This window comes from Bos grunniens, chromosome 25 (assembly GCF_055505025.1).
Source record: "Bos grunniens cultivar Pamir isolate PY7600 chromosome 25, Bosgru_T2T1.0, whole genome shotgun sequence".
In the NCBI taxonomy this organism is placed as follows: Eukaryota; Metazoa; Chordata; class Mammalia; order Artiodactyla; family Bovidae; genus Bos; species Bos grunniens.
Genome location: NC_141189.1, coordinates 28503097 through 28752933, shown reverse-complemented (window position 1 = coordinate 28752933; position 249837 = coordinate 28503097). Strand labels below are relative to the sequence as shown.

The following is a 249837-nucleotide window of genomic DNA, read 5'->3' as shown; positions in this document are numbered from 1 at the left end:
CAAGGTAAACCTAGGTACCCAACTAATAAAATTGGCTATCATTCTGTGTTTGGGTCCTGTACCACAAATAAAGAAAACCTTGCCATTTTCTGCATCATGAATCTCTTTGGTTCTTCAGTTACTTCCTTTTCCTCTTGTCTCTCTTTGTCCTTTCTCTGGGCCTCCAATTCCATCAGGTCTTCATTAGTAGGCTCCACATTCACATCTTTGAAAGTTCGCAACTTGATCTTTTGTATGCAGGTGACTTAACTGTATCTGAAAACTGGGTTCTCTTCTTGCTGGGTGTTGAGTCAGTAGACACAACCAAGCCAAAGATCAGAAGGAAAGATTTATTATTTGCAACAAATAAGAAGATGCTGTTAAAGTGCTGCACTCAGTATGTTAGTGAATTTGGAAAACTCAGCAGTGGCCACAGGACTGGAAAAGGTCATTTTTTCATTCCAATCCCAAAGAAAGGCGATGCCAAAGAATGGTCAAACTACCATACAATTGTGCTCATTTCACCTGCTAACAAGGTAATGCTCAAACTCCTTCAAGCTAGGCTTCAGCAGTACCTGAACCAAGAACTTCCAGATGTACAAGCTGGATTTAGAAAAGGGAGATGAACCAGAGATCAAATTGCCAACATCCACTGGACATAGAAAAAGCAAGAGAATTCCAGAAAAACATCTGCTTCATTGACTATGGATCTTTTCTGTGGATCACAACAAACTGTGGAAAATTCTTAAAGAGATGGGAATACCAGACCACCTTATCTGTCTCCTGAGTAACTTGTATGCAGGACAAGACTTAGCAACAGTTAGAACTGGCATGGAACAACAGACTGGTTCAGAATTAGGAAAGGAGTACATCAAGGCTGTATACTGTCACCCTGCTTATTTAACTCCTGTGCAGAGTACATCATGTTAAATGCTGGGCTGGATGAATCACAAGCTGGAACCAAAATGGCCAGGAGAAATATCAACAACCTCAGATATGCAGATGACACCACTTTAATGGCAGAAAGTGAAGAGGAACTTAAGAGCCTCTTGATGAGGGTGAAAGAAGAGAGTGGAAAAGCTGGCTTAAAACTCAGCATTCAAAAAATTAAGATCACAGCATCCAGTACCGTATTTCATTGCAAATAGAAGGGGAAACAGTGACAGATTTTATTTTCTTGGGCTCCAAAACCACTGCTGATGGTGACTATAGCCATGAAATCAAAAAATGCTTTCTCCTTGGAAGAAAAGCTATTACAAACCTAGACAGTGTATTAAAGAGTGAAGACATCCCTTTGCCAACAAAAGTCTATACAGTCAAAGATATGGTTTTGTTTTTTCCAGCAGTTATGTGCAAATGTGAGAATTGGATCTTCAAGAAGGCTGAGTGCTGAAGAACTGATGCTTTCAAATTGTGATGCTGGAGAAGACTGTTGAGAATCCCTTGGATCACAAGGAGATCAAACCAGTCAATCCTAAGTGAAATTCACCCTGAATATTCACTGGAAGGACTGATGCTGAAGCAGAAGCTCCAATAGTTTGACCACCTGATGTGAAAAGCCGACTCATTGGAAAAGCCCCTGATGCTGGCAGGAGGAGAAGGGGTGACAGAGGAAGAGATGGTTGGATGGCATCACCAACTCAACTGACATGAATTTGAGCGAACTCCTGGAGATGGTGAAGGACAGGGAAGCCTGGTGTGCTGAAGTCCATGGGGTCGCAAAAAAAGTCAGACACAACTTATTGACTGAACAACACAGAACACTGGGGATATTTCCCAAAGCAGTGCCTTCCCAGCAGCAAAACTGGGGAGGTTTTAAGCTAAGGATACATGCATATTTATGAAGGGGTTTTAGGAGAGAAGAGTTCACCATAGAATTGTGGCCAAGGTCAACAGAGTCCAAGCCTTAGCTGACTGAAATCTGAAATTATAATCAACCTCAAAATTCCATCCTCCACCTCGGTGGGGGGGCCTTAGCTCCTGCAGAACTCAGGGACCGTATCAGATTATGCACATCCCTTGAGGAGGAACTAGGATTCTGCTTTATCACTGCACCATTGTTTGACTGCCTTTTCTCTGTTCCTATCTTCTTTTGTCCCCTTAAGAGCATTGATTCCTGGAGCTATTCATGGGCAAGCATTGTGGCCAGGCTTAGATCACAAAATGGCTTAAGCCAGAAGGAGCTCTCCTATGTCAAGGAAGCCATGCATGGTTCTCTTTCTCCAAGGAGCCCCTACCCTATCTGCTCTCGTTATTACTTCTGCTCTGTAGATGAGGAAGTGGGCCTAGGTGCCATGAGCAGTTAATGGCAGGATGGCCATTCATTCCGTCATCCCCTCTTGTAGTCTTGATCATCATTTCTCTCCCCATCAGCATTTAAGCAAATCTCTCCCATTAACAAACAAAAAACCCTCTATTCCATCTTTCCTGGCAGTTCACACATTTTTATACACCTTCACAGCCCTGACTTGTTGAGAACTGTCCATCATCTTGCTGTCTCCGCTTTCCTCATGTCAGGCAAGTGTATGCTCCTCGGCTCTGTCTCGTCACAACAAAGATTTAGAGCGACAGACATTAAAGCCCTCAGTGTGTCACAGCTCTTGGGTCTGGGACAAATTGTGTTATAGCTCTTAGACAGATCAGTGTTACAGCTCTATTTTATTTAGATAATAGCAGGGGAATCCATCCTTGAAGCGTGATGGCATGCCAACCCCAAGACATGAAGAGAAGAGAAGCGAGTGGAGGAGCACGCTGGAGAAAGAGAGAGAGAGAGAGCACTTTGGCTCCTCTTTTTATATGTTTCCCCCCACCCTCTCGCCCCGGACCTGCCCTATGTAAATTGGGCGAGCCAGGAGTGCTGTTTGTTCTACCTGAAGTCCTCACTCCGGTCCTCGGACCTTCCTTTGTTCTATTTTCATGGGCTTTTCCTTTCCTTGTCTTTTAGCCACCGCCATTTTGGACTCCTGTTTCCTATTCTAACTACCTAACATTCATCTCCAGCTCCCTCCTCAAACTATTCTCATCTGGCTTCTGTCACTCTCGTCACTGACCCCTCTTGCTGAAATGCAACCATTTGGTTACATAGGGGAGAGAAGTATCTACCTTTAATCTTCTATTTCTCTATCTTTCATCTGTCCATCTACCGTCTATCTGTCTAATCTTTTGACTGTGCCACGAGCCATGCAGTTTCTCATTTTCCAGCCAGGGATCGAACCCATGGCCCCTGCACTGGACTGTGGAGTCCAAACCAATGAACCATCAGGGAAGTCCCATTCCTTTAACCATTTTAGGTTCTGAAATGGGGACCCTGTCAATGAGACTGGCCACAGACAGATTAACGAGAGAAAAACTACATAAGTTTATTAACACATGCATCGTGCATAACCCAGCAATGAGTAGTGCCAGGGGGTGGTTAGAACATGGGTTTACGTACCATCTTAGGCTAAAACCTAAACCTTAAGCTAAAGTAAGGAAGCCTGGTGGACTGCAGTTCATGGGGTCACCAAGAGTTGGACACGACTTAGAAACTGAACAACAACAAGGTTAAAACCAAAGGAAAGGGGTTTGGGGCTTCTGGGCAGAGGAGACAAGTTATGGGAGGATGACCAGGAAAAGCAGGTAAACAAGGGTTGTTTATTATGCAGATTGAAGTCCTGCCTTCTCCGTGGAAATCCTCCTCTTCTTGGGCTAGAAGAGGACCTTTCACAGGTGGGAATTTCCTTATAAATGGAGGGCTTCCCTGGTGGCTCAGCTGGTAAAGAATCTGCCTGCCATGTGGGAGACCTGGGTTAGATCACTGGGTTGGGGAGATCCCCTGGAGAAGGGAACAGCTACCCACTCCTGTTTTCTGGCCTGGAGAATTCCATGGACTGTATAGTCCATGGGGTCACAAAGAGTCAGACACGACTGAGTGACTTCCATTTTCACTTTATAAATGGAGATTTGTTTTATAAAAGGAAAATGTGTACCTTGTGTTTAGAGCTTTTCGTGCATCTGCTGTTTCTCAATAGCCTTTAGCTTGAAATAATCCTTATGCTGAAGGGGCGTGTTTTGAGTGGCATATTCTGACACCCCTCATCTGAATCCAATTGGCACATCAGCCCTCCTGCCAGCTGTCTGCCTGACTTGACTGCCAACACACCCCACTGTCTAGGTGTACCTCCCACCTCTCTCCAGTCTCCTTTATCACTTCCTGTCCTCAGGGCCTGGCCCTCAGCATTCTCTCCCCACCACAGCCCCAGCCACCTGCTCTTAGATGGCACTCTGACCACTCCTAAGTTCTCTTATGCACCTAGACCTTTCTCCTACACTCAGACCCCTTCTTCCTGAGGGTCTTCATTCAGATCTGAAGCAGGCACACTGAAAAAGACATGTCCTAAACAGGTGTGGCAAACCAGCCCACCAACTGTTTTTGTAAATTAAGTTGTATTGGAACATAATCAAGTGCTTTTGTGTATTGTCTACAGCTGCTTTTGTGCTGCAGCAGTAAAGTCTTAAGTGGTTGTGGCAAGAGAAAGAAATTTTAAAAATAAGAGAAAAAAAGAAATTAAAAAAAAAGAAAAGAAAGATATTTAAAAAGAGGAAAAAAAGAAAGAAAGAAAAAGAGAAAGCCATAAAGAAAGCTGAGCACTGAAGAATTCATGCTTTTGAACTGTGATGTTGGAGAAGACTCTTGAAACTCCCTTGGACTGCAAGATCAAACCAGTCAATCCTAAAGGAAATCAGCCCTGAATATTCATTGGAAGGACTGATGCTGAAGCTGAAGCTCCAATACTTTGGCCACCTAATGTGAAGAACTGACTCATTGGAAAAGACCCTGATGCTGGGAAAGATTGAGGGCAGGAGGGGAAGGGGACGACAGAGGGTGAGATGGTTGGATAGCATCACCGACTCAATGGACATGAGTTTGAGTAAACTCCGGCAGTTGGTGATGGATGGGGGCCACATGCTGCAGTCCACGGGGTCACAAAGAATTGGACACGACTGAGAGACTGAACTGAACTGAACTGTGGTAAGAGACCAGATGGCCTGCAAATCCTAAAACATTTGCTCTCTGGTCATTTAAGAAAATGTCAGCCAACCCCTATCCTAAAGTGCCTCAGCTTCCTCTGTTTTTCCATCTCAGAAAAGGGTACCACCAAATAGCCAAGATTATCCTAGAATTTGTCCTTGACTCTTCTCTTCCTCCTCACATCCATGCAATTGTCTTTAGCTTGTTGTTTAGTCGCTAAGTTATTTCTGACTCTTTTGCAACCCCAGGGACTGTAACCCACCAGGCTCCTCTGTCCATGGGATTCTTCAGGAAAGAATACTGGAGTGGGTTGCTATTTCCTTCTCCAGGGGATCGTCCCAACCAGGGATCGAACCCAGGTCTCCTGCATTGCAGGCAGATTCTTTATTGTCTGAGCCATCAGGGAAGCCCCAAGTCTTTAACTTCAACCTCCTAAACTTCTCTAGAATCTGTCCACACCCCCATCTTCCCACCACCCAGTGTTGCCCCTCTAGCTTGTCTTGGTCAACTGCAGTGGTTTCATAACTAGCCTCCTTAGCACTGGCCGTTCTCCGCACAGTGGCAAGGTGATTTTCTGAATAATGCAAACCTAATTGTGATTTCCCTCCTTAAAACCATTTTCAAGGCCTTGAGGACAACATCCATGTTGTTTCACATGGTTTCAAAGGCCCAGTCAGATCTGGCCCCTTCCCACATCCCTGGCTTCGTCCCACCTGCTTGCTGGGGTCCCTCTTTGAACTGGGGCTGCAGAAAGATCCTTTGATGTTTTTTGGTTCTTGCCATGCTCTCTGTTGGCATCTCTCCTGGATCTTCTTGCATTCTTCTTGTGCCAAGAACATGTCAGATCTACCAGCCTTTCTCTGGTCTACCTGTGTGCCACTCTCTGAAGTCAAAATGACCTCCTTAAAGAGAAAATCTAACCAGGTGTGCTGCTTCCAAGTGTAAAACTCTCCTGCATCGTCCCCTCCATCCTCACAGTCTCAGGGCTTGGACCTGGGTTTCAAAGGCTCACTCCATCCAGCCCCTGCGTATCTTTCCCACCTCCCTTCTCACTGCTCCTCCAGCTTTAGATCCTTGCTCACACCAACACTTAAAGGAACAAACTGAGTAGGAGCAGCTGGAAACACTAGGCAGTGTCAAGGAGGGCATGGGACACAGCATCCAGCTTGACCCAGAGGCTGTGAGACCTTAAGAACTTTGTGAAAAGGGCCCACAGGACTTTGCAACAGGATGGGATCGCTGCGAGCATTTTAGCAAGGTGCTGGTGTGGAAGCCCAACGCATCAGGCAGGGGAGTGCTCCCTTACACTCTTTCCCATCAGACAGAGGGTTCATCACCTGTATTTGGCAGATGGGGAACTGAGGCTCAGAGAGGGGAAGTGACTAGCCCAAAGTCACACAGCATGTAAGTGTAGAGCCAGGGCTTGAGTCTGAGAGCTGGGTGCGACTCAAGCACGGGATGTTTATTTCTCATTTCTAATCTCAGCGTCATCATCACTCCACTCCCTTTTGAGCTGTACTCAGAGGTGACTCATGGCCACACCAGCAAGTTGCTGAGCTCCTTATGAACCTTTCCATTCCATGCTGACTGGACAGCCCTGGGCTGCAGGGGCTCAATGACTGAGCTCATCTGCCGCTCGAGGAGAAGCAGTTAGAACATGTCCAAGGCCACCTGTCGAGACTCGGGACAGCTGAGTGGGCACCAGGGGCTGGGGCGAGACACTCAGGAACACTGGTTTGAGGAGCACATGTCCTGTCACCTTTCTGTTCAGTGTTCGTGAATTCCACCTGTGAATGCAGCCCTCGGCAGGTACCTGACGTTCCAGGGAGGGAGACTGGTGTCTAACAGGAGGGTGGAGGAGGCCCCCTATCCGATGTTAAGTCTGAACAAAACCCACGGCCCAGCAGGATTAACCGCAGGGAAAAGAAGTTAGACACTGACGGAGGGCTCCAGCCTGCCAGGTTAAGATCCCCACTCAACACTCCCTATGTGAGCTGGGGTGGTTCCTTCACCTCTCTGGGCCTCAGTGTCCAGATCTGTGAAATGGAGAGAACCGTGGAGGGTTAAACGAGATGGTGCATGGGAAGGGGTTGCGCAAACCATGCAGTGAAGTGGATGAGGACTGCCCACATCTGCACGTAGGAAGCAAGCCCAACCTGGGTCCTGCCCTCATGAAGCTGATGGTGAGCAGAGCCATGGATACACTGCCAAGTGGCAAAGCTGCTGTGACCTAAATGTCCACCGAGCTCGGTTCCATGTGCTTCCCCAGTGTCTGCACTGTCCCGGGCGTGCAGTCACACCCAACCGACTGCACCCCGCCTCGCTCTACACACCCTCACGTCCTCCCCGCACCTGTCCCCTCCCTCTAACTTCTGCCAAGTCCATGTGGAATCAGCCCCGGAAAGTGATGCTGAATTGAATCCCAGAGGTTTGGGTTAAGTAGAAAATAGCAGCCTTATTGCTTTGCCAGGCAAAGGGGGAAACAGTGGGCTCATGCCTTTCAAAATTGTGTGTCCCAACCCAGGAGGAGTCTTATAGCAATAGTTCAAGGGTGGGGTTGCTGACAAGATTTACGTGTGGTGCAGGTCTCCTCCTTTCAAATTGTGGCACTGGAGAAGATTCTTGGGAGTCCTTTGGACAGCAAGGAGATCTGATCAGTCAATCCTAGAGGAAATCAATCCTGAATATTTATTGGAAGGACTGATGGTGAAGCTTTGGCCACCTAATGCAAAGAGCCACCTCATTGGAAAAGACCCTGGGAATGATTGAGGGCAGAAGGAGAAGAGGGCAGCAGAGGATGAGATGGTTGGATGGCATCACTGACTCAACAGACATGAGTATGAGCAAGCTCCAGGAGATAGTGAAGGACAGGGAGGCCTGGTGTGCTGCGGTCCATGGGGTCACAAAGAGTCAGACACAACTGAGTGACTGAACAACAGCCCTGGGAACAGGGAGAGGTTATAGAATCAGACAGAGGTATGTGATAAGGACGAAGGCAGTAACAGTCTTACACTCCTCTTTCTTCTGAAAGTTTCAAAAGGGTGGGGTTGCTGCCAAGATTGGGCTTCCCTGCTGGCTCAGACGTAAAGAATCTGCCTGCAATGCGGGAGACCTGGATTCGACCCCTGGGTTGGGAAGATCCCCTGGAGGAGGGCATGGCAACCCATCCAGTATTCTTGCCTGGAGAATCCCATGAACGGAGGAGCCTGGCGGACTACAGTCATGGGGCCACAGAGAGTCGGACACGACTGAGCAACTAAGCACAGCTCAGAGTCTCAGGTGGTCAGGTCTAATCATCTCTGGTCGCTTTAAACTTGCCACAGGTGGTTTCTTGGCTGCTCCTCTCTTGATTAACAACTGTTTGAATCTGCCCTTTAGAACTCAGGGAAGGTCACAGAGGCTGAATGAAAGCTGTTTCCTATAATCAAAGAAATGGGGGACACAGGCTTTGTGCCCAGGAGCCCCACAGGGCCCTGCTCAGCATCAAGGTGACAATTCCTGATCAACCAGTTTTTGATTTCAAGACTTGTTTTGGTGACATTGGGCTTGGCATAAGTATTCCATTTAGGGCCTGTTGTTTTTTGTTTTTAATTTATATTTTGGCTACACTGGCTCTTCGCTGCTGTATGCAGGCTTTCTCTAGTTGCAGCGAGGGGGTTCTACTCTCAAGTTGCAGTGCTCAGGCTTTTCTTGTTGCAGAGTACCGGTTCTAGGCGCGTGAGCTTCAGTAGTTCCAGCTCAGGGCCTTTAGAGTGTGGGTTCAGTTCTTGGGGCCCACAGGCTTAGTGGCTCCGAGGCATGTGGGATCTTCCCAGGTCAGGGTTTGAACCGGAGTCCCTGCATTGGCAGGCAGATTCCTATCCACTGCACCACCAGGGAAGTCCCTGTTGTCTTGTTTTTAACAGTTCTTTTTGGTTGTAGAAGACCAAAATTGAAGCCACGCTTGCAAAACATGAGGATGCTTCCTGGCTCCTGGGACATCCTATTGCTTTTGCTGCTGCTGCTAAGTCGCTTCAGTCATGTCCGACTGTGTGTGACCCCAGAGACAGCAGCCCACCAGGCTCCCCCGTCCCTGGGATTCTCCAGGCAAGAACACTAGAGCGGGACATCCTGAAATGTCCCCAAACCTAAGGTACCAGCAGGTCCAGGGATTCAAAGGATATCACCTGGACCTGTTTTCCATGTTTTGCTAACTCTCAATGCTGGCTTTGTCCAGCTATAAAGCTCCCAGCTTCCATTCCCCAAGCCTCCTGGAGAAAAAAATCCAGCGATTTCAACAAAGAATGCCAGCCTGGAGTCTGGGTCACATGCCCAGTCCCGAATCACTTGCTGGAGCAGTGGGTGCCGATCACTCTCAGCCGAGCTGGGGTCCAAAGGCTGATATGGAGAGGGGGTGGTGATGTCAGCTCAGTTGTGCCAGAAGAGGAGAGAAGAGATGCTGGGAAGTTAAAAACACAGGTCTGCAGCATTTTAGAGAATAAGAAACAAGACTTCCCTGGCAGTCCAGTGGTTAAGACTCCGAGCTTCCACTGCATGGGGCGCAGGTTCTATCCCTGGTTGGGGAACTAAGATCTTGTATCCCACACATCACAGAACAAGCACCACTACCCACCTGCCCCGCTCCCCCACCAAAAAAATAAAAAACAGACTTTCAGAACAGGGCAGAGATTTGCTAAGGTCATTAGCGAGCTCACTGAAGCCTGGACAGAACTCAGAGCCCTTGGTCTGACTCAGTGCCCCTACCTGGCTCTTGACTTGCTTTACCCACAAGCTGTTTGTTTATTCAGGTTCGAACAGCAACTATCTACCCACGGAAACCACAGTCTATGGATTTGGAGGGAAGAAACCTCTAAGAAAGCATTTCTGTGGCTTCAGGCTCCAAGCACAGCGTTGCCCTGGGCCATTCAGCTCTGAGTTAACTGCCCCACTTGGAGACCTCAACCCCCAGAAAGGCTCCAGAGCCTGTTTAGCCATGTTAAAATGAATTTTTTATTTTGAAATCTTTTCTTCTTTTGTGGCTGTATCTTGCAGCCAACAAAGGTCCGTCTAGTCAAAGCTATGGTTTTTCCAGTAGTCATGTATGCATGTGAGAGCTGGACTATAAAGAAAGCTGAGCACCAAAGAATCGATGCTTTTCAACTGTGGTGCTGGAGAAGGCTCTTGAGAGTCCCTTGGACTGCAAGGAGATCCAACCAGTCCATCCTAAAGGAAATCAGTCCTGAATTTTCACTGGAAGGACTAATGCTGAAGCTGAAGCTCCCATACTTTGGCCAACTGACTCACTGGAAAAGACCCTGATGCTGGGAAAGGTTGAAGGCAGGAGGAGAAGGCAGAAGGATGAGATGGTTGGATGGCATCACTGACTCAATGGACATGAGTTTGAGTAAACTCCAGGAGTTGGTGATGGACAGGGAGGCCTGGTGTGCTGCAGTCCATGGGGTTGCAAAGAATCGGACACGACAGAGCAACTGAACTGAACTGAACTTGCAGCTTGTGGGATCTCAGTTCCCCAACCAGGGATTGAACGCAGGACCCAGCAGTGAAAACCTGGAATCCTAACCACTGAGCCACCAAGTGGTGATTTAGTCACTAAGTTGTATCTGACTCTTGTGACCCCATGTAGCCCATGGGGCTCCTCTTTCCATGGGATTTCCCAGGCAAGAATACTGAAATGGGTTGCCCTTTCTCTCTCCAGAGGATCTTCTCAACCCAGGGATCAGACCCAAGTCTCCTGCATTGCAGGCAGATTCTTTACTGACTCAACCACCAGGGAAGCCCTTGGGCCACCAGAGAAGTCCTCTGTTTTGAAATAATTTTGAACTTACAGAAGCTGTCTTTAAAACAGTGCAAAGAACCCCTGTACACCCTATGATGCAGTCACTAGTTGCTAGCGTTTTGCTGCATGCTCTTTATCACTTTATTTCCAAGAATGACTTTAGTTGCAGACATGATGTTGCTTCACCCCCTTAAAGTCTTCAGCCTGTATTAAAGAACAAGGGTGCTCTTTCCTATTATAGCACAATTCTCAAAATCCAGAGGCACAAGACTATTATCTAGTATATACATTTTATCCATGGTCCCAGTCATTCTCACTATGGCAATTCTCCTCCACTCTATGGGATCTGGTCCAGGAACAAACTTGCTTTTTGTTGCCCTCTTGAAGCTCTTTCAGTCTTTTCGTCTCTCATGACCCTGAGAGCTTTGCAGCACCCAGACCAGTGGTTTTATAACTAATTGTTATAATTAGTTGATGAGAGTCCAGACAAGGAATTCAGGGAAGGGTTAAAGGGACTTCTACGGCAGCAAGGGGGAAGGGAACAAGAAACAGGGGCCCAAGAGCTGGAGGGCTGGTTCCTTAAATACAGTGACGGTGGGGGCAAATCTGCGGATGGAGCTGGAGGGGTGTCTTAGGTGGTCTGCCCACCCCTTTGGTGGTGCTGTGTGCAGGAATCACGTGCTTTTGCTCCCGGCACCTCAGAAGCGACAGTTTGTGGCCTTGAAGATGTGCTGTGTGCTCATTCGTGTCTGACTCTTTGTGACCCCATGGACCGTAGCCCACCAGGCTCCTCTGTCCATGGGGCTTTCCAGGCAAGAATACTGGAGTGGGTTGCCATTTCCTCCTCCAGGGGATCTTCCGGACCCAGGGATCGAACCCGCATCTCTTGCATCTCCTTCACTGATAGGCAGGTTCTTTACCACTGGTGCCACCTGGAAAGTACCAATAATGAGCGAGTGAAAGTCGCTCCGTCATATCCGACTCTTTTCGACCCCATGGACTGTAGCCTGCCAGTCTCCTTTTTCCATGGAATTCTCTAGGCAAGAATACTGGAATGGGAAGCTGTTCCCTTCTCCAGGGGACCTTCCCAACCCAGGGATTGAACCCAGGTCTCTCACACTGCAGGAAGATTCTTTACCATCTGAGCCACCAAGGAAGCCCGTGTGGGCTTTCTATACCTTATTGTTCATGATTACCCTGACTGCTTTTAGTCCCTTATTGTGGCTTGTTGTTTAGTCGCTAAGTCATGTCTGACTCTCTGCAATCGCATGGACTGCAGCACGCCAGGCTTCCCTGTCCTTCACCATCTCCCGGAGCTTACTCAAACTCATGTCCATCGAGTTGGTGATGCCATCCAACCATCGCATCCTCTGTTGCCCCCTTCTCCTCCTGCCCTCAATCTTTTCCAGCATCAGGGGCTTTTCCAATGAGTCAACTCTTCCCATCAGGTAGCCCAAGTATTAGTCCCTTACAGTTCCTTTGTATTCTGTTGCTCGAGGAGACAGTTTTCCAGGGGCACTTGCAAGCACTCTGGTGGGGGTCGGGGTGGTCTCAGGTCCCCACCTGTCTCAGTTTTAGCCAACAGCCCACATTTTAAACATGTTTCCCTGGTGATTCGAATGCCCTCTCTGATCTGAGAATCACCACCCACTCTTCCTGTTTGAGTCCAGAGCCCTGCTGCTGTCAAGGAGGCAGGAAAATATGATTGGGCCAGCCTCTTACTCACCAGGGTCCCCACACCTGGCTCAGTGCCCGGGACCCAGTGGGGCTCAGTAAAGATGAGGCCTGGGAGGTGTGCAGGCCAGGGGCTCCGGCCCAGCTATGCCATGGAGTGGCTGGGGCAACGGCCCACCCTTTCCAGCCTCACTCTCCCCATTTGTAACCTCAGCGTGGGGGGTGGAGGCTTGCAGCTTTGAAGCTTGTTTGTTGACCCTTGGAAGGTTGAGCCAGGGCACCCCTTTCCTCCCACACTGGGAGCTGGACCTCCAATGTCAGTCACTCACTCAAACTCATCAAACGTAAACAAATTGTTTATGTAAATTCATTGACGGGAACTAGGACTTGCTTCTGACTGATGGAATTTGGCAAACATGATGGGAAGTTATTTCCTTAATTAGGTTACATCATACAAGGCTCCCTCTTAGAGGACTGGAAATTCTCCTTGCTGGCTTGAACTGAGCTGCCATCTGGGGAGGCCCATGTGGCCAGCCTCTGGGGTCTGCAGATGGCTTCCAGCTGACAGCCCACAGAATCTGGGGCCCTCACTTGGGGCGGGAGGCCAAGAGGGAGGGTCAGCAGGTGCCAGGCCCCAGAATCCGTGTGCAAAACAGCATTGGTTTCCCCACGTACAGACATGAAACAGGTTCTATTTTAGAACACAGATCTATTTTCTGAAACGTCTTTCTTGATTCCATGTCTGGCCCAGACACACCAGACTCAGCCAACCCCGAGGGCGGGGCCTCTGCAGCCTGTGGATGGGTCTGTCTGCACTCACTGTGACTAAGAAGGTCTGCAGGGAGAAAGGGGGGTGGGGGGCAGTTCTCTCACACCAGGCCCTGCATTAGGAAGACTTTCAGCAAAGGCGGAAGGGCCACCGCGACCACTGCCGCGCCCCCAGCTGGTTCACCAGCATGGGATGAGGGGCCCAGTGGCTGGGTCCTTAGCCTCAACTACGGATGTTTCTTCCCCTTTCCTCCTCTGGACCCTGAACCCCCCATTTCCAAATCCTTCCTTTCCAGGACCTGTGGATTGTTCTCTTCATCTCGCTGAGAGAAGGTCTGGCCCTCGATCTCTGATCTTGTCCCACACGCCTGAAAATTGAGGGGCTTGCTTTCCCACCAGTTCTGTAATTTGCCAACTGCATCCCAAAGGCAGCCAAAGTGTGAGGTGCTGATTGCTCAGTTTTGTGCTCAGTTTTGTCCGAGTCTTGCAACTCCATGGACTGTAGCCCACCAGGCACCTCTGTCCATGGGATTCTCCAAGCAAGAATACTGGAGGGGGTAGCCATTCCATCTCTGGGTGAACTTCACAATCTAGGGATCAAACCCAGTTCTCCTGCATTGCAGGCAGATTCTTTACTGTCTGAGCCACCAGGGAAGCCCAAAGGCAACCAGGTCTCCTCACATTTCCACCTAAGCTTTGCCCCAGGGCTGCCTACCTCCAGGGAGGGACAAGAACTCTGCTGGGAAAGAGCCTCCACACTCGGGCCTTGCAAGTGCTAATCCAAACAAGCACACTGGATCCGTCTCCACTGCATCTCTCCCCCAACAGTGAGACCAGGCTGACGCTGTACCCACACACGCAGCTGGGAGACTGGCCAGCGACTGTAGGAGCCTGAAGTTCAGCCACACAGCAGAGTGTGAGGTCAAGTAACACAGTGATGGAGACCCCGCTGACTGCTGGTTTACAGGGCAGAGTCGGGTTCCTGCTTCTCCCGAGTCCTAGAGCCACTGTGTGACCTGTCTGCAGTGCAGACGAGAGCTGTGGCAGGTCACTGCTGTGGGGGGTGGGGGTGGGGGCTGGGATGCTTCTGATGCTCTGATGACTCGGACCCTGCCCGAGCGGCTAGAAACCAGAGAAGCGAAGTCGCAGAGCACGAGGCTCCTCACGGAAAAGGCAACACACAGGTCAGCTGCACATCGCAGTCAGTCCTAGAAGGTCACAGCCGTCTCCTGTGTGGACAGGTCTGCTTTCACTGGCCGTGTCTGCTAGGCTGCCGTCTCCAGGTGGGAAATACAACCAAGACAAATGTGATGCCGTTTCAACCACCAATTGAGACGTTCCAAATTCCCTAGCCCCTACTAAAGGGGCACAGCGGCCTCCCAGGTTTTCCGGCAAAAACTGGCTACAGTGAAAGGTGTTTTGAAAGGACTACCAAAGGTTTTAAAGAGACTATTAGTGTTGAACTTTAAAAAATTGCCCTTCATCAAGAATCAATTTACCTACAAGTTCAAATCTCTTCTGCGTCCTTTTCAAAATCCTGAGGGGGATGGTGGAGGGTGGGTGGGGAGTAACAGTGGTCTCAGGAAAAGGGCTTCACAATGGTGAAAGAAATCTTTTCTAAATAGACTTATTCAAAAAGCAAGCCTGGCAGTGACCAAAACCAAGGTAGTCTGCAAAATGGATTTCTTTCCCAGGGAGAGAGTTCCCAAGTTTTATAACCGGAGAGTATTTCGTGATTATTATGTTTTCCTCACATGATTATACGCTGGAGCAAGGCTGGAAACCCCGGAGGGTCCTGACCACAAAGTGCCAATAGTCCAGCCGCCTGCTGGGGCCGGATGCCACATTCAAAGGGGTTCCACGACGCCAGACCCATGTGCTTCCCACCACAGATTCCCAGAAGGGATGAGAAGCTGATGGAACTGGGGGACAATCCCCCACCCCCAAGCAAACAGAACACTCACTTGGGGAACTCAAGTGTGATGCTTGCTTTTAAAGTTTATTGACAACTGTTTGGTCCCAACACACAAAACAGCACTTGAACCACAAAAGAAGTGTTCAAACAAAGTAGACAGTTGAGAAAAACATCTCTTCCCCCAAAATCAATTCAAAACAAACAGTGCAAGATGGGAAAGGGGGTTTTGGTGATAACTTGTCTTTTTTTTTTTTTTGAAACAGATAAATCTGATATATTCTTTCCACCCAGAAATAAAGTATTTCATTGTCTTAATTCTCATACGTCATTCTGTCACATCAATTACACCTCTAGATAAAAAAATAGATAGCAACTGGACTGGCCGTTGTGGAGCACATTACAGACACCATGAGCTTTGCACATCTTCAAACGGTGACTGTTAAGAGTCACGCACGCGTCCCAGGCTCCTGGCGACTTCAGTGAACGGTTCGACCTCACCCACACGACAGCACACAACTCCAGTCTCTTCTTTGGTGCCCAAAGAAGCTGCTCTTTGAGGCTTTTCCAAGTGACTTGTAATGGTGCCTCGGGCATTTTTTTAAAGTCCACTTTCTCTGCCTTCAAGCAAAACTAAAGTCCACATGTGCAAATTCAGCCTTACGAAATCTTAGAATAAGGCCACTGATGTTCTCAACACCATCTTTATCATAATGTTTAAAAGCTTTCTAAAAAAAAGTGCACCTCTGCATTTTACTGACTGTCACACTATGTCTGTAGAGGGCATGCCTTCGGGAAGACTGAGTGCCACGACGCCTACCAGGCTTTCCCAGGGCCGCTCCATCTTGGTCGGGGCTGTGTGCTGCGAACTGGGAATCGTTGGCTTCATTGAAAAGATTTGGGGAACAAAAAATCTTACTTGTAAAAAATCTCTCAATAGCCCTTATTTTGTGGCATTTTATCAAAATGCTGGCTATGAAATCAGAGCCCATTTTCTGGCTTTCTAGAAGTTACAAAATAGAATCATTTCCCCAAAAGAAACCACCTAACTAGTGGAAGACCTTATGCCAACAGGTTTCTCCTGCTCTATGAATGAATCCGCCTTTTTGCCCAACAAATACAACCCATTGTAAATGTCAGGTTTCTCCAGGAGGCGTAAGAGGCCGCCAGTCACCGGATGCCTCAGCCACCTCAAGGCGAAGGTCACTCCACAGGGCAGTGCTCCCTCAAAGGCTGGCTTTCCATAAATGCCAACATCAGACACCAAAAAAAAACCAAACAAACCCAAACATGCTTCCAACAGCGAGAAGTAACAGTAAAAGCAGATGCTATTAAAAGACACTGAGTTAACAGACGCAAACACACAGACACGCATACAAAGCTTCCCAGCCATCAAAACCAGCTTTAAAAGTACGAATACAAGGTTAAGTTGATCAACCTTGGCCTTCCTATGTATAGATAGAATTTCTGCCTCTTCCTAGTGGAAAGAGCATCGATACCGTTCCTGTCAAAAGCACCTCCCTCCTCACCTCTGATTTGTAATTTATGCATTTGATGCATATTCTAGAAAATCAGACTCTCTTCCCAACGCTGCCTCTCGACACACAATAATGTGTGTTGGAATTCAAATGCTGACTTTAAATTCATGACACCAAGACCATCTTCTTTTCCTTAACCTAATCCATGTCAAACTGGAACTTAACATAAAAGGGAAGCTTAAAACATCTTTGACTTTCTAGAAAGCTCAATGGAACCCCAAAGTGGAAACATTTTAAAAAATTTGAGATGAAGCCACATTTGTCAACTACAGACATAGTTAAATAAAAAAAACAAGGCACGCTTACAAGTCACATGGAAGCCAGGAGCCTTCACATCCAACCAGGACATACACTCCTCCTGCCTTGCCCACCCTTCTTCAGTGAGTGACCGCGCAGGATCACCAAACAGACTTTTGCTTCATCACCATCTCGTGCATTTGATTAATACTGTCTGAACACATCAGTAAACACAGGCTTAGAGACTACGCTATGCTACATGTAAGATTTACCACTGGCGTTGGCTGATGGAAGTTAAGACCACTTCCTTCGAGCTGAGTTCTCCCTGCTGTCTTCTTACAGAACACCATTCATTATACTTCATAATAATTAAGAAAAATTTGTTAAAATATATTAAGGATTCTTTAACAAATGCCAGGACTTTTTTTTTTTTTTTTTTCCACAAACAAGTGGGGGAGAAAAAGAAAAGAAAGAAAAACTTCAGCTTAAAGCTGCGTTCAATGTAAAAGAAACAAAACGTACGGAACATGTTTAAAGATGAAATAACTGGCTTCTAGGGGGAAAACAGAAAAGGTTGTGTTTTTTTCAACCTGCTTTTGTGTGCAGAATCAGACAGTGTTTTCCCATCCTAATTCTATGTTCAAACGAGACTCAAAGCTTGGTTATAGGTGCAAAGGAAAAGTTGGCTGCCAATTTTACTCTATTTTTGGGTTGCTTTTTGGCTGGGCTTTCCGTGGGGTCCTTGCTGAGCAGCGACTCTGGGGTTTCTGAGGAGGGGCTGGGAGGCGCCGGGACAGCTGCCGAGACACCAGGTGAGCTGGGATCAGGGGGCAGGTTTTCGTTCTTTATTGGTACTGGAATTTCAATTTTCTCTTCTTGGTTTAAAATCATAATTTCTGTAAACACAGGAAAGCAAAATATATTCAGTTCTAGGACCTGCCAGCAGTGTTGGTTTTCAATTCCTCTCATTTCTCAAAAAATTAATCCCCGATCGTCACACACATGGTCTAATTTACACGTTAGCTCTGCGGCCAATACCAGGTATCACATAAGTCAGGTGTTTAAAAATTGCATCTCTGCTCTTCCTTGAATTACAAAACTTCAGAGACCGTCATTTTGGGTTACAAATTCATGGGCCATCCGTGGTTTAAAAACACTTTTTTCTGCTTTCTCTGCCCGTTCATTCTCTGTCAGGTAGCGAAGGACCCAGAAAGCCACATGTGACCTAAGGACTTTCAGACCAGAAGGGCCCTGGTACCAGGGAGCCCTGGCTCATTCCCCTGCTCCTAAGGGATCTAAGGTGGGGGAGGGAGGCACACGGGCAGGCAGAGCTAAGGGGAGAACCACACGGGGTCAGAAATACCCTCAGAAATCCAGGAAGAGGGAAGTCCCTGGGGGTCCAGTGGTGGAGAATCCACCTGGCACTGCAAGGGATGCAGGTCTGATCCCTGGTCGGGGAACTGGGATCTCATGTGCCATGGCCTGAGCCGACGCACCACAGCTAGAGTCCGGGGGCCGCAAGGAAGGATCCCGCACGATGCAGCGAAGATCCTAAGTGCCGTGACTAAGACCCTACGCAGCCAAATAGATACACAGATGTGTATTTTTTAAACTCCAGGAAGAGAAGCAGCCCACTTTTCCTGCAGCGCCCAAAAACTATCTTTCTCTGGTTGAGCCACAAATGCCAATGATTAGCCCGCTGTGTGGACAGAGCCACATCACTTGGAAGAGATGTGTCCTGTACTTCAGGCTCCCACTGTGTGTGCAAGGGGCTCTCACACCGAAGGGTCACAGAGGCCCAAAGTGACGGCAGGCACGCAGAGCCTCAGCGCAGCTCTCAGGCTGACACTCTCGGGGGAAAAATGGACGGACCTGTCAATGCCACTCGAGATTATTTCTCTCCCCATCACACAAGGATGGCTGAACTCGTACACTAAACACACCAAGGCTACACCCACGGAAGAGCTACCATCAATTTCCTATCAAGTCTAGGCTTGTAGGGATACCACCTCTGCTGTCGCCACAGCCCAGGTCTACCCAGCAGCCAGGGAGGCTCACGTCTCCCTACTCATCTTCCAGACAAACAGCCTCTTTCAGATTCTTTCTCTGGGTGACGGGGCCAGAGGCTGGTAAGAAGACTGAGGCCTGTGGTCAGCAGCAGGGTCATCTCCTGGACAGCAGTGTCAGCAGAGCAGGGAAGGACCCGTCACAACAGAGGAGGCAACGGCGAAAGGCCCTCCTCGACACGGCAGGCGGGCTGGCCTCTTGGTGGGTGGCGATACGGCACAGACGAGAGGCTGGGGCTCCAGTCCTGGCTCTGCCCCTTCCCGGCCTGGCACCCTGGGGCCCAGGCCAGCCCTGCCTGCAGCACAAGCTGGGGTTCAAGATGCAGATGTCCCCTCCCTCCCCCATTCACAGCCCCCTGGAGCCCCAGGACCCTCTGAGACCTTTAGCTCGTGTCTGGTGACAGGTAGGGGTTGCCCCTGGAGCTGCTGCGCTTTACAAAGTGGGGAGCACAGCCGAGGCGGCCCCCACGTGCTGCTCCGTGGGCTCCCCGCCTGAGCACAGTTGCAGTGCCCTCAAGACCGCTGTCGTGCCCTGGCCTGCTGCTTCGCCAGCACCTCAGGCTGTGAGCCCAGCCCTGCAGGAAAGCTGACAGGAGAAGGGTCTGAGTAATCCTCACAGGTATTTTTGTGCCTGCAAAGGTAGAGTGGCTCCCTACGTCCATCACACAGTTAACGTCTTGGCGTGAAGTGTCTGCTGTCTGACTAAAGCCACGAGAACCCACTCCTCCAGGGACGCAGCGTCTCCCACCTGAAGGCTCCTGAGGGTGCTCCTCAAACCAGATGAGATCGGCAGCCTGGAGAACGACGGGATCCGGCCTCAGCTGCGGGGACGGCAGGCAGGAGGGGACGGGCGCGCACAGGAGGTCCACCGGGGAGTCGTCGGTCAGGCGCAGCAGCTCCTGCTCCGCAGGATGGGGCCCTGGGGGAGGCGGGTGGGGGCGGGAGGACATCTGCTCAGGACCAGGCAGCCACGGCATTGCCCGAGGCGCACCTTCTCCCTGACTCCCTGAGGTCAGGACGTACTCAAGAACGCAAAAAAAAAAAAAAAACAACCCACTAACAGAAAGGTCTGAGTCCTCTCTCTAGTAAGTGAAAATGCTGCTGCCAGGATTGCCCGATTTGTGTTATGAACAGCAAAGGACAATTTAAAAACCCATAGCAAGTCCTTGAAGGAGCACATGTCAGGATTAGAGGGCTCGGGTCCCAGTTCTGTCGCTGCCTCACTGCGTGCTCTCAGGTAAGCTATTGCTTCTGGAATTTCAGTTCATTAGGATGGAGGTGACTGCTGAAGGCTGTGCTGACGGCCTGAGAGGACGAGCTACATCCAGGTGCTTTGTAGACCTGTAAAATGCTGCAGAGCCGATCACCCAATCAACACAGCACAGCAGCGCCTGTAACTACTTAAAACGACTTGCCCTAAGATAAAATGGCAATGGGCGCAGAAGTCAGGTGAGCTGCTCCCCGTCTTGTACACGGAGAGGGCCACATGAAGTCGGGGTGCCTTGCCGGCGCTCTTCAGTTGCACCAGTGCATTCCTGTCAACTCTTTCCCAGGGAAGTCCTGCAATCAAGACTCCCCGACACACCTTCAGTCAGGGGTCGGGCTCCACAGCCCCCTTCCCCGCCAGCCCTTGACCACAGCTTTCAGTGCCCTTGCCCTGGCCACTCTTGGCAAGAACCATGGGAAGTCAGTTTAGAGGAATCCCCTCACCCCCGATATCTCATCAAGCTCATCATCCCACCCCACCCCCAACCTTTGAGGTCTAAGAACCCTCTCAGGTCGGCCGGAATCCCCCGAGCCAGACATCTTCTCTTGAAGAGTTTTCAGTCACTGACGCCCTGGCTCTGCTCCTTGCCTGCAGAGCTAAGCTCCATCTCCCTTTCAGAGGGCAGCAGAGTTGATCCCACTGCAACTGTCTTCAAGTATTTTAACAAGTGTCAGAATCGCTTTTCTTTAACATCTGAACAGGGCTGCCATACTGTTGTAACAGGGGCTACCAACACCCTTCAAGAACCTTAACTGGTCAACCATCAAATGCAGACCAGTTTTTTCTCTGTTATTAACCAAACGCCAGACTCCTTTGGAAAATGTACCAACACCTCCCTTTAAAGAATGAAGATGACCCTGCTGTCGTCCTTTCCCCTGACCCACTCTGACTCCACCCCAAGCCGTGTCCTGGCAACGTCACCAGCCTTGGTTTTCCCTCTCTCACCGTCGCCACCCACTCCGAGTCTGAGCTCCGAGGCCGGGGGAGACTCGGGCACCTCCAGGATGCGCTCGGGAGCTGAGGGCTGGGTCTCGTGACTGGCAGGGGAAGGACCGAGTGAATTCATGCGACCTGGAGGACAGAAAACACCCGTCAGAGGGGGAGCAGGTGACAGACCTGGGGCTTGTGAAGGGGGGCAGGGATGGGGTGTACTTACTTTTCATGTCATTTTTTAACACTACAATTCTCTTATGACCATGTCCTTTTATCCAGACCACCTGCACACAAGACATATTACTGGTTATGAAGTGGAAAAGGAGGAGAAATAAACCCTAAAATTATACGTCTGGTAACATACTTAAACATACTAGGATTTAAAAGTAAATCAATGCCACAGAAAATTTTTCGACACTTTGTTTTAAAACAACAGAGGATGGAGACACACGCCCTTTATAAAAAGCTGTGTAGTCTTAGAAATCATGAGACTTGGTTTCACTCCTTAAGGTTCTTAAAGACATCACCTCCCAAATACCAGCTCTGGTATATAAATGAAGTTAGTTCTCATGTGGGAGCTCTCACAAGCTTTTCCAGACACTATGTTCACCTTAAAAAGAATGAATGGCTCCCTCATGCCTCTCAAGCTAAAGCTCACTAAACCTAAAACAAAGACCCCTACCTAATCGTGCTGCCGCTGCCTCTGCCAAGAAAGGAGCAGCAGTGGCCCGGGGCTCCCAGCACTCCCCTCACACGCTGCTGTCACCAAGCCCCTCACCTCGGCTCTCCAGCTGTCCCAGCCTCGTGTCCTTTCCCACTTCAAATGCCAGGCTCCTTCCCCTCCTGGTTCTCTCCACTCCTCCACGGACAGCACCCCTAGGCTCCTCTGCTCTCCCCACGGAGTCCCCGCCCCCGGAACCGAGTGGTGAGGCACCCATTCCCCACCCCCCCACTTCTGACTGCCCTGCGCCTGCTCACAGTGCCCGCCCCGCCCCTCTTCATCACGTGGTTAATCAGCTTCTGCACATCCTGAGGACTCTGCTCTGGGATTCCCATGCCTGGTCCTCCTCTGATGAATGTAGCAAAGGTTTGCAGAATGAAGAAGAAACGCTAAAATCATTCTTTTTCTTTTTTGGCCAACAGTATGTATGTTTTGAAAGGACTGGTTCAAAATGCCTGCCTTTTAGTTCTGTCCAACAGAGGCTACCCTTCAAGAAACTCAGAAAACGCCTACCTGCGGGATGGCTCCCAACAGCTCCTCCACACTACTGAAGCCATATGTCTTGGGCTGCAGTGTTTCTCCCACATACTTGCTATAGGCCATGGAAAATTCATGAAGGAAAAGCTGCTGGTAGTGGTAAGTATGAAGCAAAGACCGAACGTTCTTGGCAAACAAATACAGACTTGTTAGCTTCACACACTCCTCTGTCTTGTCATTAGTAAAAACCTGGTCCAGGAGAAAACAGCAGTATTAGAAACTTCCAGAGTGACAGGTCCTGCCTCCTGGGAGAGTGGGTCTCTGAGAGTGAAGAGAGACGCCAAGTGAAATTTGAACATGGGTCATAAGCCAGGGATTCAAGGACGTCCTCCAAGAGAGGACTACAGCCTTGAGCAACTCTAATTCTGTCTGCAGGTCTCCGGCAGTAGACGTCTGAAGAAATGGTGTGTCAGAAAGCAAGGAAACCGGTAAACTCAGTGAAAGGAGGCAGTGAAGAGGAGAGCTGGCCCGCAGGTGAACAGCGCAGCAGCTGTGGGGACCGAGGCCACCGACCCTCATCTCCCCAGGGACACTGGGACGCGGGCGACGACTTCAGTGTCCTTTCAACAACAAAAGCACAAAACTCTTCTGTCCTCAAGAAAGTAAATAAATCTCTTTACATAAGCCTTTAACATGCCCTCCCTGGAGATCCCTGAGATAAGGGATCTTTCCTAGCCTTAGCTGGCCACGGGACGCCTTTTGTCGTGAAATGTTGTACAACTAGTGTTCATGTACTAGTTCATACTTGTTCTGATGGGTGTGCTCAGTGTCCAACTCTTCTGTGACCCCTTGGACTGTGGCCGGCCAGGCTCCTCTGTCCACGGAATTCTGCAGGCAAGAGCGGGTTGCCATTTCCTACTCTAGGGATCTTCCTGATCCAGGAATTGAACCCACCTCTCTTGCCCTTCCTGAACGAGCAGGCTGATTCTTTACCATGAGCGCCACCCAGGAAACCTAGGTGTCCTTTCCAGATGGGAAACTCACCAGAGGTGGGTTTATAGCCATGGGGGCTGAGGAGAGGGACACCCAGAGCAGGCGGAGTTCTTGTTAAACTGACCTAACAGAAACCTTGCAGAAGGCAGGCGAGGATCACCAAACAACAATGGGAGGAAGTCCTCTCCCAACTGGGCTAGCGGGCCCATCAAGGAAGAATACCAAGGACAAGGTATGGTCTAGAAAGTGGTCAAGGGAGTTGATTAATGTTTGCCCGAGGAGACAGCTTTTAAATTATTTAATTATCAATCACGTGGCTATACGGTAAGAATCATTTTCTTACATTGCTGATTTAGTTAATATCCTAGCTAGAATCAATTTCTTTGGGGGGACTATATTAGGTTTCTGGTATTAAAGTTACTTCAGGTTCATAACAGAAGTGGTGTGCTTCCTTTTTTTTTTTTCCAGGTGACCTAGAAGAGGTTTTTAAAAAGTTGGAGTTATTTATTCTTTAGGTGAGCTGAAACTCAGTTCTTAACCCATCTAGCTCTGGCGCCTTTGGGGTTTTGGGGGCTTTTTTTGGCCATACGGTGGGGCATGCAAGGATCATACTTTTCCTGACCACACCCCCTGTAAGCTCAGAGCCCTAACCACTGGGCTGCCGGGGAAGTCCCCCTGGCGCCTTTTGTCAGTAGTAAAATTTCAGTGATCTTCAGTCTAAAAAAATTTGTGTTAACTGGTCTAAGTTTTAACTTCTTAAAAATCTGGAGTAAATTTGATCTTTTTACTGGGATCTTACTTATCTCTCCTAGGAAATAAGTGACCACCTGGTGACCATCCAGTCAACCTTCCTTTCTGACCTGCATCTGACTGGTAAGTGACTTGAAGCCATCACATAAGCCACCTAATTCAGAAAGTGGTGGCAGCACCAGCATCCAGCCCAGCAGAAGAAAAAGGCACCTCAGTCCAAGGAGCCAGAGGCCGGGGCTCTCGTCCCGGCTTGTCACTTGCTTGGGCAGGGTGCCTGCCCCTGCCAAGGCCTCTGCTCATCTGTAAAACGACCAACCAGCCTAATCTGGACCATTCTGTGATCGAGAGATACCCGAGAGAGTGACTTTCATTACGGTAGTTCCAGAATCATTACCATTCATACCTCAACTAAGTAAGGCAGACTCTTCAGAAGTTCGGTCAAGGTCATGAACCCATATTCACAGGGGTTGAGAGGAGTGCTGTGTGTGCTTTCATAGTGTCTCTTGAGCTCGTCGACAGAAAGGTGGGTGGTTCCCTCCCAAGACATCAACAACACCAGCAGCTGGGCAGTGAGAGCACGCAGAGACTTGCGGTTGATCAGCTGAATCTGTTTGCCAGATTCCATATCAGCAACCTGGGGGAAACAAGAATGCACCTCTCAGGACTCGAGAGATGGCCTGAGTCACACCCTGTTCATCTAGTTTCACACTGGCAAGTGAGACCATCAGAGGTAGATCCGTTTTTCTGCAAAACTGAAGTACAGTGAATGGGTTTGCTGCAAGTTCTCAGGGACCCCAGACCAACACTATGGAGCAACTGCAGAACTTTCCTCTCCTGCCCTGCTGGTCCATGATCAGAAACACCCGTGGACACCACCACTCCTCCAGGAAGAGCCCAGCCCGCTGATGTTCATTGGCACAGGTTATGGACTAAGGGTTGGTGTTCTCAGGGAGCAGGGGGTGGTGAGGCTGCAGTGACCCTCCACAGAGCTGCTCTGCACTCGACTCGCGCCCAAGGGTATGTCCCAGGGACCGGACACAGGAGGTGACAGAAGGCCTTCTCTGCCCAAAGGCAAGCAGCATTCCTCTAGTCCATCAGGAATGAAAACACAGCTGGTGCCGTCACGTCTGACTGTACGTCTACTTCACAATTTTTTTTTTTCAGATTCTCAAGGAGATAAAGGGTTTAACTGGTTCACTGCAGAGGGAGGGAAACCTTGTGAGAGAGAAATAGGTTATCATTTGGGGACCAAACAGCACGTGAAGAAATAGGCATTTGGTGACTGAGACCTGCAGGCCTTGGTCAGGGGCGAGTCTGTGACGTGAGTCATGCCTGGAGTGTAAACAGGCAGAGCTCCAGGACGCACACTGCTCAGGCACGGGCAGGTGAACCACTGCCCACCCTGCTGGCTGTTTTCCCCTTTAGCTGATTTCCAGCCAGCACCATGGTCAAGATCAGGGGCACTGGTCCCTCAGGGGCAGAGCATGGGGGCAGCACCTGACGAGCCAGTCCAATACCAGTGCGTCTCTGGTGCCGACGCCCACCCGGAGATGGGACAGGAGGCTGGTGGGTGGACTCTGACTCCACTACTGCGGTTATGGATTCAGATTCAGAACTGCAGATTGCCTCCGCAGACCTGGGGTTTAATCAATCAAAAGACCCAAGTCCAGGGGACTCTGAGGCATCTTCTTAGATTATCTGCCCAGATCATTATTAAAGATTCCTGACCTAGGGTACACCCTGGAATCACCTAGTGAGCTTATCAACTATGCCAAGGCTCAAAACACACCTGGCTTCATTCTCTAAGAATCACAGAGGCCTCCGCATTCCTCAGAAGCCCCCAGGAGACCGCCGAGTACAGCCAGGGCGGCACTGGAGCTGCTGCTTCACTACTCTGCCCAACGCCCCAGCTGCTGGCCCTCCTTCATCATGGTTGGTGGTCATGGCTTAGGGTCTTCGGTCCACTGAAGACCACCACTGCCATCATCCTGAGCAAACGAACACTCGGGGGCCTGTCTCACACCAGGGCTTTCAGTTTCTCCATGTTCTCATCTCTAAAGACATACTCTTCTACTCTGTTCCACTCCAGACCCCAACCCAGGCCACACTGGAGACCTTATCGCTGCCCACTTCCAGAATCACTCATTCAACCACCCCGCCCACCACACACACAGGCATCCTGCATCCAAAGGCAGGGAGGCTGGAGCCGACACCAGGGTGGGAGACAGGAAGGCAATGTGAATGCTGAACTCTGACGCTTCTTCAGCTCTGCCAGCACAGACTCCTATTTCGTCCTGGTTCAGGAGCCCTCAACTTGCTTCACTTTGCTCTTTTATCCATCCTGGCACTGATGGGCCATTGCCTCATTAACATTCTTGTCAGTACTCTACAATCCTTTGTCCCTAGGCCTTTTCGTTGAGCCCCTCTGGCAAGAGCCCACCTTGAACCTTCTCTCCCTCTCTCAGCGGCTGCACTCACCTTGCATGTTAACAGATAACAGCTCTCAGAAGGGAACTCCCTCCTTGGCCTGGTGACACACACCAAACTCACCCACATCTGCAGCTGCCCCACCCCTCTTCCCTTCTGTCAAAATACTAACCTCAGACCTATGCCTCCCTCCACGGAATGCCAACACCCACAATTCCTGCCTCCTCGGGACCCTCACCCCCTCACCCCTTCTCCCCTAAGTCCGTCTTTCTCAGGCAGCTCCTCCGTGGCAGCTCTCAAACACGCCAAGCCTCCCAGACTGGAAAGAAGACCGGCCCCTGAGTTCTCATTGGCTTGCTCAATACCGTGGTCTCGCGCTCTTCTCCTTCACAGGCAAACACGCCAAAAAGCTGCCAGTTACCTGCTGCTGATTTCGTGCCTCCTCACTGCTCAGCCTGCTCCACGTGGCTTCCGTCTCATGCCACCCTGACGCCGCCACTGCTTCGGCTGGCGGCACGTCAACCTGCCTGCACTCAGGCTGGCCCCAAGCTCGCGGGAGTCCTGCCGCACCCACCCTCTCTCAGGAGAGGTGCTGCCAGCCGCCCCTCCTCCTTGGCCTTGGCCATGCCCCCCTCCAGGGTCCTTTCTGTTCTCAGCTGTTGCCTCCCTGCCTCCCATGAAGGGTCTTCCTTCTCTAACTACCCAGCACAGAAACAGACTCCTCCCACAGCCGTGACTGGGGCGGCCACCACTCCCCACGTTTTCCTTCCATTTCTTCCTCCCTGCAGTGAGTTTTCTTGGTTCTGTAACAGGGGCAGCCTGCAAACCGTCCGGCTGCTCTGCCCAGGGCTGGAGGGTTGACGCAGTGCAGGCCGGGGAGGAAGAGGCAGCCACCCTCTCCAATTCAGCCTCACCAGCACCCAAGGCAACTCTGAGCCCCAGACTGTTCCTAAATCTACTCCGTAAGTTCAGAAGGAAGTGCTATAGAACATCAAGTAACATACATTGGAAAGCAAAACTATACTCCCAATAAAAATTAAAAAGAAAAAAAAAAGCGTATCAGGGAGATGGATCTTAAAAAAAAAAAAGAACCTGGAAAGGAGAAGAGAGCTGTAATTTCAGTCTCCCCAAAACTCTGTAGACAAAGATCTGTGTAGAAGGATCCAACTTCAGGTCAGCAGGACCGAGACATCTGAGAATAAACACCCTGGGATAAACAGGGGACTGCGTCGGTTCACAGATGTTACTTTGGGGAGGCTGCTAATAGACCCACAAAGGCAATCCCCAAAATCTCACCCGCCAAACCCAAGTCATCTCTTATGACCCAATAAGGTATTAACAACACAGAACGTGTTGCACAACAGTAGTAAGCAGCGCAAGGTGTAAATACTGAAACACTAAATCATATGCAACTATCCCAATGAGGATTATACCACCACAAACCTCACTCTGTGAAAGAAAATAATCCTGTTACCTTTACGACATGGCAGAGTTTCTGTGTTAAAGCTGAAACTGAACTGACATCGTAGTCTTGGAGACGAAATGTGTAACCAAAAGTCTTAGCATATTCCTTAAGCAGATCTGTCATCATAAGGCAGTTATCTTTTTGGGACCGAAGGAGTTTAACGAACTGGGCAGCTAGAGCTTTGAATCGTTCAACCTCTGTCAAAGTGAGGATCTTCTCTTCTCCACATTCCAATACCTTGGAAAACACAGGAGGAGGAAAGGGAGAATGTTCATGGGATAAACTGGCAAGAAAATATATACAATCAAGAACTAAGAAGCACTTCTGTCCAGTTTCAGTTTTGCAAGGTTAGAAAGTTCTGGAAATTGGTTGCACATGAGGATATCTAACACTGCTGAACTGTACACTTAAAAACAGGCAGACAGGTAATGTCTGTTTTATCACTCACAAAACATTTCTAAGCACTGTGCAGGTCAAAAATGGTTGCTAGCAGGGACTTCCTCAGTAGTCCAGAGGTTAAGACACCACACTTTCCAAGCAGGGAATGTGAGTGTGATCCCTGGCTGGGGAACCAAGATCCCACACGCTGCACGTCACAGCCAAAACAAGTGTGCATGCTCAGTTGTGCAAATTTTCATCCTATTTTATAACTCCCACTTCCAAGGCAAAAAGGCCTAGATTTTCCTTTATTCTCCCCATATTGTTCTGAAAAATAGAATTCTTCACTTACTTGTAAAATATCAGGTATGGCTTCAAAAAGTTCAAGTAGTTTGGTAAAACCATAGTATGCAAGTTTGCACTGCCGGCCAAAGTGGTGATGGTAAGAGGGGATAAATTTATTAAAGGGCATCCGGAAATGGGGTTGATGCCGCAGCAAATCCACAACATCTTTGGAGAACTGTTTTGTCCTTTCTATTTCATCCTGAGTACGTTCTTAAAAAACAAAACAAAACAAAAAACCCATAAACCACAATTATCTTTGACCCATTTATATTCTCATCATTAGTGTAGTTAGTCCTATGCACTAGACTATAAGAGATACCATCTTTGCCTTCCAAACACAACCTAAAACACTCTCTTCTCTCTTTCCAAATGGCTTTCAAATTTGATCTAGGGCAGAACAGCAGGAAGCCATGATACACACACGCACACATACACACCTATGTGATTTCATTTCACAAGCTAGAAATAATCTCTCTAGCCCCTCCGCTTCCCCATACCCACTCCATATATATGAACATGACACACACACATATATCTGTACTTTTGTAATCTAGAAATCATTTTATTAAATCGCACTTCTGGATATTCACGTGCTTTGTTTATTCAGCTGCTCTTCAGTTAAAATTGCTAGCAGCAACAGGTACCAAAAGTTTAACAAAAATACAGGGGAGAAACATTTAGATGTATGTTTCTGTTAAATTTTAAATGAGGATTCTAGAAATACTGACCATAGTCATTTTAGCTTTGAAACACTATGACTTCATGGACTTCAGTGTCCTTCAAGAGCACAGTTTTAGAATGTTCCACAGATCAACATGCGTGGAAGAACATGACTGTACATAGATTTAATTTTTATTAGTTTCCATTTCAGACCTCAGCTGGAACTAGCAAAACGTGAAAGATGAAACATTCATTTGTGTCTTTTTTCCTTCTCAGGTGTGCAGAGGAAAACATCTTAAAAGAGTGAAAAATCAGACAAGCAACAGCCAGGCAGCTGACTCAGGTGGGTAATTACAGCAGAAGCAGCCACAGACAGGCTAAAGGAGACATTTTTAAAAAGTGCTGGTTATGCTTCCCTTTTCCCTTAGAGTGAATTCGGAAAAAACAGCCTGCTTTTCTTCTCAACAAGGGCCTTCCCCTACTCTGAAGCAGCTAGGATCCACCGGCTGGTGGTGCAGAGTTCACGCTGCACTTTCCATGGCATCTCCAGGAACCACAACGGGGGGTGAGCGCATCCCTGTGTGGTTCCCTGCCACAGTAACCACTGGGCCAGACAACCTCCTTCCAGCAACGGTAAGGCACGTACCTCTTCTGGGGATACAAATCATTGCTTCGCTATCTTGTTGGGACAAGCAGATGGTGGTGTCTGGGATCTCTGATATGATATCAATCAACTCACAAACACCATATTCAGTGACATCCCAGTCCTTTGAGAAACACCTAGGTTTTAATCATGGAGATGGGTGAAGAATGAGAAGCAGTACTTGCCAAAATCACTTTTTAAGTTTTTCCCAAAGAATGCTGAATGGAAAACTTAGATCATTATTCTTAAATTCAGAAGAACAAGTGTCTTAAAATATTTGTTTTTATTTTTTTCTCAACTCACCAATGGTAAGCCTGTGCGAATTCTTTCACAATGACTTGTTTGCTGGCTTGGGATTTGAGAAGTTTCAGTAGATCCTGAGTAAAGCGCTTCACCTGGGCTCTGTGGGTAAGGGTCAGCAGACGTTTGGAGCCCATTCCAAGAATCTGCAAACCAGACGCTTGGGTTATTTACACTCCTAAGACCTTGGCAGAGCCTGACTCTCTTTTTGATAGCTCGTGCTCTCTCTCCTGTTACCGCCCTCAGGGTACAAATCCTTCTGTATGATATCTGCACTTCGAAACACAGGTAGATAAACGAAGTGTGGCTGTCAGAATGAACAACTGCTCACGTGCCTGGGATCCCTTTTTTTCCCTTGCATACTCTTTCCTGAAGTCACATGTTATCAGCCTGGGCAACTGATTTTGTCTCTAAAAGACAGCTCAAATTCTGCAGGCCATGTTTACAAGTGGGAAGCGATTATCACACTGTAGGTTAATAGGCAAAGACTCCTTAGCAAGCACTGTCAGGTTCCAGTCCAGTAACTGGTCTTGAACTCCTTCATGAGAAAGGAAGCCCGTGTTACAGCAGTTCCTATGGAAGAGTTAGAGAGGACTGTGCTGGGAGGAAGGAGGGCAGTCTACAGAGGTGAGAAAGAAAGTACTCCTCAGTGCACTTAAGAGTTCCTTTTAGTTGAAAGCTCACAGCTTTCTGAACAACTGAGAAGACACACACATGTACAAAGAAGTTTTTACGGGATGCTCTGCTCTGACTTCTGAGGAATTAAGTCACCAGCTACCCTGTTTCTTTGGCAGAGAGAGTCAAAGCCACGGAGGGACATTTCCACTGTTAAACAAATGAACTCTCAGCTCTCCTTACCTGCAACACATGAGGCACTGCTTCTAACAATTCGATCAGCTTGGAATAGCCATAGTCCGATACCCGGCACTGCTTTGCAAAATGATGGTGGTAAGAGGGGATGAAGTTACTAATCGGTATGACACAGGATGGTTGGTTCTTCAATAGATCGATCACTTCTCTACTGAACTGGATCAGCTGGGGGTTACCCACAGGACTTTTAGAACGCAGAAGCCAAGGGTCTAATACATATTTGGAGAGAAAACAGGAACATGCAAAAGACATAAAGCATGACTGCAGCAGCAGAAAGAGAAATAACTAGCCTCGCGCTCCCTGTGTGAACTCAATAATGACAAATGCACAAGACCAAACAGCCGTGTCAGCTCCCCGCTGCTGTACTCAGGTCCTATACAACCCACAGGATAACCCAACTTCTTTACAGACTGGCGAATGCTTTCCCACTGCTTCTGGAAGTCAAGTCGCCAAAGTGAAGCATGCTTCAATGCAGTGAGAACTTAAAAGAGAGAAGAGTAGTATGGCGAAGGCCAACACAACACTGTGAAGCAATTCTCCTTCAATTAAAAATAAATTTAGCTTCGGAGAAAAAAATCGGGATTCCAAATAAATTAGTTTCAGTTAAAAGAAAAAAAAAGGGAAGAGCAGATATAGAGGAAGTTTAAAGCTCAAATGGTTGTACGTCAAAGAACCGTTTGTGATGTCCTCACGAACATACTTTTCTGTAGAAACAAAGTTATAAATGGTAGTTATGCAGGTAGCCCACAAGAGCCTAATTAACCCAGAGAGGAGCTTGCAAATGTTGCCCAGATAACCATGGAAAGCAATGATGCAGAACTAGCATGAGATAAAACTAAGAAACAGGTTTTCGAATTTATCTTGAATGTTCATATAATTAAGACACTGATTATTTTATTTACGAAAGTATAAATAATCAGATGGAAGCCCTTATAAGGGACTAGTGGGCTAATGACACAGGAGAACGGAGAAAGGAAACAGCACAACACGGGGACCTGGAGGGTGTCCGCCTGAGGGGCAAGGCTGGGAGAGGCTCCAGTACAAAAGCTCCCTCGTTTTCCTGACCTTTCTTCCTACAGGGAAGGGGCAGGGGAAGGTGGGAGCTGACGAGGAGGAAGTTTTGGGGGCCAAGGTAACAGTGCTGTTCTCAGGTAACAGGATCAGACACCTGCAGCTCAGGGGTCGCTGAAGCCCAGAATCTCATGTATCTCCCAGATCAAAGGTCCTGGTCCCTGACACTTAAAGAGTTAAATCTATTTTTGCATTGATCAAAGTCAAAAGCATCGATTAGAATAAATTGCTGGAGTAAATATTCAGAGAAAATTCCTTCAAAGATCTGAAACGATTTTTAAAAGGCAAGCCAAACAAGCTTTACAAAGTTAGATAACTAGAGAAGATTTGTAACTGTGGAAGCTGGGTTTAAGAAAAAGTTTTTTAAAAAATAATTTATGCTGGTACTTTCCAAAGTCTAGTTCTGCCAAACCGTCAGCACTCTGGAGTTTTTAAAAGACCAAAGGAGACAACCATGCTGCTTTATGAGGGGCAAACATTGCTGCTATTTGAGAGAAAGGCCAGCAGCCTGTACTGCAGTAGACCGTGGCTTCAAAGGACCAAATACCTGAAACTTACCTGTGTTTGGAGGCGGGGGCTTGTTGTGAATCCACTTAACTACTTTGACGCCATTCTGTGCGGTGGCGATATTCACACCTGGCACGCAGGTGATGAGGTGCTCCAAGGGGACGCCCCCGCCTCGGTTTTCCTGCACTATTTCCAGTTCGCCAAACTCTGCAGCATAACAATCTGGAAAACTGAAGTGGGGCAGGGGAAAAGGTTAATTAAAATAATGAAAAAACAGAGCACCTGGCAAACAGACGGCTGCTCTTAACACATCCATTAATAAGTAATTTCTGCTAAGATGCCCATGGTCTGGCTTTGAAAGTTCAAATGAAGTCCTAGAGAAGTGATCACTGTCTCTCTTTGGTACCAAAAATGGTACCAAAAATTCCATTAAGTTTTCTAGCGAAAGCAAAAGTGAAGTCGCTCAGTCGTGTCCGACTCTTTGCAACCCCGTGGACTGTAGCCCACCAGGCTCCTCTGTCCATGGGATTCTCCAGGCAAGAATACTGGAGTGGGTTGCCATTTCCTTCTCCAGGGGATCTTCCCAACCCAGGGATCGAACCCGGGTCTCCTGCATTGCAGGCAGACACTTTACCCTCTGAGCCACCTGGCAGACGGGGTTAAAAGTAAGGTAACCAGGTTCCAAGTTCAAGCTCCTCTAAACATATTGGTTCAGTGACTTTACAGCAACTTGCTACCATGTTGGCCCCTCTCTTAAGCTTACCACGTGGCCCATGATGTGGTTAAACAGACTAATGAAGGATACTTTTCTCCCTTAAATGTTGAAATCTACAACTATTTGGGACTGTGCACTCTCACAGTACTTGTGCACAGCACTTCCAACCAGCTCTTCTCTGTGGAGAAGAATCTGCCCCAGGCATGCTGATGTTTCTAAAATTCAGCACAAACATGAAATGTTCTTGTTGAAATATTAAGTGAATGAATCCCATGTTAGATACACTTTGACTACAAGTGGTAGCTAAAAACACCAGGCTGAAGCCTGGTACAGTGCGTGATCGGGAGAGGCCCAGGCAGAGGGCAGACTTTCTAGAAAGGGGAGAACGAAGGTATTGCAATGGCTTTGACAGTCACCTTAATAAAGGCACGGTGCCCTCGTGTGTCTGCAGAAGACTATGGACCTGGGGTGCAAACGTCTTCAGAGAGAGAATCACAAAAGGAATCTTGTAAGAGTCTGGATCGAATTCATGTTCACTGCGGAAAAGAGAACAGAAACAGAGAGCTGACATTTCTCAGTGGTCTAAGATGTTCCCAAGGTAACTCTAACAGATGTGCCACGACCTTTTACAGAATGATTGTTTCTCAAAGGAAATGGGTAACATACCTGAAATCCTTGTTGGGACAGTGCTGCCTGCAGACAGGCTCGTGATATTCTAACTCTTCAAATATGATTGGGCTGCAGTTTGTTGAGGAGCCGTCGTGAGACTGGGAAGATCCCAAGGGGCTCTGGCGGGCCTGACTGCTGGGTAAGAGACACACCAGCCTGCCATTTCCTTGTTCACGGATTGCAACCGTGTCTGTTAGTTTATACAGATCTGACACATTCAACCTGTGTCCAAACCTAGAAACAAGGAAAAACAGAGAGAGATGCTGACTTAAAGAGAATATTTTTCTTCAGTTGTAGAGAAATGCCTGACCTGTTTAGATAAAGCTCTGTAACCAAGAATGGATCCCTGTCTCTTCGAAAAGTAAAACTGGGGTAATTCTACTATAAATTCATTCACCATCAAACCAATAACACTCAGCACTCCTTGCAATCATCCCGGGCCCGCTGCCCATTACAGTGATTATATGTATTATTTGGTACATGCCCTCCGACCCCACAGTCTCTGTAAATGCCTCACCGAAATTTCTGAGATGGAAAACTATCTGCTGTAACCCCTGTCAACTTGGCCTCCGCTTCAGTTCCAAATCCCTATTACCTCTCACCATCTCTGCTCCCCTCCCTCAGAGGTATTCCCCTTTCCAGCTACTCCTCACGTCCACTATGCTTCAGTCTCCTGATCTACACTAGACTGGACTCCCCAGTCACCACTCTAGACTTGTGCCTTTCATACCTGGAACACAGAGGCGCAGGATCTGAAGGCAGACAGACTGAGTTCAAATCCTGATTCTACCTGCAAGACCTTAGTCAAGTTATACAACCAACCTACACCTCAGTTTGCCTGTCTGTAAAACGGGGTGACAATCCCTGCATCATGAAGTGGATATGGGGATGCCACACGGTATATGCGCAGAGAGCTCAGCACACAGCAAGTGCTTGTTCAGTGTCATCCGCTCTAATGGCCTCCTCCCAGTGCCCTGTCTACATGCTCAGACCTCCCTGCAAACGCCAGTCTTAAGTCTGGTCCCCACCCGCCACACTGCCCCGTCCACAGAAGCCCAGTCTCCTCTGTGCTCTCTCAGTCTGGAGCTCTTGCATCTCCTCTGAAATGGAAACAGCTGGTCTCTCGAGAGCTGCCTCTGCTGTTTCACCATCCAGTCTGCCACCCTGTTCCCTGCAGGATTTTCTCCACAGGACTCTTTGGTGTCAGCTTCCAAGTCACCACAGGCTGCCTCCTCCTCCGCTCCAAACCTTGCACCACTTTCTCAGGCTGTCCCCACTCCCCTGAGAGCACTCTGGCCTCTGGGTTCCCGTTGGCTTCCAGGCCCTGGTGGCATTCCACCCAGGTCTGCCCTCTCTCTGGCTCTCCTCCCATTCCTCTGAACTCATCTGTTCCCAGGTCTTCCAAGATCATCTTTAGGCAAACAACTGCCGTATCTTCAGAGCTGACTTCTTTCTTGAAGGAGACTCTACATGTGTAGAAGACCCCCTGAACTCTCTTCCCAGTCATTCCAATTGCTCCCTAAAACTCGGATGCCCAAAGCCAAGATTAAAAACTTACTATACCTCCTAAACAAGCTTTCTTTCTTTTCTATTCCAGCTTAACCACATAACCTTTCCCTCAGTCATCTGGGGCAAAAAACTCAGAATCAAACTGACCTCTACTTTTTGCCTTGCCTGCTACATAAAACTAGTTACTAAGCCCTATTTCACGGGCACCTGACACTTCTGTGGGGTCTGGTTCCCCTGTTCTGACAGTGTCTGCTTAGAGCCGGGACTGGTCCCCACGTTCCGTGTCCCCCTCTCCCAGTTCCCTTCACTCCAGCTCAGACACCATCCCTGCCTGAAGCCTTCCCACCACAGCTCCCCTGCCCGTCCTTTCTCTGACACTTCAATGGCTCCCACTACCCATGCAATCAGTCATGGCCAAGCTCCCGGTTCCTTGCACCCTCTGTAACCTCAAGGCATTTTCTCCTTTGTAAGGACAGTTTTCTTTGCTCTATACAATAAATGGTGACTGTCTTTTTCCTTTCCAGACACACACCCCCCACCCCAAAAAGTGGGCTGTCTTCCCAGCTCTGCACCCTCCACTTCGTTCCACTGGGATTTGCTGAGTGTCTACTGAGCACTGAGTACCGAAGACTCAGTAGTATTACGTCTGATCCAGTGCCTGCTGTCCCAGAGCTTACAGTCTAGAAGGTGCCTGAAAATGTTGACTCAATGAATAACAGAACAAATCAGCCAAGTGGAAAACATACAAGTACAGCTTTAGGGACTGAGGTCTAAATTTACTAAAAATAAAAGACGTTTTTAAAATGTGTGTTTTTTAAAACTGGACTTTCAATCTGAACACCACTGTCTTGGTCTTACTTCCTCCCCTAAGAGTTGCTACCAGTGTAAGTCGCCCATCAGCACTGGCTGGATCAATGAAAGCAACAACCCTCACTTACTTTTTTTCATAGATATCTGTAAATTTAAAAAGAGGCAGACAACAGGCAGGAGCATCCTGAAGAATGGACATTGTTTCTGCGCTGCAAGAAAAACGGTTAGCCCATTAGAGAACAGATGTCTTCCTCTCTGTTGCAAATTGTTTCTAAAAACAAGAGTTCATTAACACAATGTATACACAAAATAAATACACTCATTTATTCTCAGAGTTTGAGCTTCCAGAAAAAAGAATGGACTTTAGGAACACAGCAATTAAAAGAATATTTAATCATACACTGGGACTTTTATCAGACTCAAGCAGAGATTTCCACACCTGTGTATCAGAAAGCAAAGGGCAGATGAGCCAGTCTCCTGCCACAGTGTAGTTCTATCAGAGAGATGGGAGAGGACTCCCCACAGCTGAAGATATACAACTGAATACACTTAAGAGTGACTGGCTCTGAGCCATAGGATTATGGATGATTCTTCTGTCCCCAGCCTCTTTTATGTTCCTAAAATTTCCAAATTTTCTTCATTGAGTATTATTTTTATTCGGCAAAATTAAAAAATAACTTAAAATAATGGTGAAGCTTTGACTTGTCTACATCGTGAAATGATTACCACAATCATTTAAGAGAACATCCATCATCTCATCCAGATACAAAATAAAAGCAAAAGAATGCTCCCCCTTGTGATGAGAACTCTTTTGATATACTCTCCCAACAACTTCCATGCACGACGGCAGTGTTAACGGTATTAATCATGTTGTACATTACATTCCTAGTACTTGGGTTATCTTATAACTGGAAGTTTGTACCTTTTGATCACCTTCATTCAATTACTCCCCACCCCCCACCTCCAGCAACTACAAAGCTAATCACTTTTTTCTGTGAGTTTGCTTGTTTTTTTGAAGTGTAATTGGTTGACAAAGGTATATTAGTTACTGGTGCACAAATCATTATGCTGTACACCAAAAACTTAAATAGTGCTCTACATCAAAAGCGTATCATGAATGAAACCATCACCAGACTCCTAAGATTAATCTAATTATAATGTAGATGTATGGGGCTGGGTGTCTATTTGACATTGAAGATGTACCTGCAAGTTGAGAGCATAGAACTTTGTAGATTTACCCCTTATAGATAATCTACCTTCTATTAAAATTGGAAGGTAGTATTCCAGACTTTCTAGGCTTATAAACTTTTGCTGTAGAGGTCCACTATTTTTAGAACCTGTTCTGGATATGTGGCATATTATTTTACTCTTAAATGCCGGCCAAGATTAAGCTGAGATTCATCTCTGATTAATGACTTGAACGAGAGTAAATTATTCTAGTTAGCTTATTACTAACTTCTACCTTATTTCTAACTCTATCAAGAGAGTGGAGGAAAAGCATTACTGCATATGTAAGTATCACAAGAGGGTTGGGGATGGAATAAAATCTATTTTTACTATTTCCAAAACTGTTTCTGGACCAAAAATAACATTTTTGAAACAAACGGCTTGTTCTTTACCTCAGTAAAGAGAGTGATTTATTAGCAGCTCCTGTGGCAAGTGAGACCAGGATTTTCTTGCTGCCAATTTTGTATCTGTGGAGGCTATTCACCGCACCGATAGCTTCTTGTAAGTTCTCCATCTGAACCACAGCTTTGAGCTGATAATCTGTGTGGGGGCTGAGCTCAACACTCTTCACCTGCAGTAGTAAAAAGAAAACAGAATGCCGATCTGCCAGAACCGTGTCCTCTTGAAACTGAAGGTCAATCCCTAAGGAATTAGCTTGTGGACTTCAGTGCTGCCGTGAGGGAACCTGTCTCAACACCGCACTTCCGCTGACCACAACGGAAGCAAGCTAGGATGGGTGACCTTCAGGGATGTGACACCAGCCTGGCTGGCCTGTGCTCTGGCACACAGAGCTCGCCAAGAGACACCGGGTCTTCTCCAGATCCTGCCAAAACTGAGGCAGAGCCAGTTTAAGAACCAGCAAAAGGTGCATTTTTTAGCAACCTGCAACTAAAAACTGAATAGACACTGTAAGATGAACAAACAGAAACAGCCAACATCATTGTAGAATCCTGTTTCTGTATTTTAGCAGCTGGAGCTAACTAAAATCCATCAGTGTTTTATTTCCCAGAGACCCACTAAATCCCTGCCTGGGACCACAAGTATGTCTCTGACAGGCTTCTCGCTCCCTGGGGCTGGGTCCTAAAAACTGAACATACAGCACCAGCACAAGGAGACCCGAGTGAAAAAAGAAGGTGTTCAAACCCGTGAAGCAACGGTTACAGCCTGCCTGTGGTTATGTGTGGTGCGTCAAGCGCGCGCATCTTGAAATGCAGCAAGGGGAAGAACAAAGGCAGCAGAGACAGTGAAAGCTTACCTTGCCGTGCCTAGAAAATGCTTCCTGCATGAGCTGCTGCAGCTCCTTCCGGGACAACCTGTAGTCCAGGTTGCTGATCTGGACGTCAACACCATGAGCGAATGGGTCTGGGCCGTCGGCACCAACGCTTGAATGTGCAGCGTTGAAAGCAAGCGGGGATGCTCTGTTTAAGAGGTTTGGAGACAGATTCCTGCTTAAAACATATGGAGTGAGGCCTAACAACTGTTTAGAAATGTTTTAAAAGTGTTATTCTATTTATTCAGTTTATGTCATTTAGATTTTGCTTGAAACTATGTTAAAAACTGTTTTCCAAAATACAGTTTGGTTCTCAAACGTGCTTTTTCTTAAAACATTACACTGATTGGACTCTTTCTCAGAAGTACTATCTGTTGACACCCTGATTAACCACAACAACAACAATTTTACTTATCATCAAACATTCTTTTGTTGGATTATTTAAAGCTACAGGAAGAAACTACAGGCAGGGCTGATGAGTTCATTTTCCACTTTGGGTATTTATTCTTAGGAAATCAGCCTGTGATACTAATGTCAGCCATTTACCCTCTCCTCAGCTCTGAAAAAGCCAGATATTCTTGCTCATATGTTGTGGCTTTTCTCCCTGGGAGGAAAACTTTTACATCAATTTGTAGACACCATTTTACAGGTTCAAAGTCGCTTTCAACAGTGAGTTTTCACCATCCCAGCAGAATAAATACAATGCTAGTGAGAGCTCATGAGACCGAACATGGCCTTACGGCTCCTCCTGTTTTCTGAGCTTCCAGAATTACTCAGAGTAAATTCAGAAAGCTTAAATAAGGAGTTACACAGATGGTTACAGTGGTTTACAGAGACCTTCGTTTCCCAAACAGCTTCCAGTAATTACCCCATGAATAAAAAGAACGAATGCATGTCAGTTTAGGCCTCTTTCTCAGTCTGATGAAGTAATAAGGGCGTAGTAAAGACACCTTAATGTGCCCCCATCACTGGCCAAGGACTCCAGGACAGGCTTCTCTGACCTCAGCTTACCAAGACTCCCACATGGAGGATGGAGAAAGGCAAGAAGCAATGCCCCCAAATGTTACCCAAGGAAAAAGGAACTGGAAGAAGAGAGGTGGAAGCTTTCTCTTTTATTTTTATTACTATTTATGGCTCAAACATTTTCAATTTGTAAAATTTTTACTCTAAATTTTTACTGGAGAAGTAAGGTTGCGTTACAATGTTGTGTTAAGTTTCTACTGTGCAGCAAGGTCAGCTGTCCCTTCTTATTTTGGATTCCTTCCCGTTTGGGTCACCAAGAGCATCAAGTAGAGTTCCTTGTGCTGTAGAGCAGGTTCTCATTAGTTACCTATTTTATACGTAGTACTAAGGTTTCTCTTGTAATTATGCACTTCTGTACTGCTTGAATTCTGCTGAATACACAGATTACTTCATAAGCCCTTCTACTGCATACAACCACTCCACGGATCAAGACCCACTCACCGAGAAGACCAAGGCTGAGCCGTGAGCAGGGGACTCACTTGCCTGGATGCGATCAACTTGCTAAAAGCAGACGGGTAACTCACTTGGAACAGAGTCTCCTCTTTCTCTTTCTTCTCCACAGGAGAACTGGTGACACTGCGGGCGCCGAGGCTCTCTTTCCTGGTGGAGGGAAACAGTGCAGGCAGGAGGTCACGCGCTTCCCTTCACAGCAAAACACGCAGCCGCGAGGGAGAGTAGCGGGACCTACTTGGGATTGGTTTTGTAAACAGATTCTGCCAACCCTGGGGCTTTAGGTGCGGGCGCTGCGGCACTTGAGCTTCTGTGAGGAGGCGCCCCCAGCCGCAGGTGGCCTTGCTGGGGCTCACTGCTTCGAGTGCCAGTCTTCGACTCCAGGCGGCACAGCTCCTTAAAAGAGACAAGAGCAAAGGAGTTTAATAGTTAAAGTCTCCAAGACGTGTCAGACCTTGTACAGGAAACACCTGACTTCAAACAGCCTCGAAAATATAGGATAACAAAAACAGTACAGACACACCAAAAGCAGGTGAGCATGTAGAACGGAGAGCCCACGAAAGCAAACCTAGCATAAACTTCAGAAAGCAAGCGGGGTCACAATTACCTGTAAACTTTTCACGTTGGCGTTTCTGGTAGCAGATCCAGAATTTGCCTGCGACCCTTTTCCAGGTGTGGCTTTGGCACTGGAAGGTGACTCACTTATGTCTTTGATGAGGCACAGTTTTGGATTCTTAAGTTTCTTGGGAGACTTCACTTTATCAGCAGTTGCGTTTGAACTCTTGGTTTCACAGAGCTCGCTGCTTTTTGGAGTAAATGACACGACGATCCTGTTACCAAAGACGTCTTCATTTTCCATCCGCTTCAGAGCCCGCTCCGCGCTGTCTCGGTTTATGAAGCGGAGGATGGCACTGCAGCCTGTGATGTTCAGCACTTTCCCGCCACAGTTATCGGACAGGCGTCTGAGCCTGTTGCTGATGCTCTTGCCGTCTTTGTTGGCCGGTAGGTTATAAACGTAGAGCAGAGTGTGGCACTGTGGACACAGAAAAAGTGTTAAAACAGGTGGACTCAGGGGCCCACGCTCAATTACAAAGAACAATGATCTCCAAACTACAGTGACCTCGGGGGAGGGAGAACAGAGACTTGCATGGGAAAGGATACACGTACTTAGACTGAAAAACACAGAGGGAAAAAAAAAAAAAGAAGAAATGTATCTAAAATTCTCACTCTGGTGAATTAGAAAAAATATGTGGCAAGATTTAATGTTTTGAATAATCAGGTTTTTTTTTTAATCATAATAAGGATCTCTACAATGAATGGGTAACCTCTCACCTAAGATACTACATTTGACTTAAAGGCCTTTCAGATTAAAACAGGGAGTGCCAAACAAAAGCAGAGGGAGGAAATGTACCTACAGCCAGAAGACATAAGGAATAACAACAAAAGTCAATTAGAGGTGCGGCTCCAAAGCCTGAAACAGGTACTGCCAGCCGCAGACCATCCTAAGCGTGTGTTAATCTTGGGCCGGGCCCTGACCTCACTGGGTACCAGGGGCTGCAGGGACCAGCACTGTGAGCACCTCAATGTGGAGGCAATCACGGAAGGGCCTCCAGCGGCTTGAATTTTTTCCCGAGGTGCTGACCTCCTCCTCACTAAAATGAAGAGGCTGGGTGAGATCATTCCTAAAGTGCTTCCATAACTCTCAAGTTATTAAAGTATGTTAAAACTGCATTTCACGAATGGGACTGCCCACCCTTCTGGACCATCCACGCTACAGCTCCTTTCTATTATCATTAACGTGTGTCAGTCGCTCAGTCGTGACCAACTGTGACCCCAAGGACTGCAGCCCACCAGGCTCCTCTGTCCATGGGATTCTCCAGGCAAGAATACTGGAGTGGGCTGCCATTCCCTTCTCCAGGGATCTTCCTGACCTGGGGATGGAACTCGAGTCTCCTGCAATGCAGGCGGATTCTTTACCATTTGATCCACCAGGGAATCCATATATATTCTCCAAACAGCTTAAACACAAGTTCAGTGTCCCAGTAAACATCTTATCCTAAATCAAGACTGTGAGAAATGCTCGTCCTGCTGGAAACACGTGCACATTCTCCTATTAAGTGGCTTATCAGGGTGACAGGTGTAGTGCCCACTACTCCTGATTGTGCTCGTGCATGGCAGGGTCTGCAACCAGAGAAGACAGGCTCAGAGACCAGCTGGGGCTTCAGGATTAAGTGCCGCAACTGTACAATCATTCTGCTTATTTGACTCCAACCACACCAAGATATGCAAACCATATTCTTTACCCTTAAAACTTGGGCAAAAATAGTAACTCTCATTCCGTTACTGCCATACACCTCACACAAAACACTGCTAACTGGCAAGTGGTTGTCAGTAAGGTGAATCTAAAAGTCAGTTTCCTATATTTTGAAAAATGTAAAAGCAAAATTCACACACTGGGTTTCCCTAGTGGTACAATGGATAGGTATCTGCCTGCCAGTGTAGGGGATGTGAGTTTAATGCCCGGTCCAGGAAGACTTCACATTCCATGAAGCAACTAAGCCTGTGCGCTGCAACCACTGAGCCCGAGTGCTGCAGCTACTGAAAGCTGAGCGCCTGGAGCCTGTGCCCCGCAAGAGAAGCCACCGCAATGAGAAGCCCATGCACCGCAATGAAGAGCGGCCCCCGCTCGCTGCAACTAGAAAAAGCCCACGAGCGGCAACAAAGACTCAGCACACACACAAAAATTAAAACAAAAAATTCACACATATCAGTTCTCTGTATATTTGTAAGAGAATGGAAAGTTTCTAGGCCTATTTCAAAATCTAGCCAGCCTACTACAAAGAACACCCTCACCTGGGCTTAGACACCCATAATTATGGAGGACTGTCTTGAATCTCCACAATCTTAACTAGACTACAGCAGAAAGAACACAAACCCACTTACTGGCATTTTTAGTGGTAACCTGGGGGGCAGGTCAGAAATGAATTCTTCAAATCTGATCAGCTCGTTGGCGTGATGCAGCAGTGCTTCTGAGGCCTGGTTTTTATGGACCAAAATTATATGGAAGCCATGTCTGTGTCTCAGGTCACTAAGTTCCAATGCGAAATTGACATCAGCTGAAAGACAGGATACAGCCCACCCCCATCTCCACAGATTAGAAACACTTGACAGACAAGCACCTCTCATAACACCCACTGAGAAGAAAGGAACAGCAGGACTGTGTTCCAAGTGGCCCCCCGACCCCTTTTTAGAACAGGGACACATTTCACATCAGAAGAATTAACATGGCAAGACAATTTTACCATAGACTCATGCTGAATTCGCAAGACACATTATTTTTAGTAGTAAAAAGGAACAAATATTAATGTTCTGGGGAGCCCCAACTTCATCTTGGATTTTTCTTTTAAATAAGCAAAATGGAGCCCAGGACTAAAACAAACAAAAAAATTACATTTTCTTTAATAAACTTGGCCCTGCAAGAATCCTTACTCAGATTCCCCAAAGAAAAATACAGAAATCCATGTAGCTCCTTTTCTTTTTTTAACAGTTTTCAAAGGTAAGCATAAGCATGTCCCATGTATTTCAGCATCTTTGGGGGCACAATTTAACACATTCTGGCTTCTATGATAATTCACACATAGAGAGTTTAGCTGAAATTAGTAGATGTTTCTACACTTACTTGACACAAGAACCACAGTGGCGGGAGCAGTGTGAGTATTTGCAAACCTTCGGAGGCTCTGGCGGAGCTTGTCGTCAGCAGCGTTCTTTGCAGTAGCATTGATGTGGGCAACAGTTACCTGCATGAATTTATAATAAGGAGAGATGAGAAAGAGCTGAGCTTAGAAAGCCACTACACATTCTGCCCACATCCAATAGACAGTTCTTGAGGAACCTTTGATTTCTATTGCCACTCAGGGACAGAAAAAAAAAAATTACAATCAAATCTCAATAATTTCACATTCAGTTCTCCAGACAAATTAACTGTATTCATTATTACCCCTACTTTCATCTCTAATCTTCTGCTTTTGCACTTCATCCATTCCCCTTTCAGAATAGAAAGTGAAATTTTAAGTAGTTAAATTAGCTCTCTCTAGCATCTTTTGCCAACAATGTGTGGGTGGCAAAGATTTGATATATGATTAAGGTAAGACTCGGGGCTGTGTTTGACGTTATTAGCTTCTAGCTTAAGAGAACAGACTTTGGGGTCAATCTGGATTTAAATCCAAGTTCATCCACTTACTGGCCATGTGATCTTAAAAAAGTTGCTTAACCACTTGGGTCCTTTCATTTGTAAATTCCAAATAATAAATCCTACGAGCATTCACAGAGCAGTTATAAAAATCAAAGGAAATGATACATATGAAATCACTATACTAGGAAAGCACTAGTCACATGTAAGCAGACTTGCTAAAAAATCAGACATGATTAAATGATTTCAGGTACTTAAATAAATCATCTTTTCCTAATTTATTTACAAACTTAGCACAAACACATTATTAATAACAAATTTTCAACTGGAGTTCTTAAAAAAAAAATCATGTGCTTATTCTTCTACTAAGATAAAAAAGAAAAAAGAATTTTCATCTACCTGGCAATTATTCAGCTCTTGAATAACTTCTTTATTTTCTTTACTGATGTCACATACACAAATGAATTCTGCTTCTCTGTGGCCTTTAAAAAACTTCTCCCGGATTCTCTGTACAACTGCAGTAGCTGAGCGGCCAGAAGGGACTGAGCAGTTTTCAATATCCCAAAAAACCCCAATGGGGGGTAAGTTCTCTAGCATCTGTCCTGCCAGTGCAACTTCTGGTGACCCTTGAGAAATGTGAACACGTTTGATTACACACAGCAAAAAACAGGTTAAGATATTAACGATAACAGGTAGCTACCTGTCCTTCCCAGGGGCATGAAAATGAAATTATAGATTGATGTTAAATTTAAGGATGCCAACCTCACTGGCTGGCCCAGTAGACAACCCCAAGTTGCCAAAGTATCTCTAAGCGTTAATTCCTCTTTCAGGAGAGAACAAATCCAAAGGTCAGTTTACTTTAGGCCCACAATCAATCCATCATAAAGCATGAGCCATCCTCACGCTGACCGGGTATGCTCCTCAACACTAATACACAGGTGACAGGACACTGCCCTCTGGGGCCCAGCGTCATGCTGGGCCCACACCTCACTCAGTGTGGGAGAACGAGAACGAATGGTGAAGGTGTTATAGCCCTTGATTTTAATGACTTTTAACACTGCAGTAACATCTGATCCAACTTTTGAAAAAATGTTTTTAAAAGATAAAGTATCGTAACAGCTACTTTTGGGGGAAATGATCTTAGGTTTTCAAATACTGTTTTTTTGTCAGCCATTTCTAAATACTAGTTATGTCTGGGCAACATAGAACATTAAGTTGACACCAAGTCCCTTCCAGCACTCATTTCTCCTCATACGCTTCCCGTTTTTCTATACACAGCTTCTGATCTCAAACAGCCCCAGCTCAACATAAATGGCAACTGACCTACTGGTCTATAAGGGTAAGAAGATATTTACCAACTGATGGAAATGGAGACACACACACAAGTTTTAGAACCACAAGGAATCTTTTAAAGGCAGTTAAATGCAGTGTGGGTTTCCCTGGTGGCTCAGAGGGTAAAGCGTCTGCCTACAATGCTGGAGACCTGAGTTCGATCCCTGGGTCAGGAAGATCCCCTGGAGAAGGAAATGGCAACCCATTCTCTTGCCTGGAGATTCCCATGGACTGAGAAGTCTGGTAGGGTCGCAAAGAGTCGGACACGACTGAGCAACTTCACTTCACTTCAAATGCAGTGTTAGTATCAGATATCGAAAACTTTAAATATGCATTTTATACAATACTGTCATTTACCAAATTTCGAAGCAGCTTTGCCTAGACTGGTCGCCAATAACAACGTGGTCTCCTTTCCCGTTCCTTTGGTTCCACAGCCATTACACAGAGGAACAGTAACAGGTGCAGTCTGAGTGTTTGGAGGTGGTATATTTGGCCAGACTTTAGCAGCATCAATTATACTATTTCTTGCTGGCTGTTTTAAAATTTTTTAAAAACAGGAGGAAGTTTCAGATATATTATTTCAGAATGTAAAGAATTACACATAACAACTGAAAATACATTCTAAATGTTTCTCCTTTCCACCTGCTAACCTAATAAAATGTATTTTCAAATCACCTTTCCCAGAACTACCAAAGCATAAACTCATTTCAAAGTGCCCTGAAATGATCAGGGAAGATATTCACACAATTAGACCTTTACATTCTGGGGCATGTGTCTGTTACAGTAGAAACCCGCAGACACACTTCACAAAAAAAGGAAGTTAAAAGTCTTTACTTGAGCCCAGGTGTGATGGAGGCCAAATTTCAAGTTCCCCCAATTACTACAAAAGGACAACATGCAGCCATCTGTATTACATGAATGGGTCCATGTATCAGGTGAGCATTAGCTTTAAGAAATTCCAGTTGTGCTCCAGCCTTTAAAAACAAGAGAGCACAAGTCTTTGCCAAGCTAGGCTTCCACGTAGGAAACAGATTTATTACAGGAGACTCTAAAAGCATGAACCGAATAATCACACTACACTTTTCTCAACAGTCCCTCCCGTTGTACCCTTTGCTTTCTTTCTGAACTTCTTCTGAAAAGAAGTTATGCTGATGGGGTGAAAAACCCCACACACAAAACCAAGATTGTTTTTCTTTTAAAGATAAAAGTCATTTTATTTTTAAAAAGTCATTCCTCAAACCTTAGCTGCACCCAACATAACAAATAAAAAGATACACACCTTGCTGAGACAGTCTTCGCAGTAAAGTGAGCCCTTTAAACAAACTGGAGGTACCACATTTAGGTGCAAAGAGTTGGTGCATAAGTGAGGCGTGAGCTCCGACTGTGAAACGTGATCTTCCACGTGCCCGGGAGCCCCGCTTGTGAAATCAGAACAGGGGAAATAGCCCGCAGAGGAAGGACAGCCCTGGAGAGCCGGAAACTGATGCAGCTTGTGCACGTTCCCACGGCACGACTGGAAGTGCAGCTTCCCACAACAGGGCAGGTGCTTGCAGGAAGAGAGGTTACTTTCTAGACACATGCTGGGAAAGTCGCTTGCAACGCCGGCCAAGGTGTTCCTAGCTGACGCATTCTGGAGTGGAGGTGCAGACTGGAAAGCAAGCCCTGACCCTACCTGACACGTGATTGTCCTGGTGCTCTGCGAGTCTAACAGGGCGCCCGGGGGAACCAAGCTACCAGCCCCTCCGCCACTGCCACCACCAAAACGCACTGGCGAAGTGGAAGGGTCATTAGTGCAATGGGCACAGCAGCTTACTTTGGGGACAGTTGAAAGCTGTACTTTAGGTTGCTGAAGAGAGTGGATATCTGGAAGTGGGACTGCTGGGAAAAGTTTAGAGCCAGCATGAAGGGGAGATGGTACATCCTTTAGTTCCACAGCAACTTTCTTGTTCTCCATGTAATCTTTCTGAGGAAAGAAAACCAGAACACAAGTTAATTTTTTGAGGCCGGTGACTTGGGGTTACTCACAACTGACTGCATTAAAAACGAACACTGTTCAAACCTTATTTAATTTACATCACTCGATCATAACCACACAAATGGGATGGCAGCTAAAACCAGGAGCGTTCTTCAGTGGGAGGTGAACACTGAAACAGACAACTGAAATTAAGACTGTGTCCTTCCTGACTTTTAAGAGACTGGGGGAGGAGGTCTGTTCACATATTTAACAAGCCTGGTTAACCATCCATGTCTCACTGGCTTCCCTTTGATAACTTCCCCTTGCCTCTCAGTGTCTTCTGCAGACAAAACAGGTGGTATGAAAAACAACAGTCACAACAGTATTCACTAAAGACAGCTTATGAGCAAAGCGCTTTAAGGAAAATACTAAATAGTTCTTGCAGTCAGATCATAGGTGGTTTTATTAAAGCCCTCCAGGAGAGAAGATATCAAACACTATGGATGAGATCGGCCATCTGCCCAAGTGGCCCATCCATGAACAGATCTTTAACATGTTACTAATGACATTTAGCAAACCATGGGACATCATGACCTAAAGCCATAACACCAACAACTATTTTGTAGCCAGTAGAAAGAATTCAAGTAATAAGGAAACCGCCTGGGAAACAGACATGAGAAATAGTCTATCATATGTCTCCAACATAGACACTTGAGGCTGGTCCATTTATTAAGATCATAGCATAGCCCTGGTGTCAGAGACCTGGATTTGAATGTGATACTAAATAGTTTTATGACCTCGGGTAAGTGACTTAACCTAATCTCTCCATGCTTCAATCCTGTCATCCTTCAACTGCGAAGAGAATGTACGTACTACATTTGTGAGAAGGATAAAATGAAACAGTGCACCTCAAGCGCTCAGCAGAGTACCTGGCCACTGAAAGGTGGTGCAGCGGGGTGGGGTAGGGGAGTGTCCAACCAATCAACAGCTTTTATTGGCTGAGTGCAGACACAATTAAGATGAACAGGACGCCCTGATACAGTGACTGAGACACACTCATCCCTTAGAGCATAGAAGGGTCCATCTGGCTGCTAAGATTTCACTCCTTCTGCTGATTTTACACTCACCTGGGAGGGTATATTCATATGAGAGAAATTTGGACTTTCAGTTAAGATTTTTCCTAAAAGGGAGGTAATAGCGATGGTCTGACCAGTCAGAAAGTAGTGTGTTCTACCCTTGTGGTAATTACAATTCAGGCTGGAAATGAACTCATTGGCATTCTGATGGCTTTAGAGCTGGCTCTCGTGGGCAGGGTTACTGTGAGTCGGTCTTCCTGAATGTATTCAATTCGGGGTGCCACTGACAAAATCGAGACTCTGCATCTGGAAAGGTGACAGTGCACTTTTGTGTCGAGTGACTCCTTTAGGCCCCAGATCTGCCACCCTGGACCCCTGCCTGAAGCTGCCAGCTCTCCGTGCAGACTGTCCCTGAACTAAAATACTTCTGAAATAACTTCAGTTACTGATGCCATGCAACAAAGGCAGCTATGTAATGAAAATGTGGAGATGACAGGGAATTGATTTTTTTTTAAAGTCTGTTATCAATACTCATATAAAATCATAGTAAAGTCTCACTTAATTCCCAAGTACAAGAGAAAAAAAACAGATGATAACATGATATAGCAAATGAAGTCAGATAAAGTCAACATCATTATGAAAAGGCAAAAAAGGAAGTCCCAGATATATTTAAACATTCAAGAGAAATCCTGAACAGAAAAAGATCATCAATGAGGTCATACAATCTTGCTGTGATTTTAAGACACAAAATTCAGAAGGCTACAGTAAAATAAAATCGATTTCATACTTTCCTCCCATTTTATCCTAAAATGTGGATTTTTGTCTTTGGAATGTGACTTTAATGAGAAACAAATCTCTCCCAAATTTCAACATCACACCTTTAAAGCATCTAATGTTACTCATTACTACAGGATTTAAAAAACTTTACCCTCATTGAGTCAGGAATTATAATAATGTGCTACATGAAGTAATACAAGCAGGACACAAGGGAAAACTCAGCACAGACTCCAGGGCGAGAGACTGCCCAAGACCAAACGGATCGCTCATCTATTTGCACAAGGAATTTGCTATGTCCTTAGTCTGCACATAGTTACCGTTTGGGGACTAAGTGGCAACGTTTGCTCAGGACGAGAAAAGCAGTTAGAGAATCTCCAAAGCCATGGCTTAGCATCGTTATCTTGTTGAAGCCATCCAACTGTTCTACTGCAGGGGTTCTCAGTTCCGCTTCCTTCCATCATACAGCCATGCGGAGCGGTTCAACATTCTTTCATCTTTCTTTTCTTTCATTCTTCCACCCTGTTAAGAATGAGGTTTCAACGTTATTCACTTGTGTAAGTACAGATTTTATTACTGAAATATAAGACTATAACTATATTTACAGTGCATTGTTTTTGTTTAGTCACTAAGCTGTGTCCAACTTTCGCGAACCCACAGACTGTAGCCTACTGGGCTTCTCTGTTCCTGGGATTTCCTAGGTACGAATACTGGAGTGGGTTGCCTTTTCCTTCTCCAGGGGATCCTTCTGACCCAGGAGTTGAACCTGTGTCTCCTGCATTGCAGGTGGATTCTTTACTTCTGAGCCACAAGGGAAGCACATTTATGGTGCACAGGTCATTTCAAACAGGGCTGATGCAACCAAATCTGGGTGCTTTAACACGGACCAAAGACCGAGTCTTCCAAAGGTGTACCAGTCACTCAGCAGTGCTGCACTCTCCTGATGGAGATACAAGATTTAGCCACTCATATCCATGATTAGCGAGGTGGGAAAGTAAAAATTAGCATAATTGTCTTCCAAGTTTAAAAAAAAATTATGGTGCAATGGCTCCCAGTCAGATCTTAAGGAACAAAAGTAGAACGGCTATCAAAGGATACTGTAAAAGTGAAAAGTGTCAGTCCCTCAGTCCAGCTGGCTCTTTGCAACCCCATGAACTGTAACCTGCCAGACTCCTCAGTCCATTTTTCCAGGCAAGAATACCAGAGTGGGTTGCCATATCCTCTAGGGGATCATCCCGACACAGGGATCAAATCCGGGTCTCCTACATTGGCAGGCAGATGCTTTACCGTCTGAGCCACCAGGAAACCTGGCATCAAAGCATATTAAGCTTACTAAAACTGGTAAACTTGGTTGACTATTTATACTTGAATTCTAACTATATCAATTTGACTTAAAAAAAATTTATCATCTTCCATTCCTTATGTTTCATAACTCTTCAAACAAAAGTGAACTCTGGATGAGCCCTCTTTCCGGCCATGCTTGAGAGAGGTCACCGCATCTTGGACACCTGCATACTCCCTCCTCTTCACTGAGCTGGAGCCAAGGTCCTCCAGCACTGAGTAGACTTTTTCTATATAGTATTTCTTAATTCTTCTTGACTATCCCTCCCTAAGGACACTACTTGGGACAGTAAAAAAGTTAACAGGAGAGAACATGTAATTTGAGTAAAAGAACCACTACATGTCCTCATTCTCAATTATGTAAGATTGTGAAACTGATTTCAGAGCAACTTATCTCACTGTGTCTTTGATATTGAGTATGGAAGGTCCAAATTAACTGACCTCTGTGGACTCTGAATTTGATTCGGCTACAGAACAAATCGAACCAACCTCTCAGTTTGCTTATTATGAAAGTAGAATCTGCTATGCCACCAAAAATCTAACAGACACATCTCAAGTCCCAGATGTGCTGTATCTACTCCAGAGCAACACTCTACAAGTCTTGAAACAGTACAATAAAAGCAGATGCAATCAATAGCAGCCATTGGGCGTGGAGGCAGCCTGCCAGTGATAAGGACGACTGAACCTCATTTCTAAGCCCTCGTCACCAAACCCCAACCACCACCTCCTCTTACTGACAATGGCCATTTTGAGGTCATTAATTTATCTTTCAGAAATTCCTGGGCATATAGAAAAGAATTTCCTTTAGCTCTTTCTCTGGTAAGATTTTCTTATAAAGAGATTTAAACATCCACATAGTAGGGTGAGGGGAGAGAAGTCACTTCTATAGTCACTATAAGCACTATGTCCATATAAGTGCTATGTCTAAGCTATAGGAAAACCAATCACATAAAACGGGGGGAGGCAAACTATGGCCTAAAATTATAGCCCAAACCAGCCCACTGCTTGTATTTAAATGGAATGCGAACTAAGAATATAGTTCACATTTTTTTAATCCTTGGGGAAAAATCAAGAGAATAATTATATTTTGTGACAAAGTTATATGAAATTCAGATTTCAGCGTCTATGAATAGTTTTGAGACACAGCCATGTTTATTTAAGTTCTATGGCTGTGTTTGCACTACAACTGTGGAGTTGATTCTCTGCTATAGAGACTACACAGCCCACAGAGCCAAAAATATTTACAATTTGGCCCTTATGTAGAAACTACAGAACTTCTTCAGTTTTATTTTCTTCCTCTGTCAAATCTGCCATAATTTCTCCCTGTCCACCTCACAGTATTACTGTGGAAAAAAGAAAACCAGATAAAGGACCCACCATCTATTTGTCTTCATTACCATATGGCCTGTGCCAAGCACAGGCTTCTACATAGTATATACTAAGTAAATATTTATTGAATGAGGGAATGAATAAAGCAGATATTCATCTACAAAACCCAGAGCTAATCTGGAGACAGAGATGAAGTTACTGCAGCAATGGTAATAAACTAAGGTACTTGTCCTTTCTATCAAATACAGACACCTCACACCCCCTAACAATCTCCTCTCTAGAGCCTAAGAATTTGGGATATTCATGATACACACAACTTCGACATGCTCTCTCAAGTTTATTCAAGGCGAATTCTAACTAACGTGAAGCTAACTAATGCATTTTTCTTTAAGATCATTTATTTCCTCATTCACCAAACATTTACTTAGTAGCTGCTATGTAGTAGGCTTGTGCTTGGCACAAGGGATACAATGATGGAAACACCAGAAAATGCAATCCATTTATGTCATCTTTTTTCCCACAGTAAATGTGTGTGAAAGCCAAGGGAGAAATCGGCCACGTTTTTAATGAGGAGGAAAAAGAGGCTTGCTTTCCTGGTGGCTCAGCAGTAAAGAATCTGCATGCCAATGTAGGAGACACTGGTTTGATACCTGGGTCAGAAGATGCCCTGAAGAAGGAAACGGCAACCCACTGCTGTGTTCTTGCCTGGGAAATACCATGGAGAGAGAAGCCTGGCTATAGTCCATGGGGTCACAAAAGAGTCAGACACAACTTACTGTCTGAACAACAAACAGAAGCTTAATGAAGTTTTGGAATTTGCCCAAAATCACACAATTATTAATAGAAAACGGACAGAACCAGGCTTATCCACTTCTTCCCACACAACCAAGGTACCTTTGGTATCATCCAATGCAAGCAAAAGAAAGTAAAATATATTAGTACAAATGTGCACCCAGAAATTTTCCTAAATGCTCCTGGGAATGATAAGTAATTTGGTCATAGCAACTTGGTGGTCATAGCAACTTGGTGGTCAGAGCAACTTCTGTTTCGTCATTTGAGTGAGCGTCTCACTCCTGCCATTATCTCTCAGTCTTCAAGGAATTCAGATAGTGCTTAAGAGCAGACTGTGACATCAGGCTGTCCTCCTATTACTCCCCAATTCTGTTGCTTCCCATCTGTGCAGATCTGGACAACGTACAACAAGTTCTCTGAACCTCAGCTCCCAGGTGTAAAATAGGCCTGATAACAGCAGCACCTTCATAGGATTAAACCACACCAACGAAGTAGAAAACTTAGCAATGGCCTTCTCTCCACACCTAGTCTAGTCCTCAACACCCGGTATTACCCATCCCATCCCTGAGTTTTTCTGTTGCTTTTCACAGCTCTTCTTTCTAAAATTATCTTATTTGCTTGCTTTTATTATGTCTCCCTCACTTAAATATAAACTCCAGGGTAGCATTTACTTATGGATCATGGGTGGGTTTTTTTTTATTCATTATTGTATCTCCTGCACCTAGGTCACGGTCTGGCACACATCAGTAATTCTTGAATGAAGAGTTTAATAAGCGTCTAGGACGACAATTTAGGCTTCAACTTCTCTGTATGAAAAACAGAATATTTATACTCAGAGATGTTGGAAAGTGCAAACGATGTAACTGGAAAGCTCTAGGTAGTATCAGAAAGGTGCCACGGAAATTAAAAAGTGTGTCACAGTGCCACAATACAATCTGTGCAGTGACTCAACCCTAAGACAACTCAGTGCTCTAGGTCAAGCCAAAGGCTGCACTCTAGGGAGTGTTGATAGACCGAGGAGGGTGCAAAACGTTAGAGGTGGTTGCAAAAACACTAGCCCTTCTCTTCCTGTCTTAAATTTCCAACAGTACACACTCCTCTAGAAAGGCTCCTCTCCACACCTGGAAGGGCCCTCAAGGGAGAAATGAGACAAACTGTAGTCAGGGAGCCAAACACCCCCAAAGGGCAGCAGCAACGCTGCAATGACAGTCGTGAACTGAGCAGAAAGGGAGGCAACTCGAGCCTCTGTTGGGGGCCTGACGGGTGGGTCCCATGGCTTCTCAACAGTCTAGCCAACCTCCCCCACCCCCGCTGGCAATAGGCAGAAGGAAGGGACACACTCCCGCGTTCCAGCCTGGTGCCCAGAAAATGAAGCGCGTCGGGAACAAGTTCCCAGCGTTGCCAGCAAACTCACCTCTGCCGCCGGCCCCACCTCCGCTCACATTCCGGCCCCGCCGCCTTCCCCCCGCCCCCCCAGGCCCTTTGTTTTGATTCCCGACTCCGCAGCTCCCGCCGCCGCCGCCAAGCGCACCCTCCACTTCCGCTTCCGCACCGCGCCTCCCCTGTCGCAAAACCGACGCCCTTCTCTCCTCATGGCTCCGCCCCTTCCTCCGCCCCTCCCCCGCCGCCGCGTCCTCCCCGCGCGGGGCGTGCTGGGAACCCCGGGGGGGGCGGGGCCTCGCGGCCCTGCAGCCTCGTCAGGCTCAGTCCCCTCCCGATAAACCTCTAAATAGGGACCTTCCCTGGGGGCTACCTCGGCTTTTTTGGCGAAAGCCCCCAGTTTATGGAGGCCTTGATCCTGGCTTATGGTTGTGGCGTGGAACGGAACCTCAAAGAGGGGAATTAGGGTGCTAGTGAGGCGGAACCCCGGGAAAAAACCTGCCAACCGGGATTTGATACCATTCAGCCCTTTAGGTCTTTTGAGGGAAGGCGGTTTAAGAGGGATTTCGAAGAAAAACCCGATCGTTTGGCATTTTTTTCTCTTACTCGCTCTTGTCACGTGATGGTCCTATTAAAAAAAAGAAAAACTAAACTAAATGACGCCTGTTTGTTATAGCATCCTTCATCTAGTGCAACCTAGTGGCGAGCGGAAAAAAATAAAAATAACTGCCAACTGGGCTTCCCGCGAGGTCCTTCGGGCCGGCAGGGCTCCTCGGGAAATTGTGATCCGGCTGGCAAAAATAAAGCCTGTTCGAAGACTAGGCTGGATTGTGTCACCAACAATTAAGAGGTCCTCGTGACTTATGTAAAAAAAAAAAAAAAAAAAAGATTTTTTTAAAGTCCTGGTCCAAAGCTCGTTACAAATGAATACTTTTCCAGGGACCGGTTGGGCGAGCAAAAGGAGATTTATAATTGCAAAATCCGTGTGAAGCCAGGAACAGCTTATGTTTTAGTGGCTAGATTTGCCATGTTTGGGGTTTTTTTTTGGGGGGGGCGGTGTTTTGGGTTTTTTTGGCTGCACATTCTTCACTTTTATTTGAAATTATAAATTTTTTTACGTAGGCAAAACAGACATTTCTTAAACTGCCAGCTGTTCACTATTTCCTGTTGCAAATTAGAAAAACAAAGCACATATTTAGATTTAGACATAGTTTAGGATGCAGTAGTCGAATGCAGTGTAAAAGTTTATTTCTGAAGTTTGCTAAGAAACAGGTTAACCTTGCAAAGGGATCAGTAGGTAAAAATGGCCAAAAGAGAACTTTTTTCTCTCTTTAGTATGTAATGTGAGGCAACCTCATTAGGCAATCCACATTAAGTGGGGGAGATTTCAGGGGAAGCTAATACATCCTTGTAGGCTTTTTTTTGTAGACAGGCATTGTGGAGGGCAAGATCAAACATGTAGCTGAAGAACCCTTTGTACCAGTAGTCCATCTTCCAGAAGGCCGATGACAAGTTCACACATCAGCTGCCTGCTCAGGTATTTATTACCGCTGAGTAATTCTTCATTGTGTCTGTGTGTGGGGCACATTCTCCAAGTGGGAATTAGGACAGATGAAAAACAACCCTGTTTCTAGCGTTTTTTTCCGAGTACCAAAAATTCACTTCTCAAAGAGGTATTTTTTTCCCTCCTTTTCATTCTTTCTAGTGTCTCCGAATACAGATAATATTAACTAAAAATATAAAAGGAAGCAAAATAATTGTGAAATTTTTAATTGCTAAAGAAAAAAAAAGGTTTAGCTGTAAAATAAAGAGTAGACACATGTCTGACATTGCCAGAGCTGTGCCTGGTGTAACAGGTAAATAAAATACAGTAAATAAAAACAAACCAATCATACTAAATGGAAGGCTAATGAAAAGGTTGAATTACAAATAGTTTTTAAAGATATGCTTCTTTATTATTTCCTATAGAAAATTAGCCTAAACTACACTTGCCCTTAGAAACACAATTATGCATCAACATGTAATTTGATGCTTGTGAAAGGGTGTGTTTTTTTTTTAACATTTTTCTTAAGATATGTTTTCTAGAGATAGCCTCTGTGAATCTATTTCTTTGCTGGGCAAATTCTTAAGATTACCTCTCAGTTACCTGCCCTGTCCATATTATAATCTTTATGAAACCAAGACTAAGATTTGTTTTTGTGCAATTCAAATGGCTGTTACATTCCATCCAGCTCCTAAATTAATCTAGCTGCCACAAAAGGCGTTTCTTCTCCAGCTACTTCCGTGTTATGGTTAGTGTTTTGAAATGATAAATTATGGTGGAAGGATTTAAGCAAGAGAAACCCAGCTTTCTGCTCATTAATATCTGAACGCTCCAAGGAAAACAAATTGAACAAAGAGAACAAAGTTTTTAAGTACACCAAAATTTCCCTTTCATTTTTTTCAAGGTTTTACCCAATAACAAACCCGTTTACCTAAACATATTCCTGAGAGAAGTTTAATGATAATCATTTCAATGTCTTCTTCCTTTTATTTTTAATGGAAAAATGAAGAAAATTGAGAACCCAGTAGTTTAAATGATAATGTCGTTTAGTCAGTACTGATCAGCTCATCAATGTGTGTTTCAGTTTATGTAAACTGGTGGGGCAGCGTTGCAGCTGATTATTCTCTCCCAGAATCCTCACAGAATGGTGAGGTTCTGGCAAGGCCAGCGCAAAAGTGACAAGAGGATGCAAATCATTTATTAGCATCTGCGGCCAGGATGGATATTTCCTAAAAGACATTCTGATACCTTCCTTAACCCTGTTGATGTAGGTGGTAGATCCCTTTTGTGTCTCTGAGCTTCTTTCAGGAACTAGCAAGGAGTCAAAGAAGAATTAGGGCTTTTCTGGTGCCTCAGAGGTAAAAGAATCTGCCTGCAATGCAGGAGACCCTAAGACACAGGTTCCATCGGAAAAGGCCACCTACTCCAGTATTCTTGCCTGGAGAATCCCATGGACAGAGGAGCCTGGTGGGCTACAGCCCATAGGGTCGCTAAGGAGGTGGAAGTGACTGAGTGATTAAACAACAACAAAGAGGAATTCAAGGCCATTCTTAACCATGGCGGGGACACAGGAGGGATTCCATGTCTGGTTGGAGGCCTCAAAGTAGCTAAGATCTCTCTGCCTCCAGTATCATGACAAAGAACACTGATTAGGAGTCAAACATACCCAGCTTTACAGCCTGATTTGTTTACTAATTGTGAGACCTTGGGCAATGCATTTAAACTTCCTACACTTTTGCTTTCTCATCTTTAAAATGAAGACAATAAAAGTTCTTTCCTGTGGTTCTCATCATCTGGATCTCAGCTTCATTGTAACCTGGTATAGTGGCTTTCCCTGACATTCTATCTGAAGGGACCTCTCCCAGCCCCTTTCTATTACATGACTTTGCTTTATTCATAGCACTAATTAGCATCTGAAATTATTTCACATTTTCTGTTTGCTGATTTAGTGTCCTTTCTTAATACTACAAGCCCTTTCAAGACAGGTGTCTTGTCTGACATTTATTGTGCTATAAGTGAGTGCTCAGTAAAAATTTATAAACCTACTTGGTGAACAAGTAGGACTGCTGTGAAACCCACATCAAGAAATTAGTATTATGCCTGACACAGACAGTGGTGGTTTAGTCACAAAGTGGTGTCTGTCGCTTGCCACCCATGGACTGTAGCCCATCAGGCTTCTCTGCCCATTGGGTTTCCCAGGCAAGAGTACTGGAACAGGTTGCCATTTCCTTCTCCAAGGGATCTTCCCCACCCAGGAATCGAACCTGGGTCTCCTGCATTGCAGACAGATTCTTTACTGAGCTACCAGGGACCAGTAAAAAAAAAAAAATCATGATCACTACCTACATTTTTTGTTGTTTGGTTGCTCAGTTGTGTCCGACTCTTTGCCACCCCGTGAACTGCAGAATGCCAGACTTTCCTGTCCTTCACTATCTCCCAGAGTTTGCTCAACCTCATGTCCATTAAGTCGATAGTGCTCTCCAACCATCTCATCCTCTGTTGCCCCCTTCTACTCCTGCATAGATTGTACTTAACTATGTGCTGAGGCCACTGTCCTAAACCTTTTACAAATGCTAAGTGAATTCATTTCATCTCTGCATAATCCTAGAGGTAAATCCTATCACAAATCCCATTTTATAGATGAGGAAAGTAAATCACAGAGAGTTAACTTGCCCTAACCAAATCAGTCAATCCTAAAGGAAATCAGTCCTGAATATTCACTGGAAGGACTGATGCTGAAGCTGAAGCTTCAATACTTTGGCCACCTGATGTGAAGAACTGACTTATTGGAAAAGACCCTTATGCTGGAAAAGACTGAAGGCAGTAGGAGAAGGGGACGACAGAGGATGAGATGGTTGGATGGCATCACCGACTAAACGGACATGAGTTTGAGTAAACTCTGCGAGTTGGTGATGGACAGGAAGCCTGGCGTGCTGCAGTCCATGGGATCGCAAAGAATCCATCATGACTGAGCGACTGAACTGACTGAACTTGCTCAAGATCATACAGCTACTAAGGGGCAGAGCTAGGATTCAAGGCCAGGCCCCAAAACAAATTTCTATAAAGGAGCTTTGCTGCCTTTTCAGAAGATAATGATGTCGAAATTTTTATATTGGTTGTCAAGTTCTGGGAAGGACCTGGGACACTGCTTACTCTAAGGAGACGTAGATCTTTGTTCTTCTATCTGCTTCGGAGGAAATCCAAGAACAGGAAAACGCAATCGGGGTGAAGGGCAGGGAGTCATATTTTCTTGAAGTGGCCCGCAAGTCCAAGCCCGTTCCCCGCGGTGTCTAGGGAGCAGCCCGCAGCCTCCAAGCCCAGCCAGAACCCTGGCAGCAGCAGGAGCCTCCCAGAACCCCTCCCGCCAGCCCGCCTAGGGCCGCCGCGTGGCCGCGCCGCGCCCGGGACCTGGGAAAAAAGTTTCCAAAAGGCGCTGCTCGGCGCTGATTGGCCGCGGGGGACGCGGTCCCGGGGAGCGGCAGCCAATGGACGACGCCGGCCGCGGGCGCGGGGGCGGGGGCGGCGGCCAGAGGCCCGGGGCTGCACCGCCCCCCGCCGCAGCCGCCCGAGCCGCCGCCGCTGGTCCGCAGAGCCCGAGCCGGTAAGTGCGGAGCTGCGGCCCCCGGGGCAGGGGTTGCTCGGAGGCTGCCATCGCCGTCGTCCTCATCATCGCCACGGCCGCGGGGAAACTCTTCTGCCCGCCCGACGCCCGCCGCGCTCTCGGGACCCCCGGCCGCGGCGGTGCAGGGAACTTGGCGCGCCCTTCACTTGGGCGTCGCTTCCCGGGCGCTGGGCTCGAAAAATCGCCCTTCTCCGGAGCCTCCCTTCCTAACTTAGTGCCTTCCCACCCTTGTGTCCTGCGCGCCCGGCTCCTCACCCTTTCGCCAACTTTCTTTCTCTTTCTGCGCTCGCCTCTCTCCGACCCCGCTGCCCTCCCCTCCCTGCTTGACTTCCTTGGCCCTTCTGCCCTGCTCGTCCCGGGTCCCCGGAGCCCGGTTGCTCTGCCCTGTTCCCTTCCATCCCCCGGCACCCCGACATCCTTCCTAGAGTCCTCTGGTCTCCCTTCTCGCTCAGTTTCTGCCCCGCAGCCCTCGCCCTTTCCTCCTGCTGCCCCCACCTCCCTCTCCGTCCTCGTAGCCCCCCGCCGTCCCCATGCTCGCCCACGTCCCCACCCCACTGCCACCCTCGGCGGAGGCCTCTTTCCAAAAACCTCCCCTCTACTTGGCACTCCCCTCCCTTTGGGAACGTGTTTGGAACGGTCTTGTTCCCTCCGCCTTTCTCAGATCTCTGCTGCAGGACGGTTCAGATTTCCCCTGACAGCACTTTGGGGAAGGGTTGGATAAAGGATGAAAACGCTTCTAGAGCTTGAATGCGGTGACTGGGCTTACCTGCCTCTCTGAGGTCATAGGAAACCCCTCTGGACACTGCTTTTTTGGGGGACCCTAAGATTATCTTCTCCAGTCCTCTCAAGTTCACTGTCTCCTGAGGGCTTGACCTTCCCTTATTTCTTGGTCCAGGTTTTGTACCTGGTGTGACCCTCTCTACTTGTAGGTCCCTTTAAATTCCTTTCTAAAGAAATGGCCTATGCAGCCTGTGCTGTACAGAAATTTCAGATTTTCTCTGTGAGTTTTGTTGATGTATTCTAGGAAAGGATGGCATTGTAGGATGTGTGTGTGAGTGTGTGTGTGTGTGTGAGCGAGTCGCTTGTGTATGCTGCGTGCTAAGTCGCTTTGGTTGTGTCCACATCTTTGCGACCTGATGAACTATAGCCTACCAGGCTCCTCCATCCATGGAATTCTCCAGGCAAGAATACTGGAGTGGGTTGCCATTTCCTTCTCCAGGGGATTTTCCCAACCCAGGATCCACCCCAACCGGGTCTCCCACATTGCAGGCAGATTCTTTACCATCTGTGCCACCAGGGAAGCATAGGATGTGGGTAGGGTCCTTTGAACTTGGCTCAGACAGTAATGTGTCTGTCTGCAATGCGGGAGACCTGGGTTCGATCCCTGGGTCGTAGTCCTGGGACTCTCAGAGCCACCTGTTATTTAATCTCTGACCCGTCCTGACCCCGACCCCCCACCCCCCTGCCGGCCTCCACCATGCGTATTTCGCCACTTTTGAAACTTAAATTTTTCCTCTTGGTGTGTCTTTTGTGTCAGATTAGATGCAAATGATCCATGCTCCTAAAGTGTCAGAGGCCTCTGGTTGGTGTGTTCTATCCCATTTTGGATAATAGTTTCTTAACTTGCCTTATTCTGTTAGGATGTTATTTTTGTTTCCGGAGTGTGTTCCTTTGCTTTAGAACGTGTGAGGCCAGAGAGATTGCACTCCCTTTGCTCACAAGATAATTCCCAACAGGACCGTGCTGGTAGACAGAAAGTTTGTGTCTGCAGTTGGTACAATGTTTGCAGCTAGTCCTGATGTAGGTGCTCTGGGTCTGCCGCGCTCAGCAGCACCTAGTACTTAGTGGGTGTTGGGAAATCTTTGGAAAAGAATGGAGGAGAATGCACCACTGTAGGAAAAGCTCCCTCCCTGGCATCTTGGTTCAGTAGCATAAAATTCTCCCTGGACAGTAGCTTTCTGGATTTTTTGTTGTTGTTCACATTTAAGCTCCTTAAGATTTCAAAAGCAATATATGCTTATTGTAAAAAACATTTATTGTAGCAGGTGTCAGGAACAAGTTCTCATCTTATCGGCTGCCTTACTCCCATTCTGGTACCTCCTTCCAGACCCTTTTCTGTTTATGTACACAGCGGAAGCTACATTTGCAAACAAAAATGGCACTTTTTTTCTTTCTTTTTTTACACTTTAAACTTTTTATTTTGTATTGGGGTACAGCCAAGTAACAGCATTGTGGTAGTCTCAGGTACACAGCGAAGGGACTCAGCTATACATATACATGTGTCCATTCTCCCCAAAGCCCCCTCTTATCCAGGCTGCCACATAGCATTGAGCAGAGTTCCATGTGCTACACACTAGAAAAATGGCACTTTCTTAACATGAACTTTCTTCCGTATCATTACTCTTAATTCTTAGCTGCACAGTTTTCTGATCAGTCTTCAGTTAAGTTTCTCCAGCTCCCCCTCATCATTACATCAGTGATGGTGTACACCCTTGAGCATTTGTCCTTGCATGCCTGCTGAGGTGTTTTTTTGTGGGTAGATCATTTCAGACTTTGAAAGCACCGAGACAGAAGTCAGACTTGCTGACTCTTGACTGATTTTGCCCCAGTGATGTCACTTATGCAAAATGTAAAGCCTGCGTCATAAAGTGGAAGCTGTGGGAGCCTGTGCTGGCCTTTGGCAGCCGCTTTCTCCCCCTCTCCCCTGTGTTTTGATTGGGAAGGAGTGTGGTTGGGGTGGAGAAGTTAATCCCTGATGGTTTGCAGGTGTGGATTGCCCCTGACCAGCTGTGCTGGCTTTCTTCACTCAGAGGAGAGCTGAGAAAGACTGCTTTGTCTTTTCTAGAGTTTTGAAATCAAAGGTGTGTATCTCAAGTGTGTTTTCAGACTTTCCTAATAAGTGTGATCATGGAAAACATGCCAAAAAAAAAAAAAAAGCTTGCTGAAACGCTTTTGTAAGAGTAATAGATCTAAGTTATTCAAAACAGAAAATAAATACCTCTGAGACCACTAGATCCCAGTTTGTGCTTGTATGTTGTAGTACATACACTGGAGGTGCCCAGCAGGTTTGCCCACAGAGCTACTGGGACAGGATGCAGCAGGATGGTGTATTGAGAATGCAAGTTCACAAGTTCAATCCCTTGACACAGATGCAATAAATGCATGCAGTATCCAGCTTGAAGATAGTGTGTATAAAGTTGTGGATGCTATGACTATGCACTGACACCTGTCTGTCACAGTGCCTTTTAAAAGACCGCTTGGCCCAAAAACTGAATCTGACTTCTATACAGTCTATCGGCAACCCCAAAGAGACCTTGAATTTGAATTCAAAGTCTCCCTTGAGCTTGGGTCTGGTTTGCCTCTCTCACTCCTTTGCATCTATGGAGATGGCCAAGACAGGTAATGTTTCTGCTCCAGCTTCCCAAGAAGCCCAGTGACTGCCTTAGCAATCCCTGGGTCAGGAAGACGGCCTGGAGGAGGGCATGGCAACCCACTCCAGTATTCTTGCCTGGAGAATCCCATGGAACAGAGGAGCCTGGTGGGCTACAGTCCATAGGATCAGAAAGAGTTAGACACAACTGAAGTGACTTAGCACGTGCACACACACACACACACACGCTGTCTCTCTCTATCTCTTTCCAGCATCTTCGAGGTAAACAGAAAGGATCCAGTTGTTTGGAAATGACATATTAAATGCCTAGCACTCCACAAACAGAAGGTGATGATAAACTTGTAATGCTGGGAAAGGGGAACCTTTGCCAGTCATCCTGCCTGCTGTCTGTGGCAGACAAGAATGCACATTAGAACTTTTCTGAGATATTTTCAAGTGGAAAAAAGGAAAGGTTTAGATTTTTAAGTGTGGTGTTTCATAAGAGAGTGAAGTTGAGCTGTTATTTCTTTCCTCTTAGCCTTGAGCATCGTCTTCTTCTTCCCTAAAGGGTGTTTTTAAAATGCAGGGGTTGTAATTAGAGCCACAGTGGAAGCACCTCCTAAAAAAGCTCAGTTTCATTTATTTACTGAGGCTTAAATTCTAAGCCTCACTGGCCATGATAACAGTACCCTTTTCTGAAACTCATCTTTGGTAAGGCTGCAGGATGAAGGTTACTAAAACTCCAGTAACTGTTCTGAATATTCCTTATCATGAAAACCTGGGAAGTGGGTAGTTTCCAACATGACACCCTGTCCTTCAGCCCCTTGCCATCAATGAGATGCCACTCGGGTGCTGAGCGAGAAAGGTTTTTCCCCATCCTATTAAGTCCCTTTCTCGGCCATTTGGCTAAGATCAGGTGTGTATGGTGGCTGCCCAGGTGGCATAGTGGTAAAGAATCTGCCTGCTGTTACAGAAGACACAGGAGACAGAATCGATCGCTGGGTCAGGAAGATCTCCTGGAGAAGGAACTGGGAAACCACTCAGTATTCTTGACTGGAGAATCACAGAGGAGCCTGGTGGGGCCATAGTCCATGGGGTTGCAAAGAGTCAGACATGACTGAGTGACTGAGCATGCAGATACACATTAAGTATCCTAGGGATTTATAAAAACTAGCCTTCAGAGGGTCTCTTGCTTCTTTTCCTTAATCTCACATCCCCTTCCAGTGAGTGGTCAATCTTTATGTTCCCCTGTGTTCTTTCCTTCCACAAGCATTTATTGAATGCCTGTTATATGCCAGACACTGTTCATGGCATTGGGAATTTAGGGGGAAAAAAAAATGATGGTGAGGATCCCTGTGTTCAAAACTGATATTCCAGTTGTTGCTGTTCAGTTGCTCAGTTGTGTCCAACTCTTTGCAAACCCCATGAACTGTGGTATGCCAGGCTTCCCTGTCCTTCACCATCTCCTGGAGCTTTTTCAAACTTACGTCCATTGAGTCGGTAGTGCCATCCGACCATCTCATCCTCTGTCGTCCCCTTCTTCTCCCGCCTTCAGTCTTTCCCAGCATCAGGGTCTTTCCTAATGAGTCAGCTCTTTGCATCAGGTGGCCAAAATATTGGAGCTTCAGCATCAGTCCTTCCAATGAATATTCAGGACTGATTTCCTTTAGGATTGACCGGTTTGATCTCCTTGCAGTCCAAGGGACTCCTCTCCAACACCACAGTTGAAAAGCATCAATTCTTTGGCGCTCAGCCTTCTTTATAGTCCAACTCTCACATATGTATGTGACTGTTGGAAAAACCATAGCTTTGACTAGATGGACCTCTGTTGGCAAAGTAATGTTTCTGCTTTTTAATATGCTGTCTAGGTTTGTCATAGCTTTTCTTCCAAGAAGCGTCTTTTAATTTCATGTCTGCAGTCACCATCTGCAGTGATTTTGGAGCCCAAGAAAATAAAGTCTGTCATTGTTTCCATTGTTTCCCTTCTATTTTCCATGAAGTGATGGGACCTGATGCCATGATCTGCATTTTCTGAATGTTGAGTTTTAAGCCAACTTTTTCAGATAAAACAGAAACACAACTCATAAAGTGATGAAATAAAATGAAGCAGGGATTAATGTGGCAGTGAAGGGCTGGAGGAGGTATTTGGTGGGATCTTCAGAGAAGGTCTCTCTAGGGAAGACGGTTCAGCTGAGGTCTGAATGGCAAGAAGGGACTCTGCGGGCAGAGATCTGAAAGAGGAGCATTCCAGGCAGAGAGAACAGCCAGTGCAAAGGCCCTGAGGTGGGAGCACGCTTGGTATGTTCAAGGAACAGAAAGAAGGCAGTGGGACTACAGCATAAGCAGGTGAGGGGCAGGGCTGTAGGAAATGTTTAGAGAAGTAGGCGGGGGCTCATGATGATGAACTTGAACATGAGCTTTTTCCAAGCAGCAGGAAAAGTCAGTGTACATTCATTGTTCCTGGTTCCTGACTTTCTCACCCTCCTGTATGCAGAGTTCCCCGATGCCATGAGGTTGAGACTGTCCACACAGTCATCGATGGCCACACGGCACTCAGTCACAATTGCGTGGGCTCTGGGCTCTGAACACTGTAGACATTTGTCTGGTGACCTCATGCTAGATGCGCTCTGGGCTCATTAGAGCTTGTGGCTTGAGCAGGGATTACCAGAATTAGGTTTGCCCTTACCTGTCACCGTGGTAATTACTATTATCTACACTCTAGGTGCTCTTATCCTTTCTACTTTCAGCAAACAAGATCGTTCACTCCAAACATTCATTAGGCCTCTCTGGTAGCAGAAATCCAGGCCTAACTGGTCCAGCCAAGAAAGGAAGTTGATTACCCCTCCTCACCTTCAGTCAGGGATGACTGGACCCAGGTGTCCACCTCTTGGCCCTGCTTTCTTGTTTTGGCTTCATTCTCAGGCAGCCTTCTCCCTTGTGATAGAGAGATGACCGCCACAAACCCTGATGGAAAGAGAGTTTCTTCTCTACTCCACCCCCCTCGGATCCCGGCTTTACAGAGATATAATCGACATATCACATGGTATAAGTTTAAGGTGTAGCACACGGTGGTTTGAGACATGTATATATTGTGAAATTATCATTATAGTAAGGTTAGTTACACCTTCAGAGAGTTTCTTTCTTGATAGCTCTTTGAAAGGCCTGGGCCTGAACGCTTACTGTCTCAGTTTGGGTTAGGTCTACCCCTGAGCCAATCATTGGCTCAGCTTGGGTTAGGCCCACCTCTGATCCAGTCATTGGCTTAACTTGAGTTAGGCTGATCCTTGTCACTGGTTCAACTTGGGTTAGACCCACCCTTGTCGCTGGGCTCAGCTTTGGGATAGGTGCACCTCTGAGCCTGTAACTGACGCTGGAGGCGTGAGTAGTCACATGCCATCTCCTAGGTACAGTGGCTGATGACAAGTCCACCTGAGCCCCATGGAAAGAGTATAGAGTTGGTTCCTCCAAGAGAACATTGGGGTGCTATTACAAAAAGATGGAAGAAGGGATGCCGGACTGAGGGATAAAATCAAGTTAACTTTCTACTCCCTCTAGCTTCTCTGCTTTGATCAAGCTTTCAGAGAAACTCTGTTCCCCAGAAGGGAGTGGGTGGGGACATGGCATGTTTTTTCTGAATCAGGGAAGGGTGAGAAATTTGAAGGGAGAGATGTGAAGACAGGTCCTAACAGATGTAGAGTTGTCAGTAAGTGCTTTACTCAGATGTAGGTATCGTTGTTCAGTTTCTACCAGGGACCCACTTGGTTGGTGATCGTGTCCATGTCAAAACTGACTTATTTAGCGGAATGATTTGTATTTTTTACCTAGATATTTGGCTTGTTAGTTATGTCTTGCAGAGTTGGGGGTTGTGTTCCTTCTTTTTTCCCCAAAGACAGAACTGTGAGCTATCTTGAAGGGAAGAAGGGACTTTGGAGCAATCTCATTTGAATTCCTAATAACCTTTTGACAAACTCAGAGTCTTAAACAAATTGAGAAAATAAGCTATTAACATTGAGAAACGCTATCAGCAAGGAGTCCGAGGACTGAGAACTGTTAATAGGAATCTGTTCCTGACCTCTGTCCTGGATAGCTCAGCATCCTCAGAACCTGTCACCACTACCCTCTGTTGTTCAGTCGCTAAAGTCGAGTTCAGCTGTTTGTGACTCCACGGACTGTATCACGCCAGGCTTCTCTGTCCTTTACTATCTCCCAGAGTTTGCCCAAACTCATGTCCATTGAGTCAGTGATGCCATCCAGCCACCTCATCCTCTGCTGCCTGCCCCCTTCTCCTCCTGCCTTCAGTCTTTCCCAGCATCAGGGTCTTTTCCAATGAGTCGGCTCTTCGCATCAGGTGGCCAAAGTATTGGAGCTTCAGCTTCAGTCATTCCAGTGAATATTCACGGTTGATTTCCTTTAGGATTGACTGATTTGATCTCCTTGCTGTCCAAGGGACTCTGTCTAATTCGTCTCCTTTCTTCTCACACCCAGTTCTCCAAGATCCTGTCTACTTCCTCTTCCTCACCTCCCAGTCACTCCTCCACCCCCTCTATCCCTCCTCCTGGTGTTGAAACCATTCTTGCTTACATCACCAGTGACCAACATTTCACCAAGTCTCGTGGGTGGATATTTTCCAGAGCTCATCTTACTAGCCTCTCTCTCGCATCTCAGATACCATGGAACATTCATTCCCCATTTTCCCCTTGAAACTGTCTCCTCCAGTATAGTCACTTTCCTGGTTCTCATCTCTCTCACTTGTTTCTCCTGTCTCCTTCCATCACCGTTTCTTTCCTTGCTCAGCTTTCAGATACTGGCACGCCTCAGAGTTCCATAAATAATCCTCAGTTGATTCTTCGATGGTTCAGTCACAAGAAAAAAGGGAAGATCCAGCTCCAAACTCATGACTCTTAGATTTGTGTTGTTAGCCCGGACTTCACCCCGAGTTTCAGATCCGGTGTCACATCTTGATGGATCACAGGCAAATCCAACTAAAAGTGTCCGAAGCTGGTGTCAAGTATCCCCTCACCCTGCAGACTTCCCTTCTGACATTCTCCTTCTGTGATGATGGAGATGGTAGAAGCACCGGGTTGTCTAAGTTAGAACCCCTAAGCTGGCCTGCTTTCCCCTTCCCTCCAATGTAATAAAATCAGCAAATCCTGGTATATGTATCCATCCTTGGAATGTAACATATTGTAATATAATGTAATGAATGTAATGTAAATAATGAACTGTAGTTTGTCTAGGTTTAGTTAATTTTTTGGCAATTTTTCTTTTTTTGCTGCAATTAATCCAACATAAAGTTCAGGAATTTCCCCCCCACTCTATTAAAGATCAGCTGTTTAACTAGATGTGGGTAATAGCTTTAAAACTTTCTCTCCTAGACATTATGCACCAAGAGGAGTGAACTCTTCCCCCCATTTCCACAATGGCGGACTCGGGCAAGACCTTCAGCTCCGAGGAGGAAGAGGCCAACTATTGGAAAGACCTGGCTATGACCTACAAGCAGAGGTCAGTTCTCCCAAGTTCACCTGCCTCACAGTGATGGCAGCGAACATTTACTTTGGGCCTTCTGTGTGCCAAGCCCTGTGAAGAACTGAACATACATCATCTCAATTAAATCTCCATGGTGGCCCGTGGAGAAACCATTCTCACCCCATTTTACAAATGGGGGACTGAATCTCAGTGACAGCAAGTAACTTGTCTAAGGGCACATAGCCGGGGTGGGGTGGGGGGGGCAGGGGCAGCAGAGCTGGGATTTGAACCCCGGAGCCTAGAGGGTCCTAAGCAAAAGGCTGTGCCACTCCCAAGCTTATTTTCTGGCAGAGTTTTTTGTTTGTTTCTTTGTTGTTGTTGTTGTTTTTAAGTGTAAACAGTTTCTTTTTATTGTCTTTTTATTGTTGCTATTTTGTAACAGGCAAAATTATTTAGGTCAATACATTTTTAAGGACTTTCTCATGTTCTGATTCTTTCCACTGCCAAACACCTTAGTTCCTCCAAAGTTATACTATTCAAGATAAGTAAGCTATGAAAAACTTAACATTCAGACTTTTTTTATCTTAGGTATTGGCATATCCCAATGATCTGTACCACTCTATTAATAGGGTGTGACAGCTTGGGAATGAATATGATTTGAAGTTAACACATTTTTAGAGAGTATCAAATTGTGGCAGTGTTTTATCAACTCTCAGATGCCTTATCTGGTCAGCCCTCAGGTGTGTGGGAGAGAACTTCTCCCTGTAGCTAGCTGTCTAGGTTGTTACAAGTTTTTTAGTTTGAAACCAGTGTTTCCCTGTCCCTATCTGGGAGCTGTGGGTGTGTGCGTAACATTGTTTCTTCTGTCGTTTCTCATGGATTCTTGTAATCTGCTCAGGCAGGTCTTATTCCAGCTCCTCTGAGGCTCCTCTGATGTCTTTATTCTTAGTTTGATTTAAAGTGAAAGTGAAGTCCCTCAATCTTGTCCAACTCTTTGGGACCCATGGACTGTAGCCCATCAGGCTCCTTCATCCATGGGATTTTCCAGGCAAGGATACTGGAGCAGGTTGCCATTTCCTTCTCCAGGGGAATCTTCCTGACCCAGGGATCGAACCGAGGTCTCCTGCTTTGCAGGCAGACGCTTTACCGTCTGAGCCACCAGGGAAGGGCTTGTTAAATTAAAAAAAAAAAAAAAAAGCCTTGAATTTTAAGGGTTGAGAAGCCAGAATTGGGTATTTGGGATATGGAGCAGGGACCCTAGATAGTGGTATGGTAAATGAACCTTTGTATTATGTCCAGTTTCTGCTTGTAAATAACTCTGCAGAGAGTATACAGTCTGAAGTATATTTACTATACATTGGGTTCCAGAAACTACACGTTGAATGAATGACTGGACGGTGCATTGGTTAAGAAAGGGCTGTGGAGTCGGGCACACCTGGGGACAGCTCCACGCCCTGTTTCTGACTTGTTTGACCTTGAGACGTGCGTGTGTGTGTGTGTTCAGTTGCTTCAGTTGTGTCCACCTCTTTGTGAGTCTATGGACTGTGGCCCGCCAGGCTCCTCTGTCCATGAGATTCTCCAGGTAAGAATACTGGAGTGGCTTGTCATGCCCTCCTCCAGGGGATCTTCCTGACTCAGGGATCGAACCTTAGGTTCTTAGGTCTCCTGCGTTGGCAGGTAGGTTCTTTACCACTAGTGCCTCCTGGGAGGACCTTGAGACAGATGACCTCATCATCTGTATAATGAGACAGTTCCTGCCTCAAAAGGCAGTTGAATAAAGAGCAGATCCATGTCTAACACTCAGCAACGCATAAGCGCTCAGTGATGAGCTGACATCTGGGAATCCCGCAGGGCAGAGAACACCCAAGAGGAGCTCCGGGAATTCCAGGAGGAAAGCCGGGAATACGAGGCAGAACTGGAGACACAGCTGCAACAAACTGAGAGCAAAAACAGGGACCTGCTGATGGAAAACAACCACCTTCGTATGGAGCTGGAGACCATCAAGGTGAGGGGGTGAGCGGAGACACACCCAGGTGTGTGGGTGGGTGTCCAGCACCCGTGACCAGAGAAGGGAGCCTGTGGGTGTGGCCCCCTCCCACCCCTAGAACTGCGGGCATGTGGGGCACTTGAGCTCCCAGTGCCCCTGTAAGAGACAGAGGATGAGATGGCTGGATGGCATCACTGACTCCCATGGACTTGAGTTTGAGTGAACTCCGGGAGTTGGTGATGGACAGGGAGGCCTGGCGTGCTGCAGTCTACAGGGTCGCAAAGAGTCAGACACGACTGAGCGACTGAACTAAAGAGACAGGTCTCACACGTGTCCCATGGCCATGTTTAGCAATCCCAGAGCACATGTGGAAGGTAGACTTTTCTAGAGTATGGATCATGGCTGGAATTGCTGATTGTTATAAGGCCCAGGGTTATGCTGTCCAGAATGGTAGCTCCTGTAGCCACACATCTCTAGTGGGCGTCAGTGTGAACACAGAGGCTGTAGAATGTCTCCATCATTATGGAAAGTTCTGTTGGACAGAACTCAGGCTCCTCAGCCTCTGTTGACATTTGAAGCCACACGACTCTTTGTTGTCAGGCTGAGTTTTACGTTGCGGGGTGTTCAACGGCATCCCTGGTCTGCACCCACTGGATGCCAGTGGTACCCCCTGCCCCAGGTGGTGACCACAGAGGTATCTGCAGTCATTGCCGAATACCTGGAGAACCACTGCTCTGAGGGGTAGAGACTGGACACTCTGTATGGGTTACCAGGCGATCACGAAGTGTTACATTGGCCTTAGAGACGGCTCTGGGCTATCACTGCCAGGCAGGGTCACCTGGCCAGCTTTGTAAACCTCAGACAGGGCTGGCCCCACCCCGCCCTGAGAGTTTCGTTCTCAGGAAGTCTGGGTGGGGCCCCAGCAGACCTGCGTGTCTTTTTTTTTCTTTCTTAATTTCTTTTTTTTTTTTTTTAAACAGAGCTGCTCATATTTATTTTGATGAGCCACCGGGGGGAAAGAGCCAAGGTCCCGCAGTGTGAGCCCAGGGCTAGGTGTGACGCACAGGAAAGAGGTGTGCCCTTTGCCCCTGGAAGGCTCGTGGGGGAGACAAACCTGACGGCCAGAAGCTTTTAGTGAAAAGATGCTCAGACACAGGCAAGAGTGAACGTCAAGTGGACCTTGGGAACCTGGGTTTCCTAGCACACAGGAGAAAGTGGGGCGAGCAGATGGATTGGGGACTGAGGGATGAGGAGTAGCACAGGGAAGACCCCACAGACTTTGGAAGCTGAACGGTGGACTCTGAGCTTTAATGGTGTAGACCACAGAGCCCAGACTGGCCATCCACACAGGTCAGTCTGGCCCGTAGATGTTGTTTGCTTAAGCCTTTGGTGATTTTCACTCAACATTTTATCATGAGAGCTTTCAAGCACACGGTCGGGTTGAAAGACTTTCCCAGCGAACACCTGTATATCCACCACCTGGGCTCTGCCAATGACCTCTGCCACACTTGCTCTTTGTTATCTGTCCATCCATCAGTCTGTCTTCCCAGTGCATTTCAAAGTGAATCACCAACTTCTGTATGCTTCTCTGTAAATATTGCAGTAGGCTGTTAACTAGAGGTGAGGGTTATGGTTCATTCTTTTGATAGTAACATTTATCTCTTTAGTGGTCTTTTAAAAAAATATTTAATATCTGCATTCAGAATTGTGAGGCTTTTTGTAAGAACTTGGATTTCCGGTTTCCTTTGATCGTCCTCTGGTGGCTCCTGCCACCCCAGCCTGGCCTTCGTCCATACTTGCAAAAGGCAGATTGGTTAGAGCAAGGTCACCCCGTCCCAGCTACTGTCCCCCCATCAGCTCTGACGTCAGGGGCTGAGTGTCTTTTGTGGGTTACACCTGGCCCACGTCACTCACTCTGTTAACAGGCTGACTGCTGCCCTAGGCACTGGGGAACCGTGACAGCTTTTACACGGAAGGGGGCTCAGGGTCAGAAGACTGGTGGTTTGAACCATGGTTTGGAGAGGGTAGGAGGACCTGCACAGATGCTGATAAATACACATGTGCTAAGTAATTAGGCACTTCCAGACCAAGCACTTGAACTGGCAGAAGACTTCTCTGTGAGGTTTATGAGCCACAGGGTGAGGAAGGGGATGACCTCAGAGTGAAGAATGGCCCCCGGCACATATTTCTGTCACCTAAGAGAAAAGTTTTCAACTGAGTCGGACTCCTTGACAACTGGCTTATTCATCACCAGATGAATAAAAAAGCTTGTAAGGGATCCAACAGAGCGTCTATTGATGCCTCCATCAGCTGACAGTTTATTATAATTAGCCCCAGATGAAAGCCCAACAGCTTTTTCATGTCCCCAAGTTCAAAGGACATCATTTGAATCTCTGTGCTGGTGGACAAGCCCGTTCACCGTGTCCTCTGGGAACCCACGTAGGAATTTAGGTTAATGGTCTGGGGTCCTGTACCCTCCTGTTTTCTTCTTTTTGGGGGTGCACCCAGGCCAAGGGTGGGAGCGATCCAAGCCACGCCTGGAAATTCGCCCGAGCCTGGGCCCGCTCGGCCCCTGCTTGTCTTAGCTGAGACGCTTCCTGTGCTCACAGCCAGGAAGTGGAGTATCTGAGGGGACTGAGTGGCGTGAGGATGCGAGGCCCCGGCCCTGTGACCGTCCATCCTGAGGCCCTTTTCTCGGGATGGCTCTGGCCACGCCTTTCTGGCCCCGGGCGCCATTACCTCACCCTCCCCAGAGCCTCCAGACTGTTTCTAGCAACAGCTTTGTGTACTGGGCTGAGGAAAGAAGAGGAGTGGGCTTTTTTTTTTCACTTTCACATTAGACTTCCTGGGGGAAGGGAGTGTCTTCGTTCCTGTTTGTGGATGAGGGAAAGGTGGTGAGATTGTTGGGTGACAGAAAATAATTTGAAAGCAGAGCCAGACAGGGAGAGAATGGGAGTGTGTGAGTGTGTATGCACACGCGTGTGATCAGTTCCTCTGTGAACCTAGGCGGAAGTGGTCCAGGGCTGTTGAGCGTTGTTGTTCGCGAGCACGAGCCCGGGTCGCCCAGGATGGGTTTTGGCTCAGTTGTTTGCTCCTGGTTGACTCTGGGCTGACGATGGGCCTGAGCCTCCATTCTCACACCTCCGAAATGGCGTTCAGTCAGGCAGCGGGAGGGGTGTCCTGAGCCCAGAGGCTAGCGCAGAGTAGCCTGCGGTAAATGCTCTTGTCGTTTAGTTACTGAGACTCCATGGGCTGTAGCCCACCAGGCTCCTCTGTCCATGAAATTCTCCAGGCGATAATACAGGAGTGGGTTGCCATTTCCTGCTCCAGGGGATCTTCCTGACCCAGGGATCGAACCCCCACCTCCTGCTTGGTATGGATTCTTTACCACTGAGCCACCGGGGAAGCCCACAGTATACATTAGCTGCTGTCACTGCGGGGCAACAGATTCTTGAGACCTCATCTAGGCTGTTCCTTGCCTCGGGAAGCACTGGCCAGGTCACACTAAGCTTCTTCTGGTGGAAACAACAGTTATGGTTTTTTCCTTCTTCTCTTCCCTTCCTCCTTCCTTCCCCTGCCTCCCCTTCTCTCCCTCCCTCCCCCAGAGGTGCCCAAGTTCCTTCTAAATACCCCATGCCACAGGGAGGGCATCCTGGGTCACAAAGTCAGAACAGTCGTTGAACTGAGTCAGCGATGTCCCGCTCTGACTGTGAGGCACGAGCACCAAAGTCACTGTGATTCCTGCCCTTGTCCCTGTAACCCAGGGATGTCACTGAAGTGCGTCAGTATGGCCCTTGCAGGTCAAGCTCAGAGAGGTTGATGACACTTTCTATGGCTGTGGACACCTTGCACAGAATGACTGCTTAAGATGGTTGGGGGCTTCTGGACACCAGAGGTGCTGAGGACCATTGTGGGAGGGGGCCAGGTACAGACAGATGCTCAGGAAGCACTCGGAACTGGACAACTTGACGGCCCCTGGCTCCCCCCATCATCCCTCACTTGCTCAAGAGCACATGTCTATGGACAGAAGGTTCTCATGACTGAGCTTAGGCTTGTCCCCTGGCCGTGGTGGAGGCTGCAAGAGGTCCTCAAGAAACTGGGGTGCCGGCAGGCTATGCAGAGGGGAGGAACGGATGCTTAGTGGCTAGGAACCACACACGTGCACCGCAATGGGAGAGAGTACGTCCCAGGATTGACCTTCAGCGTCCTAAGGAGATGACAGGGAATGTAAATAAATATCCTTGTTGGGAATCTTAAGTCATTCACTCAGGGGCAATTCTGTCCTTCAGGAGAAGTTTAAAACACAGCATTCTGAAGGCTACCGGCAGATCTCAGCCTTAGAGGATGACCTTGCCCAGACGAAAGCCATAAAAGATAAACTGCAGAAGTACATCAGAGAGCTGGAGCAAGCCAACGATGACCTGGAAAGAGCCAAACGGTATGTGGGGAAGGAGAAAGGAGGTCTGGGATCCTTTTGTCTCTGGGTACCGGGCACTGTGTTGAGGGTAGGGGATTCAGCAGAGAGCAGAGCCAGGGCCCTTGGGCTCTACAGCCTCATGAGAAATGGACAACAAGCAGGAAGTGCTGCATGTCCAGGGTGCTGTGGGGGCATATGATCTGAGATATTCATTTGTCCGTTGCTGGGAGGATGCTGGGCCAGGCTTCTCAAAGGAAATGCCATTTAGGCCAAGACCGAGGGATGCCTCAGCATTATCCAGGGGAAGAGTACAGGGTGAGAACATTCTGGGCGGAAGGACAAGCATGTGCTCAGTTGGCCCTGAGATAAGATGGTATTTCTTTCTTTGTTTTTTAACCTTTACAATATTGTGCTGGTTTCTGCCACACAATCACTCTAATCAGCCATAATTATATATATATATATATATCTCCCCTCTCTCCCCTCGCCCCATCCCACCCGTCTAGGTCATCACAGAGCTCCAGGCTGGGCTCCCTGAGTTATATAGCGACTTCTCACCAGCTGTCCGTCTTAAGCCTGAGAGCGTATATGTGTTGATGCCCCTTTCTCCATCCATCTCACTCTCTCCCTCCCCGACTGTGTGCACAAGTCCATTCTCTACATCTGTGTCTCCATTCCTTCCCTGCAAATAGCTTCATCAATACCATTTTTCTAGATTCCATATGTAGGCATTAATATGCAATATTTGTTTTTCTCTTTCTGACTTACTTCACTCTGTATAAGAGGCTCTAGGTTCATCCACCTCGTTAGAACTGACTCAAATTCTTTCTTTTTTATGGCTGAGTAATATTCCATTGTACATATGTACCATGTCTTTATCCATTCATCTGTTGATGGACATCTGCGTTGTTTTCAGTGATAAGAAGACAATATTTCTGAAACCAATGTTCTATAGTTTAGCAGGCTACTAACAATAATAAATAATAGTAATTGAATAACTGCTGTGAGCCAGGTGCTTTTTTTTTTTTTTAAGAAAGCATTTTAAAAAATTTAGATGTAAATTACAGCAATATGTACCGATCATCAGGCGTGTACAATTCCATCAGTTTAGACAATTTTTCAGTCCAAACTGAACTGAATGTGCAACTTTTCAGTCTACTTAGTTAACCGTGTACCAAATGTAACAGTCTCGAAACCTTAGAGTTTCACTTACTGTCCTCAAACTTTATGCTGTAGCTTTAATGCATGAAAGTAAGAGGTTAAAAAGATAGCCTTTTCTATTTACCCACATGTTTCTGGTTTCTGGTTCATTCCTTCCTGAAGTTTCCCTCTAGTTATCATTTGCCTTCAGCTTGAAGAACTTCCTTTAGGGTTTCTTGTGGTGCAGGTCTGCTGATGGTGAATTCTCTCTTTAGTTTTTCTGAAAATGTCTTTCTTTTGCCTTCATTCTTAAAGGAAATTTCCACTGGGTATGGAATTCAGGTTGACAGGGTTTTGTTTTTCTTTTCTTTTCTTTCAGCACATTAAAGATGTGTCTTCTGGTGCCTTCTGAACTCCTTACTGGGGGTTAGAAGCTAGTGGTAACCCAAATAGTCACTCCCCTGTATATAATCTAGTGTTTTTCTCTGGCTGCTCTCAAGAGTTTCACTTTATTTTCGGTTTTTAGCAGTTTGATTGTGATGTTCCTAGATTTTGTATGTGTTTATCCTGATAGGGGGTTGCTGGGCTTCTTTGGTCTGTAAATTTATCTTTTGCCAAGTTTAACTTTGGTCATTATTTCCTCAAGTGTTTTTGCTGCCCCTTTCTTTCTCTCCTGTCCTTCTGGAACACCAGCTACACACACGTTGGTCCTTTTGATATTGTCACGCAGGTCTCTGACACTCTGTTCATATCTTTTCCTAATTTTATTTTTCTTGGTTCCTCAAATTCGATCATTTCTATTGATCTAGTTTCATGTCCACTGACTCCTTCTTCCCTCCTCGAGTTCTGGTGGGAAGTCAGTTCCAGTACTGTTTTATTTTAGGTACGTTATCTTCAGATCTAAAATTTCCTATTCCTCTATTATTGAGCATAGTTACAATAGCTTCTTTAAGATCCTTTTCTGCTAATTATAACATCTGGGTTACCTCAGGGTTGATTTCCTGTAATCACCTTTTCTCTTGAGTTTTGGGTCACATTTTCTTGCTCTTCATTTGTCTCGTCATTTTGGATTACATTCTGGACATTATGAATGATGTGTTACAGAAGCTATGGATTCTGGTATGTTTTTGTTTGTTTGTTTATTAAGTGTGCTGAACTCACACTCCAAACTCTGTCTCCCCTTGTTGGGAAGTAGCTGAAATCTTATTCTTTTAATCAGGCTGCTTCGTGTCTGCATGGTTTGGGTCAGTCAGAGATGGGGGAATGCAGAAGTGGGGACTCCCCCAAGGTGGTAGATTTTTATCACCCAAGCCATAGACTCAAAGCTTGTAAAGATACAGGACTCGGTCACTGCTGTTCCTTCCACATGTTGGCTTCCTTCCAGCTTTTGCCAGGGCTGTCAGGTCAGTTTTGCTTCTTTTACCCAGAGTTTGTAGTTGTAATCTCTAGGATATTCGGTTTGATACAAGCTACCTTATCATGCGAAGAGTTGACTCATTGGAAAAGACCCTGATGCTGGGAGGGATTGGGGACAGGAGGAGAAGGGGACGACAGAGGATGAGATGGCTGGATGGCATCACCAACTCCTTGGACGTGAGTTTGAGTGAACTCCGGGAGTTGGTGATGGACAGGGAGGCCTGGCGTGCTGCGATTCATGGGGTCGCAAAGAGTCAGACACAACTGAGCGACTGAACTGAACTGAGCTTATTATTAGCAGAAGTGGAACCTTTTTTAAAAAAAGTTAGTTTGTAAAAGTTCTTTATGTATTTTTGCTACTGATCTTTTGTCCTGTCTTGAAAACATATTTTGCAGAATAAACTTATCTGTTGACTCTGTGGTATGACTTTCCGTACAAATATTTTTCTTTCTTAGGTCATCAATTATGTCTCCTTTTACTGCTTCTAGATTTCCAGACTTCACTATTGGGATCCCCTGGATTGTTTTTATTTATTTTTGGCTGCGCTGGGTCTTCACTGTGCTCAGGCTTTCTCTCTTTGCAGCCAGTGGCTGGGGGACGGAGGGGAGCTACTCCTCATCACAGCACACAAGCTTCTCATTGCAATGGCGTCTCTTGTGGAGCACGGGCTCTAGGCACGCAGGCTCAGTAGCTGCGGTGCACGGGCTTGGTTGCTCCCCAACATGCGAAAGATTCCCAGACCAGGAATCGAACCTGTGTCCCCCTTCATTGGCCGGTGGATTCTTATCCATTGTACCACCAGGGAAGTCCATTGATCATTTGATTATGTATGTATTCTGTTTAATTTGTCTGAAAGATTTTTTAATTAATTGTTTTAACTTATGCTTTTAATCCACCTGGCATTTACTTTTGGATCTAGTATAAATTTGTGTCCTATTTTATTTTCATTAGGTACGTAGCCACTTGTGCCAGTACTTTGTGTTAAACACTTCATCTCTTTTCCACTGAATTGAACGCATCTCTGTCACATGTGAACCTTTCCTTCAGTTGTCCCTTGGTATCCATGGGGGGATTGGGTACTCAAATCCCTTAAATAAAATGGTATAGTATTTGCATATAACTCATGTGTAGCCTCCCATATACTTTAAATTATGTCTAGGTTAATTATAATACCTAATATAACCCAAGACTGGTGATTCAGAAGTAAAGAATCTACCTGCAGGAAACATGGGAGACACAGGTTTCATCCCTGGATCGGGAAGATTCCTTGAACAAGGAAATGGCAACCCACTCCAATGTTCTTCCCTGGAAAATCCCATGGACAGAGGAGCCTGGCAGGCTACAGTCTATGGGGTTGCAAAGAGTTGGACAGAACTGAGCGATTTTAAGCACACACACACAATACAATCAATCAAAAGCTCCATAAACAGTTGCCAGTGAGCGGCAAATTCAAGTTTTGCATTTTGGAACTTTCTGGGTTTTGTTTTGTTTTTTTTTTAATTTTTTGGATTTGCAGTTGGTTGAATCCAAGGATATGCCACCCACAGGTGTGGAGAGCTAACTATATTCTGGAATCTAATGCAAGATTCTTTTCTCTTTTGATCCAGTGTGCAATTTGTGAATTACTGCTAACACCATAATGACTAGAGATTCCCTGGTGGCTCAGACAGTAAAAAATCTGCCTGCAATGTGGGAAACCTGGGTTCGATCCCAGGGTTGGGAAGATCCCCTGGGGAAGGGAATAGCAACCCTCTCCAGTAATCTTGCCTGGAGAATTCCATGGACAGAGGAGCCTGGCGGGCTACAGTCTGTGGGGTTGCAAAAAGTCAGATGCCACTCAGTGACTAACACTTCCACTTTCCATAATGACTTGATTACTGTGGCCTTTATAGTATATTCTGATTTCTGGCAAGCCCCTGGCATACGACCATTTCCACTCATTGATGAAAACAAGTCACACGGCCAAGCCACATTAAGGGCTGGGAAAGTACATTCCACCCACAGTGAGGCTGAAGCAAGGGTGAGGATGGAGGGAGGGTGAAGAGCTGGGAGCCGTCGTGCAGCCTGTCACCAAGAGAGAGTGCATTCACGTGATTCAGAAATACCATTCAGAGGGCTAGCCTTCTTAAATTCAAATTCAAGCAAATAAAAACAGAAATTTGTATTATTCCCCCCACTCCCCCGTCTCTTTCTCCACAAAAGAGCATTCTGTACCCACTATTGTACTTCTTGCCTTGTCACATAACAGATCTTGGAGGTCTTTCTGTAGTAGGACACAGAGCATTCTTTGTTGTTGGTGGTTTCTTCCCAAGCACATACTATTTTATTGTATGGCTGGTATTGTGTGATACATAAGAATTTATTTATCTGTCCCCCTGTGGATGGATATTTGGTGCATTTCCATTCTTTTGCAGTGATAAGTGTTGCTATAGTGAATGATGCTCGTTGCTTGCACCGATGAATATCTGTAAATTTCCAGAAGTGGAATTCCTGGGTCAGAGGATATATGCATGTGATTTTGATAGTTTTTACCTGGTTGTTCTCTGTCGTGGTACTAGTTCACATCCCCAACACCTGTGTGAGTCTCTGTTTTCCAAATAGCTTCACTAACAGCATTTTTTTAAGCTTTGAATTTCTGCCAGTGTAATAGGTGACAAATAAGTACGTTTCTGGATTGTGAATGACCTTGAGTTCCTTTTCATATGTTTAATAACGGTTTTATTTCTTTTTCTGTGAACTCTGTTTATCTTTGCCTATTTTCAGATTGGGTTGCTAGTTGTTTTTTCTTATCAGTTTCAGAAGATGTTTATTATTTGTCTATGACGAGAATTTAAAGCGTTGGGGAGTTTCTCATTTGTCTTCCATCTTTGTCTGTTGCATGTGTTACTGTTGAAAGTTACTTGGATTTCTATGTAGGCAAGCTTATCCGCAATCCAAGGTATATATAGCAATTAGTTCTATTTTCCTCTAGTATTCTTCTCCCTTCCTTTCTCTCTGTTTTTCTCTCCTGAAGATCCATTAGATTCATCCTTTAGCTGCATGTGAGTGATAGTCACTCAGTCGTGTGCAACTCTTTGTGACCCCATGGACTGTAGCCTTCCAGGCTCCTCTGTCCGTGGAATTCTCCAGGCAAGAATCCTGGAGTGGGTTGTCATTTCCTTCTCCAGAGGATCTTCCGACCCAGAGGTCGAACGCAGGTCTCCTGCATTGCAGGCAGATTCTTTACCATCTAAGCCACGAGGGAATCCTACTATTAAGAGACATTTCTAAGTATAAAGACAGGTCCACTTAAAAAATATCAGCAGATATATGCTTGACTTTATCTTATAATCTATAGACAGTACATTAGAGTATGTAAAGAACCCTTGCACCTTTTCCTAAGGAATACCTGAGACAGAGTAGCAATAAAGTTATAAATGGTGAATAGTTGAATGTTACCATCAGATGTGGTAGTGTTTTGCCAAAAGTTTTCACTTTTGTCTCAAGCTCAAAGATTTGTTAACAAAATAAGCCACTTGTTATATACAAATAAATAATACCAATATTTATTAGAGGTTATCTAGCTTACTTTCAATATACTAACATTAAAAGAGAAATAGACACAGCAGAGGGTACTGTGCTGGGTTTTGACCAACATCCAGACTCATACAGTGCTGGGAAGTCTCGTGACACAGCACATCTGGAGTCCCAGCTGGGTAAAGGGCCCAGGCAGTGCATCTGCTCTGGGTGAGACTTAAGATATTGCAGTTTGGGGTTCCTGCTTTTAATCCTGGGACACAAACTGATGTCATCATCAATCTGTGAGCAAATTTCAGCCCTGGTTTCATGTTAATGCTATTTGTTTTCTCTTGTAAAGCTTGGAATGTTGTGTTGCTAAGCCTGGGGCTTGATTGGCCAAGGCCCCTCCAGGGGCTCAACAATTTCAAGATTTGTCCCCTGTCTTCTTGCACTCAGGGCAGCCAGTCAGGACAGTGTCCAGGCAGCTTAGAAGCAAGGTCAGAGGTCTGTTCTGCTTTATCTTTGAAGCCTAAACAAAACTGTTTATTTAAATTCCCTAACAGGTAGAGACCCAAATCATCATTTTAGAATGAATAAAGTTCTGGAATGCTGAAGTTTTATTTTTTTAAAAAACTTTAAAACTTTACAATTTCATTATACATTTTTAGTAGTTATGTGTGAAAAATTTGACCATGTGCTGCAAGAACAGTAATTTCTCAGCACCATCAACTATTTGCTTATTTTGGTCCCTCCAGCTGTGTGTCTGTAAAATTAAATAACGCTTTCAACTGAGTAGAGGGTGACCTTGTGAAAGGGTAACCTTGAATGATTCAGGAAATTTTGTTGTTGTTCAGTCGCTCATTCGTGTCCGACACTTTGCCACCCTATGGACTGTAGCACGCGAGGCTCCCCTGTCCTTCACTGTCTCCCGGAGTTTGCTCAAATTCATGTCCCTTGAATCAGTGATGCTGTCCAGCCATCTCAGCCTCTGCTGCCCTCTTCTCCTTTTGCCTTCAGTCTTTCCCAGCATCAGGTTCTTTTCAAATGAGTCAGCTCTTCGTATCAAATGACCAGAGTCCATCCAGTGAATATTCAGGATTGATTTTGTTTAGGATTGACTGGTTTGATCTCCTTGCAGTCCAAGGGACTCTCAGGAGTCTTCTCCAACACCACAGTTCAAAAGCATCAATTCTTGGGCGCTTAGCTTTCTTTATGGTTCAACTCTCACATCCATACGTGACCGCTGGAAAAACCATAGCTTTGATTATATGGACCTTTGTTGGCAAAGTGATGTCTCTGCTTTTTAATACACTGTCTAGGTTCATCATAGCTTTCCTTTCAGGGAGCAAGTGTCTTTTAATTTCATGACTGCACTCACCATCCACAGTGATTTTGGAGTCCAAGAAAACAAAGTCTGTCACTGCTTCTACTTTTTCCCCTTGTATTTGTCAGGAAGTGACAGGACCGGATGCCAGGATCTTAAGTTTTTTGACTGTTGAGTTTTAAGCCAGCTTTTTCACTGTCATCTAGAGGCTCTTTAGTTCCTCTTCACTTTCTGCCATTAGAGTGGTATCATCTGCATATCTGAGGTTGTTGATATCTCTCCCAGCAGTCTTGATTTCAACTTGTGATTCATCCAGCCCAGTATTTCGCATGATGTACTCTGCATATAAGTTAAATAAACAGGGTGACGATATACAGCCTTATGTTACCCCTTTCCCAAGTTTGAACCAGTCCTTTGTTCCATGTAAGGTTCTAACTGCTGCTTCTTGACCCGCATACAGGTTTCTCATGAGCTAAGTAAGGAGGTCTGGTATTCCCATCTCTTTAAGAGTTTTCCACAGTTGTTGTGATCCACACAGTCAAAGGCTTTAGCATAGTCAATGAAGCAGAAGTAGATGTTTTTCTGGAATTCCCTTGCTTTCTCAGTGATCGAACAGTTGTTGGCAATTTGGTCTCTGGTTTCTCTGCCTTTTCTGAATCCAGCTTGTATATCTGGAAGTTCTCAGTTCATGTACTGTTGAAGCCTACCCTGGAGAATTTTGAGCATTACCTTGCTAGCATGTGAAATGAGTGCAGTTGTGCGGTAGTTTGAACATTCTTTGGCATTGCCCTTCTCTGAGATTGGAATGAAAACTAACCTTTTCCAGTACTGTGACCGCTGCTGAGTTTTCCAAATTTGCTGACCTGTAGAGTGCAGCATTTCAACAGCATCACCTCTTAGGATTTGGAATGCTGCTGCTGCTAAGTCGCTTCAGTCGTGTCCGATTCTGCGCGACCCCATAGATGGCAGCCCAACAGGCTCCTCCGTCCCTGGGATTCTCCAGGCAAGAACACTGGAGTGGGTTGCCATTTCCTTCTCCAATGCATGAAAGTGAGAAGTGAAAGTGAAGTCGCTCAGTCGTGTCCGACTCTGTGCAACTCCATGGACTGCAGCCTACCAGTCCCTCTTCCGTCCATGGGATTTTCCAGGCAAGAGTACTGGAGTGGGGTGCCATTGCCTTCTCCTAGGATTTGGAATAGCTTAGCTGAAATTCTGTCACCTCCACTAGCTTTGTAGTAATGCTTCCTGAGACCCACTTGTCTTCACATTTCAAGATGTCTGGCTCTAGGTGAGTGATCACACCTTCGTGGTTATCCAGGTCATTAAAACGCTTTTTGGACAGTTCTGTGTATTCTTGCCTCCTCTTCTTAATCTCCTCTGTTGAAGAGAAGATGTATCTCTTAATATGAATATTTACTGAAAATCTATTTTTCCGCTTGCCTGTTTTCAGTTTCTCATGACTGTGAGATTAACAATTTTCACAGTCATTATGTATTGCATCATTTTACTATAATAAATATGCTTTTTTGCATTTTACTCTTGTATATAGATATGCTTTTATATATTTCAGCACATAAAGCACATAGAGCTATTTGTCACTCAGATGACAACTAGGGTACTTACCTTTAGTTGAAAGTAAATATTCACAAAGTAACAATAGACCTAAGCGCTGTGCCCTGCTGGTATTACCCAGTCAAACTGATTGTATATAGTCAGGTAGTTATTGATCCACACAAGTTCAGGAATGCCAGAAATGCCACTGAAGTTGTTCTTCATTTCTCTGGCATTCCAGAAGCCAATAGTAGATTTTGACCAATTAGTGATTTTAAGTTTTTGATCCAATTGAAGTTCATCTTGGGGTGCAACATTAGATCCAACATTAATTTTTCCCTGGTGGCTACCTGGTAGTCCCCAGACCTAAAATTGAACCAGGCGTCTTTTTCATTGATGATTTGTGATGCCACCTTTATCATAAATTAAATTCTCACATGCATTTGGATCCATTTCCGGACCTTTGGTTCTCTTTGACCTGTCTGCTCTTATAACTTGCACACTGCAGCCCTCTTCATTATTGAGGCTTCATAATAACATATTCTTTGTTTCTGGTGGAACTAGCTCCCCTGATCTCTTCTCTTTCACAGTTCTCCTGGCCATTTTTTCCTTTCAGTTTTATTGAGATTTAATTGACATACAGCACTGTATAAGTTTAAGTGCATATAGCACAAGGAATTGACTTACATACATCATGAAATGACTCTCACAATATATTTAGTGGATACCCATCATCTTTTATAGATACAATATTTAAAAAATGGAAAAAAAGTGGTCTTTTCCTGGTAAGAACTCTTAGGATTTAACCTCTTAACTTTTAACACACAGGGCTATTAGTTATAATTACGTTGCATGTTGCGTCCGTAGTACTTATTTATCTTACAGCTAGAAGTTTGTGTCTTTGACATCTTCATCCAGTTCCCTTGGCCCCTGAAACCACAAATCTGATCCCTTTTTAAAATCTGTTTGTTTGTTTTGAAATATAATTGACCTACTGTGTTAGTTCCTATCATATAACATAGTGATTCAGTATTTCTATACATTTCAGAATGATGCCACAAGCAGTCTACTTTAAGATCTGCCACCAAGCAAAGGTGCTACATGGTTACTGACTGTATTCCCCGTGCTGTATGTCTCATACCTATGACATTTATTTTGCTACTGGAACTTTGTCCCTCTTAATCTAGCTTCCCTGATGGCTCAGTCGGTTAAGAATTTGCCTGCAATGCAGGAGACCTGTGTTTGAGCCCTTGGTCGGGAAGATCCCCTGGAGAAGGGAGTGGCAACCCACTCCAGGATTCTTGCCTGGAGAATTCCACAGACAGAGGAGCCTGGCGGGCTACAGTCCCTGGGGTTGCAAAGAGTCAGACTTGACTGAGCGATGAACACTTTCACTTTCAATCTACCGCACCTATTTTTCTCCTCCTCCAACCCCGTCTTCTCTGGCACCCACCTGTTTAATCTCTGTATCTGTAACCCTGTTTTGTTGTGTTTGTTCATTTATTCATATTTTTAGGTTCTAAGTGTAACTGAAATGTATGATACTTGTCTGTCTCTGATTTAATGCTCTCTAGGTCCCTCCATGTTGACACAAGTGGCAAGGTCTCATTCTTTTTTACTATTAATGTTCTTCTCCTGAACGTTCTTGTTTCATTGTCTCATCATCTTTCAAATCGGTCCCCCTGTGCCTATACCTCAAATGAAAACCTGTTTGTATTTTTATTAAATGCTGAATGTGAGTGATAGTTGCTCAGTCATGTCCAACTCTGTGCGACCCTGTGGACTGTAGCCCTCCAGGCTCCTCTGTCCGTGGGATTCTCCAGGCAAGAATACTGGAGTGGGTTGCCATACCCTCCTCCAGGGGATCTTCCTGACCAAGGGATCTAACTTGCGTCTCTGATGTCTCCAGCATTGGCAGGCAGGTTCTTTATCACTAGCGCCACCTGGGAAGCCTGTATTTTTATTAGGATGGTGTTAAACTTATTAGATAACTTACAGAGAATTGATTTCTTTATGATTTGGGGTCTGCCTTCTCATAAATAGCATATGTTTGCATTTCAGTAAGCCTCTGTGGCCTCAAATCTTAGACGTCTGTTGTTACATGAATTCCTAGCTACAGCATCTTTGTTGTTGTTTGACATGCCAGCCTTAGGATCATTTTAACTGATTCCAGTCTTGTATTCTTAAATATCATCCCTCTATTGTTTTTAATCAGGCATTTTTGGTAACTTTATCTTCTTTACTTCAAAAGACCCTTTGAGTTAGGAACATTAGTTCCTACATTAGGACTCAATCTGGACTTAGACGGCAGTGCTGAAGAAATGAATGATTTTTTAAATTTGTTTTTAATTGAAGCATAATTACAGTATTGTGTTGGTTTCTGCCATACATCAACATGGATCAGCCATAGGTATACATATATCCCCTCCCTCTGGAGCGTCCCTCCCCATCCCACCCCACTGGGTTGTCACAGAGCCCTGGTTTGCATTCCCTGAGTCTTACAGCAAATTCCCATTGGCTGTCTGTTTTACATGTGTTAGTGTATATATTTCCATGCTATGGTCTCTCCATTCATCCCACCCTCTCCTTCCTACCCCACATCCCATGTCCATAAGTCTGTTCTCTATGTTTGCATCTCCATGGCTGCCCTGCCAATAGGTTCATCAATATCGTTTTTATAGATTCCATATATATGTGTTAATGTATGATGTTTATTTTTCTGATTTACTTCATTCTGTATAATAGGCTGTAGGTTCATCCACCTCATTAGAACTGACTCAAATGCTTTCCTTTTTATGGCTGAGTAAGATTCCATTGCATGTATGTACCACGGCTTCTTTATCCATTCATCTATGGATGGACGAGTTAAATGATTGACCGTCACTTGACCTTTGAAGGCCTGGAGGCCCAGAGAGGTCAAGTTCCTTAAGAACACTTAGATAGTCTTACTTATTAGAGCCAGGAGGGTTTTATTCCAGACGTTTTTAATCACTATGAGACGATTCAGGGGATGTTAAAGGTCTTTGGACATAAACACGGAATCAGCGAGGAGAATTGCTGACGTTCGTCAAGCATCTGTGAAACACCTGTTGTGTATTACCCCACTTCCCCCGCCCCGCGCGGAGGTCCTGTTACTACCCCTGCACCTCTGCTTTGCATGTGAGGAAACTGAGTCCCAAAGGACGCAGCTTGTCCAAACAGAGTTAAAGATAATTTTTTTTTTTGGTTGTGCTAGGTCTTCGTTGCTGCGTGCAGGCTTTCTCTAGTTGCAGCGAGCAGCGGCTACTCTTCATTATGGTGAAGATGCTCGTGGTGGTGGCTGCTCGTGTTGCGTGGAGCACAGGCTCTGGGGCACATGGGCTTCAGTAGTTGTAGCACGGAGATTCGGCAATTGCGACGCGAGGGCTCTCGAGTGTGGGCTCAGTAGTTGTGGTACTTGGGCTTAGTTGCTTTGCAGCATGTGGGACCTTCCAGGACCAGTGATTGAACCTGTGTGCCCTGCACTGGCAGGCGGATTCTTATCCACCAGGAACGTCCCAGACAGAGTGAAACAGACTTCCTTATGCTGCACTTGTCAGTGCCTTTAACATGACATTCCAGTGACCCGTCTGTACTCTCCAAAATACGTGGTTGTTAGGGCAGCTGGGCTGGGCATTTGAAACTTTTTTAACTTGTTAAGGTAACTGAGGGATAAAGAAGGCCTCTCTTAGGCATGTAAATGCATGATTACTAGATTGCACGTGCATCTTAGTGGGATGTTCTGAATGTTGACTACATGGTGAGTCTCTGAGACGAGATGGAACGTGCTGCTCTTGGCGTTTGATCAGGGCCTGTCTGTGGTCCTAATTAGGTCCTGGCTCATGTTTTGAGTGCTGTGTGGACATGCTCTCAGTAAACCCGCGGGACAGCCTTGTGTACCTTGTGAGCTGATGGGCTGTGCAGGTGAAGTGCCTGGTCCCGAAGTCAAGGGGCTGCTCATCTCTGGGATTTGGGATTAGGACATGTGGGAGCCGGGGCCCGCTCCCCAGGTGTCTTGTCTCTCAGGCGCATAACAGATGCGTTTGTTCCCTCGGGCAACCTTGCTGGTCTCTCACCCAGGGCCACGATCATGTCACTGGAGGACTTTGAACAGCGTTTGAATCAAGCCATAGAAAGAAACGCCTTCCTGGAGAGCGAACTGGACGAGAAGGAGAATCTCCTGGAATCTGTTCAGCGACTGAAGGATGAAGCCAGAGGTCAGGTGGCCAGGGCTTTGGTCTGTGGGTTTGACCAGCGTTGTGCCCTCTCCTGGCCCGAGGGTGTCCTGTCCCACAGCATCGCCCAGCATGCCCTTTGCTGGAATCTGCACCCTTCTCGGTGCTCTGGTCCAAGGGTGGGGATCACACTGGGCAAGTTGAGGCTTGATTCCTACCCTGTGCTAGGAACTGTCAAATGTCCAACTCTGTAAAGACCCCTAGTGGGTATTTAAGTCCATCACCAGCTTTATGCTTAGCAGGAGCACAGGAGTTTTGTGGGGGGAAAATGCCTGTTGATGGACTTGCTAGCCAGCTCTTTACTTTTGAAATGTGATGGCTCATAATTCAAGTGGCTTAGAACTCAGGAATCTCATCAGCATTTGCTCTTTGGAGCACTTCTAGAGGTAGGGCTTTTTTTTTTTTTTTCAATTTGGCCATGCCATGCAGCTTGTGGGCTTTTAATTCCCCAGCCAGGAATCAAGCACATACCTTTGGCAGTGAAAGCGTGGAGTCCTAACCACTGGATCACCAGGGAATTCCCCCAGCCTTCTAACACATTCCCAAGTCATCCAAATTGGGTTCACAAGAGATTTTGTTAAAGTCCTGGTTAATTGTTTATGATGTTCATTTGGTTTCTAATGTGTAGCCAGTAGAAGAGGGATTAAAAAGTAAAATTCTCGAGTTTAAAACATAGTTGTTCCTAAATGTTCGTCAGTAATCATTTGCTTATGTAAATTACATAGATTTATTTTGTGGAATATTAAATAGTTGAAACAAACATGATACAGATGTAAATGTCATAGAAAGCTTATTAGGACATAACATAGAAGGGGGAAAGTACGTAGATGGTAGATATATGTTTCTAGTTATGCTTAATAAAAATTATATGCTTAAAAAATATGCACACACACACACACACATATATATAAACTTTATGTGTGAAAATGCAGAGAAAAAGGATTGAAACGCTCACCCCCATGTTACAGTGATCGGGAGTGAGGCTGAGCATTCGAGGGTGGATTGGGAAGGCGTGTCTTCACTTGGTATTCTGTATATCCTGATACATTGGAATTTTCCTGAAACACTACAGTCATAATTTTAAAAGTTTTTTTTTTTTTTTTAATCTTTTTGTTTTTACTCAAAAGAAAAACTGTGTGGTCTTGCAAGCCTGCGGGGCAAGGTCCCATGGGGTCTGCTTCATTCAGGGTTTCCACCGGGAGTTTCTCACTCTGGTGGTGGTTCTTGCTCACCCTTGTCTCCTGCCCCATCACCCACAACAAGGACTTAATCGGAATCCTTTTCCTCGCCTAGATTTGCGGCAGGAATTGGCTGTGCAGCAAAAGCAGGAGAAACCCAGGACGCCCATGCCCAGCTCGGTGGATGCTGAGAGGACAGACACAGCAGTGCAGGCCACTGGCTCTGTGCCGTCCACTCCCATAGCTCATCGAGGCCCCAGCTCGAGTTTAAACACTCCTGGGACCTTCAGACGTGGTAAGTGGGGTAGGAGTTGGGAGGGTTCTCTTGGCTTCAAAAGGCTTTCCTGGGTGAGAGAGAAATAGGGCCAGGCTGTACAGCAGGGAGCAGAGGCAGGGCTCACAGGGGCAGACTAATGCGGTAGGTGGGAGGAGCTGCTTGAATGGGAGGCGACAGGGAGCAGTGGAGTCTGCGGCAAACCAGAGAACAGAAGTCTCATCCAGAGGGGCCACTGCCTCTCTGCTTCAGCCGTGAGAGGTGTGAGTCCTTTGGTAAGGACCAGAGGCCAGAAGTCCTCGTGTTGTATATGAAATCTCCCAAGTTAAATACTTCAATAACAAGATAAAACATTTTGTGGGTCCAGCAATACATCCTGTAGAACTGGTCCCAGCATAACCTGTGCTGAGTGGGGGAAAAACCAAGAAATGGAGTGCTCACCCAGCCCCTCTGATGACTGATTGGCTGTGGGGCTCTGATTGGGCGACTTAATAACAAATCATAATAACAGACAATTACTGAGCACTCAGGAGGTCCCCGCCCTCTGCTCGCTGTGCTCTATGTGTACGTACAACCTCCTTGGATTTGCACTGAGACCCAAGAAGCAAGTATGCAAGCCTGGCCCCCATCTGATGGGTAAGGAGACTGACCCTCCAGGTTAAGGAGCTGGCCTGACGTCGCTCAGCTGGCCGATGGCGGGCAGGCTCCGGGCTGACCCCACCACGTACTGCCTGTCCCTCAGCTTGTGCCCAGCAGGCACAGAGTGTGCCGTTGCCAGAGTCCTAGGCTAGTCCCACTTTAAGCACGTGCCTCAGCTGGGTCTCAGCTGCAGCAGGTGTGGGCGGGACCTGAGATCCTGAATTTCTGACGAGCGCCCGGGTGATGCTGATCCCTGAGCCCTGTGAGCCCTGCTCAGAAGAGAGAGGGGACTCCGAGGGGTGGAACCCTGACCAGTGGGCCTTGTTCAGATGCTGGGAATGTCAGTTAACTGTATGGAGTTCCTCAGAGTTTCAGAGGACTTGCTTTTTTTTTTTATTTCAAAGAATAGCATCTAAAGATAAATACTGAGTATAGTCATCATAAGGCTATGAGAAGTTGGTCATCAGGTACTCTCGTTATGTCGGGCAGCACCCTAGTGATTGAAACAGGGCAGCGTTGGTGGTCAGAGGGCACGGGGACCCACCTCCAGATTTCACACTGAGAGACGTTAGTGCACAGACTTTTCCGTGTGTGTTGGTGTCATGTGTGCGTCCTTTTACACACACAGGCCTGGACGATTCCACTGGGGGGACCCCCCTCACACCCGCAGCCCGGATATCAGCCCTCAACATCGTGGGAGACCTGCTGCGGAAAGTGGGGGTAAGACGGCATTGCGTGGCATGGTGCCCGGCGTTCACGTGGCATACTCTGTCTTCGAGAGGCTTGAGACGTGAACTTACTGGCCGCTTCCCCTCTGGCAGAGGCTTCACGAGTGCAGGTGTAGGCCTGGCTCGTCTCGTGTCCCTTAGAACTGCTGTGCGTCTGTGGGTGGTGTTTCTGGTTTTTAAAGTTTCGTTTGGTTGGTTTTGGCTGCATGGCTTGTGTCTTAGTTCCGCGACCAGGGATTGAACCCAGGTCCCGGGCAGTGAAAGCCCAGAGTCCTAACCACTGGACCTCCAGGGAAGGCCCTCGGGGAGCACTGTTTCTGACAAACCCAGGCTCTGACCCTGAGGCACCCTTCGATCCCCAGGTATACCGTTCTTTGCCCGTGCCATTTTCCCTGGCAGTTGGGGAAATTTGAATGGCATTAGTGATATTTTTCTCAGTTTGAAGAAACTGAGAAAAATTGAAAACTGCCTTCCCTTTTCACACTGTTCATGGAGTCCTTGAGGCAAGAATACTGAAGTGGTTTGCCATTCCCTTCTCCAGGGAATGGCATATTTTGTCAGACATGGTTTTTATTTGCTCAGGGAGTTAAGGAGAAAATCTTGAAAGGCCGGGCAGAGACATGACCTTACAGGTTTTATGTTAATTACAGGGAAGGAGTCTTTGGTGCTTAAGAAATCACACAGCTATTCTCTGTCGTTATTTCTCTTATTTTTAAAAACGATGCCTTTCTAAATTTTTATAACTGGAAAGCCGCATAGTTTGAATCCTGCCTGTCTGTCATTGACCAGAATGTGTGTATTCAGAGTTAATAGAAGCTTGCGACGCGTTTCCTGTGTTTTTCTTTTTGGCTTTTGGTTTCCTGGTTTGCTGTTTTACAGACAGATTTTAACAGTTAGATTATAGAGAAGCCCAGGGTGATCTCAGTGCCCATCTGGTTCCCAGAGGGTCTGTTTACTGCGAGGCAAGTTCTTATTCAAACCTCCTGCCACTTGGTATGTGATTAGGTAACAGCGACACTGAATGATTCCAAAAGTCAATTTCATTCTTTCTTGTAGGCAGACTTGGATCATAGGTAGGGTTAGTGACTTTGTAGGAGGCTCCTAGATATCTTAGACCACCAGTTGTATGAGTTGGATGTACACTGAATTTGGTGGGGGCAGGAAGGGCACGCTTTGGGGTTCTAATACGATGGTTCTAACATTAGTGGCTCTAGTTTGAGAACCACTCTCTTAAGTTACTCTGATGTGAGTGGGCTCTGATGGCCCATACACATAATAACAGTGATGGCATCACCGATGCGATGGACACGAACTTGGGCAACCTCCAGGGGATGGTGAGGGACAGGGAGGCCTGGTGTGCTACGGACCAGGGGGTTGCAAAGAGTCAGACACAGCTGGGCGACCGAACAACAATATGGGCTCTGAAGAGGGGTGTAAGGGTTCTTGTCTTCAACTTGAGCAGTGAAAGCATCTCTCTCTCCAGGCCCTGGAGTCCAAACTTGCTTCCTGCCGGAACTTCGTGTACGATCAGTCCCCAGGCCGAGCCAGTGGCCCAGCCTCAGGGCGGGGGAGCAAAAACAGAGACAGCGTGGACAGGCGGCCCGGCGGCAGCAACGTGCCTCTCGGTGACAAAGGGTCAGTTCCTTGCGCTGTTCCCCCTCGGTGTTGGGAGAACCCATCCACTCCAGCCAGAAGTCTCTGACCCCCGACCAATAGCCGTGTTTTTGAAAGTTGCAGGAATTATGTCAGCATATCTCTCTATCCCTTAAGGCCGAGTTAGTTGATATCTTCTGGTTTGGGCAAATGGCCAGGAAGAGGGTCATTTTTATTGACTCTACAGCCCCAGCTCCCAGTCATGCTGTGAGAAAGCCCTTTGTATAAATCACTTATTTGCGACTCAGGCTTCAAACGCTGCTCTGCTTCCCCCAGAAGAGGATTTGATTTTTTTTTTTTTTAAACCCTTTAGAACCTTCAGGAAACTAAATCAGCCAGACTGGATTCCTGAAGCCAGTCACCGGATTGGAAAACACAAACCTGACCTCTAACAGCTTCATTTATTTTCTGGCCTGAAGAAAATCAGGGCAGCCTCCAGATTCTAGAATTTTCTAAGATGTGCCACCATCTCACTGGCCCCCGGGCCACGTAGATTTGGGGTGGTCAATGGCAGACAGAGGACAGGAGAGGAAGAATTTGTTTTCCCCAGCATGCACATAACTTCTGGACCTTTAGCCGGGGGTGTTCTTTGGAAGGTCTTCTGCGACTGGGCTTTTGTTGTGGCTTTGGGGGAGGGCCGTGAGCGCTAGATGGCCAGTGTCCTTTTCTTCATTTCACAGGAGAGAAAATTGAGACCCAGTGAGACAGTGCTCCCGACCTTGATATTCACCCTTGTAACTTGGTGGGCCCCATGCTACCCAGCCTAGAACAGCTGTAATGTCCGCTTAACTTGGTTTGCTCTGTCTGAAGGTTGGGAAAACGCCTGGAGTTTGGGAAGCCATCGTCGAATGTTTCCTCACCGTCGCTGCCATCAGCCCAGGGTGTAGTCAAGATGTTGCTTTAGGAAAGCCACGGAAGCCAAGGCGAGCCCTTCCCCTCCTTCCCTCTTTAAACTAGGTTTTGGGTGTTTTGGGTTTTTTAAGTTAGTTTGAGAAATACGAGCAAGCAGTCACACAAAGCCAAGTGACCAAGGCCATTGCCGGTGGCCCTGGGTCGTTGGCTGCAGGAAATGCAGTCCCTTAATCCCCAGCCTCCGTATTGGCGTGTACAGCCGGGGGACGGGACCAACCTGACCCTCTGGAAAGGGCGACATGGGTGTCAAGGCCGCCCTATCCTTGTCAGCTGAGCTGAGTCCCAGTTGGTCTTGAGAGGTGTTTTTAATGATCGGAGACACCTGTGAAGTGGAGCCTGAGCCCATCCTAGGCGCACCCTGCCCCCAACAGCTGGCGCTTCTTCCGGAACAAAATCTCCAGTGCGCCATGGCACGACAGGGGTCCATGCCCTGAAATCATGCCTGGGGTGAAGAATAGAACAGGCACGTACCTTTTATTTAAACTGTGGTGTGGTGTACCTCCAAGACCTTTTTTTTCCCCCAAAGTGGAGTCTGATTGCTTTACAGTGTTGTTGAGTTTCTGCTGTACAGCAGAGTGAATCAGCGACGTGTATACACGTATCCCACCACCCCTCTAGGTCGTCACAGAGCACTGAGCTGAGCTCCCTGGGCTATACAGCAGCTTCCCACTGGCTGTTTTATACACATGTACCTCCAAGACTTTTTAATCTGCCTGTCGCTGAGGCTTTTAGAGGCATGCTTGAGTTTCAGTGTGAATTTTGTGGGGACCAGGTCAGTGGAAAATCTGTCTCCTCTTTAGACCTATCCTTGTCCTGAGCCTCCCGCCCTGGTCTGGGAGTGACCTCTGCTTCTGAGGGTTTCTGGGGGGTGATGGCCTTAGCGATGCAGCCCCTTAGAACAGGACTTCATTCAAAGCCTTGATGAAATAATCAAGGTGACCTTCAGATAAGATGAAGCCACCAGGGTTGCATGGGGAGCGTCCTTATTAAAGAAGAAACGAACCCAGGATTTCCATGCAGACAGCATGTGGCTCCTCCCTGCTGGTTTGGAACAGCCACCTCACACTTTGGACACAAGTGAAAAGAACATGGGAATTCAGGCATATGCATGCAGCCTAACAGCCTTCTGTTACTAAGTTATTTTTCCAAAAGAACAGCAAAAATATCCAGTTGAAAACAGAACTTTTCAAGTGCTACTGAAATTCAGCAGAGAAACTCCAGTGCTCACCTCATTACCATGGCAACACTCTAACCTGTATCGGTAAAAGATGTACTTTTATTTTTTTAAAAGAACAATAAAATCAAGAGAAACTGATTTTCAGCTAGTTTGTGACGGTCAGTAAATGCCGGTTAATGCTTCTGTGTTTGTGCATCCGATGGTGGAAACCTTTTTTTTTTTTTAACCAAGTGACAATGAAAAAAAAACCTACTTTTTAAAAGTTCCCTTTCGGGTCAGCTTAGAATTATGTTGTGTATGTCCTATTCAAGTCGTATCGACGTTTGGTCTTTCAGCATGTCCTCCGTCTCTGTGGTTCTTTTCTTTTCAGTCTGTTTGAGCCCACAGAGTCTGAGTATGGAGTCGTTTGTGTTGAGTGGAACCTTTGCCAGGCAGCTGGGTCTAGAGCATGCAGGTGAAGGAAAGGATTGGCCCAGACCCGGTTTTTATGGCCCTCATGCCAAGAACGGTTTATACATTTTTAAAGGATAGTTTAATAATTTTTTAAAAAAGACAAAAATGTGACAGAGACCATTTCTGGGCCTTTATAGAAAAAGTTGGTCAACCCCTGCTGGGCGAAGTCTTGTGTTTTAACTCAAACATTCAAGGAACGCTTATTATTCTTCACATTAACTATGTACCTGGTTTGTGTGTTTTGTTTTTAAGAATTTTTTATGTAGATAGTTTTTAAAGTCTTTATTGAACTTGTTGTAATATTGCTTCTGTCTTATGTTTTGTTTTTTTGGCTGTAAGGCATGTGGGATCTTGCTCGACCAGGGTTCAAACCCACACCCCCTGCATTGAAGGCAAAGTCTCAGCCACCAGGGAAGTCCCCATCATGTGCTGTTTTGATTGATGTGCATGTTCTTTCTGAGCCCCGTCCTCTCCCTGAGCCACGAGCTGCTCACCTCCTGCGTGGAAGAGCCCCTCCCTCAGGCTCACTCTGAGGTTCCGCTCTCCTCCTGGCCAGCTGTGGAGTGTTGGACAATTCATCTCACCTCCCTAGACCTCAGTTTCCCCATTTAATGAATTAACAACCCTGACTTCATAAACGTTAGTCACTTAGTCATATCTGCCTCATTGCAACCCTATGGACTGGAACCCACCAGGTTCCTCTGTCTATGGGATTTTCCAGGCAAGAATACTGTTGCCAGTGGGTTGCCAGTTCCTGCTCCACTGACTTCATAGGATCATCATAAATGAGGCCACTCTGCCCCCTCTCCCTCCCCTACCCATCTCGTCCTGTCCTTTTTCTCTAGAAAGCAACAGAAAAGCCAACTCGGTTGTAGTGATTTATAACCTTTTATTAGTGAGGGTGTCCTTAAGTACAGTCAGTGCATATAAAACAGTGTGAATTTCCTGCTCTTAGCCTTTGAGCGGCGTCTCCTTTGTAACTCACGTGACTACAGAAGGCACTTGGTCTCAGTGAACTGTGTGCATCTGACGTGTGGGAACCAGAGGGAAGAGGAATTCTCAAACCGGCCCCCACCCCCACCCCGGGATGATGGAAGGGTCCACAGGGCAGGAAAGTTGGGGAGTGGGAGCAGGGGCACCCGTTTCCGTGGTGACTTTCTCCTCGTTTCATGTAAGGTTGCCAGTGATCAGTTACCGTGGATATATCTTTCTAAAAATTCAAAAAAATCTCTGCACAGGTCTTGGCAGAGAGGTTGGGTGTGTCTGTGTCTCCTGTTGGATTTTTCGCCTTTGGTACCTCGTTCCAAACTTAAGATGATGCCCTGAATGCAGGGCGGTGTTTATATTCATCGTGAGGGGTGTCTGTGATGTTTGGAGTTTGAAAATGGATTTAGACAGTGCTAAGCGGAGTCCACTGGGTTTGGTTCTGTGCCGTTTTTGAGCAAGTCATTCATTCACTGGCTTTGGTTCCGTTGAAGTCAGCATCACGAGCGTCCATTTCCTCCTCAGACCCATCTGCGTTCTCAATAACTCTACGTCCTCCAGACCTTCTTGTGGGAACAAAAGAGGTCTCGTTCCCTCGCCTGTGGGTTTTTAAGAAGACACACGTTTGTTTAGTACAGAAACCTCCCACGAGATTGGAGGAGGTTTTCAGACTGAGCAGAGAACAAACAGAGACTTGGAACAAATGAGACGCAAATATATTCAGGTGGAAGTGAACAAATCCTGACCCGTCTGGAGGTATGGGTGCATTTAATCAGCTGCAATGGGGGCAGAATAGGTTTTTCAAAGCAGGACCGTCTGCTTTAAAAAAATGTCTGGCTTGGTCAGTTGCTGACCCACTGGCTTCTGGTTGGCTGTGGACTTGTATTTAGAAAAGAAGGGGGAGAGGCAAGTAGGGTGATGGCCCCACGTGGGATTATTCCTACCCTCTGGGGCTGGGATGAGGGGGACCTGTTGTGTCCACACCTCCTCTTTTGCAGAAGGAAAAGTGGGGAGGGGGTTAGGTTTTGAATTGGAGGAACGTGAGTGTGACCACCAAGGGCAGCCTTGAGAGGGAAGGAGGTCCCTGTGTGGTCGCCAGAAGAATGCTGTCTGGTTAAAGGCACCAACACACCCTGCTTCCGTGGAGCAGAATTCTTGGACTGAGTTCCCCCAGGGCAGGGATCTCGTCTGTTTCGTGCTCACCATGGCAGGCACCGTGCAAGGCAAACAACAGGTGCTCAGTGGATATTTGTCAGAAAAACATTAGACCCGTTAATCCAAGGTGTCCCCCTAACTGGTGGGACGCCCCTTTCTGTCTTTCCCACTCCCATCGCCTCGTCTCTGTCCTGCTGGATGCCCTTTTCCCACCAGGGCCCGGCCTGCTCACTGGCAGGGAAGCTTTGTGTAAGAAGGCAGGGCAGGCAGGCAGGAGGAAAAGTCAGACCCGCCTGCTCTTAACCTCCACCATTTGGAAGGAATGTTCGCCTTCTTTTCAGCAACCACAACAAATAATGTTATATATTGAGCTCTGGCCATCTGACCCCGTTTGATGGGTCTTAACTCATTTTAGGATGTCTAAGAAGAAAGCAGACTTTTGCAACAAAAAACGATCCACTTCACGACACAAAGGCGGGACAAAGGAAAGCCACGAGGGTGAGCCCAGCCCATCGATTCTTTAGTCACAGGGGGCGACTCAGACAGGCAAGACAGGAGGCAGAAGCAAGGCCCAGAGATTCCTGATCGCTGACAGGCTTCCCAGCACAAGCCATCTGGGGTCCAAGGGTGGGAGGACCTGGGCCGGTAAAGCCCACTGGGTGTGGCAGATGGTACTTCCAAGGGGGCAGCGATCAGGAATAAATACTTAAAGTGGTAGGCACCGCCAACTAAAGACTCAGGGCAGTCTTCCTCCCATCAGAGGAAGCTTCTAGGTCCCCAACTCCTTTGAAAGTAACTTTATATCACTCCCTCCCTAGAGGTGACCTTTAAAAATCTCTTCCTTCCCTAGCAGCGTGTTCTCTCGGCATGCAGGGCTCAGCAGTCGTCCACACAGCTTTCTCCTCTGTGTCTAACCTTCCAGGTTCAACACTGGATGGGATGGGCTGGGAAACAGTGCCTCGGTTTCCCTTTGCCTCTCAGAAGAGCCTGTACTTGCTAACTGCGTGTGTGCTAAGCTGCTTTAGTCGTGTCCAACTCTTTTGTGACCCCGTGAACTGTAGCCCTCCAGGCTCCTCAGACCATGGGGATGTTCCAGGCAAGAATACTGGAGTGGGTTGTCACGCCCTCCTCCAGGGGATCTTCCTGACCCAGGGATGGAACACGAGTCTCTCATATCTCCTGCATTGGAATGTGGGTTCTTTACCACTCGCTTCCCCACCTGGGAAGCCCACGTTTGCTAAGTAGAGGAGTTGAACTGATCAATGTGCTCCTTTGGCTTAAGAAGTAAATCAATCACTCCTGGGTCCCTGGAAGCCCCCCTGTGTGGGCACCAGGCCTGAAGCTGGTCTGTTTTGGTTCAGGAGGCTTGCTTGAAGGAACAGGACTCATATGCTAGGCAAAAGTTGATAACTGGCTGTCTCTGCCAAAGGAAGTAAGGGACTCCTCTAAAAATTTGCTTTAAGTGTCTGATTCTGGAGAATTTGGGTTCTGTTCACGGACTCAGGAACATATCTCAGGCACTGCTGGCGTCCCAGGAATGAGCATGAGCGTGTAGGGCCTGCTACCCTACAAGGATTCAGGTTCCATCAACCTGATGGAGGGCCTACACTCCAGCCAAGCCTGGGACCCAGCTTATCCCACGATCCGGAAGAGCTGCCAGGAGAGCCGCTCAAGAGCAGTGCCCCAGAGGCGTGACGCTCCTGCCTAAAGCTCCTGCCTAGACCCCCTCCACCTTTAAGTATTATGGGTACAGCGACAGCAAAGCTGAGATTTCTCCAGGAGAGCAGACAGACAGAAGGCAGGGCTGGCTGGGCCTCAAAGAGGATGACGGGGAAGCCGGGCCCCAGAGCCCAACTGCACGTGTGAAGATGTTAGAATCCCAGAGAAGCCGAGGCCTCTGGCCCCTGTCTTTGATGGCTCCGTGCACCCCTGGAGTCGTGGGTGTCCATCCCTGGTCTGTGAACACGTGCCTGTGAGGCCTCTGGGAAAGACTCGGCCTGACCTGGCCTTCGTGCGCTCAAGATGTGGTTAGCGGCCGACCTCACTGAAGCCCCACGCAGCCCTAGTGAGGGTGAGACATCGGGATGAGAGCTCGTTCGCTCGCACGCATGTGTGGAAACCCCAGCCCGGGGGGGCCTGTGGCTGGGGGCCACCATGACCCTGTTCCTGGCTCACTCCAACTTGTGAACCAGACCAGCCGATGACAGCCATTCTCCAGGAAGGTACCTGGACAGTGGTGCTGGTGCCTCTGCTCAGCAAGGTGCCTGAGCTGGACGAGGGGGCACAGCCCAGCCGTGGCCTCACTGTGTACGAGGGGCCTGCCGCCCAGGTAAGAACCCTCCAAGCCACGCAAAACAGCCTCTGAACTTGTCAGCACGCAGTGTGACAGGCCACATCAGTGCCACGTCAGACGCCCAAGCGGGAGGAAGGAAGGAGACTTTGTGAAGATGCATGTTTGGGTGCATGTTGGCTTTGACGAAAGACCGTTTTGGACCTAAGATCCCTAAGCCTTCGGACTTGGTAGACATCTCAGAAGTTTGGGAGGGCCCACGAAGGGGGACAGGGAGACGGGGGCGCGTGCTGGCAGAAAGGAAATGGAAACCAGGAGCCACACACGCACACACGAGCCGCGAAGCTGCAGGCATGATACCTGGTGAGTCATTGCGGAGTTTCCTGGGGGAGAGGGGCTCTGAAACAGAGAGAGAGAGTCCCCAGTGGTTACCATCCTCCTGTTCAAGTGCGAGTTTAATCATTAAAAGCGTTTGCTTCAATTCAGTAGTTACAGCCACTTTTAAGGACCCTTACAGCGGAACGCCTGCAGCCACCAAGCACTCAGGGAAGCGGGCACACAAAGGGACAAGTGGTCTGTTTTTTTCCAATTAAAAAGCACTTTCTGTCCTTCAGAGCTTAAAGAACACAGGCTCAATGGCTTCCTCCCCTTCTGCATTTCTCTTCAGGAAGGTAAAGGAATCTGAGTAAGCTAGGCCAGAAGATCCTTGTAAGACCAGAACCTGAACAGCTCCAGGCAAGGAGCCTGCAGCAGCCTGTCGCTCCATTACCATGACTGTCTCTACTGCCTCTCACGCCCGTAGCCAGGAGGTAGAGGCGGGCACCTGGGCAGCTCACGTGGAGATGCCTGGCAGTCTGGGGAGGGATGGGTGCATTGGTCAGGCTCTAATGAGGGCTCGTATTGCGATGTATCTGGCTGGTAAAATCTGTGAAACGTGCATTGTAATTCCTTGCTCATGGAGAAGCTGGCTAGGCTTGCGAACCTCACTCATAGTTCCTGCGCTTGATCTTGGGTTTTTGCATGTTTGGAGGACTCAGAGAAGGCAGCAAAGGTGGGAGCTGTCTTCCACCCATATGTACGTGTATGCTTATGTTAACTGTAAAAAGTGGGTGGTCTAATACCGGCCTGTATGGCCCTGAGAAGGGTCAGTTATATGGGACAGAATCCAAAAGGGATAGTCAACTTGTGCTGCACGAATGACGGGTCCCAGGAATATCCTGGCAGTCTAGTTGGCACTCTGAGCTCTCTCTGCCAAGGACTGGGTCCAGTCCCTGGTCCAGGAACTAAGATCTCATAAGCCTCGAAGTGCACCCTAAAGATTTTAAAAATTAAAAAAAAAAAAAAGACATCAGTCCCAAGAAAGGGACAGTGATAACAAAATGGCAAGAGAGCTGGGGTGGCTGAGTGCGCCCCACTGCTCAGCCCATGCCCACGGAAGGGCAGCGTCCGGTCAGCAGCAGAGAGGGCTCTGGGGGCTCCAGCAGTGGGGACACGCCGCCCGCCCGCCACCTCGCACCGGCAGGGGGCTCCTTCCTGAACGCCTGCACTTGGAACCCGCTGCTCACTCCCCGCTTGTGAAAGCGGTTCAGGCTTCCCCTTGTCTCCTAGAACGGTTCTCAGGGTCTGGAGCTGAGATGCCAGGTGATTTCAGAGGGTTCCCAGGCATGCCTTCGGGTTGCTTAATGGCACCTTGAGAAAGGGGTTCCCCTTCCCACTCTTTAAATACATCTGATTATGTCAGAGAGTCTGGTGCTAATGTTTTTTGTCATTGCCTTTTTAATGAGAAGTCGGCCTTCGGGTCACAGTCATCAGTTTGTGGCCACAATAGCTAGAACTCACTGTTGTCTTGTTTTCACTGTGTTTAACTTGATTGGGACCTGCTGATGCAAGGGACCCTGGTTTAACGATACAGGGGAGGTAGGTTTCATTTGTGAATAGACACATGTATGGTTTACACAGTAAACTTCACAGAAAGTATCAAGTCGACAAAAGGACAGGTGGTGAGAGACCAAGGCAAATGGGAAAGGTGGTGTGAGAATGGCTGAGGTTGAAGAAACGTCATCTCTGACCCAACGACTGAAGGTTTATTTTGTGCCCAGACACTGGGGATGAATAAGCAGACACAGCCTCTGTGTTTATGGCCTTGCAGGCCAAGAGTGAGGACAGACTGTATGTGACATAAATACAAGAATAACAAGCTCCATGATGACAGGTGGGTAAGAGAGAGGAGAATGCCAGGGAGTGAGACAGGAGGTTCTGATCACATGGATGAGCAAACACCTGAAGGAAGGCAAGGAGGGGGCAGCTGTTGCAATGAGCTGCGGGAAGAGCATTCCAGGCAGAGACTGTAGCCAGTTCAAGGGCCCTGAGGCAGAAGATGGAGAGGTGGAGGGTAACTTAGGAGGCAGAGGACAGAGATCGTGCAGGGCCTGGTGGAACTAACCGTTGTCAAGATGTTACTTTGAGCGAGATGGGGGCCCATGGAGGGCTCCAAACAAAGGAGGGGCATGACCCCACACCATTTCTGTGTTGAGAACAGGCTGTAAGAGGCCAGTATGGATGTGAGAGGCCCACAAGGAGGCTGAGAAAGTCGTCCAGATGGGAGGAGAGGGTAGGTTGGACGAGGTGGCAAGAAGTGGATGGATTCTGGATGCAGAGTATTTTTTAAGGGAAAGTTGACTGGATTTCTCAACAGCTTGGATGCATGGTGTAATGGAGAGAACAATAAGGCAGCTTCTGGCCTAGGTTAACAGCAGCTTTGAACCGGGGAGGACTGTGCGAGGAGCTGGTTGGGGATGAGAGGGTTCAGTCAGGGCTCAGGTCGGGGTGTGTTTGGGTGTGGGCTGCCTGTTAGGCACTGAATAGGAAGGTCAAGGAAGTCTGGAATCCCAGGAAGTCTGGGCAGGAGATAAACTAGGAAGTCACTAGCTGTGGATGGAATTCCAAAGCCACCAGGCTGGTTGAGATTCACCTGAGGAGTGAGTGGAGATGGAGATGGAGAGAGGACCAGGGTGGCAGTCTGGGCAGACCAGCAGCAACTGGCCTTTAAGGTGCGGCACCAGCAGAAGAGGTGAAGGGCGGCCAGAAAGTGGGAAGGACAGCGGTGAGGGCGGGGCCGGGAGGCCTGTGCAGAGGCACCACGTATGCTGCCGAATCGAATCGGGAGTTTCACGGTGACAGGCTGCAGGGAAGTGGGGTTGGGTTTGTTCAGCTGATGGAGCGACTCAGCGAGAGAGAATATATCACAGGGTAGAAGGGTAAGACTTTAGGGAGCAACATCCTTGGTTAAACAAGAGGGTGAGGGGTCTAGTGGTGGGGTTGACCTCAGTTGGTGCTGGACAGTTGAGCACAGAAATGGGGGGAAAAGTAGAGGAAATGAGTACAGATGTAGAGAGGTATGGAGAAGTGGGGGCTTGTTTATACTTCACGATGCTTTCCTTTTTTCAGTTAAAGAGGAAGCGAAGTCATCAGTGGAGACTGAGGATGGCAGAGGGAGTAAGTTCAGGGAGGGTGAAAAGCAGGTGCCTAAGTTGGTGAGGTGAGAGGGGGAGGGGGGAGGGGAGGGGTGAGAGGGTTGGGGAGGGGAGGGGTGAGAGGGAGGGGTGAGAGGGTGGGGGAGGGGAGGGGGGAGAGGGAGGGGAGGGGTGAGAGAGAGAGGGAGGGAGGGGGAGATGGTGGGGGAGGGGAAGGGTGAGAGGATGGGGAGGGGTGAAAAGGTGGGGGAGGGGGAGGCTGGGGAAGGGGAGGGGTGAGGGTGGGGGAGGGGTGAGAGGATGGGGGAGGGATGAAAGGATGGGGGAGGGGAGAGGTGAGGAGTGAGAGGGTAGGGGAGGAGTGAGAGGGTGGGGGAAAGAGGGGGAGAAGGTGGGGGAGGGGAAGGGTGAGAGGATGGAAGGGTGAAAAGGGGGAGGGTGAGGCTGGGGGAGGGGAGGGGTGAGAGGGCAGGGGAGGGGTGAGAGGATTGGGGAGGGGTGAAAGGATGGGGGAGGGGAGGGGAGAATTGAGGGGTGAGAGGGTGGGGGAGAGGCGGGTGGGGGAGGGGAGGGGTGAGGCTGGGGGAGGGGAGGGGTGAGAGGGTGGGGGGTGGGGGGAGGCTGAGAGGAGGGGGAGGGGTGGGGGGAGGGGGAGGGGAAAGTCCCGGCAGCAGTAAGTGGGGTCAGCCTGGTGTCTCAGTGGCACGTTTCTCAATGAAGTGGCAGCGCTCCTGTTGGCTTTCTCGCACAGCTTAGAGCTGCAGAAGGTTGGCAGTTGGATTTCATTTGGGTTGTATTTTAACCAAATAAGCCCAGCACAGCAGGAAGAGGGACCACAGTGTGGAGGATGTGGAAGAGGCTGATCATAACTGTGCAGTCAGTGGGGCTGCTAGAGGATGAGCCGAGGGGTGCAAGACCCCAGTGGAGACAGAGGGGAGAGCTGAAGAAAGGTGGGGTGAGCTGATGATGTGATCCCTGATGGTCAGGTTAGAGCTGAGAGTTAGCAGGAGTGCAGGTGAGTGGCAGGGCCCTGGAGGAGAGAAGGTCATGGACTTGAGGCTGGATCACCCGCCTGCAGGGTGTGGATGGATGACACAGAAAGCGTGGAGCTAGGCCTTTCAGGGAACTGGGTGGACCAGGGCCTGGAAGGAGCCCTGGGAAGCAGGAAGCACCTACCACCTTCAGGCCCAGAGGTTCAGGGGTGGGAGAGAAAACAACCCTGCCCACTTAGGGCAGAGGGGCTTGACTGTGGGCAACAGCACCCCCCAGGGACAGCAGGGGATGTCCCACTGCATCTAGCTTGTGGAGGCCAGGAGTGCTGCTCAGCGTCCTGCAGGGCACAGGCCAGCCCGTGACAGTCGCTCAGTCACGTCCGACTCTTTGCAACCCCCTGGACTGACGGTAGCCCACCAGGCTCCTCTGTCCATGGGATTCTCCAGGCAAGAATACTGGAGTGGGTCGCCCCGCCCTTCTCCAGGGGATCTTCCCAACCCAGGGATCGAACCTGGGTCTTCTGAATTGCAAGCAGATTCTCTACCATCTGAGCTACCAGGGAAGCCCATGATAAACAAAGAGTTGTTCAGCCCTGGATGGCGATCGGACGGAGAAACCCTGAGTTAGGAAGAGTGGGGAAGAGAGTCCAGAAGAGAGGGAAAGAGAGAAGGGAGTCTGCCAATGTCCTGACACAGAGAAGAAGGGACTTAGGAGACAGGGAGACACCGCCTGGTTCTCCTGCTCCTCACCAGGAGGACAGGAAGGGACTGGTTGTTGGAACAGAAGGAGAGCCGCTCAGAGGCAGGGCCCCCGTGACCTGAGCCCCTCCCACATCCAGCACAGGCTGGTGCTGCATACATGATGAGCTCAGCGGCTCTGGGGAGAGGGCCCTTGAGCCACTGTGGGTGTTTCAGGGCACCCCGCGCACTCCGTCTGCTACCCGAGGACCCTGGGGGCCGGCACCTCACCTGAGCTTGCTCTTGAGTGCTGTCACCTCGCGGCCCATGGCCTCGTTGCTCTCCGTGGCCTCGTCCAGCTCACGCTGCAGTTTCCTGCGGTTGGCATTGATGCGCTGGGACTCCTCCTCCGCCTCCTCCAGCTGCCTCTTGAGTTGCTTGACCCTCAGGTTTCCCTTCTCGGCCTGGCAAGGAGCAGCCCGAGAGTCAGGCGGGTGCGTGGCGGGGCCTGCGGGGCTGGGCGGGGGGCCGGGGCGCGGTTACCTGCTCCTTGTACTGCTCTGCCATCTTGCGCTCATCCTCCACCTGCAGCAGGGCCTCCTTCAGCTTCTTGTCCTTCTGCTTCAGTGCCTTGGCGGTCGCCTGTTTCTCTCTGCGCACACGGGGCAAGCAGGGAAGGTTCAGATGGGGAGGGCCTCCCTGCAGCCAGTGCGTGAACCCGACCAGCATCACCCACGTGGGCACTTTTTTTTTTAATTATTTGGCTGCACTGGGTCTTAGCTGTGGCATGTGGGATCTAGTTCTCTGACCTGGGAACGAACCCTTGTCCCCCCTGCATTGGGAGCACAGAGTCTTAGACATGAAGGGCCAACAGGGAAGTCCCCACATGGGCACTTTTCCTGAGCCCGAATCACAGCTCATTCTGAGAAATCGTCCATGAAAAGGCATGACGTGCTGACCCTAGCTACAGCGCGGGAGAACCTTGGAAACGTTCTCAGTGAAAGAAAGCCAGTCTTAACAAGAGGCCCTGTGTTATATGCTCCCACTTTGCGAAACGTCCGGAATAGACAATAGAGACAGAAAGTAGATGAGCGGTTGCCTGGAGCCGGGGATGCGAAATAGAGGGTGATGGCTAAGGACACAGGGCTTCTTACTGGTTCTCTTAATGTGCCACAGTTGACTGTAGTGAATGTGTGCCTGTGAACTGTACACTGAGAGCCACTGCACTGCCCTGGTGGCTCAGATGGTGAGGAATCTGCCTGCACTGCGGGAGACCCGGACTCGATCCCTGGGTTGGGAAGATCCCCTGGAGAAGGGCATAGCTACCCACTCCAGTATTCTTGTCTAGAGAATTCCATGGGCAGAGGAACCTGGCGGGCTACAGTCCATGGGATCGCAAAGAGCTGGACATGACTGAGCGACTAAGCACACACACACACACTGAGCCGTATGCTTTAAATTGGTGAACTGTTGTGGCACATGACTTTTCTATGAAGTCACCACAGAAAAGGGCAAAAACAGTGTAAGGATCTAGACCCTGTCTGATGGTCAGCTCAGGGACCGCGTGTCAGTGAGCAGCCTGCCCATGACTGTGGGTGCTGAAGGGGCTGAGGACCCGGATGTTTGCTGTACCCGTTAACATGACAGCCTGCAGACACGGGTTAGGCAAAGTCCCGGGAGCTCCCGGGAAGCCCGGCTGACATCACTGAGGAGTCTGGCCGCTTAGAGCAGCTGGCGTCTCAGAGGCTCACTCCGGGCACAGCGCCTGCCCGTGTTCTCAGTTCACCCAGAACAGCTGCCACGCGGGCACCTCTGAGCCAATTCTCGGCCAGAGCTGATGCCCAGGGAGACTGGCTGACCCCTCCACGCCCCCACCGCTCGCTGGCAAGCAGGCGGTCTTTGGGGTGCTGCTCGATGGCCCCCTTGGCCCCCATACCTGGCCTCCTGCTCCACCTGCTCCTCCAGCTGTGCGATCTTGGCCTCCAGGGCCGCAATGGTGGACTTGAACTTGGACTTGACTGCCCCCTCCATCTCCTGCAGCTTGCTCCGCAGCTCCTTATTCTGCCGCTCAAGCTGCTGCCGCGCGTTCTCATTCTTCTGGGCTGCACTGCGCTCCGTGGCCAGCTCGTTGCTGAGCTGCTCCGCCTGGGGAGGAGGGTGGAGGTCACCAGGTGGAGGGTGCCCGGAAGCCCCCCTCCCTCCCCTCTGGCACGCAGCCCCTCCCTGGCCGTCCTTCAAGGCTCAGCCAAGGGGCAGCCCTTCCAGGCCACATCTCAGTGCCATGCCGGCTCCACGAGGGGGCCCCGGTGCCCATCGTGGAGGGTGCTCACTGTCAGGAGGTGGGGGCTAAGGAAAAGGCAGGAAGGAGACCGCCAAGCCCTTCTGGGTGAGCCTCGTCTGCTGGAGAGAGCCACCATGGGAGGCCCTGCAGGCCGGGTGCTGGGGTGACCGGAGAGGAGGGAGTGGGTGCTCCGGAGCGGGATGTGCCGGGTCCCTACTCTCCTGCCTCGTCCCACCCCCTCCCGGGCCTGGCACACCGGAGCCTGTCGCAGGGCGGGTGCAGGCGGCCCCGGCCCCACCTGCTGCGTGGCCTTCCGGACGCGCTCGCTCATGGCTTCTGTGTTGCCTTGCTCTTCCTCCAGCTCCTCCTCGAGCTGTGCGATCCGGGCCTCTAGGCGGCGCTTCTCGTCCTGCAGCGCGTTCCTAAGGGAAAGGCAGCCGCCCTGGGACCTCCAGCCTCCCCTGGCTTAGGCAGCTTGCTCCCCTGGAGGAGCAGTGCCTCGGGGTCGTCCTCTTTTACAATCGAGACTCAGAGAGGCTTAGAGGCTTGTGCAAACTCACACAGCTGGGAAGCAGGGAGCCAGGCCTGAGATGAGGACCGGCTCGCTCCTCCCTGACATCCCCAGATGCCCCGTCCCCACCAGACTACAACCCCATAGGGTGTGAAAAACACATGTCCCCTGTCACAAACTCAGCTGAACGTGCTGTCACGTTCAGCCTTAACATATGGTCCAGGAGGCGTCCTCTGACTGACTGCCTCTCTCATCATGTGAGTCTAGGGACCCCTTTTTCCCTAGGCGGCTCCTACCTGCCCGACACGCTGCTGGCCAGCTCCTCGGCCAGCTCGTCCTTCTCCAGGTCTGCCTGCTTGCGAGCCCTCTCGGCTGCCGCTAGATCCTGGACGTTGCAACGCGGGGAGGAAGGAAACCGGTTGCCTGTCAGGAGGGCCTGAGCCCCACCCAAGCATCTACCCCGCTCCCAGCAGCAGGCCCCCGGCTGCCTCCACGGCCATTCTTGAAAATGGCGTGGCCTCCTCCGAGCTTGGGGGGAGGCCTGCAGATCCGTCAGCGAGAAAACCCCGTGTCTTTCCACGCCCGTGCTATGGAGCCCTCACTTGTGGGATGCTGAATGCGGGCGCCCGAGCCCGGGGTGCCCAGGGCCCCCCCATCAGGGCCCCCACAGTGCAGATAAGGCTTTACCTCCTGTAGCTGCATGAGGTCAGCCTCCAAGCTCTTGGCCTTCTTCTCATTCTCTTTGGCCGTGGCAAAGATCTCGTCCCGGGAGGCACGGGCATCTTCCAGCTCTCTCTGGAAGTCCTTCATCTGAGCCTGCATGAGGACAGGCAGGACCAGCTAAGAAGTCCTTACTCACCGGGTCCTGCGGCCCAGATTACCTTCCTGTGCCAGCCCGAGTGTGTGTGTTAGTTGCTCAGTTGTGTCTGACTCCTCGCAACCCTGTGGACTGTAGCCTGCCAGCTCCTCTGTCCAGGGCATTCTCCAGGCAAGAATGCTGGAGTGGGTTGCCATTTCCTCCTCCAGAGGATTTTCCCAACCTAGGGATTGAACCTGGGTCTCCTGCATTGCAGGCAGATTCTTGACCGTCGGAGCCACCAGGGAAGCCTAGGCTTTCCCACCATTTAACCACAAAGCCTTTGGCCGCAGGTGGCTGCCTGGGGCCTCTGGACGGGCTCCACAGACCTAAGAAACGGTGCTGAGGTCTGAGTGTTAGCCTCTCAGTGGTGTCTGACTCTTCACAGCAACCCCATGGACTGTATAGCTCTCCAGGCCCCTCTGTCCATGGAATTCTCCAGGCAAGAATACTGACGTGGGTTGCTATTCCCTTCTCCAGGGAATCTTCCTAACCCAGGGATAGAACCTGCATTACAGGCAGATTCTTTACCATCTGGGCCACCAGGGAAGCCCGGAGCCAAACACCTGAGGATAGTGTTTGGCCGTTGCTGAGCTGCTCGCCTGGGGAGGAGGGTGGAGGTCACCAGGTGGAGGGTGACCTCACCACCTCCGCCCCCAGAGCAGGAAACAGCCCCCAAAGCAAAAGCATGATGGAAGAGCACCAGGTGGCCAGGCACCAGTGACAGAAGGCTGCGTCCTCCCACGGCCGTGGACCCGCCTCCCTGGTCCCTGGGGCGTCACCCACCTGCAGTTTTCGCAGCTGCTTGATGGCTTCCTCCCTCCCCTTGATGGCCGAGTCAGCCTGCAGTTCCAGGTCCTTCAGATCCCCTTCCAGCTTCTTCTTGGCCGCCACCGCCAGGGCGCGTTGCTTCCTCTCGTCTTCCAGTTCCGTCTCGTATTCGTGGAGCTGGGTGAGGCCAGAAACATGTGCTGCAGGGCAGGGCCGCCCCTCGGATCCCTTCCCCCACGGCCCAGGTCTGCACCACCACTGAAGGTGGGCTTCCCATTCCCGGGTCGCAGGTGAGAAATCAAAGTTTCCACGAAGCCAGGAAGTGGTGGCAGAAGGAAGGAATGCCGGCTGGCCCCCCTCCCCTCCCCTCTCTCCCCTCTTTCCCCTCCTTGGATTACCTGCCTCTGGAGTTGCCTCCGCTTTTCTTCATTCTGCTCGTCCCGTGCCTGGAGGTCCCGCTCAAACTGTACTTTAAGGGCCTGCATGTTGACCTCCAGCCTCAGCTTGGCGTCTTCTGTTGCTTGAAGCTCATCCTCGAGCTCTTCCAGCTGGGTCTTCATCTCCTCCATCTGGGTCTCCAGGGCCCGCTTGGACTTCTCCAGCTCATGGACCTTTGACGTGAGGGGTGAAGTCGTGAAGATGGTCGGGCAGCCCCCGGTGACGGGCAGCTCATCATGGTCCAGGAGGTGGCTTTTGATACCCCCGGGATGCATGACCAGGAGTCCAGACCACAGCCTTCCTCTCGGAACCCTTGACTCAGACCTTACCCCAAAGGCTGTTCCCAACAGCCCAAGGCTGGCCCCCTCTTTGCATCAGCCCGAGGGACTCCCTTCAGTTCCTGATTATTGCTTACCAGGAATGAGGCGTGGGGCCCCCTCCTTTACCTGTGGACTGATAACTAGCAGAGAGGGTCGGGGGGGACATGGACAAGCAAAGACGATGAAGAGCCACTTACATTCTTGCCCACATCGTCCTTGGAGCTAACCAGATCCTCCATCTCGGCTTTGAGCATCTTGTTGGTCCTCTCGAGCTCTTCTTTGGCTTCCAAGGCTTCCTCGAGGGCCCGCGCCAGCGACAAGGCTTTGGTTTCCTTTTCCCTGGCTTCTGCCTCGGCTCTGTCCCTTTCATCCGCATATTTGGAAGAGATGTTTTTCTCCTCGGCCAACAACTGCAACACAGCAAAAGACCCAGAGGTGAGCTCTAGGCATGCCCGAGGGTCGGCTGCATTTAACTGCAAATAGGGGGAAGAAGTCTTGTGTGCAGCTGAACTCATCCTGGTACGGCTGGGAGGAGGTCACATATCTATGCAAATAGTTTATAACAGTCCTGCTTGCCGACTTCTAGGTCGGCTTTGCACAGCCAGCATTCGCCGTATCTTTGTGCTCAGAAATCACTAACGCTGCCCGTGTTGGTTAGAACATACTGTGACCAAGGTCAGGGTGACACTTAATCCTGCCAGAGGCCAGTTTTCCTTTTGTTTCGTGGCCACAGTCACTCCCTTACAGAAGTACCCTATGAGTAGAGAAATGGTGAATATGTGGATGGATTTGCACACACCCTCTGCCGGGGGAAGCAGCTCCAAGAATACCCCATTCTGACGTTAATCTCATCTTTAGAAATAGAGGGGCTTCCCTGGTGGCTCAGTGGAAAAGAATCCTTCTGCCAATGCAGGAGACTTGGGTTGGATCCCTGGGACAGGGAGATGCCCTGGAGAAGGAACTGGCAACCCACTCCAGTATCCTTGCTTGGGAAATCCCATGGACAGAAAAGCCTGGTGGGCTACTGTGCAAGGGGTCGCAGAGAGTTGGACCTGACTGAGCAACTAAACAACAAAAAGAAAGAGCAGTCTTCACTGTAGCATCCAAAACCCAGACTGCCAGAGTCCAGCAAAGATGGGCAGGTAACAGGGACTCCCAACAGCAGTCAACACAAAAACTCTCCACTGTTTGTGACGGGAAAATAATAGAGCAGTCTCAGACCCTGGACCAGATAATGAACCAGCAGATAAGAAGCACTAAGAACAAGCTGTCAGCACAGAGAAGGGATGGCTGGTAGAAAAGAGAAGAATCCCAAAATTCCATCCCCACATTGATTTTTGGAATAAATCCTGAGTCACATGTAAACCAAACCATATTTATTGATTCTGAGTAACACATATTAAAAGCTGGTATTTAGGAGTTTGGGTCATACAGGTGTATGCATTTATCAGAACTCAGTGAGTGTATACTTAAGATTTATGTATTTCAGTGTAATTTTACTTCAAGGGAAGAAAAAATATTTTGAAAAATGAACCCTAGTTTATATGCAGTGTGGCAGTATCTAGAGGGTGATGTACAGTTGTCTGTAATTTGCTTTTAAATGCGTCTAAAAGATAAGATACAAATGAGAGATGTAATACACTCATAAAAAAGCATGTGATAAGTCAGTGAAGTGTTAGTCATTCAGTCATGTCCAACCCTTTGCGACCCCATAGACTGTAGCCTGCCAGGCTCCTCTGTCCATGGAATTCTCCAGGCAAGAATATTGGAGTGGGTTGCCATTCCCTTCTCCAGAGAATCTTCCTGACCCAGGCAGGGATCAAACGAGGGTCCCTGCATTCCAGGTAGACCCTTTACCATCTGAGCCACCAGGGAAGCCCCAAGTCAGGGTAAGGCCTTAATGACTGAATCAAGGTGGTGAGTGCCCAGGTGTTCACAGTACAAGGCTTTCTGCTTTGCTGTGTGCTCAAGATTCTTTGTGGTGAGATATTAAGGAACAGTGGTATTTCAAGGGTAGATACTTTAATTGGAATCCTCAGTAGGTGCCCAACAAATACTCGCTGAGTGAGTAAAATCAGTAAACCTCATTCCTTATCAGGGCTAGAACCCAAGGCACGACTGGGTTTCTAGATGGCCCTTGTGGTGGTGGTGGAACCTGGGAAGTCATGGCCACTGAGGCTTCGCCGCTGTCCTCACTGACCCCTCGAGGAGCCTCACCCAAGCCGGCCAGCCTTCCATCGTGACCAGCAAAGCCAGGATGGGATGCTGCCATACACGCAGCAGCCACGCCAGATGTTCCCCAGACCCGGACCCCCGCCCCCCAGCCAGGCTCCGTGAGCAGAGGGGAGGGCCCTCCAGCCCCTACCTGATCAAACTTCTTCTGCTTCTTTTCCAGGTTGGACACCAGTTGTCGCTGGTTGTCCAAATCGACGACCAGGTCGTCCAGCTCCTGCTGAAGCCTGTTCTTGGTCTTTTCCAGTTTGTCATAAGCAGCTGCCTTCTCCTCGTACTGCTGGGTCAGGCTTTCGATTTCCTTCTGGAACTTCTTCTTACCCTCTTCCAGCAATTCCACGGTGCTGGCAAAGTCCTGCAGCTTCTTCTTCGAGTCGGAGAGCTGAAAAGGCAGTGTCCAGGGTGGGATGAGAGGAGGCGGGGATAAGGGAGTCCCAGCCCTGTGCCCCTGAGAAGCCACGACCATCATTGAATAAAATCAACAGCAGGGAGAGCTGGTGAGCCAAGCAAAATGGCACCATGGAAGAAACTCAACAGCAGGGGGAGCCAGTGAGTCAAGCAAAATGGTGCCACCGTTCTATCAAAATCACATCCGAGCCACTGATCTACCCTCCAGGGCAAAGACACACAGTGGGCACCTGGATGTTCAGGGTTGAGATGTGGCGCTCCAGGTTCTGCTTGGCCTCCATCTCCTCGTCCAGCTGTTCCTGCAGGCTGTTCCTCTCGTCTTCCAGCTGGCGCAGCTTGGTGGACACGTTGAGTTTCTGCCGGGTTTCTTCTTGAAGCAGCTCCTACAGAAAGGACACGCAGAAGTCCAGGAGCCCACCCCCAGGAAGGCCGTACCCCAGGTGCCTCCAGATGACGTGGCCCGATACCCACCTGGGTGTCCTGGAGCTGGGACCCAAGGGACGCCACGTCCTTGGCCAGTTTGATGGCCTTGCCCTCTGCCTCGTTGAGCATCCCTGTGACACTCTCCACTTCATTCTGTGGGCACCCAGAGACTGGTTAGTTGGATCATCCAGGACAGGATTGTCCTTAAGTAAGAGGGGCTCTCTGTACTCAGTGATCGGCCTTGGGGTGTCGACTGATTGAGAGGTTCCCATGAGCTAAGGGGCCTGGTCATGGTCACTCCATGGCCCCCTAGGGGAGGGAAGGACATCCCTACAAGTTGCAATCTCTGGTAGCCTCTGGTTCCGAGACCCTGTAAGAGCCCTGTTATACTGTGGTTAGACTGTACTAATTGGGCCCTGAGCCCTCCACATGGATCCTGGAGCCTTGCCAAGGTTGGCAAGCATGAAGAGCAGGTTTGCAGGTCCAGATACTGAGTGGTGGTCTGGACTCACCCAATCCCTAAAGTGGGGGAAGAGGCTGCAAAGGGCACCTCCACATCCAAAGGTCCTGTCCCTACCACCCCTCTTCCTCACCCCTGCTCTTTGCCCTTTCACTGACCCTTACAGCAAAACCATAGACGCGGGCACTACAGGTAGAAAGCTCTCTCTACCTTTCCTCTGCCTTTTACTCCAAGCCCTGGTATCTCTGAACAAGTCCTTTTGGAGACACCAGCCCTCCATCCATCCTCCTCCCATTTACACTGAGGATATAAATGATCTTCACTCCTCCAGGATGTTGTTTGTGTTAGGACAGCAAAACCCCTGTGCTCAGCTGTGTGTGGAAAAACTCATACTTCGTGCTGTCCTGTACTCTTGTCCCAGGCTCTAAGCGCATTAAATATTTATCAAAAGGTAGGCCATATTCCATGAATGGAAAGTCAGCCCAAATGTCTGTTCAAAGCTAATCAAGACCAAAGACCAACAGACCATGTCACTCTTCAGCTTAAAACCCATCAGTGGTTTCCCGTCACTCCTGTCTTCTGGCCCCAACCTGCTCCAGTCCCACTTTATGCCACATACCTTCCCTGTCCTGTAAACTCCACTTGGCCCCAGTCCCCACCATCCCCTATCGTCCATCAGATTTATCATTCTGGCTCTACTGGCCTTACATGATCTCTTCTGACTTCTCACTTAGTCCTGAGCCTTTGCACATGCTATTCCCTGTCTATAAGTAGACAGACTTCTTATCTGTCAGGCTATACATCCTTCTTAGGGAAGCCTTCCCTGACTCCTCCTCCCACAGGCTCAGGCCCTTGTATTATTTATATTCATTGCAGTATGTGTCTCTGCTTCCCAGCATCATTTCATATTCATCTGCATGATTATTAACGTCTTTCCCCGCACAGGGCTGGAGTTCTCCAGGGGCAGGGACAGTGTTTGTCTTCTTCCTTGCTGTTGTATCTCAGGATTAAACACAGCACCTGGCATACAGCAGGCACTCAAAAAATACTCATTTTGAATGAGCAGGTAGGAGTTTTTAGAGGTTAAATTGAATAAGGCAACCATATCATCTCCCTGAGGAATGTAACTCAGGGAAATGAACAGAGGCTTCGTTAGCTGGAAGAAACTCATCCTTCAGAGACGGTCCCAACGAAGCCGCCTCACCTGCAGCTTGTGGACCTTGTCGTTGAGCTCGGCCCGGACCTTCTCCCCGTCGCTGTACTTGGACTGCAGCTCCTGCAGCTGCACCTCCAGCTTCTTCTTCTTGTGTTCCACCTCCTGCTTGGCCTGGCTCAGGACTCGCAGCTCTCCGGCCAGCTCCGCGTTCTCTTTCTCCAGCGCCTGCTTGTTCTTGTCCAGGTTGGCCTTGGCCTAGCCAGAGAAGCAGAGGGGAAGGGAGGCATTAGGGCCATGGCTGGGAGAGTGTTTTAAGATAAGGACCTGCGCTAGCGGTCCATTTCTTTGCTTCCCCCTCCCTCGGTAGGTCCGGGGACCTGTGCTCCCCACCTCAGGGGAGGGACTCGGGGCAGTGAGGAGCACACAATCCCCAGTAAGACTTTTTAGACTGTTTTCCTGAAGCTCAGAGGTTGCTAACTAGCATCCCCCAGGCTGCATCAACCCTGCCATCACATCCTATTTGATCCATGTTATACCTTTTAACATTTTAATAAAGAAATATTACACAGGGACGTCCCTGGTGGTCCAGTGGCTAGGACTCAGCGCTCCCAATGCAGGGGGCCTGGGTCTGATCCCTGGTTGGGGAACTAGATCTCACATGCCACAACTAAGACCTGGCACAGTCAGGTAAATAAAAAGCAATATCACATAAAAATCTGGGTTCCCAGCTTCTCATTTGAAAAATCGAATGTTCTATTTCATGATTGGGTGGTGGTTAAATAATTTGTCAAAATTCACTGAAATATATACACTTAAAGTTGGTGAATTTTGCTGCATACATCTCTATTTAAAGTCTGACTTCCAAAAAAAAAAGTAAAGATCTGGAAACAGAGGTCTTGCCTTCCTCTGCGAGAGCAATCATCTGGATCTGAGTAGCAGCTGGCCCTGTAAACAGGGCAGTCACACTCCACTCAGCCCCAGGCCCCACCACTCCCTCTCATCCATTGATTTATCATTGGATGTACACTGCCATTTCTGTGAAAGTTTAGAGAAAGCTATTTTATCTAAACAGCTCTTGTAGGCATATGAGTTTCTCTAAGAAAAAAAGTGTTTGGGGGAAAAACCAGAAGAAAGTGTGTGGGTCCCGAGAGTGGAGAACGCAACAGTGGGCTCACCCTCAGCTCCTGGGCCCGTCTGTGCAGTGTCCAGGGACCCTCAGAAGCCAGTCCTCTGGTGACGAAGTCCATTTAATGCTGCCAGGACCCCAGACAGGGACAAAGTGCTTCTTAAGGCAACAGTGCAGGTTGATATCAAGGACCCTGGGGGACCTCACGGGACCTGGGCTCCCCTAAAACCTTTTTCCCAGAATGGTGGTGACTATACACGTGTAAGGGGAGTCGAGGTAGGAACAATACTATGAGTTTTCACCAACAATCTGAAACATTGCTAGAGGTAAAACAGTCTCCCTTTTCAGTGCTCCTGAGATGGTGGGCAGGCGTTGTGAGCCCCCTCCTGCTCAGGTCAGGCATGGATGGCCACAACAGCTGAGTCTCTGCAAAGAGGCCTCCAGCGCCTGCTCATCTCGGATGACCACCTGGCTCAGCGCTGGTCAGTTAGCTTTCCAAACTTACAGTAAAAGTGACACATGTACCTTACCACTGTCTGGAGGACTTATTACTCCATCGGTGGGAAAAGCCCATTTGGATTCAACTTCGATCACAATAAAACTTTCTGGGGGACTTCCTGGTGGTCCAGTGGTTAAGAGTCCACCTGCCAATGCAGGGGTCACTGGTTCCATCCCTGGTCCAGGAAGACTCCGTGTACGGCCCAGGGCAACCAAGCCCACGAGCCACAACCACTGAAGCTCGCACGCCCTAGAGCCTCTGCTCCACGACAAGAGAAGCCATCACACTGCGAAGCCCGCGCACTGCAACTAGAGAGGAGCCCCCATGTGCCACAACTGGAGAAAGCCTGAGTGCGGCTGCAAAGACCCAGCGCAGCCAAAAGTAAATCATTAATTAACTAAAAAATAATTTCTGGGAACTTCCCCGGTGATCCAGTGGTTAGGACTCCATGCTTCCAATGCAAGGAGCTCAGACTTGATCCCTGGTCAGGGAACTAAGATCCCTCATGTCACAGGGCATGGCCAAAAAAAAAAAAAACCTTCTGAATATAATAAAGAAAAGACAGTTGAAAGGAGAAATACATGTTATAGATGAAACTAGCAAGATCTTATTTGTCCAACACAAAAGAACTGACAAAATGCCCAAGGTTCATATTCAGACCCCACGTGACGACTGACAAGGTAACACAAACAGGTAGCTTTTCTCCACTTGGAGCGTGAGGGTGTATAGTCAGGGACAGTGCGTTTCAGTGTGGGGCCTGGAGATGTGCATTTTAGCAAAGGTCACGGTGGGATTAAATGAGTTGGTGCCTGTAAAACTTTGGAATAGTGGCATATACTCAATGCCATACAGGGGTTGCAGCCGTTATTAAATGTATGGGAAAATTCTGAGATTATGATCGAACTGGTGGTGAACCAGCTCATGGAAGAATATTTATCTTTTTTTTTTTTTAATATTTATTGATTTGGCTGAGCTGGGTCTTAGTTGGGATTCCCTGGTGAATTTGGCTGAGTCAGGGTCTTAGTTACAGCACCTGGGATCATCTTTCTTGTGGTATGCGGGATCTTTTTAGTTGAGGCACGTGGGATCAAGTTCCTTGATCAGGGATCAAACCCAGGCCCCCAGCATTGGGAGCCCAGAGCCTTAGCCACTGGATCCCCAGGGGAGTCCTGAAGAACATTTATCTTGACTGGCGATAGAAGCTAATGCCAACACCAACAATTCTTAGGTAACACAACAGCCATTCAGTCTAGAAAGTTCTGGAGGAAAGCTGGAGCACGGATGGTATAATTCAGACTTTTAGAGAAGACACCTAGCAGGATGTCATAAGCTAAAAATCTCTTCCCTGGGAATGAAACACAAGGACATTCTCCAAAGCAAGAGGAAGTTCCGGATACACAGAATTTTAGTGCTAGTTAACTGCCTCAGATTCTGTGCACCCCCAAATAGCCAAGCATCAGAGGAAGATTAGATCTAGCCATTCCCAAACTAACCATGGAGCACTGTCTTGCCACTCAAATGATGACAGTCTTGCTCCACTCTGCACAGAAATGAAGATGGCTAGACTGTCCTCAGTGTTCAGTTACTTTCCCAGAATTTTGCTAAACTCTGCTTATCCACAAGGGCCTACCTGGAGACCCTGCCCTGGAGAGGCTACAAGATGAGTCCAGAGCCAGGGCTTCCCAGGTGGCTCTGGTGGTAAAGAATCCGCCTGCCACTGCAGGAGATACAGGTCGAACCCTCAGTTGGGAAGATCCTTTGGAGGAGGGCACGGCAGTCCACTCCAGTATTTTTGCCTGGAGAATTCCATGGACAGAGGAGCCTGGCGGGCTACAGTCCACGGGATTGCAAAGAGTCAGACATGACTGAAGCGACTTGAGCATGCATGCACGCCAGAGCAGACTGCTGGGACTCTGTCAATAGCTGTGTGGCCTTTAGGTACTCTGGACCTCAGTTCCTTCTCGTGTCAAAGGGGCTTCATTGTACCCATCCCAGTGGGTGGTAGGAAAGATAAGTCAACGTAATATTCAGTAAGCATAAATGCTGGGTGCCGTCACTCTCATTAGGATCGCCGCAGCTTGTTACTGGTCTTCGTGCAGACACTCGCGTGTAGTTACCTGAAGCTGCTGACACATTGTTCTTCGCATTTTGTTGTCACCAGAAAGCTACGGCGACTCACCCTCTTGAACTGCTCCAGTTGCTCAGTGAGCTCCTCCACCACCTGGGTGTGCTTCTGCCTCATCTCCTGCACCTGAGACTCGTGGGACCGTGTCTCCTCGTCCAGGGCTTTCTTCAGCATCGTCACCTCCTGCTCCCTCTTGGCCCTGGGCAGCAAGAACACAGAGGCTGGCAGCCGAGGAGACAGAGACGGGCCTCAGTGCAGAGGCGCGAGGGGTCTCCCGGGACCTGGAACTGAAGTCTTTGTCACTATCCCTCCCAAGCTGTGTGACCTCGGGTGAGTCACCTAACCTCTCTGGACCTGGAATTTCCTCAAAACAAGGAGGTAGCCATAAAAAAAGAGGAGCATGCTACCTCCCAGAATCTCCCAGGGCCGACAAACAAATACACAAAATAAAACACATGATATTGTTGGAAGAATGCAAAGTGAGTTGCAGACTGTTCTGTAAATATTAACATTAGCTTTACTTTCTGAGGATACGCTATGTGCCAAGCTCTGACCTAAGTTCTGGGTATATGTCATCTGATAGAATATTCAGAGTGAATAGAATATTCAGAGTGACCTTTAGAGGCAAGTGTATCATTATTTCTGTTTTACAGATGAGGGAACAAAAGCTAAGAAAGAGTGAGCAGCTTGCCCAAGGTATTAAAACCATCGTGTGACTGACCAAGAATTTGAACCCAAACAGTCTGAGTTCACTGCTATGAGCCACTGCTCTGGGCCAGTGCAAAGGGGGTAGAAAGTTGTGCTGGCTTCTAGGCCCAGCTAAGTGATGTAGCACAAAACCCAAAATGTGGGAAGTAAATCTCCATGTTAGCACAGCACTTGACACAGGGTGCACTCAACACACACTTGTGTGTTTGCTGAATAAATAAATGACCTAGTTTCACTGAAGTCAGCATTCATTATCTGGCAGGTGACCCGTTTTTGTTTCTGCTTTTTGGTTGGGTATTGTCAGTTAGCCAGCAGTGACACATCAAGTGAAGACCGATCTGATAAATGTTATTTTGAAAATTTAATGCAAAACTTATACACACTCCGGAAAAGACAGGAATGAAATTCCCCAAAGTGTTAACCGTGGTGGGACTGGGGTCAATGCTTTTGGTATCTAACTTTCCTACAGTTTTCAAGTCATTCTCTAATTGAGTATATCCTCCTACTGTGATGTAAGACAAGATTAAAAAATAAGCATGATTAGACATGGAGAACAGACTTATGGACACGGGAAGGGGTGAGGAAAGGAGAGGGTAGGACGAATGGAGAGAGTAACATGGAAACATACACACTGCCATATGTCTCATAGACAGCCAGCGGGAATTTGCTGTATGACTCAAGGAACTCAAACTGGGGCTCTGTAACAACCTATAGGGGTAGGATGGGGTGGGAGGTGGGAGGCAGGTTCACGAGGGAGGGGACATATGCATACCTATGGCCGATTCATGCTGATGTATGGCAGAAGCCAACACAATATTGTAAAGCAATCATCTTTCAATTAAAAACAAATAAATTTAAAAAATAAGCATGCTTAATTTACCAGTTGATTTTCATGGTTCCGACATATTAAAATGTTTTATTATATTTAGATTTGATGTTAGTATTTATAACATCTATAATAAATTATTAGTATTTTCAAATAATTAAAAAATCCAGTTTTTCCAATTACCCTCTTTGGGTAACAGGAAACTCCCAAATGCCAAGTAGCTAATCATCTCCAGGGTAGGAAGATATGCGAGCCCTTTTAGGTATCCATGTGGCTTAATTAGACAGAAATATTTATTACTCAGTTTTCTGAGATGTCCTTTTTGTTAAGAACAGAACTGAATCAGTTTGCTGTATACCTGAAACTAACATGACATTGTAAATCAACTATATTTCAACAAAATTAAAAAAAAAAATTAAGCATGCTTACATCAGTTAAAGCAAAATGCAATCAGCACGATAAACGCAGGGCCTGAGGAGCCCCGTGACTCAGGATCTGTGTGGGTTTGCCCCTTTCCACCAGCCGTCCTGACCCATCCGAGCGGCCGGCCGGCCAGGTGGGGGCTCCTCACCTGAGCTCCTGCTGGGTGGCCGTGCTGTCCAGCGTGTCTTCCAGCTCCGTCTTCAGCGCCTCCAGCTCCTCCCCCAGGTCCCGCTTCTGCTTCTCCGCCTTGTTCCTCGCGGCCCGTTCTGAGTCCAGGTCCTCCTGGAGGTCTGAGATGTGACCTTCCAGCTCCCGGATCTTCTTCAGGGCATTGTTCTTCTGAGCCATTTCGTCGTCCAGCCTGCCAGGGACAGATCACCGGAACTAAGACCCTGGGGTCCCTAGGCCCCCTGCTGTTCATCCCACGAGGTCGCCGAAAATGGTTTTCTGGAAGCAGTCATTTGGGTTCCACAGATATCAGAACATGTTCTATTCAGGTCCCGAGACACACAAGGCCCCTTCTTGCCATGTTGGACTGCTTGGAGGTTCATGCAGGCTGTAGTTTCCGAGGGCTGATGTAAGAAAACAGGTCGTGCTGCACGTGTGTGTGTGTGTGCGTGTGTGTGTGTGTGAAAGTGAGGCAGAAACAGACAGAGACACAGACAGAGAGTGCTTTGCACTGTCTCAGCATGGTGCCTTGTCCCCAGCAGGAGCCCAACAGATGCTTTCTGAGTGTCAGGCAAGTGTTCCTCCCCAGTAACTACTGGTTGATTCTTCCTTCCATTTGCAAAGTGCTTGGCCAGGCACTGCTTGTTGGGGGTGGGGATGTTAACACCAGGGGAGACGGTGACTGCGGGTCAGGGTGGGAGGTGGGGAGCCTTGATCTGGTCAGGGTGGGAGAGGGGAGCCTTGATCTGAAAGAATGGAAGGGAGCTCCCTCCTGACCACGGTGGGGCTGCTTCCAGTTTCGTCCACAGTGGATGGAAGGGGACCAGTGGAGGGAAGACACGAGGTGGCCCATCACCCTAGCACTGTCGCCTGGCACAAACCAGCTGAGAGAGAGCTGGCCAGGGGACCAACCGAAAGCGACTCCCAGCCCGTCTCTCCAAAGCCAGGCGACTGGCCCAGGTTCCTTCACCTCCCCTGGCCCAGCTTCCTCCTCAGTGACTGGAGGTGCAGCAGCACATCCGGCCAGGCGTTGGTAAAGACACCGCTCGAGCAGAGCTCAGCACACGGGGAGCAGGTAAGTAACTGTGAGTCGCTGCTCTTAGGCCCCCGGGGAGGCTGTTAGAGCACCCCCAGCTCCGAGCTGGGAGAAGGAGGTGCAGAAAAGTGGGCGGGGGACACCCCACATGGAACGGGCCGAGTCTGCTGTACCCTGGGCGGGAAGAGAAGGGGCAAAAGCTCGGGAGGAGACTGGTGTTCACATAAAGAGGGGCCTCAGAGGGAGACAGCCGGGGACAGCAGGGTCCTCCCAGCCTCAGACACGTGGTGTTTGTGGTGCCCATGGAACGGCTTCTTTGTGCAACCAGAAATCCAGGGCTGGGGTGCAGATGACGAAGGATGGGCACCCAAGAGGCGGGCACAGTGGCAGTAGAGAGGATGAGCTTGGTAGGGAGAGAAGAAGGCCAAAGGCGAGGTTCCCGCAAGGCACCTGGGCGGCCAGGGCGGGGCCACTTCACGTGAGATGGAGGCCTGCCTGGAGGAGGAGGAGGGCCAGGCGCCCCCCCCCTGCAGGCCGGCAGGGGCCCTGGGGCACACGCACACACTGGACCTGCCCGCGGCGGCCTTGTACCTGCCCAGGGCCGCCTGCAGCTCCTCCTCCTTCTTGGCCAGCTGCATCTTGAGCTCGGCGATCTGCGCCTGCAGTTCTGCGATCTGCTCGTGCAAGTCGCTGGCCTCCCCATCCAGCTTCCTCTTGAGCTTCTCCAGCTCCTGCCGGCTCTTCTCCTCCTTCTTCAGCCGCACTGCGCAAAAGCCAGGGCCCTTCAGGGGTGGACACTACCCAAGAAACCCCTGGAGGACGAGCCTTCCTGCTCGGGCACTTCACACACACACACACACAGGAACCATCCCACCCGCACCACGCTCTTGTGGAAGGAAAGTCAGCCCTGGTGCCAAGCATCTTCTAGAATGAATGTGTGTGTTCCCTAAGGGTGAGCAGGCAGCCAGGTAGAACTGTCTCTTTCCTGCTGTAATCCACCATTCTCAAATGTCCTGTCTTATTTTCCTACTTTTAAAATAACCCCCTTCACTGTTAACCTGAAACTATCACAACATTGTTAAGTGGCTATACCCCAATACAAAATGGTTTTGGTGTTAACAAAAAATAAAATAAAATATCCCCTTCAGAACCTCGCCAGAAGCCATTTTACCTTCCAGTTCTGAAATCATAGATTCGTGCTTGTTTTTCAGTTTGGTAAGATTCTTGGCTTTTTCTTCCTCTTCTGCAAGATTTGTTGTTAAGTCACTAATCCTCTCTTCAAGGAGTTTTCGCTCCTTTTGAGGGAAAAGAAAAAGAAATATCATTAGTTTTTTTCCTTTTCTCTGGGGCCTATGTTTCACTGTTAGTAACTTCCAGATAAACAGTTGAAAGGATAATCTACACTATAACCAAATGCAACCTAGAGTTTTAAAGGGGGAAAAATAAGTTCCTCAACAATAATGCTTTCCAAAGACTAGCCACTCCCCACCTCAGGCCCCTCCACCCCTCAACTTCATGTCCCAGCCAAGGGGCCCTCTTTCCTTTCTTACCACAGGCCTCAGGGCCCTTGCAAACAGGCGGGACCATCTGTCTGGGATGTGCCTCCACCCCCTCTAACTGCTCCTCATTCTTCAGGTTTCCACTGAAATGTCACCTCCTCCAGGAAGCCTTCCCTGAATGCCCCACCTCCATCCCCTAGTGCTCTGCTCTTAGAAGAGGGTAGCAATCATGATGGCAATTACTGGTTGCTTGTACAATCATCTACTTGTTGTCTCTCTAGAACATAAGCCCTTCGAGGATTAGGTTCTCCTGCACCGTGCACGCCCTGCCCCTGACACCAAGCCTGTCTCACAGTCAGTGCCCAGCTGGCATCCAGGACTAAAGGCAGTCCACTCACAGTGGGGCTGCTTAGTGGATACTGACTAGGGTGACCGACTCATCTTGGGACTTTTCTGGTTTGGGGGCTGAAAGTCTCACATCCCAGAAGCCCCTCAATACCAGTACAGCTGGTCCTCTGTTAGGAACTGGAAGTGGGTGGTGAGAATGTGAGGGGGGGCCCCCTGGTCTCAGGCACATTGCCCGCCCTCCCTTGCACAACTTGGGGGTTGCATTGGTTGTGGTGTTCCTGACGCTTGCTCCACGGTGGCCCTGGCACTGTTGGGACCACCAGGGACCCCATCCATGGCATGCTTGCATCCTGACAGTGGCCACAAGGCTGCCACATCAGCACCAGAGATAACTGCTTGTTTGGCCTTTAATTCCTTGTACCTGGCTAAAAAAGGGAAGGTATCTGAAGGTATCCATAGTCCTGATGAGCCTGTCATTTTAATCCAGACACTCAACCCCACTCACTTTTTTTAATTTTTGGCCACATTCCAGGGCATGTGGGATCTTAGTTCCCTGACTAGGGACTGAACCCACTCCCCCATGCAGTGGAGTCTAACCACTGGACCACCAGGGACGTCCAAACCCACTCACTTTTGACAGTTTATTGTTCTGATCATCCATGACCAGAATATCATCCTCCAGTTTCTTGATCTTGGCCTCAGCTGTGACCTTCTCAAGTTGTAGCTTCTGCCTGGCAGCTTCCTCTTCCTCCAGCTGTTCCTCCAGGTCCTTTGTGGGGGAGGGAAAAGAATTACAGCCTTGTTTAACCCAAAATCTACTCTCCCGGAGCTCTGGGGACTCATGGATACAGAGGCTGGACCTCATGGCTCCCTGCAGTGCTCTGCAGTCTCTTTTCATCAGAAAGAAAAGGTCTGAGTAAACCACTTTGCTTTGTGGAGCCTCAGTCTCCTCATCTGTAAAGTGGGGAGAATAGATACCATGGTGGTTTTAAAAATATGTCCACAAATTCTTTGATACTCTTCCCTTCAACAGGTGGAGTGTAATTCTTCTCCCCTTGAATGTCAGCTGGGCTTAATGACTTGCTTCTAACAAAATCAAGAGGAAGCGATGGCGTGTGTAAGTCAGAGACTAGGCTATAGGAGGCATTGCAGCTTCCTCCCCTGTTTTCCCTCCATTCGCTCTGTCCAGGGAAAGCAAGCTGCCATACTGTGAGGACACCCGAGCAGCCCTGTGGAGAAGCCCACGGAACAAGGAACTGAGGTCTCCTGCCTACAGCCATGTGAGTGACGGCTCACTCACCCCTGGAAGGGGATCCTCAAGGCCCAGTCAAGCCTTCAGAAGACTGCAGCCCAGGCTGACATCACAACTGCAATCTCATGAGAAGCTCTAAGCCAGAATCATTCAGCTAAGCCACTCTCAGAGTCATGACTGTGGGAGATAAATGTTTAGTATTTCATTTACCAAAAAAAATATATTTTTAAATTTATTTATTTTCGGGTGTGCTGGGTCCAGCTTTCTCTGGTTGTGGTGTGTGGGCTTCTCATCACGGTGGGTTCTCTTGCTGCAGAGCACAGGCTCTAGGCATGTGGGCTTCAGCAGCTTTGGCATGTGGGCTCGGCAATTACAGCTCACGGGCTCTGGAGTGCGGCTCAGTAGTTGTGGCACACAGGCCCCACAACACGTGGGATCTTCCTGGGCCAGGGAGCGAACCCGTGTCCCCCTGCACTGGCAGGAGATTCTTACTACTGGTCCAGCAGAGAAGTCCTAAATGCTTCTTATTTCTAAGCTGCTGAGTCTTGGAGCTTTTTGTTCTGCAGCAGTAGCTTACTGATACAATTACCCCTCACACAGGGTGGCTATTAGGAGAAACGTGTTTGCGCATGGAAGGCAGGGCAGCAGGACATAGCAGGCTCCCAAGGAGACCTGTGTAGGCAGAGGGCTGCTCCTCTCCAAGCCTGAGTCTCTATCTCAGTCCAGTGGGGACACACATCATCAGATGCACCTCACAGGTCTGCAGCGAGAGTCAAGGGTTTTGGCACCACCGAGGGCAGCCCCCGCAGCGCCTTACCAGCATCTGCTGGGCCATCTTCTTCCGTTCTGCCTGCAGCTGCTGGCTCCGGTCTTCCTCCTCCTCCAGGCGGGCCTCCATCTCGTGCAGGATCTCCTCCAGCTCCTGCTTCTTGGCTGCCAGCCGGACCCGCATCTCCTCGGCCTCGGCGTACAGCTCCGTCTCCGCCTGCAGCTGCTCCTGCAGCAGGTTCTTCTCCTCCGTCAGCTGCAGGCAGGGGGCGGGGAGACAGGTGGTGAGCCCCACGGGGGCAGGCGGCCTGCCCTCTGCAGCGTCAGCCAGGCTCCCGGGCCGGTACCTGCGAGTGTTTCTGCTCCAGCTCCTTGAGTTCGCTCTCGGCCTTCTGCTGCCGCTCCTTGGTTTTCTGCAGCTCATCCTCCTTGGCTTGCATCTCCTCCTCCTGCCGAGTCACCTGCAGCAGGGGCTTCACCTGCACACAGAGGGTCAGCCCATCAGTTGTCTCCATGGCACAAGGGATACACTCTCATAGTAAGTAAATCAATGGTTCTCGGCCAGGGACAATTTTATTCCACCTGCAGCCCCTCAGGATATTTGGCAGTTTCTGGGGACGGTGTTAGCTGTCACAACTAGGTGGGCAGGGGGATGCTACTGGCATCTGGTGCGTAGAGGCCAGGAATGCTGCTCAACATTCTAGAATTCTCAGGACAGCCTCCGTGACACAGAATTACCCATCCCAAAATATCAACATATGCCAATATCAACCAATATGCCGAGACTGAAAAATCCTAGAGCAACAGGAAGAGGTGCAAAGTGACAGGAGAAGTCTCGCCTCCCCCCATTTAGTCCCATCCTGAGTGAGAACTGCTGCTGACAAACTGCTGTGTTTCCTTCCAAAGGGAAAAGGAGAGGAAAGTCCCCCACATCCTGCCTCCCGTTACTGGCCCTATCAGCATCTCCTTCTAGCCCTTTGTCCTGCACACTAAAAAAATACACCGAGACCACGCTGCCCAGCGTTACATGTACTTAAAAAAATGTTTTTTTAATTAAGAAAGTTTTTTTGCCATGCCATGAGGCTTGAGGGACCTTAGTTTGCAGACCAGAGATGGAACCCAGGCCCTCTGCAGCGAAAGCATGGAGTCCTAACCACTGGACCATCAGGGAATTCCCTACGTGCCGCTTTTATTACTAAAAACGACAGGATAATTGTCACCCCTGCGGTCACGTCAGTGTTACAACTTGATTTTTAAATATCATCATTTTTAGCGATTGAAAGTATCCCATTGATGGATGAGCTGTTATGAGTCAGTCTGCCAGGGCTGGGCATTGAAATTTTGCTTTTGTAAATGAATGCCCTTCATTTTTTATTTTCTTTATTGCGGGTGGTTTTTTTAGGAGCTTCCAGAAGTTGGGTTGATGGGAGTGAACATTTCCAAAAAGCAGCTTCCCCTCACTGCTCTTCAGCAGGCAGACTCCTAACTCCTTGTGTTCAAGCCCCACCCGGCACTAGAGGAAACCGTGTTTGATACACTGCAGTTTCCTTCCTGCACTGACCCCAGTCTGCCATGGGCATCATTTCCTGCGATTACCTATCACCTACTCCTCCACTCACCTAGAATATTCATGAAGCCAGGGTATCCCCAGCCCTTCACACGCGCCTGGTGCACAGTGGCCATTCAACACATAGTCACTCAGTGGAAAAGCTTTGTGCCCATCAACAGACTCAAGGGCACCTAAGAGGAAGCTGTGTCCGTCCCCACAGAGCAAGTCTTTGCCCAACAGACTCGTAACAGCCATCGATGCTGCAAGACCAAGCTGTACCCAGAGAAACAAACAGTGGATACACACAACACGCTGGATGGAGGGCTGTCCAGAGAATGATGCTTTGTGACAAAGTGAAAGTCGCTGAGTGGTGTCCGACTCTGCGACCCCATGGATTATACGGTCCATGGAATTCCCCAGGCCAGAATACTGGAGTGGGTAGCCATTCTCTTCTCCAGGGGATCTTCCCAACCCAGGGATTGAACCCAGCTCTCCTGCATTGCAGGCGGATTCTTTACCAACTGAGCCACAAGGGAAGCCTAACAACTGGAGTGGGTAGCCTATCCCTTCTCCAGCAGGTCTTCCCCACTCAGGAATTGAACCAGGGTCTCCCACATTGCAGGCAGATTCTTTGCCAACTGAGCTATCAGGGAAGCCCCAGTGACATAACTACGGGACCCCGTTAACATAATATTCTTGAGATGACAAAAGTACAGAAATAGGGAACACATTTGTGCTTGCCGGGACTGTGGAGGGAAGTGGGCAGAGCTATAAATGGGCAATAGGAGGGATCCTTGTGGTGATGGACAGAGAAGGCAATGGCACCCCACTCCAGTACTCTTGCCTGGAAAATCCATGGACAGAGGAGCCTGGTAGGCTGCAGTCCATGGGGTCGCTAAGAGTCGGACACGACTGAACGACTTCACTTTCACTTTTCTTTTTCATGCATTGGAGAAGGAAATGGCAACCCACTCCAGTATTCTTGCCTGGAGAATCCCAGGGATGGCAGAGCCTGGTGGACTGCCATCTATGGGGTTGCACAGAGTCGGACACAACTGAAGCGACTTAGCATTAGCATAGCATTGTGGTGATGGAAGTGCTCTGGGTCTGGGTTAAGGTCACGGCTGTAACCCACATGCCAAAGAGGGGGCTCTTCTCAAGCCCAGAGAATCGCCAATGGGGAAGGTTTGGTTTTGAGCTCTCAGTTGCAAGCCTGCTATCCACCACCTCCAGTCCCATGTGGGCAGCGTCCCAGGGAAGACCCAGGACTTGGGAGAGGTGGGTGGAAGGGGGCTTGGGATGAGGATGCACTCACTTTGGTGAAGAGCCGCCACCACTGCCAGTTCCGCAGCTTGAGGTAGGCGGCGCAGTTCCTCTGAATCACCTTCATGGCCGTCAGCTGCTGCTGCCTCTTGGCAAAGGCCCTGGGGAGAGGGAAGTGGAAGCGTGAGAAGACCTGCTCGGCCCAACACACACCTCACTGCACTGTCACAGCATCCAGCCCCGCAGCATCCTGAGAGCAGGACACGTCTGTGTGGCTTGTGATTTTGAGACTTGCACAAGGACATCCCCCCATTCTCTCTAGCCCAGATTCTCCAGCAAGCTCTGAGCATCAGTACAAGTATATATCATCTGGAGGCCACAGCCTTTCTCAGTGGGCAAGGAAGACCCGAGGCTCACAAAATTTCCTGAATTCAGATCTGTGGTCCCGGTAACACCTAGGAAATCAACCCATGCTACACCATGCCTGAGGGGCATCCAACAGCCTCATCTGTACCACATCTTCCCCAAAGCTGAGAGTCTGAAAAACCTATCGTTTCCTCGGGTGTGTTTTAAACTCCCAGGCCTGACACAGAACCAGCACCCCTCCTATTTAAGGGCTATTAATGAACACCATCCTCTTGTCTCTGACTGGCTGCCATTGCGGCTGCCATCTTGGACGTGGGTGAACTTGAAGAATAAAATCTCCCCAGTCAGTCTGCAAGTGGGAGTGGTGACAACAGAGAATTTAGTTATGACACTTAACAGGTTAGGTCTGTCCCAGGACCAAGCGCTCCCCAGATCTGGCCTTGACCATCCTGAGTCTACCTGGCAATGAATCAGCTTGACACGATCAGATGAGTATGTGGTCTGTACCTCCTGATGACACATGCCCTGGACTAGGGCAACTCCATCAGCCCCTGCAGTCCTGTTTGGGGTGTGAGTTTCATGGAGGAACCCTAGCCCTCACCCAGGCCCCGGTTTCCCAAAACAGAGGGAGCACCAGGGCAAGACCATGCCTTATGAATCCCATTTGGACATGGGGGTATAGATACCAATACACCTTCCTCAGGTACTTTATCATATTCTCACACTTCTTAAATGATAACCAGCTTTGTTCTCAACTGTTTATACGCAGTATTTCATTGACTCCCTCTCATTAAAACAAGTTTACGAGGCAGGAGTGATTATACTCATTTTCCTGAGGCTCAGAGAGGTAAAGTAACTTTCCCAAGGTTCTTCACCAAATAAGCAGGGAAGCCAGAATAGAACCCATGTCTAACTCTCCACAGCCCGTGGTCTTAAGCCCTTCCTGCCCTGTCCTTGTAACTAGCACATATTTTTAAAGTGGTAGCATTTCCTTCCCCTCAAGAAAAGGCAGCCATTCAATCAGTGACATCTTCGAGCAGATGGCCTCTGCTCTAGAATCAGGGATCAGGACATGAGGCCAGAAAACCGCCTGAAATTCTGTGCTTCTGGTCTGTGTTTGCAGGGAGGCGACAGCATGCAGGTCTTTACTTTCTGGCCAGGTAACCGCGACACATCGCCTGGAAGGCCATGATGACGTCGGTGATCTTTAGGTCTCGCTCCTCTTCCAGGTGGGCCAGGACCCCGGTTCGGAAGAAGATTTTGCTCTGCCCGATCCTGTACAAGTTGGGGTCGAGTTCCAGGGCTTTGATCTGCGGAAGGAAGGAGGGGAGAGTTCCTGTTCTCGGCTCTGCCACTTGGCAGGGGGTTAAGTGTGTTTAAGGAGGGTCCCGGAGGTCTGCAAGTGGATTTCTGGGGAGGGGCTGGGGACCAGGCTCACCATCAGGATGCAGGCCTGCTTCCCGTCCATGAAGCCTTTGGGAATGGCATTGGCGGCCAGGATCTCGTACCTTGAGACACAGGGCAGGAGTCACGACCAAGTGCATCTGCGTTGTCATCAGTCTGTCCCTCCTCTGAGCCTGCTCCCCGCACCCGCTCCCCCGCCCCACCCTCACCAGCCTGGCAGGCTCACCGTTGGCGGAACTCCTGGAAGACGATCCTGTTGGGGAAGCCCTGGCGGCAGATTCGGATGCCTTCCAAGACCCCGTTGCACCGCAGTTGCTCTAGCACCAGGAAGGCGTCCAGCTTGCCCGACTGCAAAGATGCAAAGGGCGGTGGGCTGCCGGGGCCTCAGGGAGCAGCAAGCCCCAAATCTCAGGCCCAGTGCCCCACCTCGCCAGCCCATGGGGAGGATCACTGGGGGCACCAGGTGAGAGCTCAGCTGAGGGTCTGGTGCCGTCTCTCATTCTGGTTGGCACCAGCATCACCTGAGGCTTCCTCCCTGTCACCTCCCCCTCCCTCGCTTCCTGCCCATCGCCAGTTCTATGGCTCCGACCTCCCAAACATCTCCCCATCCACCCACTTCTCTCACCACTGCCATCCACTCGCCACCCTCTTCTCCTGCCCTGATGGCCACAGTAGCCTTGTACTGTTTTCCCACCCTGTCCTGGCTCTCCCATTGCCTCAGTTGGTTTCTAAAATGCAAATCTGATCATGGCACGTCCCCTGATAACATCTTACAGAAGGAGTGCCAAGCCCTGTTAACCCCAGGAACGCCACAATCTAAGCCCTGCCCAGCATTCTGGCCTCATCTCCCCCATCCCTGCCTCACACCATCACAGGTCAATACGGAACGACCCACCTGGAGTTTCTTCACCCAGACCTTCACCTCCACGTCTCACCTCCACGTCTTTGCTTATTCTGTTCCCTCTGCCTAGGATGCCCTCCCGACCCTGCCCTCCGAGTTACCGAGTTCACATCCTTTAAGAAGCTTTCTCTGAGCCCTGAGTTTTGAGTGGGACCCCTGGCTCTTTGGTATTCTCGTAATTTACCACATGACCTCCTCAGCTGGTGTGTCCCCCTCTCCCATAACTCAGCACTACGGACGTCTTGGGCTGGATAATTCTCTGTGGTTGCAGGGGGAGCGGCTCTGTGTGCTACAGGATGTTTAGCAGCATCCCTGGCTTCTGTGCGCTGGATGCCAATTATAGCCCCCCTTTCAGTTAAAAATGTCTTCTGCGGCTGCTGCTGCTGCTAAGTCGCTTCAGTCGTGTCCGACTCTGTGTGACCCCATAGACGGCAGCCCACCAGGCTCCGCCGTCCCTGGGATTCTCCAGGCAGGAACACTGGAGTGGGTTGCCATTTCCTTCTCCAATGCATGAAAGAGAAAAGTGAAAGTGAAGTCGCTCAGTCGTGTCCGACTCTTAGCGACCCCATGGACTGCAGCCTACCAGGCTCCTCCGTCCATGGGATTTTCCAGGCAAGAGTAGGATTTTCCAGTGGAATGGGTTGCCACTGCCTTCAGACATGGCCAAATCTCCCCAGTGGGGGAAGGGAGGGCACACAATTGCCCCCCAGCTAAGCACCCCTAGCCTAGATTATGACACCTGCCAGCAAGGACTACAGTCTATCCAGCTCCGAATCCCCAGCACCTGGCACAGGGGGAGCTCAGCAAATATTAGCTGAATAATGTTTACTGTAAATATTACAGTAAATATTAGTGAACGAGTGATCTGATACCATGTGCAGCCACTCCAGGGCTCAAAGTCCCCGGGAGCATTCTCCCTTCCTCTCTTGCCTTCTGCCTCTTGGACGAGAAAGGAGTGCCTCCCACTTGTGTCAGATGGAGCCCTCAGGGTGGGGGGTCTGGCTTTCCTCCTGCCCCTGTAGCCCAGCCTGCATCCCCTTTCCCTGCAGACTCTGAGGATGTCCCGAGAAGCGGGGCGGCAGCCTCACCCTCTTCTCGTGGTTGGGGATGATGCAGCGCACGAAGTTGGGTGTGGTGTTCCGCAGCGTGGTCATCAGCTTCCCCAGCTGCTCCTTGTACAGCTGCCCCACCGTGCGGAACATGCCCTTCTTGGTCTTGGAGGCGCTGGGCAGCGAGCTCTCCGTCATCTTGGCCATCTGGTCCAGCCCCACGATGCGGTCCACTGCGGGCACATGAAGGGTGGCGTCAGCCCACCAGGGGCTCTGCACCCCCACAGCAGGCCAGGGGACCAGCCTGGAGCGTGGAGACCCCAGGTCCCCTGCTCATTCTCATGGGGTTCTTTCCTCCACCCCCACCACATTCTCTCTAGCGATAGGTAAAGGAAGGTGTCGGGGGTTGCTTTCCAAGTATTACGTATTTCTGAGACCCTGAGAACTCCCGAATGACTAAAAGAACACATTCTCTTCGACACTGTCACAGAGACTTGGGAGTAAATCCTGTTCTTGCCACCGCCTTGGCCTGGTGCCATTTTGTGCCTCAGTTTCTCCTTCTGTGAAAGTGAGTCACTCAGTCGTGTCCGACTCTTTGCAACCCCATGGACAGTCCATGGAATTCTCCAGGCCAGAATACTGGAGTGGGTAGCCGTTCCTTTCTCCAAGGGATCTTCCCAACCCAGGGATTGAACCCAGGTCTCCTGCATTGCAGGCAGATTCTTTACCAGCTGAGACACCAGGGAAGTGGAGGTAATAACAGCATCTACCTCCTAGGGCAGGAATAATTGAATAAGGTCTGCAAAGGGCTTACCTCCCTGCCTGCCTTCAATCCTTCATCTACCAACAAATATTTATTGAGAGCCTTCTGTGTGCCAGGCCCTGGGCATACAGACATGAACAAAATCCAGACGCTGTGTACCCCCTCGACCCCAGCTCATATTCTATGGTTATTCCAACAGAAGGAGGCAGATAATGATCAAGTGTGCAAGTCTACAATACTTTGAGTGGTAAGGTGAGCTTAGAAAGATAAAACAGGGATCCCTTGGGGGAGGAGATGGCAACCCACTCCAGTGTTCTTGCCTGGAGCATCCCGTGGACAGAGGAGCCTGGTGGACTACAGTCCATGGGGTCACAAAGAGTTGGATACAACTGAGCGACTAACACACACACACACAGTTGACTGTATCCAGCTGGTTGGTGGTGGTGTGGAGGTCAACTCCACTGACATTAGACCCAGCACTTCTGCTCCATGTGCTCGGGTAGGCTCCATGTAATAATGTCTGCAAGGAGATCCAATCAGTCCATTCTAAAGGAGATCAGCCCTGGGATTTCTTTGGAAGGAATGATGCTAAAGCTGAAACTCCAGTACTTTGGCCACCTCATGCGAAGAGTTGACTCATTGGAAAAGACTCTGATGCTGGGAGGGATTGGGGGCAGGAGGAGAAGGGGATGACAGAGGATGAGATGGCTGGATGGCATCACTGACTCGATGGACTGAGTCTGACTGAACTCCAGGAGTTGGTGATGGACAGGGAGGCCTGGCGTGCTGCGATTCATGGGGTCACAAAGACTCGGACACAACTGAGCAACTGAACTGAACTGAACTGAATAATGTCTTTGCTTATCTGCCTCGCCTATAAGACTGTGGGCTCCTTGAAGGAAGGAGTTTCAGAGTTCATCGTGAGTCCCAGGTGTGATATATAACCTGGGTTGAGATGCTGTTACCCCATTCCAAGGGCCTTGGCACTCAGTAAATGTCGGCAGAACTGACCCCTGTCCCTAAAGCAAGGACAGCTAGTCCTGTAAGCCCTAGACCCACAGGTTCTGTGTCGAGTGAAATCTGCTGTAAGCGCTGAGACCCAGGGGCAAAAGCAGCAAAGCCCACCACCTAATAGTCGTCACAGGGCCAATGTGTACCAAGTCCCTACTGTGGGCCCAGCAGGTGTTAGACTTCACTTGGATTATCTGTTCTCTGGTTCTTAAGGGGAAAAAAGTGTGGTCCCCAGACCAGCAGCATCAGCGCCACCTAGGAACTTGTTAGAAATACGAATTTTCAGGCTCCGTCCAGACCTGCTGAATCAGACCCTCCGGTGATGGGGTCCAGTGATCATGAGCTTTAACAAGCGTTCCAGAGATCTTGATCCATGCTCAAACTTGGCCCCACTGATTTGATTTCACCCTCACAGTAATCTTAGGGAAGATGGGAGATTAACTCAACTGGTAAAGAAGCCACCTACAATGCAGAAGACCCCAGTTCAATTCCTGGGTTGGGAAGATCTGCTGGAGAAGGGATAGGCTACCCACTTCAGTATTCTTGGGCTTCCCTGGTGGCTCAGCGGGTGAAGAATCCTCCCGCAATTTAGGAGACCTGGGTTCAATCTCTGGGTTGGGAAGATCCCCCGGAGAAGGGAATGGCTACCCACTCCAATATTATGGCCTGGAGAACTCCATGGACAGAGGAGCCTGGCAGGCTACAGTCCATGGGGTCACAAAGAGTCTGAAATGACTAAGTGACTTTCACTTTCACCAAAGAGGACAGTGGAGCTTAAGGAAGTCAAGTGACTTGTCTGAGGTCACACAGCTGGTACATGGCAGAGATGAGAGTGCAGTTAAGTCTCTCTGACTCCACAAGGGGGTGCTCTGACCCAACATACCTCCTAAGACATTTCCTCCATCAGCATCTGAGCCCTGACTCAGGACCTTCTCCATAGGGTCCAGGTACTGGGTTGAGGGGCTCAGGAATTGGTGCCCCATCCCTCCTGGGAGCAGGTGTGGGAATAGGGGCAGCTGGGAAGGGCTGGAGGGAGTTCAGTCCTCCTGCTCCAGCAAACAGGGCCTTACCGTCCTTCCACAGGTCGGCCATAAACTTGTCAGAAGAGGCGTTGAGGAGGGAAGTCACATTGTCATTCAGCGGGTCCATGTTCTTGGTCAGCCAGGCGCTGGCATTGTAGTCCACCTGTCAAGGACCACCCCACCAGTCAGGTGCTTCTGCTTTAGTTATGAACTAAGGGCCCCAGACTTCTTCCCCCACTGCCCTGGATCTTCTCAAGTCAGAGAGGAAACATGAGTGGCTACCATAATGGGAATCCACAAACACCAATAAAGGAACTGACAAATCAGAACTTTGAAGGGCCCTGCGCACAGTAGGCCTCAGCCATGACCTACCGGGAAAGGCTCATCTCTATCCCTGCCTTCTCCTAGTATGCTTCCTCTGGCAGCCTCCTCCTTAAGAGCCCAGCACGATGCCTGAGATTTCCCAAAGGTATGGAGCTTTGCTGGTGGCGAATACCCTCCCCTCACATTCAACATTCACCTCTCCTCCAGCAAAGGCTTGACAACAATCTGCTTTTAAATTAAATCTGGGACCTCTTTTTAATCTTACTATTTTGACTATGAAATGGAAGGAACTGATAGAATAGTTCTGGTGGGGTTTTACATTATATGAGTTGTTACACTGATGGGCAGGTGTGATCTTGGCTGTGTGCCAATAGAACTTTATTTATAAAAACAGGCCATGGGCCAGGTTTGGTACCTGGGCTGTAGTTCACCAACCCCTGGTTTGGAGTATTGTCTGTTTCTATGATGTAGTGGATATACCAGGGAGTCAATAAATGTCTGCAAGCCAGACTGAGTTATGTCTTTTCTACATGATCCAGGCCTCTCTGGAGCCATAGGGAAAGGTCCTGTATATTAAGAACTATAATATGATGATGATGGTGATGACAATGATGATGGAGGAGACGCGTAGGGGAAAGGGGGGAGGAAGGAGGAGAAAGAAGAAATAGAAGACAGATTTCCTGAGTGGCACAAGCTGGCAATGGCAAACCCAAGGCCATGATAAAGGAGATTTCTGTTGGACTCAAAAGTTGGTTTATTGGTCACCCCATTCCAGCTGGCCCTTCCTGTTTAGAATCTATACAGGAAAGAACTGCCTGGCTACCATGAAAGTGAAAGTTGCTCAGTCCTGTCCGACTCTTTGCAACCCCATGGACCGTCCATGGAATTCTCTGGGCCAGAATATTGGAGTGGGTAGCCTTTCCCTTCTCCAGGGAATCTTCCCAACCCAGGGATTGAACTCAGGTCTCCCACATTGCAGGCAGATTCTTTACCAGCTGAGCCACAAGGGTAGCCTGGCTACCATAGTTGGAGTGTATTAGTGGCCTCTCTAATATACATCTCATATATGTCTATAATATACAACATATATATTAGCCTTTTATAGCATATATATTCTCTATCTTTAATATACAGGTATCATACATACATTAGCCCATTATATGTTATATCTCTAAATCTTGTCCCTTACTGATGCTTAGACAAATCATGTATAAGGCTTGGTTGGGGTCTGACTTACACCAGAGGCCTCTGGGTCCCGCCACTCCTAAGCTGCTCTTACTTGGAACATCCTGCTTGGGTCCCCTGGGATGAAGAGGCCCCTGGGACATTTGCCTGGTACCTTTCCGGCGTAGTGGATGATAGAGAATTCAGTTTTGTCCTTGAGCTGCTTGGGCTTCTGAAACTTGGGGTGGCTGCCCTGCTCCGTGCACAGCTTCTCCACAAAAGACTTGTCTGTGGCTTTGGGGAACCAGCACTCCTCGTCCAGCAGGGCCAACACACCTGGGGGGTTGGTCTGTGGAAGACAAGCAGATCATAGCAAGGGCACCCGAGCCTCAGGCTGGCCACCCAAACACATGCGCAGGCTCCATTAGCATATCTCCTTACCTATAAAGATGGATTTACATGCTCCATCTCCACCCCCTCAATCTATCCTCATAGTATTCTGTGCCCAATGGACCAGCACTAGGGATGCAAGCGCCGGGAAGCATGCACAACATCACAAAGATTTCACACTTCTAGTCATAAATTGTGTTCCTTTACAAATAAATTCACCTAAGGGTTCCTTTGAGTAAAGTGCTCCCCTATGGCTGAGACAGTTTAAACTAAGGTGTCAGGAGCACCATCAAATCTGCACATGCTATTTGCTCTGCTGGAATGTTCTTTACTTTTTAGACTCAGATCAGAGAAGCCTTTCCTGGCTATTCTGTCCAAAGCAGGCATCCCTAAAGCACTCTCAGCTTTGCTCTTATCAGGAGTTTCAGTTGCTTCTCTTTTTTGTCTAGTTTCATCGTCTGCTCCTCCAGGAGGGCAGGGACTGCGTCCATCTGGTTCACTGTTACATCGCAGACTCTAAAGAGAGGGCCCAGCATACAGCTGTTTAGTAGCTAAGTTGTGTCCAACTCTTTTGCAACACCATGGACAGTAGCCTGCCAGGCTCCTCGGTCTATGGGATTTCCCAGGCAAGGATACTGGAGCTGGCTGCCATTTCCTTCTCCAGGGGATCTTCCTGACCCAGGGATCAAACCTGCATCTCCTGCATTGGCAGGTGGATTCTTTACAGCTGAGCATATAGTAGGTCATTCAATAATGTAGGTCAATCAATCGTCGTTCAATAATGATCTCTTGTGCACCTATTACGTGCATGGTTCCAGGAGTTCGGGATGGGTCAGCAAACAAAAGCAAGATCCTTGCTTTTGGGAATGAATGACTGGAGAGAGGAGGGGAGGGACGGGCACAGTGGGGAAGGGAAGAAAGGGGAGGGATAAAAAGAAGCAACAGTTTCGATAGGAAAATGTGGGCTAAAGGACACGGTAATTTAGTTCACGAAGATTCAGTTTACAGCCTTTCAGGACTTGGGGAAGCTGTGCCCGAGTGGAGACAGCACAGGGTCTGCGTGCCGGCTGCACGTGCGTGATGTGGGGCCTCACCGGCCGCTCGATGAGCTCAATGCAGGGCTGCAGGTCCAGCCCGAAGTCGATGAAGTTCCACTCGATGCCCTCGCGCTGGTACTCCTCCTGCTCCAGGATGAACATGGTGTGGTTGAAGAGCTGCTGCAGCTTCTCATTGGTGTAGTTGATACACAGCTGCTCGAATGAGTTCACCTGAGCAACAACACCAGGGAGACCCGTGAGCATCATGGTCCACGTTAGAGGACTCGGGGCCCCGAGGAGCTCTGTGCTGGAGAGACCCTATACCGGACACCCTTTCCACGAGCCTGCCCTGCCATTTCAGCACCCAGAGAGGGCTCAGGCCCCACTGAAGGCTTCCCCGGGGCTCATGAGGGCTGGTAAGAGTTACTTATTCCCATGTCATGTGGTTTTAAGAATGCTGATCTCCATCGGCACAATGATTTATAGATAGAATAACTGTGTTAGGTATTTTAAAACCTCAATGTTTTTTTGCCATACCCCATGGCATGGGATCTTAGCTCCCTGACCAGGGATCAAACCTGTGCCCCTGCAGCGGAAGTGCAGAGTCTTAACCCCTGGAGTGCCAGGGAAGTCCCTCACTATCCCTATATTACAGATGTGGAAACTGAGGCTCAAAGAGGGAGATATGTTTTGGAATATCTGTCAATCTCAACATATTCTCCTTCACTGAGAACTTCCCTCCAACTCATGGGAGTGGGATTTAGTAGCCATTTTATACTCTATGAAGTACTGCTGCTGCTGCTGCTAAGTCGCTTCAGTCGTGTCCGACTCTGTGACCCCATAGACGGCAGCCCACCAGGCTCCCCTGTCCCTGGGATTCTCCAGGCAAGAACACTGGAGTGGGTATGAAGTACTGAAAGACCCTAAATACAGTGCTTGGCTCTGAGATGACCATGTGACCCAACTCAGGTAAGATTCAACGACAATTCCAAGATGTGAGATGGAACTACTGGAAAGAACTGGAACTGGTTGGAACTAAGAAGCAGTCTGGATCGATGGCAGCCACATTGCCACCATGAGGGGAGAGCCTGCTTGAGAATGAAGCCAAAGTGGAGGATAGCGGAGAGAGGGAGATGGCAGGAGTTCATGTCCCGCCTGTTGGATCCAGCTGTACCTCTGGCCTCAGTTTACAAACCAGTACATTCCCCACTGGATTTCTGTCTCTAATACCCTCAAAGATTCAACCTTCATGAGACAGCTTCCCACTCTATAGTACTTCCCACCCTATAGTAGCTGCCTGCCTTTCTCCAAAAATAATGAATTTCTCTAAGTGGAAGCTAATTTCCAGAGAACCCGGACTATGTCTATTGCAATCCTCCCAAGTTGTACCTCAAAGATCTCAAACCCAGCAATGTCCAGGATCCCCAGGAACGAAGCCCCTTGCCGGTGGGTCTTGTCCAGGGCTTTGTTCACTCGGGTAAGTATCCAGCGGAAAAGGCGCTCATAAGTGGCCTTGGCCAAAGCTTCTACAGCAAAGTCTGCCTGCAGGGAGTAAGGGGACAGGGTTACTCCCAATGGGTGCATTTTCACAAGAGCCTAACTGGTGGTCCTGGATTTTTATACTCCCTCTATCTACAATTACTCCTTAAAAGATAAACAAAGAAAAGGAAAGTATACCATCTCTACAACTGGCAATAAGGGACAGAGTGGTTAGACCTAAGGAATGGCAATGTGGCTAAGTAGTCACTTTCTGCCAGAGGGACCTGGAACAGAGTGGAGCCTGCTCCACCCCAGGGTCACTTAGAGGCAGTCAGTCCTGCCTCTAGAAAGGGTCCAGAGGCATTTCCAAAGGTTAAGTCAGCCCTCATACCTTCAACTAAGAGATCAAGATGAGGTCAGGAGTGAGAGCCTCTGATGTTCTCGCTCAGCCAGGGTTGTACCTTCAGGACCTGACACGGGACTTTGATTATTCCAGTACTGGATATACAGGGGATAAAAAAAATGGATGGATGGATGGATGGGTGGATGGAAAAGTCCTTCCCTGAAAGCCACCAGGAAGTTTAGGTCTTTTGAGCATGAGCCACCGATTGTCCTTGTTGGGCACATGCAGTAAATGGTATACTTTCCTTCACCACAAATTGGCTTTGCTGCATGGTTGATTAACAGACCCAAGTTTGGTTAGGTAACAGATGCATGAATGGGTAGGTGGGTGGATGGATGGATGGGTGAATAGATGGATGGGTGGATGGGTGGATGGATGGATGGATGGATGGATGGGTGGGAGGGTGGATGGATGGGTGGGTTGATGGATGGGTAGGTGGATGGATGGATGAGTGGATAGATGGATGAGTGGATGGATGGGTGGAAGGGTGGATGGGTGGGTGGGTGGGTGGGTGGAAGGGTGGATGGATGGAAGGGTGGATGGATGGAAGAGTCTTCAGGAATAAATGACAAATGCAGGAATAAATGGCAAATGCATCACTTACCTGTTCTTTGGTTTGAGCCTTCTGCACCACATCCCGCCCAACTTTGATACGTGGGGTCAAGATGGATCTGGTGAAATCTGTCACATTAATTCCCATGAGGTGGCAAACTTTCTGAGCCGCTGGATGGAGGAAAGAAACATATTAAGTGCATCACAAAAGTGAAGGCTTGGAAAAGAAGGCATATTGCATGTGATATCTGTGACCTGTGGATACACTTTTTTTCCTCGATGTGGAACATGACAGTGACCACAGCATGAAAGAGTCCTATAAGCTGTTGTCATTAGTGGCCTCACCCCCAGCGTCTTACCAAGAGGCAGTGATGGGGCTTGGATGGAGGTGTGCCCCAACTGGGGGCTTCGGGCCAGAGCCAGGTTCAGCTCCTCGCTCTTTTCCCACTTCTTAGCCATGTGCTTTTTTGGAAATGCTACTTAACTTCCCAAACTCTAGCTTGCAGAAATGGTCAGCTATTTGGTATGTTGTTTGATTGTCAATGGGATTAAATGAGGTAGGTATATACCTGACATATAGTTAAATTCAATAAGCATTTGTTCTGCCATCCCAAGATATATGTGGCAATATATGCAGAGAGAAAAATATTGGAAACAACTTAAATGTTTGTTCACAAAGGAACAAACAAATATATCACGGTATTTTTGTAAGTATTTTTTCTCTAGAAAAAAAGTTGCAAGATGATGTCTATAGTGTGATATCATCCATGTAAATAAAAAAACACACTCACAAAACACCACTGTATATTGTTCAGATATATGTGTGTGAGGGTATAAACATAAGACCAGAAGGGTATCTGGTAAAGTACAATTGTGCTTGTCAGGAGGTTCAGGGAGAAGAACGAGACCCAGCTGGGAGAATGAGAGACGTCAGTCTTGTCTATACTGTGTCTCGTTTCATTCTAAAGATAAAGAAGTATTCAAAAATAGTCACAAATGTCTATTCTGAATGGTGGACATGTGGGCTCTCGTATTCATGTAGTTCTGCATTTAAAAAGGTTTTCTCAAAAAAAAAAAAAAAAAATCCAACGTTAGCTGCTTCCTAAATGTGAGGACTAGCGACATACAATGGTCTGGAATGGTGTGAGGTGGACGATAGATCGTGTAGTTTTAGGATTTTTCCCCCCGTCTTTTTGCAAAGGTGCTCTTTTCATTTCTGTTTCCCTGAGGGTCTCTCCTCAGAATGAGATTTTCTTTAACTTGCCATTTTGGGGAGTGTAAGACATAAGAAACAACTGGCAGTTCAAAAGGGAGCTTGGAAAAGCAGCCCAATATTGAGACAGGGGTGTTGAGGCCACAGGTGAGCAAGCTGGGAACCTGAGTCATCCTTCTGGATCAGCCGCCAACAAGCATGGTGGTATCCAGCCATCTTTTTGAAACACAAAACACTGTTTATTTGCAGGTAGGGCTGTCAGATTTAGGAAAAACATACAGGACACCCAGTGAAACTTGAATTTCGGATAAGCAATGAAGAATTTTTAGTATAATTATGTCCCCAGTATTGCCTAGGACATACTTACAATCAGAAGTGTTTATCTGAAATTCAAATTCCACTGGGCATCCTGTGTTTTATCTGACAACCCCACTTCAGGGAAACATGAGGTCTGTATCCCCAACAAGACCATACACGGCATAAGAAATGGGGTGGTGATTTGGGAGAATGGCATTGAAACATGCATAATATCATATATGAAATGAGTTGCCAGTCCAGGTTCGATGCATGATACTGGATGCTTGGGGCTGGTGCACTGGGACGACCCAGAGGGATGGTACGGGGAGGGAGGAGGGAGGAGGGTTCAGGATGGGGAACGCATGTATACCTGTGGTGGATTCACATTGATATTTGGCAAAACCAATACAATATTGTAAAGTAAAAAAAAAAATAATAATAATTAAAAAAAAAAAAAAGAATGGGGCGGTTCCTTCTCATTTCTCACTGTATCCCACTGCCCGGCATTTAGCAGGTGTTCAAAAATACTCGTTTAACAAAATAAATGAGTGTGGGGTTTTAGAAGAGGTACTCCCTAAGGGTCCTATCTCATCCAAAACCTAGTTTTTTCCCCCCAACACTCTGACTGGAGAATTTTCCACGTAGGATCTTCAGCAGTGAAAAGTTTGAAAAAAGGATCAAGCGATAGCAACCCAGTCTAGTTCTTATTAACACCCCAGATATCCTCAGCCAGAAAAATAACCAAGACAATGTGATCTTTCCTCCCGTCACCAAAGTCATCAGTTATCACAAAAAAAGCAGCAGGCACCTGTGTTATCCGGCATGGAAGCCTGGTCTGTGTTTCTTTCCTTCTTGAAGACAATATTTCCGAGTTGCAGGACAGATGACACCACCCTCAATATGGCTGGAGTGAGGAGAGAAGACCAGATGAGACAGAAATGCCAACATCAAGATCCAGAGTCTGTAAGTCACCGAGGACCCAGAGCCGGCCTACAGCTTTCCCCGAGAGACTCCGTTCTGAGCCTTTGTCTAGTCTTGTTCAGTCACTAACTTGTGTCTAACTGGAAAAAGCCAAACAACCCAATTGTGCTAAGAGGAGAGAACAGAATATTTTTGGATTGTTGCTAAAAAGCTTGCACTACAATGGAATTATGTGCAGGAGGGCATGGAAATCTATAGCTTGAGGACCAAATCCAGCTCATTACCTGCCCTTGAAAATAAAGTTTTATTGGAACCCAGCCAAACTCATTCACTTACATGCTGTCTATAGCTGTTTGCACGCTAAATGGCAGATTTCAACAGTTGCCATGGAAATCGTATGGCCTGCCTGGTAAGGCTGAAATATTTACTATCTGGCCCTTCGATACATCAAGGAGATTGAATGATTAACAATTACAAACAAACAAAAAATCCTGCTGTATCTCACAAACATGAATGCTGAAGGAAGGCCTCCAGATGCAAACAAGAACATATCACATAAATCCATTTAACAGGCACATCTATGCTGCTGGAAGTCAGGACGGTGGTTATCCTTGGCTGGGGAAGCTACGAGAAGAGGCATGAGGAGTTTCATGGGGGCTGGTGGTGTTTGTGTTCTCTTAGTTAAAATAGGCACCAGTTACGCAAGTGTGTTCGGTGTGTAAAAATTCATCAACTATATACACTTACACACAACCTTCTAAATGTAAATTTTACATCAATAAACTATATCTAAAGAGAAAACAGAACCCTGTGCTTCTGAGCATGCTCTGGCTGGGTGTGTGAACGTTCATGTTGGGATGAAGAAAGGGGAGTCTTTTCCACTGGTTGTTGAGGCATCTCCAGAGAAAACAGTGTGTTGCCAGACCCTGGGAACCCTTCTGACGCCAGACTCAGTCCATGCCGCTGTCAAAATGGTTTCTGAGCCTGAAATCCTCCCAAGACCACGAGTTCCTGGAGCGCAGGGGGCTGTCCGATCTTCTTTATATTCCCCTAACCTTCTCCAGGGTCCAGACACATATGGGGGAGGGAGGGTAGATGGATGGATGGAAAATGAAGTGATGGATGGACGGAAGGAAGGAAGATGGATGATGGATGGATCAGTGTATGGTTAGATAATAGATGGATGATCAATTAGTGGATTGATCAATATAGATAGACAGAGGATGGAGAGATGGATGGATGGACGATGAAGAGATGGATAGATGGATGGATGGATGGAGGACTGATCAATGCAAATACTTGGCTTTAGATTACCTGAGGTGCAGGTCACCCAGGATTTCCAAGAAGAAATCACTGTTTCAAGAACAAAACATAGAGATTCCAGCCTACTCTGATTCCTCAGGCCAAATTAGGGATGACAATCTTTTTTGGGGGGATTTTTTGGAACCTTTTGGGACCTTTTGGGCTTCCCTGATAGCTCAGTTGGTAAAGAATCGCCTGCAATGTGGGAGACCCTGGTTTGATTCCTGGCTTGGGAAGATCCGCTGGAGAAGGGATGGGCTACCCACTCCATTATTCTTGGACTTCCTTTGTGGCTCAGCTGGTAAAGAATCCACCCGCCATGCGGGAGACCTGGGTTCCATCCTTGGGTTGGGAGGATCCCCTGGAGAAAGGAACAGCTATCCACCCCAGTATTCTGACCTGGAGAATTCCATGGACTCTATAGTCCATGGGGTCACGATAAAGCTTTACTACAACTGTTCTCACACGTTAGGGACCCTGGCCCAGCTCAGGAGGAGAAAGGCCTAGACCACCCACCTATATGCTCCCACTTACCACTGGAGAAACTTTCCTCTCAAGTGAACAAAGTTTCTGTCAAAAGGAAACAGCTGAGGCAGTTTCTTTAATAACATCTATGAAGGGGCTCTATAAACCGTCAGGTGCAATACTCACAGTTCTTAAAATGAAAGTCTAAATGAGGGATTGCTGAAATGCCTGCATTATAAGTAGTGAAACTCAGGATTTCTCAGCCCAGGCACTAGTGAATTTTTGGCCCAGATAGTTGATTGTGGGGGTGTTTAGCTGCATCCTTGCTGTCTAACCACTAGATGTCAGTATTGCTGTCTGTGTGTGCAGTCGCTAAATCATGTCCGACTCTGCGACCCCACGGACTGCAGCGTGACAGGCTTCTCGGTCCTTCACTATCTCCCAGACTTTGCTCAAATTCCTGTCCATTGAGTCGGTAACGCTATCTAGCCATCTCAGACTCCATCAGTAGTGCTACCCTTTCCCAAGTTACGACAACCAAAAATGTATCCAGACGTTGCCAATTGTCCGCTGGGGGCCACCCCCCCCAACCCTGGTTGAGAACCCCTGGTCTACATGAGAAAAGCAGATCGATGGGGACTGCAGGGACTCATGGGGACCCTGTATGAAAGGCGACACCCGCGACTCCAATCATGGCCACAAGGGAGGCAAACCCAGAGCTGCCAGACCTCTGCTTTTTCCAAAGATGATGGGGAAACCCAGATTTTCATGTGAAATCTACCCAAGTTTAAAATTAACAACTTGGAGACTTCCCTAGTGGTTCATAGGTTAAGAATCCACCTCGCAGTGCGAAGGACGTGGGTGCGATCCCTGGTTGGGGAGCTAAGATCCAACATGACAGGGGCAACTAAGCCTGTGCACCACCACTAGAGAGCTGGCATGCTGTGACCAAGAGCCTACGTGTTGCAACTAGGACCCAGCACAGCCAAGTAAATGAATAATAAATTTAAAAATAAATAATAAAAAATAATATAATTAACAACTCTAACGTGGAGGTCAGTCTCTTCTGTGGGCTCCGGTGCTGCCAGTTTGCACTTCCTTGTGTAGATAACACAGTCAGAAATGACAGAAGAGCAGTCACCACTCCCAGGTCAAAAGAGCTGGTGGGCAACAAAGCAGCAAAGTGGGCAGGGCTGCCCAGATGGTACGGGTGGCGAGGCTGGGGTCCAGGGCAGTGGTTGAAAGCATGCACTCTAGTGTTAGGGTGTCCTGAGTTCAAATCCTAGCTTCATCTTGCAGAGCCTCAGTTTCCCCATCTGCCAAATGGACAGAGTAACAGAAGTACCTGCTTCATGAAATTTATATCAGGAGAGATGCTGCAAGCCATAGGCCTGGCCCAGTGGGTACTAAACAGCAGTTGACTGGTGGCCATCAAAGAAGTGACCACCCAGAACCTGCAAATGTGACCTTATTTGAAAAAAGATCCCTGCAGAGGCAATTAAATGAAATCAATCACCTTAGATTAAACTGTGTGTGTGTGTGTGCACGTGCATGTGTGCACATGCTCAGTCATGTCCCACTCTCTGCAACCCCATGGACTGTAGCCCATCAGGCTCTTCTGTCCATGGGAGTCTCCAGGCAAGAATTCTGGAGTGGGTTGCCATTTCTGCCTCCAGGGGATTGTCCCTGGAAAAAACCCAGGGATCAAACTCGAATCTCCTGTGTCTCCTGCATTGGCAGCTGGATTCTTTACCATCAGCACCGCCTGAGAAGTCCCTAGATTAAACTGGTGGGCCTTAAATGCAGGAGGCCTGAGTCCAATCCCTGGAGAAGGGGATGGCAACCCACTCCAGTATTCTCGCCTGGGAAATCCCACGGACAGAGGAGCCTGGAAGGTTATAGTCCATGGGGCCACAAAGAGTTGGAAATGACTGAGAGACTAACACTAAAACTGGTCCTAATTCCAACCACAAGTGAGCTGATAAAAGAGAGAAGTCACACAGAGCAGAAGAAGCATGAAGAAGGCAGATTGGGGTGATGCGTCTACAAGCCAAGGACTGCTGGCAGCCACAGAAGACAGATGACTGACCTGGGATGGATTCTCCCTCAGAATCCCTGGAAGGAACCACCCCTGGCCACACCTTGGTTTCAGACTCCTGGCCTCTAGAACCATGAGAGAATAAATTCCTTCTGTTTTAAGCCACCAAGCAGGGGGTCACTTGTTACAACAACGACAGGAGACTAATATGCCACCCTTACTACTGAGAAGCAGGAAGCAGGTTTCTCAACATGTAACAGATGCACCACCTGTACACAGTAAGTACAGAGAGTGACCCACCCACCAAAGCAGGAGATGTTAAGAGACACGGGTTCGATCCCTGGGTTGGGAAGATCCCTTGGAGTAGGAAATGGCAACCTACTCCAGTATCCTTGCCTGGGAAATCCCATGGACCAAGGAGCCTGGCGGGCTACAGTCCATGGAGTTGCAAAGAGTCAGACGTGACTGAAGCAACTTAGCACGCAGGAAACTTTTAAAACATTTCAATAGTTAGGGACTTCTACTAATTTATTTGAAATAGTATAACCAGGACATACACTTAGTGATTTTACAGAAATTGTTGTTTAGGACAAAGTCCAGAGTGGATGGAACCGTGGAAATCTACTCTCTGTATAAAAATATTCAGTCAGTGATGATATAGGTGGAACCCAGAAGTGGCATCGACTGTGAATGACTGACATCTGAAAATGGACCTAGATAGCCTCAGGGAGGATCTGAGGGCAGAAACGCTGGAGTTAGCTGCTGGGAGTTCACACCCTGGCTGTGTTATTAGCAGCTGTGTGACTTGGAGTCAGGTATTAGTCTCTCTGGGCCCCCACTTTGCCATCTGAAGGCCCATAAGAACACCTACTTCATAGGGCTGTCATGAGGGTTAAATGCATAGTACCTAAACCCAGGGGCTTCCCTGGTAGCTCAGCTGGTAAAGAATTGGCCTGCAATGCGGGAGACTTGGATTCAGTCCCTGGGTTGGGAAGATCCCCTGGACGAGGGCATGGCAACCCACTCCAGTATTTTGCCTGGAGAATCCCCATGGACAGAGGAGCCTGGCGGGCTACAGTCCTTGGGATTGCAAAGAGTTGGACACGACTGAGCGACTGCCACAGCACAGCACACAGCACCTAAACCCAGACAGTGCTCAATAAACAGCAGTTGCTGTGATGTCATCATGATTACGATGGTCTTACACTGCTGCTAGCTCTCTGTGCAACCTGGGCAAGTACTTCTCTCTTGCTAAGGTCCAGGAGCCAGAGGAGACTGGTCACCTGGGCCCTCATACAGCTCCAGGGCTCAGCTCGCCATTTTCCTTTGACCTTTCTGGGGAGAGTTGGGAGCAGCCCTAGATTTATAATCAGGGTTGGTATACACAATGGCCTAAGTCCATGCCCCACTCTCATCTTTTTAAAAAACATTTCTTTATTTTAATTCATTTACTTATTTGGCTGTACTGGGTCTTAGTTGCAGAATGCGGGATCTTCAATCTTCATTTCAGCATGCTGGATTTTTTTTTTAGTTATGGCATGAAGGATCTTTAGCTGAGGCGTGCAGAACCAGCATGCAAACTCTTAGCTGCGGCATGTGGGAACTAGTTCCTTGACGGGGGATCAAACTCCATCCCCCTGCATTGAGAGTGTGGAGTCTTAGCCACTGAACCACCAGAGAAGGCCCTGAACACCCTCATCTTTTCCTTTTTAAATTTTAAATTATATCTATATATTTTTTATTATTTATTTTGGCTGTCCGGGTCTGAGCTGTGGCACACAGGGTCTTCAATCTTTGCTGCAGCGTGCGGGATCTTTAGTTGTGGTAAGCAAACTCTTAGTTGCCGCATGTGGCTTTAGTTCCTGGACCAGGGATCGAACCCTGGCCCCCGGCACTGGGAGCATGGAGTCTTAGCCCCTGGCCCACCAGGGAAGCCTTCACTCTCATCTTAATGCTTGCTCTATAGGCATACCAGGGCTTCCCAGGTGGCACTAGCGGTAAAGAACCCGCCTGCCAATGCAGGCAGGTGGAGACGTACGGCTCCTACATCAGGACTGTGGAGATCTACCCTTTGAGTAAAAATATTCAACCAGTGATGATACAGATGAAACTTGAAGTGGCATCAATTGTAAATGACTGACACTGGAAATGGATCTAGACAGTCTCTGGGAGGATCCGGGGGCAGGGGCTCTGGAGTTAGATGCTGGGAGTTCACACAGCTGCTAATAACCCAGCCAGGACATGAGCTCCCAGCAGCTAACTCCAGCGCCCCCGCCCAGAGATCCTCCCAGAGACTGTCTAGATCTGTTTCCAGGTGTCAGTCATTCACCGTTGATGCCGCTTCAGGTTTCATCTGTATCATTACTGGCTGAATATTTTTATGCAGAGGGTAGATTTCCACAGTCCCATTGTAGGAGATGTACGAGACGTGGGTTCGATCCCTGGGTCGGGAAGATTCCCTGGAGAAGGAAATGGCAACCCACTCTAGTATTCTTGCCTGGAGAATCCCATGGACAGAGGAGCCTGGCGGGCTACAGTGCATGGGGTCTCCAGAGCCACACGGGACTGAGGTGACTTAGTGTGCACACAGCATGCTGCAGACATACCACTGCTCTATTATTTATTTATTTGCTTTCACGTGACTAGGCAGGTTGTCTGCCTGTGTGCTCAGGTGCTGTCGTGTCCCAGGCTTTTGTGACCCCATGGACTGTAGCCCGCCAGGCTCCTCTGTCCATGGAATTCTCCAGATAAGAATACTGGAGTGGGCTGCCATTTCCTTCTCCAGTGCTCTGATACTCAGCACTTTCCTTTACAATCTCACTTCTCTCTCCTACGATTTACTTTATCTTAAGTGAAAAAATCAGCTTTTCTTGCCATAAATAGATGGCCATGATTAAAATAAATACATGGAAAATAAATCATACTATCAAATGCTAGCAAGAGGCTGGGACCTGCCCAGGGTGCTCAACTTGGGGTCTGCTCTCCAAGGTTAAAAGGGTGATGAACAAGTGCCAGGGAGGGGATGAAGACCGCGTAGATGCCAAACTGCTCCTCTCTGTGAAAGTCATCAGACGGACAGAAAAGGACTAGAGAAGGGACCACCGCCTCATGGTGGGTTTCTGCATCACTTATCATCTAAAAAATGACTCCACATTGTAGAACATTCTGGGTTCCTTCTAACCTTGGTTTCCATACCTTGGTTCTGACATAGACTTTTTTTAAAATTTATAGAACAAAACCCACCTTCCCACATACAAAAACAGAGCACAACACATCATAAAGTGGGGTTTGGGATTCCATGAGACCCAAGACTGAGTCCCGGCCCCATCGGTGACTTGCTGTGTGTCTCTTCTGTGTGTATCTTTGCTTCTCTGTGCCTCAGTTTCTTCATTTGCAAACTGCAGTAACAACAGTCGTCTCCTAGGGTTGTTGCAACATTAAATAATGTGCATAAAGCACTTTGATGTCTTCACTTTAAATATATTAGAAGCACTTCCACATAAGGTAATGTCTGAAAGGACTCATTGTTTTCTTTCATAAGGTCAAACAATAACTGAATAAATCTTCTATCAATTAATATTTTAGTTTGTTGCAGTTTTTTATTATGTACATAAAACTGAACATTCTGGTATATTTTTGGTACGTTTTTTAAAAAGGGAAGTTTACCAAATACCTGGCCCAAAGCAAGTACTTAGTCAACAGCTGCATTTTTCTAAAAGCAAAGATTAGAAGTAAAATGAACTCATGTTCCAAATAAAATGAATCATTCTTGGAGAGCCGATGTCATTCAGGAAGGGATGCTGTAAGCACTGGATTCTGAAGTGGGATCCCAGCCAAAAGCCACAAAGGCCCACCATCTGTTATCTGACTCATGGAATCTTCTTGTTTTCAGCCCCAAGTTATCTCTGGAGAAGCTGCCCGTCCTGCAAAATGCAGTTGCCCTGCATTTTGGCAACTGTAGCCCTCGTTCTGGGGCTTCAAAGAGGGTGCGAACATGGCAAGAAAGGGAAAATTTCCACAATCTTGTCCTGGTGTTTCCCAAAGAGATTAATCTTAAATATTAAGGCATATCTAATTCAGAAGGAAACGTGTTTCTCGCACAGTATGGAAACCAGGAATGTCTCTATGAGCTTTCCTAGTCTGAGAACCAAATGTGTTTCTTGGTCATTGGTATGATGATATTGATCAATACTGACCCATCGCCAGAACTGCCTTTCCAGGAAGAACCCAAGTACACCCACTGCCGCAATTACTTCCCCTCCCCTCCACCTACCTATTTTTGATAAGGCCAATAACCTCTCTACCTCCAGCTTCAAGAATGGAATAGAGACCATAACAAAGAGATGTAATAGAACTTTCTACAACCCTGGCTCATTGTGAATAGTTCAGGATTATGCATGTCAACCTAGGCAATGAGACTTCATTAAGGGACTCAGGCAAGGAATCCACTCTGCTCATTTCTGCTGGACATAAACCCAATGGATGTAAGGGCTGGAGCTGCAACAGCCATTTTGTTGCCCAGAAACTATCACCTACTTAAAGACAAGGTTACTGAGATACCAAGTTCCAAAGACATTCTTAGAGTCCCAAGAATTTGCTGTTCATGAAGCCAGTATCCCTGAATTTTCCAGCTACATGAATGAATCATTTTACTTTTTGCTTAAGCCAATTTGGTCAGTTGTGGCCAAAAGAGGCCTAACATAGCCACTTTTCTAAGACAGCAAAAAGCCACCTAAAGTAATACTAATTTTCCTTCTATTCCTTTTTTTTTTTTTTTTTTTTGAGTGGGGAATTCAGAGAGCAGAAATCTGTCCCGACCAAAGAAAAGTCCCTAACTTATTCCAGTGGTACTGAGGCCGGAAAGGCAGGGCTGGGCCCGAGGATGGTCTCCTCATACACAGACATCAGGTGGAAGGCAAAGCGACCTCCCTGTTTTGCACTTAATCAGGCCATGATTCATGGAGGAATGGCATTAGCACAGAAACTTTGTGATTATGAGCAAGAAGCTCTGACCAAGAAAACCGAGGAGGAAATGCAGTGAAGTGCAGGGGTTGCCAGTGACCCTATCTGACCCTCCATGTGTGGAGCCTGACTAGTAAAGGGAAACTTAAGGGAATACAGCTCTTAAAGTCATGTAAAGTGGCTTCAGAGACAAGTGCTCAAGACCAGGGACTGATGCTATGGATGCAATCCAGGCCACACTTCAACCTTCCCCTCAATGAATATTCCACCCTTAATCAACAAGACCCACCTATTTAAAGGGCTAAAAATAAAAGGGGGATCAAAAAAAAACCCTGCAGGGCACCCCTCATTTGCAAGGCATCTACACTCTGTGTTGAGTGTGTAACTTTCGACTCTGCCCTAAATAAACTGCTTCGCTGCTCCCTCTGCTCCTCAGCCTCAATGTGTGTGTGTGTGTGTGTGTGTATTTCTTTTTTTCCTTAGTACCTCATGTTTTTCGCCCAAATTCTTTTGGACAAGTTGAACAAGAGCCTGGACGTTTGATAAAGCATTTTTGGGGTCAGTACCCAGAACAGGAACCCAGAGTGGGTCTCCTGACCAGCACCCTCCCCAAGGTGAAAAGACTTACACAGCTGCTCCTCCTCAGTGAACCCCATGATGGCCATGGCCTCCACGGTTTCATTGAACATCTCATCATCCTGGGCAGCAGGGATGGGCACAAAGCCATTGGAGAGGAATGTGTAGTTGTTGAAGCCTTCCAAAAGCAAGTCATCTAGAAGGAGAGGAAGATGGGGCAGCGGTCAGGAAAGACACTTCCACTTTGAACAGGAGACAGGGACCTGATAAAGGGTCTGGTCCATCATAATTTCTTTCCCCTTCCCGAGACTTGGACAGTTCAAAGCTTCCCTCTGTTTCACTGCATAGAAGTGATCACTAGCCACCACCCGCCTCATACAGTGGTGAAGCTCGTGCACTACCCCAGGGTGCCTCGCAACTGAAATCCAGCCTTGGCCCCACTTCCTTAGCCAGGACGGTGGCATCTACTCAGAGGAAGGGATATCTTTAGCTCAGTCTCGCAAAGGCATCTTGCCTTTAGGAACAAAGCTGTCTGAAAAGTTAGATTAATCTTTATCCATCCATTTATTAAACTTTTATCAAAATTAAGCATGCACACAGATTTTAAATATCAGTGGCTGAGCTACAGATATGAAGCTGGTACTAACAGCCTGAGAAATGCAACTTGCAGCTTCTCGTCATCACTGGTAGAAAAGAATTTGACAGGAACTTCACGAGCATCCCAAGGAAGGAGAAAGGCACCCTTGTTTTGTAACCTTCATCAGCATTTGTTCCTGAATCACCCCAGTTTTCCTTCTCTAATAATCTAATAATCAAATAATTCTCTAGCCATATATGATTTTACCATATCTTTTTGGATATCTAGTTAGCACTGTGATTTTTGTTCTACGTATGTTGTAATAGTTGATTCTGTCCTATCCTTATAAAACATGTTAAACTTAACAAATACTTTATGAGAAAAAAAATCAATTACTATCAAAAGGTTTATAATAAAAACACCATTGCTTGTCCCATCCTTTATCCAACTCCTACCTATAGTAGTTACCTACAGAAAGTGCTTTTTATCTCTTTTAACTGTTTTTTTCCTGGTAGTTATCGCTATTTCTCTATATAATAGGCTTACTATATATTATACTGATATATCATATTAATGACTACTTCTGGATATGGGTTAGATACTGCCCATTCACTTCCTGCTATGATAGAAAAAGATTTAGTGCTCTTACATCCTCTCTCTTCTCAAACTATTTCTAGCAATCAATGCATGCTAGGTTACTTCAGTCATGTCCAGCTCTTTGCAACCCCATGGACTGTAGCCCTCCAAGCTTCTCTGTCCATGGGCTTCTCCATCAAAGAATACTGGAGTGGGTTGCTATTTCCTGCTCCAGGGGATCTTCCTGACCCAGGGATTGAACCCATGTCTCTTATGTTTCCTGCATGGGCAGGTGAGTTCTTTACCACTACTGCCACTAGGAAGCCCCTGTAATAATAGATAAGGCTTATATCAGGGGTTGGCATATCTGGTCTGCTGGTTGTCTTTATAAATAAAGTTTTATTGAAACACAGGCACCCCCATTTCCTTGTCTATTGTCTATGGCTGCTTTCATGCTACAATGGCATCCAGAGTTGAGTAGCTGCAATAAAAACCATGCGATTCTCAAAACCTATATGGACTATTTGGCCCTTTAGTAAAAACATTTGCCAACTCTCTGTTTATGACACTTATTAAATATTGTTCTCTATAAAGCTGTATTCTGTAGTTACATTTCTTTGTTGTTATTCATCCCTTTCTCCCTCAAATTTATAATTTATTCTTTTTTCTTACACCATTTGCATTTATGACAAACTCCAATATATCAAGTGTCCTCTTTCAGATCAATCGTTAATTAGGCTGGATTTGATTATACTTTTGGAGGGAATTCAGCAAGATGTTTTACTTTTTAAGCGAAGGGCTTTCATGGGTCAAGTCACTTGGAAGCTACTTGATAAAGTCGAGGTTAAATTGACCCAAGATGCCAGTTAACTCAAGTCTTTGGATTAACTGAAATGCTTGATTAAAGTCACAAGGATCTGAGTCTTCGCCAAGATTTCATTATCCAGACTGAGGATATCTTTAAAAATATTCAGTTCTCTCTAAAACCCTAACCTCTTCCCAAACCTATCATCAAGTATACAAGTGGTTCCTAGGAATTTTAGTTAGCCTTATCCCTGCTCGATTTCTGGAAGACTGGAGGCAGAGCACAAAACTTGAACCCGTTTCCAAACAACCAGACTGTTGACTTTGGTGGCACAGAGATGGAAGAAAAATATAAACATTTCTCTCTGGGCCACCCCACAGCATCTGTGCTGTAGCAGATAGTTTACCTATTTGCCACTGTGTAACATCCATTCCACTCCCCACTTTTATCCAAAATTTCCCCAGATGCCAAGTATCAAGATCAAATCATGAACGCTGCTCCCTCTAGTGGTGGAACGTTACAATACACCTCATCACAGCAAAGGTACCAGTCCAGGCATACTTCTGGTAATTTTCCTAGCAAAATAACTAACCCCAGGTCACAAAAATGATGGGAAGCAAAACTTGTACTGTTCTCCTAAAATTTAGGATTTAAACTTATTACTATAATGTAGAGCATACTATGTACCTATATGACAGGTATATTCCTTTTTTCAGAGTTAGTAAAGATTAATTCTTCTGCATGCCTAGAACATATTATATAATTTCCTACTGGAGTCTGGCATACAGTATAGTGTTTCTATGTGAAAAATGTTTTTCCTACAACAGAGAGCAGCAAACTACAGCACAGTGCGTATTCCTATTTTTGTAAGTAAAATTCTACCATAATACAGCTATGCCCACTGGTTTAGCATTGCCTATGGCTGCTTCTGCACTTACAAAGGCAGAGCTCAGTGGCTGTGACAAAAACCATGTGGCCTACAGAGCCTAAGAGATTTACTATCTGGCTCGTTATAGAAAAATATAGTTGACCCCGCCCTACGAAAAGACCACTTCAAAGTTACTTTCAAAACAGGTATAACGAAAAGCGCTTGGAGCCACTACAAAATTCCTTATGAAATCAGAATGCATCTCAAATACCTGCAAGTTTTATAAACTTGCAAATATGGCAACTATCTCTTAAAAATTATTTACTTAATTTACTTTTGGCTGTACTGGGTCTTTGCTGCTGTGTGTGGGCTTTCTCCAGTTGCGGGAGCGGGGGCTACTCTTTGTTGTAACGCTCCAGCTTCTCTTTGTGGTGGCTTCTCTTGTGGAGCACTGGTTTAGTTGCTCCACGACACAGGGGATCTTCCCAGATGAGGGGACGAACCTGTGCCCCCTGCTGGCAGGCAGATTCTTATCCACTGCGCCACCAGGCAAGTACCTGGCAATTGTCTTTCTCCCCTCCTAGAAGACACAGATTGCGTCTATTTGGACTTGATGTCACCCAGTCTAATTATTACTTAAATATTTAATGCCTAACTGAAACACATCTGCTATGCCACATAGTAGATGCTCAGTAAATGCACATGACTGACAGAAGCCACATTCATTCACTCCAAGGAGATGAGGAGATGCTGCCCAGAGATGTGTAACTCTTTCCCTGGCGGGATCTCAGACTCTGTTTTAATAGCTATCAATTAATCCTGGAAAATGACGGAAGGGAGGGCTGAGGTCTCCCAGCACATGTCCTTGCTCATCACTTACTTCGCATCTTCTCCTTGGCTCCAGCAATCAGATAGTAAAAGATGTGGAAGGTCCTCTCGTCTCTGGCTTGGCGAATCGCACGTGACTTTTCCAGCAGATCTGGTTTGGGAGGAGTTAAGAATTCTAGAAATGCTGTGCTGGAGAAGACTCTTGAGAGTCCCTTGGACAGCAAGGAAATCAAACCAGTCAATCTCAAAGGAAAGGAAAAACCCTGAATATTCATTGGAAGGACAGGTGCTGAAGCTGGAGCTCCCATACTTTGGCCACCTGCTGTGAAGAGTTGATTCATTGGAAAATACCCTGTTATTGGGAAAGATTGAGGGCAGGAGAAGAAGGGGGCAACAGAGCATGAGATGGTTAGATGGCACCACCATCTAATTCAATGGACATGAGTTTGAGCAAGCTCCAGGAGATAGTGAAGGACAGGGGAGCCTGGAGTGCTACAGTCTAGAGGGTCACAAAGAGTTGGATATGACTGAGCTACTGATCAACAACAACACAGAATTAATTCCAGGGTTACCACATGTGCTTCTCTTGCAGGGAGATGACCTTCCTCCCCAAGCTCTGGCACATCAACTGCTGGAGGGGAAATCTCCAGAATCCGGGAGAAGCTCCCTGGAGAGTTTTGAGAACTCTGATTGCTGAAGCAGATCAAGCCATCGGTCCACATGAGCTGACCTTCCAGTTCTGGCTCATAATTCAAAATGAGACTGCTAGGTGCTGCTGGCTGGCCCCAGTGCCAGAGAGAAGTGAGGGGAACAAAGCGGGTTAAAAAAGTATAAAAAGACAGGAGTCAAGAGACTCCAGGATGAAAGACTTCTGGGAGTGGCATGAAATGAGACGTTTCCCCAACAACCATCACCAACTTCTCTGTAGAGCGAACTGTCTTTAGATATTACAGAGTAAAAATAATTACACTCTCTATGGTCTGTTAATCCCTGTGCTAAATGTTGACATGCATTTTCTCGTTTGCTTTTCTTTCTTGGAATACAATTGCTTTACAATATGGAGTTAGTTTCTGCTATACAACGAAGTGAATCAGCTATCAGTTCAGTTCAGTTCAGTTCAGTTGCTCAGTCGTGTCCGATTCTTTGCAACCCCATGAATCAGCGATAAGTATACATACATCCCTTCTCTCTTGGATCTACCTCCCACCCACCTTGGTTCTTCACAGGGCATGGAGCTGAGCTCCCTGTGCTTTACAGCAGGTTCCCATTAGCTACCTATTTCACACGTGGTGTGTGTGTGTATACATCAATCCCAGTCTCCCACTTCGTCCCACCCTCTCTCTCCCCGACTGTGTCCACATGTCCATTCTTTATGTCTGCATCTCTATTCCTGCCCTGGTTCATCTGTACCATTTTTCCATTGTCTCATTTAAACCTCACAAACTATCCTAGGAACTAAGAGTGAATATTGCTGGCATTTTCAATCTAGGGGAAACCGAGGCCCAGGGAAGCTCGCGGAAGGCTCATTTCATTTCCCAGGAGGACACAGTTAGGAAGCAGCGAAGCCAAGTGTTTGCAGTGGCCGAAACTACCTCAGCCGAGGGTCTGGGCTTCAGAGAGCCGGGTGCCAGCTCTGGCTGGCTGAGTGACCTTGACTCAGCTCACTAGCAACTGAGCCTCAGGATGTTGTAAACACGCCCACTGATTAATCTAAGGAGAGCCGTTCTGCTGTTGGGGGAGGGATGGAGACCATGGGGACGTGGGGATGGTGGGAGCCACACAGGAGGCTAGGCTGTCATACCAGGTGGATTTCCCGCATATAAGAACCATTCTATTTGACAAAATCTGCCAAGATGCTAACCACCGAAGAATGAATAATCATTTCTTCTCTGTGTCCCCAAATCCACTGGTTTAGACTGTGTCCTCCCTGCTCTGTTATGTCAGGTCATGGGCACTAATTTCTCCTCTCTGCTGCTGCTGCTAAGTCACTTCAGTCATGTCCGACTCTGTGTGACCCCATAGACAGCAGCCCACCAGGCTCCCCCATCCCTGGGATTCGCCAGGCAAGAACACTGGAGTGGGTTGCCATTTCCTTCTCCAATGCAGGAAAGTGAAAAGTGAAAGTGAAGTCGCTCAGTCGTGTCCGACTCTAGCGACCCCATGGACTGCAGCCCACTAGGCTCCTCTGCCCATGGGATTTTCCAGGCAATTTCTCCTCTCAAGGCTTCATAATTGTGGGCTTTCTTGGTGGCTCAGATGGTTAAGAATCTGCGTGAAATGCAGGAGGACCAGGGTTCAATCCCTGGGTTGGGAAGATCCCGGAAGAAGGGAGTGGCTAGGGCCACAAACTCATCTGTAATTCCCAAATCCAGAAACTTCAGAAAACTTAACTCAGCTGGTGGCCATACCTGTTCTGAGCCTACATAAGGCTCTTCATGGTCTCTTTATCCCCCACTGGAGACTAGTATGTGTTCTGCTGTATCTCATTTAGTCCTGGCCCAACTCTGGGGAGGTGGGGATGGTGCATGGTCAGGTGACCCCAGCCATACCCTGAGCCCCCACTGGGATGCATGAGTGGGCACTGGTGGGCTGGTGGAATTCTGATTCCTTAGATTTACAGAAATAGCTTTCGGTTTGCTTTGCCAGAAGCAGGCTGTTGCTCTGGGAAAGTTCTATTTCCACTGACATCCTATTTGTGGGCTGGAGCCGCTCTGTTCCTAAGAAGGACAAGGGGTCTGGGCTTGGCCTTGAACCCTGGCTCGTTAAGGATGAAGTGAAGTACTTGTGGATGAGTGGGTTGTCATTTCCTTCTCCAGGGGATCTTTCCGACCCAGAAATCGAACCCAGGTCTCTTGCACTGCAGGCAAAATTCTTGGCCATCTGAGCCACCAAGGAAGCTCTAGCCAATACTTAACTAGCCCTTATTCTGTCATGATTCTAAAAGCTTTAGTGTGTTAGCTGCTCAGTCTTGTCCAACTCTTTTGCAACCCCATGGACTGTAGCCAGCTAGGTTCCTCTGTGCATGGGATTGTCCAGGCGAGAAGACTGGAGTGCACTGCCATTCCCTTCTCCAAGGGATCTTCCCGACCCAGGGATCAAACCTATGTCTCCTGCCTTGCAGGTGGATTCTTTACCATTGAGCCACCAGGGAAGTCCTCTAAAAGCATTACATGAATCAGTTCACTTGAGGCAGGTATTATTAGCATCCCCGTTTCACTCATGAGGCACAGAGAGGTTGAGTAACTAGCCCAAGATCACTCAGCTAGGGAGAGGTCCACCCAGAATCAAATACAGGCTGCTTGAGGTCTCCAAACCAAGGGACCACCATACTACAAGGCTTGTTCTTAAGCGAAAACAACCAGGGAAGAGTTGTTCTGGATGGCACCCAAGTGCTGGAGACAGAGATGGCTCTTGTGCCTTTCAGGTCCCTTGGGGCTCTGGGCAGGAGGTGGGTGGTACCAGGGAGGGGGATCCCAGGTGGCCCAGGCTTAGCAAAGGATACACGTCTCAATGTTAGCTCCCACGATGTAACCCGTGACATCGAAGTTGATGCGGATGAATTTGCCCTGCCAACAGGAAAACACAGTTCACAGTGGGGTCCCCAGCCTCGTCCCTCAACCCCATGCTGCAGTAAAGTAGGGGAAGAGAAATCAGGGAGCATTCAGAGGGGCACCCACAAATCAGTATGGTCCCCCTTATTAATGGAATTCAGATACAATCTTTCCAATAAATTTCTTCATGAAATTATCTTTCTGAGTCTCCTATGGAGGTCCCACTTCTTCTGTACAACAAAATGATTATTGTCTAAGTATCATCAACCACCCAAGTTCAGGGTTCCCCTGACCCCATTAGGCTCAAGTGAGAAAGGAGAGGGGCCCATGAAGCCTGGGAAAGCCGGTGTGGGAAGTTCTGCCTCACTGACTATTTGCCTTTGTGAAGGCTGGAACCACATCTGAATTGTTTGCTGTGATTCTGAGTCCAGTTCAAGGTCTGGTATACAGTAGGTACTTAATAAAAATGATCCAAATAAATGAAGAGAGAGAATGATGTATATAAAAATGCCTGTATGGATGTATACAGCGAGTGCTTAATAAATGTGTTGAAACTTGCATGTTCTTGGTATACAGTAGGTGCTCAATGCATGTTTTGCTGAATAAATGAATGAGTATTGTATACAAGTGTCTAGCAGTTGTATATTAGGTGCTCAATGCTCAGTAAATGTTTACTGAATGAATTATGAATGTCAAATTCTAACAGGGAGCCGAGTATACAGCAGGCGCTCAATGAATATTTGTTGCATGAATAGTGAATGAATGAATGAGGGAGTGAGTGGCTGGAACACCCACAGGGTGGTAAGTTTAAGACAGGACTGGAGTCACAGAGCGAAATGTAACACACACCTCCATCCCTTAAGCCTCAGATGCCCCATGCACACACACGCACTCTGCGTTCTCAGGCAGGAGGGGACACCGGGGGACCCAAGCCTTCTCCAGAAAACTCATGTAGCTTGACCACTTACGAATCGGGAGGAGTTGTCGTTCTTGACCGTTTTGGCGTTGCCAAAGGCCTCCAGGATGGGGTTTGCTTGTAGAAGCTGCTTCTCCAGCTCACCCTAAAATTCATTCACACGCAGTTATTAGAGAAAGTGATGCAGGCAGTAACAGTTCTGCCCTGGACAGAGGTTGTCAAAAAACTCTGCCCTTGACCCACGGGTTCTCTCCTGTCCTATTACCTATCCATTCTGAGACCCCAGTGCTAACATCCAAATTTACTCGAGGATTTCAGAAGAGAAACAAATGGATGAGCTCTGTTACAGCCGCGACACCTGTCCCCTAGAAGATAGGGCCTGCTCATCTACGGGACACGCTGAACTCTGGCACTGACAACCCTGGGATGTCCTTGACATCATAGTGAATCCATGGAATTGTGCAGGGCACAACCTGCCCCGCTGCACATGGCAGTCCTGCTGCTGCTAATGTTTGACAAGCAGCCTCTTCAAGCTAGACCGCTACAACACTTATGAAGGCTTTAGTGCATTTTTTAAAGTTGCAACTTTTCCTGTCTCAGGACCAGTTTTCTGAAGTCTCCTAGGGAAGACAAATAAGGAATGCACAAAACCCACCAGGAATACTCTGAACCAACTGCAGAACAAAGCCTCAAAGCGAGTTGCCTGAGCTCCATTCATCGGGTTAAATGCAGCTGAGACTGTACACAGCCCACTGGCCCCCTCTGAGGGGGCTCCTGTGCACAAATGCGGTCACGTGATTAATTGCGGCAGGAAAGGGCCAACGAGGTAAATCATGCCAGGAAGCAATGAGCTGCTCTTTGCCTAGCCCCGCAACACGGCAGCTGCAGACTGGCCCAGCGGCTCTCCCGGCAGCTCCTCCTTCAGGCCAGGCTGGGAAGTGTGGGTCCTAGGGGTTTTCTCCTGTTTTCTCTGCTCGTTCCCCTGTCTTTTTTTTCTTTTCTTTTTTCAGGGCAGCTGGACTAGGCTAAAAAGAACCTGGGAAACATTCTAGAAAGAGAAGGTGAGTGCATGGCTTTCTCCCCTCTGCTGTGCATCAGGGGGGCACCGTGGGTGACTGTCCCTAAAGGAACAGAACAAGAAGCTACTGTTTATTTCTGTGTTTATTAGTCACACAAGCCCTCCTTTGCAGATCCCAAAGAAGATGGACAGGAAGTGTCATCTCTGTGAAAATCGCAGCCACAATGGAATCTCCATGATTGGGAATGGTGGAAATTTACAAGGAGGGCTTTGCTTGACTAGTGGGGAGAAGACTAAAGGGGTCACTTTTGTCAACACAAACTTGGGGTCTCAGTATCCCCCAAGAAAGTCCCCTTTCTAGAATGGGAGTTCCAGCTGGTGGGGCCAAAAGATCCTTCTCAGGCGATCTGGTCCAAATCACTCATTTTATGGATGATGAGACAATGACCCAGAGAAGTTAAGCGACTTGGCCAAAGTCACACAGGAGCAAATCCCAAAGAAGAAGCCTGATTCTCCTGATGCACTCATGATGCTGCCGCCCCCATCTAACTAAGATGGACTGTGTGACCCTAGAACACGTTAGGACCTCTTGATCTCAGGGTCTCTTCCAGACTGGGGCCCGTACACCAGCCCCCAAGCTCTGCGTTAAGAGATGAGTTTGTATATGCAGAGGTTTGAGCAGGGCCTGGTTGGGTGTCGCATAGCTGGGGCCTTACCATGCCACCGAAGCTAGTGCATCGTGAACCCCAGGACTTCCGTTTCTGGAGCCTTGGGTCAAGCAACCGGCATGCAAAGACAGACACGCACTGCACACACATGCAGAGGAAGACACACCAGTGCACAGGGAACAGGCCTCAGGGGAGGAATGTAGGGATGATGGCAGGGAGGGGAGACAAAGGCATGCCACAGCAGTGCCATTAACTGTCAGTCAAGCCAGGAAAGCTTTAGGGCCACAAGGTCCTCAAAAGCTCAACCAGACGGGACAGACATCTCCAAGGCCTTCCAATCAGGGATACCCCGGTGGTGGACACCTTGGTGAGAAGGGTAATGTGACGTTCATTCTGAACTGGGGAAAATCCATTCCAGGCTAGAGGACAACCCTGGGGATTCCGGTGGGAGTCCTGCGGGTGGCGATGCGCCCACACGCCCCACCCCGCCGGGTGGCATCGGACACCCGCAGGACGGTATTTCAGTGAGTTTGTAGGTTCGGGGATCTAGCCCAGTCTTCCATTGGCTACCGGGCTCAGTGGGTGCAACAGGGGCATGCACATCTAAATACACTCCGTGCCTCCCGTCCACACCAGGAAAACACTCTCAGTTACTCACGTAGGCAAAAGATGGGCCTTGCTGTGGTTGGACAATACAGTATAAAACAAACGTCAGTGTTATTTCCATCAGGGTCTGGAGAATATACGATTTCAATCCCCACCCCGCCCAAGACAGCCCGGATTTTCCAAGATCCTCCAACTGAGAAAAGCAGCAGCTTTTCTTGGATTCAATTTCCTTTCTGCTTTACTTGCTTTCTTTTCTAATTTCTTAAGAGAGTCAGACATCTTCAAAGGGTTTTTAAAATTGCTGGGACCAAAGCGCGCTCTTTAAAACTGTATCCGACGAGATGCTGTCTGAGATACCTTCTCACACGCAGAGGAAGAAAAGTGTTTGGCACATAGTAGGCGCTTGACAAAGATCTGTCATCAGTATTATTTCTTCCTTTTACTACTCTAGGGAAAGGAAAGGCAGTGGGAGGCAGTGTTCGGCTGCTGCATAAACTCTGGGGCTCTTTGTTCCGTACACCACGCCAGAGGCAGTGTGGATGCTGCATCTCGGGCTTCCTGCACCTGTTGGAGGGAGGAAAGTTCCCCAAGCTACAACCGGGGCTTGCCCCAGATCCCCAAGGGCCTCCAGACAGGCTGGTCTCTGTGGCTTCTCCAGCGTCACCTCTGAGCCCCAGAAGCTAGATCCAGAGTGGCAGGAACCAGTGACACCCCAAGCCTGCTTCAGGCCTCCTTTGCCATCCACCGCCCCAGCCCCAAACCTTCGGAGGGAGGCGCTGGCAGGTCCTTCCAGCAGCCCCATTGCTTGTTGCCTCCACTGGGATAGATGAGGCCAGGCTAAGGCCGAGAAGGAAAAGAGGGATGGCCCCAGGAAGGGATGATTCTAGAAACCTGCTCTTCTTTTCCTTAATCGACTGACCTTATTTGATGGTTTATGCTCTCTCTTTCTCATGAGTCCAGAAGCTCAGTGTTGAGAATAACTCAGACTCATCGATGGGCCCCATACTAGCAGTGCCTAGCACACAGCAGATGCTCAGTCAAGGGCACTGGACCAAAGCTCATACACTGAGTGACACCCATATTCCCATCCCCTGGGGTTCCCATTGGAGGCACACGTAGAGGAATGACAGGTATGCCTCAACACTAGGGAATTTACAGCGATTTAGTTCAGGCAGTGGCTCTCAATCAGGGTGACCGCACCCCCCAGGGGGGCACCTGACATTCTTGGTGGTCATAACCGAGGGGAGGGGCTGCCACCAGCCTCCAGTGGGGAGTGCCCAGGGGTGCTGCTAAAAATCCTCCAGGGCATAAGACAGCCCCACCGCAGAGAATTATCCAGTCCAAAATGACAGTGATGCCGAAAGCGAGAAGCTCTGATGTCAATCAAAACTCCTCCTCCCAGTTCACAGAACAGGAGATGATCCTGGCCAAAGTGAGGAATCGCCTAGATCCAACAGGACCACCCAGGATGAAGAAAAATCCCTCCAGTGAGCTGTCTGGGGAAGGACAGGGAAAACAGTCCTGAGTCCTTATAACACGGGGTCCTGGCCTTCCCAATGGTGCTCTCTCTACCTGGTCAGCCCTCGAGCCCAAGGCCCATCTGCCAAGTTGCGGCCAGAGGACAGGAGCTGCCACTCACCGTGATGCTTGTATCCTTCTTGCCTTTGTGGGAGGAGGCCACCATGGCCAGGTACTGGATGACTTTCTTTGTGTTTTCTGTTTTCCCGGCTCCAGATTCGCCTCTGAAAGACACAAGAGCAGTGACCCACCGGAACAGTAACACACTAACGGCTGATGGAATAACCAGCTGGGTGTTGTTTATCTTATCAGGTGTTCTGTAGGCATCTTTCCGCAGCTCCGTGTCATTTGCCAGATGGGGAAACTGAGGCTCCCAGAGGGGAGGAGACTTGTCCGCCACTGGCAGGGAGCTGGGCTTCAAACCCTGCTCCTTATCTCAATCTACTCCTCCTGAGGGGAGGCAGGAAAGGATGTAGATGAAAAGAGTAAAAGAAAACCTGAGTTTCCCTACCAAGGTCTAAACAGGTTTATTTGGAACTGTCTACTTAAAAAAAAAAAAAAAAAAAACACAACACTTTGTTTTTTAGAGAAGTTTTAGGTTCACAGCAAAATTGAGCAAGAGGTACACAGAGTTCTTAGATCTCCCTGCCCCTCGACAACCTCCCCCACCATCAACATCCCCCACCAGAGTAGTACACTTGTTATAATCGATGGACCCATATTGGCACGTCATCACCCAAAGCCCAAAGTTTACATCAGGGTTCACTCTTGCTGTTGCACATTCTACGGGTTTTGTCAGCTGTATAATGATATGTATCCATTATTATAGTATCTACAGAATAGCTTTATTAAAAACTATCTGCTTTAAAGACATCATTACCCTTGTTAGAGACAAGAAGATCGGGTAAGAGACTGCCTTCCAGGATGGATGTAAGTACCTCTCAGAGTACCAAGATATAAGGTAGAAGTTTTAGAAATGTCCCTTACAAAGAAGAAGGAAGAGGAAAAGAACAAGGAGAAAAAGAAGGAGCAGGAGGGGAAGGAGAAAGAGGACAAAGAGGGAAAGAAAAGTGGTTATTCCATCAGCTACTGGACTCACATAAGCCCCTTCATCCTCTAGAGAACTCACTCGAAGGGTCAGGTGCCTAGCTAATGATTTCAGTTAAATATCAAAGGATAAACCTAATTGGAGTAAGTCATGCCAAAGTGTAAATGGCTGATAAGTTTAGATCAGTGGGGCATTGCTTGTCTTATCAAAAGAACACTCCTAGAATACGAACAGTGGTTTTTTATTTTTATTTTTTTTAATGAAAATGGCTTCTTGAACCAGCTACACCTCTCCTGGCCACCTGAGGTCACGGTGATGGAATTGTTTTATCAGAGGATTCTAGACTGCCTCTGTCTCCCACTCTTCTTAGTAAAAGGGAAAGATGACCTCAACTAAATCTTTCCTCCTTTCTTGTCCTCTCCTCTGATTTTCTTTTTTTTTTTTTTTCCTTCCTTTGTCTAGACTCACATTTGCTGAGCTCACTGAATATTCTGAAACGCACTAATTTTTTTAAAGTCTGAATTCATCTACCCTGAGGTCGGGTCAGTGTTCTCCATGCTGAACCAGTGCCACCAGTGCCAATGTGGTGCTTGTCCTTTTTATCTAATTAGGAAATAAATTAACTTGCTCTGCCAAGGGCCCATTAATAACTCTGTTCACGGCAAAACAGAAGGAAGGAAGGAAGGAAAGAGGGGAGGGTGGGAGGGAAGGAGAAAGGAAGGAAAAAAGAAGCAAAGAGAAAGAGAAAGGGAGGGACAAAGGGAGAGAAGTAAGAAGGTGGGGGAAGGGAAGGGATAGAGAGAAGGGGGGGAGGCAGGGAGGGGGGGAGGAAAAGATACATATGCCCCGAACTGTCAGACCCAACCCCATGGGCCACCATACAGGAATCAAGAGTCAGGTCTCCAGGAAGGTTAAAACATCGCACCACGTCTCATGACAGTATTAACACTGTCTTCTCCCCCATTCCTAATGGTCTTTATTCCCAATGGTCACATTATTTCACGTGGCGTCAGAGGCACTTTTTGAGATGGGAGCTACCAAGGCATTATCCTCATTTTCTTGAGGAGGAAAACTGAGTCCATATTTTTTTTTTTTTAAGGAGAGAATTGATTTTTTTGGGGGGAGTGGAGGCCCTGTGTTAATTGTTTCATGGGCATTATCTCCTTTACCTCCGCTCCCCCAATCCTGAAGGGAGGACATATCACTTTCATGTTAGTAGAGGACAGGAACTTGGGACCAGGGTGAGTAAGCAACTTGCCCAAGGTCACACAGCAAGGCAAGAGCACATTCAGCATTGAAATCAGGTCTCTGATTCCAATGTAATCAGGATTCTTTCTATGACATTTTGCCAAGTCTGATCATGACACAGACCCAACCCTCTAAGAACATGCTTTCTAAGGTCAGAGGAAAGCAATAGGGAATAGGAATTGATATTTGTTGAAGACCTACTCCAGGCTACTGGGCTCAGAAATCTTTTTATTTAATCCAACAACCTAATGAAGGAGTCCTTGATTATTTCTGTCGCCCACTTGGGGAAAATGAGGCTCAGAGAAGTTGAAGCGTTCTAGGTCACAATTTCTATTAACACACAGATCAGGAATAGAGGGGTAAGATTTGTACATGGGCCAAGCTGATGCCAGAGCCCATGTTCTGCCCCCTACCCTTTCATTTTTAAAGTGAGAAAAGGGGATGGAATGCAGGAATACTGAGTGAAGCCCTGAGCCATCAAGGAGTTATTCCATATATTCTGGGAGACTTCAATTGCCTTACTAGGCTATTTTTGAAAATCTGAGCAGGTACCAATGAACCAAGCCACTCAGTCATTTACACCTTAGTATGAATTACTTCTGTTAGGATAATGTCAGAACCCCTGATAGACATCACCCCAAACTGAGGGGGCTAGGTTCTGATCAGAGCAAGAAGAAGGAAAGAAAACCTGAGTGTGGGAAACCGCCTATGTAGCTGGTCCTGAGTCCATTCATATCCAAGACAAGAGTCAGGACAGCTGCGCACACACTGACCCTGGATCACTACAGCCCCTCCTTTTCCCGCCATGATTTCCTGGTCTTTAACCTCGCAAGGGCGAGGAAGTGACATACAGACTCTGGGAACCTGCTTCTCCCCACGTGGCTGCTTGGCTCAACAGTCTCCAAGTTTTATTGATAAAAATAAATTGTCCCGGGAGGTTCTGCCAAAGTAAACAACCCAAGCTCCAGGCTCATGGGCGTCTGAAGATTGATGTGCTCAGGGCTGCTTCAGAAACATCAATATCTTTGCTTTTCTGACCCCAGACTCTAAGAATAAAGATGCCTTCTCGGTCAGTGCACCCTAAACTTCAGTCCTACTTTTTTTTTTTTTTTTTTTAATTTTAGGCTGCACTGGGTCTTCATTGCTGCAGGCAAGCTTCAGTTGCTGTGGTGCACGGGCTTAATTGCCCTGAGGCATGGGGGATCTTCCCGGACCAGGGATTGAACCCATGTTCCCTGCTTTGGCAGGCAGATTCTCAACCACCGGTTCACTAGGGAAGTCTCTCAGTCCTGTTTCTTAGGGGACTTTGTGTCCAGCTCCCTCATCCTTGAGGAAGACTCGGCCTCATGACCACATACGGCCTCCTGGCCTTGTAATTACCTTACTGCCAAGTCCTTTTAATCAGTCCAGGCTCAGCAGTTGGAAGGAGGCTACCCAATGGCTGCTTAATCCCTCAGCCCCCAGCTGGGCTGGATTCATGGGTGTGTGACCTGTCCAGTTCCATGGGGACTACCCTAAAGGGGGTCCTGTGCTTGATCTAATGCTCTGATGTTGTGATCTTGAATTGCTTAATAATTTTTGAACAAGGGCCTTAGCTTTCTCATTTTGCATAATTTAACAAATCAGGTAGCTGGTCCTAGCTCCCATGGTGAAACACCATTTCTGAGTCATTTCAGCTGTGGTCTGCCCTTGGTAGCAAAGCTAAATTGTCTCTGAATCTGTCAGTCCCTAGTCCTCATGTGACTCCCACCTCTGTAACCAGCCAAGTCCTCTGGTGTTTGTGCTGTCCAGCTCCTACACATCCTGCAAAGCTCAGTTAGTCACTGCCTTTATTTTGAGTACTGCCTCAAGCTCCCCAGGCAAAAGCAGTGCCTCTTTCCCCTGCAGCATCAGTCAGCAGAGCAACACAAGGGGCTCCAGGGCCAGACTTCCTGAGTTCAAATCCCTGCTCTGCCCTATGTGATTATGGGCAAGTCATTTAACTACTCCCATGGACAGTATGAAAAGGCAAAAAGATATGACGCTGGAAGATGAGCCCCCCAGGTTGGTAAGTGGCCAACATGTTACTGAGGAAGAATGGAGAAATAGCTCCAGAAAGAATGAAGAGGCTGGGCCAAAGCAGAAACACTGTTCAGCTGTGGATGTGCCTGGTGGTGAAAGTCCGATGCCATAAGGAACCTGGAAGGTTCAGTAAATTGGATGTGGTCAGGCAGGAGATGACAAGACTGAATACTGACATTTTAGGAATCAGTGAACTAAAATAGTCGGGAATGCACAAATTTGATTCAGAGGACCATTATATCTACTACTATGGGCAAAAATTCCTTAGAAGAAATGGAGTAGCCTTCATAGTCAACAAAAGAGTCTGAAATTCAGTACTTGGATGCAGTATCAAGAACAATGAATGATCTTGGTTCATTTCCAAGGCAAACCATTCAATATCACAGTGATCCAAGTCTATGCCCCAACCAGTAATGCCAAAGAAGTTTAAGTTGAACAGTTTCATGAAGCCCTACAAGATTTTCTGGAACTAACACCAAAAAAAAAAAAAGATGTCCTTTTCATTACAGGGGACTGGAATGCAAAAGTAGGAAGTCAAGGGATACCTGGAGTAACAGGCAAATTTGGCCTTGGAGTACAAAATGAAGCAAGGCAAAGGCCATCAGGGTTTTGCCAAGAGAAAACACTAGTCATAGCAAACATCCTCTTCCAATAACACAAGAGATGACTCTACACATGGACATCACCAAATGATCAATACTGAAATTAGATTGGTTACATTCTTTGCAGCCAAAGATGGAGAAGCTCCATACAGTCAGCAAAAACAAGACCTGGAGCTGATTGTGGCTCAGATCATGAACTCCTTGTTGTAAAATTCAGGCTTAAATTGAAGAAAGTAGTGGAAAAACACTAGATCATTCAGGTATGACCTAAATCAAATCCCTTATGACTATACCAGCTTCTCTGGTGGCTCAGATGGTAAAGAATCTATCTGCAATGTGGGAGACCCAGGTTCAATCTATGGGTCAAGAAGATCCCCTGGAGAAGGAAATGGCAACCCGCTGTAGTGTTCTTGCCTGGAAAATCCCATGGACAGAGGAGCCTGGTGGGGTATAGTTCCAATGGGTTTCAAAGAGTCAGACACGACTGAGCAAGTAACACTTTCACTTTATGATTATACATTCCAATTTTATTTTTTTTTTAAGTCACCATTCCAATTATATCCACTGATTATACAGTGGAGGTGACAAACAGATTCAAGGGTTAGATCTGATAGGGTGCCTGAAGAACTACGGATGGAGGTTCATATCACTGTATAGGAGGAGATGACCAAAGCCATCCCCAAGAAAAAGAAATGCAAGAAGGCAAAATGGTTATCTGAAGAGGCCTTACAAATAACTGAGAAAGTAAGAGAAGTGAAAGGTGAAAGACAAAGGGAAAAATATACACAACTGAATGCAGAGTTCCAAAGAACAGCAAGGAGAGATAAGAAAGCCTTTGTTAAGTGAACAATGCAAAGAAATAGAGGAAAACAATAGAATGGGAAAGACTATCTCTTCAAAAAAAATTAGAGACCAAGGGAATATTTCAAGCAAATATGGGCACAATAAAGGACAGAAATGGTATGGACTTAACAGAAGCAGAATATATTAAGATGAGGTGGCAAGAATACACAGAAGAACTGTATTAAAAAAAAGGTCTTAATGACTTGGATAACCACAATGGTGTGATCATTCACCTAGGGCCAGGCATCCTGGAATGTGAAGTCAAGTGGGCTTTAGGAAGCATTACTGTGAACAAAGCTAGTGGAGGTGATGAAATTCCAGCTGAGCTATTTCAAATCCTAAGAGATGATGCTGTGAAAGTACTGCACTCAACATGGCAGGAAATTTGGGAAACTCAGCAGTGGCCACAGGACTGGAAAAGGTCAGTTTTCATTCCAATCCCAAAGAAGGGCAATGCCAAAGAATGCTCAAACTATCGCACAGTTGCGCTCATTTCACATGCTAGCAATGTAATACTCAAAATCCTTCAAGCTAGGCTTCAACAGTATGTGAACCAAAAATTTCCAGATGTACAAGCTGGATTTAGAAAAGGCAGAGGAACCAGAGATCAAATTGCCAACACCCGCTGGATCATAAAAAAGCAAGGGAATTCCAGAAAAACATCTACTTCTGCTTCATTGACTATGCTAAAACCTTTGACTGTGCGGATCACAACAAACTGCAGAAAATTCTCAAGAGATGGGAATATCGGACCTCCTTACGTGCCTCCTGAGAAACCTGTATGCAGGTCAAGAAGCAACAGTTAGAACCAGACATGGAACAATGGACTGGTTCAAAATTGGGAAAAGAGTAAGTCAAAGCTGTATATTGTCACCCTGCTTATTTAACTAATATGCAGAGTACATCATGAGAAATGCTGGGCTGGAAGAAGCACAAGCTGAAATCAAGATTGCCGGGAGAAATATCAATAACCTCAGATATGCAGATGACACCACCCTAGTGGCAGAAAGCAAACAGGAACTAAAGACCCTCTTAAGGAAGGTGAAAAAGGAGAGTAGAAAAGCTGGCTTAAAACTCAGCATTCAGAAAACTAAGATCATGGTATCCAGTTCCATTACTTCATGGCAAATAGATGGGGGAAAAATGTAAACAGTGATAGACTTTATTTTCTTGGGCTCCACAATCACTGTGGATGGTGACTGCAGCCATGAAATTAAAAGATGCTTGCTCCTTGGAAGAAAAGCTATGACAAACCTAGACAGCATATTAAAAAGCAGAGACATCACTTTGCCAACAAACGTCGGTCTAGTCAAAGCTGTGGTTTTTCCAGTAGTCATGTATGGGAGTGAGAGTCGGACCATAAAGAAAGCTGCTGCTGCTAAGTCACTTCAGTCGTGTCCGACTCTGTGTGACCCCATAGACGGCAGCCCACCAGGCTTCCCCGTCCCTGGGATTCTCCAGGCAAGAACACTGGAGTGGGTTGCCATTTCCTTCTCCAATGCATGAAAGTAAAAAGTGAAAGTGAAGTCGCTCAGTCATGTCTGACTCTAGTGACCCCATGGACTGCAGCCTACCAGGCTCCTCTGTCCATGGGATTTTCCAGGCAAAAGTACTGGAGTGGGGTGCCATTGCCTTCTCTGAAAGAAGGCTGAGCGCCAAAGAATTGATGCTTTTGAACTGTGCTGTTGGAGAAGACTCTGGAGAGTCCCTCGGACAGCAGGGTGATCCAACCAGTCAATCCTAAAAGAAATCAACCCTGAATATTCATTGGAAGGATTGATGCTGAAGTTGAAGATCCAATACTTTGACCACCTGATGGGAAGAGCCAACTCACTGGATAAGACCTTGATGCTAGGAAAGATTGAAGGCAAAAGGAGAAGGGGACGACAGAGGATGAGGTGGTTGGATGGCAACACTGACATGAGTTTCAGCAAGCTCCAGGAGTTGGTGATGGACAGGGAAGCCTGGTGTGCTGCAGTCCACAGGGTTGCAAGGAGTCAGACATAACTGGGCGACTAAACAACAATAACTATTATTACTGAGGTCAACTTGAATCTACTTTCATATTAAATAATATGAATCATTCTGAGGTCAACTTGAATCTACTTTCATATTAAATAATATGAATCATTCCAGATTTTGATGCTCTATGAAAATTTCTTGCAATTCTTGTAACTGACCAATGTGTGTGTATGGCAGGAACTGAGGGCTCAGTCATCTATAAGAACATTTTCAGGCCCAAAGTTCTGGGATAGAGGTGGTAAACAGGTAGCCCCACTGGCAAAGCCAGCCCACCAATGGATTTTATTTGGCTGATGCTCTATGTATATGACACCCCACTCCAGGACTCTTGCCTGGAAAATCCCATGGACAGAGGAGCCTGGAAGGCTGCAGTCCATAGGGTCGCTGAGGGTCGGACACGACTGAGCGACTTCCCTTTCACTTTTCACTTTCATGCATTGGAGAAGGAAATGGCAACCCACTCCAGTGTTCTTGCCTGGAGAATCCCAGGGACAGGGGAGCTTGGTGGGCTGCCGTCTGTGGGGTCACACATAGTCGGACACAACTGAAGTGATCTAGCAGCTTAACAGCTGTGTATATATGTTCATGTAAATTAGATGCAAATATTTAACATTGAATATTTCACATAAAAACCTAAATCTGCAGCTTCTGTTGCAATGTAGAAGAGTCTGGCAGCACTGGACCTGCGTTCTCCCCTGGAAACAATGGACAGAAGAGGGATAGCAACTCGCCCCCACCTCTCAGATGGGACATTTTCTCCAGTTCACCACACTCCCCACCATCCCCTACTGCCTTACACCCAGGCCTTCTCACACATTAACAGTACTTGGTTGGCTTTGATTGGCCCTTGGGTTTGCAACCACGGTCCTAGATGTCCCATAGTGGCTCTTCTCAGACAGAGGGCTTCTGCTGGGAGACACACTCTGGCCAAATTGATGTCTCAGTTTTTCAAATAAAACACACTCTATCTGACCCCAGTGCCTTTGCATATGCTGTAAACTCTTCCCCTCTTTTCTTCATTGTCTCTGCTGAAATAGCACTTCTTCTAAGAAGCTCTTTCCATTCTCCCAGTTAGAATCTCTCTGATTTACACATTCTCCTAGTTCCAAACATGTCTCATTCCTTGTCATTTTCAGTTTGTAATTACACATTTACTTGAGTGATTTGCTGGGAAAGATTGAAGACAAAAGGAGAAGGGGGTGAAAGAGGTTGAGATGGTTGGATAGCATCACCAACTCGATGAACACGAGCGTGAACAAACTCTGGGAGATAGTGAAGGACAGGGAAGCCTGGTGTGCTGCAGTACATGGGGCCGCAAAGAGCTGGACACAACTTAGTGACTGGACGACAATAATTTTTTTTTAAGTTTCTGAAAAGGTAGTTCCTTCACAGACTCAAACAGCAAATTCAAGCAGTACCAAAGGGAAGAATGTAATTATTGTTCTAGTGGCTGTCTTCCCTCTTGAGAAGAGGGGTCATGTTTATTTTGGATTCTTTCCTATATGCCAAGTATCACCAGTGGAACTGGCTCATTCAATCTGTTGAACAGTGAGTGAGGACAGGAGTGAGTGTAGGGGGACAAAGGAAGGAGGGTGTATTCGTTTCCCATTGCTCCTTTAACACATTACACAGACAGTGGCTTAAAACAACACAAATTGATTATTCTGCAGTTCTGGAGGGCAGAAGTCTGACATGGATTGTACTGAGCTAATACCAAGATGTCAGCAGGGTTGTGTTTCTTTCCAGGAACACCAGGGGAGAGTCTGTTTCTTTGCCTTTTCCAGAGTCTAGAAGCTGTTTTTATCTTTGGCTTCCTCCATCTTCAACGCCAGCAATGGTGGGTGAAGTTCTTCTCACACTGCATCTCCCTCTGACTCCCCAGATTTCTCCCCCTTCCACTGGTAAGGACCCTGCGATTACACTGGACTTGCCTGGATGGTGTAGACTCGCCCCTATTGTAAGGTCAGCTGATTAGCAACCTTAATGCCATGGCAACCTCCATTCTTCTCTGCCTCATCACCCGACACATTGACAAGTTCTGGGGATTAGGAGGTGGCAGTCTTTGAGGGGCCACTACAGGCACTTTCAGTGCACACTGTTTTACTGCAGTTCACAGATATCATGCTTTTCACAAATTACAGATTTGTGGCAACCTGCACCAAGCATTTCTCCAACAGTATTTGTCCACTCCATACCTTTGTGCCACCTTTTGGTAACTCCTATGATGTTTCAAACTGCTTCCCTTTCTACTTGTCATAGTGATCTGTGATCAGTGGTCTTTCATCTATTGCACAAAGATTACAACTCCCTGAAGGCTCAGATAATAGCTAAGATTTTTTTAGCAATGGGTATTTTTTTTTTAATTAGAGGACAGTTACTTTACCATATTGTGATGGTTTTTGCCATACCTCAACATGAATCAGCATTAGGTATATATATGTCCCTTCTCTCTTGAACCCTTTCTAACCTCCCTGCCCATCCCACCTCTCTAGGTTGTCACAGAACATTGGCTTTGTGCTGCCTGCAGCATACAGCAGCCCCCACTGGCTACCTATTTTACAGATGGTAATGTACATGTTTCAATGCTGGCTACCTATTTTACAAATGGTAATGTACATGTTTCAGTGCTGGCTACCTATTTTACAGATGGTAATGTACATGTTTCAGTGCTATTCTCTCATATCATTCCATCCTCTCCTTCCTTCACTGTGTCCAAAATGTCAGTGTCTCCTTTGCTGACCTGCAAGTAGGATCGTCAGTACTGTCTTTCTAGATTCCATATATATGCATTAATATATGATATTTGACTTTCCCTTTCTTAGTTTCTTTCTGTTACTTACACTACTCTGTGTAATGGGCTCTAGGTTCATTCACCTCATTAGAACTGACTCAAATGTGTTCCTTTTTACAGATGAGTAATATTCCAAGTGATGGGTATTTTTAAATCGAGGTGTATACACTGTTGTTCTTAGATATAACACTGTTGCACACTTAGCAGACTACAGTATAGTGTCAACATAACTTTGATATGTACTGAGAAACCAAAAAATTTGCATGACTTGCTTTACTCTAATATTTGCTTTATTGCAATAGTCTGGACTAAGTCCATGCTGTCTCTGAGGAACACCTGTATTCTGCCCACCCCAGGAGAGATTTTCCTGAATACTGAAAATCCTCTGAGTGATTCTAAACTGAATGTCTTCTGACTATGTATCCAGGTCTTCAAAAAAATAATGATACCGACCACCAAATACGGCACAATGTGGCTACTTGTGAAATTTTAGGGTAAAGTTTAACACAAGCCAAGACTTCCTCACTGATGGATATGCCTTCTATTTTCACAGAGCTATTACAGAATTACATGCAATTCTGTCTGTAAATTATTTAGTTCAGGGCCTGGCACACAGTGAATGCTCAATAAATGGTAGTTTTAAAGAGGGGGGCAGCACAGAACAAGATGGCACCAGGTACCACCTGCAGTTTAGGGGTGCTGGCCTCAGCATCAGAGCGTTTGTACAACAAATGACCATCTGCGTTGTGCTGGGGATAGGGTGGTACATGGAATATCAAACAAATCAAAAGGTCCCCATGGACCTTTTTCTTTAATAAGTTGGGTCTTAACTCAGAAAAGCAGAAGAAAAAGCAGCTCCACTTACGTGCAGAGAATGGACTGGTCCTCCCGATCTGAGAACAAAAACAAAAAAGAGCCACGAGTTAGAATCAGCTCTGAGTTGAGGGTCAGGACATGCTGCCGCCCAGGGCTCCCATTTAAGCTCACACACCCTGGCCCCTCTGGGGGTGACAAGGGGCCAGCTGAGCTCATTGCCCAGGGCATAGGGGACAAGGCCAAAGACAAGAGGGCAACAAAGCCCTGGAGGCAGCCCCAGAAAGATGCTGGAATCTGACCCATTCAGGAGGCAGTGAGCATCCCGGCCCCACCCGCTCGGAGTGGAGGGGGGTTCCCAGGAGACCCACTCTGTACAGATGAAGTCACAGACAGAACACCGACTTTGGATCCAGACAGACTGGGTTTCCTCTTGGCCACTTCCCAGCTCTGTGGCCTTGGGCGAATATTCTTAACCTCTCCAAGCCTCAGTTTCTTTATCTGGCAGTGGACATTTTTAGCTTGAAAATCCAGTATGCTTTCCCTCTTCTTCTGGCAAGAGCATCCTATGTTCCTTAAAGAGACATGTCCAGGGGACTTCCCTGGTGGTCCAGTGGTTAAGACTCTGAGCTTTCAATGCAAGGGGTGCAGGTTTAATCCCTGATCAGGGAACTATGATCCCATGTGCCGACAGAACAACAATAACAAAAAAGGAGACACGTCCCCTGCGCCACTCCACTCCCGTTATCAAGCACTGTCTTGGTGGGACTGACCCACAAGCTCTCCCAGCCAAGAGGCAACAGCATTTCCCAGGCTGCGTCAATCAGATTCTCTGAGCTAAAACTCCAACCTGGATCAAGGACGGAGAAGCTCAGCGGGTGGGCAGAGCCCTGAGGGGGCCTCACTTCCTGCCCCCCAGAGCCCAAGCAGCCCCAAGTTTCTGACATTTTCTGAAGCTGGCTCCCCACTCTTCCCACACATTTGTGAGCTCCCCAACGCTCCTCCAGAAATTCCTTTCCTAGATAAGGTCTCTGTCGCTTACCACCAGAGAACCCTGGTGGGCGCAGAGGGCATCGTGAGACTACACGGGATTAAGCAGATGTTACTGATCACCTTTCACTCTTAAAGTGACCTCAGGAGGTGGAGCCAAGATCCCCTATGAGGGTCATGGGTAAGGTGACACACTCCAACCGTTGGTCAGTTAATCATAACCGAGAAAGAACATCCTCTGCTGGGCAATGCTGATGCAGCTTTTCTTAATTTCATTCCTGGCTCCAACCCCACCTTCACATCGCTCAGCCTCTCCTGATCAAAGGTCTCCCTGGATCTAGGGACATCTTCCTCAAGATCCTTTCTCAGAGTGATCTTTCCCATATGCTGAGCTACCCAATCGCTCTGCTCCTCAACACTCTTCCACTTTGAAAGTGTCTTAAAATGTTAAACATAAATTTATCATATGACCCAGCTATTCCACTCCTAGAAATCTACTCAAGAGAATAGAAACATATGTCCCTATAAGACTAACACATGAATGCTCACAGCAGAGTTATCATACCAACTAAAAAGTAGAAACAACCCAACTGTTCCTCTGCTGGAGGATGGATAAATAAGATGTAGTCTATCCACCCAGTGAAATATTATTCAGTCATAAAAACAATGAAGTACTGATACAGATTACACCATGGATGACTCTCAAAAACATGATGTTAAGTAAGTCTGACACAGAAGGCTACATACATATTGTCTTATTCCACTTACATGAAATGTGCAGAAGAGGTAAATGCATAGAGATAGCAAGTAGATAAATTAGTGGTTGCTGAGGGCTGGAGTGGGGTGACTGCAAACAGGTATGAAAGGTCATTTGGGGGCTTGGAAACTGGATTGTGGTGATGCTTACATAAGTCAATTTACTAAAACTCACTGCATTTTACACTTACAGTGGGTGAATGTGGAGTATGCAAATTTTATCTTAAGTTGTTTTTAAACATGTGCATGTCCCCCAGGCCCCTTATGTGAGGCCCAGACTCCTGAACATGACATCCAAGACCTCCCATGACTGGCCCTGCCCACCTCCCCAGCTTCGGCATCTCTATGCCCTTCACTCTCAATTTCCAGCAACCCCACTCAGATAAACCCCCAATCACACTCCGTGCCTTTGTTCAGGCCATTCCTGCTGCCTAGCAGGTCTTTCTCCTCTCCTTTCCTGGCTACTTCCCTCAGTCTCAAAGATAATACCTCTTCCAAGAAGTCTTCCCCGTAGTGATGAATCCAGGAGGCAGCTTGGCTATAAGTCTCTGACAATACTCCTAAGCTATCACAGTAGTCAGCCTTGCTAGAGAGAAGAAGCCCCAGGAAGAGCCCCTAGTCTCCATCAAATAATCTGACTGCTGCCTCCAAGCCCCCCTTGATAGGAATCCTAGAGCTGTCACTGGTTCCTGCCCATCACCAAGACACGCCTCCACTTCCACGGCCCCTGTGCTGCCTGAGCGCCCTGTCCCAGGCTGGCACTTTTGCTCCTGTGTCTCTGCCCCCACAGAATTATGAATTACTCATAAGCAGAAACATCCAGATCTGGACCCCACTCCCCTCAGTTTCTGGGAAACTGAGGTCATGTCCTCAATCCCTAAGCCCCTGACACAGAGAAGGCACAGTTTGGCGAGCACTGAAAAAAGCCAACCCCAAACCCGAAGACATGAGCTTCTTGAAGACATGAGCTTCAACATACATGCGAGAAATTGACACCAGTGACTTCCCTGGTGGTCCAGTGGTTAAGAACCTGCCTCCCAGTGCAGGTGACTTGGGTTTGATCCCTGGTTGGGGAACTAAGATCCCCCATGCACAGGGCAACTCAGCCTGCACACTGCGGCTAGAGAGGCCAAGTGCTGCAATGAAAGAGCCCTCGTGGGCCACAGCTGCCTGTAGGGGCTAGCTTTAGGGGGCCCGGGGAGGTTCCACTCAGGCAAGCTTGATCTCTGAGCCAAGGGCCAACGGGAGGTCCTTGCAGGGAGAAAGGCCACAGGAAGGAGGCAGCTCAGCCTTTGGCAGGAGAACTTTCCATCACCACAAAGTCCCATTTCTGGTCCAGCTGCACTGATTCCCATCAGGCCAACATGCTCTGCCTCCTGCCTCTGACTCTGACCTTGGGCTGATCCACAAATTTCAAGAAACAGCCATACCAGAAACCCTCACATGTGTGCCCAAGGACAAATGCTTAATTTGGTCACTGCAGCAATATCAGTCAAAGCAAAAGACTAGAAAGGAGTGATTTTGAGGTGGACAGACAATGGACTGTCTCCACCCATCTGCTTTCGGGACAGAGGTGGCCTTTCCAGCAGCCTTGGGAAACCTGAGCCCAGAAGACAAGAGATTGACAGGGTCCATGCCTGTCTGGAGGCTTTTCCTCCCAGGTCCCCAGGAGAGGAAGTGGCTCCAAGGGGAAGGCTTGGCAGCTGCCGGGGCAGCTCCATGCTGGGCGCTGCCAGGGGACCTCCGGCCTGAGACATTCCCATCGGAAACACACCACTCCAAGCGTGGGAAGCTAACTGTGTTGTGGTTAGTTAGGGGCAGGAGGGCTCGGTGTGCATATTGCTTGCTGACCTGTGCGGAGCCCAGGAGACCGACTTCCCAGGGCTTTCTAGCTGATTCCTTCCCTGAGCCTGAGTTCATGTCTGACATGAGGGAGCAGAGTTCTAAGAACGTGCAAAGGAGTCCCCCAACCCAAGCTTTGCACATGCTGTTTCTTCTTCCCAGAGCACCATCTGTATTGCTTTTGAACCTGCCTTGTCCATTCTTTTTTTTTTTTTTACCCCAATGAGGTGAAAACCATATAAACATAAATTAAACCACGTAGAAGTGAACAACACAGCGGTAGGTTGTACCTTCACAAAGTTGTGCAACTCACACCTCTGTCTAGTTCCCAAACCTTCTCATCAACCCCCCAATAAAACCCCACATCCATTAAAGAGTCACTCTCCATCTCCCGCTCCCATTAACACCTGGCCCCACTGATCTGCTCTCTGTTTCTATGGATTCACCTATTCTGGACATTTAACACAAACACAAGTGGTCTTTTGTGTCTGGCTCCTTTCACTTAGCATGATGTATCTGAGGCTCATCCCTATGGTAACATGTATCTGAACTTCATTCCTTCTTATGCCTGAATCGTCCTCCATTGTGGGCAGATCTCATTTTGTGGTTCCACTCATCCATTGATGGGCATTTGGGTTGTTTCTAGCTTTTGGCTATTGTGAACACTGCTGCTATGAACATTCAAGTACAAGTTTTGTTTGAGCACCTGTTTTCAATTCTTTGGGTATATATTCTAATTGATTCTTGAAATGTCACCCTGAGAGTCACCGCCTCTATAATATTTTCTCTGACCCCATGCCTCCCTAGAGCTAAGCTGGAGGCCTTTCTACGATATGTCCCCTCCAGAGCTGCCATGAACAGTGGTGCAAGTCAGACACTGCATAACTATAAGGGGGAACCATTTACACTGGTCACTATAGATCTGTATATTTATTACAACCATCTTTCAACAGATGGAAGAAAACTGCGTTGAGAAAGGGGTAAAAGTAAAAGTGTTAGTCACTCAGTCGTGTCCAACTCTTTGCGACCCCATGGACTGTAGCCCACCAGGCTCCTCTGTCCATGGAATTCTCCAGGCAAGAATACTGGAGTGGGTTGTCATTCCCTTCTCCAGGGGATCTTGCTGACCGAGGGATCAAGCCTGGATCTCCTGCATTGCAGGTGGATCCTTTACCATCTGAGCCAAAACAATTACCTTTGTCTAATTCTATAAAGGTACCACCCAGTCTAGTGGTGACCCTAGCTCCACTAGTTCAAAGATTCCCTGCCTTGCAGCGCTTAACCTCATCATGATCATTGTTTCGCCTCAATACCTTTTAGAAGAAAGGATTAATCAGAATGGTAATGGACCATTTCCCTATGATACAACAGGCAGAATTTTTTTCATCTTAGTAAAAATTATGCTATTTTATATTATTTTTAATAGCCAAAGAGTACAAACAATACAAATGTCCATCAGTTGGTAAGTGGATAAACAAAATGTGGTCTATTTGTACAATGGAATATTACTCAGCCATAAAAAGGAACGGCACACTGATACAGGCTAAAACATGGATGAATCTTGAAGATATTATGTTATGTGAAAGAAGCCAGTCACAAAGGACCACATATTGTATCATTCATTCCATTTATTCTAAATGTGCAGAAGAGGCGAATCTATAGGGACAGAAAGTATCAACACTAGTGACAGTGTTGAACTAGGAGTGCGGAAGGGAATGACTGCAAGAGGGCACAAGATTTCCTTTGAGGATGACGGAAAGATACACTTAGATTTTGGTGATGGCTGTGTAACCTTGTAAATTCACCAATAACCAGTGAGTTGCGTTCTTAAAATGGATTAACTTATGTATATAAATTACACCAGAATAAAACTTTTTAAAAAACACAATGTTACTTTTACGCCATCTCTGAATCAAGAGATCTGATTGCTCAGATTATCACACGGAATCTGCTGAGCAATCTGATTGCTTAGATTATCACACGGAATCTATTCACTTTTCAACAGTTATGAAACTGTTTTTTTTCCTTAAATAAACATGAATTCTTTTTACTTAGATTACAAAATTAGTACACAACCACTGAAGAAAGCTTGGCAAATACAAAATCCCCCTAACCCGTGATGGTTAACATTTGGATATATCTTCATTATTTTTTATAGGAGTTTAGAGTGATTTACACAATTGACACCATACTATGGCATGGTTTTTTAGTTCTTTTCATTAACAGTGTTTCCTTCTTGGGCTTCCTTGGTGGCTCAGGTGGTAAAGAATCTGCCTGCAAGGCAGGAGACCCAGGTTCGACCCTTGGGTCGGGAAGATCCGCTAGAGAAGGGAATGGCCACTTACTCCAGCATTCTTGCGTGGGAAATCATATGGACAGAGGAGCCTGTGGACTACAGTCCATAGGGTCACAAAGAGTCAGAAACAACTGAGTGACTAGCTTTATACATTGACCATGTTGTACAGTCTTTATTACTGACATTAAATGGCCTTATAATAGTCCACAGAGAGGTTCCTGCTCTTTCTCCAACCTCATCTGGTTACTCCTCTCCCCCACTTACATCCCAGCCACACTGACCTTCTTGGCACTTTCGTAATACATCATACTCATTCCTGCTTCAGGGCCTTTGCACTATCTCCTCCTTTTGCCTCTAAAGCTCTTCCCCATTTCTTGATGTGACCAGATCCTTCTCACCTTTTATTTGTTGTGTAGTCACTCAGACATGTCTGACTCTTTGCGACCCCACGGACTATAGCCCACCAGGCTCCTCTGTCCATGGAATTCTCCAGGCAAGAAAACTGGAGTGGGTTTCCACTTCCTTCTCCAGGGTCTCTTCCCGACTCGGAAATCAAACCTGGGTCTCCTGCACCGGCAAGCAGATTCTCTACTACTGAGCCACCGGGGAAGCCCTTCACTTTTCACACCCCAGTCCAAATATCATATCCTCAGATGGAGCCACTTTTGACCACTGCACACCCATAGCCATTACCCTCAGTTTCTCTTGATCCCATCTTCCTGTTTTATCTTCTCCTTAGGGGGGAAATAACATTATAATTTTGCACCTGGAATTATTTTTTGCTTACTCAACAGAACTGCTTTTAAAGCTTCTCCTACTAGCCCCTGAGCTCCTGAGGTTCAAAGGCTGTGCCTGATCCCGGGAGGCAGGGACAATGTGTGATACACAGTAGGTACTCAGGAAATGCTTAATGATTTGAATCAATCTCAAACAATCTTTTCTTCCCTCTCTCTTAATCTCTCTCAGAAAGGCAATTCCGATTGAAGCCACGGTGAGTGCTTCTTCCTATATTCACATACTCACTCAACAAACAAGTCCAGAGCGCCTACTCTGTGCCAGGCACTGGAAACACAGGGTTGACTACACCGACCTAGTCTTTGCTTTTGAAAGGCTTATGATCTGGTGCGAGGGTCAGACAGGCAAAGAACTGACTGCAAGACGTGGGCAAATTCCACAGTGCCTATGTGCCCAAAGTGCTACTGAAGGTACAGCTGTTTTACCTTATTAAAAAATGTTTTTAAATATTTATTTATTTATTTGGCTGCACCAGGTCTTAGTTGAGGCATGCAGGCTCTTACTTGTGAAATGTGGGATCTAATTTTCCTGAGGGAGCCAGTTTCCCTGACCAGGGATCGAACCTGGGGCCCCTGCATCGGGAGCTCCTAGTTTTAGCCACTGGACCAGCAGGGACGTCCCAGTATAGCTGTTTTAACATACCCTGAGAGGCAGGATATCCCAGCAGCTGTGGTGGCCACTGAGCTGCATGGAGAAGGATGTGTAGGAATCCCCATGGGAGAAGCCACCAAGGAGGCGGAGCGTCCCATCAGGAGGGCCTGGACCTCGGCACCTCAGGGCCGGGAAAGGGCACAGCAGCAGAGACCAGATGGCCGGCGGACCGCATCCCAGCATCCCGCGCGCGGATTAGGCCCCGCCCCCTGCCTCGAACCTGGAGACCACCCGGTCTCACACTCCAGCTGCGGACACCTCGGTGTCCCCTCTGTCCCCTGGGCCTCGGGGTATGGCCTTGGATGAGCAGGTGTGCGGGGGAGTTCTCCAAGGACCGAGAGGGCTCTCCGCCGCCTCCCCCGCAGCTGGCCTGAGACTCCCAGGAGACGCCCAGCTCCCCACAGACCAGCTATTTCGGCCTGATCCCAACACCAGCTCTTGGTTTCTGGCTGGGGAAGCCAGAGGCCCGCGGGCTGACCATAAAAGGACAAAACCCAGCTGGGTCTGAGCGAGGCCTGGGCTGGCTTCTTCTCTCCCGCCTTCCCGTGCCAGGGTGCGTGGGATCAGGCGAGAGGTGGGTGGCCAAGCCCTGTCTCCCGCAGGGTCACCACTCCCCCTGACCTCCAGGCCCCTGGGGGTGAGGCCTGGCCTCCACAGCGCAGAAAGGTGGATCCCCACGAATGTCTGCCACCCTCCAAGGTAGACGCAGAAAGTTCCAGACACCCCCGCCCCCGCCTGGAGCTGACGGCCAACGCCCTGCCCCTGCCCTGCTGGGCACCACACTCTCCAGGCACCATCGGAATAAACCCACACAAGCACTGGGGCAGGTGCCATCCTTGTTGGGACAAGTGAGGAGACCAAGGCACAGAGAAGTGGGCGCATCTGTAGAGCCAGGATTCCAGCCCAGCTCAAAAGCGACGCCCTGTGTACACGCTGCTGTATTAAAAATGGGTAACCAATAAGGACCTACTGTATAGCAGGTGGAACTCTACCCGGTGTTATGTGTCAGCCTGGATGGGAGCCAGGGGTTTGGGGGAGAATGGATACATGTATATGTATGGCTGGGAACCTTATCTGTTCACCTCATGCTATCACAACATTGTTTGTTAATGGGCTATACCCTAATACAAAATAAAAAGTTTAAAAAATAAATAGCACCCCGGAGAAACAAAAGCGATGCCCTAAACCTCTCCTCTGTAGGTCCAGGCCTTCTTCTCTCCACCCTCCTGCCCCAGCAGCGTGGGGAGGAACATTCTGGGTGAGCTGAGGTACTCTGAGAGCTTGTGCTGGACCCAACAGGACTCTTCCAGACCCACATGAGGCAGATCTGGCCAGTGAAGTGGGCATGGGTTCATGACCAGTATTCTCCCAGTGGTCTCCTGGGCCTCGGCTCTGGCCTCCAGTCTCTGCATCCTACTCTCTACTCCAGCCCCACAGCCTCGTGCATTGCATCAACTCCTTTAAGCTCACGTTACTTCTCAAGGAGGCCTCCCTGTCCTCCCAGCTTAAGGAGATCCCAGGGTCTCCCGCCCTCCCCCCATAGCACATGTATTTGTGATTTGATTTGATTAATATCTACACCCCTCAGTAGACTGTGCCCCCCAACAACAGTTCCCTCACAGTGGGGCCTCAACACTTTTGGACAAAAAGGGGAAGGGGGAGCCAGATTTTCTCTGAGGCTGGGAGGACACAGTGGGAAGGCCAGAGCACTCAGACTCCAAGAGGAACAAGCCGCCGCCAAGTGTCAGTCAGAGCTCCCCAGGTCCACTCCCCTCAGCATATCTGCTTTCCAACTCAGTATTTACTGGTTATTAAAAAATGATAATTCTCCTTAGCTCTCTCCCATCTGTGTGAGACACCATGGGCCGTCCATAAAACATGTATCAGAATCAGATGATCCTTCTTCTTCATTTCCTGCCAAAGAACGTGATCTTCTTGTGATAACTCAGAAGGCCAGCCAGACAGGGCCAGCCAGATGGAGCCACCAGCACCCCTCGCCCTGCCAAGCCAGATGCTGAGCTGAAAGCAGAGGCAAAGTCTCCGTGAGGTAGAGAGGCAACTGGTCCCCTCCCGGGGGCAGGGGTGGGGGGGGTGGAGGGGGGTGGGTGTTGCAGGAACACAGTCTCTGCAGCAAAATGTCTGGGAAATTACTTCTGGGCTCCACTTCTCGGGCAATTCAGAGCATCATCTTCCTTACCAAGAAGACAGGGATAAAAAGCCGCACTTTCCAAGGATGTGAAAAAGATGCAGGGAGATTGGACCCACAAAGAGCTTAGAAAGAGCCCAAGACCTATTCCAAAGCTCAATAACAAGAAATTATTGTCAACTTTATTATCATCACTGCTCCATCATCTCCATCCTCCATAGCAGTGAGCTTGTGAAGTGGTTATAGATGGCAGCAGGTCTGACTCAGGAGGACAGGCTATCAGGCCAAGTTCAACCCTTTCTAAGTATAAGGCCTAAGCCAGTCTCTTAGCTGGCACCTCCGTCTGTCTGGCCCTGTCCGGTTGGCCCTCTGAGTTATCACGAGCAGCCTCAGTCTCCTCATCTGTTAAAGGGGGCTGACAGCACTGCACTACCTACCATACCACACTGCCCCAGAGGGAAGATAAGAGTATCCAGTGAGGGACTTCCCTGGAGGTCCAGTGGTTAAGATTCCACCCTTCCAATGCAGGGCCAAGGTTCGATTCCTGGCTGGGGAAGTAAGATCCCACATGTCACAGGGCATGGCCAAAAATTAAAAAAAAAAAACTATTGGCTTAAAAAAATCTTTTTAAAAATAAAAAGTGCTTCCAGCTTGGCTAAAGGAGATATCACCAGCTTTGACATTCAGCTCTGGAGCCAAGTGCCTTGGTGTTCTGAGCCTCATTGTCTTCAGTCTGTCACACGGAGAGTCTGTCCTGCAGGGGAGCGGCGAGGGCCAAGGGGCGCAGGATCTATGGGGCAGCGAGCTCAGTGCACACAGATGCCCTTCCTGTCTCTGCTGAGATACAGAACCTCCGGTTGAGCACGGGCCAGCCCCCCAAGGCATGCTGACCCGGAAAGAAGGTTCAGACTGAGTGTGGGAATTTGCAAAGCAGAGAACGGAGTTTGGATCATTCTGCCCACCTCCCCACCCCCACAGACTTCTCTGAAGCTTAAAGAGGGTTCAGCCAAGAGCCTGAGCTGATAAAGGTCTAGCTATTTTTTTAATTCCCTTAAAGTGGCTGGTTAGTACTAATTAGGTGCGGACACAACACTTCCAGTGACAGGTCCCGAGAGCTCCTCTCATCCTCAGAGTGAAATCTCACCTGCCTTTCACACCCTCCCCCACCCCAGGGACCTACAGAGAAGAGGCTAGAGATCCAAACTGGCTTTTGTCAGGAAAGCTTTGCTGACGCTTTCCCCACACTCATCATGCTATAATTTGCTGAAGTCACTCACACCAGCTTCTCAAGTGCTGAGCCCTCAACACTAACCCCCTGAGATGGCAGGAGACAGTCCTACAGGAGCAAACAGCCTTTAGCGGGGCAGGAGGGGCAGTGAAACAGCTCAGCATCACCTTGGTCCAGCAAGCCTGGGGCTTCAGAGTCTGATAAACCAAGTTCAAATCTGCTCTGACACTCCTGCGTCAAGTCACCTCCCCGAGCCTCAGTCTCCCCAGCAATAAAATGGGGCGAATGACAGCAGCTGGCTCCAGCACTGCATTGTCTAACCAGTCATGTTCTCCCACAGCAGTCATGTATGGATGTGAGAGTTGGGCCATAAAGAAGGCTGAACGCCGAAGAATTGATAACTTTTGTGCTGTGATGTTGGAGAAGACTCTTGAGAGTCCCTTGGACTGCAAGGAGGTCAAACCAGTCAGTCCTAAAGGAAATCAATCCTGAATATTCATTAGAAGGACTGATGCTGAAGCTGAAGCTCCTTTGGCCACGTGGTGCAAAGATCTGACTCATTGGAAAAGACCCTGATGCTGGGAAAGACTGAAGGCAGGAGGAGAAGGGGACGACAGAGGATGAGACGGTTGGACGGCATCACTGACTCCATGGACATGAGTTTGAGCAAGCTCTGGGAGATGGTGAAGGACAGAGAAGCCTGGCATGTTGTAATCCATGGGGTCGCGAAGAGGCAGACATGCCTGAGGCAACTGAACAACAGCAACCAGTCATGTAAACATATGTCCATGAGTGAAGGAAGGGAGGGAGGGAAAAATAAATAAATGTTTAAAGGAGTCAATATTTGCTGCTTCTTAAGAACTATCATGGTCAATGTCCTGGGAAAATTTAAAACATTGTTGGCTTTCTTTACTTTATAGTTTAGTATTGTTTTTATTCTGGATTACATACACAGGCACCATAATAGTTTCAAGGCTTCATTTTAAAGGTCCTAATCTGATCCCAGGTGGCTCAGTGGTAAAGAATCTGCCTACGAAGGCAGGAGACACAGCTTCAATCCCTGGGTCAGGAAGATCCCCTGGAGGAGGAAATGGCAACTCACTCAAGTGTTCTTGCCTGGAGAATCCCATGGACAGTGGAGCCTGCTGGGCTACAGTCCACAGGGTTGCAAAGAGTCAGACACGACTTACTGACTGAGCACCAGCATATGGATCTGATCCCGTCTGCCTTGTCAGTCTGCGGTGAGGATGATTGGAGAGTATTCCTGGAAAGCCCTGTGCACACAGGAAGCACGCAAAGAAGTCCACTACTGGGCTTCCCTGGTGGTCCAGTGGCTGAGACTCTGAGCTCCCAATGCAGGGGGGCCAGGTTCAATCCCAGGTCAGGGAACTAGATCCCACATGCCTCAATTAAGAGTTTGCATGCTACAACTAAAGATCCTGAGTGCCACAACTGAGATCCAGCACAGCCAGATAAATAAAGTAAATATTTTTAAAAAATCCACTATCACCATTATCACATCTTTGGAAAAGAGAGTGTGAGAGAATTTCCATCAAAAGGTAGTGGGTTGAACACAGGCAGTTGCTGCTGCTGCGTGTCCGACTCTGTGCGACCCCAAAGACGACAGCCCATCAGGCTCCACCTTCCCTGGGATTCTCCAGGCAAGAACACTGCAGTGGGTTGCCATTTCCTTCTCCAATGTATGAAAGTGAAAAGTGAAAGTGAAGTCGCTCAGTCTTCGACTTAGCGACCCCGTGGACTGCAGCCTACCAGGCTCCTCTGTCCATGGTCCTCTTTTCCCAAACTTCATTAAAATGACAGTAAAGGGGTTTTGAAAGTGAGTGAAAGTCGCTCAGTCATGTCTGACTCTTCACAGCCCCATGGACTATTCTCCAGGCCAGAACAAGCCTTTCTCTTTCCAGGAGATGTTCCCAACCCAGGGATCGAATCCAGGTCTCCCACATTGCAGGGGATTCTTTACCAGCTGAGCTATGAGGGAAGGTTTATTTTTGGGGCTTCAAAATCACTGCAGATGGTGGCTGCAGCCATGAAATTAAAAGACGCTTGCTCCTTGGAAGAAAAGTTATGACCAGCCTAGACAGCATATTAAAAAGCAGGGACATTTCTTTGCTGACAAAGGTCTGTCTAGTCAAAGCTATGGTTTTTCCAATGGATGAGAGAGTTGGACTATAAAGAAAGCTGAGTGCTGAAGAATTGATGCTTTTGAACTGTGGTGTTGGAGAAGACTCTTGAGAGTCCCTTGGACTGCAAGGAGATCAATCCAGTCCACCCTATGGGAAATCAGTCCTGAGTATTCATTGAAAGGACTGATACTGAAGCTGAAACTCCAATCCTTTGGACACCTGACACGAAGAACTGACTCATTGGAAAAGACCCTGATGCTGGGAAAGATTGAAGGTGGGAGAAGAAGGGGACAACAGAGGATAAGATGGTTGGATGGCATCACCAACTCAATGGACATGAGGTTGAGCAAGCTCCACGAGTTGGTGATGGACAGGGAGGCCTGGCGTGCTGCAGTCCATGAATTCGCAAAGAGTCAGATGGGGCTGAGCGACTGAACTGAACTGAACTGAAAGGGGTTTTTCTCAGGCTTCCCACATGGCGCTGGTGGTAAAGAATCCGCCTGCCAATGCAGGAGATATAAGAGACGTGGGTTTGATCCCTGGGTCTCTAAGATCCCCTGGAGGAGGGCATGGCAACCCACTTCGGTATTCTTGCCTGGAGAATCCCATGGACAGAGGAGCCTGGTGGGCTATAGTTTACAGGTCTGCAAAGAGTTGAACACGACTGAACACACATGCACAAGGAGGTTTTTCAAAAGCACATGAAACTGTCCAAATAAGTGGGAGAGGAGAGAAAAACACAACCTGGGAAACCAGCAAACGGGATGAGTGATGACAGTCCCAGGAGACTAAGCTGGTGGTGGAGAAGCAGAGTCCCCTGCCTCCAGCCCAAACCTCAGTAACGGGCAACCTGGGGCCTCAGGAAGAGGGTGGAGGACAATGAAACATGAGGACTGGTTGAATGTCTGTCTGAGAAGCTGCTAGACACATTCCAGATACCATCTATACTCCCTGTAGCCAAGTGACTGCCCTCCCCACAGCCCACCAAAGGGGGCAGATCAATTCTCTGGAGAGGGAGAAATAGAAGGTATCTGTCTCGGGGACAACAGGAACAGCAAGAAGACAATATGCAAGTTTCATCCCATAGTTTGAAACCCTCAGCCTCTTCTCAACTAGATCTTTAAAATGACGGTTGTTGTTGTTTAATTGCTAAGTCGTGTCTGACCCTTTTGCAATGCTATGAACTGTAGCCTGCCAGACTCCTCTGTCCATGGGATTTTCCAGGCAAGAATACTGGAGTGAGTTATCATTTCCTCCTCCAGGGGATCTTCCTGACCCAGGGATCAAACCCATGTCTCCTGCATCTCCTGCAATGGCAGGTAGGTTTTTACTGCTGAGCCACCAGGAAAGCCCCAAAATGATAGTAGACAGATCTTTACCCTTCAAGCAGAAGACTGTACAAGACTTCTCTGAAGAATTTCACTACCCCAAGAAAAAAGGCTGAAAGATACACTAGGAGTCACCCAACGGAGCAGCCCAGCCTCACCAGCAAGCTCCTCCTGCAAACACGAAGCTGCCATCAGTTTTTTGGTGCCCATGTGTTAGAGCATCCCAGATGAAGGGACAGTCAATGAATCAGCAGGCATTGGAAGAAAGTCACTAACAAGACAAACATAAATTAAAACAAATAAGTAAGAAATATGCCTATTGGAGATAACAGGGGCCTACATGTGGAGAAGTACCCTCTAAGAAAAGGAACGTGTATGGAAAAAGAATGTGATAAGAAAGAAACATTCAGGAAACAGAACAAGTTCTTGGAAACTTTTTTTTGGAATGATAGTAGTAATTGAAAACTCAATGGAGGATTTATAAGATAAAGCTGAGGTAACTGCTTAGAAAATAAAAAAGACAAGAGAAAGAGATGAAAATTATATAAAAAAAAATCTGAGAATTCCGGTATAGAAATAAGAAAACATCTAGAAAAAGCAGAACAGAGAATACAAAGAAAAAGAAATCATTAAGGACATAATTCAAAAAAATTTCCCAGAATGTAAGGACAGGAATTAAGGACTATGAGGATCCACTCAAGTCTCCAGCACAATGAGTAAAAACAGACCCACACCAAATCCAATCATAAACAGGGAGATAAAGATTAAAAACAACAACAACAACAACAAAAAAAAACACTTTCAGAGAAGCAGGAAGGAAGAAATATAAAAAAAAAAAAAAAAAGGTCACATACAAAGGATCAAGAATAAGAATGACTTTTATCTTCCCAAAAATGAAACTGAATCTCAAAGTTAATGAAGCAATGCCTTAAAAATTTGGAAAGAGAATTATTTCTTGCTTAAAAATGTAAACCCAGTTAAACTATCTCTTGGGATTCCCTTTTGGCTCAGATGGCAAAGAATCTGTCTGTGATACAAGGGACCTGGATTCGATCCCTGGGTTGGGAAGATCTCCTAGAGAAGGAAATGGCAACCCCCTCCAGTGTTCTTGCCCAGAGTATTGTCTATGGACAGAGGAGCCTGAGGTTGCAAAGAGTTGGACATGACTGAGTAACTAACACTTTCACTTCACTTTCACAGTGAGTGAGTGAAGTCGCTCAGTTGTGTCTGACTCTTTGCGACCCCATGGACTGTAGCCTAAACAGGTTCTTCTGTCCATGAATACTGGACAAGAATACTGGAGTGGGTTGCCATTTCCTTCTCCAGGAGATCTTCCCGATCCAGGGATTGAACCCAGGTCTCCCGCATTGTAGGCAGATGCTTTACCATCTGAGCCACCAGGGAAGATCCAAGGGCAGGACTTAGGGAGGGAGAGCCCTGAGGTGAGGTGGAGCTGAGGGTGTATCCACTACTGGTCACCAGAGGGTATCTATTGACATTGACAAGTTGCTCAGTCTTGCCGACTCTTTGCGACCCTATGGACTGTAACCTACCAAGCTCCTCTGTCCATGGGATTTTCCAGGCAAGAGTATTGGAGAGGGTTGCCATTTCCTTCTCTAGGAAGGTGTCCAGGGCAGGTCAAAAGACTCCAGTAGCAATCACTTCCAAAAAGAAGCTATAAATAGGATCTTGAACACATATCTTATATTGTAAGACACATTATAAGATTAGCACATTTAGAAGGAGAATTTGTGGTAGAATTAGTGATTAAGTACACAGATACCCAAGTTGGGGGAAAAAAAGGCAATTACTAACTCCAGGGGAAAGAATAATTTGTACAGGAAAAGGCATCACAAGACTGTGCAGAGCTCAGCTGTGAATGGCATCTTCACAGTCATGATAATGTCAACTCTGAATATAGCTTTCATCAAAGTCAATATAAAACTACATTGGGAGCTTATGTGATGGGGCATGGTTGCGTGTGTGTTGGGAGGAGGCCGGAGGACAAAGCAAGTGGGTGATTGAGTGAAATGCTCATGTTTCATGATGAAAAGTCAATAAGTAATGCCTAAAACTGAGGGAGAAATTTAAAATATGAGTAATATGTTCAAGTCTCTTAGAGATTACAGTGTTAAACATCCAAAATTCAGTTAAGAGTTGCTAATGGTTATCCCTGGAGAAGGGGAAATTAGAGAAGCAACCAAGGAGTGATGTTTTTCTTAACAACCCTCGAGGAATTGTCTAAATCATCTTCATCTACACCTTCAATAAAGACGAAAGCTAAAAGTGTGAAAAAGGAGTAAGGAATCCCTTTAGGTGTATAATACTCTGGCAGCATGCAGAACAGTGCATACGAAATGTTACTATTTGTGGGGAAAACTTGGGAAGAGAGAAATGGATGCGTATCTTCAGACATGTGCAGAAAATATCTCTAGGAGAGTATCTAAGAATATCTAATAAACTAGAATAATAACCCCACGGTTATCTCTGGGGAGGCAGACTAGGAGTCTTGAGCACGAGGGTTGAAAGGGAGAATGGTCAGCTTTTGAATTTGAATCCATCATCTCTCCAAAAACAAACAAAAAAAACATTGGGAAATGTAAAAAGTAAATACGATATCATTTACACATACACATATATATGACATATTTTAAATGCTGACTTCTCTCAATGTCTCCTCCCCACTGGGGCCTGGCTTCCTCTGGGGAGGGGCTTGTGAATGAATTATGTCTTAGAAATCCCCTCCCTTATTCCCAACTCCCCTGTTACTATTCTCAGCCAGAATGCTCCGCCCTCCCCTTTCCCCTCTTAGTGAGTCATCAAGGCTTTGGTAACTCCCCACCCCTCTTGGACAACCCACCCCATCCATCCTGGCCCTGGTCAGCACTTTTCTTTTTTTAAAAAGAGTTTTTAATTAAAAAAAAATTTTTTTTTTGGCCGGGCTGAGCAGCATACAGGATCTCAGTTCCCTGGCTAGGGAATCGAACCTGTACTCCCTGCAGTAGAAGCATGGAGTCTTCATCACTGGACCACCAGGGAGGCCCCTGGTTCTTTTCTTTCAACAACTCTGAGAGTTAACTGAGCAGTTACTCCATACCAGGCACCAGCAAATATGCCAGAGATTCCATGATGAGCAGGGAGACAAGCATGGTGTTTGTGGGTTTCATGGAGTTTAGGGGGCCTCGGGAACTTAAGAGTCCACGCGACTCAAGATTCCACGTGACTCTTTTAAACATTTTAAACATTTTGTGTTCAGTGAATGCGTTCTCCACTCCTTCCCAATCCTATCTCTTCACACGCCATCCTGTTTCACAAAGGACTTGAAGAGGAGGACATAGCTACTGACTTAATGCCTCCAACAAAATAGAAAGTTCAGTGTGATCCCAGCCAAGTGACTGGATAGCCTGGGACGGCAACATTCACCAACAGAGTCACAAACCGGGCCCATGCATTCCTTCACATAAACCAAATTCCCACTTTATAAAGAAAAAAGAAAGATTTTTCCTAAGCTTTTATTTTTTCTTCCTTGATTGTTTTTTTTGGAGATGTTTTTCACTGGAGTCTGTCATCACTCATTTGCCAGAAAGCACCAGGTAAAGCCAAAACAAATGTATACATAGCAGCTATTGATTAACCTTTAATCTAAAAAGAGCTTATCTCTCATGGATCTGTGTGCTTATGGATGGCATTTTTCTCTTCAGGTTTAAAATTTCTAGGTAACTTTATATTTCACTATATAATTGTGTGTTAAAATACAGAGCCTAAGAGGAACAAAATGTATTTGCCCTGGGAGTCCCTGTATGGAGTATAACATTGCCCCATGTACGGGAAGTGGTCTAGGGAGGCAAAAGTTATCACAACACAAAAATATTCTTCAAAGAGTCAAGTATTTGGGAAACCAGATCCCACTAAAGCATCTTTCTCTAGACTGCATCACTGCTGTCCTCTAATTCAAAGGCTTCACCTTGCCAGCTATTGGGTGTCAACATCCATCGTCTCAATACAAACACAAAACAAAACGGCAGCTCTGCAAAACTGCCTGTTTCCTGGAAGGCGCAGTGTCACATGTTGGTGACGTTCGAAAGGCGCCAAAAATGTCAGATCACTTCACAACCAAACATTAGGGAGTCATCAGGAAAGATAACCCAACAAGGACTTTGAGAGACTGTGCTAAATACCAAAGAAGTCAAAGCCCTTGGCAACAGTGGTGATTTCTCCAATAAGTCTGTACAAAATTATCTTCTTATCCCATGCTGCAGAAATCAAGCATGGCATGAAGAATGGTGTCTTATGCTCTTTCATGGTTCTGTTCAAAAAAAGTTAAGGAAAAAACACCCAACTCTGTATTAATTTTATACTCTTTCTAAGAATTAGCACATCTAGTTGCAATAACCACAAAATTCCTATTGCATGTAAAATAAATAAGCCTGTGTTCATAATTTCCAATGTCATTTTTTAAGCCCATCAAAGTCTCTTCCCCTTAATCTACATGCCCATTTTAAGTAAATCTTTTATGGAACCAATTATTTTCAGATAGTCATAACCTCCTTCATTTCATGCCATCCAGCTCAGTTAGTATATGAAAAGTTATATAGACAAACGTTAATGGTGATGGTCCCTGGTGATAGAATTATGGGTGCTAGTACATTCTCTTTTTGCTTAATATATGTTTCAATTTTTCTAGAATAGAATATATAAGATAGAAGTTTTTTGTTGCACTTAGTCACTCAATCATGCCCAACTCTTTGCAACCCTTTAGATTGCAGTTCGCCAGGCAATTCTGTCCATAGGATTTTTTTTTTCAGGCAAGAATACTGGAGTGGGTTGCCACTTTCTTCTCCAGGGGATCTTTCCAACCCAGAGATAGAAATCACATCTCCTGTGTCTCCTGCATTGCAGGCAGATTCTTTCCTGTGGAGCTATCAGGGAAACCCTAAGTTTCTTAAAGTTACACATATAAATTTTAAGAGCACTATGGCAATGTTCACCTGTCATTCCCTCTTCCCCTTTTCATTCTGGTATTCAGACTAAATGTGCTTAGTAAGAGCCCCCTTAGCTTCCCTGTTGGCTCAGTGGTAAAGAATCTGCCTGCCAATGCAGGAGATGTCAGTTCGATCTCTGGGTCAGGAAGATCCCCTGGAGAAGGAAATGGCAACCCCCTCCAGTGTTCTTGCCTGGGAATCCCATGGACAGAGGAGCCTGGCAAGGTACAGTCCGTGGGGTTGCAAAAGGGTCAGACACGACTTAGCAGCTAAACAACAACAAAAGAGCTCCCTCAGCTCCAGAAAAGAACTAGGAATAGTCCAATCCAATCATAAATGTTCCAGTTCTCTTTGCCAATGATTGGTTTAGAGGTGTGCATGTGATCAAGACATAACAGACGTAGGGATGCCTGCTAATGAGTTTCTGGAAAAGTTTTTCTTCTCTCATAAAAACGAGATGTGGGGAAAAAACCTAACCCTTCACTTCCTTCATGCTTTTGGATATTATAACATGAGGATGTGATGTCTGGAGCTATGGTTGCCATCTTGTGATGATGAGGAAGCAGCCAAGAAAATCCCAAGAAAGTCTGTTGTTGAGCTGTTAAATTGACTGAGCCTGAAATCATCAACATCCAGACTACTTGTTATATGAGGTAATAAATTCCTGTTGTTTAAGCCATTTTTATTGATTGCTATGCTTCTTGTAACCAAAAGCACCCCAAGTTATATGAACACTGTAACTCTGTGATGTTCAGCTTTCCAAAGAGGTGTGTGAACCACCATCGTATACTCTTCCATCAAGAGACACTACAAAGGATTTTTTTTTTTTTTTCACAAAAGCACATACCTAACTCCAAGAGTCATCACTTTATAACCTAGGATTATATCTCCCGCAATCTTCTTTGCAAGGCTCCATATTCTGGTCTTTGGACATGATGGTAGTACCCATCTGGAGTGGTCCAGTTTGAATCATACCTGTGTGGCATGGCTAACCCTGTCAGTAATTTGGGGAACTTCTACCTGAGCCCCTTTACCTTGAGGTGGGGAGTAATATGTCCTAGGTACACCTGGCCTCAGGAGCTTGCAGAACTGGGCTCCTTTCAATTCTCAACAGAACATTCTTGGAGGAAGCTATTCCAGGGTCAAGCGCAGGAGCCAGGCAGTAAACTCAAACACGTGGACCAGGCCAGGGAACTGAAGAACTCATATGTCCTTTTGAGGGGTTGACAGGTGGGATCACATGTTGCCAGATGTTCCAATACTTTCAAAATAACCTAGAAATTGGGCTTTTTGTGTACAAACTCCACATTTTTAAAAGTTGGCAGCTAATTAAAGTATCCTTAAAACTCCATGTGGACCAAAAACCAAACTTATCTGAGGGCTGGATCCAGCCTACCAGCTGCCGGCTCACCACCTCTAGGCTCTTCACACCTAAAAATCACATAACAACTGTGCACAGCTTTAAAACTGCCAAAGCTCTTTCCTGTTGCCCTTTTGCAAGTGTAAGGACAGAAGGACTCCTGTATCTGAAGGCCAGATCCATTTATAGGAGGAGGTATTCCATTTATGGGAGGAGGCATGAGAGAACTTCTAGAACTATTTCCCATCTTGGTCTGGGTGGTGATTACAACTGTAGGCATGTAAAAATTAATTTTGGACTGGACACTGAATTTGTGTACTTTTTGCATTCTCCTGTATGTATGTTCTACCGCAGTAGAAGTTATTAATGATAGTAATAATAATACTACATAAATGTGGAGGTAATACGCAAAGGTCTTCAGTGTAGGAAAGCCTGTTTTACCATCTGTACAATACGCTGCAAGATGGATTCTCTCACTCCCTTTTCACAGATGAGGAAACTGAGGCTGTAGAGGAAAAGACATTTGCACAGGATCCCACAGGATGTGACAGCTGGCTGCAAATTCAGATCTGGTTGGCTCAGCGCCAGGGCCATTCCCCACCCGCTTCCCTTCCAAGGTGACAGCAGCCTGCCATCTTCCAGATGGCTGGTCCACCCAGGCCTTGGGCAACCAGGGGTCAGCGAGCCCATGCCTGTATTTGCCCAAGCTATCTCCCCTCCCTCCTCTCCCGGGCTGCACACACATCTGTTCTGCTTGTTTTTTACCTTTTTCAGTCACAGCCCTTCTGTTACCCAGTTCCGCCTGCCAAACCCCACATTCTTGGAGAGAACTGCAGGCAGGCAGGACAGGAGGGGCCTGGTGAGTGACTATAAGCAGCCCAGGTGGGCTCCCTGGAGGAGGAGGAGCTCTGTGCCTCTGCAGGCGGCTTACCTTGCAGCATGCTCCGGTAGGCCGTGTCGGCGATGGCGTAGATGTGGGGTGGCATCTCGTGCCGCTTCTTGCCCTTGTACATCTCAATGATCTTCTCTGAGTAGATGGGCAGCTGCTTGTAGGGGTTCACCACCACGCAGAAGAGGCCCGAGTACGTCTACGAAAGAGAGAACCGAGCTTACTTCAGGAACCCGGCAGGGACAGAGCTCTGACATCCAGTCTGTGACCACCCACCACAGCTTGCATGGTCTGAGCGCCACTGTGTGCATTTTCTCACTTCATTCTCATAGGAGCAGCTTTGAATATATGCACTCAGAGTCCCATTTTAGAGATGGGGAAACTGAGGCTTGGGGCTTCACAGATGGCGCCAGTGGTAAGGAATCCAATACAGGAGACACAGAAGACACCAGTTCAATCCCAGGTCAGAAAGATTCCCTGGAGGAGGAAACGGCAACCCACTCCAGTATTCTTGCCTGGAGAATCCCATGGGCAGAGGAGTCTGGTGGGCTACAGTCCATGTGGTCACAAAGAGACATGACTGAGCAGCTGAGCACACGCACAAACTAAAGCTCAGTGTCCCGGTGGGAATCTCTGGCATCATTGACTCCACGTACAGGGGAGAGGAGCAAAGGGTGAGCTTGGATTTCTAGGACACTGTTTATAACTGTGGTTTTAAATAGTGCTGGGTTCAGACCCTTAGGCCACTCCCAACCACTGTCACTTCATCTCCCTGAGCCTCACAGGCTTAAATAACACCTACACTTTCTTGAGCACCTACTGTGCACCAGCCACTAAGCTAAGTACTTCACAGGCATCTTCTTTAATCCTCTCATTCAGCCTCCTACAGGGATACTATAATTTCCCCATGGCCCATTTGACAGATGAGGAAACTGAGGCTCAGTGAAGTTCTCACCAAGTCACGCAGCTGCTGGGAAATTGAGAACTGAAATCAGGACTTCACCCAGAGCTCATACTCTCCTCGACCATGAAAAAGGACAGAGTCCCTCATCTGTAAAGTGGGGATAAACACAACTGTCTTTAAATAGGAATGGTACTTAACACATTACAACACATTACATTCATGGATGAACCCTGAAAACATTACACTGAATGAAAGAAGTCAGACACAGAAGGTCATGTATCACATGGTTCCGCTTATCTGAAATGTCCAGAACAGGCAAATCCATAGAGACAGAAAATAGGTCTCTGGTTTCCAGGGAGTGGAGAGACGGGGGAATGGGAGTGACTGCTAGTTGGAATGGGTTTCTTTGGGGGTCTATAAGAATGTTCTGGAACTAGATAGCAGTTGGGAGTAAGACTACTCTGCGAATGTATTAATGCCACTTGTTTCCTTCAAACTGATTAATATCGTGAATTGGTTATACTGGATTTTATCACAATTAAAAAAGATTGGCAGTTCCTGGGGGTCCAGTGGCTAGGACCTTCCACTGCTGGGGGCCTGGATTTAATCCCTGGTCCAGGAATTAAAATCCAGCAAACTGCACAGCAAGGCCAAAAAAATTAATTAGTTTAAAAAAAAATCATCCTGCCCTACCAAGTGCAGAGGAACGTCTGAAAATGATCAGAACAAGGAAGGGGCATGAAGATGCTCGCACGCCCCGCCGTTATGTGGGCGGGGGAGGCGTGCTCCTGGTATACTGCTATTCTTTACTGTACTCTGGCCTTTCCCACGTGCTGAGCTCAGAGCCCAGGAGACAGGCGCCAACCTGTCCCAGAGGAACTGCTTTCCCAAACGATAACATCAGTGCTGCCCAAGGCTCTGGTGGGCGAGACGAAGCATGTCTTCCCTCCAACTCCCCCAAGAAGTGACTGAAGGAGGAGGAGCAGAAAGTCCATCCCTGGGTCACACTCACAGCCCGGCAAACACTGGGGAGGTTCAGCGCCTCGATCAAAGCCACCCAGCACTGAGCCCCACTCGGCCCATGTGAGGCGTGGGCACTGTCCATCAGTGTGGGCCTATTCCTGTCCTAAAGAAACAACTGGTCATCCGTTCATTCAATCGCTCATTCATTCATGCATTCCACGTGTGAGGCTCTGGGGTTATAGTGCAAGACAAAACACACAGGGACCTGCCCACAAAGGGCTTTCAGTCACGGCAGCAGCTGGTTGGTGAGTGAGGGACTCCCTCCAGAGCCCCATCTGCTAAGGCGTGATGATGATGAGAGTTGATCTGGGGTGAGGGGGAAATGCTCTTTCTGAAAAGGAACAGGACTGGGGGTGGGGGAGGTGAGAGGGAGGCAGTAATCTCCCAGGTTCCCACAAGTCCTATCTAAACATCCATCAGCCACTTATCAAGCACCGACTGTATACCAGGCCCGTGTTAGATGCTGGAAACAAACAAATCGATGATCATTCCTGCTCTCAAAAAGCCCCCTTCAAAAAGGAGACGAGGACGTTCAAAATAACGTCATAAGAACAATCCCTGTGGATTATGGGAGCAAGGAAGAGAGGGCCCCAGCCCACGAGGAGGGGGCAGTGCTCAGAGAAACTTCAGCAGGGGGTACTCCCTGCACTGAGACTTAAGAGATAAGGTGCTAACAACTTCAGGGACACAGTAGGTGCTCACTAAATGCCTGCTAAATGAATGCCTGAGGGGTCAGGTAATTATAAAGCTTCCCTGGAGCAGGGGCAGCGCTGCCTTCATCTCTGTGACCCAGGGCCTGGCACTGGGCTGCACACAGCAGGTGCTCAGTAGACATTCGTTGAACACGTGGTAAAGCTGTTCCAGCTGTGTGTTTCCTGTTCCTCTGCGTCCTGGTCCGCAGCTCAGGGCCTCCATGGAGTAAGAGCCCAAGAATGGTTGGTAGTTTGAACGAAGGTCAACCATGCCCTTCTTCCTCTTTAGGCCTGAACTCCACCTCCAGCTCTTCCCAGGCTGTGCCCACTGCCACTGTCCTTTTTAGAATGAGTCATTTACAACCCAAATCACTCCCTCCAGGGAATTAGGGCCAGTAAAGCGTAGTGGTTAAGAGTACAGAATTGACTACTGAGGACTTATTTGTAACTCTCATTCTGCTACTTCTTGGCTGTGTGACCCTGTGTAAGTTTCTTTTTCTCTCTGAGCCTCGATTATCCTCATCTGCAAAATGGGCAGGTGTAATTGTCACTCTTTCATCGGTTCGCTGTGAGATAGCTCTCGGGGAGCATTTAGCACAGTGCCTGGTGTGTAACAAGGACTCGATAACTATTAGTGACCATCCAGTGCTCCCTTTGTTTCATGATGATCAAAACTTTGCCACCTTGGAAACTTCACACGTAATGTTCCCTCTCCTTGGAACACATCCCCCTGAGCTTCTCAGAGCCATTTGCATTTGCTCTTTCAGGGCTCAGTCTAAATGTCACCACTTAGACTGTGAGCTGCACACTATCATATCTCCAGCCCTCAGCACAGGGCCAGGCACTTGGCAGATACCCAATAAATATTTGCTGAATAAAAAAATGAAAGAAGGAGCGGGGAAGAGAGGGAGGGTGGGAGAAGAAGAGAGGGATGGAGGAAGGAAGGAAGAGAGGCAGGAGTGGCTTTCCCAATTCCATCATCAGCTTCTGAAGGAGAAATATCACCTTCCCTCTGTTTGCCTAGGGCACAGCCTGGTGCGATGTACACAGCAAGCACTTAATCCATGCTTCCAAGAAGATCTGAATCTCTGTCCAGTTCAGCACATCTTTCCAGGGCACCATGTCCCAACAGGAAGGACTGGGTAGATGGCAGCACACCCCACACAGAGGCTCGGCTTCAGAATCTAGGGGTTCAGCCTCCACTGTTTCAGCCTGGTTGCTCTCACCTGATGCAGCCCTCCTGTGCTTGGGTGTGTTTCTGCCGCCCCATCCCCACGAGCCCCTTCTGAGCTGGTCAAGTTCAGAGGTTTTCAATTTTCCCTGCCTCCCATGTCCCAGCGGCCTCTCAGGGCCCTGTGCCACCAGCAGGTCCCAGCTGCAGGCCTAGGGTTTCCCTCTTGTGACCGTATTAGGAAGCGACTTCACTTTTTCCCTAACGCTTTATATGGTCAGCCGTGGAGCCCTGAGCTCCCAAGGCCTCCGGCAGAAATGAGGAACAGTGGGGGAAGGTGGAAGAGAAGCAGGCTTTAAGTCACAGAGGCCCGGGCGGAACCTCGGACTTGCCCTCCCAACTTGTGTGACCTGAACCTCGTCCTTCCCATCTATAAAACGGTGGACAGGTTGCAGTGCAGTGTCATGGCTTTCTGAACATCCTAGAGACAGACCTGGCTCACCAAGAATGTGATCTGCTACAGCTTTGATGTTAATGGCAAAAAAAAAAAAAAAATAGAAACAACCTAAATATCCACCAATGGGAGACCAGTTCAATAATTATGGCACACTGCCCTTAAGCAGCAGCTGCAGCCCTTAAAAAGAATACATACATATACAAATTTACATATAGGGGATTCCCCGGTGGTCCAGTGGTTAGGACTCCATGCTTCTACTGCAGAGAGCTCAGGTTTGATCCCTGGATGGGGAACTAAGATCTGGCAAGCTGGGCAGTGCAGCCAATACATACACACACACACATTTTGGGCTCCCCAGGTGGTTTAGTGGTAAAGAATCTGCCTGCCAATGCAGGAGACATAAGAGATATGGGTTCAATCCTCCTGGCTTGGGAAGACTCCCAGGAGGAGGAAATGGCAACCCACTCCAGTATTCTTGCCATGGACAGAGGAGCCTGGCAGGCTACTGTCCATGGGGTCACAAAGAGTTGTACACGACTGAGAACGAACACACGCATATATATACATATATATATACACATACACATGTATTGGCCTCTATATGTATAAAATATTAGGGCTTCCCAGGTGGCACTACTGGTAAAGAACCTGTCTGCCAATGCAGGAGACACAGGAGACATGGGTATAAAATATTGCTGGAAGACTTATAAGGAACTGGTGACCATGGTTTCCATAAGGAGGGGAACCAGAAGATGAGGAAATGGGGATAAAAGGAAAAGTTCTAAAATACCCTTACATACTATTCAATATTTTATTTAATATTTGCATGTGTTATCTATTCAAAAAATGTTTTAACTCTGAGTGAATAGATAGTTATGAACATACACAAGAAAAAGCCACAAATAAATAAGAAATTTCCCATTTTCACCTCCCCCAGCCACTGGCAACACCATTCTATTCTGATTCTCTGAGTCTGACTGTTTTAGATTCTCCTGTGAATGGAATCCTGCAGGATTTGCCCCTCTCTGGCTGGCTATTTTCACTCAGCATAATGTCCTCCAGGTTCAACCATGCTGTTGCAAATGGCAGGATTTCCTTCTGCTTTAAAGCAGAGTTATTATATTGTATGGTGTATTTACCACCTTTCCTTCATCCACTCTGGGCTTCCCTGGTGGCTCAGATGGTAAAGTATTTGCCTGCAATGTAGGAGACTGGGGTTCGATTTCTGGGTCAGAAAGATCCTCTGGGAAAGGGAATGGCTACTCACTGCAATATTCTTGCCTGGAGAATTCCATGGATAGAGGAGCCTGGTGGGCTATAGTCCACGAGGTTGCAAAGAGTTGGACAAGACCGAGCGATTAACCCACTTCATCCATTCGTCACATTCATTCCTGTAGAATCCATGTTACATATCTGCAGCTCAGATGTACCTTATCTTCCTCCTCTCAATTATCAAGCAGCCTCAGGCCAAGGGTGGGGCCCTGTGACTCTCAGCACCCCACAGAGAGGGAAGGCAGGGGATCAGCAACACTTAACAGTCCTGATCCTGTCCCTTCTCAGGTAAGTCACATCACCTCTCTGCCTTGGTCACCTTGTGTGCTGTGTGGGAAGTGAGCTTCGACCTCACTAGAGAGAGCTGGGAAGGACTTGGGACAGCAGCCAGTACAGGCAAGGCCCACATCTGCACTGAGTGCCCTCTGCCTGAAACCCTTGTCCCATCTCCCAGCCCAAGGCCAGGGACGGAGCCATGAAAAATCCCAGGCGGAGAGAACCCAGCCAACGACAACATCCGGAAGAGCAAGCCCCACACGTGTCATCGATGATCTGGGGCAGCTCAGGCAGAAACCTGCATCTCGAGACAGAGGATAGACGTGTGGCCCTAGTGGGGGAAGGGGAGGTCGGATGAAGGGACAGAGTAGCACTGACACACTTTATACACTACCGTGTTTAAAATAGCTCATGGGACGTTGCTATACGGCACAGGGACCTCAGGGGCTCAGGGCTCTGTGATGACCTAGAGGGGTGGGATGGAGGTGGTGGGATGGAGGCTCAAGAGGAAGGGGACACATGCATACACAGAGCTGATTCACGCTGTTGTACAGCAGAAACTAACACAACATTGTAAAGCAATTATCCTCCAATTTAAAAAGCAAACAAAAAAAAAGAACCTGCATCTTTAAGGCTTCTACCTCTTCTAGACCCAAGGGGATGAGACATCTGCCAGGACTAAGCAAAAAGTGCCGTGTTTGAGATAAGCCTTGCAGGATGGAAGGGAACGTTCTCTTCGTTACTGGGGGCAAAGTCAGGCATGGTCAGCTGACTGAGCTTCACCTGCCATACACCTGTTACAAGGGCCACGCCTTCCGCCATCACGCGCTGGGTGAATAACTTGGGGTGCTTCCCCACCCCCTCCTATTTTATCTCCTCCGTCTCAGACAACAGTTTCTAGTTAAGTGATTAAGTTGATTAGAAAAGAATGAGACAGGAGTAGATGCGTGGTCATAAGACTGAAAGGCTTTTCATTTAATCTGTCTGGAGAAGCACAGAAGGAATTTGAAGATTTGATTCATTTTTTTTAATCTGCTGTCAGAAGACAGTCTGGGTCTTGGGACCTTTGTAAGCCCCTCATTTTTCCTGGTTTCTATTTTGGGCCCAAACATCTGTGTCAGAGGACAGCAGGCGAGATTCCTATCCAAGCCCGTCCTTGACCTCCCTGGATGAAAATGACTTATCTTGGACAGGAGGCCCACAGGAGCGCAGTTCCTCTAGAGCTCCCTGCAGGCTGGTGTCCTTAGGAAAAGCCACTCTGTACCAACAGCCCCAGGCTGAGAATGCTTCCAGACAAGGAGTGGTGTGGACAAAAGACATTTTCCCTGCTTAGTTAGGGAGCAACTTAGTTAGACTGTCCTTGGAGGGTCTTTAGTACTCTGAGCCACAGCTTGCTTGTCTGTAGGATGGGACGAGCATACTTCATTCAGTGGATATTGTGTTAACTAAATGAGATCAAGAGAAGGTCTGTATAGAATTATGAGTTGCTTCCCACTTCCCCCTTGGCTCTTAAAAACAAGCCATTGTAACTCTCTCAGAACTATCCATGTGGTTTAGTTGCTAAGTCATGTTCTACTCTTTGCGACTCCATGGACTGTGTAGCCCATCAGGCCCCTTTGTCCATGAGATTTTCCAGCAAGAATACTGGAGTAGGTTTCCCTTTCCTTCTCCAGGAGATCTTCCCGACCCAGGAATTGAACCCGGGTCTTCTGCATTGCAGGCAGATTCTTTACCGACTGAGTGAAGAATAATTAATTGTGGTACATCTGTGGGATAGATTACAAAGCCCACAAAGGGGCAGCTGGGGTCACGAGTGAGCAGTAGGGATGTTCATCACTAACTTGTACATGGAAAGAGACCAGGTCCCCAGCCTGTGTGCACAGACTTTTCGATACATTGTTGTTGTTTAGTTGCCAAGTCGTGTCCGACTCTTTTGCATGGTCTGTAGCCTGCCAGGCTCCTCTGTCCATGGGATTTCCCAGGCAAGAATACTGGAGTGGGTTGCCTGTTTCCTCCTCCAGAGGATCTTCCTGACCTAGGGATTGAACCTGTGTCTCCTGCATAAGCAGGCGGATTCTTTACCACTGAGCCACCAGGGAATTTCCTTTTCAATACATAAATATGCACTATTCTCACAAAGAAACATAAACATCTTATCAGTGTTATCTCTGGGGGAGGATTGACTCTTGTGTTTGCTGTGCTTTTCTGAATTTTCCAGATCTTCTGGAATGAATATGCCTCATTTTCCTAATTAGGAAAAAAAAAATCTGCAAGACATTTTTAGAGATGACAACGGGGGTTTGTAATTTTCATGTGGCAAAACATAAAGGGCAAGACCAGAAGGGCCTCAAGACAGAGGTGACTGTTTCTGTAAGTTTGCAAAGAATCCAAGAACATCTCTCTGGCAATAACAAAAATAAGCATAACCAATAAAAACAATACCTAACATGTTGAGTGCCTACAATGTGCCAGGAAGCATGCCATGTGCTTTTTTTTCAGAGTAACCCACTCCATGCATGCACACGTGCTCAGTCACAGTCATGTCCGACTCTTTGCGACCCCATGGACTGCAGCCCGCCAGGCTCCTCTGTCCATGGAATTTTCCAGGCAAGAATATTAGAGTGGACTGCCATTTCCTACTCCAAACCCACTCTATGAGGCAAGTACTATTCTTGGATTCATTTTACAGAGAAGGAAACAAAATGTCAGAGAAATTAAATAACTTGCCCAAGGGACAGATGTACCCTTTCTGAGAGGCAAGACAAAGGCTGGAGTGGGATGCCCTCTGTCCACCAGTCTGGCTTGATGGGGCTACCATGCCCTTCTATATCTTAGGGACCTGGTCCAGCCCACAAAGAACCTGTACCCCTGAGTTACACATCATCCAGTCCAGACTGTCCAACAGAGCTTTCTGCAATGATGGGAATGTTCTCCACCTGTGCTGTCCAATATGGCAGCCACTAGCCACAGGCGTCAGGTGGGCACTTAACACGTAGCCACCACAATGGAAGAAGTGAACTTTTAAATATTGATGTTTAATCAATTTACATCAGGCCTTCCCAGGTGGCTCAGATGGTAAAGAATCTGCCTGCAATGCAAGAGACCTGGGTTTGATCCCTGGGTCTGGAAGATCCCCTGGAGAAGGGAATGGCTACCTCCTCCAATATTCTTGCCTGGAGAATTCCATGGACAGAAGAGCCTAGTGGGGCTACAGTCCATGGGGTTGCAAAGAGTCAGACATGACTGAGCGACGAACACTTTCACTTTTCACTTCGTTTACATCTAAATTTAGTTAGCCACATGCGGCCAGTGGCTGCTATATTGGACACTGCAGCTCTAGTTCACTCCGACCTGCACGGTCAACCCAGAGGAATCCAGGTGCAATCGAGTCATTCCCATTTGTGACAGGGCAGGCCTCCACCAAACCTCGCCAGGATCCTCATGTCTCCTACCTACTCAGCTGTGGGATGGATCAGCCTTCTCAAGGAGGTTAAGAGTTCTCCTTTATTTCCAAGATGGTGGAAGAGCAGGGAACTACTTCACTGAAATCTGTTCACCACGGACCACGCAACCATGTGATCAACGTGGGATCTGTGGATCTCATTTATGTGGGGGGAGGGTGACTGCTTTCATTTTGCAGATGGGGAAACTGAGGCTTCAAGAGGTGAAATAACCTGTTCAATGTCACAGCACTAGATAGGGCAGGGTGAATGGGAACCCAGGTCTGAACGATTCCACCCCACATGCAACCTCCCTCAAGGAAAATTTCAGCCTCCTAACTTGCACCCCAAAGACATCTGAAAGCCTCTCCACTCCCTCAGGGGTGCAGGAGACCAGCAAGAAGTGGCCGGCTTCCCCAGGATACTCACGTATATGAGTCCCGAGAAGTACCTCTCCCGCAGGTTGTGCAGCACAGAGGCTTCATTGAGGCACGTCAGCTCCGCCATGTCCTCCACCTTGGAGAACTTGGGCGGGTTCATCTTCTGGATGTCATCTTTGCCGACTGTGACCTTCTTGCCATTCTCCACCAGCTCCACGATCACCTCATCCCCTTTCTCCTCCTTGATGCTGGCTGCCTCGAAACCCTGCTTCTCCGAAGGGACCCAGACCAGCTTCTTGGCGGCCCAGTCAGCCTGGGCCACTGGGTTGTTGATGAAGTTTTTGTCCACAAAGAGGAACTTCTCATCTTCACTGAGCTGGTCTTTCTGCGCCATGGTGCCTGGTTGGTCCCCTGGGGAATAAGACAACCAGGTAAGAATGAGGCCAGAACCAGACTGGCCTAAAGATAGATCAAGAACCAAGCCCTAAAGACAGATAAAACCTTCACCTCACCATTTCTGGGGATGCAATCTGCAGAAATATCTCACAAAGCACAAAGGTGTTCACAGCAGGATGGTCTATGTTGTCAAATGGAAACGACCCAAAGGCTCTTCAGAAAAGGATCTGGACTACTATATATTGTCCATCAACATGGCATAAATACGTAAACCATGATATTCTCATACAACGAACTGCTATCCAGGGGTTAAGATGCGAGAAGTAGGTCTAGATGTTTTGACACAGGAACAAATTCAAGTCTTATAGTTTACTGTAAAAATAAAAGGGGGTGGTCCTCAAATGTTTAAACATAGCTTTATCACATTATCTAACAACCCCATTCTAAGGTATATACCCAAGAGAAATGAAAACATACTTCTACACAAAAACTCAGGTGAGTGTTCATAGAAGCATTACTCCTAATAACTAAAAAACAGAAGAAAAATCCAAATGTCCATCAGCAGATGAATGGATAAATAAAATGTGGCCTATCCATTTAATGGAATATTACTCAGCCATGAAAAGGAGTGGAGTACTGAAATACACTGAGTGTTAATGAATCTTGAAAACATTATGCTAAGTGAAAGAATCTAGTCACAGAGGACCATGTATTGTATGATTCTACTTACATAAGAATGTCCAGAATAGGCAAATCCATAGAGATAAAAAGTAGATTAGTGGTTGCGAACAGTTGGGAGAGAATAAAAGGGTGACGGTAGATGGATCAAACTGCAAACGTCCATTGAATCATAGAAAAAGCAAGAGAATCCCAGAAAAACATCTACTTCTGCTTTATTGATTACGCCAAAGCCTTTGACTGTGTGGATCACAACAAACTGTGGAAAATTCTTCAAGAGATGATAATGCCAGACCACCTTACCTGCCTCCTGAGAAATCTGTATGCAGGTCAAGAAGCAACAGTTAGAACCGGACATGGAACAACATACCAGTTCCAAATTGGGAAAGGAGTACATCAAGGCTGTATATTGTCACCCTGCTTATTTAACGCATATGCAAAGTACATCATGCAAAATGCCAGGCGGCTGAAGCATAAGCTGGAAACAAGATTGCTGGGAGAAATATCAATAACCTCGAATAATGACACCACCTTTATGGCTGAAAGCAATGAGAAACTCAAAAGTCTCTTGATGAAAGTGAAAGAGGAGAGTGAAAAAGGTTGGCTTAAAGCTCAACATTCAAAAAACTAAGATCATGGCATCTGGTCCCATCACTTCATGGCAAATAGATGGGGAAACAATGGAAACAGTGAGAGACTTTATTTTCTTGGGGTCCAAAATCACCGCAGATAGTGACTGCAGTCATGAAATTAAAAGATGCTTACTCCTTGGAAGAAAAGCTATGACCAACCTAGACAGAATATTAAAAAGCAGAGACATTACTTTGCCATCAAAAGTCGCTCAGTTTTCTTTATAGTCCAACTCTCTTATCCATACATGACCACAGGAAAAACCATAGTGAAGAACTGACTCATTGGAAAAGACTCTGATGCTGGGAAAGATTGAAGGCAGGAGGAGAAGGGGATGACAGAGGATGAGATGGTTGGATGGCATCACTGACTCGATGGACATGAGTTGGAGCAAGCTCTGGGAGTTGTTGAAGGACAGGGAAGCCTGGAGTGCTGCAGTCCATGGGGTTGCAAAGAGTTGGATGTGACTGAGTGACTGAACTGAACTGAACTGAACTGAAGTAGAGGGGAGTGGGTTTCTTTTTAGGGTAATGAAAATGTTCTAGAATGTACTGCAGTGATGGATACACAATTCTGTGACTATGCTGAAAGCAATTCAATTGCACAATTTAAATGGGTTAATTGCATTGTATTTAAACTGGATCTGAATAGAATTGCTTAAAAATGAAATATAGGGAATATTGTAAAGCACTAGTATAATAACCCATTTTTATTTTAAAATATTTAAAATTCATATAGGCAAAATAACTGGAGAAATATGTACTTATCGAGTACAGTTTTGAAGGGATTTTTACTTTTCATGACTAATGAAAAGTACTACTAATTTTTTGTAGTAAAATATACATGAGATTTACTGTCTTACACATTTTCATTTCAGTGACATTAAGTACATCCATATTGTCATGCAATTATCACCACCATCCAACACCAGAACTATTTTCATCTTGTAAAACTGAGACTCCACACACATTAAACACTAATTCCTCATTACCTCCTCCCTCCAGCCACTGGCAAGCACTATTCTACTTTATGTTTCTATGAATTTCACTGCTCTCAGGACCTCATGTCAGTGAAATACTCAGTATTTATCCTTTTGTCACCAGCTTATTTCACTTAGCATAATGTCTTCAAAGTTCATCCATGTTGGAGAGTAAATCAGAATTTCACTCATTTTTTGAGGCTTAATAACATTTCATCGTACAGACATGTGACATTTTGTTTATCCATTCATCTGTTGATGGACACTTGAGTTGCTTTCACATTTCCTCTATTGTGAATAATGCGACTTTGAACATGGGTACATTTCTATTATGCATTTTTGCCATGAAAGAAAGTGAAAGTGAAAGTTGCTCAGTCGTGTCTGACTCTTTGTGATCACATGGAATTCTCCAGGCTGGAATCCTGGAGTGGGTAGCTGTTCCTTTCTCCAGGGGATCTTCCCAACCCAGGGATTGAACCCAGGTCTCTTGCATTGCACATGGATTCTTTACCAGCTGAGCTACATGGGAAGCCAATATAGTTTTATAACTTTTATTGAATTTATGATTAACAAAAATAGATACTTTACAAAAGACTTCAAGTAACCAATTCACATAAGAAAAAGATGTTCAGCCTCAGGAGTAAATGAAGAACTACAAGGTGAAGCAATGAGATGCTGCTTTTCACTCACCGCTTGGCTAAGATGAAAACCACTGATAAGGCCTGTATTGTCAGGAGAGTAGGGGCTGGGGCTCTGCATACATTGCCCTTATGGATGGAAAAGTCCTAAAAGTTCACACACATCCCTTGACCTGCAATTCCATTTCTAGCAATTTGGCTTACGGAAACAGACAAGTGTTAACAGATGTATAAAAATGTGCACTGCCGTGCAATTTGGCACAGCAAAACCTGCAAGCAATCCAAATAGTTTTCAGGAAGTGCCTTGTTGAATTACAGATCATCCGGGCAACAGACTGCTATAAGCCCATCCAAAATTCAAGATGTAGGCTTTTATATATGCCACACAAAACTCTGCCCTTTCAACCTTCCCCCCCACCCCCGGCTGCCCTGTGCTGTTGGTGGGAATATAAGTTGGTGCAGCCACTATGGAAAATAGTATGGAGGTTCCTCAGAAAACTAAAAATAGAATTACCAGCAATCATTACCAGAATGATCCAGCAATCCTATTCATGGGAATATGCCTGGACAAAACTATAATTCATACAGATACATGCATCCCTATGTTCACAGCAGCACAGTTCACAATAGCTAAAATATGGCCACAACCTAAATGTTCATCACCGAATGAATGGATAAAGAAGAGGTGGTGCATAGATACAATGGAATACTACTCGGCCATAAAAAAGGATGAAACAGTGCCATTTGCAACAACGTGGATGCAACAAGAGATGCTCATACTAAGTGAGATAAGTCAGAAAGAGAAAGACAAATGCCATATGATGTCACTTATATGCGGAATCTAAAATACAGCACAGAGGAACCTATCTATAACATGGAAACAGACTTACGGACAAAGAGAACAGGTTTGTGGTTGCCAAGGGGGAGTGGGGAGGAAGAGGGCTGGATTGCGAGTGTGGAATTGGCAGAGGCAGACTATTACACTCAGAACGGACAAACAACAAGGTCCTAATGTAGAGCGCAGGGATTATATTCAATATCCTGTGATGAAACATAATGGAAAATTAAAGAAAAAGAATGTTAAAAAAGAATGAAAGTGATAATTCATAGACTTCATGCTGTTTACAGATTTGCCCACAAGTTTTGAACATTAAAAGACTCTAAGTTAATTAAAATGCAAATTATAGACTTGTAAAATAAAAAATAAGGATTTTTCCCTTTCATCTTAACCTATTTGTCATTTACATGATTTAAAATTCTCTCATTGTAAATGCACAATTCAATGACTTTTAGTAAATTTACAGAGTTGTGCATCTATCATGATGCTAAATTTTGGAACATTCCCATCACCCCAAAAAGGGTTTCCTCATACTAGTCTGCAGTCACTCCCTGTTCCTACTCCCAACTCCCTGGCAATTACTAATCTACTATCTGTCTCTATAGATGTGCCTTTTCTGGACATTGCAAAAAACAGAATTATACAATAGGTGACTTTTGACCGTGCAAAGTCAATATGACAAAAACCAATATGCATAAATGGAATACTCAGCAGTAAAAAGGAACAAATTACACCATAAAAAAGATGAATTGTGGAAGCAAGCTTAATGAAAGAAGCAGAACCCAAGTCCTACACACGCTCTTATTCCACTGATAAGGAGGTGTAGAAAAGGCGAAGCTGTGGCAACAGGAAACGGATCAGTGATTGCTCACAGGCTGGGGAGGGACCTGGCTGCCAAGAGGCACAAAGGAAGTTCCGGGGTGATGGAAACATTCTATATCCCGATTACGACGATGATCATACAACTATATACATTTGTCAAAATTCACTGAGCTGTACACTTAAAAACCAGTGAATTTTTTAAAAAGTAAAAGAAATACTATATGTACATTACACCTCAATAAAGCTGAATAAGATAGTTATAAAAGAATGTCTTATCATTTTGTTTATTTTTCTTCATTTAAAAAAAATTAACTTATTTATTTTAATTGAAGGCTAATTACCTTACAATATCATAGTGGTTTTTGCCATACACTGACATGAATCAGCCACGGATGTACATGTGTTCCCCATCCTGAACCTCCCTCCCCATCCCATCCCTCTGGGTCATCCCAATACACCGGCCCTGAGCACCCTGTCTCATGCATCAAACCTAGACTGGCGATCTGTTTCACATATGATAATATACATGTTTCAATGCTATTCTCTCAAATCATCCTTGTCTTGCCATTTCATACATCCGTGTATACATTTTAAAAAGTCTAGAAAACTACACACAAAAATATTAAACCAGGGTTCTATTTGGTCAAATGTGGGACAGTCTGAACATCAGTAAGGTAAATACAACAGTTGAAAGATTAGTATGTTTAAATCCATGAGCTCATCATGGTTAAAAAAAAATTCACAGATCATCTTTGTAAGCTGCTGGGGAATCAACCCATGGTTTTGAAAACTGGTAAAGAAAGAGGTGGAAACTAAGACACTGATTCTGCCTCTCTACAAATTCTTCCTCAAGGCCACTAAATAATTGACAAGAAGTCTGTCTTTATCTAAAATATTAAGTCATTAAATGTCAGATTCTCCATTCGATTGTCTAGATATGACCAGGAGACGAGCTGCTGAGGCAACAGACTCTTTTCAGACCTGTCCAATGGCCCATCCCAGGCCCTCTGACCATACCTGCAGGAGCTGTCCTGCCCTCGGAACACTGGCTCGTGTTCAGCTCCTCCAACCCGACCCACCCTCCTCCCCCACCCACTGGTGGTTCCAAAGAACTAAGGTGCGGGCTGAGTGAGGATGTACTGCGTGGTTGATGCCCCTTCTTCAGCAGAAAACAATTCATAGCTCCTTTAGCTATGGATCCCCTCTTAGAGGCACATAACCTCTGATCAGCTCTGTTTTTGCAGCGTTAAGGTTACTGAGTAGGTGTAGGTGGTGTCGGCCCGATCCATCCGTTGTGAAGTTCTCCATCTGCTATTCAGGCTTCTCAGGTGGTGTGGGTGGGAAGGAACCCACCTGCCAAAGCAGGAGACGCAAGAGGCGCAAGATAATTTGCATGCTTGGACTCCAAATCCCATGGAGGTGGACTAACTTCCACATCCCACCAATGGGCCCCTGGAGCTGGGCCGTCAACTCCTAAAATGCAGACTTTGCAAGGCAAAAATCAGAGGGGCAGTTCCTCCCGCTTTCCTTTTCCAGGGTGAAAATGACAATAATAAAAACCAGGAGCTAATTTGTTCAGAAAGGTTAGTTATTTCTCCTGGGTGACCTGATCTAGTAGCTCTTTAAAAAATAAAATAAGAAATGAGTGAATCATTCCCTAAATCTGAAAAATCACTCCAGTTATCCCAAAAAGTGAATTAAAGAATTGTAGAAAATGTACACTGTTCTAGGTTTAACGATCACGTTTCCTGCACTTTAAATTCTTTTGGGAGGGGGTGACTCTGGGCATGTGGGATACAGATTCCTCAAATAGGGATTGAACCCAAGCCCCCCTGCAGTGGAAACATGGAGTCTTCATCACTGGACCCCCTGGAAAATCGCTTTTAATTTTTAAATTGCTATTGAATTTCTTCTGGGACATAGTAACTCCAACAGCATTCTCTCTTCAGCCCCCTTTCACTGCTTAAAAAAAAAAAATACTACCATCTACTTAGAAGAATTCCTGCTATATAAATGTAGAAGAAATGATGAAACTAGAATGTAGCAATTCTGGAACTCTGAATAAAATAATGGGTCTTGGCAATCGCTATCAAAGTTGCTAAAACATCAGACCAGTGGTTCGCAGACTTCCTTGTGCATCAGCCTCACCTGGGAGGTTGTGGAATCACGGATGCCTGGGCCCACCCCAGAGCTTCTGAGCCAGTAGGTCTGAGGTGAACCCAGGGATCTGCATTTCTAACAGGCTCCCGGGTGATGCAGAGGATACTGGTCCACAGTTTCAGACCCACCCCATTATATCAGATGACAAGCAAATGTGCTGTGTGCTCACTTGTGACTGACTCTTTGCAACCCCATGGACTGTCGCCTGTCAGGCTCCTCTGCCCATGGGGTTTTCCAGACAAGACTACTGGAGTGGGTTGACATTTCCTCCTCCAAGGGATCTTCCTGACAAAGGGATCAAACCTGAGTCTCTTATGTCTCCCGCATTGACAGGTGGGTTCTTTACCACCAGCACCACCTGGGAATCCTGAATAGCAGATGGAGAACTTTCCAATGGATGGACGGGGCGGACACCACCTACACCTACTCAGCAAACTTAACGCTGCAAAAACAAAGCCGATCAGAGGTTATGTGCCTCCAGAGGGGATGCCTGGGGAAGTGGCACCACCACCAGTGAAATATTCTTACAGAAAAAAAGGGGGTGGGGTGAGGACAGACACTGACAAAGCCTCTGGATCTAACACCTATTTAAGGGAAATGCAGGGCACAGGGAACATGCCAACCAAGGTCACGGGCATGTGACAAAGTCCACAAGGTAGGAAAACGTAGGAAGAATGACTCAGTTTCTTTAACAGGTAAACCATTTTAAAAGGGGGGAACCTATGGATTAGAAGAGGCTTTGGGGGGACTTCCCTGGTGGCCCAGTGGTCCATTCTCCCAACGCAAGGGGCCTGGGTTCCATACCTGGTCAGGGAACTGTATCCCTTATGCTGCAACTAACACCCAGAGAAGCCGAATAAATCAATAGATATCTATTGAACAAAGATGTATAATATTTTTTAAAAAAAATCTGTTCTTCAAAACGGTACCCGATTAAGTAAACTACAACTCCACACCATAAGAACAAATCACACAAACACTTGTGTGGAAAAAAAAGCAGACACAAGAAGGACATACGGTGTGATTCTGTTCACAGGCAGAACTCAGAGATGCTTTAGGCTCAGTTCCAGACCATTGCAATAAAGCAACCATCACAATAAAGCAAGTTACATGGATACTTTGGCTTCCCAGTGTATAAAAAGGTTGCATTTACACTATGCTGTTGTTTATTAACTGTGCAAGAGCATTATGTCTAATGTCTAATTATGTCTAATGTCTACCTTAATGAAAAATACATGATTGTTAAAAAATTCTAACTTTCATCTGAGCTTTCAGTGAGTCACAGTAGCAACGACAAAGATCACAGATCACATAACAAATATTACAATGAAATCACCTTAAATATACAAGAATTACCAAAATGTGTCATAGAGACAGGAAGTAAGCAAATGGTGTTGGAAAAATGGCACTAATAGACTTGCTGAACATAGATTTGCCATAAGCCTTCAAATTGCAAGGGAAAAAACCCCACAGTATCTGTGAAGCACAATAAAATGAGGTATGCTTATATATGAGATTCAAAACCAGGCAAATTTAACCTACGGTGCTAGACATCAGATGTAACTGGAGGGGTAGGACATGATGGAGGTTGATGGAGCTGATAACTTTGTTTCTTAATCTGAATACCAATTACATGGGTGGAAATTCATCAAGCTACATACCTATAGAGATGTGTACTGTTCTGATATAGAATACACTTCAATAAAAATTTTTTCTTTTTACCTTTAATTATGGTAAAATACACATAATAAAATTTACCATCTTTACCACTTAATTGTGCAGTTGAGTAGTATAAGTACAATCAAGAGAAGTTTTTGAATGGTAGCCAATTATACCCAAGAAGACCAGGAGATGTATTTTATTTGTTTCGAGCAGCATGACAACTAAGTGGACTCTTCCTAATTTCTACGTTGGTGAGCTGCCTTAAAAATCAGGAAAAAAAATAGAAAAGCAAAAAACACAGCAGAAAAGCAGAAGGACTCAAGAATTTCCACTGCCAGGAACCCTGTCTAATCTAGGACTCAAAAATACAAACAGATCAAGTGCAAAGATTCAGTCTTTGTCCAAAAGAAGGAGAGAGAGGCTGGGCTGCTTCCCATGTCGTTGAGGTCTCTGACAGCCACAATGTGTGAAATCCACTTTGGTCAAAAGAAAGAAAAGGAAAAGAGGAGCTTGGCTTCACTCTAGAACGGCGTTTCCCAGAGTATGTTCCTTGGAACTCAAATCCCTCAAAATATTAATACTTGGGGTGGGGGTGGTGCGGGATTCAGGGAAGTGCTTCCCATTTCTCTCCATCATTTAGAAGGAGAGCTCGCATCAGGACATTCAAGGTCCTGACATCTGAAAGCTATTTCAGTCCTTTGACCACACGTCTTTGAACACATGAACACTACAGACCCCAAACACTGATTAAATCCCACAGATTTGCCCTTGAGAAAATGTGGTGAGTATAGCAAATTAATATTACTAATATTAGTAATCATAGCTGCTGCTCTGTCTTTTTTTTTTTTTTTGGCTACATCACGTGACATGGGGGACCTTAGTTCCCTGAGCAAGGATTGAACTGTGCCCCCTGCCCTGGGAATACAGAGTTTAACCACTGGACCACTGGGGAAGCCCTACTGCTGCTGTAATTGACTGTCAGCTATTATCTTGTTTAAACCCCTAAAAAATGCTACCCAAGGCACCATTACACTGAGGCACAGAGGGTCAGTAATTTGACCATCATAGCACAGCTAGATGTGGTGGAATCTGAATAAAAAATGTTTTCCAAGTAATCTTTCCTGTTCTGTATGCTGCTGCAGCTAAGTTGCTTCAGTCATGTCCGACTCTGTGCGACCCCAGAGACGGCAGCCCACCAGGCTCCCCAGTCCCTGGGATTCTCCAGGCAAGAACACTGGAGGGGGTTGCCATTTCCTTCTCCAATGCGTGAAAGTGAAAAGTGAAAGTGAAGTCGCTCAGTCGTGTCCAACTGTTAGTGACCCCATGGACTGCAGCCTACCAGGCTCCTCTGTCCATGGGATTCTCCAGGCAAGAGTACTGGAGTGGGGTGCCATCACCTTCTCCTACCTTCTGTGAAATAGGGAAAGAACTTGAGGACTGAAAGAAACACAGGCACACACGGGACACACCCTGGATCAGTCTTTGGCTACTTGAAGGCTGTGGGTAACTTGGTTTTATTGCTATAAGGACTTGCCTCAGGGTGCAGCCAGAGCCTTGAGCCTTCAAAACTTGAGGTAGTGGGCAATCAGGCAGAAAGTGTCAGGTCAGGCATTAGGTGAGGTACAGGGGGAAATGAAAAGCAGCTTGCCAGACTGCAGCAGTGGCCAGAGAGCACGCCGCAGTGATAGGATTCGCCATGCTCTAAATGTAGGGGAAACTGCCGTCTGCAACTCCCTGCCGAGGTCCTTAATTTAGAGCAGGGTCTCTCAAAACGGCGGCACTACTGACATTTGAGGATGGATAATTCTTTGCCGGTGGGATGGATGGCGGGCGAAAGTGTGGGGGAGGGGGGCAGGTGGAGCGTGCAAGGAGAGGGCCTGCCCCTTGCCTTGTAAGGCCGTTAGCAGCCTCTCCGGTCTCGACTCGACAACCGAAAATGTCTGCAGGTATCGCTAGATGTCTCTTAGGGGGAGGACTGTCCCAGCCAACCTGGAATGCCAGCTATGGAAGGCCACACATGTGGAGGGAGGGCACACAAGAGGACCTCAGACAGCCAAACCTCAAGGAGACTCCCACCCTCCTGGTTTCTTCCTTTCAAGCTCTCCTCCCCAACCATCCCCGCCCCCTTCACTCCCACCCTGTACCATCCAATGTCCTGCATCAGCTCTAAGAGCTGAAAGGACACCTTCAGGCTCATTACCCAGGATTGATGGATACTACGTCCAGTGCATGATCAAAGGCTGCTATCCAGCCTTTTGATGAAAGCAAAGGACTCTTCACTGTTGGCGTCAGCAGCGTCCGACACAGCCAAGTGTGCCAGCTCTGGGCACATCCTGGCTTCCTCAACAACACCCAGCTCCCTTCTTTGAGCTCTTCGTTAGCCTCTGTAAGACCACAGGTTTACACATCCTAGTTCTGTGCTGAACTCACTGGGTCGCTCTGGGCAAGTCACTCTCTCTGGGCCTTGCGTTTTTCACTTGGGGAAAGAAATAGAAAGGGCTCTAACATCTTGCGGTATCTGTAATTCCAGATCAAAAAGGCTGGAGTTGGACCAACTGAGAATGTTTAGCTATTTCAGCTTGTTTTAGTATCGGTTTTATCTTCCCCAGAGGAACTCAGGGGTAAAAGATCTTGCCCCTTGTGCTTCTGTATTATTGAAAAATGAATAAAATTCCCCAGAGTAAACAGTAACAGGATTTGCACGTCATCAACCCTAGTTAACAGCTACGCTCAGTATTCTACTGCCAAGATTTTGGACCAGAGACACCAACTCAAATGTCGCCAGGGTCAGGTAAGCAATGCAGAGTGACCCAGGCTGGAAGTGGCTGGACAGAGCCCTCTGGTCTGTCCAGAGGAGACAGGGCAGCTTCCTAGCTCCTGCTGGGGTGTCTGAGTGAGGATGTGGGCCGGGCACTACCAGATATCCAACAGACTTGGAAGTCTGCATTTAGGTATGAAATGAAAGTGAAAGTGAAGTCGTTCAGTCGGGTCTGACTTTTGCGATCCCATGGACTGTTAGCCCTTCAGGTTCCTCTGTCCATGGGATTCTCCAGGCAAGAATTCTGGAGAAGGTAGCCATTCCCTTCTCCAGGGGATCTTGCCGACTCAGGGATCAAACCCAGGTCTCCTGCATTGCAGGTGGATGTTTTACTGCCTGAGCCATCATATCCATCCCTAAAGGAAATCAGTGCATGTTTCAAATGCCGTGCAGGCAAAATGAAAACCTCTGGGGCCTGATCTAGAACACACACCAGCTGACAGGAGCTCTGCAGAGAAGAAACTGGGTTAAGACCTGGTCCAGGTGAGGGAGGAGTCAGTGTGGAGAGGGAAGCCGGGGGAGGGGCTGGCCCCCAGATGCACCAGATCTCCAGGCCCCAAACTGTCACCATGAGCAACCGGGACTCTTAATCTGTCATTAATAACAGGCTACAATTACCATCGTGCTACATGTGCTAAGTTGCTCAGCTGTGTCCGACTCTGCAGACCTATGGACTGTAGCCACCAGGCTCCCCTGTCCATGGGATTCTCCAGGCAAGAATACCGGAGTGGGTTGCCATGCCCCCTTCCAGGGGATCTTCCCGACCCAAGGATCAAACTGGCGTCTCTTATATCTCCTGCATTGGCAGGTGGGTTCTTTACCACTAGCGCCACCTGGGAAGCCTTTATTCCCCTTTCTATTTGTGGGACATCAAGTTAGGCTATTTATTATATATACCATCTTGCTATGTTTTCTAATACATGAGGTAGGCATTATTGATTATTCCTATAAGGCTATGGAGGTCCCAGAAAGTAAAGGCTTTTGCTCGTAAAAGTTGGAGCCAAGATTAGAACCCAGATCTGACACCTGATCCAAGTAGGAAGTCTCCTCCTTGCTTGGCTTCCTTGCACGGACTTGCCCTTGTGAGGCTTTGCCATAGCTGCACGCCTTTATGACATCTGCCTAACCCATCTGTATACTGTTTTAAAAGTACCTCCAGAAGGAAGTTCTTACAATTATCAAAGCTAAATTAATTTTTCCTCCCTACCAAGAGAACTTGGTCAGCAAGAGGTCTGGTGAATCCCACGGAGGATGCTTTGAGGATAGAGAGAACTGGCCATTTCCGGTCCTAAAAGCCCCACTGTGTCTTGTTTCTTGCAACTCTGGCTTAGCATAGCTTAAAATACATGTAGTCTCCTATGTGTCTATTAGAAATTTAAATCGACAATGTCTTTAGAGGACTGTTTAGCAATATCTATCCATTTAAAATGTGCATGCTCTCTAACTTAGCAAATTGCATTGCTGGGAATTTATCCTGCAGATAAACTCATATAATTAGATATAAATAGATACACAAAGATGGTCCCTGAAGCCCTGTTTATATGTGGAGTGAAGCTGGTAAATTTCAATAAGAGGTTGTTGTAGTAAGATGCTATTTTGTTATTCAGTCACTAAGTCATGTCCAACTTTTTCCAACCCCATAGACTGCAGCATGCCAGGCTTCCCTGTCCTTCACTATCTCCTGGAGTTTGCTCAAATTTATGTCCTTTGAGTCAGTGATGCTATCTAACCATCTCATTCTCTTTCGCCCCCTTCTCCTTTTACCTTCAATCTTTCCCCGCATCAGAGTCTTTCCCTGACTCCTTGATTAGATGCTATACTTCCATGTAATAGAATATTACGCAGGTGATTTTAAAACACCACAATATGCTGATATAGAAAGTTAAAAATATGCAATTAAGTGAAAAAACAGCTAATTTACAAAGCCAACAATATTTGTGTAAAAAAGGAAGATTTGACATAGGAAAGTTTTGAAAAGATGCTCAAGAATACATTAACAACGGTTTTATCTAAAGATGGGGAAGCGGGGAAGGACTAAGAAGGTCAGGAATTCTACCTGGAGAGGCATTCTACCTGGAGACCAGGGAAGGGTTATAACCACCCCCAGCGGTCTCAGACTCTGAGGGATACAGAACTCTTACGAGATTCTGTATCATTTGCTGCCTGCCTCACCAGCGGAGGGGAAGTTCAAGCCTGTACAGGTGAACAAGAGGAAAGCCCATGGCCCTTTCTTAGGGACTTTGGTGAGGACCATTCCTCTTTAACTTCTGAATCACCGATGTGGTTCAGAGACACCTGACTTCCTCTGCAGGACAGGAGGCAACGCTAGCTTCTTTATCATCTGACCCCTTACAAAATTTCCTTCAAAGTCAACTATTCTCCAACAAAGCAAAACAAAAAGTTCCTTCAAATTCCTACGTAGCCTTTTGCAGACTTAGCCTTTCTCCCACAGTGTGGCCATGGTTAAATACATTCAGTGGTCAGAGTGAAAGGAAGAGACCCCAGGGATCAAAGGAGTCACCTTGGAAGGTGACTCCCACTCACAGACAGGCTCCTCCCACTCACAGCTGAGCTCTTCAAGGACACCATAGAGATCCTACACAAATCACAAAATACCTGGGCCAATATACCTGGTCATGTTCCTGACACAGGCAAGGAAATGTATCTATATTAGTGCAGAAGATTCTAATCACCACCTTTACCCAAATAGGAACTGAGTTTATGAAAAGAGATGGCAAGAAAAGAAATTTAAGGGCAAGTTTCTCTTTTATGGAAAGACTACACCATGGGTTTCCTGGTTCTGCCAAGTACCTGCTGGGCAACACTGAGCAAAATCCTTGAGGTCTCTGGCCATATATAAACAACCATCCATGGAAGTTCACCAGGGGCCAAGCACTATGCTAAATCTTTCGTATGCATGATCCCTTTGAATCCTCCCAGTAGGGCAATTCCATAGGCACTGAAGTCTTGAAAGAGCTTGTTTTGTAAAATCTTGTCTTCCTCATTGGCTAGTCAAGCTATCTTGAGCAAGTTATTCCGTCTCCACATTTGTGAAACAGGACCAATAATAATAGCATCCGCTCCAAAGAGCTGTTGTGAAGACTTAGTACAAGATGCCTATATAACAGATTCAGCACGGTGTCCCAGCAAAAGCACTCACCAGATGTTAGCCAGTCTTATTAGCCCCATTTTACAGATGGGAAAACTGAGGTTTGGGAAGGACAACATGGATGATTTCTACATTTGCTTGTGACATTCTTGGATTCTGGTGAATTTAAAATTGGATGTGGTTTGCCAGAAAAATCTAATGTGTATCTGAGTTTAGAGTTACATGGTTGTGCCTACAGCATAAAATTCACCTGTTTGGATTCAATATGCTGAGGAAAGGAGAAGACCACTTTCCCACCCCCAAAATAAAATTTCAAAACAAAAGAGAGCAGGAGAAGGTAATCCCCCTCTTCTCCCCAATGTCTTCCTCTCCGGACTCCCCAACTTGTTCCCAAACGGAAAGGACAAGGGCAGAGAAATCCCCAGAGGCAGGACCAATAAAGCCGCAATACAGGGCTAATTTGCGAGGGGGCTGGGGACGGCCTCATGGAAAACGCTACCATAAATGGGCATGTTTGCCTCAATCTCAGCCCTCACACAGAAAAGTAACGATAACAAATCCATAACAAATACCTTGTACGGAATAACATGTCTATTTCAGACATGATAATAAAATACACGGTGTTTACCAGCCCTAGAAGCTTCTCGAGGAAGGCCCAGCTAGTTCACCTTTTAGACTCTGGGGATGGCAGCCCATCTAATCTAGTCAACTAGACAACCACACCGCCAGGGGACAAACAGTGCATTTTATTTTAAATTTGCAAAAGGTCAGTTTATATTTTCTTCAAAGAGATGATAAACACTTGCCCTACGGGTCCCATCTGGTCCCATCAGAAACCTGATTCCAACAAAGTTTTTGTTCATGGTAAAGGAAAATGTTGGTGGGGTCAGGGGTATAGAATTGGCAGGAATGAGATCCACCACTTGTAAGCTGTGTGACATTGGGCAAATTACTTAAACTCTCTGAGCGTCAGTTATCTTGTATACTAAACAGGCATCACAATGCCTCCCTTAAAATGTTGCAATGATTAAATGAGGTCAATGAAGTCAAACACTGCTATAGTGCCTGGCACATAAGCAGTCCGTCAATGGTAGTTTATCTCAATGGGAAAGCACCAAGGAAACTGCACTTCCATGGGTCTTCAATGTCCAGTTTCACCCACTGCTATCTAATGACTTTCAGCTCAGCTTCTGCAAGCTCCTTCTCTGTATATAATGGTCAGTTTGCAATTTAATCTATTCGTTCTTAATACTGTACTAAATGCTCCCTTTCTCGGGGTTTCTCAATAATTGCTTTTACTTCTTGATGAGTGTGGTTTTGAATGGTGCCTTTCCTCAGGCAGCCAAATCCCCATCAGCTTTCAGTGCAGACAGAGAACAGACAACAGGTGGCAGCCACTTTCTCTCACTTTGCCCACTTGGAGGGACATGAGAGCAACATGGGTGTTCTGCAGGAAAGCCCAGCCCCATCTTACCTAACGCACTTGCAGCCTCTGTAAGCAAGTGTGGGCTTTGGCATCTCAGTATTTGAGCCCCCTGGGGTCAACCTGGATGAGATTTTTAAAAATTTGGAGTGAGGGGGCGGTGTGTGTGTCTGGAAGAATACCAAGCTATAATAAATGGATCATGATCAGAGTATCACTCAAGGCTTATCAGCAGCGCACCCTCTAGAGCAGGGGTCCCCCAACCTCCAGCATCTAATGCCTGATGATCTGAGGTGGAGCTGGTGTAATTATAATAGAAATAAAGAGCACAATAAATTTAATGTGATTGAATCATCCTGAAACCATCCCCCTACCCTGGTCCATCAAAAATTGTCTTCCATGGGGATGCCAAAAAGGTTGGGACTGCTGCTCTAGACTGGGGGAAAACACTTCCCCTTCTGCCCACGGTTTTTTAAACTGATGCTTCCAACTCCACCTGGAGCCACACCTTGCCTGCCTGTGAGATAGGAAATGACTTTTCAGTGGAAGCTGGATCTTTGATATTTCCAAGGCAGCGTATCTTCCAGAGTCTCCTCATAACAAGAATCATCTGGGACTTATACACATAGAGTACAGTTTTTCTGAAGATTCTAAAGTAACCGGAGATGGGCCCAGGCATTATCTTTAGTAAGTACCCCCAAGGGAGTACTTCTCATTGGCTACCTTGGGAGATGCTGCTTTGGGGAAAATCTAGGATGACGGGGCAAAGAGAAATGAAAATTGTGACCCCTCAGCCCCTCCCCAGTGGTCCTTAAGAGGATGGCAACAGATGCGCCTCATGGCTCTCCAGCCCCTATAGGATGCCCTGCAGGATCCTGTAACCCCGGACTCAACTTCGTCCCCCGCAGGACCACATACTTACAGATCTCCAACTGGGGGGCAGAGCGGAGTAGAAACTTGACGGAGAGCTCAGATCTGGTACACCTCCCAGGCAGGGGCGTCCAAATCTCCGCGGTCGCCCGGGACGCCTCTTTTTATAGATCCGGAGCTGCCCGCGGGTGGGAAAGGGGAGGCAGCCGAGGAGGGCGGGGTGGGGATGGGTCCCGCGCTGCTCCCTCCGCAGCGCCCCCTGCAGGGCCCGAAAAACGCCGCTCTGGTCCAGGCCTCGCGCGCTCCTGCCGCGACGCCCGTAAAGGGGCGCACCGGGTGGGGGCCCCTGGGAAGGGTGCAGTGGGCAGGGGCGTTCGGGGATTTCTAACCCCGGCTCTCGGACAGTCGCGGAGACTCCGGGTCCCTAGAGAAACGGGTGGAGAGCACTCGGCGTCTCTAGGGGATGCTTGAGAATTTCTTCCTTGAGTCAGGTCCAGCTGCGCAGGCTTTAACCGCTTCTTTCGCAGGGGAGGAGCTGTGGGGGTCCGAGTTGACACCTTTCCCCGCTCCCCAGTTTTGTCGTCCCTACTGCCTGGAAAGGGGCTGGCTATGCTGCGAGACGGGCAGGGAAAGGGGATTTTCTGAACTTTGCAAAGTACAAGGCAAGAGCCCCCAACTCTGCTGGGAATTGTGCGGCAAGGGGAAGTTTTTACTTTTCCCAACTTGGCATCGCCACTTCCACCCACAAGCAAAAAAAAAAAAAAAAAAAAAAGACCCAATTGTTGTGACTTCAGGCACTGGATGTACCATTCGCTGGCTGTGTGACCTCAGGCAAGTCACTTCCCCTCTCTGAGCCTCCGTTTTTGAAGCTGAAGTGTGTGTGTGGTGATTATGTAATTTGCAAGGTGCATGTCAGGATCCAAGGAGAATGTGGGTGCCTCCCTGCTCTTTGAAAGCTCCCTTCTCTTGCCCCTCCCCGCCCCAAGAAATTCTTGCAAATGAAGCTGCCTGAAAGCTTTCTCCCTGTCTCTGTCCCTCTCAGTACCACTCCCTTATCCTCTGTGTCCGCACCACCCCCTTCTGTGTGTCTGACACCGGGTCTCTCCGTCACCGTTTGTCTGTCTTGTTCTGCCTTTCTTTCATTCTGTGTCTCCGTCACTCTTCCCAGGGCTGTCTCTTACTGTCTCTCTGTCTCTCTCTGTCTCTGGTCCCTGTGTCTCTGGCTCCAGATCGCCCTCCCTTTCTCCCCCCATCTCTCTCCTGTCACACGCACGCACACAGGCCATAAAAGGAAGCCGCAGCGTTGGGCTGGCCCTGCGCCAGCCCGGGGACCCACGGGCAGCTGGGCGCCCCGCTCCCCGCCCGGCCGGACTCCTAGGTTCCCGGCCGGTCCTCCCACCCCGGGCGGGAGCGGCGGGCGGCGGGGGGCGCTGGGCGGGAGACAACCCAAAAAGGGCAGGCGCAGGCTCCTTCCTGCAGGAATTCCCAGCGCTGCATACCAGCTCGGGGCTGCCCGCTCCCCCTGACTAAATATGGTGCCGAGCGGCCTCCCGGAGCCCTGCGGGGGTTGGGGGGGGCGGCATCTGAGGGCAGTGGGGTGGGAGGGGGACCCCTCTGCTTGCGGCTGAGCCAGAAGGAGGTGGCCCCCAAGTCCCACGTTGGTCCTAGCTGCTTAAGCCAGAGGGTTTGCTGAGGGGGTTAAAGATGTTGGAAGACCCTTACCCGGCTCTGTGCTTGGTACTCGTCCCCATCCTATCCAACAAACTCTCCTCTGGTCACCAGGTCAGGTGATGGTGAGGCCTTTATTAATGCCCCCATTTTGCAGGTGAGAAAACTGAGGCCCTCACGGAGTGAAGAGTTTTGCCTGAACCCTCGCTGGGTCTGAGGCCCACAGCTGCCACGATTCACTTCCTGAGGGGCATTAAGGGGAAATGCCCAGAGGAATTAGCCTTGAGGCTAAAGACCCCCACTAAAGTTAGTTGGAATCTGCCAGTGCCATTTTCTAGTTGTTTGACCTGGTGCCTCAGTTTCCCTATCTGTAAAATGGGAAGAACAGCAGTCACTTCTTCACTTCCCAGCTATTTGTAAATGGTCCTTGAGAAGATCCATGTAAAATGAACACGTGTCTGTGTTACTGCTCAATTGTGTCCAACTCTTTGTAACCCTATGGACTGTAGCCCTCTACAGGCTAAGAGGACCAGGATCCTCTTTCCATGGCATTCTCCAGGCAAGAATACCAGAATGGGTTGCCATGCCCTCTCCTAGGGGAATCTTCCCGACCCGGGAACAGAACCCAGGTCTCCTGAATTGCAGGCAGATTCTTTATTGTTTGAGCCACCAGGGAAGCCCCAGATGAACATATATCCATGTAAAATGCTTCGTGTTAGCTGCTATTATTCAAAACAAACATGAAACCAAGCAGAGTTGCATTTGGCCTTGAGGACCTTGTAATGATGACAGCCTGTCCTGCCTGCTGTTTCCTGTGGGCTGCCAGCCCCCTCTGCAGTTCTGCATCTCAGACCCTCTCCGACCCTTCCTCATCCCTCCAACATCTTGCCTGCTTTCCACCCTGAAAATACCCAGGCCCAGCTCCCCACCCTACATAATGGGCCTAAGTCAGAGTCTGCAACAGCCAGCATTCCGCTGGCTGGGATGTCAGGGGTAAAGTTCTTCAGAAAGTGATGAACGGGCGGCTTCCCCATGTGCCTCATAATGTCTACACTGTAAAAGGAGTGGAAACTGTCCCTGTGTTAGTACAGAGCTGATGTGGAGCAGAGAAGGGGAAGGGGAAAAACTGAAGTTGATCATCTCCTTCACATGCTGGAAAGATAATCCAGAGCAGGCTGTGAGAGTCCAACTCGGTGACCTCAGAGTGAAAACCGGCACATTTCCAGAGGCATTCACACTGGTATTCCAAAGTGGTGTATCTGATTCTTTAAAGAACTTGGTAACTTTTAAAAGAGAATAATTATACTGTTATTAATAAATGAAGGCTTTATAACAGACACTGAATTGCACTACATTACCTCACCTAGTCCTTATAATAACCCTACGAGGTATACGCTTAAACCTTTTTTTTCTCATTTTGCTGTGGAGGAACCAGGTTTGGTGAGTGAAATAACCAGCCAATTTAGCACAGCTAGCTAATGATGGTGGAGAAGGCAATGGCACCCCACTCCAGTACTCTTGCCTGGAAAATCCCATGGATGGAGAAGCCTGGTAGGCTGTAGTCCATGGGGTCGCTAAGACTCAGACACGACTGAGCGACTTCACTTTTCACTTTCATGCATTGGAGAAGGAAACGGCAACCCACTCCAGTGTTCTTGCCTGGAGAATCCCAGGGACGGGGGAGCCTGGTGGGCTGCCGTCTATGGGGTCGCACAGAGTCAGACACAACTGAAGCGACTTAGCAGCAGCAGCAGCAGCTAATGATGGAGCAGGAACTCCCACCCTGCTGTGTGATGGAGTCTAGCGTTAAGTAGAGAAGTCTGAGGGTGTGAACTCATGATCTGCTAAGCACCAGCCAGGGGGCCACGGGATTGTCAGTGAACCCCTCTGAGCCTGTGTTTCTCAAAGAAAAGCAGAGATGGTCAGAATCTTTGCCTCAACATGGGGAAGGCCTTATAGAAGGCATTTCTGGTACACTCTAGAAGTCCTTAGGAACAGTGTGTGCACATAATAGTCATTCAATGTCTATCAAATGCAGAAGCTCAGATGTTTGACTCTTCAAAAGCAGATGCCTTCGTTTTATTTCTCATGGCTCAAAAAGCCAGTTAAAGCTTGAGGGGGAAAAATTACTTTCAAAAAACCTAACTGTGACTGACTAAGGGCTGTCAAATAAGTTTCTTTGGCATGGCTCCTGTGAGGTGGCGTGTCCTGGGAGTTTCCATGAACTCATGGAACAAGACGGCAGCGGGGAAATTCTTCTCTTTTAGAGTCTTTTTTTTTTTTTTTTTAATCAAATAGCTTTGACTTTACTACTAGATTCAAAAAGTTTGAAAGTGCGAGTGTGAGTCTCTCTGGTTTTTAATAACCTCCAAGACTGGATTGATGCGTGGCTCCTGCATGTGGTTCACAATGACTGACAAGTGCATCAGCAGTCAGGTTATCCAGCTCAAGATCTGCACAGGACTCTGCCTTCTTGTGAATAAAGGGCCATCTTCCCCGACCACAAGCATGGTTCTGCTCAGGCACACAAGCACTTTCTTTCATGCATTATGGCCCCCACGCTTCTCCAGGTTCAAGACTAAATTGCACAGTTTAGTCTTGCAGTGCTCCTTTATCGTTGATTTCCTGCTCTAGTGTCTTGGTAACTTTGGATTCTCTATCAGGAAAGGTCCTAAAATTCTCAATAAAAATCATTTTATGGTTTCTTACAAAAGTAAACCTGTTCTTACCATATGACCTAGCAGATCACACTCCTTGGGATTTACTCAAATGAGCTGAAAACCTATGTCTATACTAAAGCCTGCACAGTTGTTTAGTTAGAGCAGCTTTCTTCATTAATAGCCAAATCTTGGAAGCAATTGAGAAGTCCTTCTAAGTAAGTGAATGGATAAACTGTGGTGCATTTAGACGTCAGAGTATTACTCAGCACTAAACAGAAATGAGCTTTCAAGTCATGAACAGAATGGATGAAACTTAAATGAGTATTACTAAGTGAAAGAAAACAGTGTAAAAAAGCTACATACAGTATGAGTCCAACTATGTAACATTCTGGAAAGGTAAATCTATGGAAACCATAAACAGATCACTGGTGGCCAGGAGTTAAGAGGAGAAAAAGGAAGGAAGACAGCACAGAAGATTTTCAGGACAGTGAAATTACTGATACCATAGTGATGGGTGGATGCATGTAGTGACATGTATGCAGTGAAGTGAAAGTCACTCAGTCGTGTCCGACTCTTTGCAACCCCATGGACTATATAATCCATGGAATTCTCCAGGCCAGAATACTGGAGTGGGTAGCCTTTGCCTTCTCCAGGGGATCTTCCCAACCCAGGGATTGAACCCAGGTCTCCTGCACTGCAGGAAGATTCTTTATCAGCTGAGGCCACAGATGAAGCCCAGTGACATGTATACCCATAGACTATACACCACCAAGAGTGAACCCTGACATCAGCTATGGACTTAGAGTAATAATGATATGTCAATGTAGGTTCATTGAATGTAACAGATACACCACTTTCAGGGGACATGTTGATAACAGGGAGCCTGTGAGTGTGTACCACTTTTGGGGGTGTGTAAGAATCCCAGGGACGGGGGAGCCTGGTGGGCTGCCGTCTATGGGGTCGCACAGAGTCGGACACGACTAAAGCAACTTAGCAGCAGTAGCAGCAGCAAGAACTCTGTACTTCACATGCAATTCTGCTGTGAATCTAAAACTGTTTTTAAAAATTGTCTATTTTTTAAAAGGTAGTTTTACCTCACTTTCATTTTTTAAAAATGAATGAAGAACACACAATTCTTGCAGAATGGCTGTTACAAAAATGAAATGCCCAGTGGCTGGGAACCACCGTCCCAGATGCCTTTAAAGGAATCTTCTCCCAAGTGTTAGTCCTTCGTGTACACTTGGCTTTAGGTTAAAAGAACACATCATATTTTACATAATCATACAGGCATGTGGGACATATACAAATATGTTCTTGCACCTAATTATAAAGCTGTTAGTTGATACTAAGCAAACATATATGCTAAGCTTAAATTTATCATCTTCAAAAGCCACCTCTGGTCCTGCTATGAGTTTTTTACTGCCAAAGTTTTAAATGTCTGCTATTCCTAAATCCCTCTTCAAGTCCACTTCCCATCCTATTTTTGTATAAGTTTTCTGCTAGAACTTCTCCTGCATGTCTAGAGGAGAACTTCTTCTAACAACCCCATGAAAATTACTGCAACGATGTACTGATTTAGTTTATGAGTTCATGAGAAGAGTTTGATAGGTCTTCTATGTTTATCTTTTCCTCCCTTGAGTTTAAGTGTCTCAGCTCAAGAACCTACTTAAACTGCTAGAATATATGGGAATTCCCTGGTGGCCCAGTGGTTAGGACTTGGTGTGTCGCTTCCATGGCCCAGCTTCAGGCCCTGGTCAGGGAACTGAGATCCTGCAAGCCACAAGGCACAACCAAAAACAAAAACAAAACGTAACACTAAATGTGTTTTTTCAAACCATATATGGCGCCACAGATTATGACACTGTCCCTTCAGAGAATAACATCACCAGCCCTGACCACTGCCACCCAGTGAAGAATAACTATCCCAGGGTGACATGGCTGATGCCAACCATCCTCAACCCTCCAACAACTAGGTTGCTGGAGATCCCCAAAGAAAGCCTAAGGAGCCATCGCCAAGCCTTCTTCTGGTTCCGGTGGACATCTCTTGATGACAGAAGAGTCACAGAACACCTTTTGCATGCTGCTTATTTATTTTTTTATTAAATGATAGTTGCCTAGGTACAAGTAAGTTACAGAATAATACATACAGACACAATATGGACTACATGTGACAATTCTGTTTAGCTTCTATTTTGATGATTTTATATCACATCCAAAATGACAAACTCCAGCACTTTTTCTTAATCTAGTCCTGCATGATTGCAATTCCTGAGGTAAACAGTGTCCACTGCCAACATTCCTGGGTGTAAACCAAATCCTCTGAGAAGAATTCAGATAGTTATATCCCCCTATACAATACAGTGGAATTCATCATTGTAATCAGATACTATAGATTTCATTTAAAAAATGGAAATGAGCCCTTTATAATACTTCTACACCAGTATATGTAATTTTAGCCCACCAACAGGACCTCTCAAAAATCTTTTGACTTGTAAAGTATGATTTAAGGGGATTTCTTTAATAGTTTTCAGCATTCAGATAAAAATTCTTGGTTACATCTGTAAGGATTGAACTCCTTACACTGAAAACTTGACTAGCACCAGAAATAAAAGTTCAGAAATAAAGGTTCCAAAAGCAGCACAGACTCAACACCCCAAAAAGAATGCCAATTTTGCCAGCTACAGTCCTTCCTTATCACCTTCCCAATGGAAAATGTTTAAGCTAAATGTCAGTGTATAGGTGCCCACGCAGTTTTGTTCTGAATATACCTTGTATCTTGTGCCAATCAGGTTCTGTCTACTATACTCATTTGTTGCTTCAGTGAAGCCAGCCTGAAGACTCCACATTATAAAAATGTCAATAAATATCAAAGTGTTTTAGAGATGGCACTATAAGAAATCTTACTATTTTTCTATCCCAGGAATAAAATATGAAGTGACGGTTGGCCCTTTCATAGCTCATCTGGTAACTGCACAACTGAGGGCCCCAAGGAAGTTAAACAATGCCATCTTTTAAAAGGTACTTTCTGGTATTTCTCCTAAAGCCTGTCTCTTCATGCTTATTCCACAGTCTTCAAGTAATAAACTCTTTGTTTTACTTACAGCAAAATTAAAAGAATTATCCCCCACCCCCACCTTTTAATTAAATCTTCTAGGAGAAGCCAAAATTGTTTAAGAAAATAAAAAGTACATTGTTACCAAGTTTTAAAGTTCAAATTTAGATAGCAATTCAGATATTTAAACCTAATTATAAATAGTTATCTGAAAAATAGCTGGTTTCACACCCGTACCCACCACCCCCCCCCCAAAAATCAAACTTTATAGGAATTAGTTTTTTCTGGCTTTATTGTTCTTTTAAACGTGTGTGTTTTTTTTTTAAATGAATGAATTTTCCTGTAAATCCACATTATTCCAGCCTGAAAGAAATTTAATTAATGTGCCATGGTAAAGAACAGAGCAAGGAATTCCCTGGAGGTACAGCGGTTAGGACTCAGCACTTTCAGTGCCAGGGCCCAGGTTCAAATCCCGGTCAGGGAACTAAGACTCCACAAGCTGCAAAGCACAGCCAAAAACAGAACAGAGCATATGGCTAGAAACACTTGATTTTTTCCTTTAGAATAATTTATAGGGTACCAAAAAAAACCCCTTTCGTTTCTCACAGATCTAGGGACCTTTAAAATCGTCCTAAAAACCACATTTTCTTTCAAGTCAAATCTGTAAACTAGATGACAGAGTTAGCTTTTATTCACAAATGCAATAAAACACGAGGGGCTAAAGGTTCTGCAGAAACTTCACATTTTTACAAAGTACAACACTAGGGATGAATTCTGATGACATTGGGAGAATAAATAAGTTATTTAACACATACAAGTTTAAGATCAAAGAAGCCCCAACTGGAAGTGTCATCTCTTTACCGTGGGTGAAGTATGCAGGTTTTCAGCATTGCTGCCCCTCGCCTGCTCCTGCCGCAGGTGTTCTTCTGCAAGAATACAAGCGAAGGTCAGTGTGCATCCCAAGTCAAAAGGGGCAGCAGGCAGACCTACCTATACATATTTTAGGATAATACATATTTATACCATACAAGGTCTTTAGATGGCTTAGGACAATGAAAAAAAATGTTGGATTTTTTTTTTAACACTATTGAAGAAATCGGAAACGTTTAAAAAATTTTTTAAGTGAAAAGAGTACACCCTGAAGTAAATTCATAGGTAAGTGCTTACAAACTTACACTGTATGTAAGGATTGGAATTCACAATAAAGGACTGTGTTTTCAATTAGCATTTTGAGGGATGCCAAAGTTCAACTAAAAAGAAAAAAAAAAACAAAATTCTTCTTCAAATAGAAATCCTCCCAGCAGCACCCTCTTGTGGCAAGAAGAAAACTTCCTACCAAACTCAGAAAACCATCAATGAAATTGTAGGAAATAGTCTTCAGCCAAAACCAAGAGGCCGATTTTTGTTTAGTTGTGGGGAAACTAAGCCCATGTGCCACAACTACTGAAGCGGCACACGAGAACCTGTGCTCACAACAAAAGAAGCCACCGCAGTGAGACGCCTGCGCTCCCACAACGGGGAGCAGCCCCTCCTCGCTGCAGCGGAGAAAGCCCGGGAGCGGCAGCGAAGACCCAGCACGGCCAAGAACACGCACAGGAATCTTAAAAAAAAAAAAAAAACCTGCTTTCATGATGGCATGCTTTGGACTCATTTTCAAATAAAAGAGAGTTTAATTTTAGTGTTTTATGTTTCACCTGGATTGAGTTTATGTCAATAGAGGGTATATAATCTGAAGAATAATTTTAATATCTTTGTAACTTTCTCAATGTTATCAAATAAAACATATCGTTCACAGAATAAGTTTGAGTTGAGAAAGTACACAGGATGTTTAAATGTGTTACAGAAACCTTATGCAATTTGGGGTTAACAATTCTTCACGGTCCCTGTTGAGCCAAGACCATTTTTGACAATCAAGAAAAATAATCTGCAATATCACTATTCTCCCATTAGTGCACTCATCTCCCTTCTGAGGCTTCCACAGAACAGGGATCCAAAGCTTTGTTGACCTCAACTCTATTTGATGTCTCTGGCATTTTCTGCAGAGAGGAGCCAAGGTAACCCCAGGACTCTTGCATCCCCTCTAGCACTCTCCCATTCCTGCTCCCCTCCCACTACAACTAAAATACCAACATCACAGGTCTGCTACGCTAACAAATGTTAATGCATACGCTGTCCACTGGTGACAATTAAATAGAGAAACTAGTATTATCATATATTCTTTGTAAACACATAAAATGGTAAAGCCTTTTTGGAGGGGAATTAGTATCTACTACATTTTTTAATATACAAAATTTTGAACCAATTCTACTTCAAGGTATGCACATAAGAGAAATACTAATGCTACCCTGCAATACTGTAAAACCAAAAAATTTAAAACATACATTAGCAAAGAATGATTAGTAGTAGTACCACAGAATACTATAGACTATACAGGAAATTAAGAATGAGGTAGAAGCAGATTTACATAAATTGATAACACATGTGAAAAAATAAAGTGTAGGATAATATGTACAGAAACAGCACCTATAAATTTAAACAGAAATGACTCCTGAAGGACACCCAAGCTGCTAACAGCGCTACCTTCTGTGAAGGGGAGAGGAACTGAGGTGTTAGGGAGAGGTAAGGAGATGAGATTAGAGGGAATTCTACATTATATAATTGATGTTTAGAGATTTACTCTTGTACCGGGTGTTTGGTTTTGCTTTTAAGTTCTTGCCAGATAGTAGGCAATAATGGCAGTCCCTTACCAATACTTGAAAAAGTAAGTAGGAAAACTTCTCATATTCTTTAAGTGGAAAAGGGCACAGGAATGGCAATCACGGGTGCTGATTCTGCTAAAAATGACCAGCTACAGGCATGGGCCTCTTAGTCTTGGTTTTCTCAACTGTAAAGTAAGTGATGGGAATGATTTCTTTTCCAACATCCCATCAACTCAGAATTCTAAGATATATAGAAGGATAACTCTTAGTAAAGGCAGAACTAACCTCCGAGAGATCACTTTGCCTTCAGAATAAGAGACAGGGCAAACATTTAACATGATCAATATTGCTCATGGCAATTTAGGAAAACTACAAAAGATAATCTGCACTTGGATGTTTCTTAAAAGTTTATTTCAACAGTCAAGATTTATATTTGTTCTGATAATCAGCTGCCTGAGCCCCACCTATGCTGCTGCTGTTGCTGCTAAGTCACTTCAGTCGTGTCCGACTCTGTGTGACCCCATAGACGGCAGCTCACCAGGCTCCCCCGTCCTTGGGATTCTCCAGGCAATAACAGTGGAGTGGGTTGCCATTTCCTTCTCCAATGCATGCGTGCACGCGAAGTCGCTTCAGTCATGTCCAACTCTGTGTGATCCCATGGACAGCAGCCCACCAGGCTCCTCCATCCATGGAATTCTCCAGGCAAGAGTACTGGAGTGGGCTGCCATTTCCTTCTCCTATGACTGTCCTTAAAAAGAGAGATCAGCTGTACCATAGTTGGAAATACTGAGCTATAAACTATTCAATTTAGATTACCAAATTGAGGTCTTAGTGTTTGGATAAAATCAAAACAACTGAAAGTTCACTGGAAGAGTGAATATTCTTGAAAGAAATATGAGCCTTTCTCCTAAGAATTTATTTGTGAGTAATTACAACGTTAACACAAAGAATATTCACCCCACTCCCCACTAAAAAAGAATCCTGAAAATGCAAAGGAGAGCACATAAACCTGTGACTGCTCTGTTCTCAGCAGTCTTGACTTTTCTCAGTCTGAGAGGGAAAAAGTAGATAACTTGATAAAAGCTCTTTCTTCAGTATGCTCAGGATCTAAGCCGCTCCAAACAGTACAAATCTATGGGAAAATCAAGTTTTTCAATACTTTTTTATAGAAATTATATCTAAGAATTTTGTCTAGTCTTCTCTCTGCTCCTCACAAGATTGTCTTTCCAAAAACCATTTTGTTGTGTTTTTTTTTTGATGATAAATAACACAGGCTAACTATATTAGATATAAATGGAATTAAATTATGACTCAAAATCTCAGGAAAAACTACCTCAAAGATAAAAATAGATAGGAAGAAAATACACGTGCTGAAAGCCGAGTGAGAAGTCTCAGAAATTCATACCCATTTGCTTTCTTCCACTAGGTTGTCTGCCAAGATTTGGGTTTGCAGGCGGGAGTGAAGACCCTTTCAGAAATGTATTTTGGTTGTCATCCTTAGTTCCATGCAAGAAATGAGCTAAAATCCCATATAAAAGAGGTCTATAGCAGAAAGAAAGTAAAAATCAATTAAATGTGCACAAACAGGAAAAACTTTAAAATATCTATTCTGTAAAAAGTAGTCTCTGACCCCAAAATAGCCAAATAATTCACTAGACTTAAAAGAGTTGCATGGTTATTACCCAAACTGAAAACTATTCACGCTTTTTGAAATTTAAATTTGACTCTACAATTTTAAAATCCATAGGAAACATGTTAACAAGTTAAACCTCATCTAAATTGAAATACAAATTCAATCAGTGCACAGGAATCAGCTTTTTTTTTCTTTTTGAACTCCAAGTCCAGTATAAGATTTCCCACAACCTAACACTGTCTGACACAATACACACTTATTGGATTCATAAATTCTTGTCTGGGTTCAAATCCTGGCCCTGCCACTTGACAGGACTCAAGATTCAACAAGATTTTTAATATCCCCAGCCTCATAAATGTTTCTTCCTCTATAAATGTGGATAAGTATAGTCTCTATCTCATAGGGCAGTCACAGACCAAATGCATCAATAAACGTCAAGTGTTTAGAACTGTGCCTGGCATGTATTAAATGGTATATAAATGTAAGCCATATAGGTGTCAGGTAAGAATTAAAATTTTAAAAACTAAAGTTTACAAAACATTCTTTCCTCTATTTTATCCTCATCTTGTGATGTCATAATCATCATGTCCAGTTTATAAATGAGAAGACCACAGCTCACAGAGGATTTGCGAAAGGGCTGCTTGGATAGTAAGCAAGGTTGACACTTGAACCCCAAGTCCCGTATTTTTTCCCTTAGCATATGCTGCCTGCTGCCCCTGCACCAATGGAAGCTGCTCTGATGACAATAGAGAGGTTTTCTCTTGTTTCCAGTCCCACAGTTCGAAAACATCAATTTAATGGACTGTCTTTTTGAGATTTTTATCTACTTACTAGCAGGTGTGACAGTTTAAAGTATGATATCCCTTCCCTTCAAAAGGTGGAGTCTTGCTCTCCTGAGTGTGAGCTGAACTCACGTTTTCAAGGGCTAAGGCAGGCACCGAGTGACAGCGCTTGCAGCGTCAGAGGCTTGGCCATCAACAGCATCGTGGCGCCCTTCCTGCCTTCTCCCTCAGTCACTCTGGGGAAGTCAGCTGCCACTCAAGCTGTCCTATGGAAAGGTACACGTAGCAAAGAACTGAGGCAGCCATGTGAGTGAGCCACATGGAGATGGACCCGCCAGCCCCAGCCAGGACTTGAGATGACTGGCCCCCCACCCCCCACCGGCCAACACCTTAACTGCAACCTCACGACTGAGGCTGAGCCAGGCCACAGAAGTCACTCTCAGATTCCTCACCACAGATAATAAATGTCTGCTATTTTAAACCACCAAATTCTGGGGTAACCTGTTATACAGCAACAAATAACTAATTGCACACAAAAGCAATGTTTCCATTCCACAAGGAAACCAAGAGAATGGGTTTCTCTATTTAATAAGATGCCTCAGCTCTTATAAAAGCAGTATCCAGGAATATAAAATAGGTTTCTTGGTCAACTTTAAACCATTCTTTCCTCAAATGTTAACTGATCAAAGGAGATTTTTAAATTAAAAAAAAAAATTCTATTTGCCAAATTTACAATAAAACCTATTTAAGATTTAAAATTTTTAAGATTTAGGTATTTTTAAATGTTATGAGAAAACATATAACCAGCTCATTTAACCTGCAACTTCATCAATATCAGGTTTCTTTTTAAAAAAATCCTGAGTTAAAAACAGTGATAATTGTTTTTAAAATACAGCTTTACAATGCCTTACTTGCAATTTTGAAAAACAGAAACTCTAAAAGCTAATTTTCTTCATAAATTTGGCACAAACTCACTTGGTGTTATGGCTTGATCTAACATAAGGTTATTAAATACTTTATCCTACATATTGTGACATTTTTTTAACTTTCACTGAAAAATATTAAAGTGAACGTTGAGTGCTACTTCAGACTTCCACTGGCATCCACATATAATGCCTGGTATATGGACTTTATTACTTTTTAAAATCTAAAATCTTTTCAGTGGAAATGCTTTAAACAAAGCAATAAGTGTCCTTCAGAAAGCAAACTGTTGGCAGCATGACACATGAGTCAGAAAAGAACATGCCTGGAGAGAAATGGGAAAGAGGCCTTCTGAACTGCACGGTGCAGGGCATAAGGACAGACAGACACAACTGTACAGGCAGAATTGATGAAACTCGCAAAGTGACTGGTGGAGAAATGAGAACGAGCCAGAAGTACATGTGAGCTCTGAGATGAGGACCTGAATGGCTCTATGAGGAAGCTACAAGGGGTGGTTTGAAGAAATGAAAATAATGGACTTGATTTTTAGAAACACCAAGTTTGGATACCAGCAGAAATGTGTGCCCGCAATTCATGAGATCTGTCAGATTTAAGGCACAGTGTGGCGGCATCACTAAGGACTCAAGAATACTTGGAAAGAAAAGCGGGCAAGGGGTAAGAAGAAAAGTTAAGGACAAATCTTGGGGCAGTGCCCACAATGTAAAGGAACCTTCCTAAAGGAGTCAGTGGAGAAACTGAGATGACCATTAGGGAGACAGAAAAACCAAGACAGTAAAGGGTCATAAAAGACAAATGACAAAAGTGTTTTAAGGGAGAGCCGTTACTATTACAAAACACTGCAAAATTCAAGGAAAACTGAGCTTCTCAAACTGGAAATAGGCGTATTCCTACTCTCAGTGCTGGGGCTTGATACAAAGTAGAGGTTAAAGGCAGCCAATGATCCCAGAACATTCATTTTACACAAGGATTGGAGGGAGAGTTCAACTTAATTGGCATGTCATCTTAAACGTTTTTATGGTAAAACAATTACATCAGGAAGTAGAATGAAAACATTCAATAAACTTTTAGAATGAGAAACATGAGATTCAAGGAAATTTCTTGCTAGGGGAAGGCTACTTGAGTTATGCTCCAGGTTTCCTAGGTATAATTTTTTCTGCCATTCAGGGGACCTCAAGAAAAAGTTTATGAAACATTAAAGTAGAAAAAGAACAGTGGTCACTCTTTTTCAAGAGCATAGTTTCAGTATAAGTGATGAGGAGAGAACTTCAAATGTAGAGAAAGCAAAACATTTCAGTATAAATGAGGAGAAAATTTAAAATGTAGAGAAGGCAAAAAAATGTAGATAAAAAAATGAAAACAGAGGGTTGATTTTCACTAACTTCAGTGGTAAAAATAGGTTTTCTGGGGAATGGGGAGAACTGAGTACACTCCTAAGCTGAAATAAAGGAAGCAGAGGAGGAAGATTAAATATGAGGCAGAAAACAATTGACAGAGCAAAGCAGCCTCAGATGAAAAACAAAAGGATGGCTCAAGAAGCCAAGAGACATGACCCTTAGAATGAAGCAGGGCTGCTCCATCCTCTGAAACCACAGGCAGCTTAGCACTTACTGCCGCACACCTTGGATGTGGCACAGTGCCAGGCACACACTGGACCCAAATAAACAACTGATGAATTCAAATGAAATAAAACTACCACTATACAATTACGACACCAATACAATAATATCTGAAAACTCATTTTTTTAAAAAAACTTCTTACATTGTATTATCCTTTGAGTCTTCAAATGCATTTAGTTCATGGATGAGAAACTGTCTGTCCAGTGGAACTACAGGTTGACCAGATTCTAGGGGGGAAATCACAAAACACTGAGGCTTTATTACTCTAAAAAGTAAATAGGATTTTGATAAAAACCACACTTATGAGGTATATACATTTTTCAGATTTTAGAAGAGTGATGATGGCACACACCAAGACAGATACAACTGTGATTTTATGATTTTCAAAATGCCTACTTTATTAAATGCATATCTTTAATATAAATGCAGTTTTTAAATCCCCTAATTTTGAGTTGGGAAATTACTGTTTCTATACTAGACTTGAGAAGTCCTATTTTCTAAGAAGCCTACAAATTAAATACATGACAGCACTGATATCCATTTGTTGGCAATAAATCTAAAAGTAAAATGAACACTAAATATGAAGTGCTGGCAAGGATTCAGGGCAACTGGGAGGACTCTGCTGGCAGAACAAAATGGTGCACTCACTTACAAAGGTAAGCAGGTACTGCCCATATACAACCCAGCAATGCCACTCTCAGCTCTTTACCCAAGAGGAGTGAAAACAACGTTCAGACAATCCTCCTAAGTGAATGTTTAGGAGGTAGCATAGCAGCTGCATTCATAATTGCCCAAAACTAGAAACAACCCGAATGTCCATCAACTGGTAACAGATAAATCAACAGAGCCATACAGTGGAATGCTATTCAGGGGGGAAAATAACAGCATAGTCTCAAATGCATTATGCTGAGTGAAAGGAAGCAGATTCAAAATGCTACATCCTATACGATTTCACTCATACGACATTCTGGAAAAGGCAAATGACCAGGTACAGAAAATAACAGATCAGAGGTTGACAGGAGTTGAGAGTAGGCAAAGAAGTTATCTACAAAAGGGCACAGGGAATTTTTTTGAGGTCATAGAAATGTTCTATATTGTGATTGTGGTGGTAGCCACACAACTGTATGAATTTGGCAAAATCCACAGAACTACATAGTAAAAATGGTAAAGTATCTTTATGCTAAGTACATCTCAGTTTTTTAAAAGTCAAGACACTGTAGAAACTTGACTACTGTCTCCATATTTCATTCTAGGTAAGCACAAGTCCAGTACAGCTAATTGATGACATTTTCACATTCTTCTGTTCTGAGTAGTAACATATTATACAGCTATCTATAACAAACTTAGGAAAGTGAAGATATTGACACTGATGATCCTTAAACCAATAAAAATCATCAGTCTTTATTCAGTTAAGGTTAAAGAACATTAAAGACCTAGAATATTAACAAAAGATCTACCCAATGGAAAGTTCCAGCATCACAATAAGGAATGCGTTCTCTCTTTCAAAGTCTACTTCATGATCTCTTTTCTTTAATGAGGCGTATCTCCAAGGCACCAAATAGTCTTAAAGCATATGTTAAACGTTGGACAAGGGAATCAAGTCATGTACACGCAGGGTGCTTTGATCGTCCTCCCAACCTCATTTCCCCCAGCCTAGGGGCAACAATGATCCTGACTATTGTCCCTATTCTTCTAGTTCTTTTGCTTTCTTTCTTAAGAAATAAAATTTAACAGATAAAGTAAATTTTGCTTTAATTGTTGACCCCCTTCCCCCAATACCATTTCTCTCCCCCTCATCACTAGAATGAGCTTGGAGTTTATCTTCCTAATTGTTTTCTTTCTTTTTAAAATTTTAGTTGATTCACAATAATTAGTGTGAGGTGTGCAACATAGTGATTCGAAATTTCTATAGATTATCTAGTCCTTTTTAAATATAACGCTTTTACATACATCTGAATACATGCCTAATCAATACATGGAGCAATACTTTGAGGCTTTATCTTCAGTGTTTTATATTTTTTAACAAAGAATATATAGTAAGTCTCTGTGTGTGTATTTTTAAACCATATACATAGGAAAAAGACTGACAGCACACAAGGCAAAATGTAAATAACTGTTTATTCTCAGAATCAGAAATTATGATTTTCAAAGTATGCACCTAGGTTAAGTATTAGTCATTTTCTCCTACAGTCCAATAAATATCATGAGAAATTGTTCAAGCTGTGACATGAAAAGAGCCCATGGGATTTTTATGTCCCAGTCATGTCCCAGATGACACCGTTTGGTAATGGAATTAGATTTCTAGGCTAAACACTTTCTGAGAATAGGGGGAAGGGAAAAGGCAGATTTCACCTCAGGTGATTAACAATAAATAACCTCTTACCTGCTATGAGGACCGACGCTGTATACTTGTATTTGTTGAACTCCAAATACTCCCGAATAAGCTCATTAATTAGAAAGTTTTCATGAGACAATGATGGCCGAGGTTCACTTTCATCATCAAGGGCATTGAAAACTTCTGCACGAATCCTTGCTTTTAAATGCCCTAACACTCCTCTTTTTTCCAAAGTGTCCTTTAAAACTGTTTAATATAAAGTATTAATGTTTCAGTTATAGAATAAATTTTTGCCATTCTTAGGCCAACTTTAAAACAAAATGTTTAAAATATTACATCCTTTCAATCTATATGACAAACTGAACAATCATATTAGCTACCACACGGAGAAGGCAATGGCACCCCGCTCCAGTACTCCTGCCTGGAAAATCCCATGGATGGAGGAGCCTGGTAGGCTGTAGTCCATGGGGTCGCTAAGAGTTGGACACGACTGAGTGACTTCACTTTCACTTTTCACTTGCATGCATTGGAGAAGGAAATGGCAACCCACTCCAGTGTTCTTGCCTGGCGAATCCCAGGGATGGGGGAGCCTGGTGGGCTGCCGTCTCTGGGGTCGCAGAGTCGGACACTACTGAAGTGACTTAGCAGCAGCAGCAGCTACCACAAGCCATATTTGCAATAAAAAATAAAAGTTCCCAAACTGCAATGATTTACTACTTTAATTTAGTTAACCAAATGTAAGTTTATCCTTCCAACAGCGTCACTGTAAGAGGCTACAGACTGATACATAAGCTTTAGTGAAGAGTAAAAGGGGGGAAGAATTATACTCAGCTTACTAGGACCTGAACTTGTCTCCCAGTGTCTCATATCTTTTCAAGAGTAGTTGTCACAGAAGACAGGTTCTGTTGTTGTTTATTTGCTAAGTTGTATCCAACTCTTTTGCAACCCCATGGACTATATAGCCTGCCAGGCTCCTCCATCCATGGAATTTCCCTGGCAAGGATACTGGAGTGGGTTGCCAGTTCCTTCTCCAGAAGATCTTCCCAACCCAGGGAAGGAACCCACATTTCCTGCATTGCAGGTGGATTCTCTACCACTAAGCCACCTGGAAAGCCCAAGAGACAGGTTCAATTTGTCACTAAAAACCTCCGGTCTAGAAAGTATATGACTGAAAATAACAAGTACACTCCAAAAAGGAAGGATTGTGTTGTATCTTTTGTATAAAACTGATACCCAGAACCCTTGGGAAATGGCCCATTCTGAACAAAAGAGATGGGCTTTTGTTCTGGGGTTTTGTTTGTTTTTTAAAGATAACTATGAGTTAACTCCTTAAAACTGTAAGATTTGGGGCTTCCATATGGGTCAGTGGTGAAGAATTTGTCTGCCAATGCAGGAGACATGGGTTCCATCCCTGATCTAGGAAGATCCCACATGCCACAGAGCAACTAAGCCCATGTGCCACAGCTACTGAGCCTGTGAGCCCAAGAGCTACAACTAGTGTGCCCAAGTGCCAAAACCACCGAAGCCTGCAAGCCCTAGAGCCTGTGCTTCTGCAAGAGAAGCCACTGCAGCGGGAAGCCCGTGCACCGCCTCTAGCGAGCAGCCCTATTCTCACCACTAGAGAAAAGCCCCTGCAGCAACAGACTCAGCACAGCCAAAAATGAATCAATAAATCTTAAAAAAAAGTAACATTTTAAAATTGGAGCAATATTACATAGGAACCTGGAACGTTAGGTCCATGAATCAAGGCAAATTGGAAGTGGTCAAACAGGAGATGGCGAGAGTGAACGTCGACATTCTAGGAATCAGCGAACTAAAATGGACTGGAATGGGTGAATTTAACTCAGATGACCATTATATCTACTACTGTGGGCAGGAATCCCTTAGAAGAAATGGGAGTAACCATCATGGTCAACAAGAGTCTGAAATGCAATACTTGGATGCAATCTCAAAAATGACAGAATGATCTCTGTTTTGGCAAACCATTCAATATCACAGTAATCCAAGTCTATGCCCCAACCAGTAACGCTGAAGAAGCTGAAGTTGAACGGTTCTATGAAGACCTACAAGGCCTTTTAGAACTAACACCCCAAAAAGAAGTCCTTCTCATTACAAGGGACTGGAATGCAAAAGTAGGAAGTCAAGAAACACCTGGAGTAACAGGCAAATTTGGCCTTGGAGTACGGAATGAAGCAGGGCAAATGCTAATAGAGTTTTGCCAAGAGAATGCACTGGGCATAGCAAACACCCTCTTCCAACAACACAAGAGAAGACTCTACACATGGACATCACCAGATGATCAACACCAAAATCAAACTGATTATATTCTTTGCAGCCAAAGATGGAGAAGCTCTATACAGTCAGCAAAAACAAGACTGGGAGCTGACTGTGGCTCAGATCATGAACTGCTTATTGCCAAATTCAGACTTAAATTGAAGAAAGTAGGGGAAACCACTAGACCATTCAGGTATGACCTAAATCAAATCCCTTATGCTTATACAGTGGAAGTGAGAAATAGATTTAAGGGACTAGATCTGATAGACAGAGTGCCTGATGAACTATGGACGGAGGTTCGTGACACTGTTCAGGAGACAGGGATCAAGGCCATCCCCAAGAAAAAGAAATGTAAAAAAGCAAAATGGCTGTCTGAGGAGGCCTTACCAATAGCAATGAAAAGAAGAGAAGCAAAAAGCAAAGGAGAAAAGATACAAGCATCTGAATACAGAGTTCCAAAGAATAGCAAGGAGAGATAAAAAAGCCTTCCTCAGTGATCAATGCAAAGAAATAGAGGAAAACAACAGAATGGGAAAGACTAGAGATCTCTTCAAGAAAATTCGAGATAAGGGAACATTTCATGCAAAGATGGGCTCGATAAAGGATAGAAATGGTATGGACCTAACAGAAACAGAAGATATTAAGAAGAGATGGCCAGAATACACAGAAGAACTATACAAAAAAGATCTTCATGACCCAGATAATCATGATGGTGTGATCACTCACCTAGAGCCAGGCATCCTGGAATGTGAAGTCAAGTGGGCCTTAGAAAGCATCACTACGAACAAAGCTAGTGGAGGTGATGGAATTCCAGTTGAGCTATTTCAAATCCTGAAAGATGATGCTCTGAAAGTGCTGCACTCAATATGCCAGCAAATTTGGAAAACTCAGCAGTGGCCACAGGACTGGAAAAGGTCAGTTTTCATTCCAATCCCAAAGAAAGGCAATGCCAAAGAATGCTCAAACTACTGCACAATTGCACTCATTCCACACGCTAGTAAAGTAATGCTCAAAATTCTCCAAGACAGGCTTAAGCAATACGTGAACCAGGAACTTCCAGATGTTCAAGCTGGTTTTAGAAAAGGCAGAGGAACCAGAGATCAAATTGCCAACAACCGCTGGATCATGGAAAAAGCAAGAGAGTTCCAGAAAAACATCTACTTCTGCTTTAGTGACTATGCCAAAGCCTCTGACTGTGTGGATCACAATAAACTGTGGGAAATTCTGAAAGAGATGGGAATACCAGACCACCTGACCTGTCTCTTGAGAAACCTATATGCAGGTCAGGAAGCAACAGTTAGAACTGGACATGGAACAACAGACGGGTTCCAAATAGGAAAAGGAGTATGTCAAGGCTGTATATTGTCACCCTGCTTATTTAACTTATATGCAGAGTACATCATGAAAAATGCTGGGCTGGAAGAAGCACAAGCTGGAATCAACATTGCTGGGAGAATTATCAATAACCTCAGATATGCAGATGACACCACCCTTATGGCAGAAAGTGAAGCGGAACTAAAAAGCCTCTTGATGAAAGAGGAGAGTGAAAAAGTTAGCTTAAAGCTCAACATTCAGAAAACTAAGATCATGGCATCCAGTCCCATCACTTCATGGCAAATAGATGGGGAAACAGTGTCAGACTTTATTTTTCTGGGCTCCAAAATCACTGCAGATGGTAATTGCAGCCATGAAGTTAAAAGACACTTACTCCTTGGAAGGAATGTTATGACCAACCTAGATAGCATATTAAAAAGCAGAGATATTACTTTGCCAACAAAGGTCCGTCTAGTCAAGCTATAGTTTTTCCAGTGGTCATGTATGGATATGAGAGTTGGACTGTGAAGAAAGCTGAGTGCTGAAGAATTGATGCTGTTGAAGTGTGGTGTTGGAGAAGACTCTTGAGAGTCCCTTGGACTTCAAGGAGATCCAACCAATCCATCCTAAAGGAGATCAGTCCTGGGTGTTCATTGGAAGGACTAAAGCTGAAACTCCAATACTTTGGCCACCTCATGAGAAGAGTTGCCACACTGGAAGAGACCCTGATGCTGGGAGGGATTGGGGGCAGGAGGAGAAGGGGACGACAGAGGATGAGATGGTTGGATGGCATCACCGACTTGATGGACATGAGTTTGAGTAAACTCCGGGAGTTGGTGATGGACAGGGGGGCCTGGCGTGCTGCGGTTCATTGGGTCACAAAGAGTCAGACATGACTGAGCGACTGAATTGACTGACTAGAAATCTAACATGTAGGCTTATCAATGCCATCTTAAGGAATCTGGGATATATATGCTGAATGTAATCTAACATCTTGATGAGCAAGGGTCACTATTACAAATATCAGTAGTTATGATAATAATATTTTAGCTATAAATAATAATGTGGATAGGGCTGAATTGGCATTATCCCTTACAGTTGTCTAGAAACTTTTTTCTCCATGTGGTCCCTAAGAGCTAAATCACAACTCCAAAGAAGCAACACATTTCACCCATAGTGCTTAGAACAGAGTAAGAAATCAATAAATGCTGCCTAAAGGCTTTATAATATTGTGCTGTATATTTGCGCTCAGTCGCTCAGCCATGTCCGACTCTCTGCTACTCTACGGACTGAAGCCTGCCAGGCTCCTCTATGCATGGGATTTCCCAGGCAAGAATATGATAGTGGTTTGCCATTTCCTTCTCCAGAGGACCTTCCTAACCCAGAGACTGAACCAGAATCTCCTGCATTGGCAGGTGGGTTCTTTACCACTGAATCACCAGGGAAACCCCGTGCTGTATACTACTGGTGTAATAAATATATTGTGCTATAAATAAGTACACCACAATAATGACAATTCATAAAGGGAGCCCATGTAGGCATGGACATGAAACTATTTTTAAGCTTTGATAAACAACAAAAATCTGGGTCATATGCTTAAAGGGATAAATCTAGACTAGACTTTAACCTTCCTTGCTCTTTACATTTAGATCATCTCCTCAACCTTTTTTTGCAGGTAGGTTAAAAGTAGTTACCACCCAATCAGACTGTGTAACAGGCCCATGAAGGGAAGGGAAGGTACAGCTTTATTACGCTGGAATCATTACTAAACCCCTGTTCTCTAATCCCATCTTTGGAAATTAAAGAGATTCCCCACTATACACATCCAATTACTCTGTATATGTATACAGCGTAGCCTCAAATTCAGCAGAGAAATGAGAATTAAGAAGCTGGACTTCCCTGGTGGTCCAGTGGTTAAGAGTCTGCCTGCCACCACAGAAAACCCAGGTTTGATTCCTGGTCCAGGAATATTCCACATGCCACGTGGCAACTAAGCCCATGTGCCACAACTACTGAGTCTGCTCTAGAGGCTGTGCTCCGCAACGAGAAGCCTCCGAAAGGAGAAGCCAGCACACCACCACTAGACAGCAGCCCACGCACACTCACTGCAGCTTGAGAAAGCCCGCACACAGCAGTGAAGACCCAGAGCAGCCAAAAACAGAAATAAGCAGAAGAATCTGCAGTTAGGAACCCTGCATGTCATCCTTACCTCAGGGCTAGCTCACTAACTCTTGCCTCACTTGCCTTCTCCAACATGAGCTCTGTCTCTGAGGCAGAACCAAGTAAGGCAGGAAAACGTGAAGTGAAAGTGCTTTAAAAAGGTGAAAGCCCAAGTAATATAAATGACTGGCAAACATTTCATTAGATTTCTCTTGAACACTAGGCACATTCAGAGCTGAGGAATGCAGAAAACACCTAAAGGGCTCCCTACATCTGTGTAATACATCCCTAATCTCCATGCCATTCTGACCCTCACTCTATTATCATGTTTATTAAAACACTGCACCATGACAATTTCTTCAGATAGAGCTTAACCTGGTTTATATCCTCGGACTGAAAGTGGTGAAAGTCGCTCAGTCAGGTGGGACTCTTTGCTACCCCATGGACTATACAACCTTTTACCAAAATTGTAAAATATTAAACAACAGGAAACACAGTGTGCTGTGTGCTAAGTTACTTCGGTCATATTGGACTCTCTGCAATGAAGAACAGAGAGTTCTATGGAGCATCCTTCTATGAACCGTAGCCTGCCAGGCTCCTTTCTCCATGGCATTTTCCAGGCAAGAACACTGGAGTGGGTTGCCATGCCCTCCTCCAGGGGATCTTCCTGACCCAGGGATCAAACCTGAGTCTTTTTCCTGAATTCGCAGCCGGTTCTTTACTAGTTGTAAATCCTGGGAGGTAGCATGCAACATTACAGGTGATGTGTGTTTCCTGGGGAGAGGGTACACCAGTTTATGTCGAGTCTGTCCTTGTGGATAGAGGTATGCCTCTTTTTTTGGGCCCCACTGTGTGATCTTAGTTCCCTGACCAGGGATGGAAACCGGGCAGGCTGCACCGTGTGTGTGGGGCTGGGGGGAGCGGGTGTGTCTTAACCACTGCACCAGGGAAGTCCTAAAGGTATGCCTTTTTAATGACTGTTCACCAGCCTGAGGCCACAAATATACATTTATATCAACAGTTACTGAATCATATGCTCAAATCATTTTCTCCAACAAATCTCTAGGAATCACTGATTTATAGCCTAAATTTCCCGAAAACTGGAACTGGTCTTATTGCAGATACTGAGTATCACTCAGTAACTAAGACCTGCAGAGCCAGTGCAGCATCTCCTAAGTTCTCCCTCTCTGCCTTTTTCTAGCTAAATTACTTTGGGTGAGTTGTTTCACCTCTCAGTGCCTCAATTTCCTAATCTCTGAAATGGGCATAAGGTTGATATACGGAATCAATCAGATAACACAGGGGCTGGGTAGTGCCCAACAGAAAGCTCGATCACGAATAACCATAATTACTATTACTTGTCTGGACATCTGCGTCAAAACTAACGGTATACAAATGTTCTCAGCTTAAAAGACTCGACTCTTTGTGGAAGTTTTCTTAAAAACACAGGAAAATATGGTCAGGCCAGACACCTTTCTACCTACAGTTTTTCCCCATGGAAAATGGTGACCCACCTCGCGGGTGGCTGTACGGATTCAGGGAGATACCCAAGGAAATGGTTTACGTTTGGGCCGAACAGCAACAGTGGTTGTTTCGGTATTGCAATCATCAGACCGGAGGGAAAGGCCAGGTCCAAGGCCTCGCCCCCAGCAGGGTCCAGAAAGATGAGCCTGAGCCCCAAGGTGCAGGACTTCAGACCTCTCAGGTACCCGCGGATCCCGGGGCTCCTCCTCCAGTTCAAAGTTGGTTTAAAAACAGCCCCCATGCAACCACATCCCTACCCCCAGGGGCCCGAGCTGCAGCCGCCACACCCGCCGGATGCTCCACAGGCCCTGACGCCACAGAACGACCCTGGGACAGGTTGACTTTAGTGTTCCGCGGGCCCTCCTTTCGTCCCATCCTTTTCACAGACTGAAGGTCGACACGTTTCACCAGATAGACCTCCCAGTCGCACTCACCGGCCTTCAACTCAGCGACAGTCGCCATTTTCCAACGGCCGCCGGGGGCGCGCCTCGGCTGTGCGCACGCGCAGTTCCGTCCCGCTGTGCGCCGTGGTCTGTAGCCAATAGAGGCGCCGCTCTAGCCGTGCCTAGTCCCGCCTCTCTCCATTTACGATCTCCGTGGTTGGATGGGTGGTGAAGGTCCAGAGAGAACCCACCAATCAGCGAGGCGGGAGCTCTAGGCCGGTGCTGAGGGAGTAGGAAGAGGAAGTTGTAGCTGAGGCAGATAGGAACCGTTACTACGAACACTGCTGCAGCCTAGGGCTTAGTAAGCTACTAAAGACTTCGTCATCTGCCCTCTGCTCATTTCTGCAGCCTCAGGCACTAGTTGTTAATAGTTACCGTGTATTAAACTTTAGCATACGTGGGAATCACCTAGAAATTTTCTTAAAACAGATTTCTGGACCCTATCCCGGGAGTTTCCGATTGGATAAATCTGGAGTGAGATCCGAAAACTGTATTTCTGACAGGCTCCTAGATGATGCTGATGCTGCTCGTCTTGGGGATCATACCTTGAGAACCACTGTATTAAGGACTTAACAGTGCTCCTGACATTCCACTAAGCTTTTTACATGCGTTGACATTGATTTCTTTTATGATTACTCCACAAAGAAGTGAAGTGAAAGTCGGTCAGTTTTGTCAGACTGTTTGCGACCCCATTGACTATGCAGTCCATGGATTTCTCCAGGCCAGAATACTGGAGTGGGTAGCCTTTCCCTTCTCCAGGGGATCTTCCCAACCCAGGGATCGAACCTAGCTCTCCTACATTGCAGGCGGATTCTTTACCATCTGAGCCACCAGCGAAGCCCAAGAATACTGGAGTGGGTAGCCTATCCCTTCTCCAGCAGATCTTCCCAACCCAGGAATCAAACCAGGGTCTCCTGCATTGCAGGCAGATTCTTTACCTACTGAGCTATCAGGAAACTGTTTAAAGACTGAAGAGGCATAACCAAGATCACCAGCAAATGGTGGAGAGGCCCCTTGCTTTTCAACGCCTGTTCTCCCCACTGGCGCTTAATACTGGACTGTGCACATAAGGATTCCAAGAACTAGTTGTGAAGATGATTGATGACGAATAAGCTCTAGCATTCCAAGGAAATGAAAAAAAAAAAAAAAAAAGAAAGAAAGAAACATGAAAATAATGTACCCAAAACTGAGTGTGAGGTTCTGTGATTCCAGTTATATAGCCAAGAAGATCAACATTTATGACCTAGAAGAGTTCCGCTTAATCACTAGTCTTAACCCAACAATAGATTTTGAAATCTATTAGTATAACCTAAGGACAGAAATGGTATGGACCTAACAGAAACAGAAGATATTAAGAAGAGGTGGCAAGAATACACAGAAGAACTGTACAAAAAAGATCTTCACGACCCAGATAATCACGATGGTGTGATCACTGACCTAGAGCCAGACATCCTGGAATGTGA

General features: G+C 46.9%; 4 protein-coding genes across 19 annotated transcripts; 1 reads left to right on the top strand and 3 right to left on the bottom strand.

The window, feature by feature from the left end:
• Positions 1-15186: 15186 nt before the first annotated feature.
• Positions 15187-54778, bottom strand: MARF1 (meiosis regulator and mRNA stability factor 1). 6 transcript variants are annotated; one of them, XM_086375624.1, is made up of 27 exons: positions 54643-54778; positions 50087-50288; positions 47242-47925; positions 46320-46494; positions 45030-45256; positions 44121-44238; positions 43385-43557; positions 41049-41474; positions 40680-40837; positions 40433-40591; positions 38954-39143; positions 38091-38269; positions 36600-36680; positions 34150-34386; positions 33900-34019; positions 32820-32998; positions 31179-31399; positions 30324-30466; positions 30024-30157; positions 28725-28927; positions 28004-28231; positions 24506-24736; positions 22396-22608; positions 21385-21445; positions 21174-21299; positions 19710-19880; positions 15187-17791 (listed from the first exon to the last, which is right to left on the bottom strand). In XM_086375624.1, the coding sequence occupies exons 2-27, from the start codon at positions 50228-50230 to the stop codon at positions 17547-17549; spliced, it is 5226 nt and encodes a 1741-aa protein (XP_086231750.1). In that variant the 5' UTR covers positions 50231-50288; positions 54643-54778; the 3' UTR covers positions 15187-17546. The 6 variants fall into 6 exon arrangements, 4 of the variants coding, with proteins under 4 accessions (XP_086231750.1, XP_086231751.1, XP_086231752.1 ...); XM_086375625.1 differs by having other exon boundaries at positions 38954-39116; XM_086375626.1 differs by having other exon boundaries at positions 47776-47925.
• A 113-nt stretch (positions 54779-54891) lies between these two features.
• Positions 54892-94895, top strand: NDE1 (nudE neurodevelopment protein 1). Of its 5 annotated transcripts, none has more exons than XM_086375629.1 (9): positions 54892-56145; positions 68519-68645; positions 70461-70614; positions 74886-75034; positions 88042-88178; positions 89490-89669; positions 90916-91007; positions 92499-92650; positions 93479-94895. In XM_086375629.1, the coding sequence occupies exons 2-9, from the start codon at positions 68563-68565 to the stop codon at positions 93570-93572; spliced, it is 1041 nt and encodes a 346-aa protein (XP_086231755.1). In that variant the 5' UTR covers positions 54892-56145; positions 68519-68562; the 3' UTR covers positions 93573-94895. The 5 variants fall into 5 exon arrangements, with proteins under 5 accessions (XP_086231755.1, XP_086231759.1, XP_086231754.1 ...); XM_086375633.1 differs by having other exon boundaries at positions 54894-56145; positions 93349-94895; XM_086375628.1 differs by lacking the exon at positions 54892-56145 and adding an exon at positions 59706-59752.
• Positions 94896-96079: 1184 nt separating this feature from the next.
• On the bottom strand, positions 96080-223411 carry MYH11 (myosin heavy chain 11). 4 transcript variants are annotated; one of them, XM_086375622.1, is made up of 43 exons: positions 223324-223411; positions 206298-206659; positions 196676-196832; positions 175279-175306; positions 163920-164022; positions 162333-162353; positions 160041-160133; positions 159024-159087; positions 155574-155672; positions 151920-152063; positions 142412-142507; positions 140146-140264; positions 139049-139201; positions 137717-137890; positions 136408-136581; positions 134793-134907; positions 131988-132181; positions 130225-130346; positions 130033-130102; positions 129744-129904; positions 128281-128389; positions 125764-125895; positions 125466-125672; positions 124028-124165; positions 122721-122844; positions 122141-122312; positions 120494-120706; positions 118443-118587; positions 114687-114893; positions 113071-113175; positions 112830-112982; positions 112325-112573; positions 110157-110369; positions 109600-109812; positions 109217-109378; positions 108262-108390; positions 107871-107959; positions 107362-107485; positions 106719-106927; positions 105326-105434; positions 105074-105246; positions 100000-100038; positions 96080-96793 (listed from the first exon to the last, which is right to left on the bottom strand). In XM_086375622.1, exons 2-42 carry the CDS (start codon positions 206640-206642, stop codon positions 100008-100010), a joined length of 5838 nt encoding a protein of 1945 aa, XP_086231748.1. In that variant the 5' UTR covers positions 206643-206659; positions 223324-223411; the 3' UTR covers positions 96080-96793; positions 100000-100007. The 4 variants fall into 4 exon arrangements, with proteins under 4 accessions (XP_086231748.1, XP_086231746.1, XP_086231749.1 ...); XM_086375620.1 differs by lacking the exon at positions 100000-100038; XM_086375623.1 differs by lacking the exon at positions 162333-162353.
• A 6259-nt stretch (positions 223412-229670) lies between these two features.
• CEP20 (centrosomal protein 20) lies at positions 229671-248419 on the bottom strand. Of its 4 annotated transcripts, none has more exons than XR_015154678.1 (5): positions 248366-248419; positions 240708-240905; positions 238467-238573; positions 234756-234892; positions 229671-231577 (listed from the first exon to the last, which is right to left on the bottom strand). XR_015154678.1 is itself a non-coding variant. In XM_086375634.1 (5 exons), the coding sequence occupies exons 1-5, from the start codon at positions 248391-248393 to the stop codon at positions 231501-231503; spliced, it is 525 nt and encodes a 174-aa protein (XP_086231760.1). In that variant the 5' UTR covers positions 248394-248419; the 3' UTR covers positions 229671-231500. The 4 variants fall into 4 exon arrangements, 2 of the variants coding, with proteins under 2 accessions (XP_086231760.1, XP_086231761.1); XM_086375634.1 differs by having other exon boundaries at positions 238467-238551; XM_086375635.1 differs by lacking the exon at positions 248366-248419 and adding an exon at positions 247093-247378 and having other exon boundaries at positions 238467-238551.
• Between the last annotated feature and the right edge of the window lie 1418 nt (positions 248420-249837).

Excerpts from the sequence above, each read along its gene's own strand:
- NDE1 (XM_086375629.1), top strand. The coding sequence starts at position 68,563 with ATGGCGGACTCGGGCAAGACCTTCAGCTCCGAGGAGGAAGAGGCCAAC. Across the intron at positions 89,670-90,915 it reads TCCTGGGACCTTCAGACGTG|GCCTGGACGATTCCACTGGG; the intron begins GTAAGTGGGGTA and ends TTACACACACAG. Across the intron at positions 92,651-93,478 it reads GTGCCTCTCGGTGACAAAGG|GTTGGGAAAACGCCTGGAGT; the intron begins GTCAGTTCCTTG and ends CTCTGTCTGAAG.
- MARF1 (XM_086375624.1), bottom strand. The coding sequence starts at position 50,230 with ATGATGGAAGGAAGCGGAACTGAGAACCCCTGCAGTAGAACAGTTGGA. Across the intron at positions 31,400-32,819 it reads GCCCCCGCCTCCAAACACAG|ACCCTTGGCTTCTGCGTTCT; the intron begins GTAAGTTTCAGG and ends AATATGTATTAG. Across the intron at positions 19,881-21,173 it reads ACTCGGAGTGGGTGGCGACG|GGCCCCATCCTGCGGAGCAG; the intron begins GTGAGAGAGGGA and ends CGCCTCCCCCAG.
- MYH11 (XM_086375620.1), bottom strand. The coding sequence starts at position 206,642 with ATGGCGCAGAAAGACCAGCTCAGTGAAGATGAGAAGTTCCTCTTTGTG. Across the intron at positions 142,508-151,919 it reads CACTGAGGAGGAGCAGCTGT|CCATATTGAGGGTGGTGTCA; the intron begins GTAAGTCTTTTC and ends TCCTCACTCCAG. Across the intron at positions 122,313-122,720 it reads TATGATTTCAGAACTGGAAG|TGCGGCTGAAGAAGGAGGAG; the intron begins GTAAAATGGCTT and ends GCTTTTGCGCAG.
- CEP20 (XM_086375635.1), bottom strand. The coding sequence starts at position 247,162 with ATGTTGCATGCTACCTCCCAGGATTTACAACTAGTAAAGAACCGGCTG. Across the intron at positions 238,552-240,707 it reads AGCGTCGGTCCTCATAGCAG|AATCTGGTCAACCTGTAGTT; the intron begins GTAAGAGGTTAT and ends TTTCCCCCCTAG. Across the intron at positions 234,893-238,466 it reads GACTCAAAGGATAATACAAT|ACCTCTTTTATATGGGATTT; the intron begins GTAAGAAGTTTT and ends TTTCTGCTATAG.